The 288,358-nt window shown below is 44.1% G+C and overlaps 1 non-coding gene and 5 pseudogenes across 2 annotated transcripts; 3 read left to right on the plus strand and 3 right to left on the minus strand.

The window, feature by feature from the left end:
- Nucleotides 1–3,036: 3,036 nt before the first annotated feature.
- Nucleotides 3,037–3,138, plus strand: LOC116279752 (U6 spliceosomal RNA). Its single transcript, XR_004189058.1, has one exon. It is a non-coding gene; the product is annotated as a U6 spliceosomal RNA (small nuclear RNA).
- Nucleotides 3,139–4,628: 1,490 nt separating this feature from the next.
- Nucleotides 4,629–5,039, plus strand: LOC102543863 (large ribosomal subunit protein P1 pseudogene; annotated as a pseudogene).
- Nucleotides 5,040–68,397: 63,358 nt separating this feature from the next.
- On the plus strand, nt 68,398–101,000 carry LOC116279751 (tolloid-like protein 1; annotated as a pseudogene).
- A 2,767-nt stretch (nt 101,001–103,767) lies between these two features.
- LOC102544393 (cytosolic 5'-nucleotidase 3A pseudogene) lies at nt 103,768–104,802 on the minus strand (annotated as a pseudogene).
- Nucleotides 104,803–117,880: 13,078 nt separating this feature from the next.
- LOC102544121 (otoferlin-like) lies at nt 117,881–183,109 on the minus strand (annotated as a pseudogene).
- On the minus strand, nt 126,976–127,857 carry LOC107032835 (caspase-6 pseudogene; annotated as a pseudogene). The gene has a single exon (XR_012066104.1). The product of XR_012066104.1 is annotated as a caspase-6 pseudogene (transcript).
- Nucleotides 183,110–288,358: the final 105,249 nt, after the last annotated feature.

The following is a 288,358-nucleotide window of genomic DNA, read 5'->3' on the forward strand; positions in this document are numbered from 1 at the left end:
TTTCCTTATCCCCACTCTTTCCTCTACCTTTTGAGCTATGAAATTCTTTACATCTTTTAAAATAATTTTTGCAAATTGCATAGCATACAGAATGTATTTTGCAGGTGGACATCCTTTTGGAATCTCACCTTGTGACTTTATTCTAATTATAAATTATTCATTTTTATAAATCATAGAAACTAATTTTCAAAATTTATGTGATTATCTTACAAAACATCATATGCTTTAAGAAATCTAAGCTTTGGAGCAAAACTTGCACTATACACATGCTCTTTTTATTTTCCAGTTTCATTGAAAAGTAATTGACATACATCATGCTCTTCTAATGTCTTTATTCCCATTTGCTGACTTGGCATATGAAAATTTTTAGTTTGCACTGGGAAAGTACCTGGAATGCACTCCACAGGACAGAACAATGTGCTGTCATCCTATACAATACTATGTGATGTCAAGGTCACAGTGAAGAAAAATGGCTCAAATTATCAATAGATGACTTTGTTGCCATGATGTCCAAATAAAAGTCAGTTGGATTGCTCTCTGGGTCTCTCCTACCCACTTAGTTTTTGTTGCTAAAATTTGTTATTGTAGAATTCTTCCCTTTTCCAAGATTTATAGATATTCATAAGGCCACATAAAAAGAGACCTCCAGAGAGAGCACTGTAGCCTATTCCTGTGGCTTATTTAAAAGAACTTTAATTTACAGTGAGTTTAACTTAACCATGTCCTTTATTCTTTAAGGTGAATTTGGAGACCATGGCATGTCAAAGAAACATGGGGCCATCTATCAACTTATAGAGAGGATGAGAAGAATTGGATCTAGTTTATTAGTGTTTAAAGTTGCAGATACTTGACTTTTTAAAAAAAATCATATTATTTAATTATTTTAATTTGGTAGGGATAAGAGAGGTAATTAAGTTTATTTATTTTTAGAGGAGGTACTGAGGATTGAACCCAGGACCTCCCGTATTCTAAGCACACACTCTACTGCTTGAGATATACCCTCCCCACCCTGCAGACACTTGACTTGGTGCACAGTGAATATTACAGCAGTTCAGTTTGCCATTAAGATGTACAGCATGGACAGGATAGATTCTGAAAGTCCATTATTCATTTTGATTTTGTTAGTTGCTTTTCAATGTAAGTTTTTTAGAATGTAATTTGGAACATTTGAAATATTGCAATTTATTTTCAGCTTCTCATTATTAAAAAATTATATTAGGTGTTTATTTTATTGTTGACATTTATTTCCAGTACATTGTTATCACACAGTGATTTTATCAAGCATGGAGGTACATAAACTTTTGTCACATGAAAACATATCATGGCTGTTTGTTTTGAAATAAAATCCACTTATTGGCAAATGAATTAATTAGATTAAAAATAGTTGAAAATATTTTTGACCCTTCCAAAGATATATATAAGAAAACATTCAGAGGAATTGCCTTCTGGCTTCATGATTAGTTAATATGTAAAGTATAGAATATATTAATCACTATCTGTATATTTTAGAGTTTCTTTTTAAAGTCTTCAGTTCAAAGTTCTAATTCCCTTGATTATTAATAAAATACTTAAAAGTGCCTACTTTCAAGAATTAATTTTCCAAATCAAAGATGCTTTATTCCAGGATATTAAGAACATAGAGATGTTAGGGACACACACATAGGGGGCATAAACTCAATATTTCTTGTCTGAAGTGTATGCAAGTTGTAAGATATTCATATCAACAGTGATATATAAATAAGAAAAAATAATCATGCAAATTTAGGAAAAATAAAACAGTAATAATAAAAGTTATGAAATGCTACCAAGAAAAGTTAGTGACTACAGACCTGAATGTGCTCCAGAACAGATTGCATTTTGTGTTAGCCTGTTCACTTTCTATGCTGAGATCTAAACCATGCTGTTGTCTGGATGTGAATCCCAAGGGAACTGGTCTCAGAATCTGAAACCATGTCTATCTTATCCTTATTTCATTTACTGTCTATATGGTGTAATATTCACAATTTTAGGCTGTGCTAGAGAGTATCAATTCTGATCTAAAGAATTAGGAATTTAGCAGGAGTAAGAAGAGTTTTGAACATCAAAGCACTTTTTAAAAAGTCTGTTTTATTCTGGTGGAGAATTTCTTAGTGATCTAATAAAGCAGAATACAGAATACAAAATACTGGTATTCAGCCAACTGAAAGGAATATAGAATACAATGTTCCCTAAACTTATTTAAAAAATGAAATACCCATCTCACCCTTTTAATAGTGAAGAATGTATATCAACATCCCAGAACACATTTTGGGAAAGGCTAGCCTGAGAATAAAATCCAGATTCTTTGATATAACATTTAAGGAATTCCATGAGCTTACCACAGCTTCCACCTGCCACTTCTTCTGCTCCCACATGTCTCCACAAATCCCATAATCTAGTCAAGTTACAGTCACAGTAGTTCTCCAAATAATGATGGATACTTTAAAAGATTTTTCATTGTAAAATTTTTCATGCTTTTCTCTCTGTATTTCCAGTTAATTTAAACTCATATTTAAACATTTGAATATTTAAATTTAGCCTCCATTTTTGTTTATTTGTTTGCTAAGAACCTGGGGTGTGCTGTCTACTTTACCCTGCATCACATCAAGGGGTACAAGTGCCTGGATCTACCACTTTAGTGATGCTATTATGATCAGTGGATTTAGGTGGTGACGGCCAGGTCCCTGCATTGTACAAGTTCTCCTCATTGCAAAATTGTGATTTTCTATTATTCTTTTCTTTTATTCCTTCTACACTTATTGGCTGAAATTCTTCTATAAAGAGAAATTTTCTCTAATCAGCTATAGCTATTTGAATACCTTCTATTATAGTTCATGTAGGGAAGTAAAAATAACTCCTTAATTCCTTTGGAGGAAATAGTTATTGCCCTAATGACACATATTTTGTGGGTGGTAGAAATATGTATTTTACTAGGTTTTGGGAGAATTACAACATCTGGCTTTGTTTCTACCACATTTTCCCAGAAATTTAACTTAACTTAAAAACTAATGGGTTTTGTGCTTCCTTCAGAGGCACATATATAAAATTGGAAAGATGCAGATATGAGCAGGGTCCCTGCACAAAGATTACATGCAAATTCCATATTTTTTAATAAATTAGGAGTTTGGGATTTGCAGATACTATTATATATAAAGTATATAACAAGGTCCTACTGTGTAGCACAGGGGACTATATTCAGTACCTTGTAACAGCCTATAATAAAAAAAAAGAATATGTATAAGTATAATTGAATCACTATGTGATATACCTGAAACTAACACAACATTGTAAATTAACTACACCTCAATTTAAAAAAATGGGTTTTAATTTTGGCCCTAACTGACATTAAGGAAAATTATAGATTATTATTTTTCTATATAGTTTTGGATAGTACCATAATTTTTAGCTATGACTTATTTAAGCAATGTTTCCTTCTGAATTACTCTAATTTTAGTTTGACAAGTTTTGATTACATTTGAAGTCCCTCCTAGTACTTTATGTGTATTTAGTATTTAAAAGGCCAAATCTAGACTGTCCTTCCTTCCTCTGGTTATCTAGTAGGAGTGGATATACATATTTCTAAATATATAATGTATTCAGATCAATACATCTTTTCTGTTTCCTGCGCTTCAATTTTGTGAAACAAATACACCCAAAGCCCCAGTCACTTATTATTTCATTGCTCAAATTCTGTTTGTAACAAATTCATATGTGTACTCATATTCTTTTATTAATTTGGCTATTTTCAAAGTTTTACATTTCACTTGTTTTATCCTGCTAAACTATCTTTCTCCGTTTACTGTCATATCTTCATGTTTGTTTTTGTGACATTTTAGCTGCTTGAACGTCTTTCCTTTCTCATCAGTGGAAGTCTATCACATACTTTATTCTCACCCATTTCTGAGCTTCCCACAGTGGGACTTTGCTCTGCAACAGCTGTAATAGCTCCATTTCACTGCCAGTTGAAATGTCTGCCTTCGCCACTGATGAGGGCAGGGAGCCTACTTCTGTGTCCCTCGTGACACTCAGCATACTGCTTTATAAGTAGGCGATCAGGAAGGCATTGACAACTTACACATCAGCTAATGTATATTGTGTGTAATCCTAAGATAAAAGAATATAAGAACTTAAAGGGGTTTTGAAGAACATGTACTTCATTACTTTAGAGGTGTGAAAACTGAAGTTGGAACTTGCCCAAAGATACTGAAATCTGTAGTTGCATTCCTGAAATTAGACTTTTTTTGAGTATTTGTATGTACATTTGTGACTGTTATAGTAATAATGTTGCATTTTGATTTGTTTTGGTGCTCACTTTTCATGTCAAATTTGCCCTGTGTTGTATTTTTCAATGATAAGAAGGATTATGCTTTTTATAGGAATTGATCTTTGACTCACTAATCATTCCGATCATTTCATGACTTCTAAATTTAGTTTGAAATTACCATTATTGGCTACAATTTCATGAAACAATTCTTTCATCTTTTTGCTATACTAATGCTGTATTTACACCTCATTAAAATTAATGTAAATTATTAAAGGTTTTGAGTGTTGATATTGCACAAAATACTGAGGGCCATCTAGAATTAGATAGATTTTCTCTTTCCTCAGCTGCCGCCAAGGTGCTCGGTTCTTCTGAGGGAACTAAGGCTGCGTTGGGGTGAGGCCCTCACTTCATCCGGCGACTAGCACCGCGCCCGGCAGCGCCCGCCTGGGGCTCTCCCGCGCCATGGCCTCGGTCTCCGAGCTCGCCTGCATCTGCTGGCCCTCATCGTGCACGATGAAGAAGTGACTGTCACGGAGCACAAGATCAACCCCCTCATTAAAGCAGCCGGAGTGAACTTCGAGCCTTTCAGGCCGGGCTTGTTTGCAAAGGCTCTGGCCAACGTCAGCATCGGGAGCCTCATATGCAACGTGGAGGCCGGTGGGCCCACCGCCGCCGCCGCTGCCGAGAAGAAAGTGGAAGCGAAAAAGAAGAGTCCAAGGAGTCTGATCACGACATGGGCTTTGGTCTTTTTGACTAAATTTCTGTAGGAACACATCCAATAGAAAGCTGAGCCCTTAAAAAAAAAACTCTCTAGTGGGTTATAGATTAATAGTTATAAAATCAGCGCTACACCTTTATGAAAACCTCACCTTAGAATTGAATATTCTAAAATATACTGACCATTTTTTATGAAGAAGAGTTTTAACAGTTTCTTCTGTCAGAGGTTGAGATAATGTAGGGTATTTCCTGAGAAAGGTTGTGATACAGACAGACAAACCAGAGACTTGCGGAACATAGGTTTCATCATATGGCCTGCTTAGTTCGTTGAAAACTGCTTATTGTGTGAATTCATTATAAGGTGGACTAACACACTTAACTCTGGGACTTGGGTTCTGTAACTTCAGGCTGATTGTTTCATCTTTAATACTCAAGTGAGTGTATCAGATTTCCTTATCACATGTAGGAAAAATTATACTCTGTGGCATCACTCAGTTTCTTTATTGCCTTTCTGGAAAACTTTTTCCTTGATGTGATATTTTACATTTGGCAGTAATGTGTCAGTTGGAATAAAATTAAAATAGGTAAGTGTTGTAATAGTTCTGTTTTTTAACTCAAATCTTGAATTTGAAATCCTAAATCTCACCTTTACATTTTGATGTTTCAAAATGAGCTGTAAAAGTGGCCATCTTTGGCTGCTGAACTTGTGAAACATGAATCACTGAAACCTAAACTAAGCCTCAGGAAACACTCTGCTTCTGAACCACAGATGTAGATCTATGTGCTTAACTCTACGTTATTTCCAAATTTCAAGAAATACATTACAATCCAAACACTAATAGGCAGTTGAGAAATCTATTAATACAACGATAGCCAGAAGCTAAAATAACAGTTTTGAAAAGTGAAAAAAAGAAAAATTAAGTTCAGAAACATATTCTTCTTGATCAAAAAAGTCCTCCAAGTAGAGCTGCTTTTTCTTCAAAGAGAATCTTGTTTGTTTTGGGTGAACTTGCTGCTGTTATTTTATCATTTTTTTTTTTTTGCTGTGCTAAGGATGTGTGAATTTTTTAATTTTCATTTTTAACTTAAAGTTAAAAAAAATTTTAATATATATTTATTGATGGTATTTTATCTTTAGTGACAAAATCACATAGCAAACACCTGCAGTGTTGTGTGTACGTACAAATACTGTTGTTTTGTTTTCCCCAATGTATCATAGGAAGCACTTTTTCTTCTTTTTCCTTTTTTTGGTCTTGGCAAATGTAGTCATAAGAGAAAGGTGGGGAACTCATTAGATAAAAATGTAACTTTTTACAGTCATAGTACTGTGAAAAAAAACCCAACATTTAAAATTTTAAAGAAACAAATATTATGAAAAAGTGAAAGAGTATACAAAGAAAACAAACCCAAAGTATGTCTTTGGCAATCTACCATTTTGCTGAAATTAACTTATTAATGAATGCAATATTGCTTTTTCAGAATGGTATTCATTCACACACAGCGGCACTGGATGTACCCTTTTGCATGTGCCTGAGTGTTAGTGTGTAAATACAACCACATGAAGATCAGTGATCAGATACAGATACAGAGCAGATACAGGCCAGGAATGGCTCTTCTGTTCTCTTTTCTGTTAAGAGGCTTATGGACAGTTTCCTGTGCCTGATTCTCAGGTCAAGGGTAAAATTTTCTGAAGATGGAGCCTGGAGAAGTGAACTCACTTGGAGAAAGACATGATTTTGACAGTATCATGCCAGGAACACCTTCTCAAGGTTGAATTCTCAGCTTATACCTTTTGACTTTTAATTCCTATCCTCTGTGTGGCCCCTCATAAAACTAGATTTAACTTTACAACTAGAACCACTTTCAAATATTGCTGCCACAAGGTACAAAAAATACTAATTGACATTTGTAACTGACACCGGGCTTTTGAGATGTAAAAAACACATTTTCACATTTCCTATCAAATTAATAGATTCAAAGTAAAAGTTAAAATGATATGAATTATTTAAATTATTTAATATTCCTAAATCATAAAAAAATTCAATGAAAATGATTACCAAAACAATCAGAATGTTAAACTGACAAAGCACTTTTAATGAAATTTAGGCCTTTCAAGTCAAACAGAGAGCTCAGTTGCCGAGTTGGATTGTTATGCTCTCTATGTGACTTATGTTCTCTACTATGTATTTTCTGTTGCTCAAGTACTAATTATACTCAAAAATTGCTATAGTAGAATAATTCTCAGAGAGTGTTTTAGGAAGCTATTTTACTTCATAGAATTTAGAATTTTGCCATTTGTTAACCTTCAACTTATTTCATTAGTAACTGATGTTTATTTTTAAGGGTCTGCAGGGGGGAAGGGGTGGGAAGGGACAGACTGGGAGTTCAAAATTTGTAGATACTGACAGGCATATGTAGAATAGATGAACAAGTTTATACTGTATAGCACAGGGAAATATATCTAAGATCTTTCATCATGGTAGCTCACAGTGAAAAAGAATGTGACAATGAATATAGGTATGTTTGTGTATAACTGAAAAATTGTGCTCTACACTGGAAATTGACACAACATTGTAAATGACTATAACTCAATAAAATAAAATAAAAGAGTCTGATAAATTTGGGTTCTAAAGAAGAGGTTATCAGGAAGTAGTTCATGGTAAGTAATTTGGAGCTGTTAAAATCATTGAAGTCATCTCTTGTTCCCATTCTATGCCCATTTTATACTTGTATGTCTATTCCACTCACTCTTTTTGATCACTGTGTCCATTTCACAACTCATTAATGTGCTTCTAAAGGCAGGATTAGGAAGAAGACTGAAAAAATCAAATTAATTCCCCTGTCTTTTTTTTTTTAATTATTGATAAAAACTAGAGAAGGATATAAACAAACTCTTAATACTTGAATACATTTTAAAATTATGCTTTTTTTAAAGGCCAAACGTCATTATTAAAATAATTGAGTGGTAACTGTATTTTAAAAATCACTTTCTTCTGAAATGTACAATATATATTTGTTCAAATATAATAACTATCCAAATATTTACTATCTCTGGAATTGAATTTAAGCTTTAGTAAAAATATACTCATAAATTTGGCCTGAAATTAAACATAAAGAGTTGCAAAGCTTTGTTTTTAGGTCAGTGTTTGGAATCGAGTTTTCCTTAGAAACGTGAAAAATGGGGATTTGGTCCCAGTTTAACCAAAGTGCTTTTTAAAAAATACTGTTGAATTATATTAATTAGAAATAAAATGAGTTTTGATTTTTTGGAACAGAGGAGGTGCTGCAGAGTGGAAGAAGTAATGTGTTCTTTTCCTGATAGACAGTGAACCTATAAGAAAGCTTGAAATACATATTTTCCCTTATTCTGTACTCCTTTTATATGTTTAAATTGTTTCTTTTCTATAAACCATGGGGATCTTGCAGTTTATTGCCCCCTATACCTATTTTGGTATTGCTAGTGCCTTTTTTTCTTATTGTTTCAAAATGTTCCTATTCACTTTTTCCAAATAAACTTATATTCCTAGAGTGAAAGTAATTATATCTATCTGTTAAAAGCATTGATGCAATTCACATTATTTTTTGTTCTGCTTTTTAAAGAAAATGTTTACTGATTCATTCATATGTTTAAATAAATGAATTTTAGGATAGGAAATATTTGGCACAGTTCTCAGCCACCACCTCCAAAGTATTTGAAGTTTTTTTTTTTTTTTTACTGTGGTTAAGAAACCTCAGTGTCACATTTAACATAGTAACTATTTTTAAGAGTACAATTTAGTAGTATTAAGTACATTTGCGTTGTTGTGAAACAGGTCCCCAGAAGGCTTTCATCTTGCAAAACTGAAACTCTACCCCCATTACATGGCAACGCTCCACTTTCCCCTCCCCCAGCCTCTGGTAACCACATTCCACTTTCTGTTTGTATGAATTTGGCTACTTTGGAGACAGTATTTATCTTTTTGTGGCTGGCTTATTTCATCTAGCATAATGTCCTTAAGGGTCTTCTATGTCACAGCAAGTAACAGAATTTCCTTAATTTCTAAGGTGGAATAACATTCCATTGGATATGTATACCGTATTTTGTTTGTTCATTCATTTATTGATAGACATTTGAGTCACTTGCACCTCTTGGCTACTGTGAATAGTGGTGTCATGAACATGTGTCTGCAAATGTCTCTTCCAGACCCTGTTTTCCTTTCTTTTTAATATATACACAGCAGCGGGATTGCTGGATTAGGTGGTAGTTCTAGTTTTAATTTTTTGAAGAGGCTCCATAATGTTTTCTCAGGAGCTGCACTATTTTACAGTCCGGTCAACAGTACCAAAGGGTTTCAGTTTCTCCATATTTCACTAACATGACTTATTTTCTGTTTTTTTTTTTAATTTTTTTGATAGTAGCCTCTCTAATGTGTGTGACATGTTGTCTCGTTTTGGTTTTGACTTGCATTTCTCTGATGATTAGTGATCTTTTTATATGCTTAGCCATTTGTATATCATCTTTAAAGAAATCCCTATTCAAATCTTCTGCCCAGTTTAAAAATCAGATTATTGCATTTTTCTGCTGTTGGGTTGTAAGATTTCTTTATATATTCTGGCCTTTCATCAGATATATATTTTGCAAATATTCTCCCTCCTTTTCACTCTGTTGACTATTTCCTTTGCTCAGCACAAGATTTTTAGTTTGATGTGGTCCCCCTTACCCATTTTTGCTTTTGTCATCTCTGCTTTTGGTGTCATAACCAAGAAATCATTGCCATAGTCAATGTCACCAAGTTTCCCCTTTGTTTTCTTCTAAGAGTTTTATGATTTGGGAATTTTATGTTTAGATCTTTAATCTATTTTGAATTATTTTTTGTGAATGGCCTTGATAAAGGCCTTTGTTTTTTTGTACATGGATAGCCAGTTTTCCCAACATCATTTGTTGGAAAGATTGTCTTTTCCCCATTGAATAGTCTTGACCCTTTTGTTAAAGGTCTCTCAGAATATACACTAGGATTTATTTCTGGGATTCCTATTCTAGTCCATTGGTCTGTAGGTCTGTCTTTTTGCCAATACCACACTGTATTAGTAACTTCAGTTTTGTAATATATTTTGAAATCAGGAAGTGTAAGTCCTCCAACTTTGGTTTTTGGGCTTTTTTTTAAAAAAAAAAAAACTTTTGGCTATTCAAGGTCCTATAAGATTACATATGAATTTTAGAATCTTTTTTTTTTTCCTATTTTCACAGTAGATGATGTTGGGGTTTTGGTAGGGATTGTGTTGATCATTTTGTGTGGATATCTTAGCAAATTAAGTCAATCAGTCCATAAATATAGATTGTTTTTCCATTCATTTGTGTCTTTTTAAATTTCTTTCAGTGATTCTTTGTACTTTTCAGTGTATAAGTCTTTGGCCTCCTTGGTTAAGTTTATTCCCAAGTATTTTATTCTTTTTGATTGTATTTTAAATGGAATTGTTGTCTTACTTTCCTTTTCAGATGGTTCACTGTTGCTGTATAGAAATGTGACAGGTTTTTTGGTGCTGATTTTGTATCCTGAAGTTTTGCTGAATTCCTTTATTAGTTCTGACAGGGTTTTAGTGGACTCTCTAGGATTTTCTACGTATAAGATCATGTCATCTACAGAAATGATTTTCCTTTCCTTTCAATTTGATGCCTTTTGATTCTTTTCTTGCCTAATTGTGCTGACTAGGATTTTCAATACTATACTGAATAGAAACAGTGACAGCTATTATCCTAACTTAGATGAAAAGCTTTCACTTTTTCACCATTGACTATGATGTTAGCTGTAGGCTTTTCATGCATTACCTTTTATGATGAGGTACTTTCCTTCTATTACTAGTTCATTGAGTGCTTTTATCATGAAAGGATGTTGAATTTTGTCAAATGCTTTTTCTGTATCAATTAGATGAACACATGGCTTTTGTCCTTCATTCTGTTATTGTAAGTATTTGAAGTTTTATAGTTTATTCTATTCTGAACCAAAATAGTATATAAAAGTTTTAGTGTTTTCATCAGTGTTGACCATGAGCAGATTTAGGTACTTACTGTGAGAAGAACAGGACAGGATACAAGGGACATTTTGTATGTGTAGGTAATTTGTAATGTAGATGCTTGCAAACTGGCACTGCCCATTTTTAATTAATAAAAGAGTACTAACATTTTATGAAATTTCATAAAAAGCATAGTTAATTCACTCTTCTACTGTAGGGAAAACAAATGAAAGTTATTAAGTGACCCCATCTATGGTCTTTCTGAGAGAATGTTCAGAAGAGCCTACATTCCTTAATGGCCTGGATGTTGAGGGAGAGACTTCTTAACTTTTTGACCGTAAAGAAAGATCAAAAGATTGGGTGATTGACCACATACAAATGGAAGGCAGTTTATCTCAGTAGACTGAATGAACCAAAATTCATCATTCTATTGTCTAAGTTTGAATATATCTACTCCAAGATGTCCTTGATCCTTTTAAATGGACTCTTTTTTGAAAACTGGAAAAAAAACCCAAAACTTTTCAAAGATTACAATTTTTTTTAGAAATAGAAATAGAAAATGGTGAACACTTTGTTAGTATTGAAGTACTGCAGAAGTTGTAACACTCCATTAATGTGAACTTCCCTACTTAATGTACCTGTTGATTTGTGCAGCAGAGGTGAAGAATGACTTTTCTCAATGCTCCCCTGTAGCTCACCTTCCCCTTCAGTTGCATTGGCCTGACAGGAGTGGCATCTTACTAAGTGTGTGACAGCTCTCATGTTTGACGGTCAATTCCCATGAATCATTAGTTCCCCATCCCTCTCTTCATCACAGATAGTATACATATGGAGCTGTGTAGAGACTTACATTTAGTTTTAAAGAGTTTCATTCTGTATTTGAGTAATTGGGTTTTGTATAAAGATCACTATCCTCACCTAGAAGCTAGGGTGGTTAGTTATAAATCACTCATAGATCATGTCACATCTCTGTTTACCATCCTCCTCATATTAAGAGTTTTCCTTGGGAAAGTTAAACTTTCTGTCTGGCACTCAAGCCCTTTACAGGTCCTCCCATCTCAGGCTGTTGTATTTGTTAAAGTCCTTTCTCTCTGTGACTCTCTGCTCCCAGTTACCCATGTTTCCCTCACCTTCACTTCCTTCGTGTTTGGCTAAAATATCAGTTTCCAAGTGAGTTTTTCTTTCAACACTGTATTTACAGGCTGTCCCATCAGTGGATAACCAATATCCATCTTCTCTTTCTTGTGATAGTACCTGTCACTCTCTCAGTTATCAGTCTTGTCTCAGGAATTTCTCCTTCTATTAGAATGTGAAAACCAGAAGGAGGGTAATTTTTGTTTCTTTTATTTATTGTTATAAATCCAGGCCTATAACAATGTTCAGTAAATACTTCTTAAGAGAAGAAGTAAGTAGAACTAAAGTGTTGTTCTTTTAATCTGCATCTTAAGTACAATTTATTCCACTATAAATTTTGGGAAAAACCTGTCATGTCATTCATTTCAATTTAAAAGATTTTTAAATAATTGAATCTCTTAATTTAAAACATTTTTATAAAAAGTATTTCTTTTTTGGAAAATTCTGATATACACGCTCCATCCTCACCAGTTGGAATAATGTCCCAGTCCATTTAACTTTAAGCTCAGTACTTTCCTTAGAGTTGTAAATGTAGATATTTATTGCAAAATTAGGCTGTATCTTTAGTGCACTAGGTTCAGAATGTTTAGTCATGCATATTAAGAAAATTAGCAAGTTTCTATCACAACCTTGGGTGCAAAACAATTCAGTATCTGTAGCTTAGCACTGTCAGGGCCTTGCTTAGTTTTTTTTTTTTTTTTTGGCTTATCAATTTTACCATGAAGTTTTTACGTTGTATGTCTATGTGTGTGTTTGAGTGTGTATATGTATCACAAAATTATTTTGCTTTAAACTATTCTAAAGTTTGACACTTTGTTTTTCCCTGTTCTTTTAACAAATACTATAATACGTGAACTTCTCAAAATACTTCGGTTAAATTAACAGTTTAATTTAAAAAATCAATATACATATTTTGTTTCACTTTAACAATTTTAGTAATTTGAAAATATTTATTATAAGCTGTTCTTAAGAAAATAGCACTCGATGAGGAAGAATTGTTTCACAAATTAGGAAGGTAACTCTTTTTAGATCTTGAGAGACCAAAAAAACTTAATAGGGGGCTATATAGAATTTTAGATTTTGTACATATAATATACATTTCTAAGAAAGAAGTGAATGCTGTCACTGACTTTATGCTAGGCATACACATTTAACATGCAATATGTTTCTACTTTGATGAAAGTGTTTTGAAAGTCTGGCACACTGTTTAAATCTCAACTCTGATATATTTCTCCTTTGATTGACTTGAGTTTGGGGAAAAAACCTATTTGTAAGGAATATATGTGTCAATGTGGTGGCTTATAAGTAGCTTGCTTCTGATTTTTTCCAGGGGATGTTTCTGGACTCTATTCTCCACTCTCATGATGATAATGGCATACATCCAGCAATTGGTCAGCAAATGTGATTAAGCAAAGGAGATACTGCACAGGCAAGGAAGCTGTGCAGATGTCCAGGTATTTCACCATCCAAACTCAGAAATAGAGCTGTGCCTGACTGTGCTCTTCCAGACAAATGAGCCCCAGTTTACTCAGCTGTCTACTTGCCTCCATGCTGGTAAGGGACTGATATATTCAGTTCAAAGTAACTAATCATAAAATGAAATGAGAGAACTCTGGAACACTTATAGGGATAACTGAAAATAAATTGCTAGAAATCATATTTCAAGTACAAGGATAGTAAGCTTTATTTATTTTTTTGCTTTATAAGAGCAGAAAGCATGGTCATTTTATACTTGTTATTAAATAGTTGCATGACTTCATAGTCTAATTGTGTTTCCTTGCCAACGTAGAAAAAATATTCCTTATTTCAACTTCAGAATTGAGCCCTGAAAGATTTTTCCTTGCAAGTACTGTCATTAATAGTATATAAATTTAAACTTTATTAGGTGGAATTTATAACTTTGTTGCAAAAAAAATTAGTTCTAACCACAGTGCTAGTGAACTATTTACTGTATGTTTGCTACCAGATAAAGTAGTGAACAAAGATTAAAGGGAGGTCTTAATAACAATGTTCTGGGGAACACTAATGCTGTACTGGTCCAAGAAAGAAAAGCATCTGCTTCCAAATTGGAAATCCTGCATACTCTGTACAACTCCTGTGTACTCAAAATGCTTTGAAATAGCTTGTATCAAAGATACATGCTTAACTTTGCTTACCACAGCTTTTCCTCCATTTTCTTTTGTTGATGGAGTCCTCTTTTTGCCTGATACTTAACGTGTAGAATTCACTTTTGGAAATGTTGTTCCAGGTACTAAGATCACAAGTGGTAAAATAACTATAAAATTTTAATTGTCTGCTATTCTAATTCAGAGATATGATGGGTATATTAATCACTGAAGTTTTACATAGTTATTTTATGTCTTTTTTTCACTTTTACTTTTCTTTTTAATGTTAGCAGTCATGGATAATCATTGTTCATATCCATTAACTCGTCAGGGGTTGCAAGTGTTCATCTTTTTTTGTTGTTTGTTTGTTTTATAAGAGGGAAGTAATTAGGTTTATTTATTTACATTTGGAGGAGGGACTGGGATTGAACCCAGGACCTCATGCATGCTGGGCATGTGCTTTACCACTAGAGCTATGTTCTGCCCCCGTTTTACATAGATTCTTATGTTTAAAATTTATTTCCATACATTTAATTATTGGTAGTTATATTAAGTTTACTGGGATTATTGGTATCAGTTGAGGAAACTTTCTTTGTAGGGTACAGGAGAGGGCTAGCTAATTGATTAACAAAAATGTAATATTTGCTCATTGACATATAGTATAAAACACTTTAGTTGAGCAAATTAACACTCAATTTCAAGCAGAAAAATAGTGAGTTGGTTGAATAAACTCAGAAAATAACTAGGAAGTTGACAGTTCATTATGGGTGATGACATCTGATTCATCAACCTTTGGTCCAGTTATTGACAGATTACCTAGAAAGAGAGAAAGAGTTTACAAAATAAGGTCTGGTGTATCTCAGCTTTAATACAGAGAGGAGAGGGTTGTATTACTGAATATCCCTTTGGAGTCTGGCTTTTTCCTTTGTTAGAAATTGCTGGAGAACACAACCAGTCAGAAGTGCCTGGTTACTTTTTACTCCAATATTTTTCTCCTTATTGATTTATACTCGAAGCTCTATTAAGATCTAACCTGTCCTTTATAAAGCTATTCCTTAGAACTTAATCTTGAAAGGAGTACTGAATGGGTTCACACTAAAGTATACAAGGTTGTGGCTTGTCAAGTAGGACCCTGAGTCCCAAAGGGCAAGTTTCTGAAAGGCAGGTAACAAATAGGAGGCAGACTGTAAATACTGTCACTTCTCTTTTGATGATACAGGAAATGTGTGCTTATCAACTGGAATATGAACAACAATAAAAATGTGTATATTTTCAATTCCCTTAAAACAATATAAACTATTATCTTTGTGGGATTTTGTAGGTGATAAAGAACTTGTAACCCGGGAGACAGAGAAGATGGCGGAGTAGAAGGACGCTTGTAAGTCACCGTCTCCCACAAATACACCAAGACCCACATACATCTACAGACCCACTCAGCCAACCAGAGCACCTGCGGAACTCCGACAGAACATCACCCTCTTCAAAAGATTAAAATGCCAAAAATCTGGTAGGAGAAAAGGAAAAAACAAAGAACAAAAGGCAAAGCAGCGCGGGACGGGTCACGCGGGGAGGGAGCAGCAAAGGAGGACTGGCGCTCGCTCGCTGGGTCTCCTTTTTCCAACTGAGAGGCCAGCGGGATGGAGGGGGAGCCTCCGAGGCTCGGATCTGTGCAGAGTAGCCCTTGTCTGACAGAACTAAGTTAAACGGGCACAGAGCATCCCCCCGACACCCAGCCTGAGACACGGGCCAGCAGTGGCGGGCAGGGCCAGGCTGCACAAGCCGGGCAGAGGACAAGGGAGGCTGCATGGAAGCAGCCCTGTGGGACTGCAAGGGGCTGGGTGCTGTGGCTGTGGGTGCACAGGGCAGAACAACCTGGGCCCTCCATAAAACAGTAAGGTTGACGTGCTCTCGGGAGAAGGGTGCTTACCTCCATCTCTGAAAACCCGTGGAAACTTTTCGGGGAAGAGAGGCGGGGCCAAGTCACAGTCGCCATATCGTCCGGTGCTGAGCACCCAGGCGGGGGCAGGGGTGAAACCTGCATCCACACCGAAGGGCTTAGCAGCCTCAAAGGCCAGACTGAGACGGGCCTACAGGCAGGGGCAGATAGGATCCTTCCATCCTGGTCCCTCAGAGAACTTGCTCCACAAAGAAAAACAAGGAACTGGGATTTGGCTCCAAGCAGGGACAAGGCTGTCCCTCCATCTTCCCTGAGCCCACCCGTGGAGCGCGACCAAGGCGGAGCGCCGAACAGGGTGGCACGCCAGCTAGGGTGGCGCGCTGGCAGAGCGCGCAGCCGCACAAAGCAGCGGAGCTACTGGCGGTGCAGGCAGAGGGAGAGTGGCCCCCCACATTTCAGGCAGGAACACAGCCCCTGACCGAGGGGCTGGGAGGGGGCATGACCCGCCCTCCTGCCTGGCCAGTCTGCAACATCTGACTGCAGCATCCGGAGGGGCAGTGACCCGCCTGCCCACAGCAGAGGAGAGCTGCACCTGACCCCGTGTTAGGAGGAGGCGCGATCTGCTTCCCTACAGGTGCTGGGAGCAGCACAGAACAGGGCGCCAACGGACGGCCTCGGAAAACAAAAAGCTGAGCTTCCAAAACAGGACGAAGACTGAAAGACTTCACATTAAAAGCACACAGACTCCAGGAGAACACCGACAACCCCTCTTTTTTTTTTAAACCTGTTTTTACCTGTTCTATTTTCTATTACTCTCTTAATTTTTACTTGTTAATCCATTTCTATTTCTCTAGGGTTTTGATGTCCTGTTATTGATTGGACACAGGCTTCAGATACATCTATTCATCTCCCCCCACTTTTTTTTAAGGTTTTAAAGGACGTCTCAACCCGATTAATACTCTGCTTCAACTAGCTCTTCTATTATTCATTATACACTGTTTTCAAACCCGCTTTCTCCCTTGTTTTAAAATTCTTTCTCTCTCTCTATTTTTACTTTTTTTCCCTAAGTTCTATTCGTAACTAGGCATTAGATAGATAAAAATCTTAAGATCCAAAATAGACAACTGATACTCCATAAACCACAGTGCCAGAGAGATATGAGCAAGATGAAGAAGCAGAGAAACCCTTCCCAATTAAAAGAACAAGAGAAATCCCCTGAAAGAAAGATCAATGAAATAGACATCGATAGCCTACTAGATCAAGATTTCAAAAAAGGAGTGATCAAATTGCTGAAGGAATTGAAAAAGATACTGTTTAGAGATATAAAATATGTCAAAAATGAAATTGAAGCTATAAAGAAGAGCCAAGTAGAATGGGTAAACTCATTGACAGAGATGAGGAATGATCTAAAAGCTGTGCAAAGCCGACTAGATAATGCAGAGGAACGAATTAGTGATCTAGAAGACAGGGCAATAGAAAGGACCCATTCAGAAGAACTACAAGATAAGCAAATAAAAAATAATGAAAATAGCATAAGGGACTTATGGGATAATATAAAATGTTCCAATCTTCGCATAATAGGGGTCCCAGAAGGGGAAGAAGGATCAAAGGGGATTGAAAAGGTTTTTGAAGAAATCATGAGTGAAAACTTCCCAAACTTAAAGAAGGAATCAGATATCCAAGCACAGGAAGCTCAGAGGGTCCCAAACAGGAAGAACCCAAATAGACCCACACCAAGACATATCATAATCAAGATGGCCAGAGTCAAGGATAAAGAAATGATTCTAAAGGCAGCAAGAGAAAAGCAAAGAGTAAGTTACAAGGGAACCCCCATAAGGCTCTCAGCTGATTTCTCTACACAAACACTACAGGCCAGAAGGGAGTGGCAAGATATATTCAAAGACCTGATTGAAAAAAGATGCAGTCTGGGATACTATATCCAGCAAGGCTATCCTTTAGGATAGAAGGACAAATAAAGAGTTTCACAGACAAAAAAAAAAAAAAAGCTGCAAGAATTTAGCAACACTAAGCCCATGTTAAAAGAAATATTGAAAGGGCTATTCTAAATAAAAAAGCAGCAGGATGCTACAGAAATGAGAAACTCACAACTGGAAAGGTGATAACTCATAAATTACAAATAAACAAAACACAAAATTATAAAAGAAGAAAGAAGACATACAAATCACTGAGAGTGAGAGAGGGAGGCAGGGAAATATAGAATATTATTTTCTTTCTTTTTAAAATATTTTTTTAACAGTAAGATGGGTTTGAGATCAAGTTACTATCAGTTTAATGAAAACAGTTATAGTAATAGGTTAATAGATTTACAAAAAAGGGTAACCACAAGTCAAAAATTTACAAGGGAGTCACAAAAATTAAATAAAATCCATGATAATACAAAGGAAAATTACCAAACCACAAAAGGAAGAAGAAAGGAACAAAGAGGATATATCAATTCAACTGCAAAGATAAGTTCAAAATGGCAATAAACACACATCTATCATTAATTACTGTAAATGTTAATGGATTAAATTCTCTAGTCAAAAGACATAGAGTGGCAGACTGGATACTAAAGCAAGAACCTTCAATATGCTGCATACAAAAGACCTGCTTTGGGAGAAGGACACATATAGATTGAGAGTGAAAGGATGGAAAAGGGTATTCCATGCAAATGGAAAAGCCAAAAAAGCAAGTGTTGCAGTACTGATTTCAGACAAAATAGACTTTAAAACAAAGGCCATAAAGAAAGATAAAGAAGGACATTTTATAATGATTAAGGGAGTGATACAAGATGAAGATATTACACACATTAATATATATGCACCCAATATAGGAGCACCTAAGTACGTACAAGAATTACTAACAGAGATAAAGGGGGATATTGATGGGAATACAATCATAGCTGGAGATTTTAACACTGCATTAACATCACTAGACAGATCTACCAGACAGAAAATAAACAAGGCAAAAGAGAAATTAAATACTATAATAGAAAAACTAGATTTGGTGGATATTTTCAGAGCATTACACCCCCCAAAAATAGGATATACATTCTTTTCAAGTGCACATGGAACATTTTCCAGGATCTATCATGTACTTGGGCACAAAAGAAACCCCAACAATTTTAAGAAGATAGAAATTATCTCAAGCATCTTTGCTGACCACAATGCCATGAAACTGGAAATCAACAACAGAGAAACAAAGGAGAAAAAAAGGAAAGCATGGAGATTAAACAATATGTTATTGAAAAAACAATGGATCAATGAGGAAACCAAAGCTGAAATTAAAAAATACCTTGAGACAAATGATAATGAAAGCACAACCTCTCAAAACCTAAGGGACACAGCAAAGGCAGTGCTAAGATGGAAGTTTATAGCGATACAGGCCTTCCTCAAATAAGAAGAACAATCTCAAATAAACAAGTTAACCCACCACCTGAATGAATTAGAAAAAGAAGAACAAAAAGCCCCAAAAAGCAGCAGAAGGAAGGAAATAATTAAGATCAGAGAGGAATTAAATACAATAGAGATTAACAAGACCATAGAAAAAATCAACCAAACCAAAAGCTGCTTTTTTGAAAAAGTAAATAAAATCGACAACTCTCTGGCCAAACCCACAAAGAAGAAAAAAGAGAGAGCACAAATTAGCAAAATAAGAAAGGAAAATGGAGAAATTACAACAAACAAAATAGAAATACAGAATATCATACGAGAATATTATGAAAAACTATATGCAACCAAACTGGATAACCTAGAGGAGATGGACAAGTTTCTGGAAACATACTGTCCACCAAAACTGAATCAAGAAGAAACTGAACACTTGAACAATCTGATCACTAGAAAGGAAATAGAAATAGCAATTAAAAACCTCCCTACAAATAAAAGTCCAGGACCGGATGCCTTCACCGGAGAATTCTACCAAACATACAAAGAAGAACTCATACCAGTCCTTCTCAAAATCTTCCAGAAGATTGCAAAGGAGGGAATACTCTCAAACCCATTCTATGAAGCCACCAACACCCTGATACCAAAACCAGGCAAAGACACTACAAAAAAAGAGAATTATAGGCCAATAACACTGATGAACGTAGACGCCAAAATCCTCACCAAAATTTTAGCAAATAGAATCCAACAACACTTAAAAAAGATTATACATCATGACCAAGTGGGGCTCAGCCCAGGGACACAAGGCTGGTTCAACATATGCAAATCAATCAATGTAATACATCACATCAACAAGAGAAAGGACAAAAACCACATGATCATCTCAATCGATGCAGAAAAAGTATTTGATAAAATTCAACACCCATTTATGATAAAAACTCTCACCAAAGTGGGTATAGAGGGAACATATCTCAACATAATAAAAGCTATATATGACAAACCTACAGCCAGCATAGTACCCAACAGTGAAAAACTCAAAAGCTTCCCACTAAAATCTGGGACAAGACAAGGATGCCCACTATCACCACTCCTATTCAAAATAGTCCTAGAAATCCTAGCCACAGCACTCAGGCAAGAGAAAGAAATAAAAGGGATCCGAATTGGAAAAGAAGAGGTAAAAGTGTCATTATATGCTGATGACATGTTACTATATATAGAAAACCCTAAAAGGTCCTCACAAAAGCTACTAGAGTTGATTGAAGAATTCAGCAAGGTAGCAGGTTACAAAATTAACGTTCAAAAATCAGTTGCATTTCTTTACACTAACGATAAATCAACAGAAAAAGAAAGTAAAGAAACAATCCCCTTTAAAATAGCACCCAATGTAATAAAATATCTGGGAATAAATCTAACCAAGGAGGTGAAAGAATTGTACACAGAAAACTATAAACCATTGATGAAGGAAATTAAAGAAGACTTTAAAAAATGGAAAGATATTCCATGCTCCTGGATTGGAAGAATCAATATTGTTAAAATGATCACACTGCCCAAGGCAATCTACAGATTTAATGCAATCCCTATCCAATTACCCAGGACATATTTCACAGAACTAGAACAAATCATAATAAAATTTATATGGAACCATCAAAGACCTAGAATTGCCAAAGCATTACTGAAGAGAAAGAAAGAGGATGGAGGAATAACTCTCCCAGACTTCAGACAATACTATAGAGCTACAGTCATCAAGATAGCATGGTATTGTTACCAAAACAGATATATGGACCAGTGGAACAGAATAGAGAGCCCAGAAATGAACCCACAAACTTTTGGTCAACTAATCTTCGAAAAGGAGGCAAGAATATACAATGGAATAAAGACAGTCTCTTCAGCAAATGGTGTTGGGAGAACTGGACAGCAGCATGTAAAACAATGAAGCTAGAACACACCCTTACACCATATACAAAAAATCAACTCAAAATGGATTAAAGACTTAAACATAAGACAAGATACAATAAACCTCCTAGAGGAAAACATAGGCAAAACATTATCTGACATACATTTCAAAAATTTTCTCCTAGAAGAAATAAAAGTAAGAATAAACAAATGGGACCTAATGAAACTTACAAGCTTCTGCAGAGCAAAAGAAACCAGAAATAAAACAAGAAGAAAACCTACAGAATGGGAGAAAATTTTTGCAACTGAAATCGACAAATGCTTTATCTCCAGAATATATAAGCAGCTCATACGACACAATAAAAAAAAAAATAAACAACCCAATCCAAAAATGGGCAGAAGACCTAAACAAGCAATTCTCCAAGGAAGACATACAAATGATCAAAAAGCACATGAAAAAATGTTCAATATCACTAATTATCAGAGAAGTGCAAATCAAAACTACAATGAGGTATCACCTCACACCAGTCAGAATGGCCATCATTCAAAAATCCACAAATGACAAATGCTGGAGAGGCTGTGGAGAAAGGGGAACCCTCCTACACTGCTTGTGGGAATGCAGTTTGGTGCAGCCATTATGGAAAACAGTGTGGAGATTCCTCAAAAGACTAGGAATAGACTTACCGTATGACCCAGGAATCCCACTCCTGGGCTTGTATCCAGAAGGAATTCTACTCCAGAATGACACCTGCACCCCAATGTTCATAGCAGCACTATTTACAATAGCCAAAACATGGAAACAGCCTAAATGTCCATCAACAGGTGACTGGATAAAGAAGAGGTGATATATTTATACAATGGAATACTACTCAGCCATAAAAACCAACAACATAATGCCATTTGCAGCAACATGTATGCTCCTGGAGAATGTCATTCTAAGTGAAGTAAGCCAGAAAGGGAAAGAAAAATACCATATGAGATCGCTCATATATGGAATCTAAAAAACAAAAACAAAAACAAACAAACAAAAACAAAGCATAAATACAGGACAGAAATAGACTCATGGACAGAGAATACAGACTTGTGGTTACCAGGGGGGTGGAGGGTGGGAAGGGATAGACTGGGATTTCAAAATTGTAGAATAGATAAACAAGATTACACTGTATAGCACAGGGAAATATACACAAAATGTTATGATAAATCACAGAGAAAAAAATGTGACAATGAGTGTGTATATGTCCATGAATTACTGAAAATTTGTGCTGAACACTGGAATTTGACACAACATTGTAAAATGATTATAAATCAATAAAAAATGTTTAAAAAAAACCTTATAACCCATTATATTTATCTAGTTATATATGCCAAATATATAGATTGGATTTGTGTGTGAGAATTCAGTTACTTCTTGTGCAGTCAGTGTACATGCATCATGAAAAACCCCCATACAGAAATAAAAGTGTGTTTTTAAGCTCATGGAATGAGGATAAGTTTCTTTCAGTTTAGAATTATTTGCATTGCCATTTCTTGCTCTTACTTTTAAAAGCAGGCAAGGGAAGTCTCCCTATGCATTGTGATGTGAAGAAAAGATATGATCCTTTACAGCCCTGACACTCTGATGACATAAGACCCAGTCATCGATTGCCAGAACACACACACCCAAAAAGGAACAGGAAGGCAAAAGGAAGGAAGGCTGCTCAACCCTGAGATTGACTAGGTGTCTGGACACTGCTGTCCAAAGGCCAATCCCATGTCCTTCCAAAGGCTTCCAAGGCTTTCTAGCATTGAAGGCATCTGAAAGGACACCTGTTAATGTCACTTGCCTTGCATTACAATTTCTTGCATCCCACATTTGTCAGGACATGAAACGTCCACATTGGGCAGAGAATGGTCTTCGTCTTTCCTTTACCCCAGCAATCAAGCGTCTGCTGTTGAAAGAGATCCTCTGCAAGGTATGTGAGCGGTGGTGCACCTTCCTCTCTTCCTGAATGACTTGTGTGTTCTCTTGTTCTCTCTCTTTTTGGGGACTTTTTTCCCCTCATGTTCTAAATGTATTTGCCTCTACTTTGATCTAATTTTAGGAATGTTTTCCCTTTTTATTTCTCAACTGCTTAAATTTAACTCTTCTGATAAAGTCTCTACTGTTATTGCATTTTTTCTTAATATAGTTTTTCTGTAGTCCCATGACATTTTAGCTTATAACAACCTAACACTTACACCAACTTTCAACCAAAATATTCTCTCAGTAAATCTTCTATAATTGAATGTCAAGTAATATAATAAAATTAGAAAAAATGTAAAGTAAATTGGCATCCAAAAATAAAGGGGCTTCTGAGGATTAGAATTTTCCCTATTATATAAAAGTGCTTATGTGTTCATAGATGAACACACATACAATCTATGTTCATAAATTTAAAAGCATCATTAAACACACAGTACCTGTACAGAACACCCATGTACACCGAGGCACATCTGTCTGGAGTGTGTAGGGATGGAAGGCCAGGTTCAGTGTTCATGGAGTTTGGATACCAGAAACCTTTTAACACTTGTTTCATTAAAGTTACTTTTTAAGACTCTTTTAGATGTCTTTTTTTTTTTATTTTTAAAATAATAAATGTTCTGAGCCGGAGCACACACTCCACACTCTCAGCACTTAAAGTTCCTTTCTAAATTAATATGTTTCCTTTTAGTTACCTAAAATACTAAACTTTTAGTTCCTGCAATAATTCTCTGAGACTCCAACTAGAATATCCTTGCTATATATGCTTGCATATAATTCTTGGCTAAAATATATTGCCAACCTGCACAAAAAAGAATGTAGCCATTTTCTCCACTTATTCATGGACTTGTTTATTCCTCCCATAGACCATCACTTAGTTCAGTTGCTGGTACCACACATGGGTCATCCGGGAGCCCAAGCAGAACCATGGAGGGCATTCTCTCTTCATTCTCTCTCTGCCTCACTTCCCGCAACCAGTCAGCCTGCTACCTTCTCGGTCTTGGTATCTCACATTGTGGGAATAAGTCCCTCATCCAGGGACCCTGGCCTTTGATGTGGGTTGCTCCAATGCCTGCTCATTAGCCTTTCTTTCCAGTCTTACATCTCTTTAGTTCTCTGGCCACATTGCTATTCAAGTGACTTTTTAAATATGGACATCTTACTCCGCTTATTTTGGGATAAAGATTAATTTCCTTTTCAACGTCTCCTTCAAGATTCCCCACCACCCTCTCCCCATCTCTTCCCTCATCCTCTTCTCTGGGTATCCCCCTGACACCCAGCTTCTCACCCCTACTTCATTCAGCCCCTGACCCCACTTTATGCTCGCTTTCTGCCTCTTCCTCCAGCCAGAGCACTCATAACTGACACCTGGCTAAATCCTAACTCCTACTCAAGATTTGGCTCTTATGTAACCTCTGACTTAAAAACTGTCTGGGCTCCCAGGACTCCCATGGTGGTAAATGCCTTGTTCAGTTCTGGCCTTTGTGTCTGACTCCTATAAATCATCACGTCACTTATCAGTTCCCACTTAGAGTACAAGGTTCTTTAGGACTGGAGTTGGGCTTTTTTCTCACGGTTTTCTGAATTGGATATAAATTAGACTCTTGAGAGGTAGTTGCTGTCTGAATGAAGTGGATGCTTTAATGTGTGAAAGGCCCTGCACCAGATACTGTGGCCACAGAGAAGGAAGCACAGATCATACACACAAACAGCAGTCACCTGCGGGATCATACAGACAGTGTCACTTAGTGAGGCAGTAAAGTCTCTTCAGTAAAGGATGCTGAAGCAGTCCTGAGCAGGGACTTAACGTGACCTGCACCCGGGATGAGGGAGGCTTCTTGGAGTTGGTGTTTGTGCTTCAGCATAAGGGATGATTCAGACTTGGCCAGGCAGTTACTATTGAAATATATTTTAAAATATTTCAGTAATTAACCTCAGCTTTATGGCTTAGACAATTTAGGGTTCCTTTTAGCATCCTTTCCTTTAAAAATCACTTTAAACCTATATTTTATTTATTACATATAAAAGTTTAAGAGAGCCATGGAAGTAATAAAAAGTTAATTAGGTAGTGCTAAATTGATGATATATAGTTTTATTTTACCCCTACTTTAGAATTTATTGAGGTTCTTTGGGAAGAGATTTATTTAGTACAGGTTACTGTATGTTTTCTTTAGAGTTAGCAAAATTGTAAGTGTGTTCTTACAGAATATGGATAAAGGATTCTAAACCTTTGATATTTGCTGAATGTTGTAGACATTTGCTGGGGAAAATATTTGTAGGTAGAAACTACAATCAGGTGTAAATTTAGTCATATTATTAAAAATACAGTTATTTGAAATAATTGCTTGGCCATACACAATCCAAGTAGCATTTATACAATTCAAACACACTTTTCTATCTAGTAAGAAGAAAGATACATGAGAATTATCTGTTGCAAAAGTGAGACGAATTATATGATGAAGTATTTAGAAGTGTAACTCTTTTATTATTAATTATTTTAAAATTTTGGTGAAACACATAGTATATGATCTCTCCTATTAACAAAATTTTAATCACACAATACAATACTGTTAACTATATGTACATTTTAAACAGAAGATCTTTAAAAACTTTTTCACCTTGCATAACTAACACTGAAACTCTGTCCCTAGTGGACGGTGGCTCCCCACTCCCCTCCTCCCAGTCCTTGGCAGCCACCATGTTACTTTATCCTATAAATTTGACCACTTTAGAAAACTTATGTAAGTGGAGTCATGTTGTATTTGGCCTTCTGTGTGTGACTGGCATATTTCACTTAGAATAGTGTCCTCCAGGTTCATTTGTGTTCTAGCAGTGACAGATCTCTTTCTGTTTTAAGGCTGAATGATACTCCATTGTGTGTATGGACCATGTTTTCTTTATTCACTCATCCAATAATGGACACTTAGGTTGTTTCTGTCTCTTGGCTACTTTGAATAATGCTTCAGTGAATACGTGTGTGTATGATTTCTTCAAGATTCTGTTTTCAACTCTTTTGGAATAATAGTCAGAAGTGAAATTGCTGGATCATTTGGTAGTTATATTTATAATTTCTGAGGAAATGCCACACTGTTTTCCACAGTGATTGCGCATTTTACATTCCTACCAACAGTGCCAAATTGTTCTAATTTCTCCATATCCTCACCAATACCTGTTCTTTCCTGTGTTTTGGGTTGTTTGTTTGATAATGGCCATCCTAACGGGTATGAAGTGAAATCTCATTGTGGTTTTGGTTTGCATTTCCCTGAGAATTAGTAATGTTGAGCATTTTTTTCATATATAAATTGGCCTTTTGTATATTTTCTTTGAAGAAATATCTATTCAAGTCCTTTGCCCATTTAAAGTTTGGTTATTTGGGGTTTCTGTTTGTTTTGTTTTTTGCTTTTGATTCCTATTGAGTTGTAGGAGTTCCTTATATATTGTGGATACTAACCCTTTATAAGATGTACAATTTGCAAATGTTTTCTTCTGTTCTGAAGATTGCTTTTCACTCTATTGATGGTTCCCTTTGCTGCACAGAAGCTTTAGAAGTCGGAGTCCCACTTGTCTATTTTTGCTCTTGTTGTCTGTGCTCTTGGTGTCATATCCAAGAAATTATTGCCGGGACTACAGTTATGAAGCTTTTCACCTATGTTTTTTCTTCTAGGGATTTTACAATTTTGGTTCTTTCTTCTAAGCCTTTAATCCACTTTGAGTTGGCTTTTGTGTATAGTGAAAGATGAGTCTAATCTTATTCTTTTGTAAGTGCATTTCTAATTTCCCCAATACCATTTGTTGAAGAGACTGTCCTTTCCCCACTGTGTAGTCCTGGCCCCCTTTTTGAAGATCCCATTTTACCATTTAGATGTGGGTTTATTCTGTGGTCTTTATTCAGTCCCACTGGTCTACAGGTCTATCTTATGTCAGTACCATACTCTTGATTACTGTAGGTGTGTAATATGAAGAAGTATGAGGCTTCCAGCTTTCTTCTCAAGATTGTTTTGGCTATTTAGGGTTTGTGGTTCTGTATGTATTGTAAGACTATTCCCCCCCTACTTCTGCAAAAAAATGCCATTGGGAATTTGCTAGGGATTGCATTGAATCTGTAGATTGCTTTGGGTAGTACAGATAACATTTTAACAATACTAAGTTTTCCAATCCATGAACACATTACTTTGTGTCTTTCTTTAAATTCTTTCAGCAACGTTTTGTAGTTTTCAGTATACATGTCTTCTGCCTCCTTAGTTAAGTTTATTCCTAAATATTTTACTCTTTTTTTTGTGTTCTTATAAGTGGGATTGTTTTCTTAATTTCCTTTTCATATTGTTTGTTGTTTATCGATATGCAACTGATTTCTGTGTGTTGGTTTGGCACTGTAAAATTTTAGTGAATTTTTTATTACTTCTAACAGTATTTTTGTGTGTGTGGAATTTTTATGATTTTGTGCATATAAGATCATGTCATCTGCCTGGAGAGATAGAATTTAACATCAGAATTATTTTTTAGAGCAATTTTGATTAGTAGAGTGATGATAATACTTTGCCTTTGTATACAAAATGCCTTTTTTCTCTTAAATATGACTGAGTTTTGTAGCCCAAAGACACATTCCAACAGTTAAGACCACAGACTTTCTACCTGTGTAAAGAGGTATCTGAGGATTAAAAAGGGGGCTAAGGACATCACAGTACTTGACTCTCCAAAGCAGCTTTATGACATACATATTAATAAGATAGCCACTTTTCAGAGGACAAAATTGAAGTTAAACTTTTGAGACTTGCTTGTGTGACATAATTTACAAGGGGGAGATGCCATGACTCAAACTTCAGTTTTCACATGCACGTCACTTTCTGAGTAAATAGACACACTATGCATTTACCTTGGTAGTGCCATCTTTTCCTTGCTAATGAAAATTAGCAAGATCCTTTGGTTCTTTTAATAATAAAGTTTAATAATAAAGTTTTCTTTTTATATATGGGCATAAGTCAACAAATGGCCAGGAACATTGATGAAAATCTTCTGTAATAGAGATCAAGTAGCCTGGAACGGTCACACATAGTGAGGAAATTGTACAAATGATTGCCACAAATTGACAATTGGTGTTTGCACTTCTTGCAGTATAAGTAGGTACTATATAATAGGTTTATTTAATTTTTGAATTATTATTGGGTTTTTATTTTTTCATTTTAAAGTCTTTTGTTTCATCTTTTTATCATAACAATATTGTTTATTTGCATTTGTGGATTAAATATATTTGATTGTTTTAATTCCACTTTAGGAAATCCAGTACCAGATATTCTATGTGACTTAGCAGAGTTTTCAATCACTATAGAATTTATTTTTAAACTGCTGTGAATTTTTTCATTGAAATGCACTCAACTCCGAAATGACTATTTAGCATCTACACTGATCCTAGTTAGAAGCACATTGTTTGCATTAATAAATCTTTACAAACATTCATTTTTCTAAGGGTTCTTGTAAGGTCACATTTATCAAGTTCCCTTAGATGTTTCATGGAAAGTGCTGGCTGTATATTTTTTACCTTGAGCATTTTTGTTGCATTCTAACTTTGCTTTTATATGCCTATTCATCAGAATAAGCATTGCTTACTTTAAATTTATTTGTTTTGAAAGCATAATATCTGTTATTCTATGTAATTATTTATATCTTATCTGATTATTTTTATAGCTCTACTTTATGTTTTCAAAGTCATCTTTGTATCTTTGTCTCTTAATTTCACTCAAGATATGGAGAACCATTTATAATTTATTGATCTGATAAGACAAGAGTTCACCTGCTGGTAGCTATGGCTGTATAATGTGGTGCTGTATGAGTTTTTATTTCAGTCTCCTTCAGAGGGAAGGAGCTGTGTTTTCAAATTGTTTTATGAAGGTTATAAAGATGACTGGCTGCAGCAGAGCAATTATTCTTAAATTAAGGACACTAAAACACTCTAGGTTTATGTGACTCATACCATGTCTTGAAAAAGCAACAAGAAAATCCATTGTAGAATGCTTCTGGCTGCAAACCTTGGCTGAACCAAAGCTAATTGCCCTCTGCCTTTTGACTTTGTAGAAATGGCCCTAGAGATATTAATTACGTGGATATTGAGGCTGAGCAGCTGATTATTTGCCATTTAAGATGACTGGTAATAATTTCCAAGAAATTAGGCAGGCTTAATAAGAAGAAAAAATATAATTGCTTTTCCAGAAATTTCTCCTTATGATGAACAAAACACAGAGTGTAAATAAATGTCTATAACTTGTTGGAAACTTTCAGTCTCTTATGTTTTTATCTTTCAATTTTTTCCAGCTTATCTTGAGAAAAAATTTCATCGTGTATGACATTTTGGCACTAATATAAGTAGTTGTTAGTTATTACTTAAGATTTCCTTTTTTTCAGCTTTGATATGGTATATTCATTATTAAAATTAGCCTCACTCTACATCAAATATGTTACTGGAATATAACATGTGGCCTCTGAGACACATCTACTAGGCATCCACTGGCCTGAATCTGATTATGGGTGATTTATAAGTAGGCTACTGACTTCTTGGGAATGAATGACACAGGTTTACAAAAGGAAGAACCTTATGAATGCCAGGTTATTCATCTCATAATCTTGTTTTATAGTTAGTGCTAGTGATCCCATTAAGTATACTGAAATTCTGGTAATAAAGACATAGAAAGAAATTACTTAGAAAGGAAAGTCTTTTATAAAATACAAATATATATTCTAACACCTTATCTATCTAATAAAACTCAAGATTTTATTATGATACCAATGTCTTTCATAAAAATTAAAGAATAATCTTTTTCATCTGTTTAAAAAATCAAAAATGTGTGTTTTTTTCTTTCAGCATGTGGAGAAACCCTACAAGAATCCAATGGCAACATTTTCTCCTCATTTCCAAATGGCTACCCTTCTTATACACACTGCATATGAAGAGTTTCAGTGACCCCAGGGAGAAGGTAGTTTATCCCATCAAGAGTTCTTTTTCAGTTTCATATAAGCAAAGATTCATCATTTTTTCAAATATAATTTACTTTAAAAAATTCTCCTTTGATTTATCAAATAACAGACTATATAACTCAGAAAGTTTATAATGGAAGTTACTCAAACTCCAGTTTTTTGAAAGATGTAATTTTAAAAGAAATGTTAAATAGCCTAAAAGGATTGAAATAATACAAATTATGTTTTCAGACACAATGAAATTAAGTCAAAAATCAGTGTTAGGAAGATAACTAGAAAAATCTCACACATTTTAAAATTTAAAAATATACCTCAAATACCCAATTCAGTTAAGAAGTTCTAATGAAAATGAGAAATTATTTTCAGTTCTAACAAAAATACTGAGATTACTAAGCCTATAAGATGCACCTAAAGCAGTATTTAGAAGGAAATCCATAACCTTAACTGCTCACATTAGGAAATAAGAAATACCCAAAACTAATGATGTAAACATCCTCATAATGAGGCTAGAAAAAGAGCAATAAAATAAATAGAAATGTACATAGAAGAGGAAGCAATAAATAAAAGATAACATTGAAAACATGAAACATGGCACAAAATATAAAGGAAGTTGATACTTTGAAACAACTTAGAAAAATAGAGAAATGGATGAAAAGAGATCAAGAGAGATAAAAGAGAAAGCACAATTATCTAATATTTAGAATAAAAAGATTATTATAACCATAGATGCTTTAGACAGCAAAATAAGAATAAAGAATATTTTGAACATTATGACAATAACTTAAAAATGTAAATGAAATGGCAAATTACTATAAAATATTACTTATTAAGTGCTTACTCAAGAAGAAATAAAAAGCCTGAAATCTCTGAAGCATTAAAGAAATCATATTACTTTTTCATTGAATTATTAGTCAATTTTTTCAACAATGAATATCCAGGCTCAGATGGCATAATCAGTGAGTTCTATCCAACAACCAAATAAGAAATAAGTATAGTCTTATAAAACCTCACAGGAAATTTTTAAAAGGATACACTCTCCTATTTATATAGGTAGAAAAACTTTGACAGTCATCCTGATGACAAGAAGAGTAGAAGAAAGGAAAATTTTAACCCAGACTCACAATTGAGTATGTATGTAAAATCCTCTACAAATTACCAAACCAATTGCAGCTATATATGCATCTATATGTATGTATGTATGCATCTGTCTATAAATATATAAATAATACATAAAATATATTAGTGTACATATATTTCAAATATAGATACAGATGCATAGAAATGTGTATATATGTAATATATATTATTTATATATATATATCTGTGTGTATATGTGTATATATATATATATATATATATGCACCATTAGATGTATCTCAGCTAAGTCAAGAAAACAATCTATTAATGATTTAACAACAACAAACCCTGAGCAAACTAGGAATAGAAGAATACTTTCTTACTCTTATAAAGAGAATCAACAAAAATTAGTTCAAATACCATTATTATTGGGGAAATCCTGAAATTATTTATTTGACATAGGTAAAAAGCCAAGTATGTCCACTAGTCCCCTTTTTTTTTTTTTTTACATTTTGGTGGAAATACTAGCACGTTAAGGCAAGAAAGTGAGATTATACATATAAGGGTTAAAAAGGAAGATGTAAAATTCCCTTTATTATATTGTTTATTTGATTAGTTATAGAATTTAAAATTATTAGGAAACAAATAAATTTATTAATTTCTGGATTCTGTCTTGAATGCTAACCTTAAGTCTCCCTGGACTGAGACTGTCTTGATGTTAATCTTTGTTTTTCACTAGTTGTTAAATGATTTTTTACTTTTGACAAATTCATCTGGAATGACTCAAATATACTTTGAATTTTGGTGGGAATGCAAATGCAGCTAAAGAAGGTTTGATCTGATAACTGAGTGTTGTCTTGATTACTGTGGGTATGGAGCTGTCCAAGTTGTTGCAATACTTACAATGAAAACTAAATGAAACTCTTGTTACCATAAATAGATTTCACACATAAAAATTTACAACTGACTTGTAATACATTAACACATATGTAATTCTTTATATAGCTATTTTTAATTTAAAAATTATGAGTCTATGTTGTAATATAGTTATAAGTACTGATCAATTTCTGTTTAGATTGTTTGAACCAACCCATGAAAATCATTAAAAAGGTACTGAAGAGAAAGATATAAAAGATGATAAAGCTTCAAAAAAAGTTTAAAATTATACATAATTTTTGCAAATGAAGTCTTATAGAATATAGAAAGCTTTGGAACAAGATTAATCAAGTTAAATCAGCTTGTAAGAACAAGATAATACCTGAAAAAAGTTTCTCTTACCTAATTGCAATACCCGTGCCATTAGCATTCAGGGCTCATTCACTTTTCTTGTACATAGGATTGCTAATAAAATGGTATTTTCTAAAGTGTTGCAAAAAGGAAGAAATAAACAAATCCATTAACTTTTCTGTTACATTTTTAACTGTGTACAATGATGAGCAAATAAACTTTATTATTATAAGCAGCCAATGAAAAATATTAACTCATTTTTCATTCTTATATTTTTGCTATTTTCTTTAATATATTCTCTTCTTTACTTCACTTTTATTTTATTGATGTATAGTTAATTTACAATTTTATATTAGTTTCAGGTATACAGCATAGGGATTCAGTATTTTTACAGATTATACTCCATGAAAAATTATTGTAAGATAGTGAGTATAATTCTCATGTTGTACAATATATCTTTTTTGTTTATTTATTTTCTACATAGGAATTTTTATTTCTTAATCCCATACTCCTATTTTGCCCCTCCCCCTTTTCTTTCTCCTTTGGTAATCACAAGTTTGTTTTCTATATCTGTGAATCTCCTTCTGTTTTGTGTATACATTTGTTTGTATTATTTTTAGATTCCACACATAAGTGATTTTATACAGCATTTGTCTTTCTCTGATTTCATTTCACTAAACATAATATCTCTAGATCCATCAATGTTGCTGCAAATGGCAGAATTTCATTCTTTTTTTTTTATGGCTGAGTAATATCCCAGTGTGTGTGTGTGTGTGTGTGTATCACATCTTCTTTATCCACTCATCTGTTTTTCGGAACTTGGGTTGCTTCTATCCGGGCTATTGTAAATAATGCTGCTATGAACATTGAGGTGTATGTATCCATTCAAATTAGCTTTTTCATTTTTTCCTATATATATACCCAAGAATGGAATTATTGGATCATATGTTAGTCCTGTTTTAGTTTTTTAAGGAACTTCCACACTGTCTTCCATAGTGGCTGCACGAATTTGCATTACCACCAACAGTGTACAAGAGTTCCCCTTTCTCTGCATTCTCATCAACAGTTTGTTATTTGTAGACTTTTTGATGATAGCCATTCTGACAGGTGTGAAGTGATGTCTCATTGTGGTTTTGATTTGTATTTCTCTAATAATTAGATTTTCAGCATCTTTTCGTGTACCTGTTAGCCACCTGTATGTCTTTTTTTGCAAAAATGTTTGTTAAAGTCTTCTGCCTATTTTCTGACTGAATTTTTTTAGTATTGAGTTGTAAAAGCTGTTTATACATTTTAGATATTAACTCCTTGTCATCCATATCATTTACAAACATATTATCCAATTCAGTAGCTTGTCTTTTGTTTTGTCAATGATTTCCCTTCTTGTACAAAGTCTTTTAAGTTTAATTAGGTCCCTTTTGCTTGTTTTTGCTTTTATTTCTTTTGCCTTAGGAGACAGATCCCCCCCAAAATTGCTACTATTTATGTCAAAGAGTGCTCTGCCTATGTTCTCTTCGAAGAGTTTTATAGTTTCAGGTCTTTCATTTAGGCCTTTAATGTATTTTGAGTTTATTTTTGTACATAGTGTGAGGAACTGTTGTAATTGCATCCTTTTCCATGTAGCTGTCCAGTTTCTTCAGCACCATTTATTGAGGAGGCTATCTTTTCTCCACTGTATATTCTCACCTCCTTTGTTTTAGATTAATTGACCATAACATCTTTGTGTGGGCTTATTTCCAGGCCCTGCATTCTGTTCCATTGTTCTACATGTCTGTTTCTGTACCAATGCCATACTTTGGATTACTGTAGCTTTGTGGTATAGTCTGAAGTCTGGAAGTGTGATATCATCAGCTTTCTTCTTTTTTCTCAGATTTCTTTGGCAATTTGAGGTCTTTTATGGTTCTATGTAATTTTAGGATTATTTTTTTCTGGTTCTGTGGAAAATATCATGGATATTTTGATAGAGATTGCATTAAATCTGTAGCTTTAATGGGTCTTTTTTATTTTGGGTCTTTTTTACTTCTTCTTTTGCAAGTTTAACTCATTAATTTCAAGTATCTTTTCTTTTCCAATACAAGCATTTAAGGCTGTATGTTAACAGTTAAGGACTATTCTATCTGAATTTCATCAGCTTGACATATAGTATTTTTGTTATTTTTCAATTCTAATTATCTTCTTTATCTTTTATCATTTCTCCTGAGCCCACATATTTTTCAGTGACAAATTTTTTATTTGCAAAAACATGTTATTTTTCTAATCTTTCCTTTTTAGTAATTTCTCCTTTAGTCACTTTTTTGGACAGAGACTATAGTCTATATGATGTCAGTGTTTGAAATAACTTGAGGCTGGCAGTGTGACCTTAGAATTGACCAGTATTCATTAAAAAACCATCTTTGCTTTGAAATGTGTCTTGCGCAATGGTTGGGTTCAAAGTTTTCTATACACACATTAGTCTTTTTAATTGTGCTGTTTATGTATTCTCTATAGTGCTATTTTTGACTGCTTCATCTATCAAGTAGTAGGAAGATATGTTATTAACATTTTAAAATATATTTGCCACTTTTTGTTAGATTAATTGCTCTTTATAGTTTTAAGATACTTTTATACTATGTTATTATATATTGTATACATATATGTTTATAATGTATCTTCCCAATAAGTTAGACTAGTATCATTCAATAGTGTATCTCTTTATCTCTAGTCATGGTTTAGGTTGAAACAATTTTTTTCTGATATTAATAGGTTTACATTTTCTTTTGATTAATATTAATATTTCTGCCTGGTACATGTTTATCTTCTTTAGAAATTTAGCCATTTGAGATTTTGCTTCTAATGTGTATCCCTTTTAGGCAGCAAATTATTTGGCTTTATTTTTAATTGACTCTATGATGGCTAGTTTTGTCCTTAAGTAAAGGGCTTTTTGCAGTTAACATCTATTTTGATTACTGATGTATTACTGCATCCTATTTACATTCTATATGTCCCACTTGGTTTCTTTTGTTCTATGTTTTGCCTTCTAAAGTACTGAATTATGTTTTATTTTCCCTCATTTCATTTTTTTCCTTCTACTGGTTTGAAAATTTTAAGTGTGTATTTTATTTTTTGGTACCCTTTTCTACTAGCTTATTCTCTACATGGAGTCATATGTAGTTAATATCTTTATCCTCCTACCAAACTATAAAAAGATTCTAAAAAAGATTATGATTCACATCCCTTCATCTTATATGACATTGTTTTGTTTTGTTTTCAAGCTTGTTTTCTCTCTGATACAAATGAGATGCTATTATTGTTTTTTGCACTTGACATTGAACTCCATGCAGATATTCACATAACATTTTTATTGTGATAAAAACATATAATATTGTTATTGACCGTTTTTAAATACACAATTCAGTGGTGTTAAATGCATGCACACTTTGTGAAACAGATCTCTAGAACTTTTACATCTTGCAAAACTGAAACTCTATATCCATTAAATAATTCTCCATTTTCCTCTTCCTCAGGTCCTAATAAGCACCATTTACCTTCTGGGGTTTGTTTTGTTTTGTTTTGTTTGTTGTTTTTTAATGAATTGACTACTTTAGATACCTTATATAAGTGGAATCACACAGTATTTGTTTTTTTTTTTTTTTTGTAAGTGGCTTAACTGTGTATAATGGCCTAAAGGCTTTTCTGTGGTGCAGCATGCATAAATTCTCAGGAATAGATGTATCATTTGGCAGTTCTACTTTTAGTTTTTTGAGGAACTTTCATACCATTTTCTATAGTGGCTGCACTATTCTAGAATCTTTCCAGCAATGCACATGGGTCCAGTTTCTCCACATATTCATCAAAATGTGTTATTTTCAAGTCTTTTGATAGTCACCATTATAATGGGTGTGAAGTGATATCTCCTTATGGTTTTGATTTGCATTTCTCTAATGATTATGTTACAGACTCCAAACTCATTCTGTTTGCCAGGGTACAAAGAAATAGATCTAATATGGAGTCAGATTCATCCTTTTCTATTACAACTGTACATGAAAGCTAAGAAAAGCAGGGCTTTGAATCAGTGATTAAATGTATCTTCCCTTCAGTCTGCAGGAAAAGACTTGTTATTTATTTAGTTTAAAAGAGTAGGCAAGAATTCCTACTCAAGTCAGAATTCAGGCTTCTTTTATACTAAAAGGGGAAGGAGTGTGGTTGGTTGTTACAAACTTCTTGGTGTAGGAATTCTTTGTTCTTGCAGCTGTCCCTGTGTGTCAGATCACAGTGTCCCTGTAAACCTCCAAAAAAAGAAATGTTGTTTTCTATTCTGCAACTTGTTATCTTTGTAGGAGTGCAAAAGTATTAATATCCTTAAAGGTCAGAGCCCTGAGAATAGGCTGTCCTATATATTTCAGGCTACAGGCAACATTGTTTCACAAAAGGTGCAGGGCTAGCAAGACTAAGCCTAGAAACCAGGGCACAGGGTTAAAGGAAAAGGAACAGATCTAATATGGAGTCAGATTTGTTCTTTTCTATTATAATTGTACATAAAAGCTAAGGAGAGTAGGGCTTTGAATCAGTGATTAAAGATATCTTCCCTTCAGCTTGCAGGAAGACTTGTTACTCATTTAGTTTAAAAGATGTTTCTCAAAAATGAGCTTAAAGATATTTGGCAAAATGTTCTTTCAGTGAAAGAAATGTATGCCCAGCACGTCACGCACTAGTGACTAGTATCCTGCCTGTGGCACTAGTATTTCTAAGGCAACATTCAAGTTACAAGAGAACCTAACTTTCTACCCAGGGAAAGGTGTATGTTTCATTCCATCTGAATATCAAAACTTACTTTCAGATTAGATTGGTAAACCTGTTTTGGACAAGCCACATGAAAGAAACTTTAGGCCTAGTGTTCTGTCCATGAAATAACATTAGGTGAAGAGACACATGCCTGGAGTGGCTTCTTTACCCTGCTTTGGCACAAGTGTTTCCAAAGCTAAAAGGAAGCTGAATAAAGCTTGGATTCTTAACAGGGAGGAAAACATTATCTACCGCCTGTGCCATCACAGTGTTAAACATGTTCCCACATGAGGTTCATAACAAGCTTTCTGTCAAGCTCCAGGCAAGAAATCTCGAGCAGTCATATACATGTGAAGAAAACTAACAGACCTGTGATGATACTATCACTAGGGTGCCACATCGAGGCGGCTAAAAGATGTATCTTCCCTTCTGTCTGTTTGCAATGGCTTCCTTTCAGATTAGATGTACATACATGTTTCTTACAAGCCACATGAAACACATTTGAGGCCCTCCCTTCTTTCTGTTAGGTAGAGTTATACTCAGGAGCATATGCATGTGGTGAATTGTGCAACAGACCTGCAGGACCGCTTCCTCCAAAGCGCCACTGTGACCCTGGGAAGCCTGTCCTTCTGAATGAGATGAAACTTATCTTTTCTGCCACCGGTACCTAAAGCCTTGACCTGGCATTATACAAACAAACGTATCTGATGAGTTGCGTGACAGAAACTTTTAACACCATATTCTTACAGTGAAAGAAAGCTGCTCCCAGGGAGTCGGGCGTGTATGGGATTGTGTGAGAGAGCTTTAGCACTAGTGCTTATAGGGATACAGCAAACCTGTAAAACGGTTGGCTTCAAAGCCTGAATATATGATTCTATTTTTAGCCCAAAGAAAAACTGGTTTTCAATCAGGTAAATCTGAACACCTACATGAAAAATTATTCAGGTATAGTGCAATTTTCCCTGAATGGAAGGTAAACGTTGGGAGTGACGCATGTAGGAAACAGTGTAACGTACTCATTTTTAAAGCTACATTGAAAGTGAGAAAAGCCTAGCTTTCTTTCTAGGAAAAAAATATATCTATCTTTCCTTCTTCATCTAAAGGCTTGCTTTCGGATTTGATGTATGTATGTATTCTTAAAAGTAATATGAAAGATACTTATAGCAGAGAGTAGATTCAGTGACAGAGAGTTCCCTTAGTGATGTGTATGCAGTGAATTTAATAATAGGTCTGTAAAAATACTCCTTCTAAGGCTACACTGAGATTTCAAAAAAACATAGCTGTCTTTTGAGAAAAAGATGTATTTTTCTTTCTATATGATATAAATAGCTGTTCTTGCTAGCTATAGGAAAGGAATTTTACACACATGTTCTTACAGTAAATAGTTTCTACTATGCATATTTAATTGATACAGTCGTTAACTATTTCACAGTCCTGTGACACTAGTGTTTTTAAGGCTGCCTAGAAGCTGTGCTAATTAGTTTTCTAACATCGAATATTAGTGAATGCCTTTCCATCTGCATATAAAACCTTCACATATCATATATATATATATATGTCTGTTATAAGCTATATCAAAGACAATTTAGAAGGTGTCCTTTCAGTTACATTAAGTTACAGAAAATGAGTGATGCATTTATTTAATTGTTTAATAGACATAAAACATTAGTGTTTCTAAGGCTATGCAGAAGCTGGGCTAAGACTGTGACCTTGAACAGTAATGAATGCCTTCTGGTCTGCAGGTAAAGACTTATTCACATATAAGATGTATATATAGAGATGTTAGTTACAAACAATATGAATGAGTTTTTGCAGTTTTCTTATAGAGAAACTTATACACATGCACATGGTGATGATGTTACTACTGTAACACTTGTGTTTCTAAGGCACTTAATGGCTGTGCTAAGCTTAATGATCTAACACTGAATGCACATGAGAGTCTTCATGGCTGCATGTAATTAGTGTCATATTAGATATATGCATATAGATGTTCATTACAAGTTTATGAAAAAAACTTTTGGCATAGTGTTTTGTCAGTGAAAGGAAGTTATATCCAGGGAGTGTTCTATGCAGTAAATTGTTTAACAGATCTGTCGCATATCTAAGGCTGCTCCTGTCCATGGAACACTCATTTTAAAGGAGGAATGTGAGAGTTTGTGCATTTAAATTAACATAGGAAGAAAAAAACACCACTAAAATGTAACTTAAATTGGTTTTATAATAATGTTCAAATTTAGCATTAAATACATACTGCTTTTCCAAATAAGTAACTGGACCTTGGGAATGAAGCATTAGAGAGATGTGGCCAGTGCACTCTGTGTGCCCCAGCTGTGTCCCTGACACAGTGGAGGTCCCACCACCACTGGACACACAGTCTCCCTTGCGCTTGATGATTGCTGTGTCTCTTGGCCTTGAGAGTTCTGCTGCCCAAAGTTGACTGGGGCTACAGCTAGCAGGGTAGGATGTAGCTACAAGAGAGGGTCGATCCAGTTTGGCTACCAGAAGCCACAATTCAGGAATCACTCATAGTGTCTGGCCAGCAGCTGGAGTCTGGTTGCTCCAGTGGTCGCCATGCAACAAGGTCTGGGACTGAGCAGGGAGACATGGACTCAGCTCTCTGGATGGGCCAGTGTGGAGAGTCCACCCTGACTTTCTCCTCTCTGGCCTCAATGAGCTGCTATCTGTCCCAGAACCAGGCACCAAATTGCTCCTCTGGCTGTAGGTTGTAATTTTCTGCTGCCACCTGGAGCAGCCTGATTCTGGGTCTTTGCACACATGGGAGTCCTCCTTCCCTGCAATTCTTTCCAGGCCCTACCTGTTTGCAGAGATGCAATAAATAGCCCCTCATCCAGGAATTTTTCCTTGATGCCATCCCCTTTCCTCCACCCATCAGCAGGATGGGTCTCCCACACCTCTGTTATCAAACTCTCCCAACAAATGTAAGCTGCAGAGCATGGAGCCAGGTAGTGTTGTGCCCAGTGTCATCTCTGATTTCCTCCTCACACCCATCCCTGTGGGGATGGCCACTGCTGCTCACCTTCTTCTTCTTCTGGTGGTTGATCTCATTCCCCCAGAAGACAAACACATACCAGAAAGAGTCTTCAAGTCATTACCAGTTCTCTATGCCCACCCCTTCTCAAGTTGCACCACCCCAAGTTTCACAAAGGGTTCCGGCATGCACAGAAAACAGCATGTGGACCAAGGCCAGGCTCCTGGCCCCAGAGACAGTGGGGTATGGGGACTGAGTCACTCAGACCTTGTAGCACAAGCCTCTCTGATGACAGCCAGGCAGGAAGGGACTGCTAGATCACTTATGTGTTGCTGGACTTGAAGGGCCCCCCACTTCATTCTTGACCTTCGGATACCACTTGAGGAAGAAACTCAGTTAATGCAAAACCTCATGCAGCTTTGCAGTCCGGGACCTCTGCTGCTTCACCGGCCTTGGGAACTGGAACCAGTGGAGTCTCCTTTCACTCATTACTAAAAATGGATATGAATTTCCAGCTCACAGGGATGCCGTGAGTCTCTCCTGAGAGAAGGTCTGCCTCGTGCTGACAGTTCAGGGCTCAGTACTGGGGCTCTCCCTTCCCAAGCCTCCATCCTTGTCCCCCCCTGCCTGGCCCCCAGGCTCATTGTCCCACAGGCAATCCTCCACCACGGAGCCCAGCAGCATGAGTTCAGTGAGGATTATGCCAAGGAAGGTTGCCATCCGGGTGGGAGTGGGATGAGCCCCTGCTGTCAGGTGCCCCCACAGGCCCTCCTTTAAAAACTCCCCACCCTCCACTCCTGCCCAGGGGCTTCCTCTGGAGCAGCCTAGGGCCTTAATAACCTCCCCTCAATTTCCCTCCCTCCACCCCAAGAACATTAGACTCGTAGTCACTTCCAAAGGCCTGCATCTGGCAAATCACAGGTTATTTAATCCTTGGTCCGTCCCCCCCCCCAAATCCATCCTGCAGCAGCTCTTCCAGGCCCTCCCCTGCTCACTTTACAGGAGGACTTCAGGCCACTTGGCAAAAGGCGTCAGGGCTGGAGGAACAAGCCCCTTCCTCTCTGAGCTTGGAGGCCTCCAGCTGGGAGGGGGAGACCCTTTCCCCTGACCCTGGGTCCCCTCTTCCACAGGACACTGGCCTTCCTCTGCAGCCTCTTCTGGGCTCCATGGAGGCTCATCATCAGGGTGGTGAATGTGGCGGGCTGCTCCTGCGAGTACTGGGGACGGAGTCATCGAGGCAATACTCCCCTCATCCCATTTCCCCCAACACCCCTGACCTCAGACCCTGGACAACTGACCCAAGTCAGCTGATACTCTGTCCTCCAGCAAGCTCTGATTCTAGGCTAATCCTTGGCCTCCCTGCCCCTGTTTTCTCTTCTGGAAAGTCTGTGCCACACAAGTTCTCATGAGGACGTGGCACCATACTGCTGTCCTGCTACCATCACTGCTTCTCCCTCAGCCCTGCAGGTGGAGCAGGGTGCAACGGCTCCCACTTCCTTTCTTCCCTCTCACCTCATCGGAGCCTTGTGAGGCCTGTACCAGAGGATCATCATCCCTCCATTTCCCAGATAAGGAGACACTGTATCATAGAGCAATGAGTTGCTCAGGGCCCCACAGAGGAGAGGCTGAGCTTCCTCTTGACCAGAGGCTCTGTCACAGCTTCCATCCTCCCATCCCAGCCCCATCTGTCCTGTGCTCTAATCTCTCATTTGTTCAGGCCCCCATCTGGATAAAGCTGTGGATATAGAGGGACAGGATGTCTTGGAGGCATGGTTGAGTTCCCTGCCTGCCCCAGATGCACAGGAGTCTCCACCATCCAGGCTGGAACCAAGGCTACACTGAAACCCTCACCTCCCCAGGATCAGCACAGGACCTTCCTCTGACCGCAGTATCCTCTCATCCACTCAGCAGAGTGACCCCTGAGGGGCCACCTCTGACAGATGGGGGAGCGGGTGACTGTCAATTTGCTTCTTTTTGTACATGAAGCTTCTGAGGGCCATTCAGGAAGGATCCACTAAAAATTCACCAGTTTCCCAGATACTTCTTTTTTTTTTTTTGACAACAACAGAATTTATTTTGAAATTATCCAGCTATTGTTCTTTTCCCTTACTACTGATATTTGATATTTGCACTTATATGATGCTTACAAACAGAAGCACCCTATCTTTGTGGTAAGCAGATTCATTAAATTCCTAGGAGCAATTGCTATTGGAATGAGTGTTAAATCTGGAGTGGGGCTGTGAACAGACCTATGACAGTGTAAGTTCTCTGACAGGCAAAGGGAAGTTAAAAATCTCATCTTTTCTTGTATTCTAAGATTACTTTTATTAAAAAAAAATAACTACTTCAAAAACAGGAATCATAGCCGTTAGACCTGGAAAATTCTTAGGGAGTCCTCTAGTACAAACTCCTTTACAGATGAGGATGGTGAAGCTTGAAAAGTCCAGGTAACTGGTCCATGCCACTTGTCTGTGGAAGGGCTGGGCTGGAACTCAGCTCTGACTCTGTCCAGTGTTCTCTCTCTTGATCTCTTTTCTCCTCAGTTGAGACATTCCACTGTCATTTTGAAGAATTATTTTCTTGATCATACACTGTAATGACAGAGCTTGCCTCATTTGCTCTTTTTGTGTGTGTCGTATTGGAAGCCAAGTCACATGTGTACTGTCTCCCTCTTGGTTCTCCTGCTCTCTTGACAGTCTTCCACCCTGCCCTTTTCCCCTACCCTTTGCCTGGAACTTTCTCTCCCTTCCCCTTCAAACTCTGTTATCTTTGGAAATACGTGTGTGCATGTCCCAACAAGGCTGGGATCTGCAGCAATGTGACTCCTGGTTGAATGGAGTCTTTACCACAGTGCTTGAATTTGCCCAAGGGTTTGGAAGGCGAGAAAACTAACAGAAAGTAAAACTGCCATCCTTTGCCCTTTCAGCAGGCCTGTGTTCCATTAACAGAGGAAGAATTAAGAAGAAAGAAGAAAAAAAGAAAGAAACTCCACTTGAAGTACTCGTCTGTTCCCTGGAAAAGTTCAAGTTTGTTGTTCAATGTCTGAATGTTTCCCTTGTGATTCGCTTGTAGTCCTTAAGTCATCTTCAGACATCTGATCTAGGAAGCATCAGAGACAAATTTAAAAGTTGGGTATTTGCGTTGAAGTCAGTGTCTTGGCTCATAGAAGTCGGTGGGGGATGTGATTTTTCCTCTGGGTCTGGGTGTTCAGAATGGGAGTCTTTTCTGGCGCAGGAAGCCTTCTTAGCTGCAGGGGCCACTGCATGGGCTGTGGCACTCTTTGTAATTCCCATTCCTCAGTAGACACTGTGAGGGGCGGGCCTGTTTTCTGCATTCTAGCACCTGCACTCAGAGCCCCCTTAGTACCCAAGAGAACCTTGTTTTTAATCAGAGGTTGAAATGGAACCTCCGCCTGGGTGCACCAGAGAGTTCCTTTGGGGCAGCGCCCCACCTTCCGGAGGACAGCAACCTGCTAGGGGTGAGGGCCCAGCCTTGACCCCCGGGCACCTCTGTCTCTGGAGATGCCCTGCCAACCAGGTACGTAGAGATGAGGCGCTCTCCGCTTTCCAGGGCGGCGGGTGCTGAACTTGGGAGCGGGACGGTGGGTCTGGAGAGCCGCGGGGCGTGAGCCGGTCAACACGGGTGGGCGCGGCGAACTCATTAATGGGGCGTCTAGGGGAAAGTTCGGGCGAGGTCCGCTGGCTCGCTGGCTTTCTTGCTCTAAAATCCATCCTGGGCAGAGCAGCCCCACTTCTCACCCAAACTCGGGGAGTCAAGGGATCAGGCGGGTGCGGGGTTCAGCGAGGCGGCTGGGGAAGCGCTCAGCCTCGGCGGCGAGGCCCCTCCAGCGCGCGTCCGCGACCCAGGGCGCCGGCCCAACCGCCTCGGCTCTGGCGGGTCCCGCCGGGCGGAGGCCGGTTTTACGAAGAGGGCAGCGGGGGCTCCTGGACTCCAGCCCGGGCCAGTCTCGGGGCGGCCAGTTCGCCAGCCCTCTCCTGCCCTCGCTCGCCCCTCGAGGCAGCGGCCTCCTCCGCCATTCCGGGGTCCTCCTGACACTGCTTATAAGCCACCCAAGCCACGTGTCTTCGCTGACTACGCACTGAGGCGAGACTCCTGACTGATGGACTGGCAGTGAATTTATAGGGGCTCAGTGCAGAGTCACAGAATGCACACATACCTGTATCTGGTCCAACCATTTGGACTCAAAGTTGCACAGTCCATTTGCACATCTGGCCCATGCGACTACCCTGCAGTGCCCGTCCTTGGGGAAAGAAGGGTGCCCTCCACTTGGGGGTATGGTGAAGGAAAGGAGCAGCAGGGACCTGGGTTTCCTGAGGACAAACTGGACTGGTTGGTTTAGGAAAGAAAGCTACCCCCACCCACCCCATCTATCCAACAGCCTGGAAGAAGCTAAGTGCTAGCCGGATGGACCAGCATGGAAGCCAGAGACCTGCTAATTTTTCTCTCTCAGCACCCCCTCCTGAAAAGCCCAGCCATCATCATTTTACCTCATTACCAGGACCTCCTGTCCCTCACCCTGCCCGTAGACAAAACTACCCTCTTCCTGTTAATCCAGAGAAGACTGGAATTTTTCAAAATAACTTTAAGTGAGAAGCTAAAAAAAGCGCATCCTGCCCGCTCCCCTTTCCCATTCCTATCCTTCCACTCTTAACAGACCTCCAGCCTCCACTCTACCAGCTCCCTGCTCAATGAGTTGTCTTTACTACAAACCTTTTTAGATTTTCAGGAGCTCTTCCTGAGCAGAGTGGAAAAAGGGAAGGAGAGGTAAAAAAAAAAAATATGAAGGGCATTAAAGTCCAAATACTTTTTAACTGAGAACATAAAAAACCAAATTGCCTGGATGAGGGTTTTACACTGGGCTCCTCTGAACACTAAGGTCCCACAGGACTGAAGGATGGAGCGCTCAGGTTGGTCACCAGGGGCCACCATTCCCATTTCTATTGAGAAGCTTTTTTTTTTAATTGCTTGAATTCTGTTGTTTTTACTTTGGTTTTTTCCCCCTTTTTCAGTTTGATTAGGTAGAATTATTACAGTTTGACTGCAAATACACATTACATTGCATGTAGATACATATATACAGTACATTGCACTTTTTTTTCGTTTATATGTATGTGCGGATCATTGTTTCTAAGAACAGATCAGAGCTTCAGCTTTTTAGTTTTGGCTTCTCACTAACTCCAAGCTCCAGAAGAGGCAGCTCAGTTCCATTAGAGGGCGTATTCCACCCATTCTGCTCACCCCTCGGTCTGACTCCCCATTCAGGCGCACGTTACCTTGCTGCAGCACAGCCATAGGGTTGGCTTGTTCGTCTTGTACTTTTGTACACTTCAGGTGCTTAATAAATGCTGAGGCTGCTGAGCAGATGAGTGGGTGACCCATGGCTCTGGCCGCACGCAGCGAGCTACCCTCCCCCAAACAATAATAAAAAGCCCTACAGCTTTCTGCCTGTTCGACCTCAATGAATCTGCACAGCCATTCTGTGCGGCAAGTCCTGTCATTATCTGTCTCAGCCAAGCTCAGGTGGACAGCAGCAGCTTGCAGCTTATGGAGCTTGCTCAGGTCACACAGTTGATAAATAGTGAATCTGGGATTTGGACCCATTTCATAGGAGGCTGGGTCAGGGAAAGGCAGGTTTGGGGCAGCTGATGGCAGAGAGAAGCCCTGCCCCAGCTCTGCCCTGTAAGCCCAGCTACTCATCACATCTGTCAGAGTCAACTGCCCTGCCCCCAGCCTTACAGGGGAGCTCTGGCGTCAGGCTTCTCCTCACTTGGCCTGCTCTTCTAGATCACACGCTAGAGGCAGGAGTGCCCTGGGGCTGAAGCTGGCTCTGTCTCTCTTTTTGGAGATGGAGATGGAATTCTCACTGGAGAACACTGTCTCGCTGGCTCCAGCTCAGGACCTGCTGGTCAGGCGGAGCAGATGTGGCTTGCTCCACCGCTGGAGGAGCTAGTGGAGGTGACATTGGCTCCCGCACTAGATGTGGTGGTAGAAACAGAGGTGAAGATATTTCTAGATTCAGGGTTGGCCCTTCTTCTGGCTCGGCCACTGGCATGCACCTTGAAACTAGTGCTGGAGCAAGAAAAAGTAAGCTTCTGACTTTCTCTATGCCTTTAAAAAATAGTCAAGATTCCACTGCCTGTAAAAAGCTACCCAGCCCATAAACCTCACCCCAACCTGCAGTCCCCCTTCTCCTCTGGCTCTGTCTCAGTGGGCTCTAGAAGTCCTGCATTGACCAGGAAAAAGAGAGCATGCTGCCTCAAGTCTGACTCATGCCAACTGACGTGCACAGAGGCCACCTTTAGCTTGAGGCAGAGACAGATCAGGGGCTGCCAGCTTCATTGCACATGTTAATCTGGCCAGGTGCCCCAGATGAGAGAAGGAGCACTGGGGAGAGTCACGTGTGGGGCAGAGTCAGAGGCCTGGCCTTTCATCCCACACTGGGTTCCCAGCACCCTTCTTTGGGTCTGAACCCAGATCATGGTCCCAGCCCACTTCCAAACCCTGTTTACCTGTCCTGGCAATGAAAGGCTCAGCCATAGAGCAAGTCTAACCAAGATCCTGTGTGAGTCTGATTTTCCTACTGACACTTCTCCCCAAGGTCCTGGACACAGCCTACCCCTTGGTCCATGCACATGAGCGTCAGGACTGACTTAGACATTTTGGTTAGCAGGCTGCTCCCCATGCCTCCTGTTCTGGGCCCCTGTGTGGTGGTCATAAGGGATGAGTATGGAGAGGGTGAGTCAAATGAGATGGGACTGTGGAGAGAATGGGTCTCTTAGGGGTCAACTGAGCCTGCCTCTCCCCTGCTGCTTCCCAGAGAGTCCAGGACCCCATGCACAACTCCCTTTGACTCATTTGCTTCTGCAGGGGAAGGTCCCAGACCTCAGCTCTTCCATGAAAATCAACAGATGTGAGAGGGCCAGGTGCCTGTTGGCTCCTCCTCCGCCCCAGACCCCATACAATCCCGCTCTATTCTGTGAAGATGGGGGCCCTCTTTGTGTGCCCAAAGACCGCTCACAGTTTTAGTTGATTCTGTGCTTCATTAACATAGTCAGAATGTGAGAGGACACATCCATACCTAGAGGAAGCCCTGAGGCATCACAACTAGTGTACCATGGGTACCAATGCTTATAATGTCTAGAGAGACTGCCCAGCTGTGCGACTAGAGTTTCACCTCAGGGGTTGTGACTACTTCATTCATTAAGTTATTTTACTGTGTAGAAAAATGCCTACATGTAGCAGGCCCTTAATATATACTACTGAATGAGTAAACTACAGTCAGAACCATCCAGTTATCTGAGTAGGCCTGGTGGTCCTATGCCTGCCTCCAGAGATCCCTAATCTGGTCACACCAAGACAAGGACAGGAATAGCTAGATGGAACCTCAACACTTCTTTGCAAATAGGAAAACAGGTTGCATTCCATCTGCTTTTTCTCCCCCTTCCACTCCCCTACCCTTATATTGCTCCTCCCCACCTTCTCCCCACTGGTAACCACTAGTTTGTTCTCTTTATCCCGAGTCTGCTGCTTTTTGTTTGATTGTCATATTCACTCCTTTGTTGTATTATTTTAGATTCCACATATAAGTGGTATCCTACAGCATTTGTCTTTGTCTGACTCGTTTCACTTAGTGTAATGCTCCTCAAGTCCATCCATGTTGTTGCAAATGGCAAAATTTCATTCTTTTTAATGCCTAATATTCCTATTCCCCTGTGTGTGTGTGTTTACATATATCACATCTTCTTTATCCATTCCTCTGTTGATGGACACTTAGGTTGCTTCCATATCTTGGCAATTCAGCAATTATAAATTATACTGGTGTGAACATTGAGGTGCATGCATTTTTTTGAATTAGTGTTTTTATTTTTCCTTTTACTTTTGTTTTGGATATATACCCAGGACTGCAATTGCTGGGTCATATGGTAGTTCTATTTTTAATTTTTTGAGAAACTTCCATACTGTTTTCCACAGTGGTTGCACACATTTACATTCCCACCAACAGTGTGAGATGATTCCCTTTTCTTCACATCCTTGCAACTTTTGTTATTTGTGTTCTTTTTGATGATAGACATTCTGACAGGTGTGAGGTGATAATCTCATTGAGGTTTTCATTTACATTTCCTTGATAATTAGCAGTGATGAGCATATTTTCATGTGTCTGTTGGTCATCTGCATTTCCCCTTTGGAAAAATGTCTATTCAGTTTTTCTCCCCATTTTTTAATTAAGCTGCTTTTTAAATTTTTGAATTGAATGAGCTATTTATATATGTTTGATATTATATCCTATGGTCATATCATTTGCAAATACTTTCTCCCATTCAGTGGGTTGTCTTTTTATTTTTGTTAATGGTTTCCTTTGCTGTGCAAAAGCTTTCAAATTTAATTAGGTCCCATTTGTCTATTTTTGCTTTCATTTATTTACTTTAGGAGATAGACCCAAACATATTGTGGTAATTTATGTCAAAGAATGTTCTGCCTAAGTTTTCTTCTAGGAGTTTTATACTATTTGGTCTTACATTTAGGTCTTTAACCTATTTTGAGTTTATTTTTGTAATGATGTTAGAGAATATTCCAATTTCTATTCTCTTACAGGCAGCTGTCCAGTTTTACCACTTATTGCAGAGACTGCCCTTCCCCCATTGTATATTCTTGCCTCCCTTGTCATAGATTAATTGTGCATACGTGTGTGGGTTTATTTCCTGATTTTCTGTCCTGTTCCATTGATCTATGTGTCTGTTTTTGTGCCAGTGCCATACTGTTTTGATTACTGTAGCTTTGTAGTGTAGCCTGAAGTCAGGGAGCCTGATTCCTTCAGCTCTGTTCTTCTTTCTGGAGGTTGTCTTGACTACTTAATGTCTTTTCTGTATCCAAATAAGTTTTTAGATTATTTCTTCTAGTTCTGAAATGAAAAAAAATGGTATTTTGATAGGGATTGAATTGAATCATTAGATTGCCTTCAGTAGTACTGTCATTTTTAACAATACTGTTTCTAGAACACAGTATTTCTTTCCATCTGTTTGTGTCATCTTTAATTTCTTTCAATAGCACTGTAGTTTCAGAGTATAGGTCTTTTGTCTCCTTCTCAATCTGTTACCAAAAATTGCAGAAGGAAGAACATTTCTGAACTCATTCTATAAGGCCAGCATCACTCTGATATCAAAACCAGACAAAAATATCACACACAAAAAAGAAAATTACAGGTCAATAATGCTGATGTACATAGATGCAAAAATCCTCAACAAACTACTAGCCAATCAGCTCCAATAATACATTAAAATAATCACACATCATGGTCAAGAGGGATTTATCCCAGGGATGCGTAAAACTTTCAGTATTTGCATATCAATCAATGTGATATCCCACATTAATAAGTTAAAAAAATAAAAACTATGTGAGCATCTCAATAAATGCAGAAAAAGCTTTCGATAAAATTCAACATCTATTTATGATAAAAACTCCAGAGAGTGGGCATAGAGGGAACATACCTCAACATAACAAAGGCCATATATGACATTCCCACCATTCTCAATGTTGAAAAGCTGGTAGCATTTCCTCTAAGATCAGGAACAAGACAAGGATGCCCACTCTCACCACTTTTCTAACACAGTTTTGGAGGTCCTCCTTAAAGCAAGCAGAGAAGAAAAAGAAATAAAAGGAATCCAAATCAGGAAGGAAGAAGTAAACTATCACTGTTTACATATGACATAATATTATAAACAGAAAACCCTAAAGACACCACCAGAAAATTACTATAGCTCATCAATGAATTTGGTAAATTAGGTGCAAGATATAAAATTAATACACAGAAATTGGTTGCTTTTATATACACTAACAATGAAGTATCAAAAAGAGAAATTAAAGAAACAATCCCATTTACCATCACATCCAAAAGGGTAAAATATCTGGGAATAAACCCACCTAGGGATAATTTCCATGTGCATTTCTAAACTTTGAAAGGCCACAGTCCAGTGAGGGATGAGGCAGACAGCTCCTTCACTAGGGAGAGATGTAATAAACATGAAGCTGTCCAGCATGCCCGTCAGCCTTCTCTGCAGCACCACGCCCCAGATAAGCATCTATCATAGCTTATCCCATGACTTTCAATAGTAGCCCTATGAGGCTTGTTCTTTTACCATCCCACATGTCAAAAGAACAACGTGAAGCTCAGAAAGGTGCAGTGGGTTTCCAGAGACACACAGGTAAAGGTGGGGCACTCACCACCATGCCATGAATGGGGCAGATATTCACCCATTGAACTGTTGGTGCAGGACGTGTTGGGCTGTGGGAAAGCCTCATAGGACCGCAGGAAGGTGTTGACATAGGTGATGTTTCTACCCAGGGAGGCTGGTGCCAGTGAGTCTACCAGCTTCTCCATTGTGCCTTCATTCAGGGTCAACACTGTGCAAGCCTCATCCAGAAACAAGGTTATCTCCTTTTCATATGAAGTGGACAAGGATGGACATATATCCAGTGGAATCACCATGAGCCATGAGGATCAGGATGTAGAGCTGAGACCAGAAACTCCCAGAACCTCAAGAACTTGTACCAGAGGAAGGGTTGAGTGTCCACCTTGAAAAAGTCTCTAGGTTTTAAAGTACAGTGTGATTTAGTGGGAAGAATATGCATTTGGTACCTTCAAGGCATTGTGTTATCTCAGGAACAATACTACCACCCTATTTTCAGAGCATTATCCCAATGAGTCATCAGTAAATATTCTCTCTGTAGATATGAGAAAACAGAAGATGGAGGTTTCAAATGGCTGCTTAGGATTAAACAGATCAGAACTGAGAACCCTGCAAACATGAGCTGCTTGCCACTCCCTCTAAGCCACCTGAGGCTTGCTCTACTCCTGACACGGGGCAGAAGACTCGGGGAGCCACATTCCTCAGAGGACCACAGGGAAGTGTCATATTTGAGCCTGGGTTTTAGGCCTGCTCTGATCATCTCTAGGTCCTGGGAGTTGAGATCTCCTGCACTTGTTCTCATCTTAAACCACTGGATATTGTTGGTGGCCTGGTGCACCTGCCCTTTGTCTCTGTAAATGGGCAGTTGAATTCATTGAACAGCTCCTTGAAGAGGTCATGGGTGGAGTTCTACAAAGACAGAACCTGGTAGCTTGGCCAGTAAGCATCAGGGACTTTCCACTCAGTGTGAAATTTGATATAATGGCAGATCTAACAAACTAAAACAGTTCATTAAGACACATGTATGGTGTTCCCTGCAGCACTGTTGAAATGAAAACAAAGTTGAGTCATTGAATTTAATGCTGCTGACACAGGCAACAACACTGAAAAGCTGAATCAAGGTGGCAATTGGCTGACCTCTTATATGGGATGTTTTGAAGACAAGTAAGGATGCAGCTCTTGACTTCTTGGGCTTACAACAATTTGATGTATCTGTGAGATGACATGTCGCAGAGATATAGAATAGCTTAGCCTCATGCCCCCTTTTATGTATAAATATCCATATTAAGTGAGGTGACTGGCAAGGCTTGGAGCAGGTGTACCAGGGCAGTGAAGGTGATTGCTACAGTGGATACCTGCGGTGTGTATTTAAAAGAATCAAAACAGGAATAAAATGCAGGGATATTCATGAAAAGTAAAAACAATATTAAATATTTCTCTACTATTTCAGCAACAAGCTGACATGTATCTTTCCCACGCTACAGTGTAGCGTGTGGGGAATTGTAGAGGTCCAGATTCCCCAGGAGTGGTCCTGTTGGCTGCTCATGTGGAAAAGCCTTAGAAGGGCCCCAGGGGGATCTCCAGACTTGAGTCTGGGTTTGGGGCCCATTCCAGGTCTCTTTGGGTCCCGGATGTGGAGAGACCTCTACAGCTGTTCTCATGTCAGACCAGTGCTGGACACTGTTGACAGTTCTGTGCACCTGCTCCTTGCCCAGGGAGTGGGAGCAGCTGAACTTGTTGAGCAGCTCCTCAAAGACCTGCTGGGTGGAGCTCTGCAAAGACAGTGTCTCATAGCTGGGCCTGGAGCCATCAGGGATGTACCTGGACATCACCACAGGGAGACACCCCACTATGAGCAATTCAGTTTCTCATTTTAGGCACAGAGGGCCATCTGAAAAGTCATCCAGCCATGGGGGAAACTAGATGAAACCTCGAGAGCTCAGGATTAACATACGGGTAGATGAGCCTGGTTCTCAGCACTCACCTTCTCATCCTGCCAGCCATGACCTGCGGTATAAACATGACAAACCACCAGGCTTCCAGCACCTAACAATCTTCTCTTTCCAAGGAAGGGCATGCACCTCATCCTCTGACACCACCAACCCTGAAATATGCACACAGTGAGGGACAAAGAAAACAGGGTCATCAGGGGGATCACATGTGTGGCCCGGCCAGCAGTGGGACACCATGTTTTCCTTGAGTGCTTCCTGTCAAATGGCCAGAGGTGTGGGTGGTGAGGGAAAGTCTCTCTGGATTTTGCTCAGCCCAGAGCCTCTGAATGTTGGGACACAATGTGGCACAACAGGAGAACATCTTGTTCTTTTCCGTCTTTCTGGTCACGCAAGCTCTTGAGGCAGCCGTCTCTGGAGCGAGGGTGCCTGGTACTAAGTTTCATTGGGGCCTATCACCAGCGAAGTGAGACCTCTTTTCCAAGATCCCATTACCTAAGCTCTTTCATTCACTCAAATCTAGCTGTTTCTGAAACAGGGGGACACGCACAGAGGGCTCTGCATGACTCACCCTGCTCTCATTCCTTCTGCAAAGTTCAGTGGGCAGCAGTGACACAGGAGGCCACTTTCCCTCTGGCGGCCAGTGCTAGCAGTGCAGCCCCAGACAGGAACACCACCAGACAAGCTGGCACTGTTGTTTGGGTGTCCTCAAGGCAGTGGCTTTCCTCAGTCCCCAGGGCAAAGGAGGAGAATCTATGGGCTCTGCAGGCAGTGCACGTGACCTCAGAAGCTCCCTTCCCCCATTATTCTGTCCACCACTGAGATGACCATCTTTATCCAGGAGGCATCACCTTATTCAAAACAATGATACCTCTGCATATTCAAATGAAGACCCTGCAGGTCAAACAAGGAGTGGTCCTGTCCCCAGACCCCAGACGGTCTACAGTGCTCTGGTGCATTTTTCCTTATCCCAAGTCCCTGAGCTCGTCTGCTCTAAAAGACCTCTTGAGAGTGGAGAACATTTTCCAAGATTCTCAGAGCACTGTGGGTCATAGAGAGCCAAGGCTGAGGGACACTGTGTGAGCATGTAAAGCCACTGGGGTCATCTACCAAAGGCACCCCAACTTCAAAAGGATATTGAGGTCTTTCTCCTATGACCACTGTCTACTAGAGGGTGTGGGCTTGTAGTTCCAGGTGCTCACACAGGTGGACTGCAAAACCCAAGTCCTATCCTACTCAGGTTGGATGAAGAATGTCGCTGGACAAGACAGAAACCCAGGAACCCCAGGACTCCTCTGCCCACTTCTGGGACAGTAACCATGTAGCTAAGAAAATGGATGCCATCACCACCTGCTAGAGCTGCCCCCAGACTTTCTTCCTTTCCTGTTGTCACTTCCCCACTGTCTGCTTTTTTTGACCACACACCTAGTGTGTATGTTTCTGCACACACGTGGGGATGCAGAGAGGAAAACGACTGCACAGGAGAGAGGACATGTAGCATCCCTCCATGACCACTGAGCTTTAATTTCTCCATGCTGTGGGTTGAGCTCTGGCCTGAGGGAACCCTACAGCCCTGCTAATCTTCTGGACTGACTAACTCCTGTAGTCTGGGCCAGCACTGCCCTCTGTTTTGGACCTCGGTTTTGAACTTGTACAGTGAAGGCTTAGATATAGAATTGCATAAGTATGCACTCAGCCACGACTTGTCAGGCTCCATATATACTGGATAGGATGTCAAAGTGATGTATTGCTTAACTGTTCATGGGCACTAAATGCTCCTTAACACAAAGGGACATGGGGAAAACCCACCAGTCAACCAGTGTCCAAGTGAAGGCCAGAAGGGAGCTCTGGCATGTAAGCCCTGCTTTCCATGCACACATGGACAATATACCAAGGTTCTGCTCATGGGGAAATTCTCAGAGCCCAACTCACCCCTTCACACATCTTCTGTTCCCAGTAGAAAAGGACATGGATGTCCGCCAAGCAAAAGGATCAAATAACAGAATTGTACAATCTGCCTCCACATTGCCCCTGTGACTTTGCATTAAGGGATACGTCCCAAAGGAGACAATCAGGAGAGCATTGTTTCTTCTTCCTATAAAAGAACCTTAGAGTCTAGAAGTCCAAACTAATCCTGGAATTCCCATGTAGACATAGTGCCTGGTATAGATCTGTCTTTCTGCTCCAGCATCTTAGTATGTGGTTTCTGTCATCAAGGATGTTCATGGTCCAGGATGGCCACTGGATCCCCTGCCTATACCAGGAACAATGTATACATTTTGGACCACAAGAAGGAGAATTAGCAGGAGGGCAAAGAAAACTCTCCAAGCTCTATCAGTTCCCTATGAGCAGCCTCCTTGAAGTCCCACATTTACATCATTGGCCTCAACTTTGGTAATCCTTAATTGCACGAGAGGAGAGGAATTTTATTTTAGTTTAGTTTCTTATCAATAATTGATGCCTATTCTCAAGGATAAGAAAGAATTAAAACAGTGAAAACTACCCATGCTCTCTCCCTGAGTGTACCTTCAGGCTGAAGAGGAGGAGATAATGAAATTGTGAGACAAATTGGTCTTTTTTTCACCTATCACAGCCTCTCCTTTCTAAGTTTCTTAAAATTCATTCACAGAGAAAATAAAAAGTCTTGCTTTCACATAGGAAATCTGAAGCAGATGCCTGCTTTCTGTTCCTGGGAGAATGATTAGAACCATTATGTGGCTTTCATTCAGCTGTACCTGTGTCTTGTAGGTAGTTCTGAGGAAATCCTTTCTATTTCATGAAAGGAGTGGGATGGGCTTGAGATTTTTGAAGGCTGTTAGGCAACTGGCATATTTCTGAACTGCTGGGTCAAAACTGAATCTCTGTATATCAAAGATATACAAACTTTGATCCCACTATACATGCTCCATAGAGACTGAAACCACAAGGTGAATATTGCTAGTTAAAATCATCCACACAAAATAAAACTGAAGAAGTTGAAACTGAGGATACTTTTAAAGCCTATCGAAGGCTGAACTGAAAACATCAACATTCCATGACAGTTCCTGCAACTCTAATAACATATTTTGTTTCAACGCTAATGGGAAGAACAATAATTATCGTATATTTTATGGTTTGGGCAAAAACAGTAAACCTTAACTTTCTTTAAGGTAATATGTTTATATCTTTCAAATGTTGCCTAATGTCACTCTCCATTAAAAATGATATAGCTAAAGGATATGTCCATTGAACTTTGAGAAAGGAAAGTTCTTCATTCTTCCTCGATAAACAAGAAATGTGAAACAGGTGTCAGAGAAACTTACTTCTGTCATTGTTCAAGCGGTGCTGTCACTGGACCTCAGGTGACTTATCTATAAACTGGAGATACATAGGGATGCTGAGAATTTTCCAAAATCTCTTGCAGCTCTCACATTCAGTGGGTATATAATCAAATATTGTCTACTCTATGAAAAAAGTGATGCAAATAGTTTTTTTATTTACTTTATTAAACAAATAAACTTACAGAACTTAATAACCACAGGGATATAGCTCTAATATGAATTACTGACTTAATTTTTTAATTTTTATTTTATTGAAGTACAGTCAGTTACAATGTGTCAGTTTCTGGTATACAGCACAATGTCCCAGTCATGCATATGTATTCATTATCATATTCTTTTTCATTAAAGGTTATTACAAAATATTGAATATAGTTCTCTGTACTATACAGATAAAACTTGTTTTTAAATCTATTTTTATATATAGTGACTAACATGTAAATCTCAGACTATCAGATTTATCCCTTCCCACCTCCTTGTCCAAGTAATCATAAGATTATTTATTATTTCTATAAGTCTGTTTCTGTTTTATAGTTGAGTTCATAATGTCTTTTTTTCTCTTTAGATTCTACATATGAGTGATATCATATGGTATTTATATTTCTCTTTCTGGCTCACTTCACTTAGAATGATGATCTCTAGACCCATCCATGTTGCTGCAAATAACATTATTTTATTCTTTTTTATGGCTGAGTAGTATTCCATTGTATAAATATACCACAACTTCTTTATCTAGTCATCTGTCAGTGGACATTTAGGTTGCTTCCATGTCTTGGCTATTGCATATAGTGCTGCTGTGAATATTGGTGTTCAAATTAGAGTTCCCTCCAGATATATGCCCAGGAGTTGGATTGCTGGATCATAGAGAAAGTCTATTTTTAGTTTTTTGAGGAATCTCCATACAGTTTTCCATAATGGCTGCACCAAACTACATTCCTACCAGCAGTGTAGGAAGGTTCCCTTTTCTCCACAGCCTCTCCAGCATTTATCATTTGTGGACTTTTGAATGATGGTCATTCTGACTGGTGTGAGGTGATAGCTCATTGTAGTTTTGATTTTCATTTCTCTGATAAATAACAATATCAAGCATTTCTTCATGTACCTTTTGGCCATTTGTATGTATTCATTAGAGAAATGCTTTTTTAAGTCTTCTGCTTTTTTTAGATTGCATTTTTTTCTTATTACATTGTATGAGCTGTTTATATATTCTGGAAATTAAGCCCTTGTCAATCTCACCTTTTGCATATATTTTCTCCCATTCTGTAAATTGTCATTTTGTTTTGCTCATGGTTTCCTTTGCTGTGCAAAAGCTTATAAGTTTAATTAGGTCCCATTTGTTTATTTTTGCTTTTATTTGTATCGCCTGGGTAGATTGCCCTAGGTGAACATTGGGAAGATTTATGTCAGAGAATGTTTTGCCTATGTTTTCTTTGAAGAAGTTTATAGTGTCTTGTCTTATATTTAAGCCTTTAAGCCATTTTGAGTTTATTTTTGTGTATGGTTTGAGTGAGTCTTCTAACTTCATTGACTTACATGCTGCTGTTCACACCACTTGCTGAAGAAACTGTCTTTTCTCCATTGTATATTCTTGCCTCCTTTGTCAAAGATAATTGACCATAGGTCTGTGGGTTTATTTCTGGGCTCTCCATTCTGTTCAATTGATCCATATGTCAGTTTTTGTACAAATAGCATGCTGTTTTGATTACTGTAGCTCTGTAGAATTGTCTGAAGTCTGGAAGGGTTATTTCTCCAGCTTTGTCCTTTTACTCAGTATTGTTTTGGCAATTCTGGGTCTTTTGTGATTCCATATAAATTTTAGGATTATTTGTTCTAGTTCTGTGAAAAATCTCCTGCGCAATTTGATAGGGATTGCATCAAATCTGTAGATTGCCTTATGCAGTCTGGTCATTTTAACAATATTGATTCTTCCAATCCAAGAAAATGGGACATTTTCCCATTTCTTTAAGTCTTCTTTAATTTCCTTAATCAATGTCTTGTAGTACTGCATATATAAATCTTTCACCTCCTTAGTTAGATTTATTCCTAAGTGTTTTATTGTTTTGGATGCAATTTTAAAAAGGGATTGTTTCTTTACTTTTTTTTCCTGCTAATTCATTGTTAGTGTAAAGAAATGCAACTGATTTTTGTATATTAATCTTGGATCCTGCTACCTTGCCAAATTCTTTTATCAGCTGTAGTAAATTTCTTGTGGCGCTTTTAGGGTTTTCTATATATTGTATCATGTCATTGGCATATAGTGACAGTTTTACCTCTTCTCTTCCAATGTGGATCCTATTTATTTCTTTCTTTTGCCCCGTTGCTATGGCTAGGACTTCCAAGACTCTGTTGAATAGAAGTGGTGTGAGTGGGCGTCCTTGTCTTGTTCCAGATTTTAGTGGCAAAGCTTTCATTTTTTCACTGTTGAGTATTGTGCTGGCTGTAGGTTTGTCATAAATAGCTTTTTATATTGAGATATGTTCCCTCTATACCCGTTTTGGTAAGAATTGTTTTCATAAATTAGTGTTGACTTTTATCAAGTACTTTTTCTGCATCTATTCAGGTCATGTGATTTTCACCTTTCTGTAGTTGATGTGTGTATCACATTGATTGATTTGCATAAGTTGAACCATCCTTTTGTCTCCGGGATGCATCCAACCTGATCATGATGTATGATATTTCTTATGTGTTGTTAGATTCTGTTTGCTAATATTTTGTTGAGGATTTTTGCATCTATGTTCATCAATTATATTGGCCTGTAATTTTCTTTTTCAGTAGTATCTTTGTCTGTATTTGGTATCAGGGTGATGGTGGCTTCATAGAATGGGTTTGGGTTTATTCCCTCCCTTTCTATCTTTGGAAGAGTTTGAGAAGAATTGGTATGAGTTATTCTTTCTACATTTGGTAGAATCCCCCAGCGAAGCCATCTGTTCCTGGACTTTTATTTGTAGGGAATTTTTTATTGCTGTTTCATTTCTAGTGATTAGGCTGTTCAAGTGGTATATTTCTTCTAGATTCAGTCTTGTTGGACTGTACATTTCCAGAAACTTGTCAATTTCTTCTAGGTTGTCCAATTTGTTTGCATATAGTTGTTCATAGTATTTGCTTTATTTTATTTTTTGTATTTCTGTGATATTGTTTGTAATTCCTCCATTTTCCTTTCTTATTCTGTTTATTTGTGTTCTCTTTCTTTTCTCTTAGTGAGCCTGACCAGAGGTTTGTCAACTTTGTTTACTCTTTCAAAGAACCAGTGCTTGGTTTGATTGATTTTTCTATTTTTATCTCTATTTTATTTATTTCCTTCCTGATCTTTATTATTTCCTTTCTTCTGCTGACTTTAAGTTTTGTTTGCTCTTCTTTTTCTAATTTTTTTTAGGTGATAGGCTAGGTTTACTTGAGATTGTTCTTTTTTGCAGAAAGCTTATATTGCTATGCAATTCCCTCTTAGAACTGCTTTTGCTGCATCCTATGTTTTCATTGGCTATGTTTTCATTGTCATTTGCACCTATCAAAACTCATCTGATGTCACCTCCTTTGTGAAGACAGAGCTGGCTCTTCTTTTGTTTGTGGTCACCACATTTTATTGGATCACTTCTCATAGGGTGTTGTAATTATTATGTCATGTCACAATTCAATGTTCCGTCTCAACAGTGAGTTCTGCTTAACAGGGACTATGTCTTTATCTCTGTGCCTTTGGAGCCAGACATTGTGCCAGGGAGAAAATATGTTCTCAGTAAAGTTTGTTGAATAGTTTTTGTGGCTCCCCTACAGAGAATGTGTCAGAGTCTGTGAGTGATCTGTGGAAGGTGTCGGCCTCTCTAGCCAGCAGTAGAGGCACCATCTTCCTCTGGTCCAGGAACTGACAATTCCCAGAACTTTACAAGACAATTGCAAGCTGGAAGGCACTCCTGGTGTGAACATTGGCCATCAGCCTCTTAATTAGCACCTCTCAACTCCATTCTCAGTTCTAACATTCATTATGGTGTGGTCTTTGGCATAATATTAAGGTTATATATGTACCAAAGCTTATGTGCCATTAATTTACTGCCTAAACTAGTTTTAAGCAGGGTAGTGTAGCAACTGTGAAAAGCTGTCCATTATTTTATAGATGAACTTTAAAGCAATTTCAAAAGTAATCAAATCCTGTTGGGTAATACTCATACACGTGAAAGTTGATATTGCCTTTCTTGTGTTATGAAGACAATGAAGAACCTGTTGTCTCTGTCTAGATTTCAGGTTGCAAATCAGATAAGATTTCCTAAACTCTTTATTTTCAACAATAAAAAGGAGTTATGCATTGATATGTGCAACAGCATAGATGAATCTCAAAATAATTGTACTGAGGGAAAGAAGTTAGACAAAAGAATAGGCATTGTATGATTCCATTCACATAAAATTCTAGAAAATGAAATCTAATCTATAGTGAAATAAATTAGTTTATTCCTTGAACTCTTAATGTAGCACAATATGTCAGTATAACAATATAAAATTTGATAAATGTCAGCATATATTATAGTTATTAAATTTCTAAAGACAGTAACTTTCATACTAAGTATTAAATTTTTTGATCAATAACATAAATAGAAGACAATGTATTCTTTATACTATTAAAATTATCTGAGAGGTAACATAAAGCACCTGTGAATAATGTTCATTTGTTTCAGGGATGAGATATTCTATTTGAGATCCCCTTAGATGCTGGTCTAAAAGCAGTATGATTCTTCAACAAACACCACTGTCAGCTGAAAGCTGGATGCCTCTTGGAGGCACGGAGAATTATTGTTCCTCAAGCATTTGAGAGACAGTGGTCAAAAAATGTGATGGCTATCCCACCAACATGCACCAAACTTGCAAAAAGGAAATCAAACTGAAATAGCTAACTGGAGAAAGAAATGATACTATAATTCAAATGGGAAAATTGTGTGAGGAATAAACATACATAATTCAGGGGGAAGTGTAATTATTCTCTTGTTGTGAGAATCAGTGATATATTGTTTCTTTACATACACAAACTTAGTTTTTCATTTCACAACTTAGGGACTTTATCAGTGTGCCTCGGATGTTTTGGTATTCCAGCAGTCTTCAGAAATTAATTTTGATAGACTCTGTTACTCTGGGGTTTTGAGAATCCTTCTAGTCCACATAGTCTTGCTTGGGTTCTGTCATAATGTGTTGGGCCAGTGTAGATGTGAGCAGTAGTCTTATGAAACTATTAACAGGGGGAGATTATAGCATAGTGGTAGAGTGCACACCTCGCATGCATGAGGTCCTAGGTTCAATCCCCGGTACCTACACCAAAGGAAATAAAAAGGTAAACCTAATTACCTGCCCCACCCTCCAAAATTAAAGAAAATTAAAACTATTAACATGTCTGTTTGTCCCTTCCCTACTCCTGTCTCTAAACTGCATTCCCTTCTTCACTCTGGGTTCCTGCCTTTAGTCTCATATGCCATGAAAATCAAATAATACGTGACTCTTCAGCCTTAGGAAGGAATATTTAGATTCACCATGACCTAGATAAGCAACAATGGATGGAGTATATTTTATGATAAGTCTCAACCTGCACAGCCATCATTCTGAGCTTAATATTTACTTATTTATTTTACTATTAGAGCATTATTACTTTGGACCCCTTCTGCAATGTGAAATCTTAATACAAATTATAATAACTGATTTTATTTTCACTTAAATTATAAATAGTCTTAAAAGTTTACTGATTGTTCAGTCTTCCGTGAATTTTTTAAAATCTAAATTTCTTGCATTAGGAACTGCCCATGGAAGAGACAGAAACATGAGTGATGCAACCAGGTTTACAATAATTTCTCAGAAAATTCAAGGCTTTATTGCTTTTTTAAATTAGAAATTTATTTTTAAATAGAAATTAAACAGAGAACTTGAATTTCATCTCTGATAATTGATTTCTTCCCAAAAAGTCTCAATAAAAAAATTTTTATTGTAAACAAGGGTAGTGCATATTTGTAAGTTTCATATGTAACTTGTCCTCTTTTTAAAAAGACTATGCTTCAAAAAGCAGGTTGTTGGGGAGGGTGTAGCTCAGTGGTACAGCACATCCTTAGCATGCACAAGGCCCTAGTTTCAATTCTCTGTACCTCCATTAAAAATAAATGAGTAAACCTAATTCTCCCCACAAAATTTTTTTAAACAGATTTGAAAAATATAATAAAGCATAAATAAAATTAGTCAAATATGGCCCCCCACCCAGATAATTTTCATATATGGCCTATGCATTTTTTCTGAGATTATATGTATATGTATTTAATAAAATTCAAATTACAAATTCTAAACCTGATGTTTGACATTCTATCATGTCCTGAGATTTCAATCTTTAAAGACTAGAGAGCTTTTCAAAATATAAAAAGAAACCAAAAAGAAAAATAGTCTTTTGTTCTTTCTTGAAGACTTGCCATACCTGAATATGTAAAACAAATTCAGTTCAGCAGTATATTCTGGTTGCATTATTCGGACTATAAAATACTGTTGAGACGGCTCACAGAGCCACGGTCTGGGAGGCAGCGAACGCCCCAAGCCCCCACCTTCCCCCGCCCGCCAGCCCGATGCCACCCGAGCCCAGCCCGCCGCCCCAGCAGCAGCGCCTTTGCTGCGGGAACACCTGCATTCACAGCCTCCTGGGACCTGTCAGGATGCAGCCATTGTGGGCTCCAAGGACTTGCCCTCCATCTGAGCCGTCGTCCCTGGAAAATCTTTGCTAACATCACGCTAGCTGAGGTTGGTGTCCTGGTTGACAAAGACCAGTCAAGTTTTTTAGTGAATGGGCTAAGGCTTGGGGGCCAGAAATGTCCTGTTATCTGGGACTCACTGCTGCAGGATGGGGAATTTACCATGGATCTTGTTACCAAGAGCATTGGTGGAGCCCTCACCTTCAATGTCACAGTCATCGTGACTGCCAAGATGCTAGTCCTGTTGATGGGCAAAGAAGGTGTCCACGGTCCTAGGATCAACAAGAAATGTTATGAAGTGGCCTCCCACCTGTGCTGTTCCAGTACTGACCTTGTCCGTCCCTTCCCCCCACCACTCCCCACTGTGTTTGCACCCCTCTCCTTCCCACACACACATATACCATTTTTATTTTGGAGGCCATTACCCATACCCCTTATTGCTGCCCAAACCACATGGGCAGGGGGCCAGGGATGGATGGACACCTCCCCCTACTCACAGCCTTCATGTGTGTGGTTGGAAAATTTTTTTTTAAATAAAGATTCTACTAAGAAAAAAAAGACTGTTGATCTGAGTCAAAAATATATAATTATCAATGTCAGATGCTACCTTCGCAGTATCCTGCCCCTAGTTGGTTTTCACTCCGTTGACGGCTAGCCCTTCCAGCCCTGCCTCCCCACTCATGGGTTTCACCTGCCTGTGGCTCTGCTGCACATGACTGGGAGTTCTCAGACCATCCAACTTCATCCCCCAGGATGGCGGACATCTCTGGCCATTTGTCTCCCATATTCCTGGATGCTTGGGTTCAAACAAAGTATACTTGTGATGGCGGTGCTTCCAAGCTGTATACAGGGTCTACCTCCATGATTAAAATCATAGCTGGGACTCTTGTGAGAGTCCCCTTATTAAGCCCGTGGCTTCTTAGATTTACACAAAAAGTATGTTTTTGTTAATATGTGACTTTACTTCTTTATTTCTTGCAGTGTCTGTATTACATATTTTTAGATAAAAGACTCAGTTTCAACTAAAATTAACTCAAATTTATCTCCTTTAAAAGAGTATCAAGAAATCAGAAACAACCTTGAAATATGGAGGCTATAATCTCTTGGGTTTTATTCTCTTTTTTTAAGCAAAATAAATCATTACCTCCTGTCTTCCCAGTGGGGACATGGAGTGGGGAGCATTAATCCTGCATCTTCACTTATGTATTAGAAAATAGCTTTTCAGTGTAGATGAACAGCCTAAATGTGTTTATTTTTAAAACAGGATGGAAATTAAACTCCTCAAGACAGTTACTTTAACTTGTTACATTAATTTATGAGAAAAATGTGGTGGAAATAGCAGAGCTTCTTCAGACTTCTCAAAGATATTGGGCAGATACCTTATCCCAAAGGTCATCACCAAGGGCCTTCCTGATTCTAAGGACTCTGAGTAACCCTATTATGAAACAGTAAGCCATTAGTCAAGATTATTCCTTTATTCCAAATCTTTGAGAATTAAGACATAAAATGAGAGCATTTTTCCATTGATGCAGTATTTATGCAGATAAAATGAAGCAACTCTTTCATCCATTTACTAGATCCCAGCAAGGTGGAGACACGTGGGTTGACTCTGAGCAGCTGCTGAGCTGATGTAAAAGATGCTACAGCTCCTATGTGTCTCACTGTGGTCCCCCTAGACATTTGGTTTTCATGGCTATTTCTGAAGTTAGAGAAAGTCATAATGGATCATCACCACATTTAGACTGTGACTGTAATTTCTCCTACCTAGAAATAATGTGGCTGCCCAGGCTCAGGCCAAAGCATACACTCTCTACCCAATACACAGGGGTGGGTTAGTGGGGGGGGCAGCATTATCCCCATACATATAACATATAACAATCATTGTAGAAATGTTTTCAGTTATAACTTAAACCATGAGATAAGAAAATGGAACAAAGAGACAATAAAGCCAATAGTTTCAACAACTGACTTGTTCAAAACATTGGTCTGATACAAAAATTAATAAAACAATACCCACCCTGAAAAAAATTTATGATCTAGTAGGAGAAAGAGAAAGAGCAGGTATTCAACAATCAGTAAGCAAATAAGTAAATAAATAAAAATTGAAACATAAGTAACTTTTTTACTAGAAATAGAAGCAAAGAAGAAATGGTGTTTCCTACTTGTAGTAGCAGAAGGCCACTGAAGGCTTGGGTATGTGAGCATGAAATAAAGCTGAATTGGATGCTCTTTTGTCCCTTATGCAGTTTTCCCAGAGTTAAATGGATTGCTTTAATAAGGCAGTGGGGTTACAGAACTAATGCTGCTCTTAATATCCTTGATTATCAATGTAGATGCTGGGTTATTCTGGATTTCTCTCCCTTTGCCTTTCACTGTGAGAACCAGTTCATTGCTCATGAAAACCTCATGCAGAGGGCACATGAGGGAGGGGAGGGAGATGAAATTCATTTCAGAACTTGTTAGAAGCATTGGTGAAAGGTTTGTTGGAATTGTATGGCTCTTCCCAGCCATAGTGTCATGTCTGTTCATGGGCCAGTCGTCCAAACGGTGAGGACTCTATGGTTAAAGATGGAGTATGGTTCACATTCACGGAGCAAACTAAGCTGTCCACTTGGTTGCTGAGCATCTTCTATTCAGAGAACGCTCTTTGTTGGGCACTAGCCTGAGACAACAGTTGGCATGCTGTATACCTGCTTGCGTTGATCCATCCACATGCCTCTTTCCCCCAGATTTCCTTGTCTCTGTTTTTTTTTTTTTAATTTTTCTTTATCAAGTGCCCTGACAAAAAGTCACTTGTTACTTCACAGTAGTCTATACATATCCATAGCTCAGGCCACTTCTGCCTCCATATGATGTAATGTATGAATTGTTCTGTTTGGAGCTCCTCCCACTGGGAGGATCTCCCCTCAGGGATACATTCCTTTAGGGAGAGCTCTGAGTGCAGCTGTAGTGTGACAACAGCTCACCTATGGCTGCCATCAGCATATCGCCCTGACCCACATGTGAACCACGCCAGCGTTTTTTCTCTTTAATCAGTTAGCACAGATATTTCTAGCTACCATCAGATCTGCTGGTTCATATGGCCTAAGCTTCCAGGAAACTGGCACAACTGCCTGGACCTCCTGTAGACCCTTTTATTTAGGGCAACATTCAAGTGCAAAAAATGGCTGGTACTGTATTCCCATAAGGCCCTTTGTGGAAGGGTAGGGAGAGTGTTTATAGTGATTTTTGTGCCATTACAGAGTCCTCCCTCACGGGCACTCACCCTCCCTTTTAGCCAATGGTATCTGGGTCTGTTGAAATCAAATAAATCCAGAGATTGGGTGAAGGACCTGGATTTTCCATTGTGACAGCTGATCTTTGGAGTCTGCTTACCAGGTATCTATTGGGGAAAAATCCATGTATAAATGGACCCTTACAGTTCAACCCGTTGTTCAAGGGTCAACTGTATTGACAAAAGACCACTGGAAGGATGAGAGAATGGAAGTTGGATAAGGAAGGAAGTGAAAACAAGGTTTGAATTCTGGTTCAGCCACTATGACTTTGAGCATGTTACATCACCTCTGTGCTTCACTTCTCTTGTTTGTAAAATGGGGGGACAACACAGGGACTTTGAGCATCTTTCCACATGGGTTTTTCTCACTGAAAGTGGCCTATTCCTCTTCATCAACCCTTGCTGCTTCATCCTTTAGGTGGTTTAGGTTTTGATTTAGCCTTTATTTCCTCTGGGAAGCCTTCTCCATCCTCCCAGTGTTGAGGCGGCCTCTAATGTCTTTCAACCACATGGTACCTCTCCTACAATAGTTGTTGTCATACAGAATTGCAGCCATCAGATCACTTGTCTAGCTGCTCCCCTAGAACAAAGACTCCACTAGGGCAGGGATGATGACTGTCCTAGCCCAATTAGCACATATTAGAAATAAAAATCTAAATTCCATTGAATTCTCTTGTAGATTGTAAGGGTTAAGTGAAGTAATGCATGTGCAGCTCCTATCAACCTAAGTGTTCAGTAAATAGTAGCTTTAAAAAAATCTATTATTTTTCACATCTTTATCAAGGGCACAGTTCTTGGCATGTACACATTTGTATCACAATAAACACCTGGTGAATGAAAAGTTCAGTCCGGATTGAAGAGGTCCTTAACTATGTCTGCCGGCCGCAATGATTTCAACTGCTGTCGACTTTACATTCAGTGTCCTAAATGCTGTCCTCTGAAACTCCAACGTGATTAAGTTCTTATTTTTTTTAGAGGAAGCAATAACAAAAACAAAATAAAAATCTAAGAAAGTAATTGTAAGATGCCGCTATAGAATGGGGGAAAAGGAGAGGGAGCCGGGAACCACAGAGAAGCTTGAGATGAGCAGGGCTTGGGGTGTGTCCGTTTATTTTCTTTCTTTCTTTTTTTGAATTTTCACTTAATTTTATTTTGTTTTGGAGTTCTACTGAGTGGTCTTCAGGCAAGTTCCTTTTATATCTTAAAATAACATGAGGGTGTTAGGAGAGAATTCAACAGCCTAGGGGGTCTCAATAAATACAGCACATAGTTCGCATAACTTTAGGGAGTACTTTCTGAATTTAGGGGTTATCCCTCTGGGTGAATGAAGGAAAATTTACACTCACTTGGGGGTCACTTTTGAATACATGGAGTTCAAACCTTCTCAGTTCCTCAGCCTTTGTTCCTCTTTTCCTGGGTTTAGAGGCCACCTGTACCGCAGGGCACAACTGCCACTCTTATTGCCCATAATCGCCATCTCCAGCCTGCAGAAGAAGGCTCCGTGGAAGGAAGAAGAGTAGGGCTCGAAGCACCACCGGGCGGGGTGGTGCTAGGGTGGTGGGGTGTGCGCGCCACCGCTGTCGTGTCACTTGCATGCAGCACATGCCCGTGTTTACATCCCTCGTGGAGCTGTTGGCAGCAGCCAAATGGCAGCACTGTGGCGACACTAAGGCACAGAATTTAGGAGACGAGTCTCTCCATCAGGCCGGCTCCAGGCGGTCAGGAGAGAAGGAGGAGGGGCGGGGACATCGCACACACGTGGCCTGACCACCTACCAGGCCTCACGGAACTCACGCCTCTTCTGCAGAGAGCCACAGGCGCGGCGCGGGGCCTCGCTCCAGGTTTGGGGGAGGCCGGGGCGGGTGGCAGGCGCAGTGGCAGCGCGGGGCTTGTAAACAGATCCGGCCGCACGTGACCTTATGAGCTACTTGCTCCAGGGGCGCCTATTGCCTTTCCTGCCAGCAGAGCCACAAGAGAGCGCGACACTCTGAGCGCGGAGCAGCGGGCAAGGGAGCGGGCAGAGCCGCCGGAGGGCTAGGATGGCCGAAGGCGCCAGCGAGGCTGAGTGGTCGGGGGCCTGGCGCGGCTCAGCCGGCCGGTGAGTCCCCTGGCAGGCAGGGCCGGTGGCGCCTTCCCCGCGGCCTGGCTCCGGAGCCACCATGACGTTGGCCCTCGAGGAGACGCTCGAGTCCGACTGGGTGACCGTGAGGCCGTATGTGCTGGAGGAGCAAGAGAAGCACAGGTTTGTTTCCATTGTCCCCAGGAACAAGATTGAGGCTAAGTTTGCCATAAGCTGCTACAACCAGCCGGCCCAGAGGCAGAGCAGCACCCAGGATCAGGCGGGTGTGCGAGGGGGCGCCGAGCCTGGCGCACCCACGTCCGACAGGACCCGCAGGCCGGGCAGCCCAGTGGGCAGTGGTCAGCCAGAGGCCACTGCCTCGGTGACTCCAGGCAGGAGCCCTGGGCCCTGGAGGCTCCCGGCCTGGGCAGAGGGCAGCTCCCCTCGGAGCGTGTGCAGCCTTCCAGGATGCCCGCTGCCATGGAGTTTGGGAGAAAAGAAGGTGGAGAGTCCTCTCCAGAGTCCAGTGAGTGCCAAGTCCAGCCCGGTCCGCAGTGCATCCGAAGGCAGAGGTGGGGCGGGGGCCAGCCGCGACGGCGCACAAGGAGGCCCAGGTGTCCTCAGTGCGGGTAGTGAGCGCTTGGGTGACCATCACCGAGGAGACTGAGATGCTAGAAATGGTGAGGGAGGGCGGGGCGGACCGGGCATCGCTGGGCTTTTGGTAGCGGAGCAGCTGCCGCGTGCCGCGGAGCTCGAGTCCCCAGCGAGGAGCTGGGCTGGGCGCTTCTTCCAGGATCTGCACGCAGCGCACCAGCACCCCAGCTCCGTGCGCTCGCAGCTAGAGCCGTGCCTGCCGGTATTCCCCGAGGGGCTCTGGGGCATGTGGACAGTGCTGTTCAGGGGCGCCCCAGAGATGACTGAGCAGGAGGTCCGCATCCTGTGTTACCAGCTCCAGATCTCCCCGGGCCACGGGCTGGACACCTCCGGCTGGTAGATCCTCTCCCAGGCGCTCTTCACAGAGACCCGTGACCTGGAAGGGTATTTTGAAAGCCGTAGCGAACTGCGGCAGAAGGGCTACGAAGAAGAGCTTCAGCGGGCCAGGAAGCGCACCCAGGAGGTAAGGACCTAATCTGGGCTCCAGTCTTAGCTTGTGGTTACTCACTGCCAAAGGCTGGAGCCTCGGCCCAGGCTGCGCCCTTTTGGGACACTTGTTTTTCTAGACAAGGGAAAAGGAAGTCCTGTTTATTTTCAATTTCTTGTCCGCTAGATGGTGTAGTTCTGTGAAAACCGTTCTGGGTAATTCGATAGGGATCGCATTAAATCCGTAGATTGCCTTGGGCAGCCTGGCTGTTTGAACACAATTCTTCCGATGCAAGAACATGGGATGTCTTTCCATTTCTCTAAGTCCTCTTTAATTTCCTGAGTCAGGGTTTTGTAGGTCTCCTCATAGAAGCCTTTCACTTTCTGGGTCAGATTTATTCCTGAGTATTTTATTTTGGGGATGCGGATTTAAAAGCGATTAGTACTTTCGTGTAAAGAAATGCCACTGATTTCTGTATATTGTTGTATTCTGCTACCTTGACGAATTCTTTTGTCAGCTCTAGCTGTTTTTTATGTGGAGCCTTTAGGGTTTTCTATATATAGTATCATGTCCTTCAGATATAATGACAGTTTTACCTCTTCTTTTTGCAATTTGGATCCCTTTTATTTCCTTTTCTTGTCCTGTCGCTCTACTGGGATTGCCAATACTGTATTGAATAGAAGTGGTGAGAGTGGGCATCCTTGTCTTGTTCCAGATTTCAGCAGACAGGCTTTCAGCTTTTCTTGTAGAGTATGATGCTGGTTGTAGGTTTGCCATAAATAGCTTTGATGATGTTGGTGTATGTTCCCTCTATGTGCACCTTGGTAAGACCGAAGACTCGGTGTGGTCAGGGGGCTGGGAGGATGGTAGTGGTAGTAGCAGCAGCAGGAGGAGGGGGGCTGTCCCTTGGGAGCCATTTATTTGCTCCCATTTCCCCCACAGCCTGATCTGGGGGTGGTCTCTGCTGCTCCAGGTTGACTGGATCCAGGTCTTTAGGTGGGTTGTCTCCCAGGAGGCTGGCACAGTGCGGTCAGGGGCGAGGGCAGTGGTGGTGGTGGGAGTGAGGCTGCCTTGTGTAAGCCCTTGCATTGATTCCATCTCCCTGGCCGCCTGGCCTGGGGGCTGCCTCTGTTGCCCCAATTTCGCTGGAGGCATGTCATCAGGTCAGCCTGCTCCTGAGAGGCCGGCTTGGTGCGATCAGTGTGCTGGGGCGGGGACAGAGACAGCGACAGCGACAGTGACAGCGACAGTGACAGTGGGAAATGGGAGCAAATCCCAACTCTAGCATGGGGAAGTCCCAATCCTACAGTTGCTGCTGCCGCCCCCGCAGCCCCCTGACCACACCCCTGCTGCCTCCCAGGAGCAAGCTGACAGGGAGAAATTGTTTGTAAGAAGCTGGCACAGCAGAATTGCCCCCAGGCCAGGCAGCCAGGCAGCGTGGGAGATCAGAGCAAGTGCACTGGCTCTCCCAGGGCTGACCCCTGCTCTGCCGCCACCACTGCCATGGCTGCTGCTGCCTGCTGTCCATCCCGGGCCGGGCTGCACCCTCCCTCCTGGCAGCGCCATCAACCACCCAGGTCCCACTGATAAACGCTGTGCAGCCCGGGACCACCCTGACCCATCGGCTCAGAGGCAGCACTAGGCATGGGGCGGTGGTTGCGGGGGAGTGGAGGTGGTGAGGGGTGGGGGGGTTGGGGGTGGGGGAAGGCGCCCGGGCAGGAATTGGAACAACCTCTAGCCCTGCCTGCCCAGGCTCCGGAGCCTGGGACACAGGGCTGTGTGCCCACATACTGCCCGGGATCACTGTCTGTCGGCTGTTGCAATGGTGATCGGAGCCCGGATGGCCCCGCCCCTGCGAAGTGAGGGGTGAGAGGGTCAGGTGGGTTAGGGGTGCACTCTGGGTGTGGTGGGATCCCGCGGTGAGGGAGGGGACAGGCTGAGGGGTTAAGGGTCACTGGGAGTGGAAGTGATCCAGCTGTGGGGTGAGTGAGCTCGGCTCGGCATGAAGGCCGCTTGGAGTGGGGGTCCTGGCTGAGGGGTGAGGGGGTAATTGCGCGGTGAAGGGTGAAGGGACTATCTCTGAATGTTGGGGGGGCCTGGGGTGAGGCATGAGGGGCAGCTTGGTTTGCGGGGGCTTTAGCTTAGGACCTAGTGAGGTGCAGTGTGGGGGCGGGGACTTCTGTGTGAGGAGAAGGAGCCTTGTGTTGGGGGTGCGATCAATCGGGGATCAGGCCTGGTAGGGGGTTGGAAGGCAGTGACTGGGTCGAGGACGGCGAGCGGGGGGGGGGGGTGGCTGGGGGTGTGGCCTGGCTCGGGGCCTACGGTGGTTCTAGTTAAGTGACGGGACCCTGTGGACTCTAGTTAAGGGTGGGGGCCTTGGGGTTGGGGACCCGGCCGGCCTGGTCCACGAGGTTGGCCGGCCCCAGCGCCCCAGCGCCCCAGCGCCCGGCTCCAGTCGCAGAGTCCCTACTGCAGGAGCCCCAGCCACATGTCAGCTCTGCGGGCGGGAGGTGGGGGGAGGGGCGCGCCCAGAGCGCGGGGAAGCTGGGCGGGAGCCGGGTGCTCCTGGGCCGGCTCCGGGAGGAGGAACGCGGCCTGGGGTCTGGGCCGCCGCCGCTTGCCGTCGCCCCTGCTGCCATCCCCGAGCAGGTAAGGGGGCGCTGGTGGGGGCGCGCAGGTCGGGGAGTCTGCGGGTGAGGCCTGGGCTGTGCAGTTGAGGAGTCGCACAGGGAGGGGTGCAGAGGTGAGGTCCAGGCTGCGCTTCCCGTTTGGGCCCTGAGGCGGGTTCTGGGCCGCTGCCCTGGTTGGGGTGCCTCCCCAGATTAGTAATCACTGAATCCTGCGTCTTTCTCTGCTGCAGCTCATATGCATGTTTGGGAAAGTGGCTGAATTATTATGGCTGAATAATATTCGTGTGTGTGTGTGTGTGTGTATGAGTCACATTTGTTATCCATTCATCCACTGATGGACACTTAGGTCGTTTTCATATCTTGGCTCAATAATACTGCAATGAACATGGGGTGCAGTTATCTGTTCATAGCGTTTTTATGTGGAGTTGCTGGATTCCAGTACCAGAATTCTGTGTGACTTAGTGGATTTTCAGTCATTTCAGAATTTATTTTTAAACTGCTGTGAATTGCAGCTTTTTTTAATTGAAATACACTCAACTCCCAAATGACTATTTAACGTCTAAACTGATCCTAGTTAGAAGCACATTGTTTGTATTAATAAATGTTGACAAACTTTCATTTTTCTAAGGGTTCTTGTAAGGTCACATTTATCAAGTTCCCTTATGAAACTTGATAAATTCATGGAAACTGCTGATTATATATTTTTTACCTTGAGCATTTTTCTTTCATTCTAAAGTTGCTTTTGTCTGCCTATTCATCAGAATAACATTGCTTACTTTAAATTTATTTGTTGTGAAAACAATACCTTTTATTCTAAGTAAACACTCATATCTTATCAGACTTTTTATATTTATGTTTTTATAGTCACCTTTGTATTTTTGTTTCTTCATTTAACTCAAGATATACAGAACCATTTGTACATTATTGATTTGATGAGACAAGAGTTCACTTGCTGGTAGCTATGGCTCTGTCATATGGTGCTGTGTGAGTTTTATTTCAGTCTCCTTAAGAGAGGAGGAGCTGTTGATCAAGGTTATAAAGACAGCTGGCTGAAGCAGAGGAATTATTCTTGAATTAAGGACACTAAAACAGCCTAGATTTATGTGTCTCATACCATGTCCTGCAGAAGCAACAGGAAAATCCACAGTAGAATGCTTTTCACTACAAACCTTGGCTGAACCAATGAGCTAATTACCCTCTGCTTTGGACTTTGTAGACATGGCCCTAGAGATACCATTCACACAGATCTTGAGGCTGAGCAGCTGATTATTTGCTATTTCAGATGACTGGTAATTATTTCCAAGAAATTAGACTCAGTAAGAGGAAAAAACATAATTGCTTTTCCAGCAATTTCTCCTCATGATCAACAAAAAAACAGAGTAAATAAATGTCTATATCTTGTTGGAAACTTTTAGTCTCCCATGGTGTTTTTATCTTTCAATTTTTTTCTAGCTTATCTTTAGAAAAATTTTCATTGTGTATGACATTTTGGTACCAATATAAGTAGTTATTAGTTATTATTTAAGATTTCTTCTTTTTCAATTTTGATACAGTATTCATTATTAAAATTAGCCTCATTCTACATCAAAGTGTTAATAGAATATATCATGTGGCCTCAGAGGCACATCAACTAGGTATCCACTGGCCTGAATTGATTGTGGGTGATTTATAATTAGGCTACTGACTTCTTGGGAATGAATGACAAAGAACCTTATGAATGCCAGGTTATTTATCTCATAATCTTCTTTATAGTTAGCTCTGGTGATCCCACTAAGTATACTGAAATTCTGGTAAGACATAGAAATTACTTAGAAAGGAAAGTCTTTTATAAAATACAAATACATATTTTAACACCTTATCTGTATAATAAAACTCAAGTTTTATTTATGATGCCAATGTCTTTCATAAAAATTAAAGAATAATCTTTTTCATTTTTTCAAAAAATAAAAAATGTGTATTTTTTTCTTTCAGCATGTGGAGAAACTCTACAAGAATCCAATGGCAACCTTTCCTCCACAGGATTTTCCAGTGGCTACTCTTCTTATACATACTGCATCTGGAGAGTTTCTGTGACCCCAGGGGAGAAGGTAGTTTATCCCATCAAGAGTTCTCTTTAGTTTTGTATAAGCAAAGGTTCATCATTTTTTCAATTATAACTTATTTAAAAAAAATCTTCTTTGGTTCATCAAATAGCAGACTAAGTAACTCAGAAAACTTAAATAAATGGAAATTACTCAAACTCCAAGAATTTTTTAAAAGATGTAATTTTAAAAGAAATGTTAAATAGCCTAAAGGGTTGAAATAATACAAACTATGTTTTCAGACACAATGAAATTAAGTTAGAAATCAGTGTCAGAAAGGTAACTAGAAAAATCTCACATATTTTAACATTTAAAAATATACATCAGATATCCAATTTAGTCAAGAAGAAGTTATAATGAAAATTAGAAATTATTTTCAGTTCTAACAAAAATACTGAGAATACCAAGCCTGGAAGATACACATAAAGCAGTATTTAGAAGGAAATTCATAAGCTTAACTGCTCACATTAGGAAATAAGATATACCCTAAACTAAACAAGTAAACATCCTCATAAAGGGGCTAGAAAAAGAGCAATGAAATAAATAGAAAAGTACATAAAGGAAGAAGTAATAAATAAAAATTAAAAACATGCAACATGGCACAAAATATAAAGAAAGTTGGTATTTTGAAACAACTTAGATAAAAAGAGAAATGGATGAAAAGAGATTAAGGAAGAAAACAGAAAAGCACAATTACCTAATATTTAGAATAAAAAGATTATTATAACCATAGATGCTTTAGACACCAATATAAGAACAAAGAATATTTTGAACATTATGCCAGTAACTTAAAAATATAAACGAAATGGCAAATTACTACAAAATATTACCAAGTTCTTACTCAAGAACAAATAAAAAGCCTGAATGCTTCTGTAAGCACTAAAGAAATCAAATTACTATTTGGTTGAATTATTAGTCAGTTTTTTCAATAATGAATATTCAGGCTCAGATGGCTTAATCAGTGAGTTCTATCCAACAATCAAATAAGAAATAAGTATAATCTTACATAAAATCTTACAGGAAATTTTTAAAAAAGAATACACTTGCTTATTTATATATGTAGCAAAACTTTGATAGTCATCCTGATGACAAGGACCGTATAAGAAAGGAAAATTTTAACCCAGACTAACCACTGAATATATGTGTAAAATCCTTTCCAAATTACCAAACCAAATGCAGGTATATATATGCATCTGTCTATAAATATATAAATAATATGTAAAATGTATTATGTATATTTCAAGTACAGATATAAATGCATCAAAATGTGTATATATGTATTATACATTATTTATGTGTTTGTGTGTATATATATATGCACCATTAGATGTATCTCAACTAAATCAAGAAAACAATCTATTAATGATTTAACAACAACAAACCCTGAGCAAACTAGGAATAGAAGAATACTTTCTTAATCATATAAAAAGAATCAAAAATTAGTACAAATACCATTATTATTGGGGAAATACTTAAATTATTTATTTGACATAGGTAAAAAAACAAGTATAACTACCACTCTCCTTCCTTTTTTTTTTTTTATAATGTTTTCGTGGATATAATAGCACCTTAAGGCAAGAAAATGAGATTATACACATAAGGATTAAAAAGGAAGACATAAAATTACCTCTATTATATTGTTTGTTTGATTAGTTATAGAATTTAAAATTATTAGGAAACAAATTTATCAATTTCTGGGTTCTGTCTTGAATGCTAACCTTAAAAGTCTCCCCTGACTGAGATTGTCTTGATGTTAATCTTTGGTTTTTAACTAATTGTTAAATGATTTTTTACCTTTGGCAAATTCATCTGGAATGACTCAAATACACTTTGACTTTTGGAGGGAATGCAAATGCAGCTAAAGAAGGTTTGATCTCTCGATAATTGAATGTTGTTGTTATTACTGTGGGTATGGAGCTGTCCAGGATGTTGCAACAGTTACAATGAAAACTAAATGAAACTACTGTGTAACATCAATAGATTTTACACATAAAAATTTACAACTGGCTTATAATACATTAATGCATATGTAATTCTTTATATAGTTATTTTTAGTTTAAGAATTATGAGTCTACATTGTAATAGTTATAGGTGCTGATCAATTTCCATTTAGATTCTTTGAACAAACCCCTGAAAATATAACATGAAAATCATTTTAAAAAGTACTGAAGAGAAAGATATAAAGGATGATAAAGTTTCAGAGAAAGTTTAAAACTATACATAATTTTTGAAAATAAAGACTTATAGAATATAGAAAGCTTTGGAACAAGATTAATCAAGTTAAATCAGCTTGTAAGAGCAAGATAATATATGAGAAAATTTCTCTTACCTAATTGCAGTACCCGTACCATTAGCCTTCAAAGTTCAACACTTTTCTTGTACATAGGATTACTAATAAAATGATATTTTCTAAAGTGTTGCAATGGGGAAGAAATAAACAAATCCCTTAACTTTCTATCATATTTCTTAACTGTGTACAATGAGGGGCAAATAAATTGTATTATTGTAAGTGGCCAATCAACAATATTAACTGATTTTTCATTCTTATATTTTCATTATTTTCTTTCTTTAATATCTTCTCTTTTTTAGTTCATTGACATATATTTGATTTACAATTTTATATTAGTTTCAGGTATACAGCATAGGGATTCAGTATTTTTACAGATTATACTCCATTAAAAACTATTGCAAGATAATAAGTGTAATTCTCAGTGCTGTACAATCTTATCTTTTTACTTATTTATTTTCTACATAGGAGTTTGTATTTCTTAATCCCATATCCTATTTTGCCCCTTCTCCCTTCTCTTTCTCCTTTGGTAACCACAAGTTTGTTTTCTATATCTGTGAATCTCCTTCTGTTTTATGTATACATTTGTTTGTATTATTTTTTTTAGATTCCACACGTAAGTGATTTTATACAGTATTTGTCTTTCTCTGTCTGATTTCATTTCAATAAACATAATATTTTCTAGGTCCATCCATGTTGCTGCAAATGATGGAATTTCATTCTTTTTTCATGTCTGAGTAATACCCGTGTATGTGTATCACATCTTTATCCACTCATCTGTCGATTGGAACTTGGGTTGCTTCTGTATTTTGGCTATTGTAAGTAATGCTGCTATGAACATTGGGGTGTATGTATCCTTTCAAATTAATTTTTTTTTTCATTTCTTCCCAGATATATACCCAAGAATGAAGTTATTGGATCATATGTTAGTCCTGTTTTTAGTGTTTTAAGGAACTTCCATATTGTCTTCCATAGTGGCTGCACCAATTTGCATTCCCACCAACAGTGTACAAGGGTTCCCTTTTCTCCACATTCTCGCCAACATTTGTTATTTGTAGACTTTTTGGTGATAGCCATTCTGACAGGTGTAAGGTGATATCTCATGTGTTTGATTTGTATTTCTCTAATAATTAGTGATGTTGAGCATCTTTTCATGCACCTGTTAGCCATCTGTGTGTCTTTTTTTGGAAAAATGTTAGTCTTCTGCCCATTTTTCAATTGAATGTTTCTAGTATTGAGTTGTAAGAGCTGTTTACACATTTTGGATATTAACTCCTTGTCATCCATGTCATGTGCAAACATATTCTCCAATTCAGTAGCTTGTCTTTTTGTTTTGTCAGTGGTTTCCTTTCCTGTGTGAAATCTTTTAAGCTTAATTAGGTCCCTTTTGTTTATTTTTGCTTTTATTTCTTTTGCCTTAGGAGACAGATCTCCCCAAAATTGCTACTATTTATGTCAAAGAGTGCTCTGCCTATGTTCTCTTTGAGGAGTTTTACAGTTTCAGGTCTTTCATTTATGTCTTTAATATATTTTGAGTTTATTTTTGTACATGGTGTGAGGAACTGTTATAATTGCATCCTTTTCCATGTAGCTGTCCAGTTTTCTCAGCACCATTTATTTAAAAGGCTATCTTTTCTCCATTGTATATTCTTACCTCCTTTGTTTTAGATTAATCGTCCATAACGTAAGTGTGTGTGTTTATTTCCAGGCCCTCCATTCTGTTCCATTGTTCTACACATCTGTTTCTGTGCCAATACCACTTCGGATTACTGTAGCTTTGCGGTATAGTCTAAAGTCTGGAAGTGTGATATCTTTAGCTTTCTTCTTTTTTTCTCAGATTTCTTTGGCAATTTGAGGTCTTTTCACGTTCTATGTAATTTTAGGACTTTTTTTCTAGTTCTGTGAAAAATATCATGGATATTTTGATACAGATTGCATTAAATCTGTAGATTTAATAGGTCTTTTTTACTTCTTCTTTTGCAAGTTTAACTCATTAATTTCAAGTATCATTTCTTTTCCAATACAAACATGTAAAGCTGTAAGTTTTCTTCTAAGGACTGCTCTATCTGAATTTCACCAGCTTGACACAGTGTTTTTGTTATTTTTAAATTCTAATTATCTTCTTCATCTTTTATAATTTCTTCTAAGCCTACATATTTTTCAGTGACATAATTTTTATTTGCAAAAATATGTTGCTTTCCCAATCTTTCTTTTTTATTAATTTCTCCTTTAGTCACTTTTTTGGACAGAAACTATAGTCTGTATCATGTCAGTCTTTGAAGTAACTTGAGGCTGGCAGTATAACCTTAGAATTGACCAGTATTCATTAAAAAAAAATCCTTGCTTTTAAATGTGTCTTGTACAATGGCTGGGTGCAAAGTTTTCTATATATGCCTTAGTCTTTTTAATTGTGCTGTTTATATATTCTCTATAGTGCTGTTTTTGACTGCTTCATCTATCAAATAGTAGAAAGGTATGTTATTAACATTAAATATTATTTGCCACTGTTTGGTAGACTAATTGCTGTTCATAGTTTTAAAATAGTTTTACACTATATTATTATATATTGTGTACATATTTGTTTATAATATTTCATTTTCCCAACAAATTAGACTATTATCATTCTATAGTGTATCTCTATCTCTAGTCATGGTTTAGGTTAAAACTTTTTTCTGATATTAATAGATTATACTTTTTTGATTAATATTTCTGCCTGTATATCTTTATCTTCTTTAAACATTTGACCATTTGAGATTTTGTGTCTCATGTGTGTCCCTTTTAGATACCAAATACTTTGCTTTTATTTTTTATTGAATTCATGATTGCTAGTTTTGTCTTTAACTAAATTGCTTTTTGGAGTTACATCTGATTACTGATGTATTACTGCATCTTATTTACATTCTATATGTCCCGCTTGGTTTCTTTTGTTCTGTGTTTTGCCTTCTAATGTATTGAATTATGTTTTCTTTTCCCTCATTTCATTTTTTTTCCCCTCTACTGGTTTGAAAACTTTAAGTGTGTATTCTATTTTTTGGTACCTCTTTCTACTAGCTTACTCTAAGCATGGAGTCACATATAATTAACATCTTTACATTCCTACCAAACCATAAAAAGATTCTAAAAAAAGATGATGATTCACATGCCTTCATCTTATATGATATTGTTTTGTTTTGTTTTCAAGCTTGTTTTCTCTCTGAGACAAATGAAATGCTATTATTGTTTTTTGCACTTAACTGTATGCAGATATTTATGTAACATTTTTATTGTGATAAAAACATACAAAATTGCTATCTTAACCATTGTTTAATACACAATTCAGCCATGTTAAATACATGCACACTTTGTGAAACAGATGTCTAGAACTTTTTCATCTTGCAAAACTGAAACTCTATTCATTAAACAACTCTCCATTTTCCCCTTCCTTAGTTCCTGGTAACCACCATTTTCTTTCTGTTTTTTATGAATTGGCTACTTTAGAAACCTTATATAGGTGGGGTGACATAGTGGTTGTCTTTTTCTAAGTGGCTTATCTTCTGTGTATAATGGCCGAAAGGCTTATCCGTGGTGTAGCGTGCATAAATTCTTGGGGATTGTTGGATCATTTGGCAGTTCTATTTTTAGTTTTTGAGGAACATTCATGCTGTTTTCTGTAGTGGCTACACAATTCTAGAATCTTTCCAGCAATGCACATGGGGTCCAGTTTCTCCACATCTTTTATGGTCACCGTTGTAGTGGGTGGGAAGTGATACCTCCTTGTGGCTTTAATCTGCATTTCTCTAATGATTAGTGATATTGATCATTTAAAAAAATATGATTGTTGGCTATTTGTACGCCATCTTTGGAGAAATGTTTATTCAAGTTTTTTGCTCATTTTTAATTGGATTATTTTATTTTAGTGTTATGGGAGTTCTTTATATATTCTGGCTATTAACCCCCTATGAGACATAAAATTGGCAGATATTATCTCCTTCTCTATAGTTACCTTTTGACAGCACTGATTGTTTCCTTTGCTTCACAAAAGTTCTTTACCTTGATGTAGTACTAATGATCTAATGATTTTTCGCTTTTTTTAATTTTGCTTTTGAGGGAGTATCCAAGAAATCATTGCCATATCCAATGAAGCTTCTCCCCTATGTTTCCTCCTAGTCATTTTAGAGTTTTAAGTATTATGCTTAGGTCTTTAATCCATTGTCAAGTTAATTTTTGTCTATGGCTTAAGATGAGTCTAACTTCATTTTCTTGTATGTAGATATATTTTTCCCAACAACATTTGTTGAAGATATACCAAATATTTTTATTTAGTATTCCTTCTTGTATCTCAGACTTCCATCAAAGCTCATTTTATCCTGAATATAGTCTATATTTTAGATTAGATTTTTATCTTAGCTTGTTTTGGTGGTATTTTTCCTGTTTGAAATTTGGATTTTTTTTATTAAAGTATAGTTTATGTACAATATTGTATTAGTTTCAGGTGTACAACATAGTGATTTAATATTTATATATGTTGTACTTCATTTAAAGTTTTTTTTCACCTGAATTCATGATAATATGGTTTCATTGGCTATATATTCAATTTGTAAAACATCAAAATCTGCAGAAATAGTTCTTTTTGAAGTATTTCTTAATGCAGAATCCTGGAAATTCAAGCTACCAAAACTGACTTAATAAGCATGAGATGTTTCATAAGTTAATAACAGTATGAAGTAAGTTGACAAAAAGTTATTTGAAGTCATGCTGCTTGCAGGTGATTTCTCAAGGAATCCTTTTCAAACTGTAAAAATTCAGATACTTCCCACATAACAAAAATGTATTTCAAGTGTATTTTAGATTTTATTTATTTTATTTTACTTCTTTTTGAGGGAGAGGTAATTAGGTTTATTTATTTATTTATTTATTTACTTCAGTGGCGGTACCAGGAATTGAACCCAGGATGTTGTGTATGCCAAGCACACATTCTACCACTGAACTATACCTGCCCTCTCAAGTGCATTTTAAAACAATGTGTAGCCTCTTTGTTTACTTTATAAAACTGGTAAAATTCTGATAGGCATACTGCATACAACTCATGTGAAAAAAATATTAAATCCTTCTCATACAAATATAAACACACAGATGCTATATATATATAATCAAATCAAATCATGTTCTATAATTTATAAATTTGCAAGTGTTTTGATTTGGTAATTTGAGAGTAGTTCAGTGTTATAAAATCTGTTAATTTGAAAATAATAATATCACAATAAAAAAAACCTTAAAGTTTTCTATAAATGCTGTTAATGCTGGAATTCAGTATGTATATTTAATAATAATTTGATGAATTAAGTCTAGAAGATGAATTAGGACTAGATAACCTGATGAATTAAGACTAGATTTAGACAATAAATAGAAGAAACTAATCTTTATTGAGTTTTTTACATTATACAAGATGCTGTACCAAATTTCTCTAATCTATTCACCCCCAGCTGAGTTTAATATTACAATTACATACATTTTATAGATGAAGAAAATTGAACTTAAGAAAGAATTGAGTAATCTGCCTAACATCACACAGATTTCATTTGGCAGAGCTAATCATCACATTTGTTTAGTTATGAAGAATATGTTATTTCCTCCTCAAAAATTTAAAAGAAGCAATTAGAAAACAGGACTAGAGGTGATCAAATAAAAACAAATATATTTAAATCTAGTAGATTTTAGAGAACTGAAGACTTTGGAACTAAAACAGATCAATTGACTGTGTTGTAAGACTTGTAATAACTTGTCAATTTTTCCAAAGTTAATGTAGAGTTTTAATTAATTCCAAATAAATTTCCAATAGATTTTTGTTCTGTACCCAGACCAAATATTTCTAGAGTTTATTTCTAAAATAAAAGGATTGGAAATAACCAAGGCAAGTTTGAAAGTAATTAATAAAAGAGAGTGAATTGCATGGTAAGATAGTAGAAAAACATTATGAAGTTTCACTAATTCAAATTCTATGATAATGTCAAAATAGACTTCTCGATTAGTAGAACAATCTAAAAAGGAGAAAATTATGTCCAAGGGAATGAAAGACTTTAATCATATAAGAAATCATCTACAGACATGATTTTTCAAATAAATTGTGAAAATAATTTTTCAACAAATAGTAATGAAATCATTTAAAATATTTTTGAAAAAATAAAGCTTCTACTTCATACTGCATATTTTTTCTAAAGAAAATATAAGTGATTTGTGTCTTGGGTACATAAGCTGAGAATAAAATGTAAAATAATTTTTCAGAATTACTTACATAAAATCTCATAAAATGCAAATACACATGTAAAAAGTCAAAATGAGTAATATAGCACAAATGAATGAGAAAACTTTGGTATTAATCATGTATAAATAGCTGCTGTAAATTAATAAAGATTGACATATAAAAATGACTAAGGAAGCAGAATATTTATTGAAGTATCAGTGCAAATAGATATTTAATCAATATATGAACTTGTTTACTCTCATTCTTTATCAAAGAAATGCTATTTGAACCAACAACAGTGTGTTGTATTTCACCTATCAAATTAGCAAAGAAGGAATAGAATGATACCAAATGATTGTGAGGGTGCACAGCTTCTGGAAGTAAACACTGAAATATCTTTTCTGAAGAACTTTGTTGACCTGTGTCACATTTTGCAAAACATGCCTGCACTTTATCCTAGAAATTTATCCTACAGTGATTATCTGGGTATGTGCAAAGATAGTTATTTATGATAATGAAAAATTAAAAATAAAATAAACTTTGAAAGCCGAAAGAAAATGTTGATTTTTTAAGGATTAAATACTCTATTTTACAAAAACATACATAATGGCCAGTGTAAAAGTAAAATGTTTATTTGATAATTTTCTTATCAAATTATGTTTATAAAGAAGGAATAAAACATGGTATAAAATAGGACTGTTGCTAAATTTATCTCTCTGAAGATAATCACATGAGTTATTATCGAAACATATCATGGTGCCTTTGTTACAAACATTTTTTTTAAAGATTATTTCCTGTAACTAGAGGACTGTTTTCAAACTATTGGTAAATTTAATAAACAGGTTAAAAATCACAGGCATGAAAAGATCTAATTTTTAAATTACATATGTTAGAGGCAAAATTATGAAAGGACATATACCAACACAATGGTTATTTCTCCCTGGTGGATTTACAAATAGGCTTTTATTTCTTCTTCCTTTTATATTCTACAATAAACATATACTATGTTATCCAGGAAAAATATTTTTTAAGAAGAAGTATTGTTGCACAACAGTGTAAATTTATTTAATGCTATAGAACCGTGTACTTAAGATGGTTAAAATGTTAAATTGTATGTTCTGTTTTAACTACAGTTAAAAAAATAAGACTGTCAATGTACAGACATGTCTTCTTATAACTGAGCCTCAAAAGATACAGACAGAGTCCTGTCCAGTCTCAGACTGTCTTGGATGCTGCTGGGAGCAGTCTAGAATGTGCCTCTGAGAAAGTAGTCATGTTGAGCTTATGAAAGCACACAATATCGATTTTTCCACTCCTTAGAACTGACTGCCTTTTAACAAGGGCATATTGCTTATGTTGTGAATAGAGTTAGCTCTATTTTTTTCCTACGTAGCCCCAGTGAAAAGATATCAATTGACCACTTTCATGCTGTGAAAACTTTCTTTTCACAGAATCTGATGATTTACACATATGGGGTCAATTCACAAGAGAATATTTATATTGCCAAAGGCCCTGCTTAACTTTAACAGTTACTTTGTAGAAAAATCTTTTATTTCATTAAAATATATGCATCTTTCTGGTGTGTGAAAGAAATCTTTGCCATCAAGAATCTTACTAACATATAGCAAGGGCAAGGCCTAGTAATATAGTAGGCAAACTGAAAATTAACTGAAGAAAGCAAGATATATCTTGTCATGGACTTGCAGAGATAACAGGGCTCAGATCTTACTGGGCGATCCAAGCATGACTGAAGAAAGGGTAGCATTTAATTTAGACCTTGAGAGATGTGAAGAGTTTCCAAAAACAGAGAAGGGGAAAGTGGAATCTCAGGTAGAATGATGTGCACTCTGAAGAGAGGAATCCTCAGACTGGAGCCTTTGTCAGGACACGACAGCAGGAGTCGGGATGAGTGCTATGAAGACTCGGACACAGTGAAAGTGAGGCAGCCAAAGGGAGGTCCCAACCTAGAACCTGATGCACAGGCTCAGAAATGTACACTGAGTTGGACTTAAAGCCACCAACATCATAATGGGACCCCAACTTTAGTGGGATTAAAATGATGATAGAGTGGAGGATGAATTGGAGAAGGGCATGACTGAAAACCTAAGCACAGCTTGTGAAGCTGCTGCGTTCATTCAAAGAAGCACAGAGGACATGGCCAGTGAGAAAGAGGGCGTCTCGGGGGCACCGCAGAGTACCTGTGGAAACTGGCAACTGGTTAGAGATAGGGGCGGAGTGGGGATTAAAGAAAGGCAGGTAGAAAAAAATGTCCCTATGAATAGTTGGCAATGACAAATCAAAATTTCAAAATCCAGATATTAATATATAAGTTAAAGCTGAAAAATTATTTTCATAACCTAATCCAGCTTCCAGTTTTCACCTGTCAAATAATGAATCTCTGATGGAATTAAGATCTACCTGAGTCACACAACTAGTCTATTATAAAGCAATCGCTCAACTCGAGGCCAAAGTTTGCCTGTCCATTCTTCTTTAGATTTTAAATTAAGAATATCTTACTTTAATATGTTGATTTTTCTTTGGAAATATAAAATTAATGTTTTTATGTTTCCCAGCATAGTTGGATTAAGTAAATTGGATTAATATTTTTATTCATTTTATAACTGTTCAGGATAATAATATATGAGAATCTTAACAATGTATTTAGGTTACCTTAGTGTTTTTCTACACATTATCCAATTACATTTTTCTGACTTAACCCTGCCCAGATCAGCCTGAAATAATCATCTCCATTTTATAGCAAGAAAATTCACTCAAACTCAGAAAGTAACTAGCAAACTGAGAAGCTAGAACTTGAACCCAGGCTTTCTGACTCCCAGTCACAAACAGCTTCTAGTTGTAGAAAAAGATGTAGATTTTCCCTTTAGTATGATACAATCCAGTGCTGAACCAAACCTTCATTATCAATTATTCCAGAAGTTGTAAATCTTTCTGGAGAGGGCATACAGGAAATATTTTGGCTTTGCCACTAATACAGTTTGTTCAGATACTCAATTCTACTGTTGTATCACAAAAGCAGTCACAGACAGTATGTAAAGGAATGTGTCCAACAAAACATTCTTTACAAAAACTGGCTGCAGGCTGGATTCCACCCATGGGGTAGAGTTTACTGATCCCTGATCTCGCCTGTACTCTGACTTCTGAGAAGAAAACTGTTGACTCCCTAGAGAGTTTATTAGACTTGTCCAAACTACTTCTGGCTGGAGCCCAGAAATCTATTTTATTTTACTGCTTTTGATTCTAATGTCTCTTTCTAAAGAGCTATTTAATAATATCAGTCTAATTGACAAGATTTGTATCTTCCCCATTCTCAGCACTATAATGTATAAATTACTATTCTAATTGGTCTTTTGATGGTGTTCATGAAATTAGTTTAGGTAGTCAGTGATGACTTAATTATGCTAACAAAGTTCACTGACTACATCTTTCTCTGGAGGCTTCCAGACATCTGGTCCCTTGACTGTTGATCTGCCTTTCTTCAAGATTCTTCACTCTGCAGGATTGTAACACAAAGTCTTTAATAAGCAAAATCCACAGCAATTGTATCAATTTAACTTTGCAGAATAGCGACCAAGACTCATAACAGAGCAGAGGAAATTTTAGAATTCTTTGTAACTCCCTCAATCCCATGTTCCAAGGGAACTATGATTAATTTTCAGTTGATAAATGGTAAATTGACACTTACCATAAGACATAAAACATTTATAAAATTGTGCTATGTAGTTTTTATTTCATCATTTTTTTGAAACAAGATGCAACAGATTTACATAAAATAGTATAATAGAAAACCAGATATTTTCCAAGTGCTTTTAATTTGTAATTCAAGTATGGATTCTGCTAGTAACCTTAGTCAAAGGCCAACATTTTTCTTCTCCCTAAGATTTGATTTTAGGAAACCTATCTTTATTACATTTTCTACTTCTAAAGGACTGTTTTATATTAAAGTAGGCCAGTTTTGGTCTTTCGCAGTGCTTGGAGTTTAAAATAGAAGATTAAAAACAAGATAGGAAACTGTGCTGTTTAGGTTTACACCCCTCTTCCAACTGTGTGTGTGTGTTTTGGTGTGTTCCAAGCTTCAAATATCAACTATTTGTTAGCAATGCAACCGCATTGTTTCAATTTTGAATAAATTTTGATGATACACATCCCTCCAGTTTAGCTGTTTTTTCCCCTCATTCAGAAAGAGGTTGAAACTCTTTGCATACTATTATTTAAAAAAATCTTTAAATCTCAGAGGGAAACCACAAATGAGCCTTGAGGTCTACTGTTTGTGTCTATGTTCTAGTTTTGCCATCTCTGTTATAATAAATGAGTTCCCACATGATAATGTGGAGTTGAAACCCTAGTGGTCACTATAGGGAGACTACAAATGCAGACTGAAACTTAATACCAGACAGTGGTCGTATTCCTTATTTGTAGCAGACTTAAAGCAAGTACAAAGTTAAGGGGGAAACCAGAAATTATTTGCCAGTTACATCCAAAGAATAACTTGATGTTGCATTGGTACTCAGAGATAGAGGAGCAAACATATCGAGAACATCAGGAAAATAGAAGCCATGTGTTTTCATAATCAAGTACTGAGGATTATTGGAAAATACAGAAAAAAAGAAAGATGAGTCTTTTGCCTTTGATATTTTGGAAATTTTGTACACTTTTAGAATATTTGAAATGATAAAATCAGGTGAAGGAAAAGAAAAATGAAGGAAAAAGAAAAATGTGAACAATCCAGACAGATAAATGAAAAGTTTTATTAAACCAAATCAAATTATGCCATACCTACTGTATTGCATTTAAGAAAGCATGTCTCTATTCTCACATTTTTAATAGACTTCACCCTTTTGTAATCAAGAAAGTACATGCTTAAAGAAACTGATAAATGTTGAATTTAATGGTGAACGGCTAACACCATTATAAAGTACAAGTGAATCTCATTATAGCTAGACAAATTCTTATTTTTATTGGGAATTAAAACCAATGTTGGTATACAATTTCATCAATGATAATTGTGGTACTGAGATATAAGATGCCATGAGAAATACTGTTATGCTGTATTTTCATTTCAGGAAGTAAGCTAGTTAAGGATTGATTTGCCTTTCTGTTACTATTTACATTTCTGTTAAATACTGCGCTCAAGAAATGGGAGAAGTATATGTTTTCTAACACCAAAATGGTAGTTACTTTTAGGAAACATGGGTTCAAGATTGATTACGTATGTATTTTTTTTTTTTTTGCTTTTTTTCATTCCTTGAGAATCCTCTAAAATTCAGATTTTTATATGGTCACAAAGGGATTCTTTAAATAGTGTTACAAACTGTAGTTTTATATTAGAAGTATTTCAAATTCTCATAAACTGTTGCTTTTGGCCAAAGTCCATTTCTGTTTCTAGAGTAAAGAACAGGTTCACTATATACCTTAAGCATCTTGGATATTTTAAGCAGAATAGAGTTAGAAATAATTTTTTGAATACAAAAATATTTTCTGAATGAATTTTACCTCATTAGATACATGCATTTCTTAGTTTGGCTCTATTTTTGGTGTAATTAAGAAAAAAAAGTTGATTACTTGAAAAGTTGAGTCTTTTTGTAAAGCAGTAAGAAAATTGCCTTTTCTAACATTCTTGAATTATTTTAAAAAGCATTATTTCAAAACAAAGTACAGAATAAAGGCTTATGTACAAGATCTTTTAACTTCAAAGGTCTTTAAATATATATTCTTGGATCTAGAAAAACATAGTGACATCTGTTTTTGATGACAGTTACAGGGACAAATTTGAATTCTAGAGCTCTATTTAAAACATTTCAACATATGCAATGATAATGATCTTCAAAGATGGCACATGGTGGTTATTTTTAGTATGATTAAACATGTCTGAAATAAATTATTGAAAAGTAGAAAGTCATGGCAAAATCAGAAGTTTTCATGGTTTAATATTTAAGAAAATTCAAAACAAGCCATTTGAATAAAGATTTCTGTCTATTTCATAATTATGCAAATATGCAAATTAACTTTACAGAAACTTTGGTTTCATTGCTAAAATAATTTAGTTTGCTTATTGACATTGTGCTTCTGTTTTGTTAAACATTCACGTAAATGAGAAAATGGGATTTTTGAGGTGTTTTTTAAGAAGAAATTATAGAGAGATAATAATACAGGAAGAAAATAAAAAGAATTTGCTGTGAATCCCATTTTCACAGTAGTCCCGGGTTCCTAGCCTCTAGGAATCAAATCACCCATGTGCAGTTACGGTCATTTTTAATCTGTGTGTTTATTTGCTCCATTTTGAAGATCGTTTTAAATTTTACTGCAGTGGACCTGTACGAAAGTAGCTTGTGCTGGTGTGACTACATGGGTGCTGGAGAAAACCCCTCTCCTTGCTAAGAGATGATTCGCCCCCTCTGTGGCTGTGCATATGGTCTGTCCTGTCTGAAGGCAGTTCTTTCAAGAGTCATCTCAGAGTTTACAATGTATGAGACTAACATTTTCATTTGTATTATACCTTTTTCCAACCACAGCAAAAATACAGATGGATAAATAGATGATTGATTTAAAGTAGCTTAAAGTATGAGATGGTGCTTCTGTCTGAACATACTGGTTTAGAATAGCTTTCACATGCATTAAGCTTTTAGTGACCACTCATCACATGTCTCTGTGTTTTTAATTTAAAAATCAGTTTTAATGAGAAAACCAGATAAATTGTGCGTGTGTATGTGTGTGTGTGTGTGTGTGTGTGTTTTGTTTGCTAAGACACTAGAGCATGAGCTGTTAGGAACACATTTGGTCACTGGCTTCCTAAACCAAAGATGTTGGCTCTTACTGAAGATGTCACAGTGTTGCAGGTTTTTGTGGCTGAGAAACTGTAGTTTGTGTCATAAGTTATAGCTCAGATTTGGTGCTTACAAAAGTCTGCTGCCAACATGTAACCACAGACTACACCATTAGCTTGTGTGAGGCACTTTACTGTTGCCCTCAGTTTTACTTAAAGGTGAGAGCGGCTGTGAGTGTCTGAGCATCTACTCTATTGAATTTTTCTTTTGAGATTGTATCCTTTCCTTTATTTTTGAAGTAGCTTTGCTCAATTATGTCTATGTGTCATACAGATATTTTTTCTTAACATCTAAAACCTGCTGAATGGACACTGTTGTATTAAAGGTGACAGCAGTCTTAAGTCCAAGAGATCTCTAGAAATGCTTAAAAATAAGGAAAAATAAGGATCTGATCTAATTGATAAGTCAGGTCAAGGAAAATACTGTCTTGAACATTGTATCTTAGCCTAGCTGAAGCCATTTGTAATATATGTATGTATGTTCCAAAGAAAACATTTCATTAAACTCTTTTGGTCATGTCAGGGTGATGTGTTTTGGTAATGGTCATGGCTCTAGTACTGGGGGTAGAGATAGGAACCAAATCATGTTTTATGTATTTAATTTGTAGCTAAGCAGAAAGCAGTTAGAATATAGAGTCACATTTAGTAGCTAAGCAGAAAGCAGTTAGAATATAGAGTCACATTTAGGAGGCTCTCTTTATTCTTTTATTTCTTTTAGATAGATTCTGTGGGGACAGATTGCCTGAAGCTCTTACCTCTGCAGACAGCAGAATGTGGGCTGAGCTTCACAGCAGCAGTAACTGGGTGGGACAGGGGTTTGCAGCTGCCTGCATAGGCAGGTCACACTGAGTTTTACAGGTGACTTCCCCTTAGATCTCTTAACAGAAGTGTCCTTTCTCTCAGTTTCATTAGAATGATCTTATTTTAATTATGAAGTTTCCTAACCTGTATTATAATGTTTATCAGGATGATTTTCATAAAAATCCCTGGTAAATTTAAATCCCAAGAACAGCCTGTTTTCTGGTACCAGTAATGTTGTAACATAAATGTACTCATCCAGGAAGTGTGGGGGAAAACTCATCAGGGATGTGTCAGAAACGGCAACAAATGGTACAAGAGTTCTTAGACTTCGGCTGTGTTTTCATGGTAGTAGTAATATATGAAGAAATAGCCACTTCCCTTTACTGAGCTGGTGTGTGTTTGATGCCTGTACTGCTGAAGTACCTATACTACTAGAAACTGCACAGTTCTGGGGCTTTGTCTAAATGAGAGCACAGGCATTCAAGAAGAATTTCCTAGATGGTTCACTCTATACGTCTTTAAAACAATAAACTGGCATCATGCTTCCTGGCTTTAAAAACAGCTCCCTTCTTTCCAGGTAATGTGTGGAGAAGACCCTTCTTGCTCCTGCCTCTGCCCGGATAATTTATTTTATCTAAATTAAGATAATTTAAAAGACAGAAGATTTCTTCTTCCCTTAGACTTTTAAGAGAACAGAGGCATTTGTTTTCGAGATTAACTGGGTGGCAGTGAAGAGGCTGGTTTGGATGGAGCCAGTGATGTTGAGCACAAGGCCTGCTCAGGGCCAGAGGCCCAGGGAGTTCTGTGCAGCAACTTCACCTGAGGTTGAAAGACCAAAAGAAGCAGTTCAGGGAGTCACAGAACAAACTCACACAGAAGAAATTTACAGAATTTCTGAAAGTTTTTTAAAAGTAAACCAAAAAATGCTTGTTTTTGTAAAGATGTGAATTAACAGTGGTTACTCCTCTGCTGACTATTACCTATTGTTTATAGTTGAGTGGTTAGGCTGTTTTGTTTGTTTGTTTGGGGTTTTGTTTTTGCCAACTAAATATTTACAACCAGCCAACCTTGATGTTTCTAACCTGGTCTGTAGGTACTCAGCTACAGGCATGGAACTAAAATGTTACCTTAGAAGAAAATGAAAATGCATGTCTGGGTTTATTTACTTGTTTCTTTTGGCTTTCCTCAGCTGTTTGTGGAGGTGAGATACATAAAAATGAAGGAAGATTCATTCTTCTAACTAGCCTGATGACTACAGGCTCAAGAAAGAACGTGTATGGAAAACAGCAGTGACAGAAGGCTGCTATGTCAGGCCGACCTTTCAGGCCTTTGAGGTAAAGTCCCTCAGGCAGCCTTCCCAGGGCACATCCTCCATAAATGACTGTACATTTAAGGGGAACCTCATTAAAGAAACAAAGAACTAGAGAAGCAGCTTTTTAATCAGCGAAGACGCAACGGATTGCCTATAAAATGTAACATTAAGAGTGAGGAGGGATTTTTTTCTTCTTTCCTCTTACTGCAGACATTTTCAAGAAGATTAAAGTGAATTTACATTATCTGTGCTTGTTGAATTAGAATGTTTGAAGCCCTGACAACAGTTTCTTTTACCAAATGCCCAGGCTTGTTTCACAAAGGATACTTGAAGGGTCCATTAAATAAGAAAACTTTTATTTCTCTTCTAAACTAAGAGGTGAAAAGGTAGATTGTCCTTTGTTGTTGTTGTTAGGGGAAATCCATTTTTCATTTTTTATCATTAAGCAGGAAATTGTTTATATCAGAAATAGAGATTTAAATATTCTTAGGAGCTTTTGACTTCATCAAAAATATTTATTGAGAAAGAGCTCAGCACCAACATTGCATTATTAGGTGAGGGCAGAATAAACCAAAGGCCAGTCAGAGGCCTGTGTCCAGTCCTCTTCCAGGGTTCATCTGTGGAAGCTCCAGCTCCAGCCCCCAGTCCCAGTCTGACCCTGCCAGCTCCAGCCTTGGGTTCTGGGTCTCAGAGACCCTAAGTTGCTCTCAGCTGCCTCCAAGGGGCTGCTGTGGTCTCCTCCAAGGCTCCAGCTCCCTTTCTGTCCCAGTGGACCTCCCCACAGGACAAGGGGCTTCCCAGGGGAGGATGCTTCTCCTCCTTTGCTGCTCCCTCCCCCAGGGGACAGGTCCCACCCCAATTTCCTTTTTTTCTACCCGGTTTTGTGAGGATTATCTTTGTATTTCTGATTGTAAGATATTCTGCCAAAGTTCAGTATGTATTCTGTGAGGTTCCTTATTCAGATGTAGTTTTGATGTATTCACGAGAGAGCGTGAGCTGAGTCCTACTCTGCCATCTTGGCCATCTTCCCCCCAAATTTTTATCTTGGTACTATTGACCCTTTGAACAACACAGGTTCAACAGAGATCCACTTTTATGTGGATTTAAAAAAAAAGCATAGTACCTGATATTTTCATTTTCTTTAAGTGTGGGGAAGAGTTTTTGTTTGATTAGAGATCACAATATATGGAATCAAAAGAACTAGGGTTTGAGTGGTGAATCTTTCCAGACCATTTCAGCCTCCTTCCCTTGGATAAGTCATTTATCAATTTGTTTGTTTATCAACTGCACCAGCTTGGCACCCCTAACTCCAACATTGTTCAAGAGTCAACTGTACCTTTTGAATTACCTGAGTAAAAATAATCCTTTAATTTCATTAAATGTTTTATATTAGTTAAAGTTAAGTAGACTAGTCTTTGTGAATGAACTAGGAAGCCAGAACAAGGAGATCTTAATTAGTTAAAATTTTTATGCTTTCCCTGTCCTATTTTTGGATATTTGGCTACGAATATATATTGGTTGATGACAATAAAAGAGAAGTATCTCTTCAGAATTACAGTTTAGGTTACCATTCTACTCTGAAAGATTAGATCAAATAAACTTGCCCAAGCTTGCATAATTATTGGTAGCGCTGTGATTGAAACCAGTTTCATGGCCTGGCACTCCTGCACCCAGGTCTTGGTCACAAAGTGAGGCATCTGTATTCTCTCATGGCATTAAATTTATTCCCTTCATAAGTACTGTCATTTGTACATTTGTATTGCTTGATCACTGAATGTCAGTCAGGGACGTGTCTGTTTATTCATCACTGTTCATACACTATCAAGTATATATTAGCTGGCAATAGATTTTCAGTAAATATTTATTAAATTTATGAGTGAGTTAAAAATAATTGTGTCATGAAGGAAAAAAATCAAATGGCAACATTGAAAAACCAGAATCATATGAAAATAGACCTAACCCAGACTCGTGGTTTTGATTTTCACATGGTTGTGCATATTTGTTTTTTCTCCTCCATTTCTGAGCTATAGTTACTTATGTATCAGTATTTGTTAAATATTAAAAAGAAATAATAAAAAATTAAACATTATACTGGTATATCTGAAAATGTTTATCTATTCAACTTTTTTCCTTTTTTCAAAATTCCTTTTAACAATAGCATTATTACTTTGACTTTACTGTATTTTCCTATATTAAAATTGATTTATTTTTAATAATAAATGCTAATCTAAATTGTTTTTGTTAGTCATACTTTTCTTTAATATTTTTCCCAAAGCAAAAAATAATGATTTAAAAATTATTTCAAGTGTATACAATTTTAAGTTACATTATCTATAAAAAGTTTAATCATTTTTGTAGTTGGTAGCATTCATTATATTTTGAAATTGCATTCCAGCAGTCATAGAAGACAGTATTTTTATTATGGTAAAAATAGACATGACAGAAAATTTACCATCTTAACTGTTTTTTAAGTGTACAACACAGTAGTGTTAAGTACACTCATACTGTTGTGCAATCAACCTCAAGAAGTCTTTTCATCTTGCAAAGCTGAAACTCCTTACCCAGTAAGCAACAATTCCCCATTCCCTCTTCCCCCCAGCCCCTGGTGATCACACTTCTGCTTTATTTCTCTATGAAGTTGACTACTCTTGGGTACCTCATATAAGTGGAATCACAATATTTAACATTATTTGGTGACTTTTTAAAATTGCACTTAGTGTAATATCCTCAAGGCTCTTGCATGCTGTAGCACATGAAAGGATTGCCTTACTTTTTAAGGCTAATACTCCATTATGTATATACAATATTTTGCTTATCCACTCATCCACTGATGGACATTTGGGTTGCTTCCACCTCTTGGCTATTATGAATAATGCTGGTATGAATGTGGATATACAAATCTCTCTCCAAGACCCTGCTTTCAATTTTTAAAATATATACCCAGAAGTGGAATTGCTGAACCATATGGTAATTTTATTTTCAATTTTTCAGAGAGTATGAGAGAGCTTTTGCTGAAACTATTACCTCTAAGTTTTGGAGTTTTCAGAGGTTTTTACAAACATCTAGGTATCACAGTAGATGATTTTGCAATGTTACAGTTGGAAATTTGATTATAAAATTAAGGCAAAGTGTGTGAATGTGTCCTAACCCTTGGCCTGGTCTCTTGCACCAGGGCGGGGCTTTCCTGCAGTGTCAGGGCTCACCCCCACGCACTGGCCACAAAGCTCTGCACTGCTAGGCAGTGTTAGAATGAAAGGCTGACTACTTCAGGTTACATTTAATTGATTTTAGTTCTTGCTAAATAAAATCACTCAGCTTTTCCATGCTTCCTCTCTAACCTGCCAGTAAAAGGCCTGAGCCTCCACTTAGTAATGAAATGTAGTATTAATTCCTTCAAGCTAAACTTTGTACTTGTCCTTCCTTCTTTGTGTATTTAGATCTACTTCCATTGTCATTTATAAATCAGTTTCCAAAAAGATCTTCACAGCTTACTATCCCTTTCACTGTTTTCTCTATACACATATGAGATCTGTTTATATTATGATAAACTTGCCACACTGCTGTATGTTTTATGCTCTGATTACCTTAAAGTCTATAATAAACCAGCATCATCAGTATCAAAACATTTATTACATGTATAATTGTGTGTGACATTGAGTTCAGGTCCCAGATCTATGAACTGTGTCCATGCTTTAAATCAAGACAAAATTGCTTTTCTTTCTTTGATTTTGTGAACCATTGACTTTGGTGTTTTTTCTCATAGTTCTTAAGGTTACTAGCATAACATTAATGGACTTACCCACTTTTTAGCTTCAACCATATTTATTTCTATCTATTCTGTATACTGATTGATACAGTAATTGATACAGCTGTAGAAAACGTTATACAAATAACAAATAGAATAACTCAAGCTCTCATTTGTGCTCACCATCATTACTGTTGTGTAAATATAATTGAAGAGGTATAATTTTAACACCAATAGAGCAGATTTATTGTGCTGACTTTGCAATTAGGATTACTGTAATTACACTGGAAAAAATATGTAAATAAAGATCATTGAGGTCATTGATATCTTATGTCAACAACAATGACATTTACTTATGGGAATATAGTGTGTATTTCCATTGTGTTACCCCTAATACCAGGTGCATAATACTTAATATGTAACTAATAGGTAATTCATAAATAGATACTGATGGAGTTAATCCTAAAATTAGTCATTTTTTGTGTACTTACCCATGAGATATTTATACTTTGTATGTCATATAAAATATTTGAACCTCTAACTTTTACCAAGTAAGCATTGAATATGTTATAAATTTAAATTTAAAGAGATCTACTGTGTAACTATTAAAGGGACAGAGTGAGTTTTATATATGGGGAAATATCCATCATCCTATTTCTCTTTAATCATTGAAGAAATGTAATTTTTTCAATAATTTGTATCCTGTTTTCTTTGTACTGTAATTTTTTAAGCAGTGATTTCTTCAAAATAGTCATTTCAAATCTTTTTAAATTAACCTCCTTATTTTTTTGCCTGGTATGGCTCCTAGTATGAAGCACTGTGATTTTATTTTACTAATTGACCTTCTGTGGCAAGCATCTTTTCTTCATTGTGTGTTCTCACTTTCTTTCCTCTTTGAACTTAGCCTCTCCTGCCTCTTCCAGTGTGATTCATGAGTTGGGAGCAGTTCATTCTGTGCTGATCAAGCAGCTGAAGAAACGTTGGCTGACTGAGACCTTTGGTTATTTTCCCTACACTTTTCATCACTAGTTCAGTTCTCTTTATGCTTTTACCAGGCTCTATACTGTAAGAGTTTTAGATGTTATTTTATATGTCCCCTTGACCAGAGAATAGCCTTTGGTCATCTGAAAGTGTTCTCATATTTATAGAGACCTCTGATTTTGAAGGGAGTATATTAAGGACTGAGAGCTGGTCAGATGGCCCTTGCCATCCCTGGTGACATTTCATTACCAGTGGGACTGCTAGCTCGCTCTCATCTCCCTGTTTAAATATGCTTTTAAAATGAGATATTTTTAATGTTAAATATTTTCCAATTCTTTCTCATAATTCCACACATACAGAATACATTTTTTAGGAAAAAAATCTATATTTATGAGTCAAAGTGACTTCCTACTGATACTGTAATTTAAAATTGCAACCTTAACTCCCTGCATCCACTTCTCATATTTCCTATCTTGTTTCATGTTGTATTTTTCCATAGAATGCATTGCTTTCTTGTATTTTATGATTATTATTTACCCTGTTTATTGTTTCTTCATTCTTTTCCCACCAGGATAAGCTCCAGGAAGGTGAGGTTCTTTGTTATTTGGCAGGACAATGTATACTACATTAGGAGGGGTGCCCAGCAGAGAACAGGCACTGAATATTTGATGAAGGAATGAATGAATCCTGATTTGTGATTGGGAAAAGGGCAGCAGCAAAGGCAGTACTTAGTTTTAATCAAATCTGCTTCAGAATCTGTTTTTGTCTGTTTGTTCTTCTGCTGCCTAATTTGAAGACTGTAATTGTTAATATATTCACAGATCAGGAAATGGATCTTCACCCAACTGTACCAGCAGTTTCAGGCATACAGGTTTTAGTTCATGGAATGAACGTGATTCTTGACATTCTTTTTGTACTAGGAGAATCCCATAGTTTAGCGAATTGTATGTTGAATGATGGTTGATGAGATGTAATATTGTTCATGGTTTATTAATTACAGATGTCAGTGCTTTCTGGCTTCAAATACCTAATAAGTAATTGACTCTGCTAAGACTTCAGGGTTATTGCCCATTTTCTATGAAAAAATAAAAGCAAGAATTTATTTTGAAATGGTCTTGTGATTTGTAGAACAATGTATAAATTTTGATTTGTTTGAGAAGTTCAGGGCTAAAACACAGGTCCATGAACATGTACTTCTTTATAAAGTTTTATAGATCAATAGTCTGAGCTAATATTTGCATTTTAATTGTTTAAGAAGGAGACTGAGTTCCAAGTTGCACAGGTTGAGTGGGATGTGTTAAGGTAAAAGGGCTCATCTAAATAAGCCCCATTACCCTGAGGCGGGGATCCAGTGCTGGTTCTGCAGTGGACAAGTCTTCTCACACACAGCTATGCTAACTACAAATAAAGAATTCCATAGACTAGAAAAATATGTAATCCCATGTTATCAAATTTGTCTTCAAAAGAGATACACAACCTAAAACTACAATATCTTGAATTCAGCTTCTCTATTAATAAAATTCTGGCTTTGTTGCTGAACTATGATGAAATAACATATCTAGCCCAGATATCTAATGATAACTTTAAGTCCGAATTTTCTTGAATTCTGTTTTCCAAAGAATTAATTCTTGTATTTTTATTTTATTTTAAAAGGTGGTTAGCTTCCATTGATCCTAAAGCATGTGGATGCACTGTTTCATAGATATTTTTCCACTGTGTCTACCAGATTAATACAACCTTTATTCACAGATAGTGTAGGTATTACCAGGCACCCTCATCAGAAACGCTCTCATTTGGTATATGTCATTTGTTCCCCGGCCAGGTCAGCACTATGGCACTGAGAACGCATAATGTTCTTTCCATAGTAATTGTTTTATCTATTAATGAGATAGATCTTCACATATTTTTACTGTTGCAGATTGAAAGGCATGATAATTGTGCCTATGACTACCTAGAAGTTCAAGATGGAACCAGTGAAAATAGCCCTTTGATAGGGTGTTTTGGTGGTTATAATAAACCTAAAGATATCAGATCTACCTCCAATACCTTATGGAAGAAATTTGTTTCTGATGGAACACAGCAGGGTTTGCTACCAATTTTTTAAAAAGGTATTTTGAAATAATGTAAAGTGTAAGCTTTTCTATCTCTAGAATAAATGTGATATTTAGCTTTGAATTAGGGGAGAACTAGAGTAAAGTAATTTTGAAGGTTGAAGTATGTTCATAAGGATATTTCAATGGTTTTTTGATGGAAAAGCTTATTGGTAAAATACTGCAATTTGGAGCTTTATAGCACAGTGTAGGAACTCCATTAGGATAATCTGCCATCTGTTTTTTATGAAATAGCCAAAAGAGCAAAATCCAGAAAGGGATATACATGCAGGATGGAAATACTTGCAATGTAATCAACAAAGGGTTCATAGCCTAAAGGGGGTTATTGACATACAGTTCATCAATTTATTTCCAGGGGGGGAGCATTCCTAAACCATCCCTTAGAGAAGAGCATTCCACCACATTAGAAATAATTTACGCTCCTTAGTGGAAAATTCTGATACCTAAAATGTCTTTTTGACAAATAATGATTAGCAATCAGCTTTAATTTTGAATTGCATAACCAAATTTTAGTTTATTTTTGTGTCCCATGTTTGGTGTGTATTTCTGAGTTAAAAAGAAATCTGTGTTAGTGAAAATAATACCAGATTTGCATTTAGAAAATTCCTAGGTGCTTAGGAAGTGTGTTATTGTAGAATAAGATTATTTTATGGGAAGAGAAAATAAATTTTCTCTCCACTGATTTTTACAGAATAGATGATGGATTCAGTTGTGTATGTCAGATTTTAGTGTGACTAATATCTCGATATTTTTATTATTCAAAGAGCAACAATATAATAGATTTCCCCTGAGCTTTACTTAGATATTCATTATATGAATTGAAAGGTGGAGAACTTGGCACTTTTATGGTATGTATTCAAAGTATTCATTAAAATGTTCATTTACATGCTTTGAATCTTCTTTATGTGTTACACTTTACAGTAGAAGAAACAAGCTATGTCTCTCATGCGATGTTTATATATTGGGTTATCACAATGCTTAAGTGTTTTGGTAATGCATAATTTCTCCAGAGAATATAGTTTGCTGTTTTCCTAGCTCAAAATAGGTTATTCCTAAAGAGTGAAATTATGGAGTACTCTGTTATATGTTTTTTTAAGATAGTATATATTTTTATGTGTCTATTTCATATGTATGGTTCATGTTTTCATATACAATTAAAATAGTGTATGTGTTTATAAAAAATGATTATTATATCTTCTGGATCAGTATGTCTATATGAAAAAAGTACTGCATGCTTTAAATTTTTCTTTTTAAACTTTTCTTTCTTTTTAATTTTTAGTCACCATTAACTGTTTCTTAATAATGATATTTCTTTTAAAGCACTTTTTAGACTACCTAGCAAACTATACTATGAAATGAACAGGTGAATCTTTTTTTCTGTAAGTTTTTTATTTCATTCTAAATTTAATAATCCTCTTTGACATTAAGTTCAGGAAAAAACACATTCTGTGTCTGAGATAAGGTGATCTTCCATTGGCCCAGTCCTTCTGGTTCTTAAACAATTCTTAGATTGTAATGACATGGATTCCTGTATTTCATCCATCAAGGGCTTGCAAATTGTTCTGGCTCCTTTGTTGAAAAAATCAATTGTCTCAATTTCATTCAGAGCTATTAAGCATTGTATTTTCAAAAAATTATGCATTAGTCTATAAAAATGAAATATTCTAGCTGTTGTCTGATTGTTGCCACATTTGTAGGGGAAGATGAGTGTGCCAAACCTGACCATGGAGGCTTCCAGGAGCATTGCCTGAACACACTGGGCAGTTACTAGTGCTCATGTGAGCCTGGTTACAAGCTGGGACCTGACAAAAGGACCTGTGAAGGTAGCGCTGGATTTGCACATGGTGTTCCCTGCCCGAAACCCCTGCCCATTTCTTTCTTTCAATTTCATTCTTTCTCTCTTTCTGCCTCCCTCTTCTACTGGAATGAAATGCACACAGTTATGAAGAAAATGTGATACCTTTGAAACAGAAGACATTGTATATCAGATAATAATAATGTAGCTGTTATTTCTGTGGGACTCCTAAAAATAAATATTTTGCATTATAAAAATTTACCCAAAACATAAAAGTACAGATAGAGTTTTTAAAGTATATTCATAAATATATTGATATTTATATTAGTTCACATACATAAACACATTTACATACATATACATATATCCAAAGAAGCAATTAAAGAGACCAGTTATTTAGCTAAGTCTTGACTCCCCAGGAATTAATCAGAAACTACGTACAATATGTGTTCTTTTCATCTGACTTGCTTTTGAATATCCTAATTTTGCTAATTTCCCTATCAATAAAAAGGAAAGGTAAAATAAATAGTACCTTTTTAAAAAATTAAAGTATAGTCAATGGCACCTCTTTTATGCATATTTACTATTTATCTTGCATGCTAGCTCAACTTTCTCCAAGAGTTGCTTGTCTTGGAAAAGAGCATTTGAGGAACTAAATAACTGATGCTTACCATCAGACTATATTGTGCTTTACATAAATCTTTTTACTAATTTTCACAACCACCATATGGAGTAGATATTATTACACACATTTAAAAGAGAAGAAAACTGACCCCCAGTTTTCTTTATATTGCTCTCCCACTTTAAAGTGATCTAAAATGTCATAGTCCAGCCATCATCTGGCTCCAAAGCTACAAAATAACCCCTCGTAAATGGGATCAGATGATCAAAACAGTTGTCCTGAAGACTGAGGACAGAGACTGCAACTTTCTAGATTTCAAGAAGTCCAGAAGACAGTTGAAATTTAATGCTGAGATGTTTGATTATCAGTTGAAAGGTGCTTCGAAGGGGATGACTTTATTTGGAGAAAGCTTTTCCTCTTCTTTCTCTTTAGCGGCTTGTGACAGACTTCTTACAAAACTGAATGGCACCATAGCCACTCCAGGCTTGCGTGTGGCAAATGGCCGCACCGACACAGTACAGAGCTTCTATGAAGTCTGAGTTTTTTGAATTGGAGGGCAATGAAGTAAGTGAATAATAAATATAAATTTTTATATTATGTTTTGGAAATCCCTAAAGGCAATCTGGTAAACTAAAAGAGAGAGGGGGAGAGAGAGAGAAAGAAGGAAGGAAGGGAGGGAGGAAGATGGAAGGGAAGGAAGGAAGACTCATTGCAGGAGTACAGTAGTATAAATGCTCCAGTCTTTGCTCTATTTCTCATTTCTGCAACTGCTTAGATTTCCTCTTGGCACTGGATGATATTTAGACTGTTTCTGGGAGACTAAAAATTCCTCAGAGGGAGTGTTTACTTAGTGTATGTACATACAGCATTTTCCTCATTAAAGTACTATGAAAATATTAGGGTCATGTCATATAGACTTTTCTAGAAAAAATAAACCAAAATTCACTGAAGTCATTACAAAAATACCTATTCAGGAGAACCTGGTATATTGCACTTTTGAAAATGAGTATATTTTTCATTTTATAAATAGTTTTTCATTATGAATTTGCTCATGGTTTACAAGTAAAGATGAATTTTTTAACCTCAATAACAGATGCATTTAGTTGACACTATCTTTCTTTAACAAAATATAGCTTACTCTAATAAAGATCTAGTTTTCTGTCTTGTATGTGTCTTATATGATTGGTCAATGTTGGTTTAAGCCCAGAGAAAATGTAGCAAATGTTTGTTTTGATTGAGCTTTCCCACTTGCTGTCTTTTTCTCTTTCTCCCACATTCTTTCTCCCAACAACATTCTATGTTTATTTTAAAATAAACAAGATTTGAAACGTCTATGTGTGATAAAATTCACTCTGAAAAATGATTTTGTCTTTGATATATATCTGTTGAACACTTGCAAAGAAGTGAGAGAACAGAAATATAATGTATCAGTGGCTGGGCAATAATATTGGTAATATTTGTGGGATTTTATACCATAATTTTATCTTTGTGTATGTATCTGTGCTTCTTTTTTTCTCCTCCTACTTTTTCTTCTTTCTTTTTAATTACTTTTTTAAAAAGTTCTGCTTCTAGAAGTCAAGGCACTTTTGTGCATTTTTTAGTCTTTTATCAATGGCTTTGAGGTAAAAAGAAGCTGCAGACTTTCATGTTTCCTTAAAGGAAATTAAAGTCTGAAATGTGATGAACTCATATTTCAAAGAACTGTAGAAGTTTAGAGCTCAGCAGACCTTTTGCTATCTTTACAGCATGTGTAAATTTTATGATGGAAAAAAACTGTAACATATTTCTAATGTAAGTTATCCACATGAAACACCATTTTTCTTTAATAATTACCTGGAATTTGGGGAAATATTAAAATGAAGAATATATATTCATAGTAATCTTAGAAAAGCTTTCATATGAGCAGCACTTTTGGAAAATAGGGATCTTCCTGCCAGTTCTGTCATATATGAGCTTAGTATTAAATGGATCTATTTTCTCAGTTTCCCTAAAGCTATTATTTGTAGCAGAAATGACTTAAAAAAAAAATCAACTGTACTTTAATTAAAAAGCAAACAACCAACCAACTTATTTAAAATATGAGCAGAAGAACTGAACAGACATTTTTCCAAAAAAGGAGGTGCAGATGGCTCACAGGAACATGAAGAGTTGCTCAGCATCACTAGTATCAGGGAAATGCAAATCAAAACCACAATGCGATATCACCTCACACCTGAATGACCATCATCAAGAAGAACACAAATAACAAATGTCAGCAAGGATGTGGAGAAAGGGGAACCCTTGTACACTGTTGGTGGGAGTGTAAGTTGGTGCAGCCACTATGGGAAACAATATGGAGGTTTCTCAAAAATCTAAAAATAGAACCACCTTTTGGCCCAGCAATTCCAATCCTGGGCATGTATCTGAGGAAAAAAAAACATTAATTCAAAAAGATATATAAACTCTGCTACTAAAAGCAATATTATGTATAATTGCCAAAATATAGAAGCCTCCTAAGTGCACATCAATAGATGAATGGATAAAGAAGATGGAACATATATATGTAATAGAATGCAATTCACCCATAAAGAAGGATATTTTGCCATTTGCAGCCTTTCATTCACTTTTTTCTTCACTTCAAAAATTGGCATAAACATTTCCATTGCATCAAAAACAACAAAATACAGAAAGAGAAAGAAAAATACCACATGAGATCGCTCATATTTGGAATCTAAAAAACAAAAACTAAAACAAACAAACAAACAAAAACAAAGCATAAACACAGGACAGAAATAGACACACAGACAGAGAATACAGACTTGTGGTTACCAGGGGGGTAGAGGGTGGGAAGGGATAGACTGGGATTTCAAAATTGTAGATAGATAAACAAGATTACACTGTATAGCACAGGGAAATATACACAAAATGTTATGATAAATCACAGAGAAAAAAAATGTGACAATGAGTGTGTATATGTCCATGAATGACTGAAAATTTTTGCTGAACACTGGAATTTGACACAACTTTGTAAAATGATTATAAATCAATAAAAAATGTAAAAAAAAATACATAGAAATAAACTTAACCAAGGAGGTTACCTATACTCTGAAAACTGTAAAACACTGATGAAGGAAATTGAAAATGATACAAAGAAATGGAAAAAATATTCTGTGCTCCTGGATTGGAGGAATCAACACTATCAAAATGGCCGCACCACCGAAAGCAATCCACAGATCCAATCCCTGCTAAAATACTCATAACATTTTTCACAGAACTAAAACAAACAATTCCAAAATTTATATGGAACCATAAAAGACGTCAAACTGCCAAAGCAATCTTCTGTAGTTTCCTAAAAGACACTTGTTTATAAAATCTCCTGTAAGATAGTGTTGACTCTCTCCAATGAGTACTAAGTTGTATTAAAACAGTATCAGAAGAGCCTATGTACTTTTTTCTAAAAGTTCACCCATTCTATCACTTAGATACCAAGTTATCTGAATGTATCCAACATTGGCTACTCCATCTGCTGTTCTCAAGTCTCCTTGAGAGTCTCCTGACAGAATTATGTTGCTGTTGTCTTTTAGCAGATTGAAATGTTCACTTTTTGTTAAATATGTGTATTTATTCCCCTTTATGTCCTTTAAAAGCCCCATTTTCATAAAAACCCATTATTTGGACCCTACTTTGACATTTGGATGATAACACTAGCTTGACAGAAAACCTCTCGTGGTATATCACCTATGCAGTGTAAAAATATGCACACAGGGATTTTGTGCTTTTGGAGCTTATCAGATAAATTCTCATATCCTTCCTTGAATATGTCATCAGGTTCTTTCATAATGTCTTTAAGTTTAGCTTTTGATTAAGGTAGTTCAACAAGCAGATTATGTGATTTAATACACTATTCTACCATATAAAAGAACTTGTCATCTCTGGTAAGACCAAGATCAACTTTAAAAGAATAGTATCTTTCCTTGGGTTAAATATCTTTTTTTGACATTGATCTGTAACTTGTTTACAATTGTTTATGATATAATGACATGTTGAGCATTTTTTTCCTTTGTATTTACTTAATGTCATATCAAACTATATTATAATCTGAAGTATGACAACTCCTCCTTTGACAAGACCATAGATAATTTCTTCTAACCTCGTAGGATTCTTGACGTGAACCGAATGTTTCTGCAATTTTGGCATCATTTTTATAAAGGCAGCGGACTCGATTAGTCATTTCTTAGCTATCCAATATTCATCTCAAAGATCTTGATCTTCCTCTTTGGGTCGTCCTCTTCAAGGTGAAAATGTATTGGGCCAGCACAACCACTGCCATCAGAGCACAAAGTCTGGCCCCCCTTACTGAGTTCATTCTACTCATAGCCACCTGATTCAGGGCTCTCATTTGCCTCCCAGCCATAAAAAGAAGAGGCCAGTGACAGTGGCCAGCAAGCCATGCACAATGCCCCATGGTGAGCCCTGTGAATACTCCCTCAATCATCTTTTCATATGTTTCTGTTATTCATATTTCCTTTTCTATGGAATACTTGTCCATGTCATTTCTATGAAAAACGTGTCTAGTACATGTGAGTGTGCCTTTTCCTTCATGTTTTGTAGGAATTCTTTATGTATGTGTATGTATTTTCCAAACACCAACCCCTTTACTGGTTATGTATATTTCAAATATCTTCTCCTCTATTTTTTGTATTTCATTCTTAATGGTGAACTCAAGTTCTTAATTTTAATGCAATTTAATGTAGTGATCTTCTCACTAAAGTTTGCATTATTTGCTTCTTGTTTAAGAAATAAGAGCTTAAGAAAATTTTATAATTTAGTGTTTCATAGGAAGTATTTAATCTAATGCAATTCATTTTTGTGTTGGAATAAGGATGCCACTTGATTTTTTTTTCTATTTGGATAAACAGTTGCCCTAGTGTCATTTATTGAATAGTTCATTTTTCTCTCATGATCTATAATGTCTGCTTTGTCATAAATACATTTTCCATATTGGCATGGGTTTGTTACCAGACTCTCTATTCTTCCTTTGGCCTGTTAGTCTGTGCCTGCACCAGTACTGCACCAACTTCATTTCCATAGCTTATAGTAGTCCGGATATCTAGTAGCAAGTATCTCACACTAGCATCCCACATTTTGCTCTTAAGAGCTTCTTGGCTTTTGTTGGCCCTTAATCTTTCATGTAAATTTTATAATTGGCTTGTTGAGTTTCACATGCATGTGCATACTCTGATAGGATTTGTACTTGAATTGTACGGATGTTTTAGATCAGTTTGGAGAGAATTATGGTATGCTTTATGATAGTCAGTCTTCCCACCCAATAATATGAGATATCTCCCTATTTATTAGGTCTTCTTTAATGTTTTTTTAATAAAGTTTATTTGTTTTCTCTTCAGAAGACTTAGACACATTTTTTATTTTATCATAAGTATTTAAAATGTTTATCACTGTTTTAAATTGCATCTTTAAAGAAATTTACATTTTTAGTCAATGGTTGTGGGTACCTAGAAATGAGTTTACTTTGCATATTAATTTTGAATCTAATACCTTTTTTTATTAATTTAAATTTTTACTTTTTAAAAATCCCTCTCCCATGTGACATAGATACCTAAAAGTAAATTTTAAGGGAAAGGAAATTAATATTTACTAAGTTGCTACTAGGTGCCAAATAGTCAACATAGATTATTTTACTTAATCCTCACAACTATTTTGTTGCTTATTTTTCTCAGCAAACATTTATTAACCCCTATGTTAACCTTTTTTTGTTGAAATTTTTGATATAAGCAATCACATCATCTATAAAATAATCAAGGTTTTTGTTTCTTTTTTCCAGCCCTTTACCTTTTACTTCTTTCTCTTGATTTACTATGCAAGGACCTCCAGAACAATGTAGTATAAGGCTGATGAAAACAGGCATCCTTATATTGAAGCTGCTCTTACAGAAGGTGCTGTTAAAAGTTTCATTGTTAGATATGAGGTTTCCGTGGGTTTTTTGAAATGTCCTTTATTGAGCTAAGAATGTGTCTTCTGTTCCCAGTTTGCTAAGGAAGTTGTTGCTATTATTTCCTTTCATCACAGATAGATGTGAAATTTTATCCAGTTTTTTCTGCCTCTATTAAGACACAGTTATTTTCACCTTAACATGGTAATATGATGATTTACTTTAATTGATCTTCTCATGATAAGCCAATCTAGGATTCCTAGGAAACACCAACTTGGTCATATCCACTTACCTTTTTGTACATTATCTGATTTATTTTATAAAAATATTTATTTTTAGAGTTTTTGCATCTACATTCATTCATAAGTGAGATCAGCCTATGTTTTTTATTTTTTAAAATAGTATCTTTATCTGGTTTTGAAATATCACAAGTGATTTTTTTTCCCATTATGTGGAATAGTTTGCATAAGATTAGAATTTCCCAATGCTCACATGTTTGGTAGAATTGCCTAGAAATCTATCTGGATCCTGTGTGTGTGTGTGTGTTTGTGTGTGTGTCTTTAATGGGATTATTTTAAATGACTGATTTAATTTCTTTATAGCTTAGAGGACTTTTTATGTTCTCTATTTTTAAAAAAGACTTGGTTTTTGTTAAGCTGTATATATCTGTATATTTCATCTAAGTTTTCAAGTTGAGGCACAGACTTGTTCATAGTATCTTGTCTGTTTCATCTGTGTAGCAACTATAGCTTTGCCCCCTTTTTATTCTTGATTTTAAAAAATGAAATGCATCTCTCTTTTTTCTCTTAATTATTCTCTCCAGAGATTTGTATCTTTTATTATTTTTCTGACCTCTCTCAATCCTCTTCTTATATGTTCACTTTCTCTTTCATTAACTTCTGCTTTTATTTTTATTATTTTCTCTCATCTTCTTGAGTTTATTTTGTTGTGTTTTTTCCTAATTCCTTATGGTTGGATGATCACTTCATTAAGTTGAGCTTTTCTTTTTTCATGTAAGCATTTAAGACTAAATTTTTTGGAACTTAAGTGTTCTGCCATTTTGGCACATAATATTTATGGTATTTTGGGTATTTTTGTCAATATTTTTTTCTAACTATTTTCTAAAGAGTTCATAATCTACACTTCTTTTATGATTGATAGGTTGTTCCAAAATATATTTAAAATTTTTAAGTATTTTTCCCTTTAGTTACATTTTTTAATAACTGAAGTGTATTTGGGTTAAATGATACATTCTTCATGATACCATTATTATTTCACATAGTGATTTCAAACTGGCTAGCTTTATGACCTAGCTTTTAGTCAATTTTCATATATATTTAGTGTCGACCTGACAGTTATAATAAAGTGTCCTGTTGCTGGGGATAGTGTATAGCCAGATGTATCAGATGCACTTGGATATGAGCTTGTTGGTGGGTGGGTTATGGTTGGGGAGATAATAACTATTGATGCCATAAGATAAGTTTTATTTTTAAGTAAGACAAAGGGACTAGGACACTACTGAGTTTTAAAGTTGGAGTTTCCATAGATATTGAAAGTCTCTTATTACCTGTCTGAAGGAGCATGTGGAAATCTTATGAATCTGAGGAGCAGGACTTATTGTGATTTCTGCTTCCTTTGTCACCCTATGCAGATCCTAAATCTGGGAAGAACTGTAGTTGGTTAAATTGATTGCTCATTTTATTGAAACATCTCAGAGGTGAATTGAGGTTTAAGGAATGGTTCCTTTCCCTGTTGCTTCTATGAAAGTGAGTGCTAGCTGAGGTGTCCAATCTTTCTAATCCAGCAGAACCCAGACCTGAAAAACATGATGAGTGATATAATTGACTGGCTCTGCTAAAGGCTTTATCTAGTTTGTAAGAAGGAAATATCTGGAATAAGGCAGCAGGCAGAAGACCAGTTCCAGGAAGGGCTAACCAAACCTATTTAAGGTGGAATAACTTAGACAAGGCTGCCCAAAGTCAGGGTGACTTAGTTCTCTAGTGTGTCTGTCTAGAAGGCTTCTACTTAGAAGGATTTCTTAGAAAGTATCCTGGGGCTTTATCTGGGAAAAGGCACCCTGGGTGCTGAGTCCATACCTTTATCTCTCTAGACTGTTTATGAATGATTCCTGCTGATGGAAACAATCCTCAGGTAGAAACAAACCACATTTTGACACCTTCAGTTTGATTTATCATTCTTCCTCTCAAATTTGAGAGCTGGAGCTGCCTGGCCTGCCACCTGTTATTTCATGGAACACTTGGCCATGTAACTTCTGGAGGGAGTCCACATGTTCTCAGCACAGCTGCTTATTTGCACCAAGCTAGGGTGAGCACCAGTGAAATAGAAAGCCTGGCCCAGGAAGGGGAAAGAAAGGTGCCAGGGATATAGTGTCTTACAGGGTGGGGAGGGAATGTGTATGGAAACCATCTAGCTCCAGGGAGCCACCTGCAAGGTCGGTGGAAACTGGGGACATGTTGCTTCCAAGTCCTCTTTGCAGTGGATGTTGCTGCCTCTTTTCCAACCTGGGTTTTCAGTGTCTGAATATACTCTTGTGGCTGGAAGATTTGTTCTTATCATTTTCACATCTACCGGTTTAATAGTTTGTTGAGAACTTTGTTTTAGAAACCAATATGGGGCTACTAGTTTTTGGTTTCTGGTATTCATCCTTTTGGAAAATCAGGCATTTTCCATCATTATACTGTATATGCTATGCCACATAAGATGTTGTGATGTTTACCAGTTACATGTGGAGAGGATCAGCATCTGAGAAAGTTGAACAAACCATCCATTTCACACATCAGAACATTGTCCAACTATAGTATCCTGGCAATCTTTTTGTTCTTAGTGCTCTGTGATTTTTCAGAGAATATCAAACTCATCTGGCATTCTGTGTAGCAATTCAATTGGACTTAATTTTTATGGTAAAGTGTTTTATAGCCAGGATGACAATGGCTTTAAAAAGTAACAGGGCCTTTTAGACTGCTGCTATATCCTGCTAAAAATATACAGTGCAATGCTGTCTGTTTTTCACATATTTATATTATTTGTGAAGATTGACCCACCTCCATCTTGACAGTTGTCATATGGGCTACCTTGCCTATCTATTTTTACTGGCAATCCAATAGTGTAATGACTTCTATCTTTTTGGAGGGCACTTTTGAAACTATATAGTTGTCCTGAATGGTAATCCCATCACCTTCGGGTAACTATGCTAATTAGTGCTTTTTATACTTCTTTTCCTTGTGTCCCTTTCTCATGTCATAATAAAATTATTATTTTTTGTTGAAGTATAGTTGATTTACAGGGTTGATTTTAGTTTCATCTGTAAAGCCTAGTGATTTACTTATACATACATTCTTTTTCAATATAGGTTATTATGAGATACTGAATATAGTTCCCTATGCTATGCAGTAGGACCTCATTGTTTATTTTGTGTATAGAGGTTTATATCTGCTAGTGCCAGACTCCTAATTTATCCCTCCCTGCCTTTATTCTTTGGTAGCCATAAGTTTGTTATCAATGCCTATGAGTCTGTTTCTGTTTTGTAGATTGTTTCATTTGTGTCATTTTTTTAGATTCCATATGTAAGTGATATTACATGATACTTATCTTTCTTTGTGTGAGTTACTTCACTTTGTATGATAATCTCTAGGCCCATCCATGTTGAAGCAAATGGCATTATTTTATTCTTTTTATGGCTGAGTAGTATTCCATTGGGTCAATATGCCGCAACTTCTTTATCCAGTCATCTGTCAGTGGACATTTAGGTTGTTTCCGTGCCTCAGCCATTGTAAATAGTCCTGCTATGAACATTCAGGTGTGTGTATCTTTTCAAATTGGGCTTTCTCTGGATATATGTCCAGGAGTGGGACTGCTGGATCATATGGTAACTTTAGTTTTAGTTTTTAAAGGAATCTCCATACTGTTTTCCATAGTGATTGCACCAAATTACACTGCCACCAACAGTGTAGGAGGGTTTCCTTTTCTCCACAGCCTCTCCAGCAATGTGTGTAATAATAGCATATACCACGTTTTTAGGGATAGTGTGGATAGACCATATCATAATCCATTTCCTATTGAATACTAAGGTATTTTTCAATTTTTCCTTAAGAATTCCTAGAAGTTAAATTACTGTATTGAAAAGTATGAAAATTTAAAAAGTTTTTGTTACTTATTGCCACATTGACCTCCATATATATTGCACAAATTTGCATTCTCACCAGCAATGTATAAAAGTAGACTTTTCACAAAAACTTTCAGTAAACCTAGGTATTTTGATGTCTTAAATTTTTAATCTTTGCTAATTTTGTAGAAAAACTATAACTGCTGTTGTAACATGACAGTTTTCACATATTCATGTGAAATATGAGACAATTTTGCCCATCAAAATTTTTTCATTTGTAAATTTCTGCTTCCTACCAATTGCTCATTTTTTTCTCATTTATTTGTAAGAATTCTGTGTGTTTAGGATTTAACACTTTATCAGCCATATGTGTTTAAAAATATTTTTACAATTTGATTTTACTTTTAATTCTTTTTATGTTATTTTTGAGGCACTAAAATTTTAAATGTTTATTAGTCAAATTTATCAGTCTTTATGCCCTCTTCTTTTGGTATCATGGGTTGAAATGATTTCCCCTCATGAGATCAGACAAATGTTCAATTATATTTCTTCCATTCTTTTATTATTTTATTTTTGACATTTAACTTTTTAAATCATGAAAATATTTTAATATAATTTTCAAGTAAAGTCAATGTTGATTTAGTTTATAGTTCATTGTGTAATTATTCATTCATCTACTGAGAACTTTTGACCATTTGTACTTCTGATAAAACTCTTAACTGAAAAGAACAAATGAAAGAAATGGAACTCATCTTACTTATATCAGCTGCTTTAGTTAAGGGTTTGGTGAAAAAGAAGGCCAACATTTGAACATAAGGCCGTTGACTTTTCTGAGTGCAAATCTAGGATATACTTGATAAAATGTGGGATATCTTCATTTTCATATTATTGACTTGTAAATAATATTCAGACTTTTTCTTGTAGTATTTCATGTTAAAACAAGAAATGTGTCTTGGCAGGGTTTGAGTAATCTGCTCTCCTACTTTGCAGTTCATCAAGGGATGAGGGCATTTATCTCCTTGTTCTACTTGAAATTAATTTTGTTATATAATGTGAGAAAAGAATCTTACTTTTCCCAAATACGTAACTAATTGAATCATCCATTATTTTCTGACTGATTTGAACTGATACTCTTATGATTAACTAAATACATTTATGCATACACATATGTGCATATGTATATACACACATATGTTTGGCTTTCTAATCTCTTTCCTCAATTTTTCTAGTTTTAGAACCTATATCTTACTGTTTTAATTACTGTAGCTTTAAGGTATATTTTAATATCAGGTAGTCATGTATTTTTATCATCATGTTCTCACAAGAAAGAATGATTTAAAATATTTTTGAACATATTTTAAAATGTTTTTGAATCTTTAGAACTTTTTGAAGCAAACTTTAAAATTACTTTAACGCTTAACATTTGTCAAACAGAAACAATAACTTCCACATATTAACAATAAAATATAAATAAAATATGTATTAAAATATGACATATACTGTGATATTAGAAATTACTGTGTTTGCCATAGATGTGGGAAAGTCAGGACCTGATCAAGACAGCTGCTTACAAATCAGTTACATTCTGGGTCCACTTTTCGGTTTGTCTCAACTGGCTACAGTGGGAAGTGTACAATAGGCTTTCTGTTGGAAGGGATCCTTGTTGGTTTTTATTTTTTAACTCAGCTTTTATTTAATTTTCCTTCCAGCTTTATTGAGATATAATTGACATCTAGCACTGTGTAAGTTTAAGGTGTACAGGATAATGGTTTGACATAGATACATCATAAAATGATTACCGCAATAAGTTATTATGAGACCCGTCATCTCAGAGAGCTACAAAACTAAGGAAATAAGAAACATTTTTCTCCTTGTGATAAGAACTCTTAGGATTTACTCTCTTAACAACTTTCATATATAACATACTGCAGTGTTCATTATATTATGTTTTATATTACATCCCTACTACTTTATAACTGGAAGTTTGTACCTTTTGATTACCTTCATTCAGTTTTCCCTTCCCCCCACCCCTCCCCACCTCTGGTAACCACAAATCTGATCTCTTTCCCTACGATCCTTGTTAGATTTTAACAAATGGATAAGACCAAATCTCTGGTGTGTCACTGTTAACCTGTAATCCTGATCCCAGTCCTGGCTTTTCATGCATCACTGTTTTGACTTTGGTTTTCCCTGTATTTCCTGGTTCCTGACTGTTTGGTGTCTGAACCACCACTCCATGTTGAGCATCCCTTGTCCATATTCACAGACTTCTTGGCCTGCTTGGTTCCACCTGTAGCCTCACCTCCCTGTTTCACCAGAGTTCTTAGATGGCTCCACCATGACAAGAAGAAAGGTGCTCTGGCTGACTGACTCTTCCCATAGCTCTCTCTTCATATACTGATCTTTGGCTCAGACATTTTAATTATATACAATGAATCTTATAGAGCACAGGGTTGATTTTAACTCCGCATACAATTTATCTGCATATTTACAATATATCTGTAACAGAGATCTGTGCTATCAAAGAAGTTTAAGAATTCATCATTTTCTTTTGTACCACCTCACCTGCAACTTTGGTTTCAACTGTACTATGCCTCTTCCATTTTCATGTGTCTAATGCCTTGAGATATATTTGTATTTGTCATAGGAAAGATAAATAATAATAGTCATGATGACAACAATAAGACAGGACCAAAAAATGTCAACTGAGAAAGGGAGAACAAAGAAATGAGATCAGCAAACCAAGTTTATTTTAGCAATACCACTAAAGGACAGTAACTTGGAGATAACAATGACCAATAACAAAGTAACTTGGTCATAATGATGACTGTTTCTAATAATTTTATGGTGTCTGTTAACCACCCATTCAGTTTGAAAGACTTCAAGTGTGTCCAGTAAACATTTACCAAGTAGAGCTGACCTGTATGTATTTCTAAACCATTCCACCACCTATCACACCATTCAGGTCCATAAAAGAATGATGCTTCAGAAACTGTTTTGTAGCATTTAAAACCCTGCACATTTTTTGGTGAAATCATTCAGAGAGACAAGATTTTTGTTTGCTGTAGAGTGATGACATTCTGTGAATATATATTAAGAACAATGATAATTTTGCATTTTTTCCCCAGAAGTATCAAATTAGGAGGCCCAAAGCATTAGCTATCTGGTTACCATATGCCATGTTTTTGTTTTTATGCAATATGACTTGAAATCTTCCATCAATTTGGAACACTTAGTTACTTACTTCTTTGTATGGAGAAATGCAGAATAGTATATTTCAAATCATTAAAGACTAACTAAAATTTTTGAGAACTTGGCCTTCCAAGCAGTTTTTGGAAAATAAGTGGTGTTTATGATAAGTCATAAATGTAAGGATATGTTTCTACGAATTGGAATTAAATGTGTGTTACTAACTGATGTGCCAATAAAAGTAATTTTCTTCTAAACTTCAGACAGTTTGGCAATCTATTGGTTTGAGTTTCAATGGCTTATTCATTTTATATTTTATATTTCCATTAGCTTCTCTACATTGCAACTCCATAAGGCATTTGGAGGAGAATGTAGATGACATGTGGGACTGAACTTGGTCTCCTAAACTTTCTTTGTGGGGCCAGGTGATGGGTTCAGATAGTAGGGTTCTGGGTAAGGTATGCAGGTCCAGTGCGTTAAGCCTACAAAGAAAGTGGATGGGAAGCAACAAATCAAAACAAAACCAAAGCTAACAAAGAAACTTGTCCTGAAAGCTCTAAAGCAGTGGTTTACAGTCTGTTCTGCAGAAGCCCTGAAGGCCTTGAATTTATTACGGTCCCTCTAATTCAGTGATTCTTAACCCTGATCAATAGTCAGAAGTCAAATCTCCTGGTCAACCCCTTCTCCCACCAATTATGGTTTAACTGATTAGTGTGGGGCTAAGGCATCAGAAGTTGCCTAAAGCTCCAAGTGACTCCAGTGTTAAGCAGGGTTGCCAACCACTGCTCTATTCTATGAATACCTGAGTGTCTGTAGACTGAAGAATTACCATATATCCACACATACCTTGTATTGCTTTTTCTCTATAATTTATGAACACAATAACTCAGATACAAATTCATTAAACATTTCATGGAGTTAATAGGAGCTTGTTGCATTTACATGTTTTCTCATCCATATGTTCTAAAAATATAATTACCATCATGTCAACATCCTCAGATTTGAAGTGTTTGATCAAGGGTTCAAGGCAGAGTTGAGATTGTGTTTAAAGCAATCACCCATATAGGTTAAATGGTGGTCAAGAAGAGTTCCTGGCTTAATCAAGAGCACTGGAAAATTTACAATAAGGAGTCGAGGAGAGAAGCCTTAAACACAGCGGGGATAAAAGAGATCTTACGTGGCCCTCCTTGCCATGAATCTGAGATCTGAACAAGATTCATAGCTCGGGCTCCTCCTTGGGGAGCCTTGAGTGGCTTCTCTGAGAAAGTGAAAGAAGAGAGTAGATTCCCTTTGGCTTTGAGGCTTCTTAATGTGCCTCCAAAATATGCCTCCCTGAGGCTGCCTGGGCTTCTCGAGTGCAGTGAGCATAGCTCTTTTTTCAAGAACCTGAAAGCTTAGGTTGCAGTTCATTGTTTCTTCAACTTTAGTGGACCTTGCTGGTGGGTCCCATTTTCTGGCTGTGTTCTGTGGCATCATAGTCAATGCAGAAACTTGCAGACAAGGCTGCAAGGGCAAGATCCTGGGGTCACAAATGTATCCAACAAATGTTCTCTGGTCAGTTCCATTGCTAAGAAGTAAAAATTGCTTTTGGCCTTATGAATTAATTTTTTTAAATATTAAAAATCAAGGCTGAGTGTCACATGCAAAAAATAGGTTGGTGCAAAAGGCACTGAGAAGATCCCTGCACTTCTGAAGAGCTTAAAATATCTGTGATAGGAACAGTATTATGACATAAAAATCCTCGAAGCAAGAAGAGTCTACCACAGTCATAAGAAACTCATTCCAGATTTTAACAACTTTATTAAAGAAGCCTTTTATTAGAAATCTCTCCTGTTGTAGATAGCTTGTTCTTTTGTCCTAAGGGAGATGAATAAAAATTGGACACCATTCTCCATGTGATATTTCATTATAGACCTAGAGGCATTTGTTAGTTTCCTATTCAAGTTTCCATTTTCAGCAATAAATTTTTCTGCCCTCTTCTTGGTCCTGTCTCCTCCTTACCTGGCCTTTTATGAAGCTGTGCTGGTGAGTGTGATGAACTCCTGAAGACTTCAGGTAAATTTATTGAGCAGGGTTCCTCATCCTTATCTAAACAGTCTCTTCTTTGAATTCCAAGTCCTTTTCCTGAAATTATAACACATCTATCTATCTACCCACCTACCTACCTATATCTCAAACTATTTTGTGGGCAATATCACCATGTGGATGGCTCAGAGTTAACTAAACTTCCAGACATACACAGGGGAACTCATTATCCCCCCGCAGAATCTGCCCCCTCCCTGTGTTCCTCACTTAGCAAATCCACCACTCACCCAGGACTCGCACCAGTTCTATGGAGCCTCTTTTTTCCTCTAACATTAGCAAGCTTACATGAAATGATTCAGCAAGTCCTATTGATTCTATCCGTTAAATATCTTTCAAGTCAGTCCTTTCCCATCACCCCTACCACCACCAACCCCCATCCCACTGCAGACGAGACTGGGAGCGTTCAGGGTGGTATGGCTGTAAACCCACCCCACTCCAGAGGTGACTTATCTCTCACCTGGACTTCTTGCATCCAACTCATTCTTTACATGTAAGCAATAGTGCTCTTCCTAAAAGGAAGAATCAGTCACATTACTCCCACCCACCTTCTTAAAACCCTTTAGTGACCCCTTTCCTTTGTGGTAAAGTCACAATTCTAAACCTGGTCCCCAGACCCCCCCTCATCAGCGTGCAGCTGGTCTTTCTTGTTCCATCTCTGATGCTTCCCTTGAGAGACATGTTCAATTTCTTTCAATTCCTCTAATTCTATTTCTGTTGCCTCTGGGTTTTGTATACTATTCCTTCTTCCAGGGACACTGATCCTTTGGCCGTCAGCTTAAACATTTCACTATCCTTGGGAGATTTTTCTCTAACCCTAGGCTAGATGTGCTTCCTCCCCCACTGTCCCAGCCTGTGTCTCGCTCTGCCCTGCTCCTGGTGTTGAGCTCTTCACGTGGGGTTGAGGGGTGTAACCCAGGGTCAAGGGCAGGGCCTCCCTCATCAACGGGGACCAGCTACAAGCCCAGGCCCTGGGGATGCATGACCCCGGGAGCTAAATCGGGGGTGGGGTGTGCAGGGAAAGAGGGGAGGGGAGGGCTCCAGAGGATGGATCCGAGGGGGAGGTTAACAGAGATATCAGAGTCTTGCAAGCTGGAGCAGAACCCAGACAGAGAGCCCCAGGGCACGTGCTCTGAGGCAGGCAGGCCGGGCTTTCCCAGGCAGCCAGACACATTTGGGGAGGGAATGATCCCCGAGCTTGGGAGGCCGGTGAAAGGAGAGCCCGGGGGAAAATGTGATGACCTTCACCCTTTCTTCTCCAGATCAATTCTGAACTGCAAGTTCCTCCCACTCAGCTGTCCCTGGTCCCCACAAAATAAAGGGCCCTCGAGAGGCTGTGTTTTTAGGGATGACACTGGTGTGGGACCTGGTGCCGGAGGTGGTCTCCCCCGGGCAGCGGCCTGGGCCCACTCCATGGCTTTCCCAGAGCTAGCTTCTTAGGGTCTGTCACAGCAAGGTGACAACAGAAGTCACCTGTGTCCTGCAGTCATGACTCAAGTCTTTGTAAAGTTGTGTCTGAATCTCTCTAAAGAAGTCAGGTCCAGTGAGGCATGGGCCCCAGCCCTGCCTGTGTGTCATGAGGGGACTTTGCCCCCAGTCTCAGAGTGTGGTGTGAAAACAGGTACATGGCTGCGGGACCAGGCCAGTGGCACAGACTCCCTGCTGACTTTGGGGAGCATTTGGCATCTGTGGGTGGCAGCTGGCGCTTTTCAGCCATTTTAGAGTCTATGCCTTCAGACTGTCCCTGGGCCTGCAGGACCCTTTTGGTAAACTTGTGGCCCTGGGTCCACTCTGCTGTGCACCCTGTGCTGTGGTTTAAGGGTCCTCTCGTGGGCAGCCTGCGCAGGCAGCCCTGTACCTTAGACCCACCTTGAACCCTGGGCCACAAAGTCCCCCACAGGTTTAGGGGCCCATCCTGTGCTGAGTTTGCCTTCCAGCCCTGTGACCCTACACCAATCCCCTCATTTGACCAATGGCAGATTTGCCAGCTCAGTGTTTGATTTCTTTTATTAAGAGAAAAATCACCACTCAGGAAAGGAAGAACAGCCCAGAGAAACCCAGCTCATGCAGGCAGGGGCAGCACTTTGAGTACAAACCCCCAGCTGCACCTGGAGGGCTGGAGGGGCAGGCCCTTCAGGGTGAGGAGGGCATGGCGGAGGTGACCTGTGGGGGGGGGTATGGGGGAGGGGAATGGGGTTCACACCCCCCACTTCTGGGCAAGGCCTGCAGCCCCAGGCTGGGCTGAGGAAGTTCTGGGAAGTGAGGAAAACCCACAAACAGGGCTGGGCCTGGGCTTGAGCCCCCAGGGCTGAGCAGCCCAGGAAGAGGCCACCCCGTGGGATTAGTACAAAGGGCCTGGCCCGCTTCTGCAGAACCCACACTGCTGGCATCGTCTGTCCTTGCAAGAGTCTGTCTGGGGACAGGAGGGTGATGCTCCTTGTTTGTTCATTTGTTTTAAAGCCCTGGGCACTGGCCCCTGCAGGATTCTCGGTTAATTCCATTAAAGCTTCAGTGCTGACTGGAAGGCCAGGGGGAGGGTGTGGAGCAGCCTCCTTAGGGGCTCTGCAAGATGGGGCAGGCCCCCGCCCCTCCCCACATGCCCCACCCTGCAGGCAGGGACAGGGGCTGGGACTGGGCCAGCAGCAGGCTCGGGGTGATGAGGACAGGCAGGGAGGGGGCATCACCAGCCCAGCCAGCATGACGAAGGCCCCAAGACCCAAGGCCTCCACGCCAGAGGAGGGGCGAACATGCCGGACCAGGATGGGGTGCCGCAGGGAGGCCATGGGGCCTTCCAGCCCCCGAGAGATTCTTGACCAGATAGCCAGGGGGGGCTGCAGAGGAGGAGGGCTGGCAGGAGCAGCCCCAGCAAAGCCTGCAGGAACGTCACAATGAGCCCCTGGCAGCGCGTGCAGATGAGGTACCTGATGGACTTGAGGGAGCTGAGGAACCAGGCAATGGCCGTCATGGGCCGGCTGGGAGACGGGGAGCCTTGGTCAGATGGGGGCACCTCGAAGACCCCTCATCCCCTCAGCCCTTCCAGATCCCAAGAGGGGCCTCTTCCTGGCCACAGTGCTAGTGCTGCTGTGAGGATCTGGCCCCTCTCTAAGCACCAGGTTTGCGACCTACATTCCCTGTCCTCTCTGCGGGGCCCTCCGGCACCCCACCTCCTCCCAAGGCTGAGATGGCACATCCAGCAGCTGGGCAGCCGCCGCTTCCCCTGCACATGCACAGCCACAGTCTGCTTCTTAGGACGCTCCCCTGTCAGGCCGTTCACCATGCGGTCCCGTGCTACCCCACGTCCACAGTGAGGTGGCTGTTTCTCAGCCTCTCCCACTTTCTGCTTCAGTCCACAGCAGGCCCTGCCAGGGGTCTGGGGGCCCCGGGTGGGCGCACGCCCCCTGAGCCCCGACCTGCCCACCAGCACCACTGCTCTGCCTTCTGAGGGGCCTCCGAGCCAAGAAGTGCCCGGGGACCTTACATTCTGTTGATCGTGTTACAAAACCAATAGGTTCTATAAAATGTCAAGATGGACAATCAAAGCACTGAATATCTTTCTTCAAACTCCTGCCCCACCAACTCCTCCAGGGCTGTTCAGCGTGGGGTGGGGGGCATGGGCACAGGGCAGCTGGCTTCCAGTCCCAGCTCTGACGGGCAAGTTAGGCACCCCTTCAAGCCTCAGTTTCCTCACTTGTACCACAGGGTTAACAGTAAAGCCCACCTCCAGGGTTGGTGAAAGGGTGAAGTGAGAAAGCCCACGTGACGCTCTCAGCCTGGCCTGGAATCCAGTGATGCAACGCACATGCTGGTTCATAAGGTGTTTGAAATGGATGGAGCCACTCACTGTCCTGCAGGGTGGAAAACGGCTCTGGGTTGGGAGGAGGATGCTGGTAGAAACTCCTCAGGACTTGCTGGCTAATCCTAGCCAAAGCCTTTCCCCTTTCCTGTTCGTAGCTCAACTTTTTCCTACCAGTGGAATTGGGTTTGAATCTGCCCGAATCTTGCTGGGAGAGGAGTTAGCACAGTGTGAAGGACACTGGATTGGCAATTTGGAAACCTTGGCTGAGTCATAGCCAGGTGATTTGCCAGGTGACCTTGGGCAAGTTACGTCTCCTCTCTGGCCTACTCTGGAATCATGCGAGACAGTCATTTGCAGGTCTGAGTGTATGATACCATTTGAAATCTTGAAAGTTGCTGTGTGTGGACTTATGTGTGCACTTGCGTGTGTGCATGTTCCACCTGCTGCCCAGTGCATGAGCCCTAGGTCCAGGAGGAAGGGAGGAGTACCAGACCCAGGACGATGCCAGACTCTGGCCCCAAGGATCTTCCTGACCAGGTGGCCAGGCTCAGAGTAGAAGAAAGGGTGAGGGGGAGGAGTGGCAGTGTGAGCAGCGGCACTTGGAGGTGCAGCCAGCGACACGTGTGCCACCAGAAGTAGTGGCAGACTTGAGGGGCTTCAAGAGCCAGATGAAGCTGGTGTGGGGCCGGCTGGAGCAGCAGGAGGAACAGAGGGAGCACAGAGAAAGGACCCAGAGGATGAGAGCTGGGGTGTGGCCAAGTTGCGGGCTGACCCTCAGAGGAGGACAGAATTCCTGGCCCCTCCCCAGCCATCAAGGCTGCCTGGGGCCCCAGGTTCAGCACGGCAGCTGCTTGCCTGTGGCAAAAACTAGGGAAGGCATTGAACTCAGCTGATTGGGGCCCTCCCAGTGGGAGGTGCTGCTTCCCTGCACTGGTTGCCCCTGGTCTGGTTCAGAGGGAGGTGGTGGATTCGGGGGTGGCGGGTGGAGGAGAGGAGGGAGGAGGCTCCCCTGCAATAAGGCCATGGCCTAGGAAGGGATGGAGAGGGCAGAGATGCCTCCAGAGTAGAGCCAAGAAGACCAGAGGGTTCTGGCCCATCCTTCCTGTTCCAGTGCCCCAGGGAGCAGCATGATAGGGGCCCAGCAGGCAGGGCACTCCCTTGGGTTTCTCTAGGGGGGCACGTTCATTGCGGGCCAGGGCCACTGGATTCTTCTCTGCCTCTTCAGTGAGGAGTAGATGCAACTGTGCCTCCACCTTGCCCTGCAGAGATGCACAGATGGGTCCCAGTGCCTGGGACAGGTGCCAGGCCCCCAGCGCCCCAGCCTGGCCCAGCCCTACCCAAGCTGAGCAGTGGTGCTGCCCACCATGAGCTCAAACTCATCATTCTCATGGTGGGCCAGGAGAGGCCACCAGCCGTTGACACATTTCTCCTTGAAGATGGAGACCAGGGGCATGTCCACCTCCCCGGTGGCTATCTCTGTGGTGCATGGCCTGGCTGTCTTCATGCCCCCCGGGGAACTGGTTCAAGTCCAGCTTGATGGCCCCTGTGGCAACTTCAGAGTCAGTTCTGACATCCTGTCTGATTGATCTCCCCACCTGGGGTGGGCTCACCCTGTCTCTGCCCCCCCATCCCTTGCCCCCTCCCCTCCAGTCCCAGTCCCCTAGCCCCACACCTAGGAAGTCATCCACAGAGAAGTGGTCACACCCCGGATCTGCAGGGTGAGCCGCACGGGGATCTGGTGTTCGGTCTCATCCCAGGACAGCATGGACTACATCTTGGAGATGACAGTCGAAGGGGAACAGGCAGTGCCAGCTGAGCCTGCCCTTGCCAGTGAGGGGGTGGTGGTGGACATCCATGTCTTGCTGGACCTCCCGGTGACCCCTTGGCCACCCGTGGGGCATCACCTGCTCCAGACCTATGGCCACAGCTGGTAGGGCCTCTCTCAGCCCACAGCTCCCCTCTCTGGCCCCTCCTCTCCTGCTTCCCAGAAAGGTGGGCTCACCCAGCTCAGCCCCTTCCCAGTCAGGGGCCTCTCACCCACCCCTACACAAAAATGTCACTGGACTTCTCCCCAGTGAAGAAGTGACCATCGTCCAGGACCACCTCATCTGTGCTCCACACGATGACCCATAGCTCATACCTGGGTGGGGAGAGAAAGCTGATTAACAGTCTAGGGGGAGGGTTACCCCAGGGTCTTGGGGCTGGAGAGCAGATGGCCAGGACGAGTCCTAGGGACTGGGGGTGGGCCTGAGGCCTCGGCCAGGCTGGAGCTGAGAGAGCAGGTGTGGAGGGAAGCTGGGGGGCTGGGGACATATGAGGACCAATGAGTAAAAGAAAGAGGGTCATCCAGCCAGCCTGGCTGCTGTGAGGAGAGCCCCAGGTAGGGGGCAGTCTGCTTGGCTGGAACAGCAGGACCCAGCCCACACTCCTGGACTGGGAGACTGACTTAGGTCTATGGGAGGCTGCCTCAGGAGGGGAGGGGCTGGCTGCTGGGGGGTGGCTGAAGTGGGGCTTGGAGAGTTGGGAGCAAGATCCCCCATCACCAGAGGCCAGAAGCTCCGCTCCAGCTCCCAGTGGACCACCATTGAATCTGGTCCCATTTATGTTATTGTCCCCCAGAGGGATTTTCCCCAGAGGTGTAATTGTCACAATCAGTGAGGTAGTTACATTTCAACCCTTAGGAGTGAGGTGGAGTCAACCACTAAACATTGACTGGAGTGTGACTGTCCGCAGAGTTATGCCCTGAACTGCAAGTCTTGGTGACACGGCGGGTTGGGGTGCCCCCTCATGGCAAGCCCTGGAACAGCATACATGGGGGGTCCCACCTGGAGGCTATTCCAGGAAGAATTGGCTGTTATCACTTGCAGGGCCCAGTGTAAAATGGAAATCTTGGGCCTTTGGTTAGAGTACATGAAGAATTCTAAGACTGCCATCTTGAAATAAGTGTGGGGTCCTGAGCAACTTCATGGGTCTGCGCAGTTGGCCCTGATTCCAGGTACCCAGGCCAGTGCTGGCAGTGACTTGATCCTGCCACTTGACAGATGGGAAAACTGAGGACCAGGGAGGCACACTGACCTGGCCAGTGTCAACCAGGAAAGACAGGTGGCTTGGCTCCTGACCCAGAGCTCTTTCTGCTCTCCGACCCACCCCGCTCCTCTGGGCACTCACCCTGCACATCTCATCAGCAGGTGCTTTCAATAAAACTTGGCAGAGCTGCACGACAGCCCGGAGTGGGGATGATCAGGGGGCAGAGCAGACTCTCAGGGCTTCTGCGTCTTGTGGGTGTGTGCGCGTGCGCGTGCGCTGGGAGGGGTGGGTCTGTGAGGGTGAAAGTCCTCATCACCCTCACTAACTGCACAGTGCGGGTGTGGCTCCTGTCCCAGCAAAGGGGAGTCACCTTGGCTGGGCCCCATAGCCTTCTTGATGAGTTTCTCTGTTCCCTCCTACAAGGCTACATGGGACTGACTCAGTGACCTGGGCCTGCAGCCTCCTGCAGAAGGGACACCAGGCGGAGCAGGGAGGAAGGGGTGCTGGGTCCGAGCAGCTCACTCCTCAGGCTTCCATGGGGAGATGTCCGGAGTTTTCCCAGGAGCCAGCACATCTGTGGTAAACAAGTCCTCCCACAACTCCAGGTGGCCCTGAGGAAGGAGGTTGTGGCAGGTCTTCTCACAGACTCCTCCCTCTGCCCGGCAAGGCCAGGTATCCTCTTCCTCCCAACCTTTGTCCCATCAGGACCCGTTACATCAGTTTTTGTCCTTGGATGCCAGCCATTCCTATGACGTCCCCAATAGCCATTGCAACCCCAGGTGTCCACCATAGCTGACAGAATTCTCACTCAGACCTAAGACGTGAGCCAGGAAGTGCCGTGATGTGCGTGTGTGGGGTGCCCGCCAGCTTTGGGGAATGCAGTGAACAGCATGAGGACCTGTTCTTATGGACCCAGGTTGGGACTCCCTGATCCCAAATGCTGGAGAACCTCAGCGCTTGGCCAGGCCAGTCACCTGCTCGATGCCCTGGTTGTTAGGGTTGAGCCGGGGTTGCATCTCCACATGTTCAGGCACCAGGTGGCAGCTCACACCTGGGATGTCTTTCCAGTGCCTCAGGGCCAACAGCGCCACGTTCTCCTCCATGGGCTTCCTCTGACCTGTGGGTACCAGTGGGTCAGCTGTACACAGAGGCTCAGCAGAACAAGACACCTGTGCTGGGCCAGGGATGCAGGGGCAAAAAGGCCCCACCTCCAGGTGATTGTGGGGGAAACTGAGGCACAGAGGGAGACATGGCTGGTCCAAGCTGGTCCAGCTGCCACACAGGCCCAGAGAGGTCTGTGTCCTTGGTTTCCTCTGCCTGGGGAACTTGACCAGAGAATCCTTCTGAGTTCTGAGGTCAGAGGGGGAAGACCCCACATCCTGTCCCAGCACCTTGAAGGTGGTGGTTTCCCGGAAGAGACACCTGCTGGTTTTCTGGAAAGTGCTACATGGGTGCAGGGATAGGGAAAGCCACAGCAACCCAGGCCCACACCCTCACGCTGCCTCCAAAGAGCTGTGTGACCTTGGGCAAGTCTTGAAACCCTTTGGGTCTTGGTTTTCTCACCTGCAGAATGGGGAGAACCTCCATACCCCACAGGGATGCTGAGAGGGAGAGAAAAGGCTACAAGTGGGCAAGGCTGTGTGGGGTGGGGTGGAAGGGCAGTGGCTGAGGGGACAGAAGGGGGATGCTAGGGTGATGATCAGGGGGGCTGTCCCACCACAGGGAACTGTGGGCCCCTTCTCAGCCTCTGACATCCCCTCGGCTGCGTCTGGCATCCTGTTACCGTTGTCGTCCTCGATCTCAGAGGGTCCCATGAAGACACGGTTGGACACCTTCACTCTCCCAGGGGAGCTGAAGTGGGGGCCGTCCACTTTGCCCTCCTTGCAGAGACGGGTCAGGAACTGGCTGGGCTTCATGGGGTCCCACTAAATATTGCAGCCATGTCTGTGGGAGGAGACACACAGGCTTGCTGGGGGAAATGGTCCCGGCCAGTTCTCTTGGGCTGGCTGTTGCTGCATGTCAGTGAGTCCTGCCCTGTGTTCCAGGATTGGCTGAGACACTAGGGCTTCCTGCCCGGGGCTCTGACCCCACGTGCTCAGTGTCCCAAGGACAAACATCCAGTCTCCCCCAGTGCAGCCTGCATCATTCCCCTACTGTGTCCACTCCTCCACAGTGTCAAAGACTCCCTGAGGAAACTGATCATCACAGTGTTTAAGGGGCTTGACCAGGGTCACACAGCCCACAGGCCAGACTGATCCCCTTTGGATGCTCCCAAGCACACAGTGCTGCCCCTCTTCTCAGCCCCCTTTTCTCTCATCTTGCCTTCTCTGTCCTGGAATCCCCTGGCTCTCCCTTTGTCTTGGAATCTGCTGTCCTGGCCCCTGAAGGCTGAGCCCAAAGCCTGTAGGGGTGGAGGCCTGGCTGGGACAGGAATCATAATAGGTCTCCCTTCCCAAACCATATGGTCTGAATCTTGTTTTTTATTATTGTTATTATTATTACTATTATTATTATTATTTATTTTTGAGGTTTTTGTTTTTGTTTTTTAATATGAACTGGGAAAACCACTGTAAAGGTGAAAACTAACATAACAAGAACTCTAGGGATGTAGTAGAAAGCTTGAACTCATGTTTTACAAAAGGATCCACATAAATTGTAATATTAATAGTAGGCAGTTGCCACTCATAGTTTAAATCTATGTATTGACCTAAGGAGACATTGAAGGTATAGAGTTCCTCATGACCACTAATGCTCATTGGCTTGCGGTCCTTTCTGATCACTGCCTCGTTTTCTTCCTGTGGACAGGCTACTGAAGCCCTGAGATGGGTGGGCCACTCTATTTGCAGATGCCAGTAGAGGAACTCAATGAAAAGAAATAATCTTACATTTTTAAATGTCAGTGAATTTTTGCATTGTGTTCATTTGCTGCTTAGAAACTGGAACTTTCTGAGTCCTGTAGTTCATTTGAATTTGACTATTTCAGTCACTTTTGTTAGTAAAAAAAAAATGCTTGCAAAGCACAGGTATTCTTTAATATCCTCATATGAGATTTTTGGTTTGTGGATTTTCATGGCTCGTTGAAGTTGCTGCTGGAAGGAGCTTGGATGCGTCCAACAAAATCAAAGCATCTGCTTCTGCAGTTCAGCATGTGAGTTAAGATTCCTCATCAGTGTCCTGTGTTCGTTCACTCCCATGCGGAAGTGAAACTGTCGGTGTGCCTGGCTTCACATTGATTCTTAGGCTTCATTTAGAATCATCTTGCCATTACTTTCTAAATTCATAGTTGAAAATTTTTATCATTAAATATAGCTTAGATTATTATAAATTGTCACTTGAAATCATCTGTAGTCATTTGCTCTTGTAGGTAGAACCATGGAGATGGCAACGCCTGTGAGTAGGGGCTTAAAGGACAGCTAAAATGTTCAACTGACGTGAAGTCCCTGTTATGACACAAAAAGAGGTATAAATGTCCCACTGACCTTAACATAGAGTTGGCACATGTTTTGAACTGCAACTGAAATGACATAAGCAAACTGCTGCTTCTCAGCTAGCAACCCTCACATTTGCTATCAGAGCCCAAACGTAACCATCTTCAGCCTCCGGTAGGTTATTAACATACTACTCAAATTTTATATATCATATTAGTAAGAATTGAATCTTAAAAGTAATATCTGTTATTCCATTAACATAACAGTCCGCATGTGGGACTGCTGGACAGTGTATAGCAACTTAACACAGAAGGTACTGACAGAATCAAACTCTGCAAGTGTGTAGCCTCTACTAAGAAGTCACTATGTTTTATGTTTTCTATTTCCTTCTCAGAATGCCATATCTATGCACGAAATATCACTTTTTGTACAAGACTGTAATGTTCACTTTGAAAAAAATGAACTGTTCTTGAAGGCTCATTTTTTAAAATGTGAGTGTTCAAGTCCTATACAAAAAGTGGTAACTCATATGTAGATTTACATGACCAAGTAATACAAGTCATCTATAAATTATGCAAATAAGAATGTGAATTAGAAAAATTTAATAAAACATGAATTTCAAATATTAAAGGAAAACTGACTCTTAGGATTCAAAAACCCTTAAAAAGATTAAAAAGTTTCATGTAAAAAAGTCAAATCAGCCAGATATTATGAGTAACCTTGCAATTTACTCTAAAACTCAAGTATTAGAAATGCTAATGCATTTTTAACTTACAGGAATTCCCTGAGTATTTCATTACTACATATCAAACCCCTTCACCATGTTCCAATATGAACTGCTTTTTTGAAGTTCTGTCATTAAAGCTTAAAACATTTTATATTGCTATACCATAAACTTCAACCTAGGGATACTTCTTTTTATAAAAAGAAGGGAAAATCTATTTTAAATACAGATACATAGAACAAAATAGCACCTATCATTTAGATTTTGGAAAGAAATGCAGCTTCTTAGTTAGCAGTGAGGCAAAGCAGGGGACCTGCTTCTTTCCAATTGCATTTGGGTCTTTACAAATGTCTACTTGGCGCTGAGAAACTTTCCTATTCACCAGTGTGAGGAGTTCTGTGAACTCTAAGGAGGAGCCAGATTTTCCCAGCATCTCACACAAATCTTGAATGTACCATGAGCCGTTCACCGTTTCCCGATGAGAATAACAACCTTCTGCCACCGAGTAGCACATGAGGAAGTCCGCTCTGGCACGCAGTGCGCACGCCGAGGCGGCGTCCACCTGGGTTACGTTGGCATCCAGCACATCTGTCTGACGATCCACGACATCCAAAGGAATGACGGGCACATCGTGCTGGTTTCCCCGACACGCCTGAATGATAAATGTCTTGGGTTTTCCAACCAGGCTCTGACACCTGTCTCCTTTGATCAAGCCAGTCAATGTCTGAATTTCAATTTTGGCATCATATGCGTAAATGGGGTTGCCTTCACCGTGACTCAGGAAAACACACAAAAAGCAATTGGCATCTACATGGCTAGAGGTTGATGCCTCATGAATTTTGACCAGTAGTTCTTCTGCTTTAAGATCATTAAAGCGTTTCACTTCAAATCCTAGATCTGAAAACCTGCGCTGAAGATTGTCTCTGTCCACGCTGGTTCCCCGCCGGTCCGGCAGCGTCAGGTGCCAGAAGGACCTCTCATGCTTGAAGATTAAAGCAACTCCTCTCCTCTTGTGGTCCATTATGTACCTTTCTGCTGGATCAAACACTTCTCTCCTAGGGAAGGCATCTGTTTCTGTCACGTTGTGTTCTTCACCTGCACAGCCAGTCCCTCGGAACTCCAGCGCCGAACTCATGTCGGCCGAGGGCGCAGCACTGACTCCCAGACCGGCCTCAGCTTCCGGCAGCCCCCGCCCTTCCTCCTCCCACCCCGCCCCGCGCCCCTGTTCCCTGCTCGCCTGCTGCCCGCCGCCCGCCGCCCCCGTGGGCTGGGGGTTTGGGCGTGGACGCGCCCCGGGCGCGTGCCTGCAGCCGAGTTAAGGCCCCAGTCCCTTACTTGGGGCTCGCGGGGTCAGGGCCTGCGGGAAGGCAGGGGAAGCGGATGACCGCCTGGCGCCCGGAGAGGTGCCTGTTCCTATCCCGAGAACAAACGGCCTGAATCTCATTTATAGAGTTCAGGTGCAGCAGGTGCGGGCGGCGCGGTGCTCGCTGTAGAAGCCCTTCTCCAGGTCAGTCTTGGTTTCCCCGATGCGGTTGTCAGTGCCTGCATATCGCAGTCATCCATGGCCACCGTCAGCATGGATTCCATGGGGAAGGAGGCCTCGATGTCAAAGGCCCTAGTGGTAAGGGGTTGGGAGAAAGGCTGAGGGTCAGGGTGGGGTGGGAGGTATTCTGGGCTGAGGAGGTCAGGCTGGGGTGGCGGTGGAGAACCAAGAGGCCTTACTTCCCAAAGACAGGCTTGAGCTGCTTGGAGATGGAGTTCTCACAGGCGTCAGTCTTGCCCAGCTGGATGGTGATGTAGGGGTTGGCCTTGCCATTGATGTCTGCAGGGTGCAGGTCTGTGGCCTGGGATGGAGGGGTGGTCCTGAGTAGGCTCCCCACACCCTCCTCATCTCCCAGTGCCCCTGCCCTCTCCTTGATGGTCCCGTGATGGTGAAGGGCAGGAGAACAGGACCAGAGGCTCGTGTAACCCTAGGCAAGATGCCGACTCTCTCTGGGCCTTGGTTTCCTCCCCTATAAATGATGGGAACCAGACTATCTGACCTCCCTGGTGCCTCCCAGTTGGAGGATATCAGTTTGCAGCTGCTTCAGTCCCTCCTGGGTGGGAGGACTGGGGCTGGAGGGAGGGGATGAGAGGGGACTCTCACCCAAGCCACATAGACTCAGAGCAATGGAGCAGCATGTTGATGGGGTCATTGCTGGGGATGCCCTGTGACATGCCATAGGTAGGGTTGTAGCTGGCTTCCCAAGACACATCCTCTGGGAGGGGCATTTTGTTCATGCAGAGGGATCCCTGGGGTGAGGCAAGCGTGGGTCAGGGTGCAGGTTCCCACGGGCATAGGCAGGGCTGGCACTCAAAACAGCCAAGAGCACTGAGGGTCTGCACCCTGCTTTGGTGGGGCCTTAACCCTTTAGTTGCTGGATCACAGGGAGTCAGGTTTTCTGGAAGGAGTGGCCAGGGAGGCAACTCTATGAGAGGAGGAGTGGGGAGCTGGGTTCAGGGCAGATGCTCTTTGTCAATCAGCATGGAAGTATTTTCATATTTTATCAAGCAGGACAACTGATGGTTCCACCTGGCTGTCAGCCCTGGGCCTGGGGTGGGGAGAAGAACTAGGGGGCTCAGGACTCAGGGCCTGGGGCTCAGGGGCTGGGACCACATTCCCTGCCTGTTCTTGAACTGGCCCACGATGTGCTCCTCCTCCATCAGGTCATCTCCATCATCCCCTGTCTTGCCCCGCAGCAGGTTGAAAGTGTACAGCGAGTCCTTGAAGTTGTCCAAATCTGACTCCAGCTCCTTGGGAAACACCTGAGCTGGGCCTGGCTTTCAGGGGGCAAGAACAGTCCATGGGCCTCTGTCTTGCCCCATCTGCCACCTGGTACCCCAGGTGTGACCCCCACACTCTGACAGCATTTGTTTCCAGACCCTCACCTTGAGCTTATCAATCTTGGGTCTCTTCTTCTCGGGGGCATCAGACGCCTGACCGGGGCCCAGGCTCTGGCTTCTCTTCTTTTCCTCCTTTGCAGCCCTTGCCTTCTCCTTGCCCTTCATTGGCCTCTTCAGGCCTGGCCAGAAACAGACAAGGAGGTGGAGATGATCTGAGCAGGAAGGCCAGGTTGGAGACCCAGATCTGGCACTTTGTTAGGTTAACTTTGCAGGTCTCTGTGTGCTCATCTGGAACATGCAGACAATGCTGCCTGGCATGCCTGCCTCCCACGGGGCTGGGACCCAGGATGCGGGGAATGTGCAAAGACTGCTGTGTGCCCTTTGACTGACAGGGGCAAGAAAGAAGCTTGGCTCTGGTGCCAGCTTGCTCTTGTCTCTGGCCTCATTCTACCTGTCTTTAACATTAAGAGGATTGTTCTATACTAGTGTTTTCTGAACAGCATTAAGTGGAACACCAGGCGTAGGAGTTCTTGGAATGCTTTAGAAGAATTCACACACACACACACACACACACACACATACACAGATAATAAGTTGGTGAAATAATTTATTCTGTGCCTTCTAGAGGTTCAGAATAGCATTTGTATACTAAAGGCACTGAGAAGTCCTGTACCCAAGGACCTGTTTAACCCATTTGACCCAAGAACTTCCTTCAGAATACCCATTCACAGTGTTCCATGGAACATGTCTAGAAATACTGAATGAAATGAGCTCTGAGGTCTCGTCCAGCTCTGATGCTCTGTGGCTCTAAGTGTCTGTCCATCACTCTGCTGAATTGATCAGAGTAAAAGCCACTGTAGATAAGGGCCTCAGCCTGCTTCCTGGTGGCCAGGGATGCCTGATATCTGCTATTGGCTGCTGCAGCTTTAGGGGCCCACGAGAAGGGGAAAGAGAAACAACCGGGATGTGACAGGCAGGGGGGCTACCCACCCCGCAGGGCTCCAGGGCTCCAGGGCTCACCCTCAGTGTTGCCCATCTCCTCCTTCTCCTCCAAGTCAAATCCTCAGGCCATCTACCCAAGCGATAAAAATACAAGCAAAAATAAACAAATGGAACCTGATCACATTTATAAGATTTGCAGAACAAAGGAAACCATAAACAAAACAAAAAGACAACCTACGGGATGGGAGAAAATATTTGCAAAAGATGAGACTGGCAGGAGCTTAGTTTCCAGAATATATACACACCTCATACAACTTAATAAGAAGAAAACAAACAATGCAATCCAAAAATGGGCAGAAGACCTACACAAGCAATTCTCCAATGAAGACGTACAAAGGCCAATAGGGGCATGTAAAATGCTCAATATTGCTAATTATCAGAGAAATGTAAATCCAAACTACAATGAGGTATCACCGCACACCTGGTATCAGAATGGCCATCCTCAAAAAGTCCACAAATGATAAATGCTGGAGAAGGTATGGAGAAAAGGGAACCTTCCTACACTGTTGACGGGAAAGTAGTTTGGTGCAGCCACTGTGGAAAACAGCATGGAGATTCCTCAAAGAACTACAAATAGATTTACCATATGATCCAGCAATCCCCCTCCTGGGCAGAGATCTGGAGAGAACTCTAATTCAAAAAGATATGCACACCCCAACGTTCACAGCAGCACTATTTACAATAGCCAAGACATGGAAGCAGCCTTAATGTCCATTAACAGATGACTGAATGAAAAAGTTGTGGTCTATTTATACAATGGAATACTACTCAGCCATAAATAATAATACAATAATGCCACTTGAAGCAACATGGCTGGACCTGGAGATTGCCATTCTGTGTGATGTAAGCCAGAAACAGAAAGAAAAATACCACATGATGTGACTTACATGTGGAATCTAAAAAAAGACAAATGAACTCACTTACAAAACAGAAACAGACTCACTGAAATAGAAAACAAACTGATGGGTACCAAGAGGGGAGAGGGTGGGAAGGGATAAATTGGGAGTTCAAGATTTGCAGATACCAACTACTATATATAAAATAGATAAATAAGTTTATTCTGTATAGCAGAAGAAACTATATTCAGCATCTTCTAGTAACCTATAATGAAAAAGAATATGAAAACAAATGTGTATATATATGTATGCCTGAACTATTACGTTGTACATTATAAATTGTACATTTAAACTGACTATACTTCCATTAAAAAAAAAAGAAAATGTGCTTCAGTCAGTACACACTGGACACTAAATCACCAGGTTTCAACCAAGGTGCCACCGCCACCTGGTGGTAGCCTGTGCAGATGACAGGAGTAGACACAAGGCCGCCTCTTGGATGGAGCTCCTGCCTGGCCAACTTGAATCCAGGAAGTGATGGCGGGAGAAGATACTACTAGGTGTCCCCCAATTATCAGCTCTCCTGCTCTTCAAACATGTTTCTGGACACACAGCTGCAAAGCTAAGATGGCATCTCCCAGCCTCCCTCGCAGCCAAGTGTGACTATGGGTCTAGATTCCAGCCAACATGAGTGAAAGTGGTATTTGCAGCTTCTCGGTTGGGCATTTAAAGGGAAAAGAGAAGCCTCCTCTTGTCTTGACAATTCCTGCGCACTGGTGTTGGGATGTGACGGCAAGCCATCTCTAGCCACACAGATGCCAGTAACAAGATGCCAGGGTATTGCTCCCTGACACCATGGAATCACCACACCACCTTCTCCTTGCTCACACCAGTCTAACTTACTACAGCAGCTTAGCCTGTGCTCTGACTAACATGGATGGTAAGCAGCACACCCAACTTGGGACCCAGAAAGGGCCTGTGGGGAGAGTGCGGCTGGATCAGCTCAGCTGAGGAAACACCACCACAGGCACACATCCCTCCTGGTCAGCCGGTCAGTCAGGGGGTGCCTTGAGCTCGGTCGGCAGTGTGGAGAAGGGACAAATGAGGACGAGGAGAATTGCTTTTTCTGGAAACTGCCATCTGGCTCAGCAGACAGAACCCACGTGCACACGATAGGGAAGAACATTTCACAGCAACAGTGACCGAGGTGTGTAAAATAAAGTAGCATGAGGTGTTAGATAGAAATAGATGTGCAAGTGCTACTGAGAAGTTGTTCGCTTTTGGCATCTGAGTGCATATTTCTCTTCTTCCTCAAAGGTCACCTCCTCTGTGAAGCCTTCCCTGACTCCCCCAGGCACTGAATTGCCTTTGTTATTGCACCGCGATGGATCTGCTTACATGTCCATTTTGCATGTCCAGGAAATACCCAGGGCAGGTACGGCATCTTCTCTTTAGGCTCCCATAGCACCCAGATTGGTGTCTGATCATATATACTCAAGAGATATTTGTGCAGAAAATAAATGAAGACAAGAGAAAACCAAGCCAGGGAAGGGGGACTGGTCCTCCATCCTGGAAAAAGTGAGTCCTGAGCTAGAACTTCAAGGCTGTGAGACAGGCTGCTCCAAGCACATGTTGACAGAGAAGGGGGCAGGAAAGAAGCTGGACTGGAGGGTCTGATGGGGAGATACGGTCAGCTCTCACAGCCTAGTCCCTCCTCGGGCCCCAACCCTGGCCTGAGGCCTCAGCTCCTTCATGGTGTCGATGGCAGCGAAGCTCTTGGACCGCCAGTCCTGCATGCTCTCACCCGGCTCCTCCTCCTCCATCTTTTCTGATATGCCCTTCTCCTTCTCCTTCTTCTCGTCCTCATCAGCCTGAAGGGCTGGCCAGGTCCGGAGTCCTGCATACATCCCTGCACCCTGGCCATTCCCAGAGCCCTGGACCATCTGGGAGTCCCCCATTCATTCTGACCATCTGCTCCCCGGAAGCCCTGGGCTCCAGGAGGCCCTGGGGTGCCACCAATGTCAAAGGGGCAGGGCCTTGATTTGTGGAAATGGATGCCACGGCCCACAGAGGGTCATGACCTGCCAGCATGAACCACCAGCTGAGGCAGAACCAGCAGCTGGGGGCCCTGCTCCCCAAGCAGTTCTCTCCAGCTACAGCACTCCCAGGGAGGTGTGCTGGCCAGAGCGCCAGGGGCTGGGGGTGTCTCAGTCTCTGAAGCTGCTCCCCTTGGCCTGATACCCTGCATGGTGTAGGGTCTTCTCTCCCCAGAGCCCTCTGTGGTCCCCACACTCACCACATCCACCATGATGACCGCATCAGAAGTCTGCAGGGGGGAAGCAAGAAGACAGGGACAGGCCTTAGCCACGGGGCTGAACATGGAGGCAGAGGCCCAGCCAGGGAAGGAGGAGGAAAGGGAGCTGACACAGGGCCACTCCCTGTGCGCTGAGAGCGCCTGTGCTCACACAGCCAATTCTGAGGCCATGAAGGATCTGCCTCGCAGATGTTTCCTCAGACCTTCCAGGGCGGTGGCTAGCAACCCTGGCTGCATGTTAGAATCACTGGGGGCTTTCAAAAGTGACCGGTTTCAGGGCTCCACCGAGTCTAAATGGGGGTGCTGGGCGCCGGTATGGCTGCACACAGCCAGGAGATCCCTGCAGTGTGCAGGTCGCGTCGGGAGGAGAGGCTGGCAAGGCATGTGGCCGGCGTTCGGTGATGTTGGCTACAGGGGGACAAGGGCCTCAACAGGGAAGTGGACGCTCAGTGACATAGCTGAAGAGGATCCTGGTAACACAGCCCCACAGGAGCCCAGGGCCTGTGGGATGATGGGGAAGCTTGGGCAAGTGCCGTCCTCTGTTCACTGATGGCCTGGACACCCTCGGGGGAGGTCAGGAGGCTGGGAGCTGAGGGGGGCGTGGAGTCTCCGGGTGCAGCCCCGGAGCCCTGGCCGTACCACCCGGGCCTGTGGGCCAGGCCTGGGCCTCAACTGCTCCCCTTTCCCCAGAGCCACGCCCACACTAACTCAGCCGGGACTCTCTGGCTGGGACCCTCTGGGGACCAGGATGATGGGGGTAAGGGAAGATCCTTTCAGACCCAGCTCAGGCTTCAGAAGCTAGGGGGCACCCCAGGCTGCATGAAGCACATGATGTGAGGAATGGAGTACAGAGCAAGTGATGGGGGGCTGGGGGGAGCCCCGACCCCTTTCCTCCACACTGTCTGGACCCAGGATGGCCTGTTCCAGGCCAGCCTCCATCCTGCCCTCCTCGGCAGAGGCCACCTCCACACCTGAACCCCCAGGTCTCCCTCTGGCAGATAAACAGCCCTAGTCCCAAAGGACGAGTAAGGAGCTTCCACCAGGAAATTCGTCCCCAAGCCAGGCGTGGGGAGGGCCTTTTGTGAATGGCTGGGAAGGAACCCAGGGACCCTCTGGAAAGAACCCTGTTGTTCACACAAGGAATCCATTGACTATGGTGTTTGTTGGAATAAAAGTAATTTCAGGCTATGACTTCACATAGTCACTGTTCTCCCTGCCTCTCATACATGCGCACCACATTTTGAGGCATGTGTCCCCTGATGCGTGCACACACAAACGCAGAATTGAGTCCTCCATCCCAGGACAGTCTAGGACAGGGCTGTGTGCACATGCAGTCAGGGGAGGCCCTGTCCCATCACATGCTGAAGGAGAAGTGACTTCATTAATGTATTGTCTCACAGGTGGACTGGCCTGACTCTGGTAAAGTGTCACATGCAGGTGCACATCCGCAGCCAGCGTGGGACTGACCCCAGGCACCTCACCTTGTCCAGCTTCACCATGGTCTCCAGCTTCTTGACGGACACCTCTGGCTCCATGTTCACCACGACCTCCCCTGTGGGGTGAGAGGAGTGCCCCCCCATTGTACAGCACATGGCAGCCCTGGGGGAGTCTGCCTGGACAGAGAGATGGACAGACAGACAGACAGGGAAGAGCAGGAGTAATGGTGAGAGTCAGGGGTGGATGAAATGACCGGAGGTTAAAGCTGATTCTGGAGCTTTCTGAGGGGAGAGGGAGGGAGGTGACAGCTGAGGGAGAAAAGATGGGCACAGGCAGAGGATGAGGTGGCCAGAGAGGAGAGTGGGCTGCGGTGAGTGATACAGTGAGGCTGGGAGGGGTCCTGGGTCTTCTCCAAGACCTGGCAGAGGAAGCCATCTGCCCTCAGTCCCTCTAAGGATGCCTGGCCCTGGACCTTTCTGGCTTGAGAGTGAGGGGCACCCCGGGGCAACCTTCCTTGGCCCCTGGGTGGGTCATCCCTCCTGGCCTCCCTGACTCTGACTAGGGGATGAGCCCAAGGAAGAAACCCTTGGAGCCCCATCCATGGGCCTCGGGGCATGGCTGTCTCTGAGCTGTTCCACCTGGGGGCCAGTGGTCTGGGGGCCGGGAGAGGAAGCACCGCAGGGAGCTGACGGCTGGGAGCCCCCCAGGGTGCAGAGGCCAAGGCCCGGCAGCCGCCATGCTGATGTCCGATGGCGGCTGCAGGAGCTCGTTCTCCGGAAGGTCTGAGCCCAGAGAAGGGCCAGAGGCACCCGGCCTTGCCCAGCTGCCCGGCTGCACCCAGCTCTGCCCAGCGACCCCGGGGCCCAGATGTACCACTTCAGACCACTTGATGAGGGTGCTGAAGTTGGGGTTCTTCCTGTAATTGTGGATCAAGGATGACTGCACCCCCTTCCCCGCACACTCGATGTCCACCGTGGCCAGTCTACCTGGGCCAGGTTCACGTGCTTGAGGTCCCACAGGCCCCAGAACAGCATCTGCGTGAGTTGGTGGGAGGTGGGCTAAGAGGAAAACCCCTCAGTCAAGGGCACCAGCTGTGGGTGCCAGGCCACCTGAGAAGGACTTGGCCCATGGGTGGGCAGTGCATGGGTGGGGGCCGGGCAGGAAGAGCTGACGAGGGGCAGGTGTCCTGAAGGGGCTTCAGGGTGAGGGTGGGTGTCGGGGGCAGACGGAAGGCTGGGATAGGTCCTGGATGGCGGCAGTATGATGGTGCAAAAGGGGCAGGCAATGGGTGGGCAGCAGCCTGGGTCTGCTGCCAGTTCCTGGGTGTGACCTGGGGCCAGTCACTTCCCCTCCTTGGCCTTCATCACCCTTATCTGGAAAATGAGGCATGGCCTGAGGTTGCCAAAGATGGCTGGAGTCTGATGTCAACCATGTAATATGTGCACAGACCCTTGATATGGAGAGAGCAAGGGGGCTCAGAAGCAGAGCACAGCAGGGCCTGCTGTGGGCAGGGACGGCAGGGGCCCAGCGCAGTCCTCACATCCCTCGATCTGGTACTTTCTGAGCTCGGGCCGGATGCCCACAGGCACAGGCATGATGGGACCTCAGTCCGTGTCCACTGGACAATTGATGGGTGGTGGGTCGGCCTTCCTTGCTGGTCCAATCTGGGAAATGGGGGACATAGTGTCCTAGCCTGGGGAGCCTGGGGAGAGCTCCCTCTCCTGATGAGTTATTTGCCATATGTGACCTGGGGATACAGGGAAAGCTGAACATCCCGGGTTCCCAAGAACCACATCCTCAGCTTCCATCACAACGGACCTCACAGCAGGATGGGGAGGAGACTGGCCCTCAATCAGTCCCCTCTTCCCTGCAGCCCCACCTGCCAGAGCTCGAACGTGGCCAGCAGGTCCCCCGCGGTGGCCCTGCCCCAGTAGATCTGGTAGGACTCGAGCTGGGGCGGGAAGCAGAGTGGGCAGTATGCCTCACCGACCAGCTTCACCACGGGCTTGACAAAGTTCTGGCCCATGTAGTCGGCTTTGCTCTGACACGACAAACAGCCAGGGTAGGCTCGCAGTGCTTGAATTTACCAAGCATGTTGACATCCTGGATCACATTCAGTCCCCCACAGCACCATGTAGCTGCAGGGGTGATCATCCCATTTTACAGATGGGGAAACCAAGTCTCAGGCTAGCTCAGGCCAGATTGGTAGTGAATGGCAGATGCAGTACTCAGACTAGAAATGGGTGCACCTGCCTCTAGCCCAGAGCTCTCTCAGGGCACCCCAGTCCCCCACTCCCCTACTCCAGCGCTCCCATGGAAAGCTGGGCAGCTGACTGTGGTAGGTGTGGGCAGGGGCTGGGGAGTCCCTGGGGTGGGGGAGGCTGGGGACAGCAGGCCTTGCTGACAAATCTCTTGAAGATTCTGGGCCTGAGTTTGGTCTGTCTGTGCTGGGAGGTGGGAAGCCCTGGCCCATTTCCTCCCTGAGGCCCCAGAGTCCCCGAGCATCAGGAAGGAGTCAGACTGCAGTGACAGGCCAGCGGACACCTGGGGTGTCCTGGAGGGGCTGCCCAACCCTCCAGCTTCCCAGCAAGCACCTGGCCGAGGGGCTCAGGGGAGAGCAGGGGAGGGGGCCACCAGTGCGGGTGTAGTGAGGGGACGTTGGGATGGTCCCTGGTGCTAGAGCCCACCTACACCGGTGTCCTGGCCATAGATTTCAATGACAATGATGGGGGAGTCGTCTATGAACTCATGAGCTTCCCCATAGCACTCAAGGGTGTCGAACACCAGCACCTGGTCCCAGGTGGGGCACAGGGTCTCATTCAGCACCTGTAGCTCAGGGCAGGGGGATGGGTAATCAGTGGTGGTGGGTGGGTAGATACCTGAGCAGGAGTCACCCCCAGCCACTGTGGTTTCCAGGGGGCTCGGGGTCAGGAGGGACATATCCCCTGACTCTTCTGGGAATCTTAAAATGAAGGTTGATGTGAGGTCTGCTCCTGACCCTGTTCCCTCAGCCCCTACCAGGTCTTCCCTGTCCTCCATGCAGAATGTAAGCACATTAAAGCCTCCACCATGTGGCCCGGGTCCCCAGGTATATGCCAGGCTTCCCTCTGTGGGTCTGGGATGCTGGCTGATCTGTCTCCCCAGGCCCCAGAAGCTCACAGGCCTACCCCAGTGCCTGCAAAGCCAGTGCCACTCCCTCCTCCCCTGGCCCTCACCTCTGTGCACTGACTCTGGTTGATAAAAAGACTCAGGTGAGGGGCCTGAGAGGCCACTGCAGTCAGCTACACAGAGGCTCCGAGCCTGGTACCTGAGGGCGTGGGGCTGGAAGGCCTGCTTCTCTGCGGGGGGTACAGGCCTGGAGGCTGGGAACAGGTGACCCCAGTGCTCTCCCAGGGTAAGGGCTGGAGCCAGGGGCTTCCCTGGGCCTGGCTGCAACCTGCCTCACTCACTCATGCAGACCAGGCTGCTGGGCAGGAGGGAGTGCAGGCCCAAACCCAGGGCTGCCTGGACCCCCTCGAAGCCACAGGGCAGGCCCCACTGGAAGTCCCTGCGCTGCCTGCTGTGGCCCAGCCACAGGCAGGGCTCCAGCCTGGCTTGCACTGTCCAGCCCACCACTCCAAATCCCCACTTCCGAGGCAGCTGGGGGTGAGCACAGGGTCAGCTTCCAGAGCCCGTGGGGTGAGGAAGGCGCAGGGGGCTGCAGGAGGCCGTGGTCAGAGGGCCTCTGTCCCTCCACAGCTATCCCACTGGGCTGTGGGTTCGGGAGCAGAGCTCCAAGGAGGATGGATGGGATGGGGCCCCCTGCCATTCCTACTCTCTCCACCTCTTCTCTACGCACCCCATCAGCTCAGACCAGCCAGACCCGGGGTGGGCACGCTACTCCTTCCAAGGGAGGCTGACCCCTTGAACGAAGCACGGACCCCTCCACCCCCTAATCTGACTTCCCTTCCGGCACCTTGAGGAAGAGTGCCTTGGTCTGGCGCGGTCCTCACCCAGCTCCTCCCCCACGATGGAGAAGAGCAGGTCCTGGGGGGTCACCGGGCTGTGGCCATGTGCTTGTCATCGCTCATCATCCAGATGAAGACGTCGGGGATGCTGTGCGGGCCTGCAGTGGGCAGGTGGGGGCCCATAAAGGAGAGGTCCTGCCCCTTGGCCAGCCCTCGACCCACGGAGGGAAGGACCCCTGACGCTGGGATTTCCTTCTCCTCCCACGGATCCAGTGGGAAGAACATCAAACAGGGTGAAAGTCTTGGTCACCCCCGTCCCCCAACGGCTGTCAGTGCAGGAGGGGCCTCCTGGGTGGTCTGGCTCAGTGCCTCCTGTGCAGCCCCACTTCTGCCTCAGCTTCTGTCAGAGCAGCTGGGCTTCGAATCCAGGCAGCCTGGCACAGACAGGCCCAGGAAGCTCTGTGCAGAGATGAGTCCTGAGTTTCCACCCTTCCCCTGAGGCAGAGGCTGTTGGCAAAGCCCTGAGCAAGCCCACTGCCGCTCCAGCAGAGGCGTGGGATGGTGGGGGCCTGTGTGGGAGTCTCATTGACTCCGCCCCTTCAGTCCCACCCCCACACCCCCGGCCTCCTGCTACTCACCTTTGTCTCCATCATTGGAAACCTTGAGCAGGTCAGTGAAGTGGGCAACTATGGGCATGTCGTTGACCTTGTCCAAGTCCCGGGTCTGTACTTTCATGCACTTGCAGAGTTGGGGGACAGGTCTGTAAAGACCACTGCTCATTCAACAGCGGCTCATAGCTGCTCTTCTGCACTGAGGTCCTGCCCTGGTGGGAGGGGGTGAGAGTTTGCGTGTGTGTGAGCGCGTGTATCTGCGGGTGAGTGGGTATATATATGTTATGTGTGGCTTGTGGCAGCTGTGCACGTGTGTATGTGTGTGTGTGTGCACGCTCCTCTCCTCACTCTTCCCCTTGACCAGCCTCTGAGACCCTCTTCCCTCACAGTGTCCCCCCCTTCAGCTCTTGGTCTCTGTGACCTAGGGGCAGGGAGGTATCCCTAAGGCCCAGACTGGCCTGGCCCCCAGGCCCTCTGAGCTGGAGCTCCTCTCATCTCTCCTCACTTCCAGAGGTGAATGCACCAAGGTGATCAAAATCCAGTCTGGTGGCTTCTGATTCTGCCTCATGTCTGTCCCCTGGACCCCTTGACCATCCCTCTGCACCCTGGTGCCTGTCACCTCATGCCCCAGCCTCCTGCTGCCTGTGCCCCAATCCCTTCTGGCCAGCAAAGATGACTTGCACATAGGGGTCAACCAGGTCCTTGTTCTCACCAGTGAAAGCCTTCTTCACATTGGCCATGGGGCTTGTGTTTGTGTGGGGCAGCCCCTCTGCTCGATAAATTTTCACGTAGAACCATATGTGACCTGGCGTTCGGGGGCACCCCCTCAGGGAGCAGCAAGTCCCTGCCGGCGCATACAGTTGGACTGTGGTGGCCAGACCGGGCGCCCAGACTCCTGCCTCAGCATCTGCACACCCCTGGGGCCCAGGACAGCATGTGAAGGACGGCTGAGAAGGACCACACCAGGACTGAAGATGCTCAAGTTGACAGTACCTGGTCTCTCGTGGGATCCTGGGCAAACCTCCCCAGTGCTCTGAGCCTCAGCTTCCTCACCTGAAAGATGGGAATAACAGCCCCTTCCCAGGAGTATGATAAATAGGTTAAGGCTCCCTTCTAGGAGTGTGATAAATAGGTTAAAGAACATGAGCACTTTGTAAACTGCAGAGGGGGAGATCCATCCTGGTAACACTGTCCCCTTTCCTAGCTGTGTATCACATCTTTTCTCTCCCACACAGAAACCTCACCCATGGCCACCACGCTCCCTCCCTGGCCCACCGAAGTCATGACTCACTGGATCCCAGCACTTTCTCCCACTGTGTTCAGACAAGGTCCCAGAATACTTCTCAAAAGCCACTGTCAGCTGCTTAAAATTGGCACAGAAAACAAAATGGCTTTGCTCTCCTGGGTGTAGACTCAATATCCAGCAGCTCTGGGAATTTGCCCCTTTTTTCCAAAGTTTCTCACAGACAGAAGTCCGGATGTCAAACGACTGTCACTCCTGACTGTCCTCTGTGAACCCTGCCCGCCTGGCCTCAGGCCTTTCTGTCCCATGTGGAGAGTCCGTGGATACTGGGGCTGGCTCCTTCCAGGGACAGCTGAGCCGTCTGAGTGTGTGGCTGAGAGAGACAGAGGGAGGGCACAGTTTCTGGGCCAGGTCCACCCCGGGTGCTCCCTTGTGCCCCTGGAAGGGCCGGGCCAGGTCACCAGGGGCCCGGGGAGACGGGTGCCTCACCCCTCAATGCCATCCTCGTCCATCTGGCTGGCCTCATGGGGCTGCTTGGTGTCAGCCTCCTTGCCCACCACGGCGACGTGACACCTCCCATGGCCCCTCGGCTCCGCGGGGACGTGCGCGGGGGCCGGCAGGACAGCCCGCTCGCGGGGCGGCCGGGGCTCTGCGGCGGTGAGCGGGGCCCCGAGCCCAGGCCGCTCCCGCCCTCGGGGCGGCCGCGCAGCTCAGAGCAGAGCGCCGGGCTGGCGCCTGGAGTCCGGGCTGTCCGGCCCAGCGGCCCTGGGACCACAGCTCCGCCTGCCTCTGGGCCAGAAGACATACGTTCCCCGAGCCCCGGCCCGGTCATGACCCTAGGGGTGTAGTGTGGTGGAACTGGCGCCTCAGGAGCAGGGGGCTGGGGACTAGGCTGCCCCAGAGCATCAGGCTCTTGCTGGAACAGATGATTGCGGGACGGACACAGGAACAGGTTGCCAGAAGGCTGGGTGGGGAGACGGATAGAGGGTGGGTGGGGGCCTGCCAGGCCAGCTGAAAATGTAGACGGATGGGTGGATGGTAGATGGATAAATGGACAGAGGATGGATCAGACAAATAAAAAGTCAAACTTGGCTACTGCTATGCCTCCACTAGATAGATAGATTGATAGATAGATAGATAGATAGATAGATAGATAGATAGATAGATAGATGATAGATAGATAGGCAGGCAAATACAGAGACATACTAGTCGGCTCCTCCTCCATTAGGTAAAACGACAGACACACAGACTAGCCTCTCCCATCCTCCAATAGATAGGCAGTAGGGCAGGTAGTCAGACAGACAGACAAACTAGAGGCGTGGTGCGGTCTGGGGAAGGGGTTCGACGGCAGCGACCGGGGACTACGGTGCCCCTCGCGAGCCAGAGGATTTTCTCCCATGTCCCTACCTGCCTTGCCTGGGGGTGGCATCCGCTCCCCCAAGTTCACTGAACTCAAGCCTTTGAAGTCAGCCTGCTCCTGGGAGCGGGCGTGGTGAGGTCAGGGGAAGAGGTCGGCAGCAGAGGTGGAGGCGACACAGCAGCAAAAGGGTATGCCTCGGCAAGTTAGTCATTTTCCCACCATCCCCCCCTCTCCTGGCCTCGGGGCGGCGTCTGCTACCCCATGTTTGCGGGGTTACAGTCTCCTTGTCAGCAAGGTCCGCGGATGCTGGTGAGGTGAGTTCAGGGGACAGGGATGTCGCGGGAAGCGGACTGCCTCGGGTGAGCCGATCAGTTTGCTCCCATCTCCACAAGGCCCTGTCCTGAGTGTGGCCTCTCCTGCCCCAGGTTCACAGTGTGCATGTTTCCATGTCAGCCTGCACCCCGGAGGCAGACGCGGTGCGAACAGGGGCTGCAGTGATGAGCCCGGGTTGCCCCACGGAGCCGGTGTATTTGCTCCCATCTCCTCCTTGGCCTGTCCTGGGGTGGGTCTCTGCTACTCTGGGTACACGAGGTGCACATCTCTGTGTCTTCCGGCTCCCGGGAGACGGGCGCAGGGTGGTCAGGAGGCGTGGTGGGGGCGGGGACGGGGCGACTACAGAGAGGGCAGAAGCGGGGGTGGAGTGGCCTGCCCAGGCAAGCCTGTGGATTTCCATTCAGTGTCCCCCTCAGCCTGCAATGGGGGCGCACTCTGCTGCTTCAGGGTGGCAATTGGCATCCCTCCAGGTGGGTCGAGTACTGGGAGGCTTCCTCCATTAGAGACACAGAGAGACAAATAAATAGACAGACACACTAGCCTCTTCCTCCATTTACAGCCATATATCCTAACCTCCTCCTCCTCATCCATTATATAGGTAGACAGATACATATATAGAGACACACACACACACACACACTAGCCCCCTCCTACTCCTCAATTAAGTAGGTAAAGAGACACACTAATCTCTTCCTCCATTAGATAATAGGTAGACAAACTTAATAGACTCTTTCTCCTCCTCCATTAGATAGATAGTCAGTGAGATTGACTGATACACACACTAGCCTCTACCTTCTGTTGTATAGAGACAGACAGGTAGCCAGACACATTGGAATCCTTCTTCTTCTCCATTGGAAAATAATAGAGGCAGACTCACAGACACACAGAGAGACAGACACACTAGTCTTCCCCTCCTCTGACAGACAGAGAGATAGATACTCTAGCCTTCTTCTTCTCGATTAGATATAGGTACATATATAGATATCTGATACATAGACAGACAGAGAGACATACCAGCTTACTCCTCCTCCATTAGATGCACACATAGAATGATAGACAGACACAGTAGCCTGCTCCCCCTTTAGTTACAGATACATTGATTGACAGACCTGCACACACACACACACACACACACGCTAGCCTCCTCCTCTTCCTCAAATAGGTACATATGTAGACAGACACACTAACCTCCTCCTCCAATAGACAGACAAAGAAAAAGACACACTAGCCTACTGGTATGCCTCCTCTAGATAGATAGATAGGTTGATAGATAGGTAGATAGAAAGATAGGTAGATAGGCAGGCAAATAGAGAGACATACTAGTCACCTCCTCCTCCGTTAGATAAACAGACAGACACACACATAGACTAGCCTCTCCCATCCTCCAATAGATAGGCATTCAGGCAGGCAGTTAGACAGACACACTAGAGGCAGGGTGCGGTCTGGGGACGGGGTTCAGCAGAGGCGACCGGGGACAGGAGTGCCACTGGCGAGACATAGGATTTTATCCCATGTCCCTGACTGCCTTGCCTGGGGGCGGCCTCCGCTCTCCCAAATTCAATGAACTCAAGCCTTTGAGGTTAGTCTGCTCCTAGTATCAGGCATGGTAAGGGCAGGGGAAGAGGTCAGCGGCAGATACGGAGGCAGCACAGCAGCTAAGGGGGATGCCTCAGCGAGTCGGCCATTTTCCCACCATCTCCCCCTCTCCTGGCCCCCGGGTGGCCTCTGCTACCCCAGGTGTGTGGGATTTAATTCTCCTTGTCAGCCAGGTCCTGGGAGGCTGTCGAGGTGAGCTCAGGGTACAGGGATGTCGCCGGGAGCAGACTGCCTTGGGTGAGCCGATCAGTTTGCTCCCATCTCCACAAGGGCTTGGCCTGAGTGCGTCCTCTCCTGCCCCAGGTTCACAGTATGCATGTTTCCATGTCAGCCTGCGCCCCGGAGGCAGGCACGGTGCGATCAGAGGCTGCATTGAGGAGGCGGGGCTGCCCCACAGAGCCTGTGTATTTGCTCAGATCTCCCCCTTGGCCAGTCCTAGGTTTGGTCTCTGCTAACCTAGGTACACGAGGTGCACACTTCTGTGTTTTCAGGCTCCCAGGAAGTCGGGTGCGGGGTGGTCAGGGGGCGGGGCCGTGGCAGCTACAGAGAGGGCGGAAGCGGGAGGCATGGGCTGCCCAGGCAAGCCTGTAGATTTCCATCCAGTGTCCCCCTCAGCCTCCAACGGGGGCGCCCTCTGCTGCTTCAGGGTGGCAATTGGCATCCCTCCAGGTGGGTCGAATATTGGGAGGCTTCCTCCATTACACAGACAGAGAGACAAATAAATAGACAGACAGACACACTAGCCTCTTCCTCCATTTACAAACAGCCATATATCCTAACTTCCTCCTCCTCATCCATTATATAGGTAGACAGATAAATACATAGGCAGACAGACAGACACACACACACACACATGCCTCCTCCTACTCCTCAATTAAGTAGGTAGAGAGACACACTAATCTTCTCCTCCATTAGATAATAGACAAACTTAATAGACTTTCTCCTCCTCCATTAGATAGAAAGTGAGATTGATGGATACACACACTAGCCTCTACCTTCTCCTGTTAGAGACAGACAGATAGCCAGATACATGGGAATCCTCCTTCTCCATTAGATATAGATAGAGACAACTCTCAGACACACAGAGAGACAGACACACTAGTCTCCTCCTCTGACAGAGAGATAGATACTCTAGCCTCCTCCTTCTTCTCGATTACATATAAGTACATATATTGATATCTGATAGATAGACAGACAGACATACTAGCCTACTCTTCTTCCATTTGATGCATACATAGACTGATAGATACAGTATCCTCCTCCCTCACTAGATACAGATACATAGATAGACCAGCACACGCACACACACACACTAGTCTCCTCCTCTTCCTCAAGTAGGTAGTTATATAGACACACTAACCTCCTCCTCCAACAGACAGACAAATAAATGACACACTAGCCTACTGCTATGCCTCCCCTAAATAGACAGATATATAGATAGAAAGATAATAGATAGATAGATAATACATAAATAGATAGATACATAGATAGATACATAGATAGGCAGGCAAGTAGAGAGACATACTAGTCACTTCCTCCTCCATTGGATAAACAGACAGTCACACACATAGACTAGCTTCTCCCATCCTCCAATAGATAGGCAGGCAGGCAGGCAGGCAGACAGACACACTAGAGGCGGGGTGCCACTGGGGACGTGGTTCGGCGCTGGCTACAGGGGAATAGGGTGCCCCTGGCCAGCCAGAGGATTTTCTTTCATATCCCTAGCTGCCTTGCCAGGGGGCGGCCTCCGCTCCCCCAAGTTTGCTGGACTCAAGCCTTTGAAGTCAGCCTGCTCCTGGGAGGGGGCATGGTGAGGTCAGGGGAAGAGGTTGACGGCAGAGGCGGAGGCGGCACATCAGCAAAGGGGGTTGCCTCGGCGAGTTGGTCATCAAAGTCATTTTATTAAAAACAAAAATTACAGCCATTATTGTAACTTAACCAAGTAGCTAACATTTCATGTTTTCTTTCAAAAAGGCAGAATTAAAATGCTATATTAATGCTATCAATATTTTGTCTACCACTTCAGCAAAAACTCAAAATAAAACATAAGAGTGAAGAGGAAGAAGAGGTGAGGTATGTTCAGATGCCTCCTTTATAAGTCAAGCATCCTCACAATGTCCTTCCTGGCCTTCTAAGCCATTGAATGGAAATGTGTCCAGTTTATATTAAGTTGTAACTAACAGTGATGACCAAACATTCAGTGAATTAGACAAGAAAAAGGTTCAAATGCAAATGTCATTACTATGGACTGTATCAGATGATCTATAAAGACACTAAAGAATAAAAATGAATAGGATAAACTCATTTGAATGCAACAATAGGAATGAAGGTGTTTCATATATGAAATCTAATCTAAGTCTCTGAACCGTATATCTTTAAACATCAGTGTTTGTTTCTATCATTTTGGAGGCCACAATGCCCTCTCCTAATTTATTAAAAAGGAGTTTGTTAATAAAACTTAACCTCATGGTTACCAGGTAAACGAGCCAAACTCTGAACATGAGTTACTAATATATGCTTATTTTTAAAATTATATAATTAAGTGATCCTATCTTAAAATTTATAGCATCTTTTTTTTTATACTTGGCAGCAATTTGTTTCTTCTTGGTGGCATTTCATTTCAGTGTCATCAAATAAAACAATGATGTCTGGCATCATTGATTTGATTGGAGATCACTGGCATCTTAGATTTGATTAAAAATAGTATTAAAAAATGTATAACTAGAAGACAGCTTACCCATGTATCAATTGGCCCTAGAAGTCACTATTTTCATAACTCTTCTTCCCTTTTTTTTGTTTGTTTTCAGAGCCCTGGGACCTTGGTTATGTTACTCTTTGAGACCATCTGCAGTGTAAGGGTTCTACCACCTTCCTGACAGGACTGCTATGACTATTACAGACAATGGAGGAAAAGCACAAGCAATATGGTAGAAGTTCAAGACATGGTGGCTGTTATTTCTTGAGGAAGACATTCCAAAAATGGTTCTATAATCATTAACAGCATAGTACCTCACTTCTAATTTCTGAGCTGTATTAGAAACGATTAAAGTTAAGCAAAGAAATCTCTGGAGTTTAATGTGTCATTAAAGCAAACAAATGGCACTCATAAGTTGCAAAAAAAAAAAGAGAGAGAGATAGAAACTATTCTTATTTGTTTTTAGACTATGTACCACCTGGAACACCACTCCTAAAGATTTAAAATACTACTGCCAGATCAAGTAATATATATAGATCTGTGTGCCCTCCAACAGAAATAACTGATTTTTATTCAATCACTTTAAGTTAAAATCAACATATCATACAAAAATAACCATTAACTCAAATTTCTGGCCTGGGTCAGGGCACATTGTTTTGTCTGTCTGTTTCCCTATGTAGTACTTCATTTCAGTGTCATGTTTGTTCATGAGCTCAAGAAGTCGCACTTCTATCTGGGCTTGATTCAGAAAAGCCTTCTTGTTCTTTATTATTTTAATGGCAGCCCATTCTTGCTCCACACGATCATATGCCTTTACAACGTAAAAGTAAAAAAAAGATAAATAATATCTCTTTCATTAACAACAATTTACAATTTACCTTAATTATACATTTATATAATTCCCATTTTTCTGACCTTCCTAAATATGAGATTCTATTCATTTCCATTTAACAGCATCCGTTTACTTCTTTATTGTCACTTTAAGTCAATCTTTTCAATTGGATTTCTTTTGCATCCTTATAGTATTTCTAAACATCCATAAAGTAGATAAGTCTCTTAACAAAATTAGAATAACTATTTTCCTCTTTCAAAAATAAATTATGAATGTTGACAAGTGCTTTGGTTTTCCACCTTTCTTACTAAATAACATTATAAAACAATATGTCTGACTATTCTTTTAATGAGAGAAAATCCTGGTTTAAATTCTAAGTATACATGTGAGATATTTAAAAGGTTGTAAGTCATCTGAAAAATACAGATAACTTTCTAAATTTAAATTAGATTTTCATAGGCATATAAGAGAATTACTTCAGACTAAAAAAATTTTTTTAAATAAGCAGGAAATAAGTTAAAATACCATAATTAGTGGATTTTGAGTTTTAAAATGAGAATTAATGCTAAGGAAACTGAAGTGTTCATGAACAAATGACTGCACACCTCTCATTTTAAATTTTACTCATTTAAACAAGTTTCACACTGTTGACAAAGACATTTACATTAAAAACTAGGAAACAAATACAAAGATAAAAGAACACTGTATTTATACAAATTAGAAATAACCACTATACCTGATTAAATATTCTTACTTTTGTAACATTATTTACAGTCTGAATAGGTAATAGCTTTAGACACATTTTCTAGCATATTCAGAACATCTGGAGATGCATGTAGAACTCCAAGTGATTCCAATGTTTTGGTTGAGCATCACTGGATTAGAGGAAGAGAATGGATGCATGGTCCAAGATCCACATCAGTCAAGGTTATTGTCAATGGCAGATCATAAATGGTTTAGCTGAAATCAAACTTGAAATATAAAAAAAGCAGTATCTCTGGTTTCACCCAATTCTAAAATAAACTACTGTCTACTGCCTTTTAAATCAGAGGTGACCCATGTAAGCATCTGACCATGACCAAGTGGTTTTGATATTCTTCTCTTTCACTGACCATCCTGAAAACATCAAGAGTGGCAGTTTTGTGCCCAGATCCTAACGGTCTCCAGGACAAAGGCCACTAACAGGACCCCAACTATTTACTGACTTTGCAAATAGTTAACTGGCTCAGTGGTAAAACAATGATTGTTGACCTTGAATTATACATTCAATAGGCAGTTTTCAAGAATGCCAATGCCCAGAATTCAGTCAGAGATTCTTAGTTCATTAGTCTGGAACTTAGGCATCAGTCCTCCCTCCCCAACCCCCAACCACCAACCCCCAACCCCAAAGCTCCCTGGAAAGTTTCAATGTGCAGTCAGGACTGACAACCACTGGCTTAAGAAATGAAGGAGCTGCTTATTTGACAAGGATCCAGTAGAGAATTCAGAGAAAGCCTGACAAAGTCAATAAGGAAGGCTTTATTTGATGAGTGACAGGCCCTGACCCTGAACACACTTCAGCCTAGGAGAAAGGCATCAATCAGTCTCATCTGGGAAAATGAATCCTAATGTCAAACAGGCCTGTATTTTCACAAGTATATGATGTAGCGTCCTTTTAGAAATCAGAGTATGAGAAAAGGTAAAGGGGAGGGGGAGGATCACTGTGAGCTTGAAGAGTAAGTGTCAGGGAAAACTAAGTTTAAAGAGCAAGCCACATGGCCATGACTTGCACAGTGGGCATCACAGAAGTCAGACGATGCCCTGTTGGAGGCAACTGCCAGAGTGTCAGTGTGATTTTGAGAGTGGAGACAGAAATCACTCCACCCTGCACATTCACAGCCTTACTTATGTAAGTGGTAGGCCTCAGAAACACCTTTCCTTAAGAGGCTCTGACAAAGAAGTAGAAGTTGCTTCTGATGAGAACTAATATTTTAATACAGAAGGGCTCCCATAACACTGAGAAACCCCTGACTCAGAAGAAAGAGATTAGAATCAAGGGAAAAGGCCCTGAATTACATATAATTACAAAAATTCCTTGACATCATGGAAAGGGGCAGGCATACTCTACACATGACACCAGGGCCTGGCAGAGCCACCTCAGAACTGCAGAGCTCTGCTAACAACCTTGTTCATATCTCCTTCAGGTTTCATCACTTAGTTGTGTCCTGGTCTCAGCCTGTGGCTGCTAGTGGCTTACAGTATCCTTTCTGTCCTAAACACAATCAGATTCATACAGGAAAACCTTTCCTCACAGGGTGATAGAGGCATATTTTGTTTCTCACAAGGCAGGAACAGATAAGTAAGAACATGTAGGTTCCACAGTTTAAGAAAAAAACAAAAACCACCCCCAAAATTGTCAAAAAGTCAAAAGTATTTGGATTGCAAATTAATAACTGCTTCACTGCAGAAAAGTTGCAAGGCAATGGAGAATGGGATGAACAGGAAACCATACCTCAAATAAAACAGCTCTGTGGTGACCCAATGAGATGGGGGATTTAGGAGTGGGAACAGCTGGGGAAGCCACAGCCAGAGAAAAGCTTCATGAAGGACAAGGAGGAAGGACTGACAGCTAAGTCTGGGCTCAGCTGATGCAAGACACTGATGCAGTGAGGGTTTTGTCCTCTGTATTGGGCAGGATGGGCAAGTGAGGAGAGGAGAGTTGTGGGTAGAGAAGAGGCCAGGAAGGAAGTGAAAAAACCAGGTACACTGGAGTTCCTTCCTCACTTTCCTAAGCAGCCGTGCTGCCCGAGTGGTCCTGCCCATCAGAACTCCACCAGACACAGCCTTAGCCATGCTGGTGCTGTGGGGCCTGAGAAGGACATCCTGGAGGATGTCTACCCACACAGAGGCCTGGTAGTGTTAGAAGAGGAGCCAAGAGACAAAGTCAAGGCACAGCCCCTGGCGTCCAAGCCTCTGAAAAAGTCAGAGGGCACCTGCTGTGCCGGCTGAAGATGGTAAGTGTTTTTCTCCTTGAAGAGGAGTATCAGACAGGAACGCAATTATCTCTAACACACATAATGAAGAACCACCCACAGACCCCAAAGCCCCTGTGAAAGAGGCAATACTACCTATCAGTGATTAAGATCAACCACTTAGTAAAGTAGTTTACTGGTAGCCTCAGAAAATAAGTTCAAAAAAACTGAAAAACAAAAAAACCCACAAAAAACTGCTCATGGAGTTTTTAGAGCTGATGCAGTATTAGTACCTTCACAGAACGATAATCCAAATACTTACTTGTCTGTTGCTGAGATCTATTTACAAACATTAAAAGTGTACTATTGAGAAAAAGATGTAACAACATGATTCACTAATACATTCTTTCTAACTATAAAATTCAGCATTTTCCGTTAACTTACTTGTCCAAAGAAACCTTTGCCTATCAAGGAGTCAATTTCATAATGATCCATCCACTTGTCTCTGTGTTTTACAATATAACCATGGTTATCATCATCATAACCATCATTATAACCTTCTGTTCCTTCTTAGGACTGGAATCATCTCCCTGGCCCTGTTGGTCTCTTCACTTCTTTTTTGCATAGTAAACCTGAACTGAGAATACACAGTGTTAAGTGTGTCATTAAAATCACTGGGGGGGGGCACACATACCATATATCAAGAGTATATATGAGACAAATCTGCTATTGGTAGGAAATAGATGGAATTTTTATTCTTTAACACAGACACACACACACACAAATGAAATAAACAATTTTCTATAGTTGCTATTTGATTTACAGAATAACACTAATATATAACCAGGGGAAATTTCTGCAGTAAAATTCCCTTTAGAATTATACAGTTTATACATTTTATAAATAGATGTTAAGGGACTGGAGCAATGCCTCCCATTCAAGAAGAGTAACAGGACCTGATCTACATTTATTTTTTTAAACCAAGATATAATTTATATACAGTGAAATGGCATAGATCTCAAGAGTGTATCATATGAGGAATTTTGGAAAATTACACATGTTGATGCAATCAACAAATGCCAAACAAAATAAATAATATTTTCATCCTCCTTATATTCAAGTTTCTTCATGCCCCCTTCTAGTCAATCCCAATTTTATATTTGATCCTAAGGCAAAAGAGTTTAAAAATGAAAGTTTAAATGTATATGAACTGATGTTTTACTAATATAAAAGGGGCCTCTGAGACATGCCCAGTTTTTAAGCCTATAACAATGCATTAATGAGAAACAGACATGCTCCTTACCTATCCTGCACATGCTAAAGGCCATGAACCTAGTGGTTGATCACAAAATAAGTTATTTTCCTTATATCTGTTTTTCTTATAGTTTCTAAGACTAGTAAAAAATAATAGGTGGACTAGGCAATAGTCCAAGTAAATGGTAACTAACTGAGGAAGTTGTAAATTACACTGCAAAGAGCAACATCACAAAAATTCTAGTTTACAAGGTGGCAAAACAGTTAAAAACAAGCTTCAACAGAGTTACTGTTAACAGTTTAACAATTTATCAGATATTAACAAACTGACATTAATAAAGTGTTAACTATTTTATCAGATATTTTCAGATAACCAAAAGCTGGTTTGCACATCTTTTATAACACATTAATTATGTACAAAATCCAATTTAGAAATGTTCCTCATTGAGTTCATTCCAATTTTATCTTGCCACAATGCCACAGTAACATAAATACTGGCATTAAATGGCATCAAACTATTATAAAATTTATACACACGTAAGAACATCTTTTTAGATAAGTGGCTATAACACTGGAAGAAGATAAGCCTTCAGTGTGAAAGGATGTAGGGCCCCCTGGAAAAGGAAAGGAAGCACAGGCACTCTTCTCCAGAAAAGCTCATGTAATAATTAATTACAGAGCTAGAGTTGTGGTTAGAAGCAAGTAACAATCATGCCAGAGGTCTAAGACAATACCAGAAAAATAATTTTTGGAGGCAAAGAGTCAAGTTGGAAGATGAGTAATTCAAAGTGCATTTTTTTAAATCATACTTACTTCCACCAAAAAGGCTTTCAGATATCTTACAATGAAAAGATACAGATAAAAGAACACATATCAATTTAAAAAAATTATATAGATAAGCTAGGCCAGATGCCTGTTACCTGGGTACTGAATACATCTCAGAGCTTCCTGACATCCACGGCAAATGGAGAAACAGATAAATGAAAATTCAAGCAAAATTCTAACATATTTAGACTTTTCCAGTGTCATTATTCCCTCCCTTCCCCTTTCTTGTTTTGAAGAGGAGTTATAGAAGGGATAACTCAGCCTATATTAAACATTTTGAAAAAGAAGGAAAGTTATCCATAATTAATTTTCTGTAGTCCCTGTTAATATGTCTTCCTTCTTTTACATAATTATACTATCTATAAGTCATTAATTTACCAGTCTTCATAATAGTCATCAACATGACAAATCATTGGGAGTAAAGAATTTTAGTATGTTTAAATATATCACAAAATAACTTCTTTCCCCTACTCTATTGCAAGGTAGATGGTGTTATAACAAATCAATAATCTTACCTCATTAATATGCTTATATGTTTTGATCAAGTTAACAAAGTTTTCTCAGGGGAGCAGTAGCTGGATCACGGAAGTTTTGGGGCATCTGCCTCTGTAACATGACAATATCAGGCATCACCTTAAATAGAGAAGACTAGCACTTTATACTGTACTGGCATGAATTCCCTCTTTTGTAACCTGTGTATATGTATTCTTAAAAAAAAAAAGGCATCTACATTAGAAGTGTCAGTTATCTCGTTTAACTGGAATCCAATGAAGACAACCACCAGAAAAATAAATGTAATGAGAAGATAATATGCCCAGCTGCCCAAGGCTTCAGTTCTGTTCCCCAAATTAAATAACAGCATTATAGACATACCCCTGGTTCAGGAGACATGCATGATATGCTGCCCAAGAGGGCTTCTCCACCATACAATTAGCTGAGGAAAAACTTCTGAATTATTCTTAAGCCTGACCTGGTTCACAGCAGGCAAAGACTAATTCATCTTCCAGCCTCCTAAGGTAAGATTTTAGGACCCAGCTGGCACCATGAATCAAGCTGATCACAGGGCAGAGATGGAGTTTGGTGCTGCAGAAGTGCAGCTCCCAACACCCACAGAGCCTGCCCTCCAACAAGCGTCTGCCTATAACGTAAGCAAGGCTGAAATCTGCACTTACTTCTTTAGCATAATTGAGTAAAGCATGCCCTCCACCTGACGCATCTGGGTTTGTCCTCCACATTCCCTTGGCCCCCGCCCTGCTGAGTTATCACCACCTGACATGCTAGTATACATTGGTTTATTTACTGGTTTTGATTTGTTCTCCTTCCACTACAAAGAAAACTCCATGTGGCACAGGGATTTTGTTCAATGTTGTATTACCTTTGCCTACAACAGTGCCTGGCACACAGTAGGTTCTTTAATAAATATCTGTTGAATAAACAAATGAATCCATAATACCAGTATCTCTACTTCTGATTACACTAATAGCTGACCACAAATAAGTTCCAGAGGACACCTTAAAGCTAATGAAACTTTCTTTTAAAAAACTCATTTCAGCTGTACTCCCAGCACAATGCTAAACCATGTCTTTCATCATCCAGTAAGCAGTCAGAGTACAACTGTGAGCTTCCTGCTAGATGGGGGCTGGAGCAGGAACACGAATGTCCTCCATACACAAGCACACCCAGGGGCGCTGCAGCTAGCATGCCAATGATGCTGGGTTGTTGTTCCCACCTGACTCTGCCACGTGGCAAGCCTCGGTAAAGGGGTTCCCAGTGGGGTTTCTTGCAACCAAGAGACCCTGATTCTCAAAACCAATTAATTACATCAGGGTACCTACAGTCCCTACCACTAGCCACCCTTGGATTCCTGTCTAGCTTTCTTACAGACATTTATGCCAGCAAAATCTGCTGAGCCAGGAGCCCCTGATGCAGCCCCTTTCAAAGGATACTCTGGTCAATTTGAGGGGAAAAGAGAAAGCAAGCACATCACACTGAGGCCTGACAGAAATGTCTGGAGTCTTGGGAAGATTAACCAAGTTAACTCACACTAACAAAAAAGAAGAGAGGAGGGCAGAGGTAACAGTGGATGGAACAGAAAGGAATCACCATCCCTGCAGCATGAGAAGTTGGAGGGACCACAGCAGTGAGCAAACCGATCTTAACATCAGCTTCCTCTGCATCTGTACTCAATTCTAAAAGTTGTTACCCGGATAGCAAATTCACTGAATTACTGTATTCAGTTAATGATAATCTTTTCCCATGATCTCTCTTTCTCAAAGTTCCAAATAAGGTTCAAGGGACAAACTGATTACAACTATTTGTCTGAAAATATAGTAAGATAATCTGAATTAATTTTTAAAATACATATTGTTTTATTTTTAAAATATAAACAGGTACAACTAGGTTCACAGAGTATTTGGCTCTCATACCAGTCCTTGGAGACTGAAGGAACAGACAATATCAGTATAAGCATGTCAATTATTTTCATGCAAATGAAGCTGTAAGCATTTAAGGTAATGAAACAGTTTCTCATAATCTATTCCCTTTCCTGTTTTTTAAGCACTGGCATTCTTTTCAAGCAGGTAATGTTCTCGGCAAGACCCTTCTTGGACTACTGGAGTGCAGCCCCACTGAGGTTTCACAAAATCCGAACCAGTGAAATACTTCATTACCACTGTAGTAAGAGTTGACAGAAGGTATAACTACCATTAGAAATGAATGAGTTACTTAAGTAGTTAACAAAATAGTAACTGTAGCAGCAAGTGTTTGCTATACACCATATTTTGGGCATGCAAATTTTTACATCTTTCATGTAATCTCAACAGTCTCATGAAAATAAGTAATGCTCCTATCACCATGTTACACATGAGAAACCTGTGTTCCTGGGGTAATGTTACTTGACCAAGGTCCTAGAGCCAGTAAAATAATACAGATGAGAAGAGAACTAAGGCAGACTCACTCCCAGCCGCATGCTCTGAATCACAGCACTGGGCCAGGGGCTCCCTGTTAATTTTAGGAGTCTATTCTAGCTTCTTGGTGGAATCATTTTTAGGCTATTTGTTGGGCAAAATAATTGAGCCATGCGTAATATATACCAATAAAATAAACATATGCATTTATTAAAATCAGTTATGTTCAAAACTATAAATATGTTTAAGTTTTCAACTTGCCCACTTACAACTCCACAGGTATTTCAAACACTGGAAAAAAGAACGAATGGCTACATCTTTCCAGGAGCAACTATGCTCACTTTAAACACCAAAATCACACAATCAAAAAAACATTTTTTAATGTACTGCACAGATCTGAAATTGTCTATGAAAGTAATTCTGACTACCACATTTTTACACACACAGTGTGTAAGTGTGCACTATGCACCTGGCATGTCGTGACACTGCTAACCTTTTCACAACTGTCCAAACCGCCTACAAGGCCAAGTTGATTAGCTAATTCTAAATATCTTACTTTTCTTACATACTTTTGGCAACAGAAGTTACTATTTCAGGAACATATGTATATATAAACCAGATGCATTCCATCCACAAAAAATTGGCCTTTGGATCAGACTGTACTTCAGTGCTTCCAATAGTGCCTTGTAAAGAGTAGGTGCTCAAAACATGTGGGAAGAACAAATTAATTCCTACAAACTAAACAACACTTTCTTCACTAACTTTCATTGTGATTTCATGTTAGGTAATCAAATTTTCTGTTTTTCACTACAGTAATGCCATAATCACAAATCCAGAATTAGAAAATAATTTTTCCAAATACACTGTTACAAATTTATACTCAAACTCAAACCAGCCCTAAGCATCTGATGCTTTGTCCACTTCCAACTTCCACAGTCACAAAGTCAGGACAATGTAATGTAACAAGCTCCCTTCTTCCCTTCCCCAGCTGGGTGAAAAAACCCAGTGGTTCAGAGGACCCAGGAGCTCACCAAGCTGCTTCAGGTAGCAAGCTCCCCTCCACACCGCTGCTCAACATCCTCCCTGCAAAAGAGATTGCTGCTGAGATAATTCTCCTGCTGCCTCAGCTATCTGGCTCTGGGAGCCCTAAACAGCCACACCTCCGAGGCTCTAAATCTCCTGACCTTTCCGTGTGAAGACATAGATCACAAAGACAAAAAAAAAAAAAAAAAGTCAGTAGTTCTCACCTCCTGCTTAGATTAGTTACAAGAGCTAAAACAATCTTTTTTCCTGAAAAGATTCCATAGTGTAAGTGCCAGGACTTCATTAAAAAATTGTTTCTTAGTTTAATAATACCTATTCCATCCATTTTATTTACATTTACCTCATATTTTTATATATAGTAAAGAGTAAGAAACACTATATCCTGCCATTCTTGCTATCTTGAGACCTATTAATAAAGCTGAACAGCATACATAACACATGCAGAACACACAGTTTAAGAACCATGAAAGGTGCCGTGAAAACTGTAATAGCCCAAACTGGCTCAGCATTCCAAACAGCAACCATACTTTTCTACACTTTTACTACATTTGTCTTTTGAACAAAACTGTGTTTAAATTTATATGATACACACTCATATTAGAAAGATTAATTACCAGAAATGAAATGTTCAAGTAAGCTCATTTCAATTTACTTGTACAATAAACCTTATTGAAAAGACACTGATAGGATGATTAACAAGAAACAGTGGAAATCAAATAATGAAATTACCAAAGTTTAGAGCTAGAAGGCACTTGGGTTGGGGGGATGTCGAGTCTAGTCCAACCTTACATTCAAGGAACAGAGAGAAGGGTCCATGTGGCCTGACTCAAATCACACAACTAGATCATGACTCAAGATCTGGAACCCACGTCTGGTAGACCAGGCCACATCAGCACACAGTTTTAGTGTTTTACACTTCAGTTAGAAGAAAGCTTTTAATCTGACTGCCTTTGGTTCAGAAACTTCTGGAGTTTGGCAAAAAATATCTGGCTGAATATTATTACTTAAAGACTTTTTTTTTACACAATATGAATCTAAAAATATTTTACAGCTTAAAATGGATACTAAATTAACTTGTCTCTTATTTGAAAATAATCCACAAATAAGATGTTAGTTGTATCTAAAAATAGGTACTTTGCTAACTAACTAGATTATCTACTACAATAATACAACCATAAAAATAACTTTAAAGGACTGGGTTTTTTCCTAGTCCTTTGCACATGCTGGGTGTTAGAGCAGAAAGAGAACTGTATCTAAAAACAAAGAAGCCTGGGCTGGACCCCAGGGTCTACTGCCTACGTACTTGGAGAGATCACAAATGGGAGCTCAGTCCCTTCAGCTGCAAAACAGATTGAAAACAGGCAGCCTGCCTGATAGGCTGCTTCTGAACAAGCGGGAAAATGAATCCAAACATACTTGCTTCTTACAAGTACAATGCAGATGGCTCATTATGCTGTTACTACTGTGTGGGAGTCCAGAGAATTTTCTTCTGGTACACACACACTTTCCAGTTTTGACCAACTACTCTAATTCTCAAACATACAATTCCTCAATTTACTGCATAAAAGAATTCTTAAGTCCTGCCATAATTTATCTTACTATTTTATTGTGAATGTTACTTACATGCTGTAATACATTTTATAAATGTAGAATCAGGTCCACTATTGACAATATTTTATTTTAATACATAAAAGGGTGTCCTGAAATAATGGCGTTACTTAACTGTAGCCAATAGCTTATTAAAACCACATATTAAGTTAGGAAAAACTAATTTCCCTCAAATAATCCAGTAAAAGAAACACTCTGAAATTTTCCAAGTTTTTGATCATATTAAAAGACCTAAATAAACAGTGGCAAACCAAATTCCCAAGTACATGGAAAAACAGCCACTTTCAGTGCTCATCACACACTCAACCTCAGGGGGAAAGAAACTTTACCACAACTATAGCTGGTAAAAAAAAAAAATTCTTCCCAAACCAAAAATCAACATAGTAGATGCAGTTAATTCAGGAAGATATTAAAAATACATACACACATGCATATATGTATGTATGTCAAGAGGGTTCAGCATTTATTCACTGTATACTATTCTTATGAAAAACTACTGAATCTCAAGTCTGAATATTAGAATGAGCAGCGTAACTAATTTACATTAATTTTAAGGAGTTCCACGTTTATTTGTAGGTATGTGTATAAAGTAGTTTATAACAACATAAAATCAGCTCCGTAAGTTTGCTATAATGGAATCTGACTTGTTTTCCTGTAACTTATATTTTTCTACTTAACCTTCTTTCCCTAAAAATAAGCTTTCAGTTTAACTAATATCCTTTAGAAATAACTTCCCCCCTTATTGCAAAATGGGAGAATGTGCTTGTTTATATGTGTTTTTTAATGAAAGTGAAAAACACAGGGGAAAGAGAAAAAAACCAACAAAAATTTTAATGCAAACTTAACATTGTATTTTGTTCATCTGAAGTCCCATGTGACACGTAAAACTGAAAACCATTAAGGTATTTGCCTGTTTTCTATTACATCATTTTAAGAAATAAATGACCATCCCAACAAATCATTTCTGATACATCATAAACTTACCTGGTTAGTTAGAGGTTGCTGAATCTGATCAGGATAAGGCAGAAACTGTTAGTCACTTATGTCTGGCTGGTGACAGTCACTGTACTGTTGTGAATGAGGCATCTGTGCAGTCATCTGAAGGCCAGCAGCATGGAATGAAAATGACGGTGCAAGCTGAACAGATGAAGGTTTGCATGCTGAAGTCTCTCCTCCTACAAGAAGGCAGTAAGTGAGGCTTAAAGGGTGCATTCATATCCTAATGTTTGTACCTTCTGACCTATGTGATGGTTCTTTAAATTAAGAACTTTAGGATGTTCAATTATATTAAAAACCTTTAATACTACCAACAAGAATATGATACTCAACACAACTGTTGTACGTTAAATGGTATAGAATCCAGTAGTGCTTAAAGTGAATATCTATAAATCTGTTTTAAGAGAAAATCTTAAAACACATTTTTCTGTAAAGCAATGGAAACAAGTTTAATACTCATTTTCACATATGAGATTTTCATCAGTTCAGAACTGTAAATTGCAAAAGTAATTTCTGAATGCCTGCATCAGGCCTGTCCAGTGGGGCAGCTCTTTAGAAATCAATTCAAAGGAACACTGCTGAGGCTCTGCTTTACACCTGCCAGGTGTACGGCAATCAATCTCCCTAGCATCCTCCAAAGCAGGTGAGAAATCTGTTCTAATGATGCTTGCCACTGATACAGGTCATTAAAGGCTGAGCACACAATACATGGAAATAAATTCACAGGCTGCTGTATTCCTCTGGATGCTTCTTACAAAGTCCCAAGAGAACCTAGACCAGGCAAGCCTGCCACAAAATGAACAATCAATAACTATTTCACAGGTAGGCTGAGACCAGGGTCATGATTTTTCATGGTAGACATGGAAAATTAACATTCTGGTCCACAAAAGTACTTGCTAGCTAACTAACAAGAGTTACTTTTTCCTTAAGAAAAGAGAAAGACTTTTCTTCTTACAATCAACAAAACTTTCAATCACAAACTAAAGCCAGAAGGCAAAGCATAAAACCCTGGTCAACCAACACTGGCCCAGAATACCTGTTTGTTTTTTTTTTAAGTAAACCAGCTAACTCTCACCATACTGTTCAGCACCATGGTACTCTTTCTCAAGCTGACTTATTTCAGAACACACACCAGCACTGGTCCAAAAGTGAAGAGCACAGACTCTTAGCCAGGCTGCTACAGTTTGAAATTTCAGCTCCACACATCACCAGCTGGGTGGCCTTGCACACCTAATGTCCTGATAATGATAATAATATGTACCTCAAACAGCTGTGGTGAAGGCTGAGTGCTTTACTACGTGTAAAGTACTGAGAACAGCTCTGGCATTGATAGCTAGCTTAACATCTGCTGCAGTCACTGCACTGACAGTTCAGTCACGATGAAGAGACGAGCGCCCTTCTTGTGGAGCGTACAACCTCTACCTGAATGTCACACGGATTCTGCAAACTAAAGACAACAAAGTTCAACTCCCCCTAAAATAGAAGTTCCACTTCTATATTCTCCCACAGCGAATGCCACTGTCTCCCACCGAGTCAATCAGAATCAAGGCTCTGGGAGTCACAGTAGAGCTCTTTTCATCCACAGACCACCTCACATGAGTAACAGTCCCACCTTGCTGACCCCACCTCCTGCAGAACACTCGGATACCACCTCTCCTTCCCGCCTCCGTCACCCCATGCCGCACTCAGACAACTGCAAAAGATCCCTAACAGTTCGCTCTGCCTTTACCGTGCCCATCTGCAATTCTGTATTTCTTCAGTGAGATGGCTACAGTGGCCTTTCTAAAGTGCAAATCTCAAGTCTTCACCCCCGCTTACACGTGCACATCACCTGTGTTAGCTGCTTTTAGACCTCGGCCTCCGTCCCCTCCTTCACAGCACGAGGCCCTTAACTGACCCAGAGTGTATGACTGGTAAACATCTGCTGAACATGTAAAAGGACCACATCTTCATGGCAAATGGGGTAACTTGTCTAAACAACTCATTAATCAGAATTTAAAATACATTCAGTTAACTCAATTATGTGGAGCAACTCTGTTCAGTTTAAAAGAGGGGGTGGATTATATCTGAAGGAAATAGTAGATGCTGTGCACAAAGACAGTTAGGAAACAATATATAACCTGGTACTGTTTGCAATAGCAAACAACTGGAAATCTAAATCTCAAATAATCGGTGCGGGGGTGGGGGGTGTATGCTTAAATCTCTGCATGTTAAAAACAAAAGAAAACTGGGAAGGAATATAAATAAATAAAAATATATATGAAAAGAACTGAGATCCTTGATATACAAACAACTCAGAAATAAACAGTAAAAAGACTAAAGCCCTGCATCATAAGGACAGCCACTCTGGGCCCTAGTTTCCCTGCCTCCAGCAGAGGTGTTTTTACACTAACCCCAGTCCCTTAGGTCTGTCACAAAGTTTAAATGAGATACCACAAGTAGACACACAGAATAGAACCCGGCACATAATAACCACTTCTTAAAAAAAATTAATTTTGATTTCTATTATCAGTGCTATTATTAAATACTGTGTTTAAACTTGTTTGTTATATATACACAAATACAGAAATTAGAATACAACTTAAACAATTATCATCAACTGAACTTGTCAGGCAGGAATAATAAAAACTGCCGTCTTCCCAGAACCACCCCACCACTGATTCACAACCCCTCAGTCAATGCTGAATTCTCTCTCCCCTAAAATTCATTAGCATCCTGACCTCCATAATCAGATTAGTTTCAACTTTATGTAAATGTATTTGTTTAAACAAACTACAGTTTGTTCATTATCGTTATTTTATAGTACCCCACTGTATGAACAGGTGACGATTTATTTATCCATTCTTCTTTTGACTGACATTGCGTTATTTCCAGTTCAGAGCTATTAATACTGCCACTGGGAAGATTTTTGTTATACGTCTTTCTGCATACAGAGATGCTGTCCTATTTTTTTGTTTTTTTATCTAAATTTTCCCTAGCAGTTTATGAAAATTCCCTGTGCTCCACTCCATTCCTTCACCAACACCTGGAGTCATCAGTATCCCTAATTTCAGCCACAACAGTGTATTGGTACTTCATTGTGATTTTAGTGTGTTTTCCTGATGACTGTGAGCACCTTTTCATTTATTTACTGGTCACTTGTGTGAAATGCCCAGATTGTTTTTCCACTTTTCTATGAAGTGTCTTTTTTGTACAAATTTCTACATTTTTAAAAAGTCTATTTTTAACATATTTTGGATGTAAGCCCTTATTGATTACAGATGCCTTGCATTGTCACTCTCTTAGTGTTTTTTTTTATGAATGTGATCTCTTAGTTTTACCAACTTTTGATTTAAAGTTAGTTCTTTTGCTGTTTTAAGAAATCTTTCCTTATATCAAAGTCATGAAGAAATTCTGTTATCTTCCAAAAGTTCAGTTTTACCATTCACACCTGGAGACGGGCAATGCCCTTAGATCTGATTTCTGTGTTTGTGATAGTAATCAAGTTTCACTTTTCCCAGAACTGACATCCAATTAACTAGGAACTAATTGTTAAAAGGACAAACTTTCCCCAATGTCCTGTAATGTCATCTTTATCATAAATCATATACCCACATATGCCTGGATCTGTTTTTGGATTCTTTGATCTGCTGGATACAGACTTACCTAGATTTCTTATGTCTTTGCCTAAGAACCAGACGTTGTCTAAATTATAACAGATTCAGAAGTTTAAATATCTAGTTGAGAATTTTGTTCTTCTTCAAGAATATTTTGCCTACCCTTAGCCTTTTGTGTGTTCATCTATGTTTTAGAATTAGCTCATCAAATTCACCAAAATAAACTAACTCATGCTGGGGTTTTGATTGAATCTGCATTATCTCAAACAGTGCTGTCCAGCAGAATGTTCTGCAATGATGGATTTATCTGCACTGTTTAATAAGTGACTCCTAGCAAAACTGGGGACTTCAATAGTTTTTTCCCCTCTTCCCTTTGCCCTACTCTCCTTGCTGGGACCTTCAATACAGTGGTGATTAGAAGAGGAGATACAGGTGCTATTGCCTTATTCCCAATCTCAGAAAGAAAGATTTCAGTATCTCTTCAGTATCATGGTTGCTGTAGGTGTTTAACTGAGAACGACTATCAGGTTAAAAAAATTCCCTTCTAATCCTAGTTTGCTAAAGCTTTTTCCTCAAACAGATGCTGAATTTTATTAAATGCTTTTTCTGCATCCATTGAAATGACATGAGTTTTCTGATTTACTCAGCTAATGTGATGAACTATACTGATTGGTTTATGAATAGTAAGCCATACACTGTGCATTCCTGGAATTCAATTTGGTCATAATTATCCTTCTGTAGTAAATTCACTGGTGAAATCATCTGGACCTGAAGTTTTCTTTGTGGGTAGGTTTTTCAATTAAAGGTAATATGTCTTTAATATGACCATTCAGATTTTATATTGGAGAGGGAGGAAAGAAAGAAAAGAAAAGAGATGAGAAAAGAAACAAATGTTGGTGAGGATGTGGAGAAACTGGAACCCTCACATATTGCTGAAAGAAATGTTAAATGGTGCAGCCACTATAAAAAACATGTTAGCAGTCCTCCCCAAAGTTAAAGAACTACCTAATGACCCTGCAATTCCACTCCTAGTTTTGAAGACGGGACTGAAACAGATTCATACACCAATGTTGACAGCAATGTTATTCACAAGAGCTGAAAGGTACAAACAACCCAAATGTCCATAATAGATGACTGGATAAACAGAATGTGGTATATACACACAATGAAATGTTACTCAGCCACAAAAAGAAATGAAGTTCTGACACATGCTATGACATGGATGAACCCTGGAAACACAATGCAGATTGAAATAACTCAGACACACAGAAAATAAAATTTTGAGTGGTTTCACTTATAAGAGGTACTTTGGGTTGTCAAATTCAGAGATGAAAGCAGATTAGAGGTTGCCAGGGGTTGGTAGAGGGAAGAAAGGGGAGTTATTCCTTAATGGATCCCTTCCTAATTTGCAGTGGTGAAAAGAGTTTAGAAATAGTGGGGTTAATGTGCAAATTCCCATAATTATACACTTAAAAGTGACTGAACTGGCAAATTTTATGTTGTCTATATTCTGCCGTAGTGATAAAATAAATAATAAAAGACACACAAATAAAAAGACTCCCTCTCCATCTCTCCAATTCCACATCCCATCCAAGAAAATATTTACTAGTTTCTTGAGATCCTTTTACTGTTTTTCTATGGAAATACAAGTGAACAAACCCCACTATTCTAGCTCCAGAGACCCCCTTATTGCTCGTAAAAAACTAGTAATTCACCAGGTGGGTAGGACCAGCTTTCCTGTTTCACTGTGCACAGAGTACTGTGCTCACCATTTAAGCACAAGCTTTAAAGATCAAAACTAAGTAACTTTGTTTCCACAATAATTATCTCACTAATAAATTTTGTGGAAAGAGAACATAATCATTTACCATACATGGGTCATTTGTTCTGCCAAACATATGCCTGGTGTTGTGTTTCCTAGTTTTGAAACACATTTCACAAAAATCAAAGTCGTCACAGTACTTGAATTGAGATCCATTGATAGGAAACATCTCACAGCCATCACACCTATTTTTTAAATAGCCATTGGTTGATAAGAAAAAGATGAGGTCCTTGGTTAAACTTGATTCCAGAGAAAGCCATTCCTCCCAAACAAATCCAGCAACATAAAAATAAAAACTCACGTCATACCAGGATGAACACTGGGTACCAACTCCATGTCTGATGAGAGCGCAGTTCAGTGAGACTGAGGGAAGTTGACAATAACATCTTTCCCATTGGCACTGACAGCTAGGACAGAATAGAAATTGTCTGTAACACCTCTTTCACCAATAAAAACTGAAAATTAAAATTAAAACTATACCTAACCACGTGATATTTTATTACAGTTTTCTGTGTTGTACAAAAAGAACTTTTCTCTGGGAGAGACATACTAAGATAATTCTGGGTCAACTAACACATGATGGCAATCAGGGATTAGCTTCAAAATAATGGAAGCAGAGGACCATGGGTGAATGGTTTGGCCAGGAGCTGACAACTGCTCAAGTCAGGTAATGGGCACACGGAAGCTCATTATACTATAATCTCAACTTTTGTATCTGTTTGAAATTATCCACTTATTGAAGGTTTATTTGTTTGTTTTTAATTACACCAACCAAAAACTCCATTCAGTAACTTAGGGAATAAAAATTATATTAATAATGTTAAGGTATCTCTTGCCCTTTGGTGAAAGCTACTGAAAACATTAACTTCTAAACCAAGTTGTTATTTTTGAAATCTATCTTTGTTTTGATTTGTAAAGCTTTTAAGAATCTCTTAACTGAAGCAAAATGTTAAACCAAAATAAAATGTTAAATAAGCCATTTGTTCTTAAGTAACTTAAAAAACTCTAACATCCCTGCCCACTGAGGAAGTACCACCACTGCGGCCATTTCTAATCGAAGCTATCTGGCAGAAAGATGGCTTTCCACAAAGCTGTAACAAAACAAAGCAAAAATGGCACTGAAAAAGCTCAAAGACAAAATAAAACTACGCATATATTTAATTATTTTTCTTGCAACTGTTAAAATGGACATAGTATGCCATGTGATTTGAAATCTCAACAATATCACATTAAATATAAATTGAGGAGAATTTTGTGTTTCCAGGTCTTAACACCCATCATTTCTACATTTCCATTTCTTAAACTCAGCCCTAAATTTTTATACAGCATTAATAAAAATAGAAAAACACTGAGGGAGCTGGCCATTTGGCAGAATGACTGACAGAGCAAGAACCCCAATATGAGACAAGGTCAGCCTGAGACTGTGACAGATCAAGATGAAAACAAAACCACTCTAACATGTCCAGTCACATCCAATCGAATCCCAACCACAGTCCCCTCCTGGAGAGTATGACTGACTGCTTCCCTGCCCATCATGACCTCATCCTGACTCAGTATTTCTGCCCTCCAGGGAATATTTATTAACACATCCATTCTTAGAATTACCCCAATTCCTTGAAATCTCCCCCAAATACTCAATTCGAACTCATTAGACTTTGTCACATTCACACACTTATGGAGATGCCGCCTTCTCCATGGTGCATTCTCCCACATTGCAGGGAGTTAACACACCTGACTCCTCAACAGCAGGGCTGCTCCTGGTCGTGAGGGCACTGACAAGCAGAGGACACTATTTTTATATCATAAGGTTTGCTTAATTCTTGTTTTTCCTGCCCTAGTTTACATCAGTTGATGAAAGGCCAACACCCAGCGCTTTCCTGCCTAGGTACTATGACCTTTCACAAGCCCCACATTTTGCTGAGTCACAGACCCCCACTTGTATTTCAGTGTCACGACTGAGGCTTTCACATGAACTTTACCACCAATCTTGCCTTTATGTGAGGAGAACCTGGTGGAGGACAGCCTAGAGATTACAATAAAAAATGAGCTACAGTTAGCATTCATTTCTGGGAACTCTAAAGACCTCATTCAGAAGCAGATGAAGAATGTTCTTACCTACAAGTTCCACGTGAATGAACCTAACCCAGTAGGTGCTCCTTTCTGCTGCCAATCACACTGCACACTGAGGTCATGTAATCCATCTCTATCCAATTTGATAATTTTGCCCACATCTCCTTCACAAACTTCTTCATCTGTTCAACAGCATCTAACCATCATTCCTACCTAAAATTAAAATTAAATGTAAAAAGTCTAGTCCAGTGTATAGATGAGTGATCAATTTTAAGTAGCATTATTCTATTTCTAAGGAAAGTTCCTCTAGCACCCAGTATGATCTCAAAATCTTATCTCAATATATAGAACCAGGGCTCTTTAGAAAACTGCCTGTCTTGAACTCTGGGGGAGGAAATACGTAACATGAGCCTAGGTCCATGTGTGCCATAAAGCAAGGGAGCACTCAAAAACTAATGGCTCCACACAAAAACTACTAAAGCTGATAAATGAATTTGGCAAGGTAGCACAATACAAGATTAACATACAGAAATCAGCTGCATTTCTTTATACTAACAATGAAATATCAGAAAAGGAAAGTAAAATTTTAAAATCTCTTTTAAAATCACATGAAAAACAAAGACAAAAAAAAATTTGGGAATAAACCTGACAAAGGAGGTGAAAGACTTATACGTGGAGAACTACAACACACTGATTAAGGCAATCAAAGATGATTTAAAGAAATGAAAAGATATCCTATGCTCTTGGATTGGAAAAATTAATATTGTTAATATGGCCATACTATCTATCCAAAGCAACCTACAGATTTAATGCTGCCCCTATCAAATTACCCAGGACATTTTCCACAGAACTAGAACAAATAATCCTAAATTTTATATGGACTCCCAAATGACCCAATGGCCAAAGAAACACAGAAGAAAAAGAACAAAGCTGAAGGAATAACCCTTCCAGACTTCAGACAATACTACAGGGCTACAGTAACCAAAACAGTGTGGTACTGAAATAAAAACACACATGTGGATCAATGGAATAGAACAGAGAGCCCAGAAATAAGCCCACAGACCTATGGGGTCAATTAATCTTCAACAAAGGAGGCAAGAATATACAATGGAGAAAAGACAGTGTCTTCAGCAAGTGGTGTTAGGAAAACTGGACAGCAGCATGTTAATCAATGAAAGAGAGGACACCATAAAAATCCAGAAGAGAACATAGGTAAAACATTCTCTGACATAAATTGTAGCAATGTTTTCCTAGGTCAGTCTCCCAAAGCAATAGAAATAAAAGCAAAAATAAACAAATGGAACCTAATCAAACTTACAAGCTTTTGTACAACAAAGGAAACTAACAAAAATAAAAAGACAGCCTACGGGATGGGAGAAAATATTTGCAAATGATGCAAATGTCAAGGGCTGAATTTCAAGAACAAACAGCTCAAACGGTTACCAGAGTGACAAGGGGGTGGGAAGGGTAAGTTGGGAGTCTAAATACTAACTACTAATGCTAATGCTACTAGTACAGATACTAAAATAGATAAACAACAAGGTCCTACTGTACAGCCCAGGGAACTACATTCAGTATCTTGTAGTAACCTGTAAAGGAGAAGAATGTGAAAAGGAATACATGCATGTGCATGGATGACTGAAACAATACGCTGCACACCAGAAACTGACACAGCATTGTAGACTGACTATACTTCAATTAAAACAAAAAAAAGATCAGTGGGTTCCCACATGATCAAGAGGAAAAATGGCTAGAACACATCAAATCCATAATAGCCAATAAATTCATCATAATGATAATAGACAAAACAAAGGTTCTTGGTCACCTTTACAAGTACCAGGGCACCAATTCATCATTCTGAAAATTGGTAACGCAAGCAAGCAAGCAAACAAAAAACAGCCACTACTCTGCCTTTCCTATATGAACTATATTATAGTGACCAGAGTTCATAAGAAAGTTTTTTTTAAAGGACTCAACTCCAGCTAATAAATTTGGGAGGGATGACAAAGTTTGTGACGGATCTAGAAGGTGACATGAACAACATTAACAAAGAATAGATGGTGATGACCAGTGATGCTGTGTGCTGGCCCCTACGATACATTCCTGCTCAGGGGCAGCCTGAGCCCAACCACCCTGCAGCCCTCACTCGGACTGTACAGGAGACACAGAGGAGAGGGAGGAAGACTGTGGGCCGATGTAGTTTTAGCACAATTGAATGGCATGAAAAGGAAAAAAGGAGGGAGGAACTATTCTAGGTTAAAAACACTTCAGGGATCTATCACCCAAATGTAAGGTATATGATCTTGTTAGTATAAAAATTCAAAGGAATTACTATAGAAAGCCATTTTTGAGAAAACTGGGAAAATCTGAGCAAGCATTAGCTATGAGATGACAGTGAAGAATCACTGTTTACTCTGTCAGGCAATGTTAGGTAACTGTAAGGTCTTTATGTTAAAAAAAAAAAGCCTTATCTATATGGGATACATATCAACATATTAACAGGTAGAATGAGATGATTTCTGGGACTATCTCTGAAGTGTACTAACTAGAAAAGAATTAAAGCAGGAAAAGGAAGGATTTAAGGTTGAAAAAACATAAGTAAATTTTTAAAATTAGATGGCAATGAGAATGATATTTTTTACAAAAGATGGAGGAGTGTACAACTCAGTGGTAGAGTGTGTGTTTAGCATGCACAAGGTCCCTGGTTCAATCCCAGTGTCTCCATTAAATAAAATAAATAAACAAACCTAACTACCTCCATCTCCCCTCAAAAGCAAAAATAGGCTGTGGAAGTGTCCAAAACGGGGATGACTGAGAAGCACAGGACCCTGTGCCACGTCACTACGGACAAGCCCCCTTTTGTTCTGTGGTGCTGGCCCCCGATCTGCTGCTCCTCTGTCCTCTCTCCAGACACAGAGGCCTCCCTGCTGGCTGCTATGCCCTCCTCTGCCAGGTCTCTGATTTTCTGAGATGCTCACACATCTGTTGAGTGAAAACCTAAGCCAGACTCCAGCCTGAGACCATTACTCACCTGATTATTCTGAATCACATACACAGCATAATCATCATTACTCAGGAAATCAGCCGGTTTTTCATTAAGTCTGGCTCTCGGTTACGGCAGCACCGGTAGACTACAAAAGAGAAACACATTTCTAAAAATGGTGAACCAGATAAATCTACTTAAAGAAGTATGTGAAATCTCTAACATTAAAAAAGAAAGTGTGAAATATTATGCTGTGTTTTCACTGTAAAATTCTTCATTTTTACATGATTAATGGCAACAGCACAGTAAGCAGAACTAACCTCAAAACCTTAAAGTACAGAAAATTTCTGAGGCATTTCCAAATCAATCCCGTGAAACAACTCACTCAAATCAGAAGTCAATGTGTCATATAAATAATGATTTTTTAAGAGGGAGGGTATAGCTCAGAGGTAGAGTGCGTGCTTAGCATCCTAGAGGTCCTGGGTTCAATCCCCAGTACCTCCATTTAAAAAAAATTTTTTAATAACATCTCCTCTCATGGCTACCCAACATCATTCGATGTTGGAACAAGGATCTGTTTTAAAGCTAAATGTAATTAAGGCACAGAACATCCATGTAGCAATTAGGAGCCTCCCCATGTGCCTGGCAAAACCAGAAGGGCCTCATGGGGCAGCGTGGAGGAAATCAGAGCTCAGGACAGATGGCACGAGGTAGGCACTGACCACAGCATAGGCCGTGTCATCCACATCCTCCACCACCTCCTCGTCTAAACACTCCTCAGACCCCGTCTGCGTCCTAGAGATCCATGACCTGCGCGTCAGCATTGTCCAACAGCCACCCAACCATGGCCTCCATGCCCAGGAGCAGGCACACATGGTGCCCCGTGGTGAGGACAACATGCCCAGCTGAGCACAAGCCTCTGACGGCCGCATTCCCCGGGAGGCCTACGAACAAATAGATGGGCATCTTAAGCTGGAACACCCCTGTGGAAAACGCAGTACCTGGCAAGCCAGCAGCGTTCCCAGGAGTGCCCGTGGGTGAATTGAGTGCAAACTCGATGTTCCTTCTAGGGAATCCCATTTCCATGAGCTGGATCACAACAGGCAGAGCAGGACCCGGCGATGGCTGGTGCTTCTTCACTCTGATGGGGTGGACTCGCGGCACGGGGACAGGAGTCATGGAGCTGCAGGCTTCACACACGGGGCTCACCAGATGCATGGACTCCACAGCCAAATGCTGACACACAGCCAGCGCGGTGGCCTGGGCAAATGGGAGAGGAGCCAAGGGCCATCAGTTGGCGGGGAGCAAGGAGCCTAGGAAAACAGAAATTACAGACAACCACTGCCAACTGCAGTGCAGAAGTGTATTTCTATACCCAGGCCTACTGGGCATTTTTAGATGAATGGGTAAAAGCATGTTAACAAGGACAGAGGCAACTTTCATAGTTAAATGCAGAGGAAAACTGTGATGGTTAAAAAGCTTCTTTGGCAGACAAAGAACATACCTAGTAATTTAGCCAAGTATCAATGTCCATTAAGGAAATTTCACAGCCCTGAAATCTGAGCTCTGAGTGGCAACAAGCTGAGGGAGTGAACGCAGAGTGGGGGCTCGAGGAGGCAGGAGAAGGGGACCCCTCTCTTCCCCATGACCAAGCTGTGCCCACAGTCTCCTGCTCTCTTCCATCTGTAGGACAGGTCACAGACAGCACAGAGCCACCTCATGTGCAACCAAATCAACCCCCACCTACTGAGGAGTAACACAAGCTCTCTAGGGGTTAAACATGGTATAAAAAAATAAGGGGACTAAAGAATGTTGGGAAGCAAATTGCAATGATTTGATGAATCCACGCATCACTGGGGCCTGCTGTTGGTGACTGCCTGCCTCTGGACGCCTCACCCCCTCCCTGAACCACCTGAAACTCCCTGCTCTTCCGCTCTAATTCTCATAGCACTGAGGCTCGCTGTTTGTTTTAAACTGACCATGTGAGGAAGGAATTAAGGAGAAACAGAAGACATCATTGAGCCTTCCAGGGCTTAGGAAGGGTCAGAATCCTAGGGTTTTGCTGTGAAGTCTGAATAACTCGGAAGTGACAGGCTCCATCCTAAAAGCTTGTAATTCAGAACAAGATCGAGCTAGGAGTTCCAGTTCTGGCAGTAAGAAGCAGTAGAATAAGCCTCTGCTGATAATAATTGTGAAATCTGGACAGAGTATTTTTAAAAAACATTTGAAGGCAGGCCCAGGAGAAAACAGGGACAGGTGTGACCCTGACCACAGGGAGGTCCGGGGCAAGCCATGACAGGGGCGGTGCTCCTGGACCACAGCCAGGGGCCTGCCAGAGCAAGCAGAGGTGCAGGAGGACCATGAAGTGCACACGCAGACTACCCACGACTCCTTGGCTGACCACAAAGCTGAGCCCAGCACAAAGGAACTGTGGGCAGGCCCAGGGATAGGGAGACAGCACGAGGTCCCAGTCCAACCACGTTTGAGCATGGTGGTCATGATGTAGAGGTTTCCACTGAAACCTAAGGAGACATTGTAAATCCCGTAGAATCAGAGACCAGGACTGATGGCAAAACAAAAATAAAGTGTCACCAAAAAGTCTAGAATCAAGGCTCCAAGGACTGAGGAAAACTGCCAGGCACTGAACTGTCTGCAAAAATACAGCTCTGTGTTCTCCAGAGGACATTACAGAGCCCAGAGTCCACACAGCGTATTATCCAAACCACCCAGCACACAGCAACATTGTTTAGACGTGTGTAGAAGTAGAACCAGTAACTGACTATGACCAGCAGAAAAAACTGATCAGTAGAAGACCAATGAGTGGCCCAAGTGTCAGAATTAGCAAATAAGAAATTTAATACAGCAATCAAACTTATGTTTAAAAATGTACAGGTATCAAGGGTGAAATGTGTTTAAAGTGACACAAAGGGTGAAGACATGAGGACCATCAAGAAACCTGTAAAACTGTAACACAGGAACCAAACGGAAACATGAGATCTGAAAGTATAAAGGGTTCCTTGGATGGGTTAAAGCAGATCAGACCCGATGAAGCCGCACACCTGACCCTTAAAACAGCTCCATACAGCGAACCAAGCTGATTAACCAAGACACACAAACAGAAACTCACTAGCAATCCCCAGATGACAGCAGCAGCCTCAGAAAGGAACAGGAGGGCAGGACAGGAAAAAACACCTGGCAGGGGCTTAGGCGACTTTAACCCAGCCTCTCACCTCAGGTGTTCAGACCTAAGGAGCAGCTGGCACTCGGTGGGGGTCACAGAAGGCCCTGCACCCTCCTCCCCAGCTGCCCCCGTGCCCAGCATTTCCTGCCTTCTCCCTCTGCACCTGCCGCTCCCTCGCTCTGGATCCTGGCTCCATGCAGGGTCTTGGTCTCTGCAGATCTCTACTAGGGTGTTTTCTGCCTGCCAAGTTGAGCTCTCAAGGTTTAATTTTTGTCTTTGATGTTCTGTTCAGAATTTCTGACGTACTGCAAGCAAGAAGGTTTAAAAAAAGAAATCTAGTCCTCCATGTAGTGGACCATGGAAGTCCCCATCATGCTTAGACCTGGTCAGATGTCCCCTCGTCAGTGGGAAGATGCCCACAGTCCACCCGAGTACGCAGTGCACCACGTGCTTGGAAACAGGGTGTAGACTGAGAGCCTGGCTTCAACAGAGCATGCTCAGGAAAGGCTTTGGCGTGAGTGAGACAAACCAGCAAGTGCCATCTTCCTAGGCTTCATGGGGCTCTTTCAAGGACACTGTTTCCTGGGAAAAGATTCCTTCAAGAACACTTGAGCAATGAATGCATGCTGAATCCAGCTGACTTTTTCAAATAATTCACAGAAATTCAAAATGAAATTAAACTTTAACTCATTCATTCTTTAACCAGCATTGTAACGTTCTATGACAAACATGCTTAACACCTACCTAGTCACAAGAATTATTTTCACATATTTAAAATTCAGACCATATTCTTAAGGAAATCTACCTACACATCTACCAAAAAACAAAGTTGACAATCTCATGTGCTGGATAAAGACTGCCAAGATTACTACTGACTGTACCTCAAGCTCCTTTTGGTCAACTATGACCTCACCAGAGATGGCTGGGTGGCCAAGGCCAGTGACTACTGTAAGAGGATCGTTAGGGGCTGCAGGCCTTCAGGAGACATGTCACTGAGGTCAAGGGATGCAGCTGCTCCATCATCTGAATTTAAAAACAAAATAAGAATGACACTGCATTTTCAACCACAAACATCTTTACTATTTCTTTTTAACTTTTTTTTAAATTGAAGTACAGTCAGTTACAATGCGTCAGTTTCTGGTGTACAGCACAATGTCCCAGTCATGTGTATACATACATACATATATTCATTTTCATATTCTTTTTCATTAAAAGTTATTATAAGATATTGTATATAGCTCCCTGTGCTATACAGAAGAAATTTGTTTTTTTTTTAAAACACAGTGCACTGAGCATGTTAAATCAGATATATGATTTCTACCTCATCAAGCGTTAGCCAATCAAAATCTTCAAGGATTTTCCACTCCCTGCTTTCTGGCCTCTGTCCTTCTTTAGTTCTTCTATCTGTCTCTTTAGAGCAAACCAAAGCGACCTCCCAGACTTCTGCCCTTGGTCAAGTTCGGGTCCCTTCTCTGCCTGGGTGAGCACTCACTGCTTCAGAAACCCTGGCTCTAAACACTCCCAAGTGTGCGCCACAGCCCTTGTTCACACCATAAACTGACACCAATTCCCAATGTGTCATGTGGTCAGGGTGATGTCTACTGTCTTCACCTGAGGAGCTCTGGGTGAGATGTCTGGCACTTCTCCTTTGCCACGAGCCCACTGATACAATTTCAACTAATCCTCTAGTCCAGGGGTTGTAAATTTTTTTGAAGAGCCAGGGAGTAAACAGTTTAGGCTTAGTGACCACAGGGTCTGTCACAGCCACTCAAACTCTGCCACTGAAGTGTAAAAGTGGCCAGAGATGACATGTAAACAAGGCATGACTGTGTTTCTATAAAGCTTGATGAAACAGGTGGCTGTGGTGGCCTGTCAAGCCCTGTGCTGGACAGCTCCACCTGGAGCCCTCGCTCTGCCCTGAGCATGGGATGGTAACCCTGATTCAACGTTGCTGTAGCTACTCACCAGGGTGACCACAGAACAGCCAGTCCAATTCCCTGGGCACGACTTAAATGACCTCTCCAGCTTTAGCCCCACAATCACTGATAAACCCTGCACTCCTTGCCAAGCTCAGTACCCAAAACTCACTGATCACACCTGTGCTGCCATCTCCTCCCCCAGGAGGAGACAGGGACTCCTCATCACCCTACAATCAGGGCCTGCCTCGCCCCTCAAAGGTTTCCCTCCCCAGCTGTCAGCCGCCAGCATCCCCGGGACATGTGTGGAACTGTGCTGAGACATCTCACAGCACATGAGCATATACCTTGGACAGAGATACCTGCCTTCATTTTCTTTCCCCACCCTGACTCCAAAGAGTAAAAAACCATAAATGAGGACTGTCCGGTTGCCCACAATATTTAGCACAATGTCTTTCAACAGTAGATAGTCCAAAATTTTTTCACAGCTTTGGGTTTTTTCCTATTCAAAATGATGTGAGCTCATTCTAGAAAACTACAGCCATACAGAAAAGTACAAAGAAAATAAAGTTAGCTGAAATTCTCGTCACTCTCTGTGGCAAGTCTACAAACATATACATATACAGCAATGCGCGCTTTTTTTTTTATCATTTTCATGTTTCCATGGTAAGGGGCACACACATGGACCACCACTGTGAACAGCACCATGGCATGCTACCGTTCCGGTACACCGCCTAATGATGGGCACTGAGGCATCTCCAGTTTTCAGCATAAAAACGAGACCAACCAAAAAAGCCACAATGAGCATCTATAAACACATTTCTTCATGCTTTTCCATGTGAGAAGTTCCCAAAAGATGACTAGCTAATCAATGGACATACAGATATAGATACGTGTGCATGTGCATTTTAAAGTCTAGCATGTCCTCAGATGCCCAGTGGATGGCTGTACCAACTTAACTCCCCCCAGCAGAGTGTCAGAGGAGCCCCAATTCATGTGAACCAGGAGCCTTGTTAAAAATGCAGATCCTGATTTCTTAGGTCTGGGCTGCAGCCTGAGGGGCCCACACCTTTAACAAGCTCCCATGTGCCACCGTCGCTGCTGGTTCTGGGGCCACACTTTGACCATTGAGGCAGCAGAGCACTGTTTCCCTCTCTCCCCTCAGGTTTTGTCTTTCTCACTCGTGGTCTGTGTTTCATCAGTTACTGGCTTGGTGGCACATCTTCCTTGTTCATGTAGAAGCCATCTCTAGTTCCCCTTCTATGGGCCACCCGTACATGTCCCTTGGCTGCCTTTCTTACAGGTCTGTATGGGCTCCTAGAAAGTCACCTGCATGGGCAGCTGCTGTGTCCTGAGACAGGATCCGCCTGAGCTGGTCCTGGTGGGAAAGCAGCACGTGGCCCGCCTTCAGGATTCACAGCGTCAGCTCTGGCCCCTCAGCAGGCCCAGGTGTCCTTGTCCTGGGGGAGAAAAGGCCTCAGCAGGGAGGGAACAGGCTCTCCCCTCAGCAAGGGTCGGCCTTGGGGATGGCGCTGCCCCGAGGGACTGATCTGACTTTGCAAAGCCTGGCAGTGATGAAGGGCTTGCCCTTCCCTGGGCTGTGGGTGAGCATCCTCCTCTGCCCTGAGGTCTTCCCTGCCATGTGCTGCCTCGAGTCAGGTGAGGATGCAATGGTTTAAACACAGTTAGGGCCATGTTAGCTACTGCTAGTATGATCAGGTGTTTCCCAAGTCGCTGAAATTTCACCCAGACACCTATGGCATAAATAACATACTTTCATCTTTTCTTGCCAAGACTCCTACAACACAATTTTGTCAGATACTCAGGACATACAGTTCTCTAACATAAAGATAATGGCACTCTGTAGGATTGCTAGAGCAGGCAGATAGCTAGATATGAGCAGAGAAAGGGGGACCCGGGCCAAATGGCAAGAACTGAGCAGAAACGAGGGGCATGGGGCCAAATGCAGGAAACCCTACATCATGTAAGCACCAGGGGTCCCTGGGTAGAAAAGAAAGGCAGGAACTTCTGGGCTGAAAAGCACTCTCACACTTTGGAGTGACAAGCAGCCTGAAGGCTGACAAAGAAAGGCGGGAAAAGGCAGCAATCTCGTGTCCCAATGTAACCATTTACTCATTGTGCCCTCATTTCCAAAAAATTGGCCTTGTAGATTACAAGTACCCATCATGAACCAATGCCATGACACTTCCAATCCAGACTAAAAAAGGACAGAAATTCTTCCTCCCTTCGAGAAGGTGGAGTTGGGATGAAACCAGGATATATGACCCCAAACCCTTCACTTCCTAATGAATATTCTGCCTGATCATTTGTACTGTATGTAACCAACTTGCCAAAGCAACTCAGCACAGCCGCTCACCTGAGCCCGCCCACTCTCCCCTTGAGAGTCTGCTGTCCTTGCCTTAGTAAATCCTCACTTTACTTTCTTAACTGCCATGTCTCATCTGAATTCTTTCTGGAATGGTTCAAAAACCAGCATGCCAGTTACATCTACTGGCAACAGGATCTTATCTAATCAAATGGCTGCAGTGATGTCCACGGGCCAACTGAGGAACAGAGGAGGGAAGCCGCCACAAAGACGCAGGCACAACAAGGAGAGCCAGGCCAGTCACAGCAGCAGCATCCAGAGCAGGAGATGCCAGAGGCCACAGCAGGCAGCATGGGGGCATGGGGACTGGGGACATGGGGACGGGAGGGCATGGAGGAGCCAGAAGTGCCTCTGGGGCACCGAGCTCTAATACCCAGCAGATGGTTATTCACTGTGACAGGAAACATGGCTAAGGGACAAGGTTAGCTGAACTGTGGACATGCTGTGGTTTACATGCACCTGGCCCTCCAGCTAGAGATGAGAACTAGAGAGACATCATAAGTGCTGCAGCAGGAATTACAGGACTTGGGAGAAATGGGTGAGGAAACTCAAGAAGAGTGGGCAGAACGAGCCACAAGTGATGGATGCAACCACAAGGATTTCTAATGTGCAAAGACTAGTCAGGGAGAAGAATTCTGAAAGGACACAGGAGGGGCAACGTTAGGGAAATGGAAGCCAGAACCCCAGACCAAAGGCAGAGCCAGAGGAGTGCCGGCCTTGGTCTCAGACAGGTGGCCACGGTCCACAGACACAAAGCGAGGCAGGTCCAGGCACACAGGTCCTGCTGGGTCTGGCTGTGATGAGACCCAGAGCAACACTCAAGAAAGGCGACTAGGCTGGAGGGTCTCAGCTGGGGGGGTCAATGTACAGGGAGAGAACACAGGCTTCTCTTCAAAAAGCGTGTTCAGAATAAACGCTGGCACCGGGAGGTGGGGAGGCCTGGGGGTTCTCTGGGTGCCACCTCCACCACGGCATCATCTTGGTGTCACACACACTCATCACCATGCCCGCTGTCACTCAGCCATTGGTCAGTCCATCTGAACCCAAAGACTTCAGCAGTGACAGACCTGCTCTGACAAAACAAGACGTTGTTCAAACAATTCTAGTTAAAACTGTAGCTCTCTTTCCTCAACAAGCGTATGTACCGACCTGCAAAACTCTGTTTAGGTCATTTCTTTATTTCGTGCTTTTCCAATTTGCTGCCAGCGAGGTTCACCAACTGAGCCCAGACGAAGAGCATGGGCTCTGTGAAGCGCAAGTCGGTGCCACTGAACGCAGGGCGGGGAGCTGAAGATGGAGTGCAGGAGCTTTCAATGTGTGTCCAGTGAGCAGAGCACATGGATGTTCTGGAAGCTGTCAGAGCCGCAAATCTTAATTCGGAAACACCACATGTAGATGTAAGTCTTTTTACATCTGAAAATAATGTTAAAAGATGACACTGGAGGCAAGACAAAGACTTACATGCACAGTAAATAGAAACAAATTTTTTTCTTTACCAACATGTCAGCAATAATTACATCATGGTAGTGGTTACTAAATTTTTAGGTATTATCTACAACATGTACATATTCCTGTAATTATCAAAAACAGTATTTTATTGAAAGATATGGTCAGGTCTTAGTTGGGTTACATCAAAGTAATATAAATCACTTTCTCTATGTATCCCTAATTCACAGGTTTAACATGACACCAGCTGCCACACAAACCATGTCACTCAACATGATTATTATGGATCTTGTACATGAAGAAAAGCTCATTTAAGGGAATCATTTTCAGGGTTTTTTTGAAAGTTGAGCTGTTCAATAAGAAATAAATTTTATTAATTCACAGTTTAAAAATAATGAGAACTAACATATTTCCACAGTACCTTCTAAAAGTAGCTAATGCCCTTTCATGTCTTTTTCAGGCTAAAATAAGACAAATGAGCTACTAATCTATGTAATCCTGTGAGATAGGTCCCATTCACCACTGGAGCATGAGAGGAAAAAGAAAGGCAGACATAATTCCTGAATTTGGATGGCATCCTAGAAGGTAGACATAAACAGCCAGAATCAAGTTCTCCCCACTTCACCCAGGAACTGAACACAGGTTCACTACTGGCTTCAGTTGGTTCAGGGGGCACACACGACAGGCGCACATGTCACAGAGCTGCATGGTGATCCTGCCCTTCAGGGTGATGGGAGTCACAGTGCCTACTCCAAACTCCTTGTGCATGACTAGTCCTTCCAGGTGCAACCAACTGTCAGTGCCTCCGCCCACAGCCAGGACCGCCATGAAGCCCCCCACTTCTGGGTCCTCAGAGTCAGGAAACTAGCCCTCCCACAGGGCCTAGCACAGACAGACAGCAACCTTGGGGAGCGGAGTCGAGGGTGCTGCCTGCTTCTTACACTTAAAATAAAGCGGAATTCATTTCTAGGTTAGTTCCTTCATCCTTTTTTTCCGGGAACAAAGTACTTAAAAATATATATTTGAATAAAATGCAGTGTTTAAGGGGAGAAGGTAGAGCTAAAGTGCGAGAGCACATGCTTGGCACGCACAAGGTCCTGGGTTCAATCCCCAGGACTTCCATCGAAAAACAAAATAAAGAAACCTAATTACATACCTCCTGAAAAAAAAACCATAAAACCCCCAAAATAAACAGAGACTTTAAAAAGGGAATTTCAAAGGAAAATCAACATCCTACAGGGAAACCCCAGCAGAGGTGAAAGGCATGCGGCCCCCACAGCCTCAGCTGGCTTCCTGGCACCCCTGCCTGCTGGGGAGACTGCCAGAGCCAGGCGGTGCTGCTGGGCGCCCACCTTCTACAAAAAGCACTCAGCACAACCTTTGCTTTTAATTGACCTCCATCACGTTATTTTCAAGGAGAAACTACTTCACCGCTATGTTACAATTTCACTGACTCAGTGGGAGAGGAACAGGAGAATTTTGAATCAGCTCAAAGGACTTTCTTTTGTCTTTTTGTTTTTTTGTGTGAGGGGAAGTAATTACATTGATATATAAAATAAAAATATGGAGGTACTGGGGATTAAACCCTGGACTTTGTGCATGCTAGGCACCCACTCTACCACTGAGCTCTACCCTCCCAAGGTGCACTTTACATGTTAAAAATCTCTAAAGCACATGTAGCAACTCAAACTCTTTAAGGAATTTCATCCACTCACCCTTCCTGTGCAGTAGGGAGACAACTCACAATTCCAACAGCAGTTCTCTGTGAGGGAACATCCTGCTGGTTTGAAATCTCACGTTTTAAACATCCTCCATGAGCTCATTCATATTTAATCTGTGTCCTAAATTCCCAGGCCAAGTCTAAGAAGTCTGCAAAGCAGAATGAGAGTAACAGGTTTCCATGAGGTTTATCAAACTTGACTCTGACCTGACCATGACCCTGTCTGCTCCTCCCGGAGCCCCACTCGGGCACCCGGGGCTTCTGCTCCCTCCTGGCTGGCAGTGACCCTGGGGCAGGGCGGCATCCCATGACCTGCTCAGACCCCTGGACCAGCCGCTCTTCCCCAGCTGCCATGGCCCAGCCCTCCTGCTCTCCCAGCTTCCAGGGAAACTGCCCTTCAGACCCATGCTCACTCTCACACTCACTCTAACACAGACACATGCACAGACACTCACACCCCACCACAATCACACATATGCCTGCTCAGTCATTCACATACCCAGTTACTCACACACATTCACTTGTTCACTTCACATTCACACCCATACTCAGTCTCACTCTCATAGACAAACTCACACTCACATGTACAAACTTACATATGCACTCAAGCCTGCACAAACACACACACACATTCGCTGCACTCACTTCAACCTCTCCACACTTAACACCCTCACATCCACATACTCAAACACTTTAGTGGGTTGAACTGTATCCCCCCAGAGTCATCTTCACCCAAAACCTCAGCTGTGACCTTATTTGAAAATGAACCCTTCACATGTATAACGAAGGTAAGGACTGAGATGACATTATACTGCATTAGGATGAACCCTAAATCCAATGAAAGCCCTTAGAAGAGGCAAAGGACAGGGGAGGCATCCAAGCGAACATGAGGCAGACACTGGAATGCTGTGGCCACAAGCCGTGGAAGCCTGGGAGGACACGGACACACGCACCCACTCGCACATGACAGCCTCACAGCCCGGTTCTGACTCTGTGGCCCACAGCACTCCCTGCATACATGTCTTGTCCATCGTTGCCCTCTCCACCAACGTGTGCAGCAGTCCACGCAGAGTCTTGGTGGCTTCGTTCTGCATGACTTCAGCGTGGGCTCCAGCAGAGTTTGCAGTAAATTAACAGCGCTGGTGAGCATCATTGCAGTGGGGTGAATGTTCCCTTCAATTTGTTAAAGCTTCTGAAAAGAAATCAAAATTAGAAACTACACTCCCATATAAATGGGAAAGCATCTCCACATGTAACTTAAGGGATTTGACTTCACATTCTTCTTTTCTTTGGAAAGGGAAGCAGCTCTTTATATTTGAAGATGAAATTCAAGGTCCACTAAATAAACACCCTATTCAGCTCCATCCCTACCTCCTTCAAAGGAATCAAGCCTTTTAAATATTTTTTAAAGCAATCTCAGCATACAGCTCAGAAGAACTAAAACAATTATAAAAACCCACTTCTCAGAAAAATAGCTCATCAAATGTCAAAAGCTGTGGTTGTTAATGAGCTGGCTATGCACAGGATGAAGATGAAGTGGCTGCCTCCATGGACACAGAGCTAGGGGCACACATGTCCAGGCCACCTTCCTGTCACTTGGCCAGCCCTGCTCAGGCCGACTTCCTGAGTGAAGCCCCCTGGCAGAGAGCTGGGAGGAGGCACACTTGACCAGGACACTGTCAGATGCAATGATAACATAACCCGCACTGACCCAGGCAGGGCCACGCGGCGTCACACACACTACTCCTAACCTGCCAAGGGCAGACGTCATCCGTGTACATCCGATGCGTGGAGTGGCACCCACAAGGGGCACGGAGCACTGCCTCTGACACCTTCCACACCATTTTCTCTCATGAGCTCAGCCTCTCGGGTTTCCTCTCCTAACCATAAAAGTGACTTCTGAAGCCTGCCCGTGCTGTGCATACAGCTGACATTGGAGCCCCAAGAAAAATCGCTGGCCTCCTGGACGGTCTAACCAAGATCTCAACATCCCAAGGTCTGAAAAAGTCCTGAAGCCCTCCTCCCACACCCTGCATCTCCTTAACCTTGCGGTCACGCTAAACTCCCACCTCAACTTTCCCTCAGGTAGTAAAGTACTGACTTACTACTCGACACTACATGCCTGACAGCGGGACCTTGGTGGGTAAGGTGACAGAAGGAAAAAGGTGTGCTCTGGCGTGGCAGGGTAACACCCACTCCTCCAGGCACTGGCTCACTACCTCAGACACCAGCTCAGGGCCCCCAGAAAGCCCACCAGTGGCAAGGACGCAGACAGCCCTGCCCTCTCCCTCCCACCACACTGTCTCCAAGGAAAACAGGAATCAAATCCAACAGAATCACCAGGGGCTGGTTTAAAACTGACCTTCCGGGGAAGCCTGGTCTACAGAGCTGCTCTCACTCCCAGATGAAATAATGGCCGGCCAGCACGTGCCCACAGCTTGCTAGGCCCCATGGCACCCACCGGAGTCATCTTCTGTGTCCGAGTCCTCTGCGGAGGGCTGCGTGGAGGCCAGCAGCTCCGCCAACTTCAGGTAATACTTCCCCTCCTTTCCCATCCTGCATGAGTTGGTATTGCCCATGTCCCTCTGGACCATGATCCACCCATCCTCTCCAAGTTCATGGATCACACAGCCAAGGCCAGGAGGAGGTCTGTTCTGGGGAAGCCGAAACAGAGACTGGTTAAGAGGGTGCGGACCCGTCTGTCACATGAATATGGCCTGTAAAGGTGGCTGCAGCATTGGCACAGGCTGCGTGTCTGTAGAGGGCTCCAGACCCGCTACAACACGCACGGCTCACACCATCACCACGCAGCTCACACCATCACTGCACAGCGAATGCCATCACTGCACAGTGAACACTGGGGCTAGCTTGCCCGTGCTCCTTTACCAAAGAGGTATCTGGGAAGGTGTCACCTCAGTCGGCATCCTAAGCCAATGCGGAGATAAGACTTTCCAGCCTGGTCCTGCCACACTGCTCTTTGGCCCCTAGATCCCTCTTGGGGCTTCACGAGGTCAGAACCTCAAACAAGCACCAGCACTGCCTCATTCCTGCTCATTCAGTTTTTCTCTGACCCTAAAGTGAAACATCACCTCCCATTTCTATGAGTAAAAGCTGTTTTTAGGATGCTACTGCCTGTTGACACCAATTCTGAGATGATTCTCAGGAGGCGCGTGCTTAAGAGTGAGGCTGAGAACACCAGGACATGAGAAGGCAGCTCCACATCATAGGAGGGTGAACGCAGTCCTGCGCAAGTGGCCAGGGCAGTGGTGCAGAGCTCGGCCCTTGACCTCCACCTGGGGTGACCCTGCAGAGATGTGGGAGGAAGGAGCTTGGGGTAGAAGACAAAAGGTGGGCACCCCCAAGCCAGCGCCTGCTGCTGCCCGGCCGGGGTGCTGACAGGCACGTGGCCATCAGCTCATAGAGGCCGCACCAGAGCTTTCTCGACCCGATTATTCGGATGAGGTGCACTCTCTCCTGCTCACTCTCTCGTTTCGGGCTGCACCCCTAGTTGAGCCCACGCCAGGAGTTCTCTGAAAACAGTCCCCACTCCTCACAGACCTGATCCTGATCAGGGCCCCATGACAGGCCGCTGCTGCTCCTTCGTTTGGAGCCTCTAGTCACCTGCCTTGGAGTCGGTACTTTGTCATGGGTCAGTCACAAACATCCTGAGAGAAGGTAGGTACTGACTCCAGGTTCCACCCCCCAGGATGCGCAGAATATGACTAACAAGTGGCTCATGTGTTTGGGTCAAATCTCTAAGCATCTGATCACCCCATTTCCAGTCCACGCCTCTCATGACCCTGGTTCCCATCTTCATCACGGCAGCCAGCTCCAGGCCAGAAACCGGGAGCTGCACCGGGGCTGTTTCCTTCTGAGTCTCTCCCAGAACTGTAGCGGGAGCTCCTCGGGCAGACTTGTTCATGGCTTCTTCAACATTATCACAGCTGGGGCCTATCACAGCACCAAAAACAGCAGTTGAGCCAATCAAGAGTCACAATTTCCCAATCTTAATGTATGTTTAAAATAATTATTAAGTATTAATGAAAATAGTAACTTTAAAGACTCAATAGTGTATTTTTGTTTTATCAGTACAACAAATACTATGAAAAACTTACTGATGAGAATTAAATTTTGGAAAAGGCAAGGGGAGGACAAAATATCTAAATGTGTATCAGAAGTTGTAAAAGATGAAAAAACTACTCAGAAAAGACATTTACTCTCTTTCTAGGGATTACAACCTGCTCCAAAAAAACCAAAATGCTCTAAGTTAGAAAGACACTCATTGAGGGGGAGGTTAGCTCAGCGGCAGAGTACACACTTAGCACACAGGAGGTAATGGGTTCAACAACCCCTGTACCGCCATTAAAATAAAGAAACCTAATTGCCCCCCTGCAAAAAACAATAAGTAGATATAGATAGATAAATAAATTAAAAAAAAACAAACGAACAAATACAATATTTGAAAAAAAGAAAAACATGCATCATATAATTTTATTACAATAGAAAAAAGATAACCACCTAACTGTCTGACAGTGAGACATGAACCAGCTTTAATTACGGTACTGGAAACAGACAAGCTAACAAAGCAGGCCCAAGACTGCTGTCCTTGGAAAGGCCTGCTTGCAAGGCTGCCCTCCGCTGGCCTCCAATAACCTGGATTATGCGAGGGTTCCGACCATCCCCTAACTGCCAAGAATGCGTCCCTGGGCCTCAACTGTCTGCACAGACCACATGGTTCCAGGCTTCCTTCCGGGGGCCTGGAACTCACCTGAGCACCAGGCAGACGTGCCTACACGACCTGCCTCAGTGAAAGCTCAGGGCACCGAGTCTCCCCACGTTGCCCGTGAAGATGACACTTCACATATGTGGTCACAGTGCCTTGCTGGGGGGACGAAGGGCATCCTGTGCCATCTCCCCTGGGAGAGGACATCCGTCTGGTTTCTCCCAGAAGTGGCCCACATGCCTTCTCCCTTTGCTGATTTTCCTTTCTTCTCTTTCACTATACTAAATCTCAGCCCTGAGGATGAACACATCTAGAGCCCTGTGAGGCTTGTTAGTGAATCACTGAACCTGGGAGTGCTCTCAGGAACAGGGAGGGCAGCGCTGGGATTCTCTAGAACAGCCCTAATTCAGACAAGTATCACAAAAGCCTTGTTCAGTAAAAGGAAGAATGAAGGGTGGGACACGATGAATCTGGTCCCTGGTAGCCACGCAATCACCCACGGTATAAAATGGAAGCTAAGCTGTCAGGTGGGAGAAGTAAAATGCACCAATGCATTTGAAAGCAGCAAATGCAACCCCAGGAGTTGGCCTGCTGGCCTCAGTGAGGGGAAAGCCCACGCCTGGTGACCCCATGGTCTTCCTTCTCCACCCAGGTGGGAGGAAAAAGTGCCCCAACGTTTCCAAAGACGGATGTGGGCGGGTCAAAAATGTTGAAGTTTGTGTCCCTCTCTCCTCCAGGAGGGAGAAGTGAAGGTTATTCAATTCCAGGCCTGGCCAGGGAGAGTGTTGCTCAGTGGCACAGCGTGCGCATGAGGTCCTGGGTTCAATCCCCAGTACCTCCATTAAAAAATGAATAAATTATATATTAAAACAATCCCAGGACTGAAGAAAAGCTTTAGATAAACTGAAGGAAAAAGTCTTTTCTTCAGCCTCGAAGTGTCCCTGTGAGGCTCCAGGACAGGGAGTGGTGGCAGCTATACTGTTAACCCTTTAATTGCTGAATCTGCTGCTAAAGGTTTGAACACATTCTACAGTAAGAAAAAAGGAGTATCTTTTTTTAAGTGGCCTTGTATTTTGTGGCTATTATATGTGAATGTATGTATAAAAATCAATGTAAATTACATGCTTATCATTTCGTATATGAAAGAGAAACCACCCTGATGAGGGAAAATGACAAATACAGATATGTATTCACTGGACACAATTCCCTGGCTTTTTACAGCCAGTAGCTGGGTTGGAATTTAAACTCGAATGTGACTAGCAGAAAAAGCCCACATAATTAATGATGTGTGCTACGACTTTTGAATGACATATGCAATGACTTTTCCATGATGGCCATTCTAACTGGTGTGAGATGATACCTCATCTAGTTTTAACTTGTATTTCCTTGATAATCAGCAACACAGAATTTTTTCATGTGCCTATTGGCCATTTGTAGGTCTTCACTGGAGAATTGCTTGTTTATGTCTTTGCCCATTTTGAATTGGGCTGTTTGTTTTTTGTTATTAAGATGTATGAGCTGTTAAACTTACAGGCTGATTAAACTTATAGCAAAGGAAACTGCACAGCAAAGGAAACCATAAGCAAAACAAAACAACAATCTATGGAATGGTGGGAGAAAATATCTGTAAATGATTCAACTGACAAAGACTTAATTCCCAGAATATGTAAACAGTTCATAAAATTTAATAACAAAAAACAAGAAACCCAATCCAACAATGGGCAGAAGACCTAAAGAAGCAATTCTCCAATGAAGACTACAAATGGCCAATAGGCACATGTAAAAATGCTCAATATCACTAATAACCAGAGAAATGGAAATCAAAACTACAAAACACCAGTCAGAATGGCTGTCACTTCAAAGTTCATGCATGATAAATGCTGAAGAGGGTGTGGAGAAAAGAGAACTCTATTACACTGCTGGTGGGAACGTAGTTTGCTGTAGCCATTATGGAAAACAGTATAGGTTTTCCTCAAAAAACTAAAAATAGACTTAACCTATGATCCAGCAATCCCACTTCTGGGTATATATTCAGAGGAAACTCCAATGCAAAAAAGTACCTGCACCCCAGTATTCATAGCACCACTCTATATAATAGCCAAAACGTGGAAGCAACCTAAATGAAGAAACAGGTGACTGGGTGAAGATGAACTAGTATATTTATACAATGGAATACTACTCTGCCATTATAAAAGTTAAAAGAATGCTATTTGCAGCAATATGGATGGACCTAGAGATCATCATTCTTAGTGAAGTGAGACAGAAAGAGAAAAATACCAAATGATATGACTCAGAGGTGCAATCGAAAAAAAGGACGACACTATGAACTCATCTACAGAACAGAAACAGGTTCGCAGACTTAGTTAACAATCTTATGGTTACCAGGGAAATGGGGTGGGAAGGGATAAATCTGGGAGTTTGAGGTTTACAAATATTAGCCACTAAATATACAACAGCTTTTTTTTAACTTTCTTCTGTATACCACAGAAACCTATGTTCAAAATCTGGTAATAACCTATTCTGGAAAAGCCACTACAGCCACCAACTGAGGAAGCAAAAGAAGAAAGAAGGAGAGCGATTTACCCTGGGCTAGAGCCCGGTCCTCCTAAAGTCCTTTCCTGCTGCTGACGCTGCCTCCTGACCACACTGCACCCTCCTCCCAGGAGCAGGATGACATGAACACATGCTTCCTGTGAACCTGGGGCAGCAGAGGCCGCCCCCAGGACAGGCCCCTGGGAGATGGAAGCAAGTCCACTTGCCACCTGGAGGAGGGGCAGCACCCCTCCCCCCGCCGCCCTCTAACCGCAATCGCACCTGCCTTCCGGAGCCAACTGACCTGGAAAAGTGTCCCACGAACTTGGGGCTCTGGCGGGGAGAGGGGCGTTGCCCTTGGAAAACTGGTCTCTTTGTCCCCATCTTCCCCATGGCATGGCCTGGAGGCAGCCTCTACTGTCCCAGGCATGTCCCCAGGTCAGCCTGCTCCCAGGAGGCAGGCCCGGTGTGGTCACAGGGCAGCAGAAGCAACCGGGGGTTTAGGGGTCTGCCAATGCAAGTCTATGGATTTGCTTCAAATTCCCCTGCGGCCTGTCCTGGACTCGGCCTCTGATAACCCAGGATGGCGGGACTCAGTTTACAGGTCAGCCTGCTCCTGGAAAGCAGCAGCTGTGCTATCAGGGAATGGAGGAGGCGATGGTGGGACTGGGGCTGCCCTGTGCAAGCACGGGGATTTGCTGCCACTTTCCGCTGTCGCTACCGACACCCTAGCACACTCACTGCACCGCGCCCTCCTCCCAAAAGCAGACTGACCTGTATCCTGAGTCCTGCAAACCTGGGGCTTTAGAGGTCACCCCCAGGACAGGCTGTGGGGTAGATGGGAGCAACTCGACAGCTCCCAGCAGCAGACCCCTCTCCCTGCTGCTGCCAGGATACTGCCACCCCTGCCCCCTGACAACCCCGCACCTGCCTCCCACGAGCAAGCCATGATCTGAGGGCCAGAGGGAAGTGCTCCAGGGCCTTCTAGTGCCCTCCCATCTCCCGGGGCTGCACCCGCTTACCCAAACCCGGGTACAAGCGGCAGCAAAGAAACAGGGTTCAGGGACTACTAACCGAGCGAAGGCACCATGAACTATGGTGGCGGCCCGCACCCGCCTCAGGGTCCTAATGGGCAGCATGGCTGGGCCTCACCCATGCACCCCTCCCTGTGCGCCTCCCCAGCTGTGCAGCCCAGGCCTCACCTGCCGGCTCCCTGACCTACATGCCCCCACCAGCGCCCCCTTACCTGCCCAGCTCCCTGACCTACACGCCCCCACCAGCACCCCCTTACCTGCCCAGCAATGGCAGTGGAGGTGACGGCAAGCAGCGGCCCAGACCCCAAGCCGCTTTCCTCCTCAGGAGCTGGTCCAGGAGTACCCGGCTCCCGTCCAGCTTCCACACAGGCCAGGCGGGGTCCGACATCTGTGTGTCCGCACCCCTCCTCCTCAGGCCTGCAGTGCGGACGCTCAGGGTGGGGCTCCCACTGTCTGGTTCTCTGTGAGTGGGGCCCAGACAGCCGGGGCAGGCCAGGGCAGTAGAGTGGGCCCATCCCTCTGCCCGGCCTGCTGGGTCAACATCCTCAGTGACCCCACCCCATCACCGACCAGGTCCTGGCTCAACCAGGACCACGACCGGCCCTGGGCCAGGCCACACACCCCAGCCCCACTCCCCTTGCTTGCCCCCAACCTCCGGCCAGGCCCAGTCTCAGACTGCACCCCCAAGACAGGGCTTCTTGTCACAAGGAGGTCCCTGCTCCCACACTCCACCCCGCTGGTACTAACCTTTGGCCCTCACAGCCCAAGCATACTCCTCATGCCTCACCGCAGGACCCCCCAAAGTTCTGATATGGTCCCCTTCACCCCTCAGCCTATCCTAACTGCGGGATCCCCCTCACTCAGAGTGCACCCCTACCTGGAGCTGACACTCTCACCCCTTAACCCACGGGTGGGGCGAGGAAGTCCGGGCTCTGGTAACCATGGTGACTGCCACCAGAGGGGCTCTGGCCTAGTGTGCACAGCATAGTCTGAAGCTACAGGGTGCAGCAGGCCAGGCTGGAGGCAGTTCCAATTCTAGCTAAGGCACTCTAACCCCCACACACCCTGTGCCTCATCCGAGCCTGGGGGTCAGGGTGGTCCCGGGCTGCCTGCCACTGGCCTGTGGGCCTTGGGTGGTTGATGGCCCAGATGGTAATCCGGACCCTGAGACTGGAGGCACAGGAACGTGTGAGGGGGTAAGGGTGCAGCTGAGCCCGGAGATGGACAGTAGGCAGTGGGCTGTGTGAATTGGGCTATGTGCGTGGCCTGGGCTCAGCCCAGGTGGTTGCAGGGACCACGTTCATTCACGCCGGGGCAGAGGGAAAAGGGACAGGAGATTTGAAAGTGTCCTTGTTAGGATCCCAAGGTTGAAGAGCCAAGCAGGCAGCTGCACTAGCCAGGCCGCCTTAGAACTAGCCATGACGCTGGTCCCTTGCACTGGGGAGAATGTTGACGGGCCAATGAGAAGTCCCCTGTCCGCCTCTGCCCCCACCATATAGTTTACAGGCAACTGAAGGGACTTTGACAGGTAATTTTAATCACTGATAATTGTTACTTTCTCTGCGGGAGATCAGGTCCACAGTCATGGTGAACCTGGCAGGGCTCCTGCCTGAACCCCAGCCTGGGCAGAGAAGGACCCACCTGGAAACAACCTCTTACCTCTCACCAAAAGGCACTGTAGTAGAAAAAAACAAATCTGACTACTAAATCTATTCCTTTTCCTTCTACCCTGTGCCCTGTTTTCTAGGCTTAGTCTCACTAGCTCTGCAGCTTTTGTAAAACAATGTTGCCTTTAGCCTGAAATAAACAGGAGAGCCTATTCTCAAGGCTCTGACCTTTAAGGATATGAACACTTTTGCACTCCTATAAAGATAACAAGTTGCAGAATAGGGAATAACCTTTGTTTTGTTGGGGGATTTAAAGGGGCACCATAACCTGACCCACATGGACAGCTGCAAAGGATTCCAAAAACAAAGAATTCCTGCACTAAGAAGTTTGCAACAATCAACCACAGCCCCTCACCTTTTTAGTAGAAAAGGAACCTAAAGTCTGACTTGGGGAAGATGGTTCTCCAGGACATTAGTCGGCCATGTTCTTGGTCTACAGCAGTCCACGTGGGTCAAGTCATGGTGCCCCTGTAAAACCTCTAACAAAACAAACTACTTTCTATTTGGCAACTTGCTGTCTTGTATCAGTGCAAAAGTGTTAATCTGCTTAAAGATCAGAGCCTTGAGAACGGGCTCTCCTGTTTACCAGACAGACAAGACTAAGCCTAGAAAACAGGGCACAGGGTTAAAGCCACAGGAAGAGATCTAATATGGAGTCAGACTTGTTCTTTTCTATTATGTACCATCTATTTTTATGCTTTAAGTCTACAAGAATTAAGTTTAGCCTTTTCCCATTTTAAGTTGTGCAGTTTAGGAGCATTAAGTGCATTCACAATGCTGTGAGATCAGCACCTCTGTCTGGTTTTAGACTATTTCCTTCCTCAAAGTAAAAGCTTGTATCCAAAGCTCACCCCACGTCCTCCCTCCCCCAGCCCATGACAAGCCCTCATCCACTTTGTCTGTACCTATCCTCGAGGTTCCCTATCAATGAAATAATAAAAGGTGGCTTTTTTCTTTCTGCCCACATATCTTAAGCCGAAACGGGTGAATTTTTTTGTTTTTACATGAATTAGCATTTTTGTATTTTCAGAGGAAAATCCACATGGATTATAGATGAGACATACTAAATGAAGACTTTTTATAACTATGTGCATAATTTCGGGGAAGGCATGGCTATTCTAAGTGTGAAACCAGAGCCAGAGGGAGATCCTTAGCTCTTCCTGTGGAAAAATAAAACCAAAAAACAAACAAAGACCAAGAAAGACAGCTGGAAAGACAAATCACAACCTGGAAAAAACATTGTTCATGACCCGAGGTCAGAGAAAGGTTTCACACCCATGAGGTCTAAAAACCTCTCGAAACCCAGTGTTCTGAAAAGAAACAGTACACACACAAGCAATTCCAATGAGAAGCAGTGCAGGTGGCCACTGTGTGTTAGAGGTGCTCGACTCTCAGGTGAGGGCACAGGCAGACGGACAACCTGAGGGGCAATGCTGGTCACCATCACACTGGCAGGGCTTTAGCCTGGTGACAACCAGCCCTGGAAACAATGTGAGGAGGCAGAGGCCCCAGCAGATCCCCTGGAGGGAAGAGTAAACAGACACTCCTCTCTGGGGAACAGGGTACAAGAGTCATCAAATGGCCACAGATGCATCCCTTCCCGAGCAGTGCTGATCCTTAGAGCTGACCTCACCAAAGTGCTTGCACAAATTTCAAAGATGTTTTTTCTTCAGTAACATGAATTTAAAACAATCAGTATGTCATCAAAGCATTTTCATCAGTGACCTGCCCTGGGTTCTAACAATACACAAACATAAATACACATATATACACATAAATATATACACACATACATACAGGAAGGAGATAGGCAGACTGAAACACAGAGAGACAGAGAGAGAGGACAGACAGAGAGGCACTGAAAGACAGAGAGAGAGAGAGAGAGAATGAACACTGGAGATGGGAATGAGTGGATGTCACGCACACTTCCACAAGTCAGTCTACATGTCAGAACCTGGTCCCAGTGTCCTCCACTCTGCACAGGAATGTGTGGGAATCACACAAGGATGTGTGACCAGAAGGTAAAAAAGCAGGGAGCCACAATGGGGCAGCCCAACCTGGAGACCAAGATGGGAAACTGGGAGTGAATCTGACATGACACAATGACCTAGGAGGTTGCATGTCGGAACGGATGATGGCAGAGTTGTATTTAATTTCAACCTGCCGACAGTGAGCTTGGAAGAAGGCTGCAAGGAGGATGACCTACCCCAGAGCCCAGGGTAGACCCCGGCTTGTGTGGGGTGTGCCCTGCCCTCCGCCAGGCCACTGTGGGGCCCTCCCTTTGCTGAGTCTGTGCACGAGCTCCCTGTGATACCAGCACACGGGGCTGACAGGTGTGGTAGGTGTTTGTGGCTCTGGAGACATGATGGATTCTCCAGGAAGCAGGGGCCAGAATGATGCCCACTGGGCTGATGTGGGAATTGGAGAGACAATGAGAGGCAGGTGGCTTGTCCAGCGTGACAGCACTGCCAGTGGAGGAGCTGGGTCAAAACCCACCTCGGTCCTCAGAGCTGTGCTCCTGGCTGCATCCAGGTCTCCTCAGCGCTATAAGGAGGGGTGAGTTGGTGTCACTGTGTGTGCACATGGCATGGGCTGGGAGGTGAGCAGTCAGCAGCCCAGAGAGGCCCTGGGGGAGCTTTGTGTAAGGAGGAAGTTTGGGGAAGGGGACCCCAGGAAGTGACCTCACTTCCCTGGCAGCAGAACCCAACAGAACTTAGAACCGAGGTCACCGGGCACCCACTCTGTCGGGAAGCCCCTACTCAGCTCACCCGGTTGGTGAACTCAGCTCAACTCAGTCACACATGTTCTGCTGCGTCCCAACACCCCGAGGCCGCGGCCCCCGGAAGGCCCGCAGCGAGGGGCTGGGCCAGCGGTGCCTGCGCTGGGTCAGCTCTCACCCCAGGCGCCTCTGGCCGTTTGACCACAGGGACCCAAAGGTAACCCAGGGAGGCCCGGGGCAGGCCCGCCCAGGCCGGGCCACCACTCAGACCCCACCCGGGTATAGCCCCACATCCCCTTCTCCTTGCTGGTGGAGGTGGGCAGTCATGGTGGGGTGGGGGGTGGGGGGCCTGCCTCAAGCACGAGCAGGTCAGAGGCCTGGGGGGCTGGTCGCGTCCGCACCCCGGGTCCCAGCTGGCGGGCTGGGCTGAGGCGAGCCGGGCAGGGCCCTGCCACCCCAGTCGAAGCCCGTGCCCTCTGGCTGTGTGTCTCTTCCCTCCCGGGTGGCCGCCTGAGCTGACCGAGGTCCCAGTCTGATCTGGCAGCAGACGGTCGAGCGAGCAGAATCACTCGTGGTCCTGAACGGGTACGGCTCTGAGACCTCCGGGCTGGGCCGGCTGCCGGTCACTGTCATTGCAGAGCCGGACGCTGCAGGAGCCGCTGGATGAGGACACCCGCGCCGCCTCCCCGAGTGAGGGGCCGGTGCACGCTTCTCAGGGCCAGCACCAGCTCCGGGTGAGTGTGCACACGGAGGGGTCCCCGCCACCACGACGGCCTCCTCCCCGGAAACCGCCCAGGCGTCACGCCAGGGGTGACAGGCCCGCGGGTGACAGGCAGCTCAGCAGACCCGGCCCTGACCTGGAGCATCTCCCTGGGAGTCAGATGGAGGACCAGGAGCCCACCGAGGCCAAACCCGAAGGTGAGAAGGGCGAGGCTGGTGCATGTGCCTAGGTGAGGGAGGGCCGAGGGCTGGGCCACACAGGGAGGCATCCCCAAAGGCTGCCGCTGGCACCAGAGCAAAGATTGGCCTCAGACCACCTGTCTAGAAGAGTTCAGTCACAAAATACATCCTGTGGGCACTTGCTGGGTGGGAGCTGTCTGGAAAGCTCTGGGAAGATGTCTGTCCTCGAAGAGGCCCACGGAAAGGGAGGCACTTGGGTCAAGTTTTCCTCTCTCACAGCATGAGCGAGCACCTCCACGAGACTGAAAGCTCTCTCCACTTCCAACAGTCACAGATCCAGAGCAGGCGGGGACAGGGGAAGATGCCAGAGACCAAAACCAGGACCATCAGGATCCGGTAGGAGACCCCGAGCTCCCTCCTGCTGCTCCTGCAGCTTCTGCAGCTCCAGCAGCTAACACGGCTCCTGAAGATCCTGCAGCTTCTGCCCCTCCAGCAGCTCCCGCTGCTCCTGAAGGTCCCACCGCTCCCGCTGCTGCCGAAGGCCGTGAAGATGCTGCATCTGCAGCTGGACCGCTGGGCCACAGAGAACCAGTTCAGGCGTTACCAGCTCCTGGGGCTGAGCCCCCTCTGCGCCCACCAACACCTTCTTCTTCAAAATCCCACCATGAATCCCCTCCCGACCCCGACTTTGACTTCCATTCCCCTGAAGTGGTTTGTGTTTGATTTTTCTTCACTTCCCTTTGTTCATTTCATATCGGTTATGGTATCCTTTATTTTGCCTTTTTAAGTTTCTTTTAATAAAATATAGACTTTGTCACTCTGAAATTGTGCAATTCAGGAGCACTAGGTGCCTTCACGGTGCCGTGCTACCATCACTACCATGCAGGCTCACACTATTCCTTTCTTCAAAGTAAACCCTGGATCCAGATCACGCAATGCCCCCCACCCCCCAGCCCCCCAGCCCCTGACAGCCCCGAGTCCTCTTCCCCTCTGGGTGTCTACCTCTCCTGAGTGTTCCCTGTCAATGAAGCCACAGGAAAGGTGGCTTTGCGTGCCTGCCCGCGTGGCTTAAGCGAGGGCTGGTGATGTTTCGTTTTGTTTTCACTTGAAATAGCATTTTTATTATTTGAAAGGGAAATCCAGGTGGGCTAAAGATGTGATGTACAAAATGAAGCCCTTTCAGTAACTCTGTGCATAACCTCGGGGGAGGCACTGCCCTTCCCCCTGTGACACCACAGCCAGAAGACAGAAGGGAGATGCTTAGCTCTTCCCTGGGGCAAAAACAAAACCAAGCAAATAAGAAACCAGCTACCTCCCCATCGGGAAAAGACCAGCCACGGTTCACGAGCCTCTGCTGGCCAGACCCCAGTTCTGTGAACCTGCAGCCTTTCCCAGAGCCCAGTCTAATTGTCCCAGGGCCTGAGAGGGCTCTGTCCTCATGCTCAGAAGCCCACAGCAGGGCAGTCCCGTCTGAGCCCTGCGTCACCTTCCGGATGACTCAGAACGTGTCAGACGAGGACAAGTGGCAGCTGGTAGATCACCATCACGCTGTCTTCTTCCAGACGGAAAACGCCAGCTGAGGGGGCAACCAGCCCTGGTCTGTTTTTGCAGCCTCGAGGAGGCCCCTCCCCTCTGGGACCAACCACCGCTAGGGTGCGGGTTAGGAATGATGCAGGAGCGGAGGCGGGGGTGTCTTGAGTCAGGAGGTTGATCCCCCGAGTTTATGGAAACCAGCCAACTAGAAAACCTGAAAGACGTTCTAGAACATTCTTACACCACATAAACTTGGCCACCTGCTCCACCCCCTGCACCCTCGCCAGGGTCCTGCCACCCTGGCCCTGTGGAGGACGTCGGGCAAGAACGCCGGGGCTCTGTCACAATGGCACAAGGAACCTTCCTCGCCTGCCAACACTGACCCGTGCCCGGGCAGGAACCAGGAGAGACGCAGGACTGTCCTTTCTCATCCAGCGGGTCCCAGATGACCACTGTCTCCCAGGAGGGCTCTGCTAGGGATGGTCTGCCCCTGACTCCTCACCTCAGGACCCTGAGCTCGAACCCTTAGGAGGCAAACGTTCACCTGAAGAGGGTCTGGCAGGCCGATCTGTCGGGTCCCTCGGGTGGCTGCTGCCCTCTGGGGTGGGAGAGTGCGCCCAGTGGGCTGACCTCACACAAATGTGGCCTGGTCCCTGGTCCCTGGTCCTGGGAACGGGTCCTTCCCTGGTCTGCAAAGCAGGCCATGGGCCAGGCCTCACACACATACTTCTGCTTTTCCCGTGACCACACAGAAGGACATGGTCTAGACAGATGCTGCTGGGCAGTGCAGGCACCGCTTCCTTATGCTCCCAGCGGTCACTGGATGGTTCTGACACCACTGCCACAGCCTCCCTCTGGGCTCTATAGTCACGGTCACCCAGTCATGTCCCTGCTGGGGACACCTGTGTCACTGCGTGCTGGATAGACTGAGTGACACAGGCAGGCCTGTTAGCACCTGCTGCAAGCCAAGTCTGGGAACAGCCACAGGGGCCAGCCACACCTGCGTCCACCCAGGTGGGCTCTGGGCAGCGGAGGAAAGAGTGGGCATCCTCGGCCAGATGCCAGGCACGGCTCTCAGAGCTACACAAATATCAAGTCTGGGAAACTTCAGAGCCCTCGAGGCCACAGCCCTGGCCCTTCATTTCAGACAGCAGCAAACTGAGGCACAGGTAGCGCTCAGCCCTACCCTGCCCTCCACCTTCACCACCACCTCCACCTCCGGTAGGACAGCGCTCCCCTGCACTGGGACCTCGACCCCAATCAAGGACCCTGATGACACTCATGCCAGCCCTACCTCCAGGTGTGGGGGTGATGGGTGTCTGCAGGGAGGAAGTGCTCCTGAAGGAGCAGAAAATGAGATCCAACCCCCAGCTGGCTGTGGGGGTACCAGGAGAAGCAGAATTCTCATCCCAATCTTTGACCCTGTCAGTGGCCAATAGGGTTTCCCTCAGGGCTGACACGGTCCCACCCTGTCTACTTTCCAGCAGCCCTTCTGCATCCTTCATGGCCTCCGGGTCCATGGGACCCCATGTCTGGATCTGGAAGCTGGTATGCAGCCCAGAGAGAGGTGGGGAGCAGCCCCTGTGTAGAAGTCATCTATCTCAGGTCTAAGAAGCAGTGTGTCCCAGGGCACCACCGACAATGGTCACCAGGCATCTGACCACCTGACATGGGACTGGAGGCAGCTCCTCCCACCCAGCGGGACCCCTCCCCAGCCAATGGTCACCTCCTCCCCCTCTGGTTACCTTTAGTCTTAGCCTCACTCTTCACCTGTGAGAGGCCAAGGGGATGCATGAGGGAGAACTGACTGCCCCATCGTCGCTGCAGGAGCCCTCCTGGGGCCAAGAAGAGAGTGAGTCAGGGCACCCGTGACCCCAGGAATGTGCTGACATCTCACAGGGATTCTTCCTTCCAGCAACCATTATCATCATCACCTCTATTTCTCAGATAAGAACACTACTGCGAAAGCTTGGAAACTTCCAGAAGCCACATCAGTGTCTAACAGTGAGGCTGGTGTCCGAAACCCAGCGTCTGACCCCAGGCCTGCCCCCTACACACACCTCATCACTCCTCAGGGATGGAAAGCCAATTCTCCCACTCCCATAGTGGAGACCCTAACCCAGGTGGCCCACATAGAGTTAGTAAATACACCTGGGCGCCTTTAAATCCAGTTTCTCATCAAAATCTCAGATTGTTCCAAGTTAGGAGTCTAGCAAACACTTTGTAAAAGATGGTTCTGACCGAAGACGGCTGCATCTGAATCTCCAGGCCACCAGTGTGTCCCAGCCTCCAGCAGCTGCCTTTCCAAATAAATGCACTTTGCTATTCAGGTCACGCAGGAGTGCACGCCACTCATCTTTTCTTACCAGCTTTAAAAAACGGTATGAGTGAAATGAAATGATTCACACAAACTGCAGTCCTCACAGCGAATGAAGAGCGACTAGTTTCATGTCCAGAAGAATGTGGTTTCTGTTCAACATCAACTGTCTCAGACGGGACATTCTGAAAACTCAAGTGGTGGGACAACCTCTGTAGCTGCAAAACTTTGGAAAAGACATCTCTAGAGTGGCTGCTTCATCCTAACCCGTGGTCAGAGGGAAGTACCCAGTGGGTGGCTTTGCAGGAGGAGATGGTAATGCCTGGCTGCCCGGGACAGGCTCCAGGCGTGGGATGGCAATTCCACCCAAAGCAGCCAAAGGTGGCAGAAGTTTCTAGAAACATTTCAGCCACAGGGAAGGGAACTACTCAGTGGTAAGGACATCCATCACAAAATTTCAGAACCAGTTTTTTTTTTACACTACCTTCTCGACTTGCAGATCGCAAATTTGAAGTGCCTGCCCCAGCTTGCCCGGCCTGCCCCTGACTCCCCCCACCCCTTTGGGAGGTCCCTGGGGTCATTCCTCTTCTGTCCCAAAAAACCAAGGAGAACCACACTGGGCAGCCCTCCCTGCCCGCTACTCCAACCAAACACACACCTGCATGGATCCCACTATCAGTGGCTTACAGGACCCTCAGTCTTCAGTGGGAAACAATGTACTGTCTTCCTGGGGGTGCCTGCTATCCAGCTGCAAAGCCTCCCCCTCCAGGCAAGGGCTGGAACCTGGCCAACAGCATGGCCCATGGATCACACTGTCCCAGGGCAAGTGGCCCTCGGACAAAGTTACCACTCACTGGTGAGGGCGGGGCCGGGCCTGGCTTTCTGCAGGAGACTGACAAGCTCTGCCACGCTTCTTTCCTCGGACTCCGCAATCCCACAAGTTCCAAAGGACGCCAGCCCAGAACGTTCACTCCGCTCCACTTTTAACAAAAGTGAAAACTTGTCATCTAAACGTATACTCACAGGAACTGGCTAAATAAATACAACACTACAGCCTGCCCAGCAGGCGGCACAGACCATCAAGCCAATGCTTACTCACAAGTACGGACGGACACGATGTATTACTAGATGGAAAGAAGAGATGATAAAACAGCACTGAAATGTAGGCTTATTCACGAAGGAATGAAAAAAAAAGCCATCAAGTCACCCGCCCTTCTGGGTGTGGGCGTCACCACTCGAAACACTCGCTGCAGCCGACTCCCTGATCCCAGCAGGGCAGCACCACCTGCTTTTGCAGGTGAGCTCACTGGGGCCAAGTGGATCTGATCTCAGAGCCAGGGCACCAGGCAGGCTGGCAGTGACCACTGTGCAGGCAGAGGACGGGGGCCGGGTGTGGGGGGAGCTCAGTTCTGGGCAGGGGACTTCCGAGGCATCTTTAATATCTTCTTGGGACTTCTCTGTATTTTCTAACTTGTTTACATTAGAAAATGCATTCTTTTTGTATCTTTCTTACAAAACAGTCATGTCATTTCCAAACAACAGCATTTGCCCATAGGCCACCCCACAGCAAAGAGGAAGGTGGCCCTGAGTCCCCCCAAGAGTGCAGTCCTGCCATCCTCAGGGCCACACCCAGCACTTCCAGTCCTCAGACCAGGACCCGGACTTTCTAGTCTGCAGGGCAACCCTGGTTACTCAAGTCTTTCTCTCTCGGTGTCACACCTCATTCACCTCCGCGTCTCTGCTGCTCTGCCCCCATCCCTTTATCCCCCAGAGAGCTTTAAATCAGTCTGGGTGCTGGGCCCAGCAGCCTGGGTCCCAGCTCTGGGTCCCCTTACTAGCTGTGTGACTCCAGGTCAGCTACTTGACCCCTGAGCTGTAAAACGGAGCTGGCCTCAAAAAGTGCACGGGCGACTGATAACACCAGTTGGCACGGCCTAACCGACATTCAGCGGTAATACTAAAATCTACTACAGAACGGCCTGGGCCCTTTGCTAAGCCTTTAATGAGATTGTCACAAGGTAGCTGCCTAATCCTGCTAAGAAAGACCAGCTCTGCCAAGTTTCACATTTTGCTCTTTCTACAACTTTTCCCCAAAGAAACTGGTCAGAGAGGGAGAGAGCTTGTCCTTGGCACCCAAGAAATACATCTCTTCTGTGCACCTCCAAGCAGCTCTGGTCTCAGCCTGTGACTCTCACGTCTTGTCCTAAAAGGTGTCACCCTGCAAGGTGGCACCTGCTCGCCTGAGAACACCTGGGGACAAGTGTTGGTGATGTAAGCAACAGACTCATGCAATGACCTAACATCGTATTCCCAAGCAGAAGTGTACGAAGCCCCATGGAAGGGAGGAGGGCCCTGGGGTTGCACAGAGGCAGCCAGTGAAAGCCAAGGCCAGGCAGGAGAGGCAAGCCCTGGCCCTGCCAGTGTACCACGCACACGTGGGGACCTCCACTGCCTTTCTGGTGCCCACACCACAGTCCCGGCCACTCTGCGGCCCTGTCCGCCCCTCATTATCTCTCGTACCCCAAGAGTGAAGCGTATGCAGGGACAGCAGGAGCGGTGCCCAGGGCTGCCAGCCACCTCCATGCCTGCATTCACTCAGTAACCACTTTGTTGACTCACCTCTACATCACTCAGTCACTGGGATGAGTCAGCTGTGGCTCTCCTGAGAACGCTGTCTCTCCAAGAATATAAATCAAACGGCCCTCACCAATGTAGGACGTGGCTGCCATCAGATTAGCAAGTTTTTAAGTGGTTGGAGTATGTGTCTCTGAAGACATGAAGGAAGGGCCATTAGAGTCCATAATGGGAGAGGGACTGGTACAGAGCAGGGGCCTCCTGAGCCTGGCCACGCACAGCTCTGCCACGCCTCCACCCCCACCCACTGAGGCCCATGTCAGGATGGCCCTGTGAGAGGCCCACAGCCCCCGATCCCACAACACTGGAGTCTGGAGTCTGGGGGGATGAAAGCCCCAGTCAATGCTCATGCGAGGAAGGGCCCAGGGGCAAATGCCCACGGTCTCTGTGCAAACAAGTCAGAATCAGGGCTCAGGGCCAGCAGAGCACGGCCAGTGCCAACCGCGCAGCTCCCCGTGCTCCTCTGGGCAGTGCTGCCCACACCTGGAGAGCCAGGATGGGACCTCAGGGGGACCTGGGAGCCCACATCCGAGGGGAGAGGCTGTTAACAGCGGATGAAATCATGCCCGACGCGGCGAGAGCCCTGGAACACTAAGATGTAAGCGGTCACCCTCCGGCATCCTCTCCTAGTGACGGCGAGAATGCGAAACCAATGGGAAGCCCACGGGGCTGAGCGGTGCACCCAGGACAGGGGAGCACGGAAGTGGGAAGACTGGAACGCACACCCCACACCACCAAGTGCACCCCTAAGACTTTGGCAGCCAGGGCTTCCCTCCACATTCCTGCCCATTCCAGGCTTCAGTTCCCCTTCGTCGAGGCAGAAGGAGAGCCTGGTCAGGCTCTGTACCCCTCACCCAGCGACCCACACACAGCCCTGCTGCTCCCTGCCAGGAGAATTCTCCATCAAACACAGGGATCAACAGGTTGCCACCACTCACCTGTGGCTCCTTAGAATTCCTTGGGAAAATCTGTGGCCGGATAGGATGGTGGCTTTGAGTCCTGCTCAGATGAGTGAAGGACCTGAGGAAACAGGGTGCTTTTCCATCTCTGCAGCATCTCCAGCAGCCTCCAGGGCCCGTTTCCCCTCCCAGGGAGTCCCGGGCTGCCTCCTGGATGAGAGCTTGGAAACGCCCCTGACAGAGCTCCCACAGAAGCAGCCTGTGTACCCACGGGGACTCCAAGAGCAACACGAAGCCTGGGCTGACAGGTGCATATTCAGAAGGACCTCGCACACGTGTCCGCATGGACACATCACACCTGCGTACACCTGTGCCCACATGCAAAGAGGCTGAGGAGATGGGTGAGAGCGGAGGCCGAGGCAGGCAGAACCCCTGTGCAACCCACGATCCTGGCCCACATGGAAGCCGCTGTAGGCAAGACACGGGCAACGAGAGGTCCCGGGACAGAGGGTGAGTGCGAAGCCCCGAACACAACCTGGCTGACTCTTTTCAACCTGAAAGGTCCCAGGAGGGTCAGCGCAGTGTCCTCTTCAACCACGTCCTGGAGCAGTGTCCCCAGCCAGCCAGTGGCTGGGTCTGAGCCAGCACGGGGAGAGACGGGCCTCACACCCATGACTGTGGGCTGGCATTCAGCTCTGCCTCCTCTGTGCTCTCCCTTGAGTTTCTGGTCAACAAAGCAGCACGAGATGCACTCTGGGGACTCGCATGTCCTGGAAAACAGGCACGGATCTGGTGCTGCAGATTGACGCTTGATAACCAAGGGAAAATTAGGTTAGTTTCCAAACTGAGGCTTTAATGAAATGCAAAACAATCACCTCATGCTCCTTATAAGGTAGCTACTAGCAAAAAACCAGAAAACAAGTGTCGGTAAGAGTGTAGAGACACGGGAACCCTGGTGCACTTGGGGTGGAAGTATGACACGGTGCAGCTACTGTGGGAAACCACGTGGACGTTCCTCAAAACATTAGACACAGAATTGCCACATAATCTATTAATTCCACTTCCAAGTCTACACTCAGATGAACTGAAAGCGGGGTCTCAAATAGGTATTTGCACACCCATGTTCATGGCAGCCTTATTCACAAGCCAAAGGGTGGAAGCATCCCAAGTGCTCACTGATGGAGGAATGGATGCAGAAAACGTGCCCTGTCTGTATCATGTAATATTCCATTCCGGGGCAGGGAAGATGGCATTCGGCCAACGTGCCTCAGGTGTGCCCACCCACAGCCACACTACCACCACCCAGCACTGCACCTGGCACCCCGGGGTGCCATGAGCCAACGAGGCGGTCACTCAGAGGTGCAAGGGACTGGGATGAATGAGAAGACACCAGCGTTTGGGGATCCCTGACATCCAACCTTTCCATGGCTCTTCTCTACAAAACACAAGAGTCACAGGGGAGTCAGAACAGCTCCCCTGCACGTGGATAGAAGTGGAGGGCTGGGCAGCATCAGGGAACATGGGAGACAGCCCTGGAGTACCGGCAGCCCATTCCCCTTCCCGAACCTCTGCCCTCGCTGACTCACCCCTTCCGCCAGAGGCACCCCCCACCCCCACCAGAACAGGCTTCTATGCGTGAAGAACACAGGCAACACTGGCGTGCGGGAGCAGGACTGGGGGCCGTCTCCAATTGTCTGAGTTCCAAGATGGGCCAGACCATGGCTGGGAGATGTAGGGGTACATCTGAAAAGTGGGCTTCCGTAGCCTGCACAGTCAGACAGCCTGTCCCATGTCTGCTGGTTCCCACTCCACGGCTGCCCCACTCCCACCATGTGACTGGGGATGCTGAGTGCAAGGTGGGGTCAGGGGCCAGGGGCCAGGGTCTGGACAGCCAGGCTCCAGAAAACTCAAGAAGTGAGGACGTCAGCAAGAGGCTGCTGGTCACCCTGGGGACCAAGGATCCCTCTTCCACCAAGATCTCTAAGCCACACACTCCAGGGTGACACCCAGGCTGATGTCCAGAAGAGACCTGAGCTCAGCTGGAATACATGTTTGTGTGTGACTCACGTAACATATTGGTGTGTGTATGGTGTGTGTGATGTGTGTGTGCAGTGTGTGTGCAATGTGGGGTGTGTGTGGGTGTTCATGTGTGTGTTTTTCTTAAAGAAAGTAAGAGCTGACTGACAACCCTGGAGCCAACAAACTAGCTACACACAGGTACTATCGGTTAAAAGAAAAAGAGACCTGATGGGGTCACAGCTCTCCTGGTTTACTGGGAGAGATTTTCCCTCAGGGTGGGGTCTGGGGGAGGCTCCTGATGCGATCTTCACCTGAAAGGGGAAGTTATCAACAGTACCTCTGGTGGAAAGTGTAACAATTTCCAAAAGCTCGTTCCTACATAGACCCCCACCCCCTTCCATACACACACAGCTGAGACCACAGTCAAATCCCACCCCAGAGAGGGCACTGCCACCAAAAACCAAGTTCACAGGGGTACGCCCTCCAGCAGACCCAACCCTGTAAGGATGAGCAGGGGGCGGGCTGCTGGCATTAACACTCAGGCCTTCTAACTTTCAGGAAAAGGCACAGAACAAGCCAAAAACATCCATAAAGGAAACACATTTGCTGACCATCGACACAGAGCTAATCTATAGCTGTACAGATGCTTCTTGAAACCCATGGCCCTACTGCGGGGCTGAAACAGTGAACCCCACAGAAACACAAGCTGGAAAAGTCTTTCCCCAAGTCCCAGAGCCAGACTGCAGGGCCCCACACAGGAAACCAGCAGCCGCCCGGTGAGCACAAAGGATGGGGCGGCCACAGGGCCTCTGGTCAGGATGGCTCTGGGCCCTGCTCGTGCCTTCTGTTTCATTCACACGGTCCTGCGTCCTCTCGGTCGTGCGTACCCGGGGCCCCATGGCCTGGGCCTGGGCCGAATGCATGAGCACCCCATGCACAGTGCACTCCTGGGCAGACCCCTGGGGTGGGAAAGGATGCTGCATGAGAGAGAAGCCTGGCCGGCTTGGCCAACACTGACTGCTCCTGCCCTCTCCGCGAAGCTGAGGTCAGGGCAGAGCCCCAGCGCACTTCCCACTCCCACCCGACGTGTCCCCAGACACACACCCCCTCCTCCTTCCCTGCCATTGTTAAATCCTACCACCCTCTGCAAGCCAGCAGCTCTTCCAGCCGCTCCCGAGCTGCTCTTCGGTCTAAACCGGGCAGTGACTGCGGTCTAGATGGTGTGACACAAAGCTCCCTCCCAGGCCAGCAGCAGCGACAGCCCCGTCCCGTGGGCTCCCGCACCCTCTGCGTCTCCGCAAGCTGTGTCTGTGTAAGCCCCCAGGTGATTCTTACCTAAAGTCTGAATACCACCGGCCTGTATGACGCAATTTCACGCTACATCCTACACTTTCTCTGCTGCTCGGTAAGGGCTTCATTTATCTTGCCTCTGTAAGTGGTTGTGAAGCTCCCTTGAGCCCAAAACTGCTTCTTAAGGGAAAGACATTGGTTTCCTATGGCTGCTGTAAAATAAATCACCACAAGCTTGGTGGCTTAAAACAACACAAATTTGTTATCCCAACAGTTCTGGTGGTCGGAAGTGTGACGTGGGACTCACTGGGCTAAAACCCAAGGGTTGGCTACATTCCTTCCGGAGGCTCCAGGGAGAATTGTCACCTTGCCTCTTCCAGCTTCCAGAGGATTCCTGCATTCTTCGGCTGGTGGCTCATTCCTCCACCTCAAAGCCAGAGAAGTGGACGAGCCAAAGTGGCTACTTTGGCATAAGGAGTATTTTGAGCTGAAGGCACCCGAGATCAGCAGACACAAGAGGAATGCCCTCCTCCAACTGCCTGAAAGCAGGACATACATTTCTCTCTGTAAGAGTGGACCAGGGACGGCACTGAGATGCGCCTGCATAACACCCTTCCTAAACATTCTTCACCTACCCTACCTTCCTGGTCACCTTCCCACAGTTTACTTTCCAAGGAACTCAACCCCCCCCTTTGTCCTGTCACTTCATAATTTATCACCCTTTGTTACAACGATATATAAGCCCTAAGCCTAACTGCTTCTTTGGGTTTTTACTTCTTTTGCATAAAGCCCCCACGCATGTAATGATATTACATTTTGTATGTCTTTTCCCCTGTTAATCTGTTGTCAGTTTAATTCACAGCCCCCAGAAAATGAACCTAAGAGTAGAGGAAAAGCTCTTCCTCTCCTACATCATCAGTACAGCATCTTCGCTCCTCTCTGCCCTCCTGATTCTCTCATTAAGAACCTTATGATAACCTCTAGGGCCTACCCAGATCAACAATGATCATCTCCCTATCTGAAGGACCTTAATTTAGTCAAACCTGCAAAGTCCCTTTACCACGTAAAGTAACATATTCACAGGTTCCAGGGATTAGAATGTGGACGTCCTGAGGGACCACTTTTCTGCCTCCTGCAGACCCCTACTGCTATTCGGTAATGTGGCCCCATCTGGGCACAACTCCCGACTTATCTCCTAGAAAAAAATCAGATTTTTAAGTGGTCTCCCATCTTCTGAAAAGTAATTTAAGTTGTAATTTTTTAATCCTGGGAAGTGCAAACAAAACCTTTCTTGCCTTGTGAGGGCTGAGTCAGCCAGAGACTTGAGAGCTCAGAGTCTGCCAGGTGCCATGCTGGGCTCCCGCACAGGCTCCATGGGGGTGATGCCAACAATGTGGGCGATGCCAACTCGAAAATCCACGCTAGGACAAGTCAGGAGAAGGGCAGCTGGCAAGTAGTGTTAATTGTAAGAATGCTGGGTGAATGAAAATGCAACTAACTGTTACCTGAAAATAAGAAGGCAACCACACATTCCAGGGCAATCTTGACTTGATGAGTCATTCAGATGTAAATTTGACCCCAATTTGGAAGGATTACAAGCACCCCCGTTCACAGCCCTAGTTTGATGTTAATCATAACCTCAGAATTCTTCTTCCACAGTTGCCAGCCTGGGCACTTTCCTGCCACTGTCTCTTTTTATGTGGCCCCTAAACACTGGCACTTTTTCAAGCAGGCACAGAGGAGTCTCTGGTGTGGTTCTGGCCCTCTCCCCCGGCCCAGCCCCCAGGGACAGTGCCCTACCCAGTTCTCTGACTCTCACGCACTTGAGTCCTAAAGGACACGCACCTGGTGTGCACCTCACTTGACAAAACTACATGTGAACGAAAAACACCGCAAGCCATATAAGTAAACAAAGAATGCTGTGGCCATCAAGTCATCAGCCAACTCAGGATGCAGACAAGCAGGCAGCCTGGCCTCTGCAATCAACCCCCATGGTGTCCCCTGAGGGAGCTCAGGATGTGACATAACAGGATACAGGCCCTAGATGGCCAGGTGCAGGTCAAAGGGACAACTTCAATGAGCCCAGACATTTGCTCCTTCCCATACACAGAAAAGCACTAGATTCTTTAACTTGAGGTGTCTGGCTTTCTTTAGTTTACAGTAAACTTTCAGTGTTCCCACTATCTGGTCTTTGTTGTAAAACTCCGATATATCCTGACTGCTCCCCTACCTCTTTGAAGCAGTCTCTCAGAGGGCTCTGACAGGCTGTCATCCTGGGCTCAAAGGGGTTCCAGTCCTCAGAAATGTCCCCCGAGTAAGACATAACTCTCGACTTTTAGGCTGTGCATTTATTTCACAGTCAACTTACATTAGAAGGAAGACCCTGGACGGTAACTACGTCTGCTACTGTGTGCAAAACCCCCAGGGCCTTGAAGCCAGTCTTGCAGCTTCCACCCATGCTCAGCCTGCTGCCAGCCACTGGACAGCTTGGCATGGTGACCCCCTTCCCCTACGGTCACACCTATAGTGGCAGGGCCCTTGGAGGGCATGCCTTCACCTGCTTCTTGCCAAGCACACGTCAAAAGAAGGGACCAAAAAAATCAAAGCAATCTGAACAATAAAGGAAGGTGGCGAACGCTCCCAGTCCCCTGTCCAGCCCCGTGTCGACATCTGCTGGGACACGTCCACAGGGGCCTGAATCAGCTGCCCAGGAACACCACCAGGAGCATCCCCCAGCCAGCGGTGCACCTGCCCTCCCCTGGATCCTTGCTGCCCAGCTGGACAGACAGATGGACATCTCACAAAGTCCCCTGTCCTCGTGAAGGGTGGCCGGTCACTCAGGCCTCGGTCACTCGGGGAGGGGAAGAGAGGGACGCCTGCCTGCTTACTCAACCCACTCCCACCCAGCCGAGCCGGGAGAACTGGGAAAACAAAAACCGGCCTATACGAATATTAAGAAAATACTGGGAGGTACTAGGTACGCAGCTTCACTGTACACAACCGCTGATCAACAAAACAGGGATGCTGGCACGACATCACAATTAGTCAGAGGATTAAACAAGGTCACACAGGTCAGGCACCCAGAACAAAAATCGAACTCTGACCTTTACACATTCTTCTAACCCAGCAGTTTGCAAATCCTTTTGCATTTTCCTAGTAGAAAATAACAAGTCGTGCCATCCGGAAAAAGAAAATGCTGGGCCTCTTGGAATCAAACCCTGAAGAGCCAAGCCCCTGACTCCCAGCCCAGCTGGCCTCACCTCTCTGAGGGGAAGCACTTGCCAGCTGGCTCCCTGACCCCACGACGGGACAGCACTCAGGACACGGTGTGGCTCAGCCACCTCATCCTCACGAGGAGCTCTGCTGCCGAGGGCGTTGGTCCTGACACCGCAGGGTCTCCAGGGCACAGCCTGGCTGGGGCCACGAGGACAGGACGCAGGCAGCTGGGCCCACTCGGGCCATGACAAGGCGCCGTTCAGCAGTGGGACAAGGCCCCGCAGTGGGCATCCCTCGGGCCGTGGAACACGCCGGCCCCACTCTTCTCCCTTTCAGTATCCGGCTGTGCAGGATGTGGGCCTGAAGGTTCTCCTGTGTGGGCTCATTCAGGGGTGCGGTGCAGGGTGAGGAGCTCCTCTCCCCCGAGGAGGAAGGCGCCTTAGAGCTGGGCAGGGATGGAGGATGGGCCCTGCCCAGGGCAGGCCCCTCGGTGCCTGGGGATCACACAAGCCCAGCCACGCAGTCACCGAGGGCCTCAGGGCTCTGGAGGGAGGACGAGGAGCTGGCCCTGTTCCTGCTCACCTGCAGGGTCCTGGGCAAGCCCCTCAGCCCCTCTTAGTGGCAGGGTCGAGCCTTGGAAACGGGGAGAGTCAAAGCATCTGGTTGCAGGGGCTGCGCAGTGGCGGTGAGGGCGAACGGGGAGGTGGGGCGACCAAAACAAACGCAGAAAGCCGTGTCGGCCAAGGAGTGTCTGTCTCTTCTGCCTACTGACCACTGTCCACCAGCACGCCCGCCCGTGAGCGGGCCTAACCCGGGGACTGTCACTCCGTGTCTGTGAGTGGCGACGGGGCAGGGGCACTCGAGCCACCCTGCGGGGCCTGGAAGGGGGCACAGCGTGCAGATGGTGGCGCCCATCCCTGGTCCTGAACAGGCGTGAGGAGCTGGGCAGCGGGCAGGGAGGCAGGCCCACGTCTGAGCACAGGCCCAGCCTCCCAGACACGGCCTCCGACCGGCACCCAGGACCCCCGACCCCTACCTCCCCTCCCCACAGGCAGCAGCACCTCCAGCTCGACTGCTCCCATGGGCAATTCAGGCTCTCCAGCTTAGGATGCCATGGTGTCTGGTGACAGCAGGCGGCAACCCACGTGTGCCGTCCGCAACGGGCGTGGGCTCCCGCTGTCCACCTCTGGTCACACGGTCACCGGGATGGAGGCCTGGCTGACAGGTCCAGTGATGAAGGAAGCTGGGACGTGACGTGGACACAGGTGACTGCCTCACACCCTGAGTGTCTAACCCTCGGTCATAAGCTGGATAGGGACTGGCCGCACCCATCTGACAGAGCAACACTGGACAAGAGGTCCATGCTCCAGCAGGACAGAAACTTGCTCGGTCCCAGAGCTCAACTCTAAAATCCCTTCAACACAGCAACCAAGGTCCAGCTCCATCCCACCTGCTGAAACAGCCAGTGCCCAGGCCACTGCCAGCACACACTCTTTGCTCTTTCTAATTGGATGGTTCCTAATGACCCACAGAGGCAGGGGGAGGGGGTGAACCTGCATGAGATGCAGTGAGGTGGTGACGAGGACCGAAGCAGGCAGACTCTGCAGGGAGGGAACTCACCTGACCCCAGGCACCGGTCCCAGTGACCTGACCGGGACCACCTGCACAAGGGGCTATCACCCAGGAGGGCAGGGAGGAGGCGGACGGGGAGTGACTGCCGGTGCCTCCCAGGGCACTCAGCCCACAGCTGTTTCAGCATCTCTGTTTCCCACTACACACAGCTCGACTGGCACGTGCCTGAAGGAAGCAGCTACGGACTTGCCTTTCATGACAGGTGACACTGGAGAGCTCGCGCATTACTATCACCCCCTCCCCGGTCAGGGCACTAGGAGCCGTCACATGGCCTTCCCACCCCTGCTGGCCACCGCCTCTGGGCTCTGACTGACGCGGATGCAGTCGCTCTGTGCTTTCAAACTTCCTGGTGTCTATTAAACGTGAACAGCTCTGCAAGGAACACTGTCTCTCTTGTGGGTCACAGCAGCACATGAGAAATTATAATGATGCCAAACGCCTGCCGAATCCCAGAGGAGTGGGGAGCTTGCAGCAGGGTGAGGACAGGCGCCAACACGATCTGAAACATCAGAAGAAGCCGTCTGGCCAGCGTCACCTGCTCTTCTGGCTGGAAGAGTTCAAAGAAAATTTCGGGAGACAAACGATTTTCACGTCCACGGGCACCTACAAGAATTGGCACTGCCCCCGCCCCTAACCAAGCTCCCCTGTCAAAACCCACTCCTGTGGGGCTATGGCCCATGAAGGCCCAGAGGACATCAGCACTAGACACTGCCAGGTACAGCTGCGGTCCTGAGCCTTCCCTCCTCAACCTTTCCCAGTAAGAAAGCAGATCAGACCAGCAGGCACAGATTCTGGGTCAGCGCTAGGACCTGGTTCACCTGCTGCTGGGAAACACCAACCTGCAGTCAGCTAGGACCGCCTGCAAACCCCAGGGACAGCCTATCACAAGCAGCCGACCCCCATGACTACAGGACCCGTATCACCCAGGAGGAACACGACTCACAGTGAGCAGACACCTCCCCTGTGGCAGGACCAGCTGCTCCCCATCCTCCGCTCTCCTTCCTACCCCACCTGCTCCCCATCCTGCTCCCCCAGGGAGCCTCCCGGTTCGCCTTCCACGGACCGCAGAGCAGACATGAGCGGTCCGGTTATTCCTGCAGAGCCTCCAGTCACACAGCTGTCTGGGGGCCAAATGAGCCTGCCCTGCGAAACGCATGAACCCCACACGAGCATGACTGCCACGCATGAAGCAGGCCAGGCCACCAGCAGCCACCCAAGGAGGACTCTGTGGGGCACAGAGCGACAGGACAGCCCTGTGCCCGCAGCAATTACACCCACCTCCCACCTCCTGGGCCCAGCTTCCTCATGTGAGTCTGTCAGTTGTCAGTCCCGTGTGGGGTCAGGTGCACAAAGCTCAAGGCACACCTCCACCTGCCGTGTGGGTGGGGCTGGGGCCATGGAAGGGGAAGCACAGGCCCCGACCTCATCGGGCTCCCAGCGAGAGTGGGGCCGGTCCAGCTCGGGCAGCACTGTGCAAACCGGCACAGAGGGCATGTGGGGGGACACAGGGCTTTCAGGGAGCCAGAAGGCATCTGGGGGACATCGGGTGCTGCTGTCCAGGGGGCCTGAATCGGTGCCCAGGTGTGAGTGCCTGAGGGCAGCCATCAGACACAGGGTGCCTGGATATAGTAACATCTGCACAGGCCAAGGGCACGTGCACCCCGCCATGTACAAAGTCAACACACGCCACGGCAAGTCCTCGACACACAGGCTAAGCAAGTGCAATGTGTTATCTTTTCACTCCCCCCATGATAAACTTGTTCTCTGTTTAGTGCCTTAGTCCTTGGATGCTACTCATTCATTTATTGAGTAAGTTTTTGAAATTCTGCATGCACAGAGGAGTCAATTTACGGAACGCGATGGTCTTTGGGTCCTTTTTCACCTCACTCCTCCCTCCAGCCTCCACCAGACCTTCCTGCCCCCTGCCCCATCGTTCATCCACCCAAATCTTCCTCTGCCCCGGAGTCACGAGGCACACGTGAATGTGGCCACAAAACACACTATACATATAGCTGGTACCAATGTGATGCTGGCACGTGGAAGACAAACGGGGCCGTGGGATGGTTCTCCAGAACCAATGAAGGGAACAGTTTACATGAGACCACAATACAACAGAGTTGACGTTCAATTCATTGGTCAAAGAACGCATTATTGAATAGTTAGCTCTGGCACAGTGGAAGGAAATAAAACCAGACTCCCCCCTTTTCAGGCATCTTATTCCATATGAGGCACAAGCATTTCAGACATGCTCAAGAGCAGAACTTGTACACAAAACAACAGAACGTCTGCCAGCAAAAGTCATCAGCAAGACTTCCAGGGGCGGGAGAGGGTTATACGGTGGTCCCTCCTCTCGCCAGACCCCTGGCAGCAGTTCCTCAAAGCCGCTGCTGATCCTCAGGCTCGGCAGGCCCACCAGCGTGCACAGAACAGAGCTGTAAAGGGAAGATCAGGCCGGACGCACTGCACATTTCTGTATCCACAGAAAACAGGGAGACAAAAGCCCGGGCAACGGGGAGCCCAGATTATGGGCAGCCTGTACAGCGGGGTGCTGGGATAGCCTTTCAGGGGAGCAGCGTGCTCACCAAAGCAGAGCTGGGTTGCCTATGCAGGGGCAACATGATCTGAGCACAGAATTCATTTCTTGGATGAGGCCCGGCAGTCCGTGTAACTCTCAGCAGAAATGCAAAACCAACAGCGCTCAGATCTGGCTTCAGAGTACCCTCAAAGCCTGATACTCCTGTTCCTCATCTGTGTCTCCTAACCTGCGGGCTGGGCGGTGACAGAAGGGGGAACCCAAATGCAGAGGGCACTGCGGAACAGTCTAGGTCTGTCCCTGCCACAGAAACACCAGGCGGGCCGCACCTGTGAGCCACGTGCATGATCTCAGATGAGACTACCAGTCACACTGCAAGTGAAAACAGATAGGTGAGGTTAGTGTTGATAGAACGTTTCACTTAACCCAACACCTACCCAGCAAACAGCTGACTCAGTGCATTATTAATACGTCGACCAGCGTGGAGAGGGTGGCGCTCAAGGGTAGAGTATGGGCGTAGCGTGCACGAGGTCCTGGGTTCAATCCCAAGTACCTCCAATAAAAATAAACATATTTATCTAACCCCCCCAAAAAAAACAAAAATGAAGGAAAAAAATACGTGGACATGGATAAGATATCCCATAGCCACTTCTGTGTCTAGGTCTTCACAGCCTGCCATGTGTTAACGCCGGCCACAAGTGGAGCCCTCCTCGGCCTGTGCAGTGTCAGCCACGGCACTGGACAATGTGGGTCCAGGTGTGGCTGACAGCTTGGAAGCTTCTGGTCACTATAAATGGACCCTGCACGATCAGAGGTGAGCGGCGGGGAGGGAGGGAGGTCTTGGATGCAGCCCTCTGTCCACCTCGGTCCTGGCTCCTCGGAGCCCTGTCCTCAGCAGGATGGATGGAGCACCAGCATCCATGGGAGGTCTCTCACTACAGACTGACTGGGGCTGGCCCCTGGCCCTCAGGCTCTCCGTCGTGTTACGGTGGCTTTTGGACACACCGCTCTAACGTGCCTCCTTGTCGGCGACCTGTGGTTCCTGTCATATAATCTGTATCGTAGGCTTGGACGGGACACATTCAGGCTTATACAAAGCATGGATGAGCCTTAGGGAAGAGTTAGTCGTGTGCAGTTTTTACATTAACGAGTCATGATCTTTCAGTCCCTCAGGCCGGTCTTCAGGGACTAAGAGCTCAGACCACTCACCATTAGTTGGAGCAGCACCCACGAGACCCTGGATGCTCTTAGGGGGTGATGATGGGAGGCTGTTCAGGTGACAGCCTCGCAGGGCTGCACCCAGGACACCAAAGAAACCCTCCCTGGCCTTCTGACACACGCAGAAGTAATTAACTCCCATTTCACTGTCACCTACCCCTAAAGTTGTCCCACTCTCAGCTCTGCAAGACGCTGAATGCCATTTGCGAAAAACAAACTACATCTCCTGCAGACAGGCCTATCTCATATCTGTGGAGCCCCTTACCTCTGGGGGCCACCCTGGTACCCAGGCAGCACACGGCATGACTGGTTAAGACTAAGACTGTGAGACTGTAAACGCCCAGACTGCACCAACATAAAAGCATGCAGAGTAACTCATTTTCTCCACTCAACTTCCCCTTATAAACAAGACCATTAGGATTGAAGACTTCGGGTCTATGAGGAAGGAATCGCAGGTGAGACATAAAATCGTACCCCCGAGGCAGACATCCACGTTCTGAACCCCACCCTGGGAGGTTGCAGAGCCCCTCAGGGCCCCTCCTGTTCCAGGATTCGAGGATGCTTGTGGGCCACACAGCAGGCACCCCAGTACCCCTGACCACCCAGGTGTCTTGAAGCCGGGCCTCCCAGACCACCTGGTCCCTGCTCTCATGGGAGGACACACGATCCCAGCGGTCAGCTCCTCACAGAGGCTGACCCTGATACATGGCACATCCTAGGACTCTCATCGTAGAGACGGACGGACGGATGGTCCGCAGTGGCAATGGAAGGACACGCTGCTCCGTCCTCAAATACAGAACCCACCGATGTGACTTTTCCCTATGAGCTACTTCAAACTGGCATTTGAATCCTGAAATGAGTTGTTTTCTTCACTTCAATATACACTATAGACTATTGTTTACTCTTCCTAAGCCTTTCCTTTCCTTTTGTAAGCAGACTGCTTATAATGTCAAATTAAGGCCAGGGGGAGAGTCCTAACCTGGCGGTGGGAGTTGGGCATTCTAGGGCCAATGAGTCAGGGCAGAGTCAGGAGCGCTGGGACCGAACACGAAACGATCCCTCTGAGAACAGTTCAGTCGGCCGGATGGGCATCTGGAGACAGCGCGGTACGTAAATGTCCTACACAGGGAATGTAAAAGCCACTCCTGGGAGCTCCCTCTAACGCAAGCGCGTCTGGACAGACCTTCAATTGAGGTCTCTCTCCGGGACACGCACTGACATCTGTGGGTCTGAGTGCCTGTGCACCCCCTCATCCAGGGTGGAACGCGCCTGACAGGGCTGGCACCTGATCCTCCCATCGCCCTCCTCCACCGCCGTGTCCAGAGCTGCCAGCAGGGGTCCTGGTCACTGTCCTAGCTCTCCTAGAAACTTAATTCTTAGGCTGCTGGCCCCCAGCCCAAACAGATAGGATGGCTCCCTCTGAAGGCCTCTTCTCTCCTGGCTCAATCAGAGCACGTAAACATGATGGAAATTCAAGACGTGTCCAAGGCGGCCCCTGAGCTGAAGATGGCCCCTCCGGGGCCACAGCAGGTACCGAAGCTTTAAACCCTGGTTTAGGTCTGAGGGCCGGGGTGTGAGGCTGGGGGACCTGGGTTGTGAGCCCATGCAGGGGAGCGGCACCAAAGACAGTGACAGAGAGAACACCGGGAGACTCTGAGCCAGCATTCACGCTAACACTGGGCAGCGACCCGACTCAGCAACCTGGCCCTTCCCCTCCTATCCCGGAAGCTGGCGCTGACTACAGACGCCCCATCCCTGGGCCCGCATCTTCAGCGTGGCCCCAGCAGCCCTTCTTCTGCCCTCGCCACACGGGGCAGCGATGCCCTCTGCAGCCGCGGCCCCCAAACGAACTGGGAACAGTGGAGCAGAACTGCCTGGGCCTCCCCGCATCAGCTCTCTGCTCCGCTCTCCAGCACCTCTCCAGTTACTGGCCGAAGCCACGGGCTTACTAACCGGATGAGGCCGCTGACTGATGACCTATGACAAGACCTGCTCAGGAGCCACTTCTAAACAGAACCACACTCTGCAGGTGGATGTCATCCCCTTCCTGATGATCGGCGTTGTCAAACAGTTCAGCAACGGGGGTGCGGCTTCTTTCCACCACCTGCTGATGGCAGAGTCTGAGACAGAGTGAGAAAAGGGGACATGTTAGCAGAGCAAACCGTGAGCCAGAAGCCCCTACCCTCCTTCCCAACACACACACACACACACACACACACACACACACACACAACCCCAGTGATGAATGCTAATGATTGCTTAATAAAATACTGTCCAGGGGTGGGTAGGAAAGCTTTCATTATGGAGTTTCACAGTTTACCTGGTGTAGTTATTCTCAACATGACTTAATTTCAGCGTCACAGAGCTGGGAAGAGAGATGCACCACTGACCATCCCAAGCTAGTACAAGCCAGTTCCAGGGCACCCCATCCCCTTTCATATGAATATGTGCACAAAATCCAAGTGCACCCTGACTAAAACCCTGAACTCTCACTCCAAATGAACAAACAAAACTACACTCGACATCGCCAGAACATATTTCAGAACATACAATATACACTAAACACACCCATACAACTGCTACCTGAAGCCTAAACAGACATAGAAACCACCTCTTACTGCCTTGTTTCTTATACAAATCCATACCCACCTTGAATGTGCTCAAATATAAACCCATGCACACTACACATATGTGCACAACAAATACTCTATAGACACACAGGCCCTAAAAACCCACCAAGTGTACAACTGACTCAGGAACCAACCCCCAAAATACTGACACACAATCCCAAAGTCCTAAAATACATGTATTTCAAAATTCCTCACCACACAAACCACACAGCCTGTTTGCAAATACACACACGAAACATCTCCCGTCTCTCAGAATACACACCCATAAGCCCCATAAACCTAAATACAGTCACAAACAACTCACATTACTAAATGTACGAAAGACTACCTCACAAATATTGAAAACACAGACAAGCAATTCCACCAGGTTCTTCAACCATTTCATTCCAGAAGTAACACAAAGAGAATCCCTGAATGCTTTAATACACACAAAATCCTTATGCACACACTCACAAACTATCCATCAATATACACCCATCACCCTCCGATACACACAAGACACAGAAACAACAACAATATATTGGAAAGTATATTAGATTTAACCAGAAAAAAACCTAAAAGCATTTTCATACATGAAGACAGATTCCATTAGTATTAAGCTGTGCAACACATCTCCAAAAAGGTTTAAATGCAACAAAAAACAATAGTTTCCTGTGGGGAAGAGGATTCGGATGACAGGGGAAAAGAGATGGGAGGAGGACTCATGACGGCATATTCCACTTCACACAGTATCACTCTGAACCATGCAAAGGTACTACTTGTTCAAATACTATATTACAATCATTTAAAAAGTCAAAGTTAAATACTTAGCAACAATATAATATATTGAGAAAGAGAAACGAGTGATTTCTCTTCTTAGACACACGGGCTGCATGATCATTTTTTGACGGACTGGGGCTTTCCAGCAGAAATGATCATTAGTAAGGCTGGTCCTGCTGGAGATTGGTTGGCGCAAAAGGACTGCTTCCTTACGAATGCTGTGCAGACAGAACGGAACACACAATCTTCATTTCAAACACTCGGTTTCATGGAGCCATAAATACCCAAGGGTCTACCAGACTCTTAAGTTCAGAATTTTTTCAAATTCTAGTTTCTGTTCAAGTCAGTCAAGAGCCAGGAAGGAAACAGAGTGGGTTGAGGGACACAAAACTAGGTTGACGGACAAAGAAATGAAATAAAGGGAACATCGAGTAAAACCTTCGTACTATGAGTCTAAAAAACAATTCATAAATTGCCAAAAGCCTTAAACATAAAACAAGACACTATAAAACTCTTAGGCAAAATAGTATCGGACGTACATCTCAGCAATGTCCTCCTAGGAGACTCAACCCAAGCAACAGAAATAAAAGCAAAAATAAACAAAAGGGACCTAATTAAACTCACAAGCTTTTGTACAGCAAAGGAAACCATAAGCAAAACAATATGACAACTTAGATAATGGAAGAAAATATTTCAAAAAGATGAGACTAACAAGGGATTAATTTCTAGAATATATAAACAGCCCCCACAACTTAATAAGAAAAAAACCCAAAACAACCCAATCCAAAAATGGGCAGAACTAAACAAGCAACTCTCCAATGAAAAAACACAAATGGCCAATAGGCAGATGAAAAAATGCTGTGTATCACTAATTCTCAGAGAAACGCAAATCAACACTACACTGAGGTATCCCCTGACACCAGTCATAATGGTTCTCATTCAGAATTCCATAAACTATCAACGCTGGAGAGGCTGTGGAGAAAAGGGAACACTCCTACACTGTTGGTGGGAATGTAGTTTGCTGCAGCCATTACCAAAACAGTACTGAGATTCCTCAAAAGACTAAAGAAAGATTTACCATATGGTCCAGCAACCCCACTCCTGGGCATATATCCAGAGGGAACTCTAATTTGAAAACATACCCGCACCCCAGTGGTCACAGCAGCACTATTTACAAGAGCCAAAATATGGAAACAACCTAAATGTCCATCGACAGATGACTGCATAAAGAAGCTGTGGTATATTTACAAAATGGAACACTACTCAGCCCTAAGAAAGAATACAATAATGCCATTTGCAGCAACATGGATGGCCCTGGAGAATGGCATTCTAAGTAAAGTAACCCAGAAAGAGAAACAAAAATACCATACACTACCACTCATATGTGGTATCTTAAAAAAAAAAAAAAGACAAGGAAAACAACTTATTTACAAATCAAACACAGACTCACAGACAGAGTAAATAAACTTATGGTTACCAGGGCAGAAGGCGGTGGGAAGGGATAAATTGTGAGTCCGAGATTTGAAAATACTGAGTGGTACATATAAAATAGATAAATAAGGTTACACTGTATAGCACAGAGAACTATATTCGGTAATCTTGTAGCAGGTTATGGTGAAAAAGAATGCAAAGATGACTAAAGCATTGTGCTGTACACCAGAAAATGACACAACATTGTAACGTGACTGTACTTCAATTAAACAAAATGAATAAAATAATGTGGATTGTTTAGAGAGCCACACATCAGTTGTGCTGCCACTCTGCCATGTGGAAGGAACCTCTGGTTCTTGCCTTCCTGCCACAGTCCTGCATAGAAGGTCTCCCCACACCCGCCCAGGCCCACCTGCCCTCTGACCCTCCCCCACGACAGAATGTCCTGAGCCTCACATTCTACTGTTGAAATTCAAACTTCACCTGCCTTTGTTTGAGTTCTGAGCATCTGCTGGAGCAGTTAACTCACTCTCTGGGTCCTCGTCTGGATTTCTCTCATTGAGGCTACCAGGCAGCGCAGGACCGTGCCCACGCCTGTGGGAATGGCTTTACAAAGAGGTAAGCCTGAATGCTGGGGATACATTCTCAATGGCTCTGCCATCCCTCAAATCCTTGGGGTTCACATGTGACACTTCACTGTGGGCACACAGGTGGACTAAAGTGGAGGAAGGAGAGAGCCCTGGACCCCCAAGGACATCTCCCTTGGGGAGCCTGGGGAGATGGTGGAAACCAGAGATAGCAAGGGGAGGAGGGCTCCTGGAAGGTGGATCAACACGACTCAGGGGAATTGCCCTGGGTGTGGGGAAAGGACAGCAGCAGGCAGGGTGGTGCTTTGTAGAAGGGAGACAAGCCACTCTGAAACCTGTGAGTAGGGGTTAGTAGGTCTGAGCTGGTGGCACAGGGAGGGTCATGGGGAAAGCCTACCCTGTACCTTGTTCCACAGGCACCTGACGCTTGCCCCACGATTTCCTTCTAAGGGATCTGAACCAGGGCATTCTGTATCTGATGGGGACACGGGGAGAGAAGGGCTTAGCCAGAAAACTATTCAATGGGGGTGGGGGGTATCCTGTGGCCACATCTGCTATGACCTGCTTTCTACCAGAGCTAGTCAGGAAGGTACTCTAACTGCCACAGCCCAGATCTTCTCCCCTCCTTCCAGCCCAGAGCTCACTCCTCAGTTAAGGTAACTGTTGCCTTGGATTCAGCAGGGGATTGGCAACCTCTCAACTGCAACCAAGACAGGGTTTGAGGTCCTCAGTTGTTCTTCCTTTTGTGGAAATGCAGTTCTGCAGACACTTGTGATACTTCTCCAGCACCTCACAGAGGACCCTCAGGCCTGCCTGTGACATCAGGAATTTGTTCATATTTCACGCCAGCGATTCATGGACAGGGAACAGATGTAGAGTGCGGGTGGTTCTGGTGGAACGTCTACGAAGGCTGATTCCTTTTTAAAGGGGGGAAGGAGCGCAGCCCAGAAGCAGGAGGACAATCTTCTATGATGTTATTAAACGCCCTGTGGCACCTGTTCCGGCAAATTAGGTGCACAGGGGTGAGTGCCTTGTCCTCCTGAACAGGGATGTGTTCCAGACAACATTATCAATGACGGCACCTGGCTCATGCCTCTTTCTTAGTCTGCCTTCAATTTGAATGACTGGGAACTGGAAGAGGATGGACCACAGACACTACGTATTCCCATGATCAATGTAACATGACCATTTCCTGGCCTTCTGTACTCCTCTGCGGCCATCACTGGCTGTGAGAGGATGGAAACCACACATGTGGCTGCTTCTCAGACCCACGTCCCAGGAGCAGAACTCCTGAGTGATGGCAGTGACTCTGGGCACTGGGGATGGGGTGGCAAAACCCGGCCCATGTTAAGTGTCTGCTGTGGGTGGCCCTGAGGTCACGTGCACGCTGGGCCAGTGTATTATGGATTGGTATCAGGGTTATGTGGAAAGCCAGGAAAGAAAGAGGATTTATACTGAGCATCAGGAAATGGAGGAGTAAGAAGGAGGTGGGCCCTTAATATTTTAGACACTACCTGGTTCACAAAGGCCCTTTGGCTGCCTACAACTTCCCTTGGAAAAGGTCTCTACCTGCTAGTGAGGCCTGCAAAGGAGCAGGTGTCCACACACCTCCAGGACTTGGGGGACAGCCTGTGAGAGTCAGATGCAAGGGAATTCCTTACGGAGGCCCTGCGAGTCGGTGCTTGCTGAGGCTATTTCTTCTCGGCAGGCAGGGGTCAGGGGCCTGGGTGAATGGGAGCAAGCTCCCTACTGGAGTAATTCCCAGTTAGAGGTCAGAGCATGAAAACTAGTCCAAGGGATCTGCACACGGCACAGTGTCCCCTGCCCAAATGTCCTTAAGCTGCTGACACTGACGCTCTGTGATTCCCCAGAGAGCCCCAGTCCTGGTTGCCCATTCTCCTCCTCCACTCACGCCTTTCCTTTGTCTTAACAGCATCTCCACTGCTGGGAATGGATGGGCTTATGAGCACTGGTGCCTCCCTGTCTCCATTCATGGCACTTCCCTTCCCCCCACCCGCTCCTGGCCCCCAACACTGGCCACCCTGGGAGCAGCACCTGCCACCCTCCTTGACCCCATCTTTCCCTCCTGGCACCACCCTGCTGCTGCCAGCTTTCTCCACGACACCTTTAGTCACTACTGGTGGCCAGGTCCCCAGTGCCACTGAGCCTTGCAACATCACTGTCCAAGAAGGGTCAGAAGGGAGGCCAGCAGAGCCCCTCCACATGCAGAGCTTCGTTCTTACTCCAGGAACTGTCATCTGGGGTGCTCCCTGGGACCCTCAGTGGGAATCCTACTTGCCCTGCTCCCCTATCCTTAAGACCCCAAGTGACCACCCCAGCTGTTGGGGTAACTCAGGCTGGCATGGGAAGCTGGGTCCCAGGACTTCCCCCTCTAGTTCCACCACCAGCTGCCCAGCTGGCTCCCAGCATTCCCCCCATCAACGCTGGGCCACGGCCACCTGCCGCTTCCAGGGAGGGAAGTCTGGCCACCTCCCAGTCTCAGACCCCGCAGGATGACTCCTGTAACCGCAAGACCATCTACAAGAACTACCAACGTTGGCAGCGCTTCAAGAGCCTGGCCCAGAGGCACCTTCCCCAGAGCCCTGATGCAGAAGCTCTTTCCTGCTTCCTCATGTGAGTGAGTTCTCAGAGGGCACATGAGCTCATCTGGAGTTTCACATGGAGGACCCTGGGCTGGACTTGCAGGTTAGGTTTCTAGGGATCCTAGAAGGAAGGTCTGAGGGTGATGTCCATGCATGACAAGGCACACTGTCCATCATACACTCACACTTCCAGTCCATGACATCCTTTCAGTGTCTTAGCTCAACTGATGACAACACCCTTGGCGAGTCCAGCTGACTTTCCTTCCGTGATTATCTTGGCAGTATTTACTGAAGACTTGCAGTCAGAGAGGGTGCTGGGGAAGGTGAGGAGCCACGGATGGAGTGCCCCCCTCTCCTGTACTGCTGTCTCCTCTGAACACAGGACTTGAGTGTGGGATGGCCAGGGGATGCCACCGCAGAGGAGGGGGAGGACCTACAGGGCCCAGGTGAGAGCTATGCGCATGCCTGGTCCTCACTGTTCTGGACAATTCTAGCTCAAACAGGGAGACGGTAGAGATCTCCTAAGGGCAGGGACTCTCTCCTACTAGACCGGTGAGCCTGAAGGCATTTCCACCTGACACGGGCACAATTACTGCTGATTCAGAGGATTGGGCAGGAGCCCACTTGGGCTTATCTGTGAAGTGGTATCAGATTCCCTGGCACAGGCCAGACCTCAGAGATGACAGGGATCTGTGTTATGAAAAGTCAGTCGTGAAGAGGAAAAGAGCTCCCCAAGGCACCGTGTCCCAGCAATGGCATGGGAGTGCATGGTCTCCCTTCAGTGAGTGGGAGGGGGTGACAACAGTAGCCAGGAAGTCCTGTCTTTGACTCCCAGATACCTGCCTCTGCTCCTCCTGACGCTCAGTCATGCTGTGTTGGGGGATGTGCGGTCCATGATGCCAGGTGGGGTCAGGCTGGTGGGGAATGGGTTGTTCACTGAGACTGACCTTGACAGCTTACAGCCCAGTGCTTTGATCCCTGGCCCGACTCAAGCCCACTATTACACTGGAGGAGGGACTGCGGCGGGCCGAGCAGGAATGGGAGCGCATAAGCAACTTCGACCGAATGATGTATTACGAGATGGCAGCAAAGTGAGTCCGCGTCCTGGACCCAAGGGCTGCAGTGGGTGAGGGCGACACCCCAGGGCAGGATCTGGCTGTGGTCAGAGAGGAGGAGGGAGGAGACAGCTCCCCCAGCACAGGGTCCCCGCAGCCCAGAGGCCGGACTACATTCCAGAAGCCTCTCCCACACCTTGACAACTTGGGTCTATTCGTCCTCTGCCCAGGGCTCCGCCCTTCCCTAATGTGGCCTTCTTTTGCCTTGATGAAGGGCTCACTCGGGGTGGAGTGGGGAAACTGTGAGCCCAGTGCGGTCAAACTCCAGCCCTCGCGGCTGTGCAGGGAAACATGTTCCACCCACCAGCCTGCTGCCTCCTTAGTGCTGGGGGCCTGGAGGCCACTCACATGGCATTTGGAACCCTCTCTCCTCCTGAAGTGTGGCCGGACTGGGTAACCTGGTGTCCCTCCCAGAGAGGCTGGGGAAGCCAGTGTGTCTTTTACCACAGCCTGAGAGGAATCCAAGCAGGAAAAAGAAATTAGGCAGAAGGTCCATATGGAGCCAGGCAAGGACGGATGGTAACATGACCGGTTATTCTATTTACATCCCTCTACCCAGGCTGTTTGAGTGTGTGTGTGTGTGTGTGTGTGTGTGTGTGTGTGTGTGTGTATGTGTATGTATGTGATGGGGAGAATGGTAACTCTATCCTCAGCCATCAGCACTATACTTGTAATTTCTCACCTGAACAATTTGATGCCTGTTAAAAGACGTAAAGAATTCATGGACTCTGACTGTGACCCCAGAGACCTGGGTTCAAATCTCCGTTGTGACACAGCTGCTGTGTGCTTGGGGGAAGGCTCTTAATCTCTTCAGACTTGGGTTTCTTCCTCTGTGACAGAGAAGTAACAGTGTCTCCCTCCCAGGGATCACAGTGAGGTGGAAAACAGTCATCTAAAGCTCTCTATGTTAACCCTGTTCCCCAATTAGTCTGCCATCCCCTTGATGGTAGTAGCTCTGGCTTTACTTTTTTGTTGGGTCCCCCCACCAATCCTAAGCCTTGGGACACAGCATCATTCATTAATTTTTTTTTTTTTTGGAAGGACTCACTGAGAGCTCTCTACAAAACCTCACTAGTTTCTTCAATAACATTCTCCAGTTTGCAATTCCACAGTTGCCCCTGGTGACCATAAGATTTCTTCTGAGTCGCACCCCTTCACTGGCCCTGAGGTCACCTAGCCCCTGCACCCCCAGGTTGTGGCAATGCCAAGGTTCCAAGAAGCCATGTTAAAAACAATCATCCTTTTCAGTGGATGGTCTTTTTAGCACTTAAACGCTGCTGAATCCTTCACAACAGCCCCTTTTACTGGCAATTAGGAGGCCCAATGCCAGGGTGAATCATGCTGTTCTCAGAACAGATCACAAAGGGATAATGAGCACTTTAAATCATGTAGAAAAAGAAATGGAAACGACCTGCCCACGGGCAGGGAGATTGAAGCTGCCTCTGAAAGGGCTGCACTGGGTGCACAGCCACCCCAGCTCAGGGGAGGACAGACCCCGGTTGATGACAACAGCAAACACTGATGCAGTACTCACTGCACTCCAAGTACTGTCTGTGCACTTTACACCTGTCACAGTCCTACAAGGCAGATGTCATCACCATCCCCATTTCACTGATGAGGAAACTGAGGCTCAGAGAACTTGCCCGCATTCATTAGAGCTAGTTCCCGGGATGGGAACGGATACAGTTTGGACCGGAGTTTATGCTCTTAACCACTGCACTATGCAGTTATATTATTTAAATAACTTCTGACCACACTGCGGAGTTTCCCACAATGCAGGAACACATTCACATCCCTATGAACATTTGCATTCTCTGAGTCCATCTCTTAGGAAGGCAGCGCTGGAGCAGGGAGTAAATCTCTTATAGTGAGGGAAAGACGTAATGTAAGGGTGTGAGCTGGAATGTGTAGGGAAGAGGGGAGGCTCCATGCATGAGTGAATGAAACAAGATGGGTGTGAGTCACTGTCCAGTAGAACATGCCAAATCAGGTGCAGTGGAAAAAAGCAACCTCCTTCTATACCGCTGATTTCTTCATTAATATACAAGTGCAGAGTAATTTCTGCTTGTGCATGTGCACTAGTAGGTGTGTGTTGACAATTCTAGGCTGCAAGGGTTTAGAAATAAGGCAGAATCTAACAAAATAAGGCAGGGGGCAGCAGGAGGGCTCCCCCCATTATCGGGGTGGTCACAGGTGAAGTTCCAACTGGAGAATGTCTGGGCATGTCAGTCTAGGTTTTCCCAGCATGTCTGCTGCTGGGTCATTTGCACCAGAGCTGACCAGACTGTGATGGGGGCCTGCAACACCAGGGGTCTGCAGAGACCAGGGCCTGAAACTCCTGGACTGCAGCACTAGGGCCAGCTGCTGGTCATCAGGTCCACAAGGCCCAGCCTGGGCACCAGACGAGGGCAGTGCAGCCCCTGCTCCTCAGAAGGCTCAGAATCCCAGTCCACTTTCCTTCTTGGTGTAAAATGTTCTTCCATAGATTCCATCTATCACGAGGGCCAACAGCAAGCAAATCCCACAGACACAGGACTCCCAGGAGAGCTGACAAGTAGGGCCATGCCTTTAAAAAGTGGACAAGATTTCTCTCCTTCCTCTCCAAGGACGCCTTCCCAAGTCCCCTGCCTCCAGCCCCAGTCTATTACTCACATTACTGGATTAACACAGCACTAGGCACTGTTTGGTCACCTGAAGTCTGAGGAGATCATCCCTGCCCCCGTAGGTCTTACCACCTAGCTGGAGAGTCACAGAAAAGGAAAGAACAATAGATAACAACACGTAATTAAGCACCATGTGACATGCTGCATGCCATCCACGCTAGGGGCTCCAACTGCGGCTCTGGACTCCAGGGTAAACTTGAAAGTAGCAACAGGGATGGACTGAAAGTGGGGAAAGCAGGACGCTAGGCTTGCAAGCTGCCTCCTGGGCCCCAGGAGGGTAGCTCTGGCTCCTCGGACCCACACTGCTCCTTTTGTACAACTAGCATTGGACTAGATTGGCCATTCCCGAGTCGGGGTGGGGGCAGCAGGTGGAGCACAAGACACTGGGAGAGTTTTTTACATTACACAGATTGTTTGGAGACCAAAGGACTCCAAAGGCATCTCCTGGGCCAAAACAGGGGCTTCCTGCAGCCCAGGTCTGAAACTCCTCTCAGATCCAAACTGAACCAGACTTTGAGGGTGACTTGGGTTTGCTTGAGTAGAGAGGAAGTGAGGGGCCAAGTGCAGATGGAGGTGGTAGGGCAGGGCAGGACCCAAAAATAAACAGTCTTGTCTTGGAACCCACGTGCGCACGTGCGTGCGCGCGCATGTGCGCTTGTTTTCAGCACCAAGGGCAGCACTCCTGCTTGCTGGTGGGAAAGACAGTGATGGACCCCCAATATTTTAATCCCCCTAAAATAGAAAAGCCTGAGGCAGGAGAACAGCTGAGCAGAGACCAGCAGAGAGTCTCCTGGGTGGCACCAAAGCTGAGATCAGGAGCAGGAAAGGCCAATTCTTTTACCAAGCAACTTTCCTGTCTGTTCAGTCAGTCCATTCTCTCTATACCTTCAACTGTCTTTGAATTAAAACACAAAAGGCCATGGAAGAGTGGGAGATAATGACTAAAACCTGTGACCAAGTATATTTATCCACTCTCAGATAATTAATCAAGCCTTAGGACTTATTATTTGGTGGAGGGGGTAATTACATTTATTTATTTATTTATTTTTAGAGGAAGTACTGGGGATTGAACTCAGGACCTCGTGCATGTTAAGCATATGCTCTACTACTTGAGCTATGCCCTCCCCTCAAGCCTTAGGATTTAAATGGCAATATTATTAGCACCTGTCCTGGACTTCTGGCTGGCTGCCTGCCCAGTATCTGCTGAAATAATGAGGGCCCACCCACCGGCCCCTGTCCCCCTCTCTGCCCCATGCCTCTGTGCAGAGAAAGGAGCCCTTCCTCCAAGGCTTCTCACTAGGAGGACTTCTTGGGATTCCCCAGTCCCTGGAGATATCTCCCTTCCTGCCAGCACCAGACTCAGAACCACAGAAAGCCAGGGAGGAAAGGGGCTGAGAGATTGCCTGGTCTAGGGTTAACCTTGGAATTCTGCAGAGAAGCTCCCAGAGTGACGAGGTGCGTAGAGTCAGGGAAAAGGCAGGTGGGTTCCTTCCGCTGCCCCTTTTGATTTTCTACACGAGATTTCCTTGAAAGATTGTGATGAAACAAGGGGTTCTGTATTTTTAAAACTTAACTTTTATTTTAGATAATTGTAAATTCACATCTGGTTGTAAAAAACAATAGTGATTCCATGTATCCTTTACCCAGTTTCCCCCACAGGGAAACATAAAGATGCATAGTTACTGTCACATCCAGGGTATGGTTGTCGATACTGTCCATCGGCACAAGGATCCCTCCTACTGTGCTTCTGTACCCACACCCCCTTCACCCTGACCCCCTTCTCCAATCCCTGGAAACTACTAACCTGCTCCCCCTTTCTATTACCTTGTCATTGCAAGAATGCTACATAGGTGGAATCACAGAGTATGTAACGTTGGGGGGCTGGCCTTTTTCACCCCGCCTAGTTCCCTGGAGATTCACCCAAGCTGCTGCGTGTGTGGACAGTTGATTCCTTTTTACTGCTGAGGGCCATAAATTATTTAACCATTCACCTGCTGAAGGACATCTGAATTGTTTCCAGTTTTTGGCTATTATGAATAAAGCTGCTATAGACAATTGAGTACAGGGTTTTGTGTGAAAGTAAGTTTTCATTTCCCTGGGATAAAGCACCCAGGATTGTAGCTGCGGGATCATATGGTAGCTGTAGGTTTAGTTTTGTAAGAAATTGCCAAGCTGTTTTCCAGAATGGCTGTACCACTTAACATCCCCACCAGTTATGTATGAGTCACCCAATTTCTCTGTATCTTCACCAACCAACATTCGATGTTGTCGCTAGTTTTAAAAAAATTTTAGCCATTCTGATAGGTATATAGAGATACCTCGTTGTAGCTTTAATTTGCATTTTCCTAACAACTAATGATGGACATCTCCTAGTGTGCTTATTTGCCACATCTATATCCTCTTTAGTGAAAAATGTCTCTTTATGTATTTTGTCCATTTTCTAATTGCTCTGTCTTTAATGCTGAGTTTTCAGAGTTCTTTATATACTCCCGATGCCTGTCCTCTGTCAGGTATCTGTCTTGCAAAATCTTTTCCCTCTTTGTGATTTGTCCCTTCCTGCTCTAAACTGGGGTTTCCTCAGAGCAAAAATTTTTAATTTTTATAAAGTCCAATTTCACATCTCAGTGTTGACATCTATTGATTGTCTTTATTCATTTGGTTTGAAGTCTTCCCAGTTCTTAGTATGCAAATGATTTTTGATTGTTATGTAACAGTCCAATTGTTGTGTAATGAGACTGAATCTCTGATTTAAATCTTCTGTTTTGACTGGCTGTCTGTAATACTGCTCTGGCAGGGGAAAGAAGGGGCACGGCCTCACTAGTGCAGTGGAGGCAGAAGCCCAGGAGGCACCTATTGTACAGCTAGATGGAGGTGGGACTTTCAGGACTCCACCTCGTCCCCACTAACCTTGCTGTAGGGGTGGCCTCATTACCACTGGGCAACAGTGGAAGTCCCAGCTCTTTTTTAGAACCTCCTCTGACACATCCCAGCAGGGAGGAGAGGGGCACCTCCACCCCGGTGGGAGTCCAGGTCCCCCACATGGTGAGGAGGGAGGCAGGGGGCTTCCTGCCAGCCAGCAGGGACAAAAGTCAGAGCTTCCTACTTGGCCTTCTCAGACACCACCCTGGTGAGGGGGTTAGGGGGCCTCACTACAGCCCAGAGTGTGTTGGAAATCCAGGCTCCCACTGGTTCTTTGCTGGTGTGGGTGGGGAAGGGGCCACAGTTTTTGTCTGTGCTGTTTGGCTGGAGTAGAGCAGCTACTGTCTAAAAGTTTTCTATCTTGCTAGGTTGTCATTCTCCTGGACCCACACTTAGAGTAGGCTTTTACCAGGACTTTCATTAAAAAAAAAAATACAACCTGTGTCCATTGGCATTCCCTGGCTACCTACTTCTTCAGCTCCAAGTCTGGGATACAGGGAGCAAAAAGAAAACCCAGAGAGATCACTCCTGTGCCAATGCTCAAGACCCAAGGTTCCTAGCTGGTCTGCCTTCTCTCCACCTTTCAGAATCTTATGTTTGTTTTATATAGAATGTCCAGGGTTTAACTGCACTTAGCAGAAGGAATGTAGAAAAGAACATCTACTCCATCTTTCCAGAATCAGAAATCCATGTCTGTAATTTAACAAAACATTTTGATGACTTAAAGCGTAGTTTTGCAGAGAGGAAACTGAGGCTGCAGCGAGATGATGTATCTCACCAGCGATGAAAGAGTAAGTCGGAGGTACAGAGGCTGGGACTCCTGTCTCCTTGCTCCAGTCCGATGCCGTTACCATGACAGCATGGCTCCTCCCCACTCACACCCGTGCATCTGACCTCCTCTACAGGCACAAGCTGCCCTGCAGACACCAGCTCCACTCCCTCCGCGTATTCTCACGTTGCTCTGAACTGTTGCTTTTCCACTCGAGAAAGTCTTCTTTCTCTAAGCAGATTCTAGATACTCTGAGGACAGAGCCCAGGCCACACGGCTCATACTGTTTACAGTGGGAGCTCAATGAATGGTTGCGGTCTGTTCCTGTAAAAGTCAATCGTCAATAGTGTTTGGTAAGTGTTGTATCCTGGGTTTCTCCAGGTGAGTTGGAGCCAGAAGTCACTTCAGGGATGGGGATAGACGGCATCTTCTGGAAGAGAGATGCCCACATGCTGGGAGCAGTGGAGGTACAAGATCACAGCGTGGTCCATTCTAGGAGGCTTGTTAAGAGGAAATGTAGCCATACTTTTGGTGCTCCCAGAGGAGTAACCCAGGATGCAACAGGACCTGGGAACCACCGTGTCATGTCCCAGACTTCTTAGTCTGTGGTTTAAATGCCCATTCTCCCTACTCTGCTCTCCATGTAAACAGAGACTACACCCATCTCCTTCCATGTCCCAACACCAGCTTCCCAGCACCGTGCCTGTGCCTGGCACACAGGTGGCCCTCAGTGATAACGTGCTGACTGGATCAATGGATGAAAGAACAAATAAACAAACAAAGAAATGAGTGAACCCTGACAAAAGGAAACGGCTGCAGGAATGAGGATGTTTAGCTTTAAAAGCAGACTTGCTGGGGAAGAAGCTAAATAGCCATGTAACAAAACTGAAACCATTAGCTGGAGTTACGAGAAGGTGGCTTGGACTAAATCAAAGAAAGATGCTGTTCTCAGTGGAGCTGCCCCACAATGCTCTGAGATGCCTCTGGAAGCAGTGAGCTCTCCATCTCTGGACACGTCCTGAGGGGGATCCTGCACTGCAGGTTAGGGGTTGGATCAGGGGACCTCTGAGTTTCTTGTCATCCTGAAAGTCCACATCCTTAGGGTTCACTGGAGACCTGCCTAGCTCTGGATCTGAAGGAGATAAGGGGGGAAGAAGTCAGCCACAGCCGCTGCTGAGTTTCCAGTAGAGGTGGGGCATGTGACAGTCATTCTAGCCAGTCACCAAATAGTTCTGGTTTCCCCGTTCCAGGCAAATGGTAGGATTATACTTTTCAGTGTGTTTATGGTTGGGTGAGACTGTGTGACTAGTTGTGGACAACCAGCTAAGAGTGGAAGTGACATGCGTTACATCTAGGCTGGAGCGTTGAACTGCCAACACAAGCCCCTCCAGTGGTCTGTTCCCTGTCATGACGACTGGTGAAAATGGCACCTGCTCTGCCAAGCTGGGTCCTGAATGGGTGGTTTAAAGTTACTGAGATTCAGGGCTGTTTGTTACCACAGCATTTTCCAGGCTATCCTGACTGATACAGAGGGCAGACTTCCCCTGTATGGAACACCAGAGGAAATATAAGATGGACAAGGTGCACAAATGGGTGGGGTGGGACAGCAGTTCCAGCATCTCAGCATGACACACAGACATCTCTGCTCTCACCACCCTCATCCCCCACCACCCTGGTAACACCCAGCACTGACCAGCTACTCCCGCTGTGCTCTCTCCTGCCTCTGGCACACCCCAACGTTATGGCCAACTTCAAGTCTCTGCTAATGCCGTTTCTTCTCTCTTCATCCTTTTCTCTCTTCCCCTCCACCCGGGAAGACATCCTACCCATCCCTGAAGGCACAGATCAAATCTCATGTCCTGCAAGACATCTCCCTATCCACAGAGACCAACAGGACCACTCTACGGAATGACTGCAGTGTCTGAGCTCAGGACGTCCCTTTGGGGGCACTTACTGTGTGTGCCTTTGGCCTGTTTCATGTTAACTAGCCTCCACCCTACAAACAGGTAGTGAGCCCAAAGGCTCCAGCTCAGATGTGAGCCAGGTTCACAGCAGGTGCTCAATAAATGCTGCCTGAACAGAGAGCAGGGTCTTGAACAGAAATATGATATTTCTTAAATATCTGTAGAAGCTGATTAAAAATCTAGGCACTCTGACTAAGATATCTTTTGCACTAATGAGTTTTTACATTGGCTCTGAATCAGATACTATAATTCCTGGAGGGCAGCAAGATGACTGGCAGAAAACTCCTTCTACCCTTTTCCAGAGGTAAAGAGGTATGAGGGGTAAACAGTGCACTTGTGATTCACCTCCACCCGCTACTTGTCATCTCCTGGGTCCGAGTCAGCGCTGACTCCCAGAATATCCCTAACCTGCAGGTTGGCACAGGTATCAAGGTAGGTGTGGGGAACAGTAGAGAAATAGAAAAATCCAGACCTGTTATTGTTATTAGCAGCTATTTGGTCCCATTTCATGGAGACACAATGTAAATAGCGAAAGAGGTTTCCAGAGAGGCTCAGAGAAGTCTGTGGATCCCAAACCCCATTCTTCAGAGGAGACTGAAGTGTGTGCCACATGTGGGTCAACATCTGGTTCTCCTGACCCCTGGGACAAGGCTCTTTCCACCTGATGCTCTGATGTGCTACTGGCATCATGGTGGAACAAGGGAGTGGCCTTCTCTCCTCCCTCCAGGGAGTGCGGGATCACAGGCTGTCAGCCAGGACTCAGGACATCATTTCTGGCACACGCCTCCCTTTCCCAGGGCTCCACATGGGACTGTCTGGTGAGGAGGTGTGCTCACCAGGTTCCCAGCAGAGATTTCATCACTCGCTCAACAGCCAAAACTATGGGCCAACAAGTCCTTCAGTCAGGAAGTCCTTCTCAAGGTCTAATTAGAGACCCTGCTGCTGTTGTGTGCATTAATTTCGTTTCCTTGGCACTGCTGTGCAGATGGAGAAGAGCTATTTGTGGCTGACTCCCTGGATGCTAGACCCCCTGCTGGCGCCTGGAGACGTTTTCTAAATGCACCGGGCTGCACTCTCTTGTTTCAGGCACTTTCTTCTATATCATCTCCATGATCTTCCCGTTACAATGGAAAGGTGGAAACTGTATTTCAGCCTCCTAGGTAAATGACAAGGTGATGGACAAGCTCTCTTGGAAAGAGGCTGCCAGGACACCAAACAATCCTAAATACAGCTGAGTCCTGATTGCTGGCAGTTGGACAGGCCTCTTCAGGGCTACGTGGAGCCTGGATTTTTTTGTTCTGGACTCTCTGGGCCCCCTTCTTCCCAGCTCATGGGATTCTATCTGGGGTTACCCTAACTTTGTGCCTCTGAAAGGGTTCAGAGAAGATTTTTCTTTTTTTTTACATTAATTAAAATAACAAAATAAATAATCCCAGTGCATGACTGCTCCCCAGATGGGTCTGCACCTGGCCCCTCATTTGGCGCATGGTCTGTGACCCACCACACGGTTTCCTGGGCAGAATTTAACACCTCAGCACCCTCCTGCCGGCCCCACTGCCCTGGGTACACGTGGCCAAGGTGGGGTAGTCAGGGAAACTGCTAGAGCAGCCAGCCACCCCAGTCTCAGTCTAGCCTGTTTCCCCCTGAAATTCTCCCCCAGGGGGAGGATGGGGTAGCAGAGCTGCCCCATTATCTCAGTGACCCCCGAAAGTTCAGCCAATTTGGTGTGGCCAGAAGAACAGGGTCCGCTAAGGAACGTCTGCCTGGACCAGGTCCGAGCCAACTCAGGGGTCGTGACTGAGCACCCACTGTGTGCAAGGCCTTAGGCTAGGGGTGGGCAGGGATGTAGAAGCAGCCCTAGCACCCAGCTCACGGCCAACGACCAGCCGGACAGGCAGATGTACATGTGGAACATCCCGGTCCCCCCATGAATCAGCGTGAGGGTGTCTGCCTGGTTGAGAGGGTGTTGTCAGGGGCAGCGGGTGTGCTCATGGCCCTACAAGCCAGTCCACTGCCCCTACATGTGGTGGACCAAGATGAAGGGGCCCTTGCTGGATGTCTGGGCAGCAGCCTCCCGTCAGAGCTGTCCAGCAAGAAGCTCTCCTCAGCTGGCAGCTCTCTGGCTCTCCCCACCATCAGGGCCACTGCAGGGTGGGTGGGCAGGGACAGCTGCAGCACGCCAGTTCGAGGGCTTTCCTTAACGATGCGGTCACTTAAGGGAAGTTGGCCAGCTTTGATCCCTCCACCAGAGGGCGCCAGAAGATGCTGCTTCATGAGGGGACGCCCGAGGCTCCCGGGGATGAGGTCCAGGATGCTCCCACTGCCAGGAGCGTGGACGTGGACCTGAGCTACGGGGCCACGGGACAAAGGCCACACCCTAGAGAGGGCAGAGCAGAGAAGGAAGCAGGCTGTCCCAACACGGCTGAGTTACTGTGCCGGCCTGAGTACTCACCCAGGTTAGTAGCAAGAAAGAGACTAGTCCACAGCACTTCATTGTTCGTATGCTAATTAACTGAGTCACTAATGTCTAAAAATCGGGCTTTTTATCACCGAGCAAGGTTCTCCTGACCTCAGGAGACCTCGTTTCAATCCAGCTCCTGCCTCCCCATGCAGTGCAGTGTAGAGTGTCCGAGTCCATCCAGGAGGTCCCGCTCAGTGCCACCTCCCCTGCTTGGTGCCACCTCCCCTGCTCGGCCTGACCCAGCTCAGCTCTGGGTCACCAGGGATCTGGCCACCCTTTGGACCCTGCATCTCCTGCCCTGCACTGGGCCTTCTTTCACACGTTATCCTGTCCTTCTAAGAGGTAAGGCCCCTGAAGGCAGAAGCTATGCTCCAGGCCTCTACAAACACCCCCCGACTGAGGAATCTATGAAAAATCCCTCTGCAAATACCCTGAACTCTAGGACCGGCTGAGTTTCCTCGGCCTCCAGCAGCCCCGCACAGCACAGGGGCGCCGCCACACCGGGACTCAGGCGGGGCAGCCCTCCCTCTTAGCCCTGCCGGCTCACCACACGTGGACATCGCAGAGTCTGCACCCCTAACCCACGCGGCACGCGGCACGTGGGGCTGAGGCCAGCTGCTCACGTGGCACCCTGCCCACTCCTTTGCTTCTCGGAAGCAGGTGTCTCCCCCTTCCTCCGGCTGAGATGACCAGAGAGACTCTACATGGGGGCGGTGGGAGTGCCCATGGCCCCACGGCCTTCAGGAGACCCCTACTAAGGATGCTAGTGCTCCTGGCACGTCAGGGAAGTAAGGCGGGTTTATATTCTGAGAGACCATCTCCACCTTCCTGGGGCTTGTCCCCTGTAACCGACCTGTGTCTCAGTTCTACCTCCCAAGAAAGGATCCAATGTGAGCCTTTTACAAGTTCTTGAAATTCAGGTGCATTTCATTCATCCCCTGCTTATCCCAAGCTGACTGGTAAGCTGCTTCTCAAGGTGGGAATGGGGGTCGGCTGGTCCTCACGGTGCCAGCGTACCCCTTCCCGCAAGCCCCCAGCCCTGGCCAACTCCCCATCCACCCTCCTCCAGGGGTAAAGGCAGCTGTGAAAGGACAACCCAGAGGGAGGGAGGCAGATGAGGGGCAAGTGGGAGGACATGCCATTCCCACTCCCTGGGAAGCCTGTCCGGAGAGACGGGAGAATGGGACCAGAGGGAAACAGCAGGGAGAGGGGGCCCAAAAATGGAGGCAAAGGAGAGAGAGAAGAAGGTAGACTCTGGAAGATTCCAGAACCAGACACCTACTAACTAAATAACAAATAGCTGGTTTTTTAGTTTCTCACTGGTAAAGCCTCTTAGGTCCTCAGTCTGAGAACTTTAGCCCTTCCCTGAAGCCCTCTCTCTCCAGTTCTTGAATTCCCAAATCCAAGCCAGCTTTGCCGCTGAAGAGTTAAGAGAATCTTGATGTAGGAAATCCCAGACAATCGGCAGACACTGGAGACGGTGCCCCTCATGTGCCAGGTCCTAGGCCAAGGGCTGGAGGGGTTCAGGGGGTACAAATGGGGTCCCGGAGCAAGGACCAGCAGTCTGGTGATGGGGACCAAAGACCTCCATAGAAGGCTACCTGCTATAGTAAGCAAGGTAAAGGGCCAACAAGGGGACGGGGCAGGCGACAGACCTGGGTTCAAGTCCCAGCTTGGTCAGGTCATCACAGCTCCATGGACCCAGCTTCCTCATCTACAAACAGCATGGAGAAGCTAGAAGGACTCTCAGAGGCTGTCAGGTCTCCTGGTCTTTATATGAGGAAGCTGAGAATTGCCACCCAGTTTGTGGCATGGCAGAGCGAAAAGGAGAACCTGGGTCTCCTGCCCCGCCCCACCCTGGCTTTATTGAGGCCTCCTACTTAGAATCAATGAGACACACACACACACAAAAGTGAGCATCTTGTCACATGGGAGAACGATCCAGGACCGCTGTCCTCCCGCCCCACGGTACAGCAAAGCCCTATAGCCTATGAAAGAGCCACACTGAGGCCACTGACCACCTTCTCTCAGGACAGAGTACAGAAGAGCTGCTCTCATCAGCACCACGGGACTGAAGCTGACACAAGCAAGTGGGCATGGGCAATGTGTTCACGCAGCTGCTTTGGGACAGGGAGCAAGTTACTGCAGGAGCCCACAGAGCCTCCTTCATCTCTCTGGACAGGTGCAGGGTGAGGCTGGGCTGGGGCTTGGGGATAGATGGTTTTTTCCAGCCTCTGATCCCACCACCTCCCACAGGTCAGGATGAGGCATCAGCAAGAACAGCTAGACAGCCAGAGGGTGTGAGGGGCCTGGGGGTTACCAGGGATGGCTCTCAAAGCTGCCTCCTTACCTCCCGGCCACACGATGCACAGGGGGCCCCTCAGGATCTCACAGGCAAGCAGCCCAGGCTTTCTGGTCCCAGGAAGCTGGTTGGCTGGGGAAGTGGACAGGTACCTGACACCTCACCCCCTCAGCCTGCCCCTCCAGGTCCTCTGTAAACCTGGAGCAGAAGTGATCTCCAAAGTGGCCTCACCAGCACCAAAATCCTAGGGGTCCCCTTATTTGCAGGATCCGCCATCAATGTTGATGTGCGAACCTCTAGTTCATGCGTTTGACTGTTGTGTATATTCCACAGTAAGGATATATCATGTATCATTTATCCATTCCCCTCTCAACGGACCATTAGCTGTCTGCAGATGTTTGTTATTATAAATTATGTTGCTACTGAAAATAAATCTTACGAATCTATGTGTCCTGGGGAGGGAGAGCTTCACTGTGGTTGGGTATTCAGGGAGAACTTTCCAGAGTGCAGACAGCACCCCCCCTCTCCTGTTTCCTACTCTTTCCACATCACCACCTTCTCAGGAGCACCATGGTGGGCAGCCCAGGAACCCAGACAGACAAGACCATGAAAACCCCCGGATGGAGCTGGATCCCTACCTGCTGCGGGGGGGGCTCGTCCTCGGGAGAAGGAACAGCTGCTGTCCAGCTGCTCGCTGCAGTCCACCGTCCACTGCAGGGGAGAAAGGGGCGGTCAGCGATGGCAGGACACACAGGCTCGTCCTCACTCTGCCCTGGCCCCCCAGGAATGGTCCCATCCTTCTGCAGTACAGCTGGTATGAAATCTTGCTCAGTAAGTTTCAAAGATAAATCTTTCTCTACCGGCAGGTCCAAGTTGGCATCTCCAAATCCCACAAGGAGGTGACCCTCTGGTATATGCGTATGGCAGGCAAACCCATCTCCCTTCATCTAACATCATGAACATTCCGCTATGTTCCAAGGCCAACCAGACACCACATAGGATAATTATGAGATTTGAGAAAACAGCACCATGTTTGACCTCCTGACTATGCCTCAGCCACACTAGACCCCCTACAGGGTCAAGGCCAGAGCTGGAGGCCAGGCATGCATGTGTGGATCATCCCGTGCACCTAGCAACAAACGACGGTGGACCTGTGGACATTCAGGACAGCATGGCATTGGGGCAGAGCCCCACACTGGCCATCAGAAGCCCAGCTCAAGCCCAGTCCCACCATTGATCTCATGAGAGCTCAGGGCCCCCAAAGTACAGTCTCACAACTACCTGCGTGACAGTCCCCAAAGCCAGCCACACAGGGTCCCTGGGCCCCACCCTCCACCCACTGAATTACTCTCTGATGGCAGAGTCTGTATTCTCCATTTTGACAAGCCCCTCAAGTGATACATCAGAAGTGTAAGAGCCACTAAAAATCCACATGCTCTCTCAGGCTTCATTTCGTCCTCTATAAAATGGGGACAGTAAGGCTGTGCAACTCTGCAAGGGTGAAATGAAGGACCTTGGTGAACCATAAAAAATCTATACAGAAAGTAGTAGTAACAGTACGGCTCTTCCCCTGCAATGTGCTATCTAGACGTACGGTAGGGCCTTTATCATCGTATTAAATGTTAGCTAGGCTCTCTGGCTAATGTTGAACATTGACCTTGACCTACACCCTGTATGATTCCTAAAAAGCAGAGGAGCCCAACCTTCCTCTGTTTGACACACTTGGTCAGAAATGTCAGTGAGTGTGGATGGCTCGAGGCCATCACAGTCCCAGATTTGTAACACCTTGGCTAGACATACCCTCCAGGCTGTATGTCAAGGGCATGACCTTTGTATAGGAAAGGCATTTTATTACAATACCAATGATCTAGGCTGGTACAAGTATACCCTTAAGCAGCACTAGCCAACAAATAGTAGCCACAGACGTAATTTTAAATGATCCAGTAGCTAGATTTAAAGAAGGAAAAAAGAAAAGGTAAAATTAAATTTAATAATATATTACATTTATCTCAATATATTTATCTCTATAGGTAATTAATATACAAATGATCAATGAGCTATTTTACATACTTCTCTCCATACTAGATTTTTGAAATCCATGTAGAGCATACGTTAATTTCAAGTGCTCAAGTGCCACATGTGGCTACTGGCTGCCATATTGGACAGCTCAGCTCAGCTTCAAAGAACTGGCAAAGGCAAGGTACCAGTCCCACGAGAGTCAGCCCTCATATACACTTCTTGCCCACCTCTGCTCTGCATCGCAGAGGGGCAGAACCCTGCAGACTCAGCTGGTTTCCAGCATGGTTGGGCCAATGGGAGACAGGAAGAAGGGAGAAGCCACGGCATTTCTGCCTCATCTTCTTATGCCTTGGGCAGCATTTCCACTGGTGGTGGAGGCAGAGATGGAAGTTGAGCATGGGACAGAGAGCAGAGGGCAGATGCGTGTGTAGGAAAGCAAACGAGATGGTAAAGTCTGCAGAAATCCACCTGAGACCCAGACAGGACTAGATACAGACATGGCTGCAGGCAAAGTTGTTGGAGGAGGGTCTGTGGTCCAGCTATGCACAGCTTTCCTGACCCCCAGGGGAGGAATTAAGCAGCACTTCTCCCAGGAATCTGTACCCACTGGGTCTGTGGGCTTCTCACCTCCAATCCCCAGTCATATCCTCTCCCTGCTGCTGCCTGAATCACCTCCACTGGGAAGAGTGTTTCTTCCCTGGCCCTAAAAGCCCCTGGGAGCCTTCCCTTCCCTGTTCAAAGCTCCTGCCCCGCTGCTGGGATCCTGCTGCCAAAGCTGTCTTCTTTCTTCTTCAGCTGCAGCCACCAACTCCTGCCTCGCCTTTGCCTTTTCTGAGCTACTGCCTGGAAAATTCTCTAAACAAGTCCTCTGGGCGTAAGATGGCCCCTCCTGAAAAGGTCATTGAACACAAAGAGGCAGGGAAAGTGGGAAATCTGTACACATGGGAATGATGAACATGGAATTCACGAGAGTAGCTTTGGGTCTCCACCATAACTGCTATAATTTATTTCTTATTTTAAAAAGCTGAAACAAAGATGGCACAGGGTTAAAGATTAATAAACACGGGAGTACAGATGTTTATTCTGTAATCAAACTAGATGCTCATTTTATTATTTTCTACTTCTATCGGAACATTTAAAATATTTCACACTAAAAAAAATTAAAGTCTGTTATCAGTCACTTGCCTCCCAGGATGGACAGTATCTTGGGAGCAGACTTTGTGGAGGACAGGGGAAGCTACTGAAGGTTGAGGGAAGAGGAGTGAAATGGAAAAGCCTGGGGAGCGGGGTGCTGAAGGTGCTAAAGTTGAACCTCCCCCCACCCTTTTCAGTGGTGTCTGAAGTCCCCTGGGGTTTGCCCTTTCAGACATCAAAGTGTATCACGCAGAGCAAAATCAGCACGCTGAGTCAGCACAGGACAACGAGACAAAGATCAACCGATAAAACTGTATCCACAGACAGACAGGATGTGCAAATGGGAATTTAATATATGATAAGGACAGTGTTTCAAATCAGGGGAAAGGAGAGATCATCAATAAACACATGGACTGAGACAATCCACGAGCCAGTGAGGAAAAAATTACCCTAGTGTCTGTCTCCCACTACCATGGACATCACATTCCAAGTTGATTAAAATCTAAGATACAAGTTTTAAACTCCATGAAAGTCTAAAACTTTTGTGTGACCAAAGAAATCACAAACGCAATTAAAGGCAAGTGAGAGGCTACTTGCAACACATATAACAAAGGATTCATTGCCTGAAAATATAAAGATTTCATTTAAACCTAGGGATTGTTCTAAGCCTGTTACATACATTAACATTTATTCCTTGTAGATCCCTAGGCCCATTTATTACTCACTTTGCAAATACAGAAGTTGAGGCATAGCATGGTTAAGTAACTGACCCAGGGTTCCACAGTCAAAAAGTGGCAGAATGAGTAAAGGGAATAAATAGATATTAATTCAAAGAGCCAATAAAAATGTTGGATGCTAAATGTAATGTATGATCTTGGATTAGATGCTGATATAGACTTTTTTTATTGTGGTAAGATATACATAACATAATTTACCATTTTAACCATTTTTAAGTGTACAATTTAGCAGCATTAAGTACATTCACCACCATCCATTTCCAGCACTTTCTCATCTTCCCAAACTGAAACTGTCCCCATCAAACAATAACTTACCATCCCTCTGGCTCCTGGTAACCACCATCCTACTTTCATTCTCTATGAATCTGACTATTCTCCATGCCTCACTGAGGTGGGATCATATAGTATTTGTCCTTTTCTGTCTGGTTTATTTTCGTAGCATAAAATCCTCAAGGTTCACCCATGTTGTAGCATGTGACAGGATTTCCTTTTTTTTAAGCCTCAATAATATTCCATTGTATGTATGGACCACATTTTCCTTATCCAGTCACCCACTGATGGACATTCAGGTCATTTCCACCTTTTGGCTAACCTGAATAATGCTGCTGAGAACATGTTGTACAGGTAGCTGGTCAAGTCCTTACTCTCAATTCTTTTCGGTATATACCCAGAAGCAGAATTGCTGGGTCACATGGTAACTCTACATTTAATTTTTTTCAATTTTTTGGCTAGAAAGGCCATCATTGGGAAAACTGGTGAAATATAAGATCTATAAACTATAGTGTTGTACAATGTTTATTTCCTGTGCTGTGATTATGTAAAACAATGTCCGTGTTCTTTGGAAACACACACTGAAGTATTTAGGGATAAAGGAGCAATCTCTCTCTATATATAGAATCTACTGATTGGCTGATCTATTTATCTATGGAGAGAAAGGACACAATGCAAATGTGGTAAAATATAAGCAGTTGGAGAATCTGGAAAAGGATATGCAGAAATTCTTTGTCTTATTATTGTAATTATTCTGTACATCTGAAATCATTTCAAAGTAAAGAAGTATTTAAAAAGCCGTCTTAACCAATACAACATTGTAAATCAACTATACTTCAATTAAAAAAAATCATAAAGAAGAGAACATTGGGGAAAAAAAAAGTCACCCTATCTAAGGTTTCTTAATCAAGGGAGTGCCAGGACCACCAGGGGCAATTTGAAGGTCCTGTGGGAACCGCTGCTCTCACCCAGTGCACTCTTTTCCCGGTGAGGCACCTGAGAGGGGATGGCGCTTCCTCCCAGCCTCACAGAGCCAGGCATGGGACGCCCTAGAGACCGGAGCTTCTCAAAGTCAGGAGCACGTTCGACTGCTTCCTCTGTCCTGGCACAGCGCTAACGGACTAGGAGAGGAGAAGAGGGGAGATGGGGGCGGAGACTGGCTGGTGGCTCCCTCTCTCCATCTGCAGTGAAACTCCAGGAAAACCTTGTGAGTAAGGGGGAGGGGACTGCCCAAGGCTGAGATCTGAGAGAGGGAGAAAGGCTTTTTGTTCCTATCCTTAAAAAAAAAAAACTTTCCCTCTGAGGAGGCAGCGTGGCACAGTGACTAGGAGCCTGAGTTCTTGAAGCAATGAATCTGAGTTCATATTCCTGCTCTGTCATCTTGGGCAAGTCATTTCATCCCTAAGACTCAGTTTTCCCCACCTGTAATAATTACACAAACTGCCAATAGCAGAGAGGCTGTGTATGGCACCTGGTTCAAACCGCAGACTGACCACATACTCACTGTGTGACCTTCGGCAGCTTATTCAACAGCTCTGTGCCTCAGTCTCCTCCCATGTAAGCTGGGAAAAAAGCAGCATCTTCTTCACAACATTGTTATGTAAAGTAAATGAGTTATCATGGACACATCTCAGTCTCCTCTGGTAGTTCCTCCCCATGGCCCCAACTTCTTACAGCTCAATCTTTGACCCTCTTCCCTAGATCCCAAAACCTTGGGCTTAAAATTCCACCCATATGCTTTTTACAAATGTCATCCTCCTCCTCTGAACTCTTTGTATATCTAACTGCTTGATCAACATCTCCACTGAGATATCCAAGACTATCTTAAATCTTTCATGTTCAAAAACTGAATTCTTAAGCTCTCCTCTCCAAAGGAGCTCTCCCAGGGTCTTCCATATCTCACTTCTGGAAAATGTGTCCTTCTACAGGCTCAGGCAATTGTCAAGGTCATTCATTACAAAATCATGTCATCTGTGCCTTAAAGTAGGAGAATCTGACCGCTGCTTACCCACCTCCATGGTGCCACACAGCTCCAAGCCACCATCTCCTCTCTCCTGGATCAACCAAGGATTTCCTGGTCTCCCTGCTCCCTTTCTTCCCCCTCTCCTCCCGCTCCTTGCCTTAGCCATTCTCCCCACAGCACCCAGAGTCCTATTTAAAGAGTTATACCATGTCCCTCCTCTGCTCAAAACCTTCCAGCATCTCGCTGATGAGGCCATGACACTCCCTCTCCCTCACTTTGCTCCCAACCAGATTGGCCCAACACTGGTCTTCAAAAGGGGCACATTCCCACACCAGAGCAGTGTCCTCAGCATGCCCTCTGGCTGGAAGGCTGCTTCCTAAGTGGCCTCACTTTCACCTTCTTCAAATTTTTGCTCAAGAAGACTAAGTAAGCCTTCCAGACAGCCCAGTGACCCACCCCTTCCAGCCTCATTCACTTGTGTATCACCTTGCAATATTCTATTTGCTTCTTCATCAGTCATCTGTCCTTCCCCATCCAAAAGTAAGGGCTGGGTGGACAGGGATTATGGTCCATTTTGTTCATGACTTTAATCCTGAGCCTGGAACAGAGCCTGAATTAATCACCATTAGCTTTAATTATATTTCACTATTTAGCCAACAGTAACTGGTAGTTTTAAACAATTATATTTTATGCCAAACCACCAAACAATGTCCAGGAGATCATGCTAAGTAAGCAAGCAAGCAAGCTAAAAGTTACCTGTATGAAAAATCAGTTGCATTTATTTATACTAACAATGAATTAGCAGGAAAAGAAGGTAAAGAAATAATCCCTTTTAAAATTGCATCCAAAACAATAAAATACCTAGGAATAAATCTGACCAAGATGATGAAAGATTTATAGATGGACAACTACAAAACATTGATTAAGGAAACTAAAGATGACCTAAAGAAATGGAAAGGTATCCCATGCTCTTGGATTGGAAGAATCAATATCATTAAAATGGCCATATTGTCCAAGGCAATCTACAGATTTAATGCGGTCCCTATCAAATTATCCAGGACATTTTTTAAAGAACTAAAACAAACAATCCTAAAATTTATATAGAATCACAAAAGACCCAGGATTGCCAAAGCAATACTGAAGAAATATACTGGAGGAATAGCCCTCCCAGACTTCAGACAATACTACAGAGCTATAGGAATTAAAACAGCATGGTATTGGCATAAAAACAGATACATGGATCAGTGGAACAGAATAGAAAGTCCAGAAATAAATCCACAGACCTACGGTCAATTAAACTTCGACAAAGGAGGCAAGAATATGCAATGGAGAAAAGACAGTCTCTTCAGCAAGTGGGGTGGGAAAACTGGATAGCAGCATGTAAATCAATGAAGTTAGAATACTCTCTCACTCCATACACAAAAATAAACTCAAAATGGATTAAAGATTTAAATATAAGACAAGACAGAATAAATCTCCTAGAAGAAAACATAGACAAAACAGTCTCTGACATAAATCTTAGCAATGTTCTCCTAGGGAAGTCTACCCAGGCAATAGAAAGACATACAAATAGCCAATAGGCACATGAGAAAATGCTCATTATCACTAATTATCAGAGAAATGCAAATCAAAACTACAGTGAGGTATCACCTCACACACCAGTTAGAATGGCTATCATTCAGAAGCTCACAAATGATAAATGCTGGAGAGGGTGTGGAGGAAAGGGAACCTTCCTACACTGCTGGTGGGACTGTAGTTTGGTGCAGCCATTATAGAAAACAGTATGGAGATTCCTCAAAAAACTAAAAATAGACCTATCATATAATCCAGCAGTCCCACTCCTGGCATATATCTGGAAGGAACTCTAATTCTAAAGGATACATGCACCCTCAATGTTCATAGAAGCACTATATACAATAGCCAAGACATGGAAGCAACCTAAATGTCCATTGACAGATGACTGGATAAAGAAGTTGTGGTATATTTATACAATGGAATACTACTCAGCCATAAAAAGAATAAAAATAATGCCATCTGCAGCAACATGAATGGACCTACAGATCATCATTGTAAGTGAAGTAAGCCAGAAAGAGAAAGAAAAATACCATATGATATCACTCATATGTTGAATCTTAAAAAAAAAAAAAGAGGACATTATGAACTCATCTACAAAACAGAAACAGATTTGCAGACATAGTTAACAATCTTATGGTTACGGGGAAAGGGAAGGAGGGATAAATATGGGAGTTTGAGATTTATAAATGTTAGCTACTATATACAAGAATAGATTTTAAAAAAAGTTTTTTCTGCATAGCACAGGGAATTATGTTCAATATCTTGTAATAACCTTTAATGAAGAAAATATGAAAATGAATATATGTATGTACACGCATGACTAGGATATTGTGCTGTACACCAGAAACTGACATATTGTAACTGACTGTACTTCAATTAAAAATAAATAAATAAATAAAAATAAAGGTTACCTGTATGCTAGAAGTTCACCTCTTAAAAACTATATAAGGTGAAAATCATACATAAAAATTACCCTAGTTTTTATCATAAAATTATGGTGGACTTCTTTCTCTGTTTTCTGATGGTCTCTGTTTTCCCAACTGTTGCTTCAAAAGTAAAATAAAAATTTAACCTACTTTAAAAAAAATGACTGGTAATCAGATTAAAAAGTGCTCGAGCTCATGAAAAATCAAAGAAATGCAAATTAAAGTGACAAGAGACCGTTTGTCCCAATACACTGGTGATCCTGGGAATAATGCAACAGTCCTTTTAGAGAGCAATTTGGTAATAGCTATTAAAACTGATTCTATTTCTCAGCATCCACTTAAAGAAACACTTTGAAATGTGCAGGAAGAGGTATGTTCAGAAGTATTCACTGAACTATCCTGTATTTCCAGGGGGAAATTTGGAAGTAATCTGAATGCCCATCAATAGGTGAATGGTTTAACTGTGGGACATTCATACTATGGGCTACTGTGCAGCCATTAAATGGAACATAGAGATGTACAAGCCTGGAGGAATCCCTAGGGCATACAGCTAGGTGAAAAAGGAGAGTTATTGAACAGCATATTCACCAGCCATGACATAAGATTTTGAAATACTATATTTCTGTAGGTCATGTTATAGATGTGTGTGTGTGTTGGTAAAAGCATTAAAAAGGAAGTTAACTCACCATTCCAACGGGAGGTAGGGTAACAGCAGAATAAGGCAATAGCTAATTAGTATTTGAATTCTTACGTACCATGGGATTATATACATATAGTACTTGTGTAATTAAAAATAAATAATTTTTTTAAATAAAGAGAAAAATAAAATGATTCACCATGTTCAACCACCCCACAATTCCCCTTACACTCACTTCTTCTGTTAAGCTTTTCATGGGAGGTCCACCATTGAGCGCTTCCTCCTTTGAGTGAAGATGGCAGGGAACAAGAATTCAAAGGGCAGCAGAAAATGAGGGAATGGAATAAAAGGGGGATGAGGAAACAGTGAACAGGGAAGGCAGAATGTAAGGGAAAATGTGAAGAGAAAGAGAAGGAAAAACATTGTGAGAAAGAGACATCACGTCAATCTGAAGTCTTAGCCCATCTTACATATCTGCATGGTGGCATCTCTCTTTTTAAGGTCTTTGCATGAGAGAAAAGCCAGGCCTTTCAAGTGCCTGACAGCATCAAAAAGTTATCAAAAAGATAACAGGAAATTATCTTCACCCTCACTGGCTCTTCAATTGACCTACTCATAATAATTTATTGGAATACAATGGCCCTACGTTCTATCCTTCCAAGGGAGTGAGGCTCAAGGTAGCTGGTCATAGAGGTGCGGGGAAGGAGGACAGACACACATCAGAGTCACACAGGGACTGAAGAGAGTGCCAATGCCCAGGCCCCACCCCATTCCACTCAACTCTGGGGTGGGGTCTGTTCAAGCTCCGGAACAATTTCAGGGCGCAGCCAGAGCTGTGAACCCCACTTTAAAGCTTGCTGATGATCCACAAGACCATCCACTAACAGCAGAAGTGCCAAACTTCCCCACTCATAACATCCCAATCTCTTCCACCAAAGGTTAAAGGTCAATGAGACTTAGAGTCCTAACTCTCACTCCATGGGGGAAAAAATATATTAACCTCTTAACAGCCTGTTAGTCACAGACAGTACCCAGCAGGGAACCAAAAGTAGGTGGGGAAGGGGTGGGCACTGGGGATTTGGCCATTTCTCATCTCTGTCTCCATCTCTTCTCCTGCAGAATAGGGCTTTATTATGCCCCTCCTCCCAAGGACAGAGTGAGGACAGCTTTCAGGATGTGCCTTTGGGGACTTGGAATTCATTGGAGAGCAGGTACTCTTGAAATGTGTGGGTAATTTTAAAATCAGCATCCCAAACATGTTAGGAAACTAAGAATATACATGCTCTTGGTTACTCATCTAGAAAAGAAAAAAAGGAAGCTTCTTTCTCTCTCATCCATCCATCCACACATCCACCAATTTTTCTTTCTAGTTGTTGCTGGGAGAGGGGCAGGGGAGAACACAACTGCACAAGCATCATGAGGTATTTTCTTCCAGAGTGTCAACTGTCACCTCTCAGATCCTAAAAGATGACCTCACCCACTGAAAAGCAACATTCTTCTCCACTCCCTCAACTTTCTCAAGGTTTCCAAGATTCTTAACAATTTTCTCTCCCAGAAACATCAAAACACCACCGCAGACAGGCAGCCGGGGACATTCTCTGAGGTTTTTTATGTTTGGTTTGGTTTGTCTTTGGCTTCGATTTAAAATAGTCATCAGATTAAATAAAAGCAAGCAAAAGTGCTTTAGCAGAAAGATTTCCCATAAAGCTGTGTCAATAGAAAGTGTATTTTTTTAAGTGTGTTATATGCACACATCTAACCCCAGCCTTGCTTAGAGTTGCTCACAGCTGCCCCCTCCTCAGAGTCTGGACCCCAGCTGTGTTTGGGGTGGGGGTGGGGCGGTTGGCGGGAGCAGGACTGAAAAGTCCCTTCTCAGCCAGCAGCACACAGGCAGGTCCCAGCATCCTGCAGGTGTCTGCATTCTTCCTGGGAACTTCAGGGAATGAGGAAAGTTTAAGGAATGCATCTAGATGGTACAAGTGTTTTCCACACTCTGCCCCACCAGATGTGGACATCCAAGTGTGGTTAGGCTCAATCCATTCCAGCAGCAGGAGCCGGGAGTGCAGGGCCCAGACTGAGGCCACTTCTCCATCTGCCTAACATCCTGAGAGCTCAGTTGTCACAACAGGGAGGTCAGAGGTTCTGGGAGGGCCCCTCCTTCCAAAATTCTCCCCATAGCTGCTCTGGGAACAGAAATTCTGCAACTCACAGAGCATTCCTCTGGGGTGAAGCTTCATGGCTTTCTGGGACCCTCCTCTTGTAAGAACCCATTTTACCTGGAGGAAACATCAAGGGATGCCCTGCTGGAGGTCACAGAGTCCACACAGTGGGGGAGGCAGGAAGCACACATCAGGCCAGCACCACACGCCTGTCCATGGGACCCCAGCCAAGGCCAAGTCCTCTCACCTACTCAAGGCCATTGCTCCAGCAACCGGCCCCTCTGCCCTGGACCACTTCCATCAACCCATGACATATTGTTTATGCTCCCGTTTTGACCTCACTTCCCTTCAAACCACATGCCTCCCCTCTTTACAGGGACTCCTGTAATACATGGAGGACCTGAATCATCCTCCTGTCTCCAATTCGTCTCCTGATCTTCACCTCCCACCTCTGGACTGTCACCTCTCCAGTCAGGGTCATCGACAGCTCCCATGGCTCCATTAGGTTCTTCTTCATCCTCCTCCTGCATGGCCTGCAGCATCAGTCAACCGTCAACACAGCCAGCCTGCCTCCCCCCATTCCCTCAAAATACATCCTCCCCAGGGCTTTTGACATCCCACCTTGCCTGGATTTTCTCCTGCCTCACTGTGTAACCCATCCTGGTCTCTTTTGCTGGGTCCCCCTTCACACCTCTGCTTTCTAAATGCAGGCAACCCCAGGGCTCAGCCCTCGTACATTTGGTCTACCCAATCCCATTACCTCGCTCAAGCACCTCCTCTGCCCTTCCTCTTTCTCTCTCTGCTCCAGCCACAATAGCCTCCCTGCTGCCCCAGGAATGACGCTTCCATCTCAGGCCTGTGCATGTGCTGTTCCTCCTACCTGGACTACCCCTTCCCCAGACATCTGCAAGCTCACCCCTCCACCTCCTTTGGTGACATCTTCCCTGACATCCTAATTAAAATTGCAACCCCCTCCTGACCACCATCACTCCGCATTCCATTTTCCTGATTTATTTTTCCCCACAGTAGTTGCCATCTGCCACTGGACTAAGTTCCACGAGGGCTGAGCTATTCATCTCCTTTGCTTACTGCCAGGTACCCAGTCCTAGAACAGCACCAGGCACAGAGCAGGTGCTCAGCACACATTTGCAGAGTGAATATTGGACAAATTACAGGCTCACACTAACTATGATTTTAGAACTTCAAGGGCTTCAAGGAAAGCATCACATTTATGTCCATTTCTCTCTCAGGGCCAATCTTCTCTTCCCTACCCTCCAGTGGGGATAAGGCGAGGACCACCACGGCTTCAGAATTAGGTCCACTCCTGGTCCTGAGTTCCAAGAAAGCCACAAAAAAAATCATTCTGGCTTTCTTAAAAGCTGGAGGGTCTGGATCTTCTGCCCACCCAGATGGCATGCCTGACAGCTGCACCTGGCTTTTCTCCAAAGCAGGCCCCTATTTGTCAGAGGTGTCCCAGGCTTGAGGTGGGACAAGTACAAGAGGTGGACACTAGGACCCAGACCCTGAGCAGAAGAAACCCTTCCCGAGCATCCACTGCAGGCTACACCCTGCTTCTCTGTAGCTTTTGGGTCTCATCACGTTTGATCTTCCAACATTCCTAAGGCAGCAGGATCATCCCCATTCACCAGATAAGAAAGCCAAGCCTCAGAGGAGTTGTGGGCTTCTGCCTGAGGTCACGCAGGCAGCTAGAAGCAAATCTAGAACCAGCTCTTGAACAAATATCTACTGAGGATTTACTGTGTTCAGCAAAGATGCACGTGACATGGTCCCAGACCTGAGTGGTTTATATGGGAAAACTCAAGACCTCCAAATCTCAGTCCAGCCTTTCAGCCGAGTTTACCTTCTACTCAAGCCCAGGGCTGCTGCAGACTGATCCAGGAGCGGGGAGACCAACCTGAGATTCTGGTCAGGAGGCCTCATCTGCTTAACAGGTTCTGGTACACAGAGCCCTGGGTAACTGCCTGAGAGATTCAGTTCTGCCAATGACTGTCTGTATGTGAAATTCAGACCAATTAGTCACAAGTGATAGACTTTTGATGATGCACATTTTGGATAAGCTACAATCGTCAGGTCACTTCTAGATCATGGGCTTGTGGAGGACAGGGAGTGGTGGCCAGCATACAGTAGGTACTCAGTAAACGAGGGCTCCATGAACTCTGAGTCCAGCTGGGTCCCAGCTGCCCGGCGGGTTAGGACAGAGTAGAGGTGGGTCAGAGGGCCCAGGAGCACACGGCCAGGGGCTTCCTGACTGGCTCGGTTACTCTGCTGGGTGGGGCCATCCACATCTCGGCGATCTAGGCGACCAGACACTGCCCAGAGCTACAGTCCCTTCTCAGCCCCCTTGAGTTTGCCCAGGCCCCGCCCCCTGCCCAGGCCCCGCCCCTCCCGTGGGCGGTGCTCACCTGGGAGATGTGGGACTGCGTTTTCTCACTCTCCCCGTCACCCTCCGTCTTGTCGGCCAGCAGCCCCTGCACCTGGTACTCGAGCACGTAGCTGTCGATGAACCGCTCCAGCTCCTCGATCTCCTGGGAGCGGCTGCTCCCAGCCTCGGAGGAGGCCGATGCTGCCGAGGAGTTCTCCATCCCTGACGCTCAGGGGCCTGGGTAGGGGCTGCGGGACACAGAGAACAGACAGGCTCCATGAAACACTGCTGGAGGCAGAGATGATGGATGACCCCACTAGAGAAATCCTCCCCCTCATCAATCACCCCACCTTGGTCTCCCAACATCCTGAGAAGTCGGTGGGGTGCCGGATTCCCTTTAGTGTGAAGAGGACACTGTGATCCCCCATGTTTAGGGAGACTCAGGCCCAGGGAAGTCAAGTAATTTGTCTAATTGGCCAACACAGTAACTTGTGCGATGTTAGGAGTTATACCAGACCTTACCACCAGGGAAAAAGGAGGAGATATACTCTGTCTACCACCCAGCCCCATTTCCCAACTCGGAGTTAACAAAATCTACCACAAAGCAGACCACAGGCTTCTGTGTCCCTAACCCCAGCATTGGGATGCACAAAGGGTCCGCAGACACAAACCCTCTAAGGGGCCTGGGCCTCTAAGAAAATGCCTCCTTCTAAAGAGGTGTTTTCTCTTTGGACACCAGACTAATCCGGAATGAGGTGAGGTCTGTAGGCCTTAAATTATAAACACGATTTTGCATCCCTGTTACGGCACGGCTCCTGGGATACACACCATGCCCAGTCTGTAAGGACATAAATGGCTTTCAAGGATGGCACATGAAAGGCCTGGCAGGTTCTCTGGAGGGTGTGGCCTAGCCATGGGCCCTGCCTGGCCTCCCCCTATAGGAGCATGACACCCTCATTAGTGCTGGGGCCCTCTCCCGGGGGGACTGGGCACAATGTGACCTGTGTTCCAGTGGAGGTGGAGACAGAGTTGCTGGCCTGAAGGAGGGGGTTTGTGTAAGGACGTGGGCGGCCTCTAGAGGTTGAGAGCAACCCTTGGTCAATGAGCAGCAAGGAAACGGTGCTGCAGTCCTACAACTGCAGGAAGTAAACTCTCCAGCTTGGGAACAGGTGCTTGTTCCCCAGAGCCTCCAGACTAGAACTCAGCCTGGCTGACACCTTGCTTCCAGCCCCGGGCTATATCGAGTGGGACTTCTGACTTCTGGAACTGTGAGGTTATAAACGGGGTCATGTCAGGCCGCTCAGTTTGTAGTCACTTGTTACTCGGCAGGAAACTACTCACATGCGATGCTCTTTCTGCCTCTGCTTTCGCTCACCCTGTGTCACTCACCCAGCGTCACTTTCCCCTTCCCTCCACCTACCAGAGCTCGAGGTCCTTACATTCAGAGTGACAGAACAGTGCCTTAGAGGTCATCTAGCAAGTAGCCCGAGTCCCTGTTTTAATAGCAGGCCAGCGGGTGAAGGATTCACCCAGCCTTGGCCTATGGGCATGCATACAGCAGCCTCTACTAATAATAGGAATGGCTAATGTGCACTGTGCCCATATCATAAACCAGGCAATCTCTTCAGCATTCCATATGCCTTCATCTACTTATCTCTCAGAATGAAAACTGAGGTTCAGGAAGGTTAAGTAACTTGCCCAAGTTTGCACAGCAGAGCTCCAGGTCTGCCAATGCCCCACTCCTCCTTCATCCTGCCTCCTGGCTGCCTGCTCAGGCCCTGGGGACATCTCCTACTTCTCTTTCCCCACTGCCCAGTGAATTCTTCAAATGCTGGTTGTATGCATGCGTCTTACTCTCCACTGGGCTGCAGGCTCTAGAGGGCTGGGCCCCAGGCCTAGCTCAGTGCAGGGACCTGGAGAGGTGGCAGGCCTCAGAGGGATGGCATCCAGAGAGGGCTGAAAGGAGGTGCCTGGAGGAAAAACCAGGGCCTAAGGCCACGCCCATTATTCCTCGAAGACTTGAGATCTTATCAAGGGCTTCTGGCATCCTTCACAGGTGCGGGCGGGCGGAGCTGGGCTTTGTAGCAACTAGTCAGGAGTGTTTCCAGCAGGATCGAGTGCTGGGCTCCGCCTGCAGCAGCAGCCTCTGCCCTGCTCTGCTCAGCACCCCCAGGCTCCCGTGGGCCTGTCACAGGGCCACCCCATCATCCTGCGAGGGAGTCTGGGGGCAGAAATCACCCCATACTGGCTCACCTATGAAAGGGAAAAGCCTTGAGACACATTCCCATCCTGCAGAATTTTGGTTCCCAGAGGGAAAACAAAGACACCTCACACTGTCATTTGTCTTGGAAGCCCCCCTCCTACTCCCGCCCCTGTGCCCAATCAGATTCACATGTGTAACCTGATGCACCTCACCTCAGCTGCCCTGAGGGCCTTCTGCCCAGGGCTCCTGGGACACACAGGGGCAGTGCCTGCAGGAAGGTGCCGCCCCCCGCCTGCCACCCCACCCTGCACCTTGGAAGTGGTAGGAGCTAACAGCCCCTGGGGCAGCCCTGGACCAGGACAGACATTCCCTCCTTGGTCTCTCATATAACAACTGAGGTGCATTTTCCATAGTCCCTCAGTGGGTCCCAGCAGATTGAGCCCAGCTGCCCACCGTGGTGACCAGATCCATAACATCCCTTTGCCGGCTCTCCCTCCCACCGTGTCACTCTCCCCTGGGGACTCCCGTTCTTGGGGAACTTCGGGGAACTCAGCTTTCAGAAGGGGAACCAGGCTAACATACACTTGGGCTCATCTGTATGTTCCAGAATGAGTCCCAGCCAGGGTTCTGAGAGGCCCCCTCATTCAGCAGAAAAGCCCAGAGCTTTCTCTCTTTAGCAGAGCAGAGGGAGGAGGGAGGGGGAGGGAGGGCCGGCTGTATCATCCACCTCCTCGGCGATCAGTCAGGCACTCACACCCCCACTTTTTATAGTGGTAAAATACACAGAACATAAAACGTACCATTGTAACCACTTTTAACTGTACAACTGCATGGATTAAGTACACGCACAGTGTTGTGTAAGGGTCTTCGCTATTTCCAGATGGTTATCACCATCTCTGATGCCCATCAAACAACTCCCCCTCCCCACCCCAACCCCTGGCCATCACTTCACTTCCTGTCTCTATGAATTTGTCTACTCTGTGTACCTCACATAGATGGCATCAAACAATATTTGTCCTTTTGTGACTAGCTTATTTCACTTATCATAATGTTTTCAAGATTCATTCATGTTGTAGCATGTGTCAGAATTTCATACCTTTTTATGGCTGCGTAACACACTGCATCACAATAATATACTGTAGACCACATGTTGTGTAGCCACTCATCCATCAGTGGACACTCAGACTGTTCCCACCTTTGGCTATTGTGAATGATGCTGCTATGAACATGGGTGTTTGCGTTCCTGATTTCAATTCTTTGGGGTACATGTCTAGAAGTTCTGCCACATTTTTAAGGTAAAAAGAGTGAGCAGGCACAGAGTAAACTTTCAGGCTGATGGAGACACAGAGAAATAAAGGGATGCTCCCCTCCAGGGCTTGTTCTGCTCCCTTCCTGCCTGTGCTTTGGGGCCTCCTCCTGGCTCCGGTTCTCATTCATAGGAAGATCGGGATGGGAAATCTCCAAACAGCTGGGCTTCTGGCTAAGCTGAGAGAACCAGCAAGAGGAGCTTATGTTTCAATGATCAGTGAAAGTGATAAGGGGGATGGGACCAGAAGAAGAAGAAACGGAGGAGAGGGTGGAAGAGAAGGGCCAGCTCCCCGGCCGCAGCCATCCAGGATGCCAGAGAGGCGAGAGTCCAGGAGCACACCCCTGCAGTCTTCTGGGCTCCCCTCCTCACCAAGCCCTGCCCCATCCCCTGCCAGGTGATGGATGGTGAGGAACAAAAAAGCAGGCAGCAGGAATGGGAAAAGTGCTGAGGCCGCACTTTGCTGTACAGGGCTGGCAGCCCTGAGCTTGCAGGCAGGAGGCAGGAGGCAGGAGGGCGGGGCCTGGGTGGGCACGGCTGTAGGAGGGGTGCAGAGGGGCTGAGGCGGCAGAGCGGTGTGGCTTTTTTGGGAAGCCCACACTCAGCAAAGGTGCATCTGCGGACACCGTGGGCTCTGCCTGAGGTCAGGAGTCACTCCCCTCACCCTTTTGCCCTCCTGCCTTGCACCCTGTGGGGGCTTCACAGCACTACATCGGGGTTAGAGGTCTGGAGGGAAAGGGAGGGCCCTGAGTCAATAAGCTGGAACTGTCCCAGCCCTCTCAGCAGTCCTTTCCCACCTGCCCAGTGACAAATGGCATTAGTAGCTGTAAATTTAGCCAATCCCTTTAAGAAGAGCCAGGCATTAGAGGCATTACCTCCTCCGATGACCTGCAAACCAGATGAGATGCTTCTGCTCTGCCGCCTGCCAGCCCTTCTCTGGGAAATCCATCGTTCCAGGCCCTCAAAGGGCAGCCCTTCACCTTTCATCAGACCCTTTCCCCTCAGGCCCTCAGCATGCAATTCAGCCCGGGCAGCACACTCTGCTGGAACCTCAGAGAGGAAGCGCAGGACTCACTTTTGGCTACTGTAAGGGGCCGGGCCTCCTGGACCACAGGCCAGCAGCAGGGAACTGTGCAGTTCTGCAGGGGGCTGCTCTGCGCTCCTGAGCTCAGTGGCCTGGGGGCCTCACGGGTCTGTTGGCCATCCCAGCAGGAAAGCTACTCCGCAGACTGACACAGGCACATCCGAGCTGGGGGTGGATAGCAGGGCCCAGCCAATCAGCACCACTCTCCTCGTGTTGAATCACATCCACCCACCACATCTCCACCGCCCCTAGCCTGCTGCACACAGCCTCACTCCCCTCCCGGACCCCCTGCGGCAGCCGCTCCTGGTGACCCTGCTACACACAAGGCCCCGCCCCTTTCCCCTTCCCACCTCCACACCCTGCTGGCAACTGACACCTTCACCCTGAGCCTGCCAGGATGGCTTTTTCCTTTGTCCACCATCAGGCAGCCCCCAGGGCAGGGCCAGGCCAGGCCGCCTGCTGAGAGTGTGGGAGGAGAGAGCCAGCTGCCAGGGGACAGAGGACGCCCACCGCGCTGCCTGAGGAAGCCATGGGAACTCCCTTCACCACGGCCTGCTGCCAACCGCCCCTCCAAGTCCAGCCCACGCTCCATCTCCTGCACAAACAGGACTTGGAGTGCGGGAGAATGCCTTTCCCCCAAATCTTCAGGCATCATGCTTGGCCACTCATGTCTATGCTGGCCTGGGGACTCTATGGTGTTCACCAAAGAAAAGCAAGGGAATTCAGTGGAGGCCTCCATATAGAGAAGCCTCAGGCCTCCAACCACAGGAAGTAGGAAAACTCAAATGGAGCCAGAAGTGACCCCAGAAATCCGCACCACTTACTGCTTCAGAAGTCCTCTCAGGAGTCCTCTAAATGGCTGACAGCAGGCCCTAACACACATACCAGGGTAACCCTTTGTCACTCAAACATCAGATGGGGGTCAGCTAGCACAGCGTTTTGTAAACTGCAGGTCTCGACAATTTGGGAGGCTGTGAGATAAACTCATGGTCATTCAAAATACACAACTGAATTGCAAATATCAGTGAGTAACACACATTGTATGTGGAACTATTGTTTCATGGAACTTTTGTCTCATCTGCCCATGGAAAAGTATCTCTTTCTATGAGGTGTGGTCAAAAGAGTTTATGAAAAGTGGCCCAGAGCAGGGCCTCCCAAACCTTCACATGTGCAGTGATCACAGGCCATCTTGCTAAAATATAGATTCGGATTCACTGGCTCCCAGGTGGGACCTGAGATTCTGCACTTCTAACAAGCTTCCAGCTGGTGATGTTGCTGCTGGTCAGAGGACCTCGCTTCAGATAGCCAAGATCTAGAAAACCTGTCACATTCTTCCCATCCATTGTTCAGATAGCCCACCCTGGTTGAAAACGGGTGGATTCTCCATCCTGACACTCTGGCCTGTTAGACCAGCTCCCTGGGAGAGGGGCATTTTCTCTCATGGTCCATTAAGGGCCAGGCAGGACCTCAACAGGCTGAATTAGTATTTATCTGTGGACCCCGGGACCACCCAGCTCCACCCTGGACTCTCAGCACCCGGTGCATGTAACTGCACCTGCTCAGGGTCCTGCAGGGCCAAGCTGCAGGGCCAGACACATCCAGCTGCTCTCAACACATTGGAGGGGCTCCTGAAATCTAAGCCACATGACCTCAGTGGATCTTAGAGAATCCAGCTCCTTCACTGAGCAAATGAGGACACTGGAGCCCAGAGAAGGGGAGGTCCTGCTGGGAGCTACTCAGATGTCTATGGATAGAGCCTGGCCTGTAATGTGGGTCCCCAAGTTCCCCACAGTCTGCCATCCCCAGGGAACCGCTGCTGAGCCGAGTCACCTCCCCCTTCCCATAGTGACTTTCAATGTCTTTGGACCCCAAGTGCAGTTCTGGGTCAAAGTCATTAACATCAGACAGTTATTCCTAAATTACAGACCTACCCCAAATCATAGCATCATTTTCACACACTACTGAGCCTTCACTCTGTGCAGGGCCCTGGGCCAAGCTTCATGGTTCTTTCAGAACTTCCAGAGAGACCTAAAGCCTCTGGCCTCACTGCGCTCTCCCTCAATCAGTCTCAGGAGTGACTGAGCTGCCGGACCCATTTTCACTGGGAGGGGACAGATCACTATGAGCCCGGAAGACAGGGGAGATGCTGTGAACCCTTCTCTCTTCAAAGCACCCATCGTGGCAACTCTAGGGGAGGTGTCTGTGAAGGCAGGTCTCAGGGAGAAGGTGAATCCATAGCAGTCCACGCAGCAGGACACCCCATCAGATTCCAGTCTCCTAACTGGAACTTCCTCTGGAGGAAAATCCTGAAACAGTCATTTCTTGGACCCTCCCAAAGCCTCCACATCAGCAGACGAATCTGGACCGATGGGCATCCAGGGTGGGCTCTGGCTCCAGCCCCTGCCTTGTCCCTGGATGCTCTGCTGCCCAGGTCTGCCCTCCCCTTCAGCCCCCGGGGCCTACGGGAGCCTGCACCGGGCTCCAGGAGCTGACTGCCCACCGGCACGGTTAGTGGAACACAGGCTGCCTCCTGACACCTTCTCATCCTCCCTCGTGCTGTTACCCAACTCTTGTCCCACTCTGGAATTTTTTATGTTTATTTTTTATCTTGTCTTGACAAGACTTCATGGTCCTTGGGGACCCCACTTCATCCTATATCTCTCATCGTCCCAAGCTCAGGACAGCAGACTGACCTACAGCTCCATGGTCCTCTCACACCCACCCCGGTACACTCCTTGGTCTCCCCCACTCTTCTGCCGACTACTGCTGGGCCCAGGCTCCCCTCTACCCCGCCCCGCCAAGTTTAGAACCTTAAAGCCAAGGGTGCTGGTGGGAGACCTATCCCATATCCCTCCCTTCCAGATGCCAGGGTCACCTGATCCTAGAACTAAGGCTCTTCCCACCACATTCAAGAGCTTCCTTAAGGCAATTTACTCCAATAGGTACTCAGCACCTCCTGTATGTCCTACAGGCTCCAAGGGGCATGGAAGTCACTGGTGAAGCCCCATAGGGGGAGATAAAGGTACCAAATCTGTCATAGGTCTCACAGTCACTGGCAACCAGCCTCATCTCTGGCTGGAGTCAGGTGGCTTCCCTCCAACCCCTGCTCCTAAGACAGGGAAACGTATTGATTCTGGGTTCCAGTGCTGGCTAACCCACTTCCTCACTCTGTGCCCTTGGGCAACCTGTTTTCATATCTTCAGAGCAGACTGATGAGAAAAGTACCATCTCATAAAGTGTTGGGAGGATTAAGGGAGATTTCCTGAGAAGTGGACCGTGTGGGACCCATCACGAGCCTTCAAAAGCTTCTGAGTTGACAAAGAGTGGAAACTAACTCAGAGTATGCCAGGAAAGGATACCAACGGTGTCCTGCTCTGAACCCAGCAATGCCCCTGTCAGAGCACCTGGGGTGAAGGCCAGAAAGCTCCTCCAAGCCCAGTGGCCCAGCACCCCAGGCCCTCCTACTCAGGTGACACTCTCTCTCCAGTGTCTCTCTTGGGGTAACCAGGGTCCCCAGTCATCTTGCTCCCTCCTGCAACAGCTTCTGGAAACAGAGACCAGCTGGAGCAGGGACAGTACCGAGTGGTTTCTGAGAGCTTGGCGGGGGTCTGGAGAGCCAAAACAGGTTCCACACAGCCTGTCCCTGCGAGGCTGTGACCCTGGGGACTGTCCCACAGCTGGGAAGGCAGAGCTGGCTCCCTGTGAGAGAAGCATCCGTTTCCCTCATCTGTCTTCATCCTCCAGGACAGCTCAGTCGAGCCCACCTCCTGCTCACTACCTGGACCATCCCAGCTCACAGGGACCCCATCCCTCAGAACACTCATAGCAGCTGCTCCTCTGTCTCCTGCCACCTTGGGTGACAGGCTCTGCACAGGAGTATAATCACAAAGCAGAGATTGCAAGTGGCCGTTTGGTGCCATGTCAGGGCCACAGTATCTTTTGTTTGGTCTGTTTGGTATCTTAAAAATATTTAAGCCAATTTTATAAACCAAAAGACTTCATGTAAAAATCCACATTTCTATTTTTCTTGAAAGAGTGGAAAATCCAACAACATTGGCTCACCTCCCCACACCACAATCACCAGCTAGAGCTAAGCAGGGCTGACCCCTACAGACAGGGCACGTAATCTCCAGTTCCCCACAGACCTGGACACTCCCTAATGTCTCCCCGCTGCCCAGAGCCAGCATTCTCATACGGCTGTGCTCACTCACACACTACCTGCCTCGCCCTCCGAGTTTGAGATCCCCTGCAAGAAAGTAACTGTAGGTGGTAGATGACTGCAAAAAGGAGTGTCCCAAAGAATTTGGAAATAAGAACAAAGACTGCCTCTTGGGAGTTACAATGTGAAATCAATACACCATAGCCCAAAATAGACATCAGCAAAGTCACTGCAAGAGGGAGAAAGAAAGGTTTCTGGACCAGCAGGACTCTCCCCTAACATGGCTGAAGACAGGCCACAGTGCTATTATAGGAAGACTGTGTCACTCTGCAGGGATGGGGCTGCACTGGAAGTAAAGAAAACAGTCAACCACAGAAGGCAGTGCATCCCCAAACTCCACCCTTTGGGAAAGGGGCGCCACCCCTGAATGTCTTGAGGGGGGTCCAGATAAATGGACAGGGCTGTCCCACTGCCCCCCATCATGCCCCTGCCTCCTTCCTCAGCTAAGCTCTTAGAGGCTGAGGCTGTGTCTACTCTGCTTTGTCCCCTGGGAGTCAGACCTGAGCCCACTGCAGACAGTCAGTTAATCACTGAGCATTTGATGATGGATTCCCAGAAATGAGAAAATGAACAGCAGGTAATTGATGCTCTGTCCGCTTGGTATTAGCAGACAGGCAGCTGCTGGCCGCCTGTGGGCAGAGACGGGTAGCGTGTTAGCAGTGGAAACAGCTAGTATGGGAGGCTGAGCGTGGGCCCCTTAAGCAGAGTAGCCTGTGTGTATCCCACACAATGTTTGGAGCCCACTGGACAGCAATCACAGGCATCTCAAACTTGATCGAGGGCCCAGGTTCCCATACCTCTCCCTGAATCCTCCATGAACCACAGGGAGAGCTGAGCAGCAGAAGCCCAGGAGTGCAAATGTACAGGAGACAGAAGGCCACACCCCTGGCTCCTGGAGCAGCCTTCACAGCCCTGCTGCCCGTGCCTTCGTTTGGGGGATCCCTGGAGTGTTCCTCCCACTCAGAGTCAGCTGCCCTTGACCTGTACTGAAGCAGGAAAGCAAACCATCAATACTGTATTCCCCACAGATCGCTGGTTTCCAAACTATTTTCCTCTAACACCTTACTTATTTTTCAAATTAAATTATACATGGCTTCCCATGATAGATAAAAAACAACAACCAGCATTTATTGAGCATTTACTATGTGCTAGACCCTGTGCTAAATCCTTGTCATATATTACTTTAATCCTCGAGACAATCTATACTGTAGGCACTTTTGGTCCCCATTATACAACTTAGGAGACAGAGGCGGAGAGGAACTGCCCAAGGGCATCTGGTAAGAGGCTGGCTGCGTCAGGAATTGAGCCCAGAGTGGATCCAAGATACAACTAGTTTGATTAAACATAAGCGAGGAGCCCACAGCTCCACCCACTCAATGTTCCCATCCTTTGCTCAACATCACCCCGTGAGCTGATGTACCCCATGGTCACTTCTGAAGTGGGCCCTGAAACCGCTCCAGGTCAAGGCTTCATGCCTTTCACAGGATAACAGAATAAGCTGCCATCAGATATGAACTGTTGAGTCAGATCTGGCATTTTCTGTGGAGGCCTGGGAGACAGCTCTGGGCCTCCTAACACTGGGGTCTGCAGCTCTGCACCATCCAGCCAGCTACTTCTCAGTCACCCTGTATATGAGGGAGACAGAGCATGCATCACCACCTCCCTCTAACTGCACCCTGGAGCAATGTGCCTGTGGCCTAGTGACAGGAAGGACCACATCCCAGGCATCCTGACTCCAGTCCTGGGCATTTCCCCGGACCAGCAGCAGCTCAGAGTCCCACTGCCTTGTGGCATGAGCCAGTAAATCCCCGAACAGTCCCACCAGCTTGCGTTGTTATGGGGCTGAAGCTCTGAGGGACGAAGGAGAAAGGGACTGAACAGATGTAAGTCCTAAATTTTGCAGAGACATCTGGAGACGGGGTAGGAAAGCCAAGCTCTGCAGGCCACAGATGTCTGCTGGCTACGGCTGTTACTCTGTAGAACACGGAGTTCAGCTACTCAGCTCGCAGCAATGACGGCCAAGCCAGAGACGAGAGCTGCTGGCCATGGCCACGCTGAAGACCCAGGTACAGCAGTTCTCCTGGGCTGGTTTTCCCCAAGCGTTTCTCTCAAGACATGCTGAGGTCATGTAATTAGGAAAAGAGGCAGCCAGAAAATCTGAGTGATCTCCAGATCACTCCCATGGGGAACCCACTACAGTATGCCTTCCGGTAGACAGTGATCATCTTGACTTTCTCATCATTATACTTCCAGGGCCTGGCACAAAGCAAGATTCCACAGAAGATGGATGGAAAGACCGTGGGCCCCCGGTGGAAGGACTGTGGAGTTGCTCATCTTGGGCCTCTCTGACCTAGGAGCCCTCCCCAGAGCTAGTTTGGGGCAGCGGTAGCCAAGACTCCCAGATGCAGCCAGAGAGAACCCACCTGGTGGCAGATCCTGGATGGCTGTTCTTATTAGGCCATCACAGTCATTGGGCTCTATTTCCCATTATCCCTGCAGTGAATTTCACTCACCAGAGTGTGATGGCAGCAGATAACCTCTTTACGGGCACACAGCAGGAGCAGTCTGTAGCCAGTTACAGCCACAGGGAGCAGGCTGAGTGGTTAACTGGCAGATAATTAACTGAGAAATTCCCCACAGCCCTCTGAAGACTCTGCTGAGATAGGAGAAGGAGGGATACAAAGCCAGGAAAGGGCTTCCGTTGTCTCAAAAGTCACTGGATTTCACCCCAGAATCTGGGGAGCTTAGAAGTAGAAAGAGCCATATAAATCATTGAGCCATGTGTCAGTGAGGATGTGGAGACATTAAAACCCTCATAAACTTATGGTAGGAATGAAACATGGTGCAGCTGCTTTGGATAACAGTCTGGTAGTTCCTCAAATGATCAAACACAGGGTTAACATAGGACCCAACAATTCTGTTCCTAGGTGTATTTATACCCAAGAGAAATGAAAATATATGTCCACACAAAAACTTATACATGAATGTTTTTAGTAATATTATTAATAATAACTAACACATGGAAACAATCCAAATATCTGCCAACTGATAAATGGATAAACAGAATGTGGTATATCCAGGCAGTGGAATATTGTTCTGCCATTAAAGAGGAATGAAGTCCTGACACATGCTACAATGTAGACGAACCTTGAAAACACTGTGCTAAGTGAAACTCACAAAAGACCACAAATGATCCAATTCCATTCATATGAAATGTCCAGCATATGGAAATCCACAGAGACAGAAAGTAGATTAGTGGGCGCTTAGGGCTAGGGGTGAGGGGCTGGCAAAGGTGGGTAGGAGGGCAATAGCTAAGGGTATGGGTTTCTTTTTGAGGTGATGAAGGTGTTCTAAAATTGGCAGTGGTTGTCCATATCTGTGATTATACTGAAAACCGTTTAATTGGACACTTTACATAAGTTAACTGCATGGTATGTGAATTATATCTCAATTAAGCTATTTAAAAAACTAGTTGGTCTACACAATTGGTCCCAAGATATGGCCTTGGGTTCACACCTCTGGCTGAGTAGATTGGAGACCCATCCAGAGAAAGCTATAGTTGTGAAAATCAGTTAAGACTACCAGTGAATAATGAAATGTCAATAAAAAGCCTAAAAACGGAGTCTAGGTTCCCCCCTGAGTCTGGGAGAAATGCCTGCAGCTTCCCTAGAAGGGATTCTGCTGCTTTGCCAAAGATAGGCTGCATCTCCTTGGGCAGTTCCATTCATCCACCCATTCACCCACCCTTCCATCCATCTATCCACCCATCTATCCATCACCTATCTGTCCATTTATCCAACCATTCATCCGTTTATCTACCCGTCTATCCACTTATTTAGTAAGTACCTCCTCAAGCTTGGTGTTAGGTGTTAGGAACACACAGGAAAGTAACCAGACAATTGATACCATGAGTCACGTGCTGTGGGGCCCGAGGAGCAGCACCAACACATGGGAGGAATGTGATTATTATTACCTTGTTCTAATTGACCAAAAAAATAAAGCAAAAGTAAAACTATTAGATATTAAAACCAGGAGAAACTTCAGAAAGTAAAGTCATCAATTCTAAGATCCACCATTGTTTTATGAGCCACAAAGGAAAGAAAAAATGCTGCCAATTAAACTCTGACATAATACCTTAATGACAGTCCTGCATGCGGACAAATTGCTCACAGGAGCCTCCCATGGCTTTGAGGTGGTTTTTTCCTTCTCTGAAGAATTTGGGGAATTTCTCTTGCCTTTGTTGGCAAGTGTGAGGCTGATAATTTTTGTTGATTTACAAGAAAGTATGAAATTGCAGTCCTTCCCCCAACAGCAAATATTTGCTTTTCTAATATCAAAAATATCAGATCGATTGTTTCCAGGTCCCTCTGTGTACACAGTAACATTTGGCATCAATAATAAATTATAGTGAGATCTTTTTGAAGACATTTTGAATGACAATGACACTTGACATGTGGGTAACCAACAACACACATAATTCAGTGGAGGTCATGACAGTCTGAACAGTAGGACCACGTGCACACCTGCTCAGTCAATGACAGCCATGCTGTGCGGCTGACAGCCAGTGACAGTGAGATGCACCCTGTTTCAGAGATCTGAACATGTAAGGGAAAAAAACATGTCTGCTAGAAGTAATGAAATGGGCAAGCCAATCCCTCATATGACAAATCAGGGAACACAAGCATGGAGATGTGACACGATACATCCCGAATCACAGAGCCAGGACAAAAACCCTTGTTAGTTGAGATTTGTGCCAATGTGTTTCCTTTCTACTCCCTCAGGCTGCCTCCAGGAGACTGCCATCTCTAAGCCTTTCTTACATTGTTTTTGCTTAAAAACAACAAAAACAACAAAAACAGTCATTTAGAGAATATACAAACATAGCAGTACAGTCTTAGTCCTACAAGTCCATGAAGATGGGCTCATTCCATTGCCACCTAAGAGACCATCTTAAATGTAGATGGAGACAAAAAAGGACCATTAGTTTAAAGCTGCCAGGAGACACATTTCCACTCCCCACAGGCTGGTCCCCAGGCTGCCACCCAATAATACTGTGCCATGTTTATAAATGACGCTGGCCAGGTGTTTTTCTCGGAAATACGCACTCTCCCTAGGGGTGGGGGCCCTGGGGAGATAGTCTCCCCATCAGATGACCTTTAAGAACCTAGAAACGCCCTTGTGGAGCCTGACATTAGAAATCACTGTGTCTGTTGCATGCAGACAGAATATCTGGAGTTCAGGAAACTGCTAAATTGATTCTCAGTATCTCCACACGCTGCTCACATGCTGGCGGTACGTCTGTCTTCCAGGGCACTGGATCAAATTGGGGAAAAACACATTTTTCTTTTGTGCACCTGGGATTGCCTGGGATTTCAGAGCTGGCCCCTAGACACTGACACAGATGAACATGGTCTTTGCTTCAACAAAAAGTTTTTTTTCTTCTTCTACAGCAGGATAAAGAATGGGCCTAAAGCCTTCAAGGTGAGGGTAGATCCAGTTAAACTGAGCTGAGATATGCTTCCCCAAACGCAAGACCAAAGCCTGAAACCTGAGCCAGAAACAGGCCTGCCCAACGTGGTTAAGAACAGCAGGCTGTGGAAACAGTGCATCTGCACGGCGGAGAGCAAGGGGGGCACTGCCTGGATTTCAGCAAGAGTCACACTCTCACCAGGGACACCAATGTGAAATAAAACTAATGCGAGACAAGCTGCACTGGCGCTGATGTAGCGGGAGGCCACTCAGGACGGGAACAGCGGGAGAGAAGGAAGGAACTAGCTATGCTGCAAAAGGTAATGAAGAACCTGCCCATCATCTAGTACGATCCAAGGGAGAAAACAGGATCCAACATTCCAGTCTGATTGCAGTGCCGAGCCAAGAACAGAGCTGCGGACGCCGAGCTGTCAGAGGACAAAAGGAATATGCCTTTGGGTCACCCTGGGCCCTTTATTCTGGCTCTTCCCTTGACTCAGTGCACAGCAAACACCGGCCACTTCCTCAGCACGTGCCAGGCGCCGTGCTGGACCCTGGGCACCAGGTGAGACGTGGCCTCTTCCCTGAGGATCCCCAGGGAGGAGATTGCACTTAATAGGAATTCCAATCAGGAGCCACAAAGACACGGGTACCAGGGCACACACTGCAGTTGGCACAGAGTAACTAGGTGGATAACCGCACTGCAGGACCTCCAGTAAGTCACTGAGCCCTCTGAGCCTCAAAGCTCCAAAGCAGATAAAAACCCCTACTTGATGGGCAGTTGAGAGGATTATATAAAATGTGTAAAATTAGCACAGTCCCAGGTAAACAGTAGGCAAGCAATATATGATGCATATCCTTGTGCTTATCGCAGAGTCAAACACGCACTGGAGGCTCAATAAACAATGGCAATTAATTATATATGATCCAGCAATCCTGCTCCTGAGCATATAGCTGGAGGTAACTCTAATTCAAAAAGACACATGCACCCCAATGTTCATAGTAGCACTACATACAATAGACAAGACATGAAAGCAACTGAAATGTCCATCAACAGATGACTGGATAAAGAAGATGAGGTATATATACACAATGGAATACTACTCAGCCATAAAAAGAATAAAATAATGTCATTTGCAGCAACATGGATAGACCTGGAGATTATCATACTAAGTGAAGTAATTCAGAGAAAGACAAATACCATATGATATTACTTATATGTGGAATATAAAATACGACACAATTGAACTTATTTATGAAATAGAAACAGACTCATAGACATAGAAAACAAATTTAGGGTTACCGAAGGGAAAACGGAGTGGGGAAGGATAAATTAGGAGTTTGGGGTTAGCAGAGATAAACTACTATATATAAAATAGATAAACAACAAAGTGCTACTGTATAGCACAGGGAACTATATTCAATATCTTGTAATAAACCATAGTGGAAAATAATTTGAAGAAGAATATACATATGTATAACTGGATCAGTTTGCTGTATAACAGAAACTAACACAACATTGTAAATCAACTATATATCAATAAAAAATAAAAATAAAAAGAACAATGGCAATTAATAATCTGGGTGACCATTTCACAATATATACAAACATTGAATCATTATATTGTACTCCTGACACTACTATAATGTTATATGTCAATCACATCTCAATAAAAACAAACCAAAAAACCCAACAAAACAAAAATAATAATAATTTGTCTGGAAAAGGTCAGAGAGCACCTTCTTCAAGTGACCTTAAATTAGGAGGTCTGCCAGGTGGGGGAGGGGAAGGGCCCCACGTGCAGGGACCACATCACCGAGGCACCATCAAGCGGAGGCCTGACCCCCTCTAGGGCTGGGGCCATGCTGCTGTCTCCCCTCCCAATGCCCACAGCAGCCAGCGCAGGTGACCGGGGCAGAGCGCGACTTGCTGGATAAAATAGCTCCCAAATCTTCATTCGAACCCACCGGGCAGAGGGGCTGAGGTGTAGGAGTTAGCCTTTGTCCCTGTGCACAGTCAGAGAGGTGGGACAGGAAACCAGCATTTCTTCCCAGGCCCTCAGGCCATATGACCACCATGTGGGCCCCCAAAATGCACATCAACTCAACTAAGGTGACCCTCACAGCAGGACCTTCAGAGAAGCTGTCTGAGCCCAGGGGCATTTGCTGGGTCCCATCACCTCCAGCCAGCATCCCCCCCACCCCTGCTCTGCCTGGCTGCGGGAACCCCAGTGTGCGGGCCCAGAGGGAAGATGCAGGTCTGGACCTGTGACCCCAACAGCAGCCTGGGTCACCACAGGCTGAATGAGTGCAAGACCCTGCTCTCCTTCATCCTCATTACCGGTGCTGAGCTACAGGATCAGAGCGTGAGCAATACATGAGATTATCCATGCAAAGTGCCCAGACCTTAGAGCCGTCACAGGCGAGACGCTAACCAGCAGCTGGCTGAACCTGAAGCAGGCATCAGGTGTGTGTACCAGCTCAGCCGCTCGCTCTGCCTGGGCATCATCGCTCGTCTACAGCATCCATGTTACTTCCCGGAGGGTCCCAGCCCCTGCCACCCTCCAGCTCCCGAGGGGCAGCTCTGAGGGACAGTGCGGTGGCGCTCCCTAGCTGGGCACCTGCTGTGTGCCTGCGAGGGCCAGACACCCTTCTAGACACACTCTACGTTTCACTGCATTTAGTGATCCCAACCATGGAGGCTGTTACTGCCTCCATCTGACAGTGAGGAAACTGAGGCTCACAGGGTATCCAATGCATTGGCTGGCAACATGGTGATCTGTTCTCTTCTGGCCTCACATATTCAAAGTGGACTGGCCACTTACTGGGTACCACGGGCTGGTAAGCTTTGGGGTCCACTGTGCTGGCTCAGAACCCCCCAGCCCCACCACAGGCTGTGAGTAGGGCCCAGGGCACCCACCTTTCAGAGCCACAACAATGCAGCACATCGAAGGGTCTCATCTGTCTACCCAAGACACGGGCACTGCCCTGCCTCCCACCAATGGGGGTACCTGGCACTGCCCTAACCCTAGAAGGAGGAGGGTCTCCTTATTCCCTCAGTCTTAGGAACTAGCCAGGTGCCCTGCTGACTTGGGCAGGGCAGAGGTCCAGCAGAGCAGGGAAGGAGCTGGCGTGGAGGGGGATAGACTAGGGGGCACTGAAATGCCCTGAAATGCCATCACCTCCAGTGACAGAGACAGATCCATCGTGGCCATCTCCCCCAACAGATTACTCACCATCCCCTCAGGAATTTATGAAGAACTATAATAAGCTAGGGATGTTCTTGTTACCATGTTATGGGAAAAAGCATATTTTTTATGTACACTAGGCTCTCAATTACATGAAAATGTGCAGAAAAATAACTGCCAACAGCAAGTATTCTAAAACATCTCTCAGAGGCAGAATTAAAGATTTTCTATATTTTCCTCTTCCCCCCCCCAAAATAAGCCTTTGGCATTTTTACAAGCAAGGAAATATAAATTTTGGTTTAAGAGGGAAAAAAGTTGGCTGTGGGACCCTCCAGCCTGTTGATCACCTGGTTGGAACGCTGGTTTGGAGGGGCTGCTGCTGTCCCAGACGAGGTGCCTGGTCACTCGGAGGGCAACCCCAGGCAGTGGGGCACCTGCCACATGCTGGGCCAGCAGAACCATCTGCTCACACCCTCCGGTAGGGACACTGCCTTATTTGCAAGGCCTTCCTGCGTCCACGAGGTGTCTGACACAGAGGTCACCTACTCTGGTGATGCGCAAGGGCCCCTGCTGGGTAGGCAGCATCCTGTCCATCTCTCACCCTGTGTCTTTATCTAGAAATCTGCTTACCTCGTGTAGAACCAGAGCTGGGAAATGGGAGTACCACTGGGATTGCCCCCCCGACCCCCCGCCCTGTCCCTGGAAAGAAGGCTTGTGGCTAAAGTAACATGAACCCCATAAAGCACTTTTAACTCATGTTGAACGCTTCAACACATTCAATAAATGTCACTGTTGTCATCACTGGTGCACCATCCTCACTCCCGCTCTGGGTGTTGTACAGACTTCTTCCTCTGTTTACCACAACGGGAAGCACGGGAGGCTGCCCGCCCACACGGCAACGCCGTCTCAGCATCTCACAGACCTCCTGGCAGTGGATACTCCTGCTGGCAAAAAACCAAAGGGAAATATGGTCCCAAGTTCTACTCTTAACATTTTAAATGCAGCGAGACGGCACATGCCATGATCTTGTTCCCAGCTCCTCCAACTGCCCTGCTGCCCTGTGGGCTCCTGTCTGTATGGTCCAGAGGGCGGGCAGGCTCCAGGCACCTCTGAGCATCCTCAGAGGGTGCCACCTTAGCCCCGCTACACCTTCCCGCCTTGCTAATGACACCACACTTCTTTCTTCACACCCAGGCCTCTGAATCCTTAAACATGGATGAGCAGAAGTTCACAGTTGTATGGGTCTGATTGTTCTTTTGTGACTTACAAGACAATCGAAGTATGAGAGAAATACCTGTGGTTGCCAAGCAGAAGAAATCTGGAAACCTGGTAAGAGCCCAGAACCACCACCCCCAATTCCCCAATAGCCTCAGCTGGGGTTTTCTTGCCCCCCGTGCTACCTGCCCACCATTTAAGAGCCTAGCGCTTGATACATGCCTACTGGAAGTCTAAAGAAGTCAGCTGTAGGGTCCAGGAGCCAGGGGATGAACAGGAAAATCTGAAGTAGCAATGGAATAGAGGATGCGGAGGCCCGATCATAGGCTCAGCTGGAGGTAGAGGTCTGACCCTTGCATCGGCCGTTGGGTCTCCTCATCTAAAACAGCCCAAGTTCTCAGGCTGGAGAAGAGAGGACCCAGCAAGGCCTTCCTTGCTGGGGGGATGGATCTGCATGCCAGTACACAGGCTGCATCCTTGACCTATTCCTGTCCAGGCAACTCCTATCTACCCCTCAAGACCCTTCTCCCCAAGACTGGGTTATGTTGAATGGTCAGTTATCCACTCACACGTCTGTTTCCTCTTGGATGTTGTGGGTCCCTCACGTCTTTTTCTTCCTCCTTTTCTGCTACCTCGAGGAGAGTAAGTGAGCAGCCAAAAGATATTCAATGAACGAGGGAGAGAGCAAAGGAAATTGGCGAGTCCACATTATACTACTTCATTCAGTGCTTCATCCCACGTCATACTTGCACTTCATCCTTCAATGCTTGACCCTTGTTCCACCCACACAGCTCCCCCAAGAGACCAGGACCTGGGAACAGGGCCCACACGACTCAGTGAAACCCAAACACTTGGCTTTACACCTTCAGGTTGTGGAGCCATAAGAGTGGCAGTCAATTCTAGTTGAATCTGCAATATCTCGTCTCTCCTTCCTTACTAACAAAACCCTTATAACACTGGGAGAGATAACGTGCCCAGATAAAAACTACATTTCCCAGCCGCCCTCACAGATCAGTTGCCAATAAGATGTAAAAGAATGCCAATGGGCAGGAGAGAAAAAAAAAGTTTGTTAATGGGCAGGAAACCCTTTAAAGGGACTGAATGAGCCAGCACATACCTCTTGCCTTCCCACTTTCTCCTTCTTGTGTGGAATATGGGCATGATGCCTGGAGCTCTGGCAGCTCTCTTAGACTATGAGGCAACTTTGAGGCTATTAAGTAGCCACCCATTAAGCATGGCAAAGCGGAAAAACAGAAAGAGCCTAGGTCCCTGATTGCCACAGAGCTCTCACACCAGTTCTGAGTTCCTGTCTCCAGATTCCTTCTACATGGGAAAAAATAAATCTGTTTGTTTAAACTACTGTTATTTGGGTTTCCTGGTATAAGCTGCTGCAGTAAGCAGCTTTCTAGATAGACCTCAGGGACCCCTGCTTCCTGCTTTCTATGCACTGTGTAATCAGTTCCCTTGGTGTAGGATGGATCTAGTGACTTGCTTTAAACAAATAGAATATGGTAAAATGGTAAGATGTCACTTTGTGTTCAGGTTACGAAAGATGGACTTCTGTCTTGCTGACTTTCCATTGCCTTCTCCACTTGCACATTCTGATGAAGGTTGATATTGGAGAGGCCCACGTGGTCAGGAGCTGTGGGTAGTCTCTGGACAACAGCCAGTGAGGAGCTGGGGCCTCAGCCCAAGAGCCCCAAGGAACTGAGTCCTGTCAACAACCACATGAGTGAGCTTGGAAGCAGACACTGGCAGTCAGCTGCAACCCCAGCTGATACCTTTTCTGCAGCCTCGGGAGAGACCTTGAGAGTGTCCAGCCAGGCCAAGCCCATACTCCAACCAGCACAATGCAGGAGATAAGTGTATGCTGTCTGGGGAATGACTTGTTATGCAGCAGTAGAGAACTGACACAGCTACCAGTCCTCATCTTAACTGAAACCCTGGGCAGGACTCTCCCCTCCTTTGGCATCCATTTCCTTGTCAGTAAAATAATAAGGTTGGACTGGGTGATTTCAAAGGTGCTTGCCCACCTTGAATTCCCAGAATCCTATATCTTACCCAAGGTCATGCCAAAGAGATCCAGGTTGCCTGACCTCCATCCCTGGAGTGGCTGGGCTCAGGAGTCCATTCACTCATGACTGCTTAGTACCACTTCTTTTGCTATTGTGTTATGATGCTTCAAGGTAGGGAAGAGAAACAGGATGCCAGGGTTCTCCTTCCTGTGCCCAGCATACAGCGCTCTGCACCTCTCACCATAGGTCTTTCTCCTCTTGGCTGACTGGAGGGCTGGGGCCCAGCAAACCCTGGCAGCAACTCCTGCCATTCGTCAAGACAGCTGCTCAACCAGGGGCTCCGAATGAGAAATGGAGACGGCCGGACTAATATACGGTCGAGGTTAGCGAACCACAGAGAGCAAGTGACTCAGCTAAGGACCATTTTTCCAGCCTGTTTCACTGCTTATGCCATCTGCTACTGGTCAAATTATGTCCCCCAGAGTTCAGAGTAACACCCAGTGCCTCAGAATGCCACCTTATTTGAAAACAGGATCTTTGCAGATATAATTAGCTAAGAGGTCATATTAGTCCCTTATAAAAAGAGGACATTTGCACACAGACACACACAGGGAGAATGCCAAGGGGAGATGAAGGCAGAGACTGGGGTGATGCACCTACAAGCCAAGAAATGCCAAAGATTTCCAGCAAACCACCGGCAGCTGGGGGAGAGGCATGGAAGAGAACCTCCCTCACAGCCCCAGGAGCAATCTACCCCGCTGATACCTTGATCTTGGACTTCCAGCCACCAGAACCATGAAAGAATAAATTCCTGCTGTTGAAGCCACTCAGGTTTGTGGTACTGTGTTAAAGCAGTCCTGGTGATACATTTGTGCATGACAAAAACAACTCAAAATAGAAATGAAAAATGAAAAAAATAAATATACATGAGAGTTCTAGCATTTTCCTCAGGTGGGCGCTTATGCACGCCACCTTGGAGATCACTAGTTTCAGGTGGCAAAGTTGGCACTAACCACTGATTTCCCACAACCCTTGCCATTTGGAATCCAGGATTCTAACCTCACCCCTCAGCTCTCTAATTGTTTTCCTGCTGAACTGGATGCTGTGGTAAGGACTGGGCTCAGCAGGGTTTGGGTGTGGGGTGGTTCTGCCCTCCGAGGGTCTGAGGGTCTGGCCCCACCGGCCTCCCTTGCATGCTCTGGCCTGCTGAGTGCACCAGGTGAAGTGGGCCCTCAGGGCACAGCCCTCATTCCTTGCATGGCTATCTTCTTCCTTCCTCATCCATCCATCAAAAATAAACCCCGATGGGACGCGGATGGAGCCAACTGCAAGGCAAGGCGGGATGGGGGACACCTGTCTGTTGTGGGTGAGGGGATTTCTGGCTCCCTTCCCTTTGCAGCAAGGTCATGGGACTGCACGTGGCGTTTCCAGGTGAGGAGGCCAGGGGCAGCCCAGAATAGAGGGAGGGAGGAAGGGAGGGGTGGAGAGAGGCAGCCAGGGAATGTGTGCGCTAATTCCAGAAACCCCGCCTGGCCTGGCTCAGCCGCCCAGCTTGGCTTCCATGTGCAGCTGCCATAAATGCCAGCCCCACACACAGGCAGGGCTGTGGCCTCTGCCAGGCCTGCCCAACAGCTTGGCCAGCTGATAGACCCCAAGGACCCCAGCCCCACAACCCCGACAGCTGTGGAACCAGAGTATGCAGGCCCAGCTGCATAATTAATGGGGCCCTGGGCAAAATGAGAATGCTGGGCCTCTTGTTCAAAATAAGGATGTCAAAACAGTGACAGCCGAGCGCTCACCAAGAATTAACCCTTCTGAGCATGGGGCCCTGTGTCAGCGCACAAGGACACCCATGAAGACGGCCAGGCCACTGAACAAACAGGCAAGACTGCAGCCACGATGCTCCACACACCAGAGCTGCCAAATAAACTCTCTCCTTCTCCAACACAAAGTTCAGGAGTCAGGGAAGTGGGGCCAGGCGGGAGGAGGGGGAGATTCGTGTTCCAGGAGGCACCTGTGGTGCAGGAGAGCTGATAGTTACCTCTTCTGTCTGTATCATCTGGTTGATGGAAAAGAGTCCCCTAAATAATTTTTTATGGTATATGATTGAATAGAGATACTCAGAAAAAGCAATTTGAATGAGAGCCTAGCAGCCCTCGACCTGGCCCCAGCCCCACAGAAGGCAAAAGAATGTTTCACCTTGGTTTATCACGTGTCAGTCACCTGCTCATCTAGGTCCCTTTTCCACACCTTTTCCTCCTTTATTACTTTTTTTAACCTCCCAGGATTGTCAAGAACATAAATACCAGGTTTAATTACAAAATAACTCCAAACACATATTATTAATACCAATAATGAAGACAACAGTAAAGATAATTTCCTTTGATTCAGCCGAGTTCTCTGACATGCACTACAAACTTGCCCTTTCCTGCCAAGTCTCCTCCGGAGAATCCCAGAGTCTGGCTGAAATTCCTGCTCTCCCCATGAGCACCCTACTTGGGGTGGGGGTGGTTCCCTGTGCATCTCTTCCAAGTGCATACCGACCTGGGGAATCCCTCCTGCAGCCTCCTCCTGAATGCTGAGAGGTGCCACGCGCCTGCTGGACACACAGTACCCCAGTCTTTCTGGTCACTGAGGATTCCCAGGGTACAAGGACAGGAGAAAACTTTATCGGGCTCATGACAAAAAATGTGCTGGCTCATCTGGAGGCAGGAAGTGGGCTCTGGGCAGAGTGGAGTCGGCCAGCCTGGCCGGGCCCCACCTGTTTCCGGGCCTCCCAGCTCCCAGCTGCCCACCATTCCCAGCTCCTGCAGCAGCCAGCCCCTCCCCCAAGGATGAGAAGAGGCCCCCAAAGTTTTGCAATGACTCCCTTTGTTCCTTTTTCCCTGGGGCCCCAGGAGCCAAATGTGGCCTGTGAATGGCAGGCTTGGCTTCTGCTTGGCTGATCAGAGTGATTAGTACCAGCCACTCCCTGCTAATTGCTGTCCTCAGCAGTGTCAGGCCCTCCCGTCCACTCCCGCGGAGCCCTCTGCTGGCACACAGCCTCCGACTGTTAACAGTGACAGAAGTTGCGTGTCATGGGAATTACAGTGTCCGGCCTGGGAGGCCAGCTCGTGCCAGTTATTAATCCATTCACTGAGCCGCTGAGACCCATGGCTTCTTTGCTGAATCTGAACCATTCGGGGGAATGCCAGGGAGAGCTATTTCCAATCCACCCCTGGGAAGCCAGGTGCCTCGCAGGTGGAGAGCTTCACACTAACTTATTCATTAGTATCTCCGAGAATTGGGGCGAGGGAGAAAACCACTCCCAAACCCACAGATACTGCCTGCGTGTTTCAGGGGAAAGAACACAGCACCGGGAATCCAAAGGGCTGGTGGATCCCTGTCCTGCTCTACCATCAATTTCTGCATCTATAAAGTGGGGTTAATGGCACCAGCCCCACCTACCTTGTACAGCTGCTGTGAGGATTAACTGAGGCAAGGAATGTCATAATAACTATGTGAGGGGCTCTTGAGATTTAAATGCACTCTCTCTACAATCCATCCTCTGGTCTGTAAGATGGATCACATCTTAGAGATGAAGAAAATGAGGTCTGGAAAGGTCTAGATACAATGGCCACACAGCAGGCAAGGGCACGTGGAAAGGGGCCATGGGAACCGCTGTTCCAGTGCCAAGTTCTTCCTGATGCTGCAACCACCCCTGCCATGTGTCCTGCTCAGAGATTTAGGTGGTGCCTGAAAGAAGCCATTGCCTGGAACAGTGGGCACCACACCCATCCACAGTTCCCTGGGACCCACGAGGGGGCCTAGTGGGAGGATCCTGTCCTGGAAGGGTGAGGGTAATTAGTGAGGTCATCAGACTGGCTCCTGAGCAGGTCTGGACTGTAGAGCATGAGATGGGCAGCCAGTTCGTGGACAAGGGAGACAGGGCAGGCACCAGACAGGAGCTGAGATGCACTGAGAGCTGGTCCCAGAGCTTCCTCCATTTCTGCTGTCTGCCTATTTCCATCCATATGCACCTTACAACATGGCCCAGAAAGCTATGTCTGGCTGACTCCAAGTCTCACTCTGTCTGACCATGGTAAGTTTCCCCGGGAGTGGACTGAGATTCATACTATGGTGTAAATGACTAACTCAAGCAGGTTTCAGTGGTAGCAGGGAGGGGTAAAGAGTGGCAGAGGCCAATGGGAACTAGAGAGTGGCATCGAAAAGAAGGCAAGACATCTGAAATGGATATCTGTCTTCTCCCAGTTAGGCTGTTGCCAGGGGTGTTGGTCATTCTCTTCCTGGTCTCTGGGAAAGCTGGTGCTTACAGGGACCCGCATCCTGATGACAGCACGATTTCCTGGGCGGCATGGATGAAAAAAGGACTTGGATTCCAGAAACCCAAATCTCATGGCCCTCCATTAATTAACTATCTGACCTCGGGCAGGTCACCTCTCTGGGCCAGGTGGGTCTCCTGGTCAACGTGCCGGCAGGAAAAGGGGCAGGCCCAGCACAGATGGACTGTCACTTTTGTCCCCAGCTTCCCTGGCTCAGGGCCGGTGCTCTGCCCTTTCTGGCATCCGCTGTGACCTCCGAGCAACAGCTGGGACTGGATTCCAGATTAAATATGAAGCCCCAGCCCAGGCTTCTCCCCAACTGCAAGCCTAGGGCCCAAACCTCAGCAGCTTCGGACAGTCACGCTGCCCGCCCTCCAGCCCATCTGAAATGCTGACTCACAGACTCTGCACATGAGCAAAGGCCAGACAAATGTCAGAAGGCCAGAGCAACAGTGAATGTCCAGAGCAATCAAAACACCAGCAGCATGAGACACTGGCCTGTCAAGGAACACAGGAGGTATTCTGCTAGTTTAAATAATAGAGGAGACTATAAAGCAGTTAAATCCCTGAGCACATCCAAGTTTCTGTCCCAGAGTTGAACAAGGATGAAAAGTTACAAAATAAAAATGAGGCCTCAGTGAGGTGTCTCTCCCACCAACCCCAGGCTGAAATATACAGTCTCATCTTAAAAAGAAAGCTGATAAAACTAGTTCTCCACACCCCCACCACACACACATGGACAAACCCCCTACTAGCAAACTGTTATTAAAGGGACAGGTCCAACAAGTGGAAGACTGAGAGATTCTAACCTAAAATACTGGGCAGACTCCTACCCCAGGATGACCCAGTGTGAACCACATCTCACACCTCCTTCTTCAGCACCACAGAGATGCGTGAAGCCTGCCACGCTGCTGTGGGGAGAAAGGTCTTCCGCAAAAAGACATGCTGGAGTCTTAACACCCAGCACCTCCACCTCAACCATGACTGTGACCTTATTTGGAAGCAGGGTCTTTGCAGACCATGATACTGATTTAGCCAGTTTCCCATTGTCAAATGCACACCATGCTTTCTCATCAGTGATTCCACAGATCCTGATGACGGCCTTCAGTAAAACCTATAGATTATTTATTTTCTTAGTCAATTTCCCCTTCTAGAATGTAAGCTCTTTGAGAAAGGGGGCTTGGTTTTATTCACTGCTATAATCCTGGACAAAGAATTGAGTCTGACACATAATGGACACTCAATAAATATATTTGTAATGAACAAATGATATAGAGCAATGAGATATTAACAAGAGAAGTCAGGAGAATCTTCATGGACAAAAGGCATCTTCAGCTAAATCATAAAGGACAGATAGAATCTGTATGGCTAAGAGGACGGGCACAGCATGCCCTTAGATGCCAGGCTGGACTGGCCCAGCACAGACAATGTAGAGGAAATACTTCATCTCTAAAGAACATGCAGGACACCAATGTCTGGCTGCCTGGATTTAGGTGGATAAAGTATTAGAACATTTCTTTAATTCGTGGATGTTGATATCATTCAAACATGGTTTCCCATTATTTGTCTTCTCTTTTTAGAAGTTTGCAACCCAAGGCTTTCACTTAAGGAATGGATCATCATTGCCTAACTGAATAATTGAAACTCAAACTTCAGGGAGTTCAGAGAATGAGCAGCTACTGTCGACACCCAGCTTGTCCTCTGCTTTCCTGCTAGGCCTCTGATCTAGCTTACCTTCCCTGCTTTACAGCCACTTGCAATAGAACTCGATATATACTCCTTTCCTCTCCTTTTGCTAAAAAGCAGTGTAGCATGTGGTGGTATGTGACAACATGGCCAAACCATGAGGACATTTTGCTAAATAAAATAAGCCAGTCGTGGCAAAACAAATACTGCATTATTTCACTTATCCATGGTATCTAAAATGGCCTAAATTGTAGAATGAGACTAGAATGGTGATGGTCAGAGGATGGAGGGGAAGGGAAGTGGGGAGTTTCTAAGCAACAGGCATAAAGTCTCAACTATGCAAGATGACTGAGTTCTAGAGATTTGCTCTACAATATTGTCTCTGTAATCAATAATCCTGTATTGTACACTTAAAAATTTGTTACAAAGATAGATATCATGTTAAGTGTTCCTACTAAAATAAAAATAAAGATAAATAAACAAAACTTGGGGCTAGAAACCCTGTCTTCTGTTCATTCTAATGGCCACACAGTCCCCCCACACAAGGCCACACATTTATTCCTTGGTGATAATCTGAGATCTTAAGCACAGGTCTTAGCCCAGCAGCAGCTATACAAGGCACAGTTAATTCTGAAGATGACGGATCATTGCTGAAGAAACCCATGAGTTCACTAAAGAGTACAAAATTAGAATCCAAGAATCAACATCATTTCTTATTTAAGCAAGAGATCTCAAAAATAAAATAATCATATTATTTCTATCTTGAAGCATGTTGGCTGCTATTATGTGCATGTAATGTGTCTAGCTGTGTACAGTCATCACTATTATCAGCAAGAAGATATAGGCTTAGTCTGAGCTATGTTAAAAATACACAGTAGGAATGGGTAACACTGGTAACAGGGTACTGTTGTTAGAGATAAAGAAGTTTAGTTAATCCTGACCTTGGACCATTTATTCAAGCACATTTCAGAACAAACACAGCTTCCCAGCTATCTTGCAACTGAAAGAGTTTGGTATTAATTCTTCTTTTGAGGCAGACATTTTCATATAAATAAATACTTGTTTGGCAGAACAAATTATACTAGTGAAAATATGTCCTTTCATTCCATAGTCCTTCATTTCTTTTTTCTGAGTTTTTTTCTTTAGATCTGTCGTGTCTTAATTCAAAGGTTCGTCTTTGTCCTGAATCCTCTCGTGCCCTACAGCTTTCCTGGTGGCTCTAGGTCAGTTTGCCTACAGATGGTTTGCCAGTGTACAATTAGCCAAAAGGCAATTTCCTAAACGGATAATTCTCTGAAAGCAATTCCCTGAGAAGGACAGCTTTTTGCAAACTGCTTTTTGGTAAAATGACACATATTCCTCCCTGGATGAGTAATCTCATCCTCTCACACAGACTGAACTACCACTGTGTGCTCCTGTCTCCCACATCCACTTAAATATTCAACTTGTTCCCTGGACACATTAACATTTATATGCCTAAAAGCCTCCTTCCCAGCACTCTTAGTTCCAAGTTGTCCCTCTAGTATTTCAGGTCTCACTGAAAGTACCACTTGTCACCCACTTTCCCAGATCAGGAACCTGAGTCAGTATTGATTCACTCATCCTCTCCTCACCCTTCATAGGCCATCAATTGCCTAGTCCTGCTGACTTTACCCGCCAAATTTAATGGGAGAAGGCAATCACCAGATCCGTGTTTCCCATAGATTCCAAAATGCTTTCAATCAATCACCTACTCTCCGTCTTTGTTGTCTTCTAATGAAGGTTGGTTCTGCCCCATCCCTCTCTAGGCCACTCCAGGACTATGACAATGAGATCATAAGTAATCTGCCTCCATCTAATTTTCCCCCTTCACATTCTTCCTCTACTTTTCTACTAGAATGCACTTTTGCCAATAGGGTTTTCCATGAAATGCAAATCCTGCAAGATGTCCTGCTGAAATAAGTTTAGAAAATGCTTCAAATCCTGCAAGATGAAACACAAAAGCTACAAGATGATCTATGTCCAAGTAAGTTTAGAAAACGCTTCATGCTGTGTCCTCCTCTTGCAAAATCACAAAGGCCATTGACATAATAAAGGTCCCAAAAAAACTTGAAGTAAAGAAACACACAATATTGTATAACAAAACATGGCCCGTAAGCGTTTGACTCATGATCTCTTGTTTTCCCCAAAATAACATCTACTAACAAGCAGTGGAACACAGTTTGAAAATGCTGGCACATTGTGATTTGATCACACTAACCAAGTAAAGTAAATGGACTGACCCAGCCCACTGCCCTCATATTTCCTGTCCTCTCCCCATGACAGCGTGCCTCCTGAGGGTCCTGTGACTTGCAGTTCCTCACAAGCAGCATGTTCCTTCCCATGTGTCTTTGGCTCCCTTTACCTGAAATGCCCTGTTCCACCTTCTGACTAAGTCCTACTCATCTTTCAAAACATGACTCAAGTTTCATCTCCTTTAGGAAACTTTTTCTAACCTCTCTGACCTATGTTTGGTTTCTCTTGTAACGTCCTACTCATCACAGCACTTACCGTCTTCTAACTAAAAGTGGCTTTATTCCCCCATTTGTACAATCCCCTCAGGGACCAAATCATTAGTACAGAGTAAGTGCTCAAAAAATAGCTGTTGTGCTGAAATAAACCAACCCACGATAAAAGTTATAGATGATAATATCATAAAGCTTTTAAGAATTTGTTAAAGAATGCAAGATACCATAATCCCTCAATATTTCAAAAATATATGTGAAAAACTTTTCTTTTTCAAAAGTTTATAATATGTCTTATTCCTTTTTAATTAATGTCTTTTTTATTAATGTTATCAGTGATTTGCAAAAAAATTGTCCTTCTTATTTGCATTTGCATGCTTCAACCACTCATATCAGATATTCAAATATTTTTCTCTTTATTAAGAATGAGGAAGAAAAAGAAATTACTGAAAACATTCACTAGGGCAACTTTCTACTGTGGAAATTAGCCAACACCACTTTGTATCTTGAAATGTAAACACCACCTAAAATCAACGTAAGGACGCTGAATCCACGTCTCTGCATGGCCTTATTTAAACAACAGCTGTTCTTCATTTTAGTTGCTTTGAACCTACCAAACCTCTTTGGACCATGAAGCCGGTCTGAGCCAAGACTCCTATGTTTAGTTGTACATAAAAATGACAGCTTTTCTTCTGGGTAAAATTACCACATGCTGCGTTTGCCCCTAAACCTCAACTACCTTGTAGTCAAGGCCTAGAATTCCAGAAAAGAGTAGAGATTACTGACCGAGTTTGACAACCTTATCAACTTACTTGGGAATATAGGTTGTGCCCGGAGGTGTTGTATAGCAAACGTCTGAGCTGGCTGCACTCATTCTGATCGACTTTTCTCACAGTAGAGGAGCTGTCTCCCTCATTTATTCATTCACTCACTTGATAAATGTGGGCTGAGCACCCATTATGTGGCAGATGCTTCTCTGTCACAAAGGCCACAGTATGATAATCACATAATCATGTTCTGTGTAACAGCTGCATGAACTGAGTGCACACCATGGGCGAGGAGCCATGCTAAGCTGTGCATGTGTGCTTTTGCATTTGACCTTTACACAAGCTTGTGTGGCCAGTGCATCACTATCCCTTTTGATACAATAGGAAACTGAGAGACTTAGAGACTCGTACAACACCAGAGATCGCAGAGCTAGCAAACATCAGAGCCACGTTTGAACCCAGACAGCCTTCTCCTGAGAAGCCCCTTTGTGCAGTTACCGGGCAACACAGCCTGTCAGTGGTCACACAAGACCACTCTGCCATCAAACTTTCCACAGATATGTTCCTTGCCTGACCACTATAGTGCTGTATCTTAAATAGCATTGAGCAGGAACTGTCTAGAGGGTCCTGAAGTGACAATAAAGGCACAGGGAATCAAATTAAATTCTTTATTTTTTAAATTAAACAACTTTGGATCATAGGTGCTGGCAAGTATTCCATGAATATTGACTGATTGTAGTTAACGGTAAACTGTAGTTAATGTGGTTATACTGTGTGGCCTTTTGAGGTACCTTTCAAACAAGAGATTCTGTGATTAAAGAGGTAGCTTAATCTAGTTGTTTCTAGATTCCATTTCAAGACTGTTGCTTGAAAATCACGTTTAACTCAAGCTATTTTCAAAGGAATGACTTGGGCTAAGCAAGACACTTATCCATATTTATACCAAATGAAAGAGGTCATCTGCAGAGGAGTGGCCAGTTAGGACATATTTTGTCTCAACTTGCATCCCGTGAGAAAAAGGAACTCAAGATTAAAAAATAGAGCTAATTTGTTTTATGGCATCTTGGAAGGACGTATAGGAAGAAGTATTAATCTATTCAATTATGTAACAAATGATTTTCTTAGGTAGTAAGCTATTCTAAAAGAGTGATAAGTGTCTTTTATGGATCCAACATACTAGAAGTTGTTTTATAAGCATCTGACCAGTACAATGAATTATGGTGGATCCTGAATGCACAAAGAACGCAGTTCTCCAACATTCACCTTGCAGATTTCCCGCTCCACACTTCCCCCTGGATCACTTAGTCGAATATTCTCCCCAAAGGCCAAAAAACAAGATTGCTTGAACAATGTATTTCCTGACTAATTTATTAAGATGGTTTCTTGGGTTATACAATATTCCCAACCCAAAGGCCACTCACTGGCAAGAGAAAATAATCCCCTTTTTATCAGACTGAATTCCAAGCGATTTGACAACTTTGACTTGGTCTTAGACCGTCTTCCCATTTCCGTGAGCTAAGAGGTGAGCTCCAAATCCCACTTTGGGTTTAAGTTTTGTTTAAAGTACTGTTTAATGGGAAAAGAAATTTTTCTAGCTCTCCTGGAATTTGAATGTCAGTAAGGTGACACCCAGGTGACACAGTGGTAGACTGCTACAACATGACATGATCTAAAGTCCATTTATGTGCAGAAGCCTGGGCTTTGTAGCAAGAATTAAAATGTAGTGCATCAATTCCTATATCCTGAATTTATCTTTTACCCGTGGGAAGCGACATTTTCACAGGAATTTTTGGAGCTGGGTCAACCAGTGACCTGAACTTACATTTCAGTCCAGTGTCCCTATGTTTCTTAAAGAGGCATTTATAGAAAACCAAATAAAATACCTTACATAAGCCAGTAAAACTTGCGGCAACAACATGACAATGCTATAATCATTACCATTAAAAAAAATAACAAAGTTTGTGTGAACAGAACAAGATTTCACCAACAGTTTAGCTCCTGATAGAAACACTCCAACTTTAACCTGTTTTAAGGATTTGTGTCCTAGTGATCAAAAGCACCCCCTTGGAGTGCCAGACCTTGCTTCAAATCCTGCCTCCCGCACTCACTGGGTGACCTTGGATATGTAACAGAAGTCACATTTCCACAACCAGACCTCATAGAATTATCATGGATTTAAGTGTGATAATGCAGTTAGAAGTTCTTACTGTTTAGCACACAGAAAGTGCTCAATAAATCTTGGCTGCCAAATTTTACCCATTCAACCAACAATTATGGAATGCCTACAATTTCCAGATACTAAGCTATTGGTAGTAAATAAAAAATGACTAAAAGTAGGTGATAATATGGTTAAAATATTATTTTTAAGTTTTATTTTGTTTTTTAAATTTTTGTGAACTTGGGTATTTTTCCATTGGCCCTATTTCTGCCAGTGGCTTATGAGCTCCTCTAAAACTGTGCTCTGTATCTGCAGTTCCCTTTGAGTCGCTCCTAGCATACAATGATTACTTTGTGGCTGACTAATTTTTCTCTGCCTCAGGCCAGTACTGAAAGTTTAGGGGGTACATACTCAACCAATAAAGTAGTTAAGGCTCATTCAGACTTTCTTATACATGAGTCTTATCACTGCTGAGATCATATTATGGACATCTGTATAAACTGACCGGGTTAGGGGACTTTTATGAAAGCAAGGCCTCTAAAAACTAACTTGTCTTCCCAATCAGATGTTGTCACCCCAACAGACTGGACTTTTTCAGAACTGTTCAAAATATTAGGGGTCAGGATCTCAACAGGGTTTAGCTGCTGTCCTGTCCTCACACACCCATATTTTCTGCTGTGACTCTAAACACATGGCAGGTGTCATGGATTGCTTTAAAAACTGTGTGTGTTCATGTGTGTGCTTGTACACATGTGTGTGTTTTGAAACTTACCTGCGGAAACTGTCCATCTGCAAATAACAGAAGGGAGCCACAAAAATTTTTTGCGATGCTGAATTAAAATGTACAATATACATGTGTAGCTAAAATTAGTGATGTGGCATAGTAAATCAATGACATAATCACGTCTTCTGAACTTGATACTGCAATATTCACTATATGGTCCAACTTGCTGTTTTACCCAAATTAAAAACTCTATGAATTTTATCTTTGGCTCATTAGTTTGATGTTAAAAGAATTTTGAAACTAATTTTATTAAATTTTGAGTAGTGAGTCCATTTTATTTTTTTACCTTTGAATAGAACTTGCCTTAGTTTTTATTTTCATGCCATGAGTACAATCCAGCTCTGGCCTCATAAAACTGACTTTAACTTTTCCAAACTGAATGTCAGGTTATGACCCAGGTCACTACTCGAGGATTAGATCTGTTTCTAATACAAGTCATCTTAAATCCTTTTTGAAGCAGGGTAAGGGGAATGTTGCTTTCCTGGGTTAGAATGGTAGTTCTGTGCTGTCACTTAGTAATGATAGGAAATCAACCAAGTCAACTTCTCTGGGCCTGTTTTCTCACTAATAAACTAAGAGAATCAGACTTAATGAGTAATAAGGCCCACTGACTGCAGTTTCTAAACCCTATGATTGTTTCAGTTAACAGGTTCTGTTTAGTTATATGATGAGAAACATGGTTTCTATGTAAAAATTAACCATGTTTCTATGTAAAAATTAATATAAATTTACAAAGAAAGAAAGAAAGAAAGAAACTTAATTGTGAATGAATATTTGAGTTGAAGGTTAGAAAATTTCCTTAAAAATTCTTCCTGAGCTAACTCCAAATAACTACTTGAGACACTTTTTATTTTTGAGAAACTGTTGAAAGAAATAATTGTGTAATTAGAAGCAGGATGACCATGAAGATTTTAAAATCAGAAAGATCTAGATTCAAATCCTGAGTTCATGTTATATCTTGGGTATATTGTATAATCTCCTGGGCCTCCATTTCTTCACCTGTAAAATGTGGATAATATGTACCTCCTAGGGCTGCTGTAAAGATTAAATAAGACATATAAGGCATCTAATATGGTGACTGGCTCATGATAAACACTCAAACATTTTCCACTTTTCATTCTCCTTCCTAGAAGTCTTTGCACTAAGGACAAGAAATTCTTGTTTCAGTAGAAACAAGAGTGAAATTGATGGGCTGTGAGTCTCCTGAGTCTAGTAAGGCAGTATTTCACAGTGGTTACCAGTGGGCACTGCAGGGTCTTAGAAACTTGCATTCAAATGCAAACTGTCAACTACTACCTTTGGGACTGTAGGCAATTTATTTAAGTTCTCTGAGATACATACAGTTTTTCATCAGTAAATTAGCTATTGTAACCCTTAGGAAGAGAGACTGCATCACAGTGTCTACATCATCATAACAACACAATATATGGTAGCTATTTTTATTATGCTTCTGCTCTCCAAACTTGAAACAGTAACCAGAAGAGAGAAGGAAGTCAAGTAACATTTTTGAAGGAAAAGATTGGACAAGTGACTGTTCCTTGGCTGATGATGAGCATCACCTAGCATGTCTGTGTGTCTTCTAGGAGCAAGGATGGCCCTGGGGCCCCACAGCTTCCCATGGAAGGCATGTCATTTTCAAAGACATCTTTCCTGACATGAAAACAATGCCATGAAAACTACTTGTGTTCTTTTTATGGAACTAGCTAGGGATTCCTCATGTTTTTTATTCTCAGTTAAAATACTATTCCATGACATTTTTCATGGGTGTGCCCTGGTTGTCTGCAGCCAACATTTTAGGAGATGCATGTTTATGGAGATGTGGATATGACTAAAAAGTTTTGGGAAATCTGAAATAAAGGTTAGATCTGTCCCATTAGGTAGCCTTGAATTGGTTGCATAAATAGATCTAAAAACTCTTTACTTACATAAACATAAGTTAAAAAATACTGTCACTTCATTAGATTTAAACATCAACAATAACAAAATGACATTAGAGGATTTACACTTTGCCAGGTAGTTATCTCTAGAGTCCCAAAATATTGAAAGTTCTATTACTGGAACTTTTAAAATTGTATCATCATTTTAGACTGACATTTAAAAAACAGCAGTAATGTGTGGGCTCCCTCTGCTGGATCTTCAGACTGTGAATGCCAGAAAGAGTTTTCAGTACTTTACATTTACCCAACCAATTGGATCACTCATGGTGATGAGATTAACACAAAGAAGTGATGTTGATCCATTTCAAAATCCACAGGAAAACAGTTTGCTAAATAAAGAAGCTGAAATTAGTTGGGAATGTTCTTCTGTTAGTGTTAAAAAACTGGGATTTTATTTTGTTCTAAGTAGGAGACAGTAGACTTTGTTTTGCATTGTTTTATGTTTTAAAAAAGAGGCATAGATTTTCTTTGGAGAAGGGTCACATGTGGTCCATGGTACCTGTTGCCAGGGTAACCATGTCCTCTGTCTATACACATCAAGGCCAGTTATTTCATTCAGTGACAATCAGACTATCAGGTCAAAGGAAACAGAAAATGCAAATCATGTTGTTCATGCTGTTTCAGAAAAACTACAATGTGATTGTCCTGCACCCCAACTCAGAGAAGTTTTCTCTTTAATAATGAATTTCTTTAAATGTTACAAATATTACTGTCTCCTTAACATAATTATTTTCTGGTGGATATGTAGGCACTTCATGCTTTTGCACTGGGGGCCTTCTCTACTTATTGAACTTGGAAAGGAGATTTGAGGACAAAATGTTCTTTAATAAAATTAGAACTTCTCTCTTCTGAGAGTCATACAACATTTATCCAAAACTCTATAAAAATATTACCCCCTTTAGCTTATGGAGCATTTCTGAATAGGTTCTTTTTGTTTAGTGCCCTGAATTTAGATGCTGTGTTTAAAAACTGTTTGCTGAAGGAAGGCTATAATTAATATAAGGAATACTGAATTCCACGTTGAGAATGGCAAGTTATTGGTTGACTATTTACATGAAGAACAAAAATAGAACTTGTTGCAGAAGACTGTAGTTTGATATATTCCTTATTGTAGGTTTTTACAGTGAGATGCACAAAATGTAAATATACAAGCGAGCGCTCATGTATTTACTAAAAAGCAAAATTAATTTTGTTGTTTAATGAACATTATATTCTTATTATTTACTTTTTATTATAAAATTCCAAACCCATTAAAAAGGTTTTTTTCAACCACACTCCATAGGCATTGATACTGATCCCCATATCGAACACAGCCACAAATTTATCAATATATCTAAGATGATCTTTTTTATAATATCTCTGGAAAGGTAACCAAAATAATTCCTTGAGCTGAAAAGTCTCAGTAAATTAGCATCCTCAGGGAGACCTAATTCCTTATTTTGCTTGAAAAGACTAAACACGTATTTCCTCGAAGTTTTCATTTTTAATTTTCTTTTTTATGGTGCACTGCATTGCTGAGGATTTCAAAAGACCTCCCTCTGAAAGGAGCGCAGCTATTCTGCCTCCTTTCACACAGGGCTTCCCCTGGACCCACCTCCCAAGGGAGCAGGAGAAACTAGAAAGTGTATTTGGGGGAAAGATACGAATGTGCAGTAAACTGTTACTACAGCGACCACATGTTCTAATTTACTGGGATAACCTTGTTTGACTCCTGCTTTCCTGCCATAATTATTAACAGCGCCATTTCATTCTCAAAAATGTCTGTCTTAAATGACAAATTATATGACCTTCCTCTTTATAATCTAAATACTTCTGACTAATTACCGTTTGTTTTTTAGAATATCATTTCCAAATGTACATTTACCTAAACTCTAATTTCTCTATACACCAGGAGTTCTATGGCTAATTAATTTTAAGAAATGCTGTGCATTATATGCAGTAGTCTTCTTGGAGAGTCTAAGATACATTCACATATTTAAGGCTGCTTGACTTTACTCCAAAATTCGGGGGCTAATTACCAGCCCCACCGTGTTGTTTGTATAGAACTATAACTATCCATAGTTACATAGGTGCTCAGTTCCAATTAGCACAGGATCCATACCCCACCCCTATAATTATTTCCTTGCACCCCATCAGAAGGACTAAACTTGTGGGGAAACAAAGGTACCCATTAAAATGCCAGCTCCAAGAACTCTGCTAGAGAATATCAAAAGGGCTCCAATTTAACACAGAAAGTGTTCATAAAGTGCATGTCTAAACTGTTTAGTTCGAAATTAGATCTCATTTCCCCATGCGTTCCCACTGACTTCATTAGTTCTCTGTTTAGTCCTTATTACATTCAAAGCACTAGTTACGTACTATTGTGAATGCATAAGAGGAACTGTTGTATCCAGGATGCTAACAGTGGGTAAGAGACTCCTCCCCACCTCAGGCTCACTGACTCTGTTCTGTTTTTGTTTTTCCCTCACAGCACTGTAGGTTTCTCCTATGCTTTATCATTTTCTAATTAATTATGTTTACTCTTTGTTTTCTGTCTTCCCAACTAAAATGTCCATTTCTCAAGAGCAAATGTTTTGTCTGTTTTATTCAGTAATTTATCTCAAGACTCTAAAAAGAGGTCAGCACAAAGTCAATGTTTAATCAATTCATCTCAAAGAAACAAACAAACAAGCAAATAAATAAATAAACTCTTTAAATAAAGTTTTAGCGATGGGGCCCAGCTCACAGTACGTATGTTTTCTGAAGCATGAAAGTATGAAGGCGTAGATGAATGAGAGTACAAGTCAGAGTGGGACACAAAGTTGGGAAGGTATATTAGAAACAGGTCGTGGAGAATCTTGAATGTCATGTTAATGGCCCAGTTACCATTTATTGTGACATTACTATGAATCATGCACTGTGCGAGAAATAATAGCAATGTCTTCCTATAACAAACCCAGAAGGAAAGACTGTTTTCCCCATTTTAGATGAGAAAACAGACTCTCAAGAAGGTTAAGTAACTTGTCCCAAATTGGATACAAATTAACAATGAAGCGTGGATTCAAGTCTAATTATCTGTGACTCCAAGATTTATGCTCATCATGCTGCCTTTCATTCGGCAAGTAGAAAGCCATAAAGATATGTGAGTAATGGGGTAAAATCTTTGTCTCATATTTTTACAGATAATTGCTACCACTATGAGTGACATTATACAAGAAGATGAATGTTAGATCTTAGTAGCAGTTGGATTCCAGCTGTGGAACTCAGAATTTAGGACAGGTTTGTAGATTCCTGAGTTGGAACACCCAAGACAGTGACTACTAGCTTCATGAGACTACTGAGTGCTTGAAATAAGACTAGTACCAATTGAGATGTGCTCTAAGTGTAAAGTACACAATGGATATTGACAGGCATGTTACAAATAAAGGATGTAAAATATTTCATTAGTAATTTTTAATTGATTACATGTTAAAATGTATCATGGGTATATTCAATTAAAGTATGATGAATTAATGTTTCTTTTACTTTTTCTGTGGTGGCTACTAGGAAAATTAAATTCACATATGTGGCTTGAATTATATCTTTGTTGGACAATTATTCACATAAAGGAACCCTTTGAATTCTTAAGGGATCACAAAAGGAACAGCTTAGAGTAAGTAGGCCAAGGGAAGAATATTGATCATCTTGAGAGAATCCTACATTTAGGAGCTGGGAAAGAAGAAGGAGATGACAAAGGAGACTGGGGAGTGATCGAAGATGACAGCATTAAGATGGAAACTTGGCCACAGGTTGCAGAAAGGCCAGGGAGAATGACAACAGGAAAGAGGCTGTTACACTTACCAGTTAGGAGGTTATTTGTTTTTAGGACTTTTCATAGAGTGGTTTTGGTGGAAGCTGGTTTAAAAAAGGAATAAGGGTGGGACTCAAGATACATTTTTAAGGAAATGGATGATGTGAACATTTATATAAGTTTAGTGGAGAGGAAGAGAGTAAAGATTCAAAAGGAAGAAGAGATTGTTGAGGTAGTGAAGTCCCATCACCAGTTTTAGGAAAGTAACTTGCCTAGGAGAGGATGCAGATACTTTTTCTCTGAGGCCACAGAGAAGGAAAAGAATTTCAGGAATTTCACATGATTTTATTTCTTATATTTTCTGAG

This window comes from Vicugna pacos, chromosome 31 (assembly GCF_048564905.1).
Source record: "Vicugna pacos chromosome 31, VicPac4, whole genome shotgun sequence".
Lineage (NCBI taxonomy): Eukaryota > Metazoa > Chordata > Mammalia > Artiodactyla > Camelidae > Vicugna > Vicugna pacos.